This window comes from Trametes versicolor, assembly GCF_000271585.1.
Source record: "Trametes versicolor FP-101664 SS1 unplaced genomic scaffold TRAVEscaffold_10, whole genome shotgun sequence".
Classification (NCBI taxonomy): domain Eukaryota; kingdom Fungi; phylum Basidiomycota; class Agaricomycetes; order Polyporales; family Polyporaceae; genus Trametes; species Trametes versicolor.
In genome coordinates, this window is record NW_007360330.1 from 2,290,966 (window position 1) to 2,536,003 (window position 245,038).

Sequence of the window (245,038 nt, forward strand, 5' to 3'; positions counted from 1 at the left end):
CTAGTAGTGTATCACGAAGATTCATGCATCATCCAGCTGCCTCGTAAACTTCCCACACACTCAGCGATTCATGAACTTGCATTAGCACACAATGGTCTGAAATATCTACAGCATCGCGACAAAGAAAAGCATCTTCTACCAAGTCAGCCCAAATCCCGATTAAATCTACAAGGGGACGGAATACGAGCACTGCACGGCTCAACGTTTACGACGGAGGACTGCAAAAAGACGGTTCAGCGCCATCCCTGAGGTCAATCAGAGGATGGGAGGACTTACACAGGGGCGACGGTGGTGACCGGTCCGGGGTCAGTCGGGAGCGTCGGGAAGGGCGTCGCGCGGCACGCCTGCTCGATGTCGCGGTGCGTGAGCCCAGCGGGGAAGTGCGCCTTGCTCGCGGGGGCGGGCGGGGTCGGCACGACGTCCGAGCAGTCGATGAGCGCGCGTGTGTTCTGGCCGAGCACGGTCATCTTCGCGAACGCGGCCTTGAACGCGGACTGTAGCTTCGCCTGGTTGTTCACGAACGACTGCCACTCGCAGGCCGTGCGCTGGTCACGAGCGAGCAGGCCATCGGACTGGAGGCGGAGCTCGCCGCCGAGCGGGGACTGGACCTCACCCTGGTTGCTGCCGTTCCCGGGGAAGAGCGTGCCGCGGAGCTGGGTCTCGATGAAGAACTGGGTGTCGAACAGCTCGGGGGTAGAATCGAACGGAGTGCCGGGGATCGTGGGGTCGACGTGGTCGGCAGCAGCGATCGTGTGCCTGCAAGCCCTGTGTCAGTATGCGTTCTCCGAACGGAAGGATAGAGATCAGTGGGCACGTACGAGGCGAGGAGAGCGACGACCTCGGCGGGGGTGAACTTGCCGGCATCCTCGAAGCGAGCGAGAATCTTGGTGACGTCGTCGAACGGCTCCGGGACCGTCAGGTCGGGAGCGGGCTGGGTCGCGTCCTTGCGGCCGATGAAGACGTTCAGGCGGGGCGCGCCGGGGCAGTTGGAGACACCGATGGCACCGGCCAACTGGATGCTGCACTCACGAGTCAGCAACGGATGATGCCATCAAGCCCAGTATAAGGGAACGTACAAGTCGGCGGTGGTGAGGTTGTGGCGGGCGATGAAGGGCGCCTGCTCGCCGATGATCTCGTCCACACCGTTGTTCGCGTGGAAGTTCGTCTCGATATCGGCGAAGATGGCAATGGAGCCGTCTGCGCCTCCGCCGCCGAAGACACCGGTCTTGGCGATGGCGGGCGAGATGCCGATGGCGTCGTGGAAGGTGAGGCGGAGGGACTCGTGCACCTCCTCACCGCACTCGCCGCCGTCGAAGAGGTTGGTCTGGATGTCGTCGATCACGGGGAAGAGCGCGCAGCACGCCGCGTTCGAGGTGACCTGGCCGGTGGCGCACGTCACACGGCGGGTGAGGGCACCTGCAAATGAACGGAAACGCAACTCATGTCAGCGACTCGTCGTGCTTATAAACAGAGAATATCATACCGTTAGCGACCTGGAGGGCCGCGAGGAGAGCGACGAATGAACCAAAGAGCTTGAGCGCCATTGCCTGGTGTTTTGAGGGATGGAGGAAGAGAGCTCGATGGTCTGAGGAGTTCTGGCATTGTTGCAGTCGCCTTTATACTCTCCCGACCCTCGCCTTCCAACGAACATGAGGTGACCATATGCATGCAAATTTCATGTGCGCGCGATCAGAGAGAGCGAACTTGCGTACAGATGCATTCGGACCAATCATGGTGCATGAATATTGTCGTTCCACGAAAACCTGGCGGGCATGAGAGCGCTCCGCACCGTTGGTGAGACGCGTTCACGGATCACATAGCCAATGGGCGGGTGCAGCCAGGTTAAACGACCCAGCGGGACCGGGTTCGGGTCAAGGACGCGCTGGTTGTGCCCGGTGTTGTGTAAACGCATGAGAAGATCATCAGGGGGTCTATATTTGTTCAGACGACCCGGGGACGGAGCACGGGTGCATCAAAGCCCCATTGTGCCTACAGAAGCATATAAATAATGCAGCCTGTGAGTACGAGTTACGGGACGCGGTGGTAAGTTGTGACGCACCAGAGAAAAAGAGACCCGGCTGGAGGATGCCGCATGGGGAGTCTGAGTGGCCGTGGGACGGAGTCTGTCAAGTGTGTGAGTACGAAGCCCGTGTCTCGCGCCATTCCGGCTCCGAGGGAGTTGTGTGCTTTCAAAGTCTCTCTCAAGGCCTCGAACATCGGGTCCTCATCCCTACCGACGAACGCACGGTTCCGCATGGTGTCGTGTGGTAGTTGATCGACACCGGAGACCATTTTTCGCAGGCGAAGACAACGCTGACCACGGCGGTCAAGCATAAGGTCATTGAGACGCCGGCGGCCTTGTGGCCTCGCCGTATTGAGAGGATAACTCTCTGCAGGTCGAGAAATGCAGCATGTGAGATGTATTGATAGACCAGCTAAAATAGATGGCTCCCGTGAGTTTGGAGATACGGCTGACTGTAAGTCTGCTGTGGCCGGCCCCTCCGTCCAACGGAACGCGGCTATTCGCCTGCCAAGTGCCCTATTAGAGGTCAATTGTGTTATGACGATCGTGAACAGCAAAATTTCCTCCCTACCTCGTTCTCGCCCATGCTTTGGTCCGATCGAGAGTGGAAACGATAGGTCCACTGCCCGTGTTTCCACAGCTTCCTGAAATAATGCATAGTAGACTGACTGATGGATGTGTAGATGTGTATCTCCTCTGGGGGTCCCGTTACAGGGTTGCCGGGCCACCTTGGGTAGCCAGAGCTGTAATCGTCCGGGTCCGTTGAATGGGCTCGTGCTGCGTTTCTGAGAGGCGGCGTAACATGTAGCGCTGCGGCAGAATCAGAAGGCGCTTTCCTGTCGTGATACGAACCGCCTATGTGTGTCTAATAGACAAAAAAGAGGCAGCATCGTTGTGATCATCTTACATAGATGAATCATACTGAGCGCTGAGCGTTGAGGTGGGGAAGAGAATGGAAGTTGAGGCAGAGTGATGAGCGGACCTCTGGTTGGCGTCTCTGACTCCAGGTTTGGATCGGAGCGCCAATGTAGTAACGATTACCCTTAGGTTTCCAATCTCCGCATATCATGGATACCTCCGCCAACTCTTCGCTGGCTCCTCTTTTCTTTTCGGACATGCTACGTAAACGAACTCACTGCAACCCGACGACAACACAGGCTATCGTTCACCAGTTCTCGGAGATGGCACGTACAACTGCTGAAGCTTCGACCCAAAGGTCGAGAGTTCTCGAACGGCACCAAGCTTACATTTTGGTCGCACACGAGCACTCGCTTTCAGATGAGCACCACGAAATATCTCCCTCATCCAAATCCCTTTATGTACTTGTTATTCATGTTCTGCGTAATCATGAGCCCGTCTGCGGTACGCCCCTTTCAACACTTGTAGTTTTGCTCTCTAACTCAGTGCCAATCACTCAGAACCCGGGGCGTCGTAACATATACACGGACCGCACAAACATCAACTGCGAGTGTGTCACGCCGCCAGTCTGCGTTGCGGAGGTACACAACTGTTCGGATGCATTTTGTACATGCAGTCGGTCACTACCCCACGGCCTGCTTGTCAGCTGTCATAAAAGTCAACTCGAAGAGCCACTAGCATGGCATAGCGTCATCGTGCACGGCGCCACAAACTATAAGTACTACAAAATGAGCGTAACTGAAAGCCATGACCAGCGCATCTCACCTTTTATACCCTCAGCCGCTCTTCATGAAAGACGTAACAGACGCGACCTCCTCGCTCCCTTCTTTGCGGCCTCTGAGGTCTGCAGGTACGTCTAACGTTTGACTAGCTCATTGCAAGGGAATTGACAGACTGATTCGGGGTGATGTCAGGAATTCTCGAACAATATGCCTACGTCCGCACGGAGCTGGGTTTCGACACTTGCATCATCGTCGCAGCACGATACGAACGCAGTACCGGAATCCCACTCGACAGGGACACGATTTTCTCAGCCCTCGAGAATGTGTTAAACCACCACACGGCGCTCACCTCTTGTCTCGTGAGCGTGAGCTTGGTTGACAGTGGCGCTCAGGCGCGCCCGCGCTCTTGGATGCTCCTTCCGTCTATCGATTTAGAGGCCGCGGTGACTTTTTGCGGCGACGATGCGGGTCCACTCGCATCCGTCCTTGAGGCACAGCTTAGCCTACCCTTCGATCTGGATGCCCAGCGACCACTGTGGAGGATCACCGTCTTTCGGGATGGTACAGTCGTCTTCGCCTATGACCATTCGATGGGAGATGGACAGAGCGGCCTCGCATTCCACCTGCATCTCCTCGACGCGCTGCAGATTGTCCCAGACAAACCGCCTCGTCACGAAGGGAGGATTGTCGTAAACCCGACGAACGCACCACTCGCTCCGCTGCTCGAGGACCTCACCGCGCTGCCTGCGCCCTTCACCCGGGTCATCCACGAAGTCTTCGACGCACTCAACCCGTTCTCACGGAGGAAACGTGCATCGACCTGGACCGGGTACCCAGTCCCGAAAAACCCTAGCCTAAGAGTCCACGTCCGCATCCTCCACCTATCCCCTCAGGAAAGCGCGCGCATCTTGCAGCGTTGTAGAGCCAATCATGCAACTATTACAGGTGCCCTGTACACCATCGCCGCCCACGTCCTCGCACACCTGCTCAATCGCAGCGGCGCGCGACCGCGATACAAGTCAATAGACGTCGCCGTCGCGACTTCGCTGCGACGGTTCGTCGGCGTGTCTCCGGCTACCATCTGTAACTGCGTCTCGGGCTACGCAGCCCTCCGCCATCTCCCCGCGCAGCGCCCGTCCGCCTCCCCGCGTCTCTGCAGCTTTCCATGGGAGCACGCGCAGGCCTTCTCAGCGACCCTCGCGCGCGAAGCCCCGCAGTCGCCCGCGCTCATCGGCGTGCTCAGACGGATCTTCGGGCAGGACTACGAGGGCTTCTTCCGCGGGCAGCTGGGGAAGAAGCGCGAGCACTCGCTCGAGATTTCCAACTTAGGTCGCGTGCCCCCACCATTCGCCGCGCAGCCCGCCACTAGACAGGAGAACGCCACCGAATGGAAGATTCGTGAGACCGTGTTCGCGCAGGCCAATGGGGCGTTGGGCGCCGCGCTGAAGGTGAATGTGACCGGGACACCTGAGGGCGGGCTTGGCCTCACCATTACGTGGGGGGTGGGGGCGGTGGACGGCGAACTCGCTGAGGAGTTTGTCATGGGACTCGCGGAGGGCCTGAAGGAGCTCGCGTGTGCCTAGGGTGCATAATCGTACATGTCAGTACCGGGGGTGATGTCCGCTCGGAATGCAAACGGAGCGCGTTCGCGTCGCCTGTGGCTTCTGGTGGCCTGGTGAGGCACCCACACCATATGTCGCCAGGCTTCCTGATCTCACCTAGTGGCTGCTGCGCGGTAGTGTGATGGAGTTGCGCACGTACCCCTACTGGGGTATTGAGAGGCTCTCTCACTGAACACTCTGAACTAGCTGCGATGCATGAACAGACGATACACAACTCACCAAATATGGCAAGCGCAGGACGTCGCGATGTTCCTCCCTTCCCCGGACTCGTGACCCTAAGCTATGTTCTCGATCGGAGATTCCGCAGCACATCCCGCACCTTCCCGCACGCCGTCCCGCATCCCATCAGACGTGTTGTGTATTCAATTCAGTCCCCACAACCTACCCCGCACTTCCCGAGAGCCGCGATGTAGAATTGTGGGGTACTCCAACGCCTATACAGTCGAGTACATCGGTTGATCCGCGGCGGGGTGCCGATCGACGAATTGCAACTCGGATGCAGTCGCACATAGAACAGCATGGAACGCAGGGTATCGGGTAATTCAGTTCGCAGATCCATGTCAAGCTCCCAGCCGGTCCGACTTGAACAGGAAAGCAAGGCATCGCACACGAGGGTTTGAGTTTCAGAGCTCGATCTCCTTCATGTGGTATACTAGTACAACAATGGAGGCCACAATGCGAATACGAATAAGATATCGTACAGTCTCTCCCCAGACTTATAGTTGTGCGTGACGACGCTTATGGTAACGTGCGATGAGCCGGCCTCTTTTGGCGGGGCGGTGTGAAGGGGGTGTGAAGGAGGAATGTGAAGAAGGGAAGGGAGCGTTTACTCCTTCATGTTGAGAACGATACGACCGACGATCTTGCCTTCGGCAAGCGCCTCGTAGGTACTGTGAAAGATATCGCGGTAAGAACGTGGTACGAGATGAGGCAGTAATGGCGGACGTACTCTGCGAGTGCGGAGAGGGGCTTAAGCTCGAAGTAGCACTTGACCTTGCCGCGCGCGGCGATGTCGAGTGCCTCGCGAGCATCTTGACGGTTACCGACGTAAGAGCCGAGGATAGAGATGCTCTTGATGACGGTGAAGAAGATGTCGGCGGACAGGTTGGCGCGAGCGGGCAGACCGACGACCATGAGGACACCGCCCATGCGGAGGTAGTCGACGGCCTGTGCGTAGGCCGAGGGGTTCGCGGCCGTCACGACAGCGGCGTGCGCGCCGAAGCCGTCGGTCGCGTCGACGATGTCCTTGACGAGATCCTTGGTCTCCTTGAAGTCGACCCACTTCTCGGCGCCGAGCTTCATGACGAGTGCCTTCTTCTCAGCTCCGGTATCTGGAAGGGGTTACACGCGCGATCAGATAGGGGTTTAGCATGACAGCTGACGCGGGATGGCTCACCGACTGCGACGACACGGAGACCCATGGCGACTGCGTATTGGACAGCGAGGTGACCAAGACCTCCACCCGCACCCGGGAGGACGATCCAATCACCGATCTTCGCCTTCGAGTACTTGATCGCGCGGTAGACAGTGACACCCTGTGATCGTACCGTGTAAGTACGGCTGACACCCCGGAAAGCGGACGGAATCGACGTGACTTACCGCGCACAAGATGGAGGCCGCCTCAGCGCTGTCGAGGTTTTCCGGGATGGGGGTAACATGGGTAACCCACGATACGACATATTGCGAGAAGGTACCGTCGACGGTGAAGCCGCTGTACTTGCCGTTCAGGCAGCCTATAATGAGCGCATAGATGACGTCAGGGTTGAACGGTAATAGACAACATGAAGGCACGAACTCTGCTCAAGGCCCTTACGGCAAGGCTCACAGTCCAAGCAGGAGTATGCAAGCCACTTGATGCCCACGCGGTCACCAAGCTTGACGGGCGAACCCTGAGTGTGTGCGCCGATGGCGACGATGCGGCCGACACCCTATGATGAAGGTATTTGAGTATCGTCGTAGCGCAAACGTCGAATGAAGTTCGACTTACCTCATGTCCGCCAATGAGGGGGAGCTTCGCGGGGATGGGCCAATCGCCCTTGCTGGCGTGGAGGTCGGTGTGGCAAACACCGCTGACGTCGAGCTGGACGAGGCACTCGCCAGGAGCGAGGTCCTCGGGCTGCTTAACGGGGAAGTTGTCGACGACCTTGAGGGGGGCGGATGTCGACTCGACAATCGCGGCCTTCTGGGTCTTGGGGACGGTGAACTGGGACATGACGAGGGGTGTGGAAGTGTTGTGGAGTCTCGGTGAGGAGGTGTGAAGGAAAGCAGCTGACGGAGGGGCGAGCTTATATAGTGCAGCACGGGTAGCGCCGGCGAAGCGGATTGGAGCGGGTTTGGAGAGGCGCAGGCAGGAAATGACCGTGTGCGTCTGCATCTTCGCTGGGGTTCTCGTGAGGACTTCGCGAAGCTGGCTGGATGTAGAATGGGACACACGACAGTGTGGGAGGACAACGTACTTAGGCCGGATGCGATGGACAGGGGCTGGGCGCGCCCGCGCCTGGGCTGCCTGGAACGACCTTTCCGTCTCCGGGCGGCGGGAGGGCGCGGACGGGGTTGGAGGAGGCCTAGACGGGACCAATCCAGCTCGCACTCCGCCCGCCGCTATCACGCGGCCGCTGCACTCGACCGAACCAGCTCATGCGCCCCCACTGCCTCTCCCGCAGTGCGCTCCAGGTTGGCGAGACTCGTCGAGAGCAGATCGATCTGGGCCTGCGGCCGGTCAGCCTCCAATCATCCGCGCGACCCTGAGATGATTTGTGGTATCTCTTCGAGTGGATCGTTGTATAGACAGGCACGTTGCAAAGTCATGAGATTGCTCGAGGGGGAGGAGGAAGAGGGGAAAGATCAAGAGCAGATCGAGCGACGATGCGGAATCCGATCCTTCCGAGCGGCGCTTAGATTAGGGGTGTAGCGTCCGGATATGGAAATATATCGAACGCCCCTTGCCTCCCTTGCCACCATCGCCCATCTCAGGCCAATGAGCTCTTCCCTTCAGCCACGCCTGTCGTTCCCGTCGGCCTTTGCACCCCATGGCCACCAACGGCGATCAAATACCTGGGGTGCATACCGACGTGTTTGTGTTCCTGCTTATGCTCTCGTACAGGTACGATCAGTCCTGATAAGTATCTTGTGATATTGTAGCACACGGCTTTGGAGAGTGGCCGGCAGTGGGCCATAAATACCCTCTCCAACGTGCGCATATAGTCTATTCATTTATCGCCTAATCATCAGTAGCGAGGGCATCAGATGGACCCCTCGATACTCATTGCGAGTAGCGAAGGGCAGACCTGAGGCTCGCGAATGGAGCGGTCACTTCGAGCGGGGTGTACATGCGATATATATAACGCCAGCTCGTACTATCTTGGCAATGTTACACCAACAGCGGCCTGATACGTTTGACAATGGAGAGGCAAATTCTTTTTATAGCCGTAGTATCGTCCCGCTCTCCGTCGCTTTCACTCGTTTCTCCCGGAGGCCGTTGGGCTGACGCGTCGACTCGTGGTGAGTAGCACTCGAACATCTACTGGAATATTAACACCGAGATCAGTCCCTTTCAGCGGCCTTTAGCTTCTCTTTGCTCTTCACGTGCACTCGGGATGAGAGTCGCTCTACGACGGAAATGAAACGGAAGTACAATGGCTTCCCAGTGATTGCTAGTGAGGGACATGCGGTCTCTCAGATGGGCGAATCTTAGGTTGCGAGGCTTAAGTCAAAGAGTCTGTCTATTTACTATCTTTTCAGGCTTCGTAAGACCTGCAAACCAGACGAGATGAGGGGGGTCGTTTGCCTACAGGTTCGCTGTATGATGCACCGTAAATATTTCATAAGGCCCCAGAGGACACTTGATTCGGTAACACCACCCGGGATGGAAGTCGGAGTCGACGTCAACACGGACCCACACTGCGTTGCAACAAGTAAAAAGCCACAATACTCACAGCTTGGTCTCGACCATCGACGGACCGACGGCGTTATGTAAATTAGACACCGCTCGCCATGTCTAGAAGTCGCCGGTCCCGCCTCAATCCCGACTTCGTGTGGAAGTGCGCAGTGCCTCGCCGTAGATAGCGGTACGCGGGGCTTCCAAAGCCTGATCCGTGCCTTCTACAGCAAGGCCGTGCCGTCATATAGACTTCCTTCCAGCCCACCACGATCGGAAGGCATTCTGTTGGAGGAATCATGTTGCGCGGAAACTTCTCTGCGGCGATGATCAGGGGTTTAAGCTCGAGATAGGATGCTAGGATTCGACGGAGAACATACGGCATAAGAAGTATAAACGCATAACGCTGCGGTGGTGGGCTGGGCGTACGCAAGTCCAGGCGTCGGCGAGTCCTGCCAGAATCACACGCCATAGGCGCGTCGCGGGAGTCAACGCGACCTCGGAGCACGTGACCGCGTGCCTGCCTTTTCGGGCACCGGGGGCGTCCCCACCCTGCGTGCGCATCCCAGACATGCGCGTAACGCGCATATATTCAGGGACGGCCGCTCGGGAGCACATAGCGACATGGGCGGTCACCTCAAGGCTGGTAATCGTCACCTGTAGGGCGAGTATCAGTGGACGTCCTAGTTGCAGGCGGGGACGAGGACGTTACCTTGGTGTTCCGTGCGGGGTCGAGCACCTTTGTAAGCGACTCGCTGAGATATTCGAGACATGCTGCGCAAGCAGCACTAATAAGGCAAAAGACGATCGGCTAATTGGGTGCTCACCACGCTTCGTTGCCGGATACATCCCGATGACGGGCACGCTCGCCAGCCCGACCATCGCGATGTTCTGCAGAAGCAGCCCACCCTGCGGCGCGTTTTCCTCGGGGAAGGAGACTATCGCGCTCTGGATGTTAATATCGAAAAGCGGGCGCGCGATGTACTCCGCGAACGACGCTCTCGCACCGATCGCAGTGTACTTCGCGAGGTTTGTGCGGGGGCGGCGTCGAGTTCGCGTGCTTGTACATATCGAGCTGGACGGCACGGAGGTGGCTCGCGGGGTACTTGCGTGCGAAAGGGATTGCGGAGCGTAAAGATGCCGCCGCTTTCGAGCGCCTGGATGACTGTTTCTTGACGAGCGACTGTTCGGGAGGAGCGCGTGAAACCATTCGATCGCGAAGAAGAGAGAAGCACCCACTAGGCCAAATGACAGAGTGGACGTTTCGATGACTGTAGGACGTGTTGGTGAGTTGAGGGTCGACCTGGGGGTCAAAAGTAATGACTTCGGAAGGCTATGCTTTATCGAGCTTCGACGCCGTCGTCGATCGCTTTTGAGACCTCTCGATCCAGTCTCCGTCGCAAACCGTAGTACACATCAACGCACAGCCACCAATTGCCTGACACAGTGATCCTCGCGTTTTGTTCTGGCGCCAGGGTGCAGAGCAGGCGACGATAATTACTACAGCAAATCATTGGCCGAGCTCTAAAGAACATTTGAGCACGAAAGCGACTAACGCACGACACTCATTGAGCTAGCTACATATAATGGACGGAGGCGATGTTGTCCTTATACCGGGAGCTTCGTGCCCTCACCATACAGTGATCAGGCCAGAGAGAACTTGCCGCCCTTTGGTGTTCGCGCATATCGCGCAAGGGCACTCACCTGAACATATTCTTGCAAGGCCTCCAAAACGGCCGCGCGTGAGCTGGGGTCCACGCTGATTAGCCAGGTCATCGAAGTTGGAATGACTGCCGCAGTGGTAGAACCAGATATCTTGAGAAATGTGCGTGGATTTAGTGCACCCCAAGGTTGCACCTGGGAGTCTGCGTCGTGGTACGAGAGAGAGGGAACAGGGAGTGGCCGTCGTGCGCACGTCGCACGGTACTAAACGCCTCGGGCCTCGGCGGCTGCCGCCAAACAAGCGCTTGTATAAGCGCTCAATTCAAACGGCGTGCGACGCCGCCGCTCTCTTCTCACAACCTTTCACTCAATCTTCATTGCCGCGAGGGGAAACAAAAGCTCACAGACACTTCAGGTGATTGCACTTCCCGAGGCCGCCAAGATGGTGTTCAGAGCATCTTCGCTCTCTCCAGACACGCCAAGAGCGGACAGACACAATTTTTAGCTTTAGGTTCTCAGGTCAACTTGAGCGGCCTCGTGGTGCAACGTCTCGTAGAAGTGGGCACCGGGGGTCTGCAGCACTGCGTGTTATTCTTTTCAGAGCGTCTACAAGTCTCAGGCACTATCCCCGTCGATTCCGACTTCGATCGGGCCGTTTACAAGGTAGGGAGGTATCCGGCCCCTCAATGACAAACACGGCTCACACGTTCTCAACAGGATGGCAGGCATGCGAAGGAACTGTCATGCCGTTGGAGCTGCCGTGCTCATGGCAGGCAAACTGCGTCCTTCCAAACGGAGGGGACCAGTTCCTTACGCCGGCCATCAATACACGCCACCATACCTTTGTCCGCCACCTTTAGATCTTCGTCTCCTGGATGAGGTACGGTCATCGGGAAACTAGCGCGTTGATACCCTTGTCGTTTTCCAGGACGCTAAGCGTTATTTCTGCCTACTCAAGAGCCTTTTTTTCAGAGGCCCATGATCAGGCCGCCGGGAGAAGGAATGGCTCGAGGCTCAAGAATCCCAGTAGGGAATGATGTAGACACAGTACCTTCGGAACCGAGTCTGTGGACACGAACTCTGTACTCGCACACCTGACAGGCTCTCTCGCACGGCCGCCCAACCTTCCCCATGCGGCAACCTGCGACCCGGTCACCTTTTCTCTGGTGCGTCAGGACTTGCCACAGCCTCTTTGGGTGCCTGATCACAGGCTGAGCAGTTAATAGACATCTCTGGGGACAATATGGCCCTGATGCACCCAAGCTCTGTCTCCGGGACGACCGACACCATTCAATCTGTCTCTTGATCTTCGCATGCGTGTACCGCACGCCGGGCCTAACCACCCTCCGATCCCGGTACCGCTGAGCACCCCGCTGTGTCGTTTAACCTGGATGCACCCGCACACTGGCCACGCATTCGCGTGAACGCCTCTCACCAGAGCTGTGGAACGATCTCATGCTCGACAGCCTGTTGTCGAATGGTGATATTCAAGCTCCATGATTGGCTAGGTGGCGTATGTACGCAAGTTCGCCCTTCCTCGAGCGCCAAGGAAATTTGCGCCCATACTGCTTCCTCGGACTCCTAGGAAGGCAAGCATCTGGGGAGTATAAAGAGGGTCACGGAATTACCGACATTCTTCAGCACATCGAGCTCTCTTCCTTCATCCCTCAACACATCAGGCAATGGCGTTCAAGCTCCTGGCATCTTTTGTCTCTGTCCTCGCGGCCCTCCAGCTCGCTAACGGTACGATTTCTGCGGCCTCCGAGCTCGAGCATCCACTTATATGAGCCGTTCCCCTCTTCAGGTGCCGCCACCCGCAAGGTGACGTGCGCCGGCGGCCAGGTCACTGCCAACGCGGCGTGCTGTGCCCTCTTCCCCGTCCTCGAGGACATCCAGACGAACCTTTTCGACGGCGGCGAGTGCGGTGAGGAGGTCCACGAGTCCCTCCGTCTCACCTTCCACGACGCCATCGGCATCTCGCCCGCCATCGCCCGCACTGGAAAGTTCGGAGGTGGAGGCGCAGACGGTTCTATCGCCATCTTTGCGGACATCGAGACGAACTTCCACGCGAACAACGGTGTGGACGAGATCATCGGCGAGCAGGCGCCGTTCATCGCCCGCCACAACCTGACCACCGCCGACTTGTACGTGGCTGGCATTGCAACTACTCCGCTCTCTCACACCACTGACCTCCCGATCCAGCATCCAGTTCGCTGGCGCGATCGGTGTGAGCAACTGCCCCGGCGCACCCCGCCTGAACGTCTTCATCGGCCGCAAGGACGCGACGAAGCCGGCGCCCGACCTGACGGTGCCCGAGCCGTTCGACGATGTGACCAAGATCCTTGGGCGCTTCGAGGATGCGGGCAAGTTCACCCCTGCCGAGGTCGTCGCTCTCCTCGCGTCGTACGTCTCCCCATCCATACCTGCTCTCCCTGTGTGAGAACATACACTTACACACGACTTGTAGGCACACGATCGCTGCTGCAGACCACGTCGACCCGACCATTCCGGGAACGCCATTCGACTCGACCCCTGAACTGTTCGACACCCAGTTCTTCATCGAGACCCAGCTCCGCGGCACGCTCTTCCCCGGCAACGGCAGCAACCAGGGCGAGGTCATGTCTCCTCTCCACGGCGAGCTCCGTCTCCAGTCCGACGCTGAGCTTGCACGCGACGCCCGTACCGCCTGCGAGTGGCAGTCTTTCGTCAGTGCGTGGATATACCTTTCCTCGGTTTTCTGCGCAGTGCTCACCGCCCGCTCGCGTATTTGTAGACAACCAGGCGAAGCTCCAGTCGGCGTTCAAGGCCGCCTTCGCGAAGATGACGGTGCTCGGCCAGAACACGCGTGAGCTCATTGACTGCTCCGACGTCGTTCCCACTCCGCCCGCCCCCGCGAGCGCCGCGCACTTCCCCGCCGGCCTCACGCACCGCGACGTTGAGCAGGCGTGCCGCCAGACGCCCTTCCCCGCCCTCCGCACGGACCCAGGACCCGCCACCTCCGTTGCCCCTGTGTAAGCCCTTGTCCTCGAAAAGAATGGCGAGCCTACACTGACACCCATTTTTGTAGCCCCCCGTCCTAAACATTGGGCCGCGTAGTGGTCGTATGCGTTGCATTGTAGACTGTAGATTGAGTAGTTTCACGTATTCTTGGAGGCAATATTGGGATTACTGCAATGTGATTTTATTATTGGGTACATGCTGAGTGCGAGCTTCAGACCTCGTGTCTTTCGACTTCGTGTGATGCACTATCGGTCATCCCTGTTAGCACATAAATGCAAGATCACCTGCCTATTTCGTTTTCTTCGCCTTGAAGTGTCACGGTGGTCGGAGTGCCGCGGTCGTAAATGATACCCTCTAGTACAAGACGACCGAGCTTCCAAAGGAGGCACGAGTGCGAACTACCCGCCAGCAGGGTAAGTTAGGCAGCACAGGGGTGATGATTCCTCCTATCGCCCCTGCGACTGCGCGTGCCGAGGCAGCTACGCCGCGGCAGAAGGAGTTCAATATGAACACATACAAGCTTCACTCGCTTGGTGACTATACGCCTTCTATCACAACAGTAGGCACTCAAGATTCATATTCATCTCAGACTGGTGTTTGATCCCTCGGACGGCTCCGTCCGAGTAGCGCAAGCTACCGAAGGAGACAATCAGAAAATATGCCAGTCCACGGTTAACCTACTAATCTTGAGGCTTCTTTAGATATGCACAGGCGTTCTCACTAGCACTCCTCACTCGTCGTGGTGTGCAAAAGGACGAGAGGAGTCTAGGCGCCCATCACACGGTACTAAACGTTTCGGCAATTGCCGGAACGCCGGCGCTCGCTGCTGACCAACTGGTCCTCTCTCAACGTGCCACCAATATTGGTGGCTTTCTTCCGACAGCCGCTCCCTCATGGCGGCGCGAAACATCTTACCGATGCGTTGGACGATAGGATTCGCTGAGACGACCAAAGTGTGCCTCAGAACGTGAGGGTCGTGGTAAGTAACTACTCTTTCGGTTTCACATCGAGAACGAGCTGACCTGATTACTTGGTCCTTGACTCCAATCCAGTCTGTTGGGCAGACAAGTTGTGCTCGCTGCCGGTGATGGATCGCTCTCCCGAAGTACGTATCGGAAAATCGCTACCGTGCGTAGTATTACCACTACCTTCGGAAGGTTTTCGAGCCACAGGCACCACTGTCGCTGATGCCGAGTCCGACCCGGATCGGGCTGTTTAGGCGATGGAGAGAGACTTCCACCGGTGACAGCTCTTTGACGCGCTCGAAATAAGATGACAGGCATGCGAAGAGTTTGCGATACTGTATGAGCTAACGCGTAACTGAAACACCAGTCTAGCTTATCATAACATGCCAACTCATCTCACAAACTTGGCCATAGCCATCTCGATGACGCTACTGCTTTGAATCGCAAAGACGCACTCAACGCCGGTTTCGCTTGAAAAACCAAGCCCGTTTCCGAAGCAGCTGGCACTTGACGCCGTTCGTGAGTGCGTCGGCAGGGGAGATGGCGCAACGGCGTTGATGTCGAGAAAAGGGCGTTGTGTATACCACTTCCCCGGACCTGGATCGGCGTTGGACAAGGTATCCGTAATCTATCGGTGTTCGCACACTTGTCGATGCGCTAAACTGATCCCCGTGAGGGGATGCGGTCCGAGAGCCTACAAAGGCGACCGCGAAAGCCTCAGGCCATCGAGCCAACCTCCATCCCTCGAAATGACGCTCATTAGTCTTTTCTTGTCTCTCCTCGCTGTCCTCCGGGTCGCTCATGGTACGAGGTCCTTTACCTGTAGCAGTGCACATCACTAATGCATGTCGTATATCTGTTCAGGTGCCTTGATTAGCCGTGCGACGTGTGCTACCGGCCAGGTCGTTGTCAACGAGGCCTGCTGCGTGCTCTTCCCTATTCTCGAGGATATCCAGGAGAACCTGTTCGACGGTGGCCAGTGCGGTGAGGCGGTGCGCGAGTCCCTCCGCCTTGCCTTTCACGACGCCATTGGAATCTCGCCTCTCCTCGAGGAGATGGGCGAGTTCGGCGGCGGAGGTGCGGACGGTTCGATCTCCATCTTTGCGGAAACCGAGACCGAGTACTCCGCAAACCTCGGTCTCGACGAAATCATTAACGAGCAGGCGTCGTTCATCGCTAATCATGACCTCGGTACCGCTGACTTGTACGTAGATATGCTTCCGTTATTCTAATCTGACACCCTTCTGACACGCGACTGTAGCATACAGTTTGCTGCCGCGGTCGGGCTCAGCAATTGCCCAGGCGCACCCGCCCTGAAATTCTTCATCGGACGCACGGACGCTACACAGGCCGCGCCCGACCATACGGTGCCCCTCCCGTTCGACACGGTTAACTCGATCCTTGCGCGCTTTGCTGACGCCGGGTTCTCCGCCGCCCAAGTCGTCGCTCTTCTCGCCGCGTACGTTTCCTCCATCATTTTCTTCCTCGTTTAGACAGTACGCAGACCTACGGCGAGCAGGCACACTATTGCTACTGCCGACCACGTAGACCCGACGATCCCCGGAACGCCGTTGGACACCACTCCAGAGCTATTCGACACACAGTTCTACGTCGAGACTTTGCTTCGTGGGACCCTCTTTCCTGGCACCAGCGGCAATCAGGGCGAGGTGATGTCGCCGTTGAGCGGGGAGCTTCGCCTACAGTCCGACAGCCTGCTCGCGCGCGACGCGCGCACCGCGTGCGAGTGGCAGTCCTTCGTTAGTACGTAGCCTAAGCCTTTTCTCTTCCCCTCTTCTGCGATTGTTTAACGTCACGCTACAGATGACCAAATCAAGCTTCAGACTGAATTCAAAGCCGCGTTCGAGAAGCTGGCAGTTTTGGGCCAGGACCCCTCCGCTCTCGTCGACTGCTCCGACGCTATGCCCACCCCACCCGCGTCCGGGAGCAACGCGCACTTCCCCGCTGGGATCACGCACGAGGACGTCCAGCAGGCCTGTGCGCTTTCGGCATTCCCCGCTCTCTCGACTGAAATACCGCCCCTGGATCCGTTTAAGCGTTGAGTTGTGTAAGCGTTTGTTTTCGCAGATCTCGGTGGTGAGGATGAACTGACATATATGCATGTAGTCCATCGTCGTTAATGTCGATCCACGCAGCGTCATGTGTAACCCAACCACATAATTCATCGATACTATATGAGTAGGTTCCAGGTTCACGTTTTGCTGAGGACTGCCGCCACATAAAAGGTGTGAATCATTGATGCTATAAGGCAAGCGCCCGTTCAATTGCCTCCTGGCGTGCCACGCTCCAGCTCGGAGGCTTTCACCAGGGTCTCATAGATGCGTCAGGCGATAGGGTTCTTCGAGGTTGCGAAGCTGAGAGTATCTTGGCAAGAAATACCTCTATTTCGACTTCACGCCAAGAGCGAGCTGACACAATCTATGGCTCTTCGTTCTCAGGACGAGATTTGTGCAAAACTAGTAGCTGCACTAGCATCAACAGCCTCACAAAAGTATGAGTCGGCTTAGGAAAGCTCTCATGTTGTGTATTAAATTCACTGCCTCCGGAAAGTCAAAGTCTCCGAGGCACAGGCACCATCGCCGTCGCTTCGGACCTCGATCGGGCGATGTGCGACTCAGTGGGGAGGTACCTCGGCCGGTGACAAGCTCGACTCACACGGTTTATATAGGATGTCAGGCATGCGAAGGGTTCGCGCTGCCTTAGAGTCGCCGCGCAGGTAAATTTCCAGGACATAGGCCAGCTATTTCTGTTAAAACTCACCGCCATCACAGAATATTCGTCAGGCCGCGGCGTCCGTTTCTGAGTCGCTTCCCAACTGAGGACCGTCTCCAAAACCAATCGCTCCCTGACGCCAGTGGTGAGTGCTTGAGGAGGGCGCGTGTAACGATCGCTCGGATGCCGCCAAAGAGACTTTGTACGCATAGCTCCCTCGGACCCGGGTCGGCGTTGGACACGACGTTCACGATCCATCGGTGCTCGCACACCTGCCACGCTCCTGTTCGCCGTCGTTCGGCGTCCCCATGCGGCAACCCACAACTGGGCCTCCTTTCTCTGGTACGTCAGAACTTGCCACGACCCGCCTGAACGTCTGCTCACAAGCCGTGAATTTAATTGACACCTCTAGGGACAAAATGGCGTTGATGCACCCAAGTGCTATTCTCGGATCCCCAGAGCGCATACAGTTTGCCTGTCGCTATTCTCATGCGTGTACAGCGCACCGGGTCCAACCTCCACGTCCTTGCCCCCGATCCCGGTCCCGCTGGGGACCCACCGTCTCGTTTAGCTTGGCGGCACCCGCTCATTGGTTCTGCACCCGCGAGAACGCCTCTCATGCTTTCCAGGTTGCTTTTAAATATGCATTGAATGGCGATATTCGTGCATTTCGATTGGCCGCGTGGCGTATGTACGCAGGTTCGCATTGCGTGGGCGGGCGCGCATGGAAATTTCGCGCATGCGTCTGCCACAGGTTCAGCTCTACGTGGATAAAGACCGAGTGCATATAAAGGCGACCACGAAACCTCAGAAAGCCCTCAGGCCATCGAGCTCTCTTCCCCCATCCTGCAAAACCTCGGGTAATGGCTTTCAGGCTCCTCGCATCCTTCGTGTCCTCGCGGCTCTCCAGGTCACCAACGGTACGACGTTCCACCCCGCACGCAGACCACCCACTAACACGCACCGTTTCTCCGGCCAGGTGCGCTCACCCGCAAGGTGACGTGCGCGGGCGGCCAGGTCACCGCGAACGCGGCGTGCTGCGCGCTCTTCCCCGTCCTCGAGGACATCCAGACGAACCTCTTCGACGGCGGCGAGTGCGGCGAGGAGGTGCACGAGTCCCTCCGGCTTACCTTCCACGACGCCATCGGCATCTCCCCAGCTATCTCGCGCACCGGCAAGTTCGGAGGTGGGGGCGCGGACGGTTCCATTGCCATCTTCGCGGATATCGAGACGAACTTCCACGCGAACAATGGGGTGGACGAGATTATTGGGGAGCAGGCGCCGTTCATCGCGCGCCATAACCTCACCACGGCCGACTTGTACGTGGTCTGTTTTTTGCGTCGCGGTAGGGTCGCGTGTGGTTAACCGGAGAGTGCAGCATCCAGTTTGCTGGGGCGATTGGGGTGAGCAACTGCCCTGGCGCGCCCCGCCTGGACGTCTTCATTGGCCGCAAGGACGCCACCCAGCCCGCGCCCGACCTGACGGTCCCTGAGCCGTTCGACGATGTCACCAAGATCCTCGAGCGCTTTTTCGACGCCGGCAAGTTCACACCCGCCGAGGTCGTCGCTCTGCTCGCCTCGTATGTCTTCAGTGCTCTCATCTCAGGTCGAGATCACGCTCACGCGCGCCTCGCAGGCACACGATCGCCGCTGCTGACCACGTCGACCCGACCATCCCCGGCACGCCATTCGACTCGACGCCCGAGTTGTTCGACACGCAGTTCTTCATCGAGACGCAGCTCCGCGGCACGCTCTTCCCGGGCAACGGGAGCAACCAGGGGGAGGTGATGTCGCCGCTGCACGGCGAGCTCCGTCTCCAGTCCGACGCGGAGCTCGCGCGCGACATCCGCACCTCGTGCGAGTGGCAGTCTTTCGTCAGTGCGTATGCCTTCCCTTCCTCTTTTCTCTGCGGAGTGCTCACCGCGCGCTCGCGCATTTGCAGACAACCAGGCGAAGCTCCAGTCCGCGTTCAAGGCGGCGTTCGCGAAAATGACCGTGCTGGGCCAGAATACGCGCAATCTGATTGACTGCTCGGACGTCGTGCCGACCCCGCCGCCGGCCGCGAGTAAGGCGCACTTCCCGGCTGGGCTCACGCACCGGGACGTTGAGCAGGCGTGCTTCTTTGCGCCGTTCCCGACTCTCCCGACTGACCCCGGACCGGCTACGTCCGTCGCTCCCGTGTAGGTTTTTTGTGATTCCTGAACGGCACGCATACGCTGACGCGTCTACTTTCAGCCCCCCATCCTAAACGGACAGAAGCGCCGCGACAACCTGGGTATCAGTTCAGTCTTTCCTTCTGGTTTATGTGGATTTTGTATATTGGGGCTTTCGATCGCTATCTTGTTTTTGCACGACATCGATGCGATACTGCTACTTAGTGCACCTCGTATATGGCTGTATGCGCATGCTGGCTTCTGTAGGGGCGCGGCGAGGTTTTCCGGGCGTCCCACTCGCGGTTTAAAGTCATTATTCAGTACAAGAACCAGGCGCTGCTGCCGACGCCGACCAGGCTCATGCCTCGTCGGTGTTGCGGAACGGCGGCCACGTCCATGTTTCTGATGAGCATAGTCGCTGTTTCCGACCGAGGGGTACCGGATGATGCTCTCGAACGGCTCCGGGTCATTGAGTGACAATATCAATCACTCCCGCGATCGTAGCGCGGCGCGGCGGAGACCCCAACTTCCACCCGTGGAACGCTGGCGTCAGTCTGGACAGTCAACCCCACCGCGCGACAATACATTCAAATTTCAATGAAGCAGCCCGGGGTCGCCGTGACATCTTCTGCCACGCAAGCGCCCGCATCGTTGTGGCGCACACCATATCTGTCCAGATCTGTCCACGCGCACGGTCCACCCTCGTCCGACACTGCGCGCGGCCGCCGCGGCTTCCATCCTTACACCAGTGGCAGACTCTTGAGCTTGAATCACGGTGAACGAACCGATCCTCAGCCTCCTCAGGCTCTCGGGCCACCACCACCAGTCCTCAGCCTGAGTCTTCCTCGTCCTCTCAAGAAGTTAAGTATAACACTAGTGCTCAGTCGAGTTATCGCTGGCAGGTTCCGTGTACAGTCGTTAAGTTGACGTCCATAGGATCCCGACGCGCTGGCCCACACCGTCCACATGCGTCAGGATGAGACGCGAAGCTGACGCGGAGTCGCCGCATCAACTGTCTCGGGCTCACCCATTCCGGCTACTCTGCGTCATGCGCAAGGCTCAATCGGGTACTTCAAGGGCTTTTCATGGGCGTTGTGACTGTCCCTCCGACTCCCTATAGCCGACCAGGCGGCGGACGTGGATTTCGGTCTTTCGATCTACGCGCGCATGCCTCGGGCTACACTCAGCGCCGATGCCCTCCTACGACATATTGTCTGGCCTCGGCCATTGCGGCCAGAGTTCAAAATCGTTCCATGATGATTTTCAGGCAGCGACGTCTTCATCGAGCCCGACGCCTCATGGCTTAAAAGGAGAGGGAAACCCTGACATTGTCACCGCTACCCCCTCCCTTTCCCTGATGTCCTCTTCCTCTCACTCGCCTGAGCACTCCGGGAGCCCTTCATTGGGCTGCCCACCTACGACGCTGCCTGGAAGCGCCAGCTTCCCCAACGCCATGTCTTTCGCTGGCACCCCCTCCCAAGTTTATCCACGCCCACACGGCACAAACCTGCAGAACGCGGAGGCACCCCAATTCCTCACTACGCAGCAGATGCAGGCGCAGCAGTTCATGGCAAGCCACACTGCCGGTATGTTCTACGACATTCAGTTTGAGTCGCGATATGTGAACGGTGTTTGACGACACAGGCGATCCACTTGGACGGCAGTATGCACACCCTGATGGGGGTGTTGGCGGAGGCGATCCACGAGCTTACGCGGCCTCGCATGGTGAGTCGTTCATGTTAAGTCACAATAACGTTCCGTAATGCTGACCGCACGAAGGGCCAGCGCGTGCACATCGCTGGTCCCCACTTATGCAGAGTACCGCGGAGGGTACCGGTACTGCTTCTCAGATCGTCACCGTAGCGGTAAGTCGATCATGCCGTACCACCCGTGACTGTCTTGGTATCCGAGCCTGACCAGAGCTCGTACTTCAGTGTACGCAATGCCGGCTCATCAAGAAGAAATGCGACAACGGGCAGACCTGCGCGACCTGCCGCAAGAAGGGCTACATATGCACTAGACCCGCAAGAAAGGCCCGAAAAGGCCGGGCTCCTCGAGGCCAGCGATCCGCTTCTGAGAACTGTCCGCCTTACCATTCCGGTACGTCTTCCCCAAAAAAATTTATCTCAGCCCTCTCCAGTCCTTATGCCTCCCTTTACAGTAACGCCGCTGCCTTTGTCGGGCCCCTCAGTAGTACTATCGCCCTCGCAGACGTTCCAGACCGCCACCGGCTCCGGGTATCCCGCTATCCCCTACAAACCCAACTATGGCATCCATCCCCACCCTCCCAGCTTCCACGCCGACTCCCATACTGTCCAGAGTCACAACTTCCAGGGCGGGCAGTATCACGCTCGGGTCGATATTGGCGGAGAGTCCATGTCCGGCGCGTTCAGCGGGTGGCAAGGAGGAGCGATGAGCGCACCGCTCCGCGACCCGTTCTTTGTAGGCCCAATTCCCGGTCCTCATGCCGGTGGTCCGCCGTACTTCTAGTTCCCGGCGGGACACAGCAGCGGGTGTCGGCCGCCACCGCTCGGCGCACACCCGAGGTCCGGTTTTGTCGCCGCCCCCGCATGGCAGGGTGCTTCCTCCGCCCGGCTCCGGCTCTTATACACTTCCCCGCATCCGCGGCTCACACTCACTGATCGTCGCAGCAGGTCCGTCCGGCTCGCCCTACCACTCATTCCTTGTTTCGCGTGTTTTGTTGGCTACCATGTCCGCCGCTGTCGCTTTTGCTATACCCTCTATACCCTGTGTCTGTGCTGTGTTCTCCATACGCTAACTGTTTGCAATTGTGCTGCTGCTGGTGCTGCTAATGCTTACGCTCTGGAAATCTGCTGTGCTGTGTTTCAAACGTCCCCCGGCTACTATGTCGCTTATACCCTGCTTTACTCGTCGCATCTCATGTTTGTTATGTCTCATGTTCGGTACGTCGAGCCCAACAGGATACAGTACGTCCTGGTTTACAACGCTATATCATCAGAACCCACACGAAATCATCTAGTGTCCTGTATATACCCCTTTAATCCGAGTTGCTTCTGATTTGTTAATGGCGTCCGGCGTGATCTTTGTAGCTCTCATGTTGGCGCCACCACCCGAGGGCGTGTCATAGCATACATGAAATCTCAATCCGACAAACTCTACGGTACCCAGTCAACGACCGCAAGCACCCCCCTCGCACGCAACCTCGGCATCGCCTCCCCGAGCCCCACCTCGCACTCCTCCCGCCACGCACAATGCCGCGCGTCCAGCATCACCTCGACCCTCTCCAAGTGATCGTGCCTCCCCCCGGCCAGCGCGTCGTCCAGCGCACGCAGCCCGAGCCTGTCCGTGTTCGCGAGCTGCACCTGCCAGTTTGCGGCGTCGAGCCCCCAGAGCTTGAGCACGAGCATGCGGACGGTCGAGGGCATGTTCGCGAGGAGCGCGATGCAGACGCGGGCGAGCGGGACGCGCGGGGTGTGCGTTGATTCTGCGGGAGGGATGGAGAGATCGAGCCCGAGGGTTTGGAGGGAGGTGCATGTTTGGAGGTTGAGCGTGCGCCAGTACTCTGGGAACATGTAGGTCAGGATGTGCCGCGCGGCGAGTAGGCAGAGTATGGGCTGCTATACTACACACCTGGATCATCTTCTCGGGGCTTGACGGCGATAGTCAAAAAGAAAGGGAGATGGATATGCAGCGCATCGCGCGCCGCGCTCCCCACCAACTGGCCAAACTTGCGCACCGTACCCACATCGCGCGCCGCCGCGTGGCCCAGCGACCCCAGCTGCAGCGCGCGGAGACATCCGGGCACGAGCGACTCGCGCAGCGCCTCGAAGAGCTCGTCTTCGGACCCGGGCGAGAGGCCCGCGTCCCTCGTGACGAGCGCGCCCACGCGCGCGGGGCGGATGAGGCGTGCGGGCAGGAAGTCGGAGAGATGCATCGAGATTAGTTCGAGCGTGCCGACGGAGGCGAAGACGGAGACGAGGTTGAGGAGGGTCGCGAGCGGCGTGTGGCTGCCTGGGGCGCGCGCGCGGCAGCGGGAGAGGGTGAGTTTCTCGAGCGTGCGGTGGGGGAGGTCGTCCCGGGCGTCGGGGGCCGGGCCAGGCGAGTCGAGCAGGCAGAGTTCGTAGAGATGCAGCTCCTGCAGGTGGAGGAGTGGCGCGACGAGGGCGCAGAGCTGGGCACGGTCGATCTCAGGGAAGTCTGCTAGGGGCGCGAAGTGGTCCGTCCAAGAGATTCGTCTTTGTGCGTTCTTGAGCTCGAGCTTGCGGACGTGTCGCGCGATGGCGGGGTGCGCATGCCACAGAGATGCGGGGAATTCGACAAAGTCAGACCTGGAGGCGATCTTGAGGAAGGCGAAGAGGTGCGGTTGGGCGACTTCGTTCCAGAGACGCGATACCTGGGAGCAGGCGATGATGGCGGGCTTGTCCTCCCATAGACATTGCAGGACGAGGTCGAGGAGCTCGACAGGAAGTCTGTGGATGCCCTGTTGGGGGTCGTCTGCTTCGTAGCTGCCTCGAGATTTGGCAGGCAAGATCTCGCCGGTGCGTGGTGTGCTGCTCATATTGCTCCCCCTGGTCGAGTGCGCGCCGGTGGGAGCTGGTTGAAGGCGACGAATGACCGTAATATGTAGGAGTCAAGTACAGAGCGCCAGAGTGGCAGTGCGTTGCTGTGTGCCACTGCTTGCCTGCATGTGACAAACATATGCCGAAAGCGGATGAAAGGCTCATTTTGATCTTCAGTTAAAGGGCTTGTACTTTGGCGGGGGCGCGTTGGACTCCAGCTCACGACAGCGATCAAAGTTGGTCGTTTCCAATCGCTACTTCTATAGGGTCGCTGATATTCAGAATGCATGCTAATAGACGAATACAGAGAGAAAGAAACGTGGACGACGTACTTGCGTTCCCAGACACTGTGCGCACACCAACGCTAAACTGGCGATTATCGCATGTATCCACGTCCAATGATGTATCAGATGACGCCCTCACGATAATCTGAGACACCCAGTGGACTACCTTAAGCATGATCCCCCTCGCGCGTAGCTCCAGCATCGAAGCCAACAACACCAACGAGCTCCTTGCCGTGTCGAGACAAAGTTCCCTGCAGAACATAGTATCATCGACCCGTTGCGAGTGTTCAGGCTGCTCCGCCAGCGCGGCGTCGAGCGCGTGCAGCCCGAGCGAAGTCGCAAGTTGTCGAACTCCGCCAGCCAGCGCGAGTGTAGGTGTTACACCATACGCGATCTTCAGGAAAGCCAAGAGATGCGGGAAGGCGACTCCGTCCCACAGGCGCGATACCCGCGAGGAGGCGGGGATGGTCTCCCTGTCTTCCCATACGCTATCCATTGAAACGAGGTTGAGAAGCTCAACGGAACGTTTGTTGATGCCGCGTGGGGAGTTTGCTATTGCTGCTTTCAGTTTTGGCCGCCAAGTCCATGTCGTGTGTTTCGGGTGTATCAGTTTTATAAACATGGACGGCGGCGAGGGCGTTCTCTGACGGGTTGCGGAGCGAATAGTGGCGGGGGCGCGCGACTTATATAAGTGGAATATATCGAGCGAGTGCTCGCGCTTCTTCCCCAGCCGCACGCGGAAGAACCCCTCGTAATCCTGCCTTGAGCTTCGTCCGCGCGCGCCGACCAGCGCGGGGAGCCGGGGGCCCGAGCGCGCGAGGGTCGCTGAAACACTCTGCGCGTGCTCCCACGAGAAGTACCGAGGGTACCTGGTGACTTTGAGGGAGGCGAGGCAATGAGGTGGTTGTGTGCGGGGTCCTCGATCGTCCGCCCTTCGTCGATGAGTTGCGTTCCCGCGAAGAGAGAGAAGTACCAGCGGCGACAAGCCTGAGAAGCGTCGTTGATGGACGGGACTCACGGGAGGGCCAGATCGGTTGCGCGCTCAAGTGCGAAGATCTGGAGCCGCAACCATACGTATACTAGGACCATAAAAGGCATAGCTGTGGAAATCCGGCGGCGCCTTGAGGAAGCAGTGGCAGCAGGTGAATGGCCCGAGCAGGGCGTAGATCTCGCGTTTAGCGCTTGTGTGGCCGGATGTGGGCGTAAACTCTGCCATACAAGGTAAGCAGGGACAGCCACAGACCGAATGCGCTGAGGCCGTGTCCTGGTTAACGCTCATATTTCGTGAGCTCTAGCAGGCATTTCGCCGCCATCAACTTACATCACCCTTATGCCGATGACACGCCACCAATTTTAGGATTCAAGGGGCTTAAGTTCATGTGGGCCCTGCACAGGGTTTCTAGTCCCCGTAATCGCTCCGGCGGCCTCGTACATCGACTGCGTCCGATGGACAGTGCGTGCGCGGTCGGACGGTCATTCCGGTTTGGGTATCCGACATGATCCCAGTACTTCCATTGGCCGATGGTATGTTGTCTTATGCTGACCCTTTTTCTCAGTTTTTCTCGGTCCTAATACGCACAGGTTTCGCTCATCGAATCGCGCTCAAAGTCATCAGAGTCGCTGGCCTGCTGCAGTTGAAAAGGTGCGACTCCTCCATTGGCACTGACATCACCAGTGACAGCTTCTCTACGCCTCCTCTCTCACGATGGATTTCCAGGCTTGCCGTTGCTCTCATCCGGAGTGCTCTGGGCTCGTTTCGTCGGGTTGTCAACACTCCGAGTCGCTGTCAATTCCACACGCTCTACACCTCCCTAATGCCCACTGTCCGCAAGTATGCTTTACCATTCCCGCCATCCCTTCGTTTCTGCAACACCCTCCTGACATTTTCTCACAGAACGTGGAGGTACCTCAATTTCACAACCAACACGTCATACAGGAGCTGCAGTTCACGACTTACAATCAAGCCGGCACGTTCTACAACCACTCTCCAATATCAAGACATAACCACGTTCACCGATGTAGGCTATTCTTTTAATCATCAGGCCTATGAAAGTCCCGAAAGCGGTCGCCTCAGTCACGTCCCCCCGAACGGTGAGCCCTATCTAAACTCACGACAACATTGACCACTAGTGACACTGATAAATCGAAGGCTTAGCGCATGCCTCGCTGTGGCCCCCAGTCCAGCGAACTATCATGGATGATACTACTTCTCAAATCGTCACTGTAGCTGTATGTCGATTCTACTGCACTGACAAGTGTGTGCGTATCCAACTCTGACCAGCATCCACATTCAAGTGCATTGAATGTCGACACATTAAGAAGAAATGTGACAACGGGCAGCCTTGCGAACCTTGCCGCAAGAAAGGCTACGAATGTATCAGGCCCGCGAGGAGGGCTCGGCAGGGACGAGTTCTTCAAGTTTCGCAATCCGCCACCACCTATGATACTGCCCCGCCGGGAGTCTACGGTTCTGGTCAGTTCATCACAACGACTTGCACTCTATCGTAGTTTCCTTACAGCATATTATCCGCAGCACCGCAACTCCCTATCCTTCCACAGGAGATAGCGCCCCCCCCAGACGTTCCGGGAGCCTCCCGCCGACGCCAACTGCGGTTATATCACACTCCCATACTATCCACTCGACTTCGACCTCCGTCACCGCGCTCCCAGCATGCAATTCGACTATCTCATGGGCCCGAGCCCCGAATCCGGAGCCCAATACCATCCTCAGATCCATGGGAGCATGAACCCGAATATGTCCGACGCAGGCAGCGAATCATGGCCTAGCGGAACGACGAGTGCACCATTCCATCTCCACTTCGCATCCGGATAACGCGGAGTCCACGGCAACCAGAACCTTGTTATTATGCGATAGGTTGAAGCAGCGGCAGCGGGGCTCAGGAAGTTACCGGTAACGCCGCCCACGCCCGATCCGCCGATTGCGCGGGCGCATCATCCAGCAGGACGCAGCCGCGCCTCTTTCGCACTTCCCCGGAGCCGTCTCCTATAGGCACCCGCGCTCGATTTGTGATCACCGCAGCAGGTCTGCATTACTTTCCTCGGACCTCCACCCACGCCGTTTCCCATCTCCGTCTACCAGCTTTGTCCACCGCTCTCGGATTCGCTATGCCTTGACTCTTCTACTTACTAAGCCGCGCCGTTCGAGTACTTGTTCCCCGTCCCTGCAATCTATTCCTCCCGGACTTTCCTCACTCTCAGCCACAGCTCTTGCTTCGTGCTCTCCACGGTCACGGTGGGATACGCAACCCCGGCGATGTTCCAGACGACGGGTCTTTCGGAGAGCTCGAATGTGAAGTGGGCGAGCTTCTCGGACAGGACGACCTCTGTGTGAATCACGGGCTGTGTGAGCATGAACGATCGCACATGCTTGACACGCGTGGACTCACTCATCTCGAGCTGCGAGAACGTGAAGCCGCTGTGCAGGATTCCGGTCAGCGCTGGTCATTGAAGAGCGAGTGGTGAGCGTTGGCTCACATGCATCCCCGCGCACCCCCAGAGAACGTCATCCTGCCCACCACCACCTGTAAGCCCCCAGCCAGTCATAGCGGGAGAGCAGCTCTGTATAGTACTCACATGTTTGAGTAGACCCCAGGAACTGCCGCGCTCTCCACTGCCGCGGGCAGGGGCGCGAGCCACCGCTCGGGCTTCCACTCGTCCGCGTCGGGCCCCCAGAGTGCCTTGTCGCGGTTGCACGCGAGGATGCTGACGAGGTGTCTTCTAATGCTCTGGGATGGCCGGTGTGAGATACGTTACCAAAGGAGAAGGCAAGAGATGCGAGGAAGTATTCGCTACGTACTGTCGGAAAATCATGGGGGCTACCGGGTGACTAGCGAGGCTAGCGTCAGCTACATCGTGACGAGCCATAGGATTGTGAAGGGCGGCTTACAGTCGTAATGTCTCCCGACATACAGCGTCCAGGTACGATAGGGCATGCAGCTGGTCGTAATCCAGATGGTTGCCGCCCGCCTTCGCGTCGGCGATCTCGCGCCGCAGTTTTGTCTGCACTTGCGGGTACTCTGCGAGCAGCTGCAGCGTACGCGCCATCGCGTTGGACGTGGTGTCCATCGCCGCGAAGATAATGGTCCTAAACATTATGGTCATCGGCATGCGCATATGCCCGTGCGGAGTGTTAGGGAGAGACGCACGACATCTGGCCAAGGAGCTGGTCCTCGGGAAGCCGGTCTTCACCGGACGCTTCCATATTCGCTCTCACTATACAACTGTGACGCATGGTCTCTCCAAAGAGGGGGTATGGGACGTACGCATGATACTCAAGATGTCCTTCGAGTCTGAATCGTCGCCGGCTTCGATCGCGGCCCTCTTTGCTCGAAATATGTCGAGGGAGCGCTCGTGCAGAACGTGCGTGATCTGGACGATGCGCCGAACAAGACGCATGGGGGACTTCTCCATAACCCAGTGGAGAAGCCAGGAAGGGCCGAGATGCTTGAGAAACGGCGCCATTTGCCGAAGGAGTATCGTTTCCGGAGACGTCGCAGTCACCCTACGTGCGAGCGTGCAGACAACCTCAGCTACACCCATGATGGGAGTGAATGGGACAGTACGCACACGAAGTATTTTGCAGCCTCTGCATATGCATCCGAAACGTCCTCGATTAGTGGGTCGAACGAGTACCCGATGCCTCCCCGGCAGATCAGCTCGAGGGCGGCACGGCTCATCCAGCCTAAAACGTCCATGTCTGTGCTCTCGGAATGCATCGGCACACGAGCAGAGATGGCCTGTATGAGCTACGGTAGGGCGCAGAGGTACACAACTAGTTAACAAACGCGTAGTGCAGATGTAGACGACAATGCGGTGAGTCTTACCTTGTCGGTCACCTCGTAGAAGATAGGTACCACAGTGCGGAGGTGTTTGGCAGAGAATACTGGGGTGAGCATTTTTCGTTGCTTCCTGTGCGTGTCTCCTAGATAGTGGAGGGGCAGATCATGAGCAACGGTGGCAACTCAAGGGATGCAGGATGTCTCGTACCCGTGACCGAGAGAAGCCCCGGACCGAGCATCATGTTGTGGGTCCTGCGGCGAGTGTCAGGAAATATAGTGTGCAAATGAACGGAAAAAGGTGCTTACTCAACATACCAGGGAGGTTGGTCGAATTTCTCCTGATCCTTGATGATATGGTTCAACGCCAGCAGGTCGAAGACATAGAGCGCCGAAGTCTGAGCAAATATCAGCGTGAAGAAGTCGGTGTGAGCTCCGTGCCGTGAGTTTCACATACACCAAACAGCCAATGTAGTTTGATCACAGGCCCGTACTTCCGTGCGATTGCAGCATGGAAATCCCAACTCTGTCTGCCGGAAATCTGGAGAGCATTTCCTGTAGAGAATGTTGGTATGCATGTCGCATAGTCAGCGTCGGTACGCGACAAAAGACAGAAACATACCTAGCAGGAAGGACGCTCACGAGGGGCCCGGCACATTGTACAGCAGAGACCGGGAATTGCGCAATCTCTTCCACAGGAGAAGCACAACGCAGAGAAGCGCAACGTACAGTATCATGATGGGAGTTGAACACTGTGGACGTATTCCCCCAAGCAGGGACACGGGACGGGGCTTTAAGACAGAGCAATCGGTGCGCCGGAGACACGTCAGAGGAATGCAAGGGGCCACGAGACTATAAGTTTTGACAGGCATAAGCGCTATACCGGAGCAAGGAGCACTTCTATGGATAGACCGTGTCTCGGAGACTGGGTGCCGAGCGCTCAGAGACTGCATCCGTTGTCCTGAGGAGCGGCAGTTCTTGTTGAGGAAATGACATTCCTGTGTTGCAAGTGGTGAACATTCATGTCCCATACGAGATGTCAGGAGAAAGACGTACTGTCTCCACGCTGTCGCCTGCTGTCGCTCAGAGGACTAGAGCCGCCTTTATGGCCTTCGCCTCAGCATTGTATACTTCTAGAGGCTGAGGGCTTCAAAACGTTCACAGAATGTTCCCGACGGGTCAGATATCTCTCGTTGATCGCGAAGTTCAGTAACACGCACCTGATTATCCGCATTATGCCCTCAATAGTCGCACAATATCCCTTTCTAGCCAGGACAAACTCGCTTCGCACGATACGTCGAATAAGCGTCTACGCCTGCGCCGATCGCGCCGCGTAGTTCCATTCGAACTTCTCAGGGTACTAGGCTGTGCGGTGGCTTTCAGAATGTGACCTGCAAGATACAAATAGCAGGCTTACGAGAGAAAAGCGTCTAAGTTGATGTTGGGTCAATGACATGCGTCGGCTTCCGAGTCCCGTCTGGGCATGAGTGGAGGCTCAATGCTTAAGACGTGCCGAGCAGAGGCGACGGTGATGAGCAGTGCATCGTTCGCGGAGTGCCGTCGACTCCGGGGAGAATCCTGGACAGGATCCGTCAGGTTGTGCGGAAGCCTGCCAGTGATGTGTTTATGACGCACCTCCAACCAAACCCGAGTTGGTACTTCTCGGGATCTCTGGTGTCGGAACCGCACGTCTTCTCTTTGACTTTGAAGCTTCGGGGAAGCGTATAGGGTTCCGAGCAGCTATGACACGAGACAGACCATACAGGCCTCAAGCCTATGGGACTCGGAAAGCACGGTTGACGTGATTGGTGAGAGCAGCGAACCTAGAGGCTCATAGTGAGCAAGGAGTATGGCAGATTCACGTACAAGTTGGCAGTTGGCGGCGGCGGTGGCGGCAGCCTAGAGGCTCCCGTTAGAGGGACTCGCACACTAGTGAAAAAAGTAACTTGATCCTCGTCGCACAGCAAGTACAGTAGAGCTGGTACTTAGGCCGGGGCCCGTTGAACGCGACCTCGCTATCGGCCTCTTGCAAGCTCATGCCAGTGATCACGACCTGGGTCGCTCCGAGTCGTGGATCATGATGACTTCTGTACGGCCGCCAACAGTCAGCATGAATGATTGTATCATATACGCAGAGAAAGCAGAGGGGGCGGTGTACCTTCGTTACTGCTTTAGGTATCAATCGCACTTGGACGGTGAACTAGTCAACGCCGCATGTATTCACGTCCGATGATGAAGCACCCGCCTCATGATTAAACGATCTCAGGCGCCCAAGGGACCACCTTAAGTATCCCCTTCGCGCGCAGCTCCGGCATCGCTGCCGGCAACGCCGACGAGCTCCCGTCCATGTCGAAACAAAGATCCTCACGAATCATTACCTCAACCCGCTCCAAATGTTCAAACCGCCCGGCCAGCGCGGAGTCTAGCCCGAGCAGCCCGAGCGACGTCGCATTGTCGAACTCCGCCAGCCAGCGCGTGTCCAAGCGCCAAAACCTCAGCGTGAGCACGCGGATGGTCGCGGGGATGTGCGCGAGGAGCGCGTGGCAGGCCTGGTCTACCGAAGGGTGCCGGGTGTCCATCCAGCCTGGTGCAGGGCGCGTGTCGGACCGGTGTATGAGGATGTCGAGGGTGAGGGACCTGAGGGACGTACACACTCCCAGGTTGAGGGCGCGCCAATGCTCTTTGAGCGTGTTGATCAGCACATGCGAAGCGGTAAACCTGCGGAATGCAAGATACACACCTGGAGGGTCTGCATTGGGTCCAATCTGAGGAAGGGACAAGAGGAACGGGACGTGAATGTGCAGCGCGTCGCGGGCCGCACTCTCCACTAGCGCGCCGAACGTGAGCCGCACTTCGGCCGCTGACTTATGCACCACTTGTGCGCCGAAGCACTCCAGCTCAAGTGAGCGGAGGCAACCGGGGGCAAGGAACGCGCAAAGGGGGTCAAAGAGGACCCTGATTGAGAGGGGGGTGTCGACTTGGCTGAGGTCTCCGGCAATAAGCGTGGCCACATTGAGTGTGCGGATAGGGCGCGTGCATTTGGGGACCGGGAGTCCTGGGGTGGGAATTTGCATTGCGAGTAGCTCCACGGTGTTGATGAAATCAAAGACCGAGATGATACTCAGGATTGCTACCAGACTCGGACTCGCCTCGGTTGGCCACGGGACGGAACAGCGCTCGAGGGTCAGCTTCTCCAGCGTGCGATTAGGGAGATGGTTTGGAGTATCTGGAGCGGAGTCCGGCGACTCGTCGTCGAGCCAGAGGTCGTAGAGGTGAAGCTCCTGCAGACGGGGAAGTAGTGTTACGAGGACGCAGAGTTCGGTGCGTCCGACGATCGGGACGTCATCCTGGGGTTTTAAGCGGTACGTCCATTTGCCAGTGTATGCGAACTTGAGCTGAAGCTTGCGTACGTAGAGAGCAATTTCCGGGTGCATCTCCAAGAATCCGTGGAAGTCGAGGAAGTCGTACTTGGACACGACCTTCAGGGAAGCGAAGAGATACGGGAGGAAGATTTCGTGCCATAGGCGTGATACCCACGAGCAGGCGAGGATGGTCTCCTTGTCTTCCCCTACGCTTTCCAAAATGACGTCGATTAGCTCAACGGGAAGCTGGCCAATGCCGCGTGAGTCTGGTCCGTTGCTGCTTTTGGTTTTGGCCGCCGAGTCCATGCCGTGTATTGCGAGTGTATCAGTGAGTGCTTGTTGTAGAGAACGGACGGCGGGGAGGAGGATACTTAAATACCAAACAGCAGTGGCGGTGCGCTGTGTGCCACTCACCCGACTACAACAAAATTCTGAAAGCGGATGAAAGGCACATTTGCCTTGTATCTGAAGTGGAATCATCAGCCAAGTTAACAACTCCATCGAAGTATGTACACATGAGGCTGCGACGAGCTCATGGGGGACGAGTCATCAAATTATGGCGAGACGGACGGACCCAGCCTGAGACTCCGACTCACTGGAACTCTGTGGCAAGTTGTGTGAGGGAATCCTTAGACCTATAGTGCTTTTACGGGACTGTAGGGTTTAAAAACTTGTACATTTGCCGTGCTAGTGACCGTCGACAATGTTCTTTGTTGTGAGTACATAGTTTCACACGATCAATGGAGGGCCACTTAGCGCAAGTGTACGTTTTGTATTAAAAACTATCAGACGTGACCAGAAAGTCGCGATAGCGCCATGTACCGTAAGGCCGGCGGAGTTTGAGTATCCAGAAGGGAGTAGTATCTCTCCATGCAACTAGTTCAAGCGATCCGTGTCGCGGTTCAGCGTCAAGCGCTAAGCGCTACAACGTGTGATCGTTTAGGGCAGGTCTCCTAGAACTTGTGTGCTCTTCCCGCTGCGGCTAAGCTCGTGCAAGTTCTGGCGTAGTGGAACAAGTGATAAAATATATGTATCTCAGGCTGACTTACCTCGATACCATTTGGTGGGTTTGCGAGCTGTTTTCCAAATGCCCAAACTCAATCACACTGTACAAGCTTGGAACAGCCCCCCTTACATAGCAACTTGACGCAGTGGAAGCGTGCAGGGCTCATAACCCTGAAGTCCCTGGATCGAAACCAGGAGTTGCTATTTTTTGTTGGAACAGCTTCTGCCGAATGCTGTGCTGTTCAACGTTTCTGTAGGCTGCCGCCGGGCTTCGTGGCGCCGTTCGTCTCGCCGCCATGTTCGCGTTCACCGCCTCGAGCTCTGATGCGCCCATCACATTATCCGAGCCTTTCGATGTCTTTCCCGGTCGTCTTGACTCTTGAGAAAAGCATGCCAGTAAGCGAAGAACTACACAATTCAAACTCTTCGTAAGTGGAATCACATTTTCGCCAGGCCTTCTACCGTTATCCTGTACCGTGATATACATAGGTTGTGGGCGCTGTGATTGCAGAAATTGACGATCTGTTCTTGCTCACGAGATGCCAACTCACACAGGTAACCGGGTACTGCGATCCTGGGAACAATGCATATTTCCTACCGGTGAGCCCGGATTTTCCCATGCATTGTGATGCAATGTATATCAAGCTGAACGTGCTCGAGCCTGGGAATGTGTCAGGAAGGTGCCGGAAACCAACTGCCAACGCACCAAAACGGCATGCCAATTAAATTTCGTCCTCGCGCGCGCTGTGCTCCCCGAAGTCCAGGTGATTCCCCTGAACTGAACGTCATGCTCGACGTCTCCCGTGCGATCCTGCCGCTCTTGCTCCTATTGGCCTTCTTCGCTCTCAAGAAGTACCTTGCGTACCGGGAGATCGTGCGCACCATAAAGTTTGTGTTCCCCGTTGTCACCGTACGGTCGCGGCAAAAACTGATACCGGGCTGCCACCCAGTGACTGGCCCGGCTTCCGCACGGTCTTCAGCGAACGGTTTCTTTTCTTCCCATTTCGGGTGCGCGGGATCTCTCCTGGCCATCAGTGGCCGTTCTACTCCAAGCACGCCGAGTTCGCGAGGGCGGGATGGGATGTGGTTGCTTCGGTACGTTCGAAAAGCATTCGGAGATGGCTGTGCAACTCATCTTCATTCCGGGCTTCTAGGTTAATCTCCTCCCCTCGCCTGATTTGACGCTGTATGTCGCGGACCCCGCGATTGCCAAGGTACGAGACGCAGGCATTGTACTTTGAAGCCGCGTTGTGAACCCAGGTCGTGTTTGGCCCCGTAGGAGATCATTGGTGCGCGCGCACGCTTCCCGAAGCCACTGGAGACCTATGCGCTGCTCGCGACTTTCGGGACGAACATCCTTGTCACGGAGGGAGAGGAATGGAAGCGGCAACGGAAGATCGCCGCGCCTGCATTCTCGGAGGTACGTTCAGTCCTATCTTAGGCTCTTTCCCATCCTCTCGTCAAACACGACACCCGAATTGCGGCTGTATACTCCAAGTGTCACCCAACACGCGTCCGCGCGCCCCATCATTATTCGCGAGAGCGTACTCCGCGCTTGCTTGGGTTTTCGAGACCCGCCTGCACACCCCTCCATCGCTGACCCTCACTTGAACGGTACGAATCGCGTTGCGCGTCAGACAGACGCGTCTCGTGCGCGACGCAGCCAGCTCCGGTAGTGTTCGGGTTTCGAGCCGGGCACCAGATAGAACTCTCCGTGCAGCGATACCGTAGCTCGGAAGGAAACAGTATTCTGACTTGATTTTGTCGCAGCGGAACAACAAGCTCGTCTGGGACGAATCCTTCCGCATCGTGGACGACATGTTTAAGAACGTCTGGCAAAACAAGGACGTCATCGAGCTCGACCACGTCATGGACCTCACCGTCCCCGTATGTTCCTCCCGCAGCCCCGTCTACCCCGCGCGGCATGCTTACACTCCGCGCGACTGCAGATTACGCTCATGGTCATTGGCGCGGCGAGCTTCGGACGGCGGATGTCGTGGAACGAAGATCGCATCGCGCCCGCGGGGCACACGATGACGTTCAAAGACGCGCTCCATGAGGTGTCGCACAGGCTGTTCCTGAGCATCATCTTCCCACAATGGGTGCTGCGCCTCGGGAATGCGAAGATGCGCTACTTTGCGCGCGCGTATGGCGAACTTGATGTGCGTGTTTACTCTGCTCTTCTGGGTAAGTGGGGTAACTGACTTGGAGCGCTTTTTTGTGCGGGGCAGACATATTTGAAGGAGATGGTACAGGAGCGCCGGGAGCTTGGGAAGAAGCAGGAGAGCCATGACTTGTTCAACAGCTTGCTGGACGCGAACGAGGGCGAGCTGGAGAGCGACGCGAGGTTGACGGATAGCGCGCTTCTTGGTGCGTCTCCGGCTGCGCATACTACCAAGTGCGCATCCTATTGACACTGACAAACACAGGGAACGTCTTTGTGTTCTTGGTCGCGGGTTACGAGGTGTGTCTTGTCATATGCATGTTTCGTCGTCTTGCCACGCGACTGACGCGCGCACGCGCAGACCACGTCCCACACACTTGCATACGCGTTCATCTTCCTCGCGCTCTACCAGGAAGAGCAGGAGAAGTTCTACCAAAGCCTCAAGGCGGCGATACCCGCAGACAGAGCTCCTGTACGCCCTCTTCCTCTCCCCCATCCGTCTTGAGCACTCATTTCGTATGCTAGGCATACGAGGAACTGAGCTCGTTCGTCTACTCCCTAGCGTACGTCCTTTTCCTTCCACCATCGTTCTTCAGCCCATACATCTTGACTTGACTTGTTCTCCCGCAACGCAGCGTGTTCAACGAGACGCTCCGGCACTTCCCGCCAGTCATCGGCATCCCGAAGTCAAACGTAGAGGACACGGTGATCACAGTCACGAACGCGGCGGGCGAGAAGCGCAGCCTGCCCATCCCGCGTGGCACGTACATCGCGATCTGCACGCCCGGTCTGCACAACAACCGTAAGCCCCGCCCTGTCTCTCGCAGTATCGTTGACCTTGGTTGATGGAGATGTGGGCAGCGCGGTACTGGGACGACCCGGAGGCGTTCAAGCCGGAGCGGTTCTTGGGTAACTATCCCCGCGACGCGTTCCTGCCGTTCAGCGGCGGGCCGCGTGGGTGTATCGGGCGCGGGTGCGTTCTCATCATACCTTCGGCCTTTTCTGTACTCACAAATCAAACTGATCTGACGCTATAGGTTTGCGGAAACGGAGGCGGTCGCGGTGTTGACGGCGATCATGTCTAAGTACAAGGTCGAGGTGCGCGAGGAAGCGCGCTTCGCGGGCGAGACCTTCGCACAGCGCAAGGCACGGCTTTTCAAGAGCCAGCATAGTCTGACCGTCTAGTGGGTTTTTGCCCGCTTGTGTTTCTAATGAGGATAAGGTGCTGACGCGATTATCGCAGCCCGGAGCGCGCTCCGCTGGTATTCCGGCGCCGATGAGCTTTGCCATAATTCGGCGGAGCGCGTGTTTCGCGGTGAATTGGAGAGTACGGGAGCATAGATGTTGCATCGGTAGCGATGTAGTAACTTATTCCTTTACGATTTGGATTCCGTTTGGCTGATATCAAACTGTGTCACATCCGTATGGGGAGTACATGGCCTGAGGTCACACTGGCAGGCGAGCGTGCGCGTGGCCTTGTCGTATCCACTCACCGGGAGGTCGTCTTTCACCTCAGCAAATCAGTGGAAATCTAGTACGGGAGTATGGTCGTAGCGCTATCATGACTTATGTTGGACTGGGCCGCCAGGAGTAAGTGCATCTGTCCCGTAGAGTGGCGTCGTGTCATGGGGGCAAATAGATGGCCGAAACACTAGATATACGTTACAGGTTTTATACAAGGTCCCCACAGTGTTATTTCCATATCCAATCCTCGTCGCCCAAGACATCAACATACAGTACATATTCACAGTCGTCAGGCTCGAAACTTACGCGGATCTCATCTCAGCAGGAACTCGGTCGTAGGCGATCTATAGTCCATGTGAATCACGGCCACACCCACTACGTACTGCACCGCATCCCCCGTCGTTATCGCAACGATGGCCGGCGCGCCGAAAACCCATCTCACCCCATGCGAGACGCAGATGGTCCCCTCGGCGCCCTCAGGCAGCTTCGTCTGCGGATAGAAGATGCAGCCTTCCATGGTGTGCCATCCACCATCGCCCGTGAAGCCCATGGTCTTCAGGACTGCATAAGACTTCTCCTGCAGAGTCATGCTGGCATCCACGTCCTCTGGTACGTCGTGGTAGTCTGCGACATGCTTCATCCACAGACGTATGTGGTCTAGCAACTCCTGCTCCATTTGCACTTCTGCGGGGTCGCGTCGGGCTACGAGCGGGAAGACGATGACGTCGTTCAGCAAGACGCCGTCGTCGACCTTCTTGCCGGGAAGCTCGTCGCCGAAACAATGCCACGTCAGGATGCTCTGGAAGTCGCTTGGTATGGGCCGCCAGCCAAGTCCAGGGCGCGAGTCGCGGGGTGCGGTGCAGAACATGAACGAGTAGTCGCCCTTCTCCTCGGAGAGCTCCATAAAGCGCTCCGCGAGCTGCGTCACCGTCGGGCTCGTCGCGCGCGCGGAGGGACGCGCAGTGAGCGCCCCAATCATGCTGTAGAACCGGTTCTGCGGCGTGATGTGCGCGCGGTAGTCCATCCCGCAGATGATGCGCAGCGCGGAGCGGTGCCCGTAGTCGGACGTCACCCAGTCCGCGAGCAGCTCCTGGAAGTTGTCCGCGTGCGGGTAGAAGAGGCGGATCCCGTTGTGCAGCGTGAGCTTGTCCGAGCGCCCCCAGCGGTCGATGTATTCGCCCACGGTGTTGAGGACCTGCATCCCGGGGACCGATTGCTGCGGGGCGGCGCCTTCGGGCGTGTGGGCGGTGAACCATAGCGAGCGGCTGTTCACAAGCTCCTGGTACGTCCAGACGCTCCGGATCCACTCGTCGGCCTCGAGCACGTCGAGCGGGGCGGAGGGCGTCTTCGCGGGGCGGGGCGTGATCACGAGGAAGTCCCGCATCTCCTCGACCGCGGTGAGGGACTCGGGCGCGAGCACGGAGACGACAGCGTCGGCGCGCGCGAAGAGGAAACCGAGGCTCTCGAGCGTCGCGCGCTTCTTCGCGCGTTCGGTGGGCACGCAGAACGCGTCGATCCAGATGGGGCGCCGGGGGATGCAGCGCGCGGTGGCAGCGAATGCGGCGAGCGTGCGGTCGGACATCTCGATAGAGGGGTGGACGGGATTGGGGACGCGTCCGGAGCCCCAGACGTAGGACACGCACACGTATTGGGGCAGGGTCTCGGAGTTGATGTCGAGCGGCTCGCTGAGCGTCCAGTGCTTGCCGTCGATTGAGATGGTGTAGGCGTTCGGGGCCCTAGAGGGCGAGTCTGTCTCAGTCATAAGGCGGAGCTCCATCGTACAGGGAACACTGGGCTACGTGCGCCGCCTAGGTCAGTTCCGAATCCTGTGGCATGTATGCTGAGATGCAGCTTACAGGCTCTTGCTCCTTGACGTCCTGTTGGTCCGAGACGGCCTCCTTGGTCGTTGATGGAAGCGAAGATTCGGTATAACCGTCCTGCGCGGGAGTATCGCCCCACCACATGCGCATCAGCTATGGGCGGGGTTTATCTGTGAGTGTTGCGAGAGGTCGAGTGTATCAACGAACACGTACTCGTGACCACGAAATGCCCATCTTGATGGTCGGCTGTCGAGTAACAAGCTCGCTTTGTGGGCACTGGCTGGGTTTTGCGGCAGGCTCGGACCAGCGAGTTGCGTGTTGGTGGCAAGGAGCAACGTGTCCTGGGATCGATCAAGGTGCCAGTGCGTTCGACAGCTGAGGCTGTCCATCTACAGGCGTGACGCAGTCACGAAAGAACGAGGATGGGCGGTTAAGAGTTCCTGCAATTCTGGAGCAATCAGTAACGCATAAGAGTCTCTTATTAGGGTTGCAAGTGCTTGTAGCAGCCACGAAGATCTTCGGGTTTATGTGGCGTCTTGGAATCGTTGAAAAAAGAACTGGATTACGCGAGCATGCGGCGTTGTCATACTAAACTCGAAAGTGCTGCAGCCCAAATCTGGGGACCACCTAGCGGCAGTGATGCACAGATAGTTTACGATTTTCTTGTCCGTGTTCGAGATATGTTGACCCGGGTGAATGTTGCTGCTGGTGGGGCCGCTACCAGCTCGAGGGAGAGACTCAGTTTGTGTTGGAATACGGCGGAGCCTCTAGAAAGAGGACGTTAGCTGGCATTGCTTCGAAGCACACAGACGACACGTACTGAAAATTTGGGCCAATATTGATGTCCTATACACGAGTTTGGTTTGTACATAAGGGAAGGAGGGTGCCAGTGGGAGTACTTGGGTGACGAAAGAAATAGGGAGACGCCCTAAACCATCACACGTGGCACTATAGCGCTCGTCGCTGGCGGCGGCGATCGCAAACTCAGGCTGATTCAACACAACACCCTCCCGGAAACTGCCCCTCTGAGGCCCACATCAACACTGAGCGGCGGCCTGTCCAGTAAATCAATACCTGGAACATATATACAGAAGGCCTGCAAGTCAAATGTCAAGGATGCGAGATAAGCGCGTAGCACCTGCCCTGGCAGTGCGCAGTGCGCACTTTGGTTCCGCGGCTGAGCTTGGACATAGGCCCTCTTCCAAAACTTTGAACTCCCCCTTCTGCAACACTGATTCTCATCTCGCGTTCAGGGAAAGTGCGATAATTTCTTGTAATCTCTATGGGACTCTGCCAAGCCATTTCTTCATGCTTTCGTCAACAGTGATGGCAGAGTCTGCGTCAAGTAAGTCACCGTGCTCGGGCTAATCTCTATTAGCGTTACGTCTATCCAGCTAACATTTGGACGTCCATGACAGGGATAGCGTGCCGCCAGAGCTCGCCGCAGCATGGCGTGCGCATGTAGCCTGCGAGTACGCTGAATGAGCGTGGGATCGTGTTTACGGAATACGTTACTCACCGCCGCGCATCTCGTACGAGTCGTACTCACCGCCACTTCGCACAGGTGTTTGTAGGCTCTCCCCCTCGCCGTCGCTGGGTTCTCTCTCTGCGTTGACCGTACCCACTTACCACAAAGCTTACAAGGTCTACCACCCCTGTCGCACCCTGTGATCCTATTGCGGCAGAGGATCATGTGTGCGCTGACAGCTTGGCGTGTTGCCGGTGGGATATCTCGTAAATCGAACCGCCAACCTATCCTTCTGTCGGCGCAATATGAGGAACCCTATCCACTTCCGCGCCCTTCCCTGCGATATATAAACTGACGGACCGGCAACTCTCGCTAGCTGCTTGGCCCCGTTTCCACGCCCCAAGCATCATGATCTCTCAAGCCGTTGTCCCCCTCATCTTTCTCTTGCTGCTCTATGCTGTCAAGAGGTATACCGCGTGTCGACAGCTTGTTCGCACCGTAAAGTATGTACTCCCACCTCGCTCTCTGTTGTCGTGGGTACGACGCTCACCGGGCTGCAGCGGCTGGCCCGGTTTCCGCACGGTCTTCAACGACCGGTTTCTGTTTTTCCCATTCCGGGTACGCGGGATCTCTCCCGGCGCGCAGTGGCCGTTCTACTCCAAGCACGCCGACTTCGCGAAGGCAGGGTGGGATGTGATCGCCTTGGTGCGTCAGAAATGTACTCAGACTCATAAATAGCTGTGAGGCTTACCGCTGGTCTATGCAACGGTTCCCCAGGTAAACGCTCTCCCTTCACCCGAGTTATCCCTGTATGTTGCGGATGCCGCTATTGCAAAGGTGCGAGACGCGTTTTGCGATACTACGAGTATTGTTTTGTGTTGACGCCCGAGATCGTACCCTTTCTACAGGAGGTCATGGGTGCGCGCGCACGCTTCCCGAAGCCTACCGATGTGTATGAGCTGCTCGCGACGTTTGGTACGAACATCCTCGTCACCGAGGGGGAAGAATGGAAACGGCAACGGAAGATTGCTGCACCAGCGTTTTCTGAGGTGTGCGCACACCTATGTTACGCCCATTCACCGTGTGATGGCAGACACCTCGTACTCACGCCCGTCGTAGAGGAACAATAAACTCGTATGGGATGAGTCACTCCGCATCGTGAACGACATGTTCGAAAACCTGTGGGGCGACAAGGACGCCGTCGAGCTCGATCATGTCCTGGACATCACCATCCCCGTAAGCCTCCTCGCACCTCCGCCTCCAGCACACACGCGCACCTCTATAACCCCCCGCAGATTACGCTCATGGTCATCGGTGCGGCGAGCTTTGGACGGCGCATGTCGTGGAAGGAGGACGGTGCCATGCACATGGGACACTCGCTTACCTTCAAAGACGCATTGCTCGAGGTGTCGAACCGACTCGTTCTCAGTCTTCTCTTCCCACAGTGGCTTCTCCGCTTCGGTACTCCGGGCATGCGCTCTTATGCCCGTGCATACGACGAACTCAGCGTCAGTCTTACAGTGGTACCTCTATACTTTGGATAGCTAACCTAGCATATGGTCGAGCAGAGATATCTGGACGAGATGGTGCAGGAACGCCGGACGTCGACGAATAACGAGGAGCGTTACGATCTGTTCAGCAGTCTACTTGAAGCAAACGAGGCCCAACTCGAGGGCGACACGAAGTTGTCTGACAAGGCCCTTCTTGGTGCGTCCGGAGCTACGCATGTCCTGACCTTATTCAAGTTCTTACACTGATGCCGGTCCGCACAGGAAATGTGTTCCTGTTCTTGGTTGCCGGTCATGACGTATATCTGCCCTTACTCATACATCAGCTGAGAGATGAAGGCTAACATGAACACATATAGACCACGTCACACACGCTCGCGTATGCGCTCATATTCCTCGCGCTGTACCAGGAGGAGCAGGACAAGTTTTACAAGAACATTATGGCCGTCATGCCGAAGGACAGAGCCCTAGTCCGTCTTTCCTCGCCTCCGTATCCTGCATATCGCTGCACGGCGCTGACTCGATCTCTGCCACTCTCCGTAGAGATACGAGGACATGGGATCCTTCTCCTACTCTTTAGCGTACGTCGCGTACCTTTGTGTCCCTCAACTAGTCTTTGCTGACACACTCCCTCTGGTACATACTGCAGCGTGTTCAACGAAACGCTGCGGCACTTCCCGCCCGTCATCGGTATCCCAAAATACAGCGCAGAAGACACCGTATTGACCACGACGAGCGCCACGGGTGAGCAGGCGCGCCTGCCCGTCCCGCGCGGGACGTACATCACGATCTCCGCGTCCGCACTGCATCATAACCGTATGTGCCCATCTCGTGGGCACGCCCAACTATGTGACGCTCATTGACGTATCTCGCGTCGCGCAGCGCGCTACTGGGACGACCCAGACGCGTTCAAGCCGGAGCGGTTCCTGAGTAACTATCCGCGCGACGCGTTTGTGCCGTTCAGCGCCGGCCCGCGCGGGTGCATCGGCCGCGGGTGCGCTCATATGCTGGTGTCGCCACTATCTCGCCCACGAACTAATATTGCGCTCTAGCTTTGCGGAGACTGAAGCGGTCGCGGTGCTTACAACAATCATGTCGCGATACAAGGTCGAGGTGCGTGAGGAGGCGCGCTTCGCGGGGGAAACGTTCGCGCAGCGCAAAGCGCGGCTGCTGAAGAGCCAGCACAGTCTGACCGTCTAGTGCGTCTTGCCTGCTTTCTTGTGCACCTTGGCAAGAGTGTTGCTGATTGTTGCCGTAGCCCGGAGCGCGCACCATTGGTCTTTAGGCGCAGGTGAACGCGGCTCGTTGGAGCTTGAGACTGGATAATAGTAGGGGAGACTACTTAGTGTAAATATTCCCAACTCAGTGGCGGGACAGAGTTTTGAAGACATACAGTACAATATTTGTGTTCAACTCTTCCCTATAGCGGATGACTTTGCTGCAGACAAACTGCACTACTTTAAGTCTAAGTGAAGGACAATTTCAGCTTTCGATTCGCTATGTAATTGCTACTGATAAGGAAAACCCGCGCACCGCCACCACCGTCCCAACGGTACTTGCCTCCCATGTGTATAACTATCCTCTGCCCACATCCTTTGCGGAGTCGACAACTGCCTCCATCAATACGCCTGTGCCACTCAGAAAGGATGAGTACGACGAAAGAGGAACATAACATTCACGTGGCAGGCAGTACCGTTCCAGACTCCCCACATGGCATTCACAGACTTCCTTTTGAGCTCCTCGACCTTGTTCTGCAAAACATACGGGAAGACAAACTCAGCATCCTCGCCTGCTCCCACGTATCGCGTGCGTGGAACCAGGTCGCCATCCCGTATTTCTTCGCTTTCCTGAAGATCACGTTCAAGTTCAATTTCGCCAATTTCGAAGCGTTCCTACAAGCCAACGCCGACCTCGCATGGCACATACGCAAGCTTCACCTCACGTTTGCATACACCTCATGGACACCACGTCACAAACTCCGAGACGACTTACCTGTCATCGGACGCGCTCAGCTGAGCGACCTGGTGATGCTACTTCCTCGCCTGCGGGAGCTTCAATTGGGTGATTGACTCGCTAAACGCTATCCAAGACGCCCCAGACCATCTACCCACACAAAGGCTGAAGAATCTGACCATCGAGAATTGTCGTGCTCCGATCGGGTATCCTTCCTTAGTAGCGGTCTTGGATATTGTCACACTCTTCGCATCTGTCGACACTGTGAAGCTAGCCCGGTTGCATATCCCCTATAGGCCCTTGGACCCCGCACGCCGCATCAGCACAGTCTCCGTGGGCACATTCATTACCCAGGATGTGGGCCTCCCACCCGTATCGGAAGCAAGCACCCTCTACAACCTCCTGCGCGAATGCCTCGTCCCAGGGCGCCTCCGCTCGCTTCAGCTCGAGTGTGTGAGTGGCCAACGGACGCGCAGGATAGAGCAGTTACGCAGCTTCGGCCAGCTAGTGGAGAGCGCGGCCCGCAGTGCGGCGCACATCCATCTCCCGTTCCTCGTGGCAGTCCCTATCAGGCCCAACGAACATGATCCAGGTGCGCTCTGCCGACCCGCGGCCGTACGACACATGCTGACCTGCGCGTTCACAGAGCATTGGCTCGCGCTCAATCTCCACGCGTGTACTTCCCTCAGGACCCTCTCGGTTGAGCTTGCTGTACCTCCCGCAGACTTGACGGATATACCGCACGTCCCGCTCGCCGAGGTCTGCATCGCGCTCCTCGCGAATATCCCCACGACCGTGCGCGTGCTCACCATCAAGCTCTGGTGTTTGAACGCGTACTGGCAGATACAGATCGCCGACGTGACCACGCTCGGACTGCATGCCCTCGATGATGCGCTGGCTGAGCGGGTCGAGGTGATGCTACACGCGCAACATGGGGCGTACATGGTAGAGTGCGCCCTGGCGCTGCCTACGGCTATGCCGAAGCTGCATGCGAAGGGGGCGCTTGCTGTGGTCGACTGGGTGCCTTAACTATCTTCAATCTGACAGCGCACAGGGCCTAAGGCGACAGAGCAAGTACGTCGCCGGTATCGCTTTCTCTCCATATCTTTCTATCAACATGATTCTGAATGGCAGTGACTGTATAGAAGTCTCGCTTGGCAACGAACAACGTGGATCGCCATCGTGACCTTGACTCCAACGCGCGCCAGCCAAAGTACCGGCTGAGTCCAGTAGACCAGAATGAGTCGTAGGAGTGGAATATCCATGTCCTGGATGCCAATCTCTCCTTTTTCGCCATGACAAGGCCCTCATGTGCTTTCCGAACGATGATTTGCGCCGTAAGTGCGATCAGGTATCGCCTTATCGGAATACGGCAAACGTCTTACTCTGCGCCCTCTTCAGTCACATCCACCGTGCTCTCTGACAGATTGAAGCCTAAGTGGCCTACATTGGGCTTCAGCTGCTCGGAACCCAATATGCTTCTCAGCAGCCTCAAAGTCAAAGGGGGAAATACGCCTACCTCCCCATATGCTTCCCTGCCAGGTACATATATCTGGTTGTGATACGTCCCTTGCCGACTCACTTCCCCCACTGCTATGGCCATAATCTTTCAAGCTACCGTCCCCCTCGCTCTCCTTTTGCTATTCTATGCGATTAGGAAGTATATCGCATATCGTCAAATTGTGCGTACCATAAAGTACGTATCGCTTATCCTCAGGCTGCTGCTCTTGACACTCGAAACGGCGATGCACGGACTTACTCACCCGGCCGCAGCGATTGGCCCGGCTTCCGCACGCTCCTCCACAACCGACAGCTCTTCTTTCCATTTCCTGTGCGTGGGATCTCTCCCGGCTTCCGGTGGTTGTATCACTCCAAGTACGCCGACTTTGCACGAGCAGGATGGGACATCGTGGCTGCGGTGCGTCACATTCGCTGCCGCGAGTGGCAACTCTGCAGCTCATGTTGGTTCACTGTCGCAATGTCTCTTTAGGTGAATGTTTTCCCTCGGCCAGAATTGACACTGTACGTCGCGGACCCCGCCATTGCAAAGGTACGAGACGTGCTCCGCGATACCGCTCGTACCTCACCGAGATCTGCTTCGTCCTTAGGAGATCATGGGAGCGCGAGCACGCTTCCCGAAGCCCCTTGAGGTCTATGAGTCGCTCTCGGCCTTCGGAACCAACATTCTCGTCACCGAGGGGGCCGAATGGAAACGGCAGCGGAAAGTCGCGGCACCAGCTTTCTCCGAGGTGCGTTTACTGATTCCCGTTCGCAGCGAGATAGAACACAATATTTACAGGAGATCATCACAGCGGAATAACGAACTGGTATGGAATGAGACCTTTCGCATCGTGGACGAGATGTTTCAAACTGTCTGGAGGGACAAGGACGTCGTCGAGATCAACCACGTCATAGACCTCACTGACCCCGTAAGTCCCTCTCTCGCCATCACCCACTCCGCGCGTATTGCTAATCCGCCCGATTGCAGATCGGGATGATGGTGATCGGGGTGGCAAGCTTCGGGCGGAGGATGTCGTGGAACGAGGACAATGCTGCGCCCGCGGGATACTCGTTTACTTTCAAGAATGCGCTGCAAGAGGTCTCCAAACGGCTCATTTTTACCATCCTCTTCCCGAAGTGGCTTCTCCGCCTCGGCATTCCGGGCACTGGAATGCGCTTTTATGCACGCGCGTACGACGACCTCAGGGTAAGTCCCACATCTGTCTCTCTGCACTCTGCATAGCTAACTTAACGCACGGTTGGATAGAAGTACCTAGAGGAGATGGTGAAGGAGCGCCGGGAGTCCACAAAGAATCAGGAGCGGCACGATTTGCTGAATAATTTGCTGGACGCAAATGAAAGCGCCCTCGAGAGCGACGCGAAGCTAACGGATGACGCGCTCCTTGGTGTGTGCTTTGTCGTATATGCTGTGACATGCTCCCCCCATTGAAGTTGTTCCACACAGGCAATATCTTCATATTTCTGGTCGCAGGATATGAGGTGCGTCTCGAAGCATACTTATACTTATGCCTCGGAACACGGCTCATGTGAACCCATATAGACTACATCACACACGCTCGCATACGCGTTCATCCTCCTCGCGCTTTATCAAGAAGAACAAGAGAAGTTCTATCAGAGCCTCAGAGCGGCCATGCCAACGGATGGAGCTCCGGTATATCTTTCCTCTTTCCTCCTTCTTCCTCGCTGCTACTCACAACCACTTGGTAGGCATACGAGGAGCTCAGCTCGTTTTCATACGCTCTAGCGTGAGTCCTTTTCTTTATACCGTCCCACCGTCGTACATACTAACTACACTGTCGCAAAACAGAGTGTTCAATGAAACACTACGACACCTTCCGCCAGCGGCCGAGATTCCAAAGTGTAGCGCGGACGATACCGTGTTCATGGTCACGAACGCGGTAGGCGAGAAGCGCAGCCTGGCCGTCCCGCGCGGGACGTATGTCGCGATCTGCCCAACCGGCCTGCACAACAACCGTAAGCTCAATGTCATCCGTCGTGCCCATTCGACGTAATATATGCTGACGAGCTGGCCGCTAGCGCGCTACTGGGACGATCCGGAGGCATTCAAGCCGGCGAGAGTTCTGGGCGACTACCCGCGCGACGCGTTTCTGCCATTCAGCGGTGGCCCGCGCGGATGCATCGGCCGCGGGTACGTGTTGGGCTTATATCTCGAGAACATGTGGTGCTCATTCGCTGAGGAATTTTTGCTCCAGGTTCTCAGAGACAGAGGCAACCGCGGTGCTGACGGCGATCGTGTCTAAGTACAAGGTTGAGGTGCGCGAGGAGGCGTGCTTCGCGGGGGAGACATTCGAGCAGCGCAAGGCGCGGCTGCTGAAAAGCCAACACAGTACGACCATATAGTGAGTTCCTCTTCCGTCCTTTGTGCCACCAGCAGGAGTGATGTTGACCATGCCGACGGGTATTATAGCCCGGAGCGCGCGCCGCTCGTCTTCCGGCGCCGAAGGTGAACAACGCTCATTAGAGCTTGGCACACATTTCTCGAGGAAGTGTTGCTATCTTGTCTGTTTTGGTAAGTTAGCGTGAGAAATGCTATTCTATGCGTCCTTTTGATTTCGATTTTCTTTGTGTTACACGCGCTGGCACAGATACCGTTGTCAACGCTGGCTGAGGTCGGAGGGAGTTGCATAAACATTTGTAGCAGTAGCATCGTGCAGAAGGTCGAGGTGATGCTGGACATGCAGCATAGCACGAACCTGGTAGAGTGCTTCTTGGCGCTTCTGAATGCCATGCCGAAGCTGCATGCGAAGGAGATGCTTGCTGTGGTCGACTGGGTGCCTTAAATGCCTCCAACTTGAATGCGCTGACAGCGAGTTTTATCATCCGAAGTGATCAAATTAGACACTTGCGAGTTGGGCCTCCGCTCGAGGACAACGCTTGAAAGCGGTCTCAATAGTAGGTTGCATCCGCATAACCAGCTTGCACAACACCAACCCACTCTACCCTGTCTGTCGTGATTTCTGGATATGGCGTAAGCTGATGAATTGGTGCATTGTGGACGTGCTTACAATATTCTAGCCTTGGTGTATGTCCAAATGGTGGTGGATGGTAAAGCAAGTTGTCCGGAAGGCAGCTCGTCTCGTAGTCGCCAATGAAGTTATAGACAGAAGCTGCTAGTAAACGTTAGGGCTTCTATATACGGGCGCCGCCGTGGGCACCGTCACTGCACTGCCCTCGAGCGGTGACAGTAGGTTGAAGGTTCGTTCAATCTTGTTCACGTACAAGCTAGGTTCTCGAGGGCTTCGCATGCAGTCCCTTGCAGTGGTTCGAGTCGGATGGCCGCGAACTGCCTCTAGTCGGCCCACTGACCATCTTGTTCGCAAGACTAGCAGGCATCGTCACTCGGAGCCCGACGTTAAAGAGGTTTGGATTGAGTACAAGATCGCTTATCGATACACATTCCACGCCTTGCAATACATGAAAGTAGACCAGGCCCAGGCACGAATAATTGCACCTCTTCTCCCGATCCCACGCAATTTGAGCATCCCACAGGCCAACTGCGCAGATCCTGCTTACTGCCTATCTATACCGTAACAGCACCCCATCATCCTCACACATTTAGCACGAACTCGACGCCGAAATACTCACGGAAGCCTCGGATGCATCTCATGACCCGCGGCGGTGGGCTCCGCTCGTCCCGTCGCGGACGCGCGCCAGAATCGTGCACACTTTTCGCCGTGCACGATGCCGTATCATGCCAGAGACCATATGCTCGCTACCCCTGCAACGCGAGCAGGGATCATATGGCGCGTCCGCGACGCCTTCTGATCCGCCGCAACACCGCACTCTGAGAAAAGTGCGAGCGGGAGCTGAGCACTCGCAATAACGCGCGGACCATATAAGCACGGCGCGGCGAGGAAGCCCAGGCGAACGGCGTGCTGCAGCCATGTTCTCTCGCATGCTCCACCTCACCCACACCGCCTCGCGCGGGCTTCTCGTTCTCGCACTCACAGCCGTCCTTCAGGCAGCTTCTGCGGCCCCACCACCCACCTCGGCGGCGGCGCACGATAACGCGCTCCTCAGGCGGCAGTGCGCACCCACCGACATCTGGCCCAAGGGCCCGGGCAAGGCGCTCGTCCCGCAGGCCCCCACGGCCGAGCTGCGCGGAATCCTCGCGCAGATCGACCCCGCGCGCATAAACACGATCATCACCAAGCTCGTCTCCTTCGGCACGCGCCACACGCTCTCGAGCCAGACGGACCCCGTGCGCGGGATCGGCGCGGCGCGCGACTGGCTCGCAGCGGAGATGCGGTCCATCGCGAAGGGCGCGCGCCCGGGCACGAACGTGACGATCACGACCCCCAGCTATATCCAGCAGCCCGTGAGCCGCATCCCGACCCCGACAAACATCAGCGACGTCGTCGCGACTATCCAGGGCGCGTCCGACCCGAACAGGGTGTACGTGATCACCGGCCACTACGACTCGCGTGTGACCGACATCATGAACTTTACGGACGACGCCCCCGGGGCGGACGACGACGCGTCGGGCGTCGCCGTCGTCCTCGAGCTCCTGCGCGCGATGGTGCAGCGCCCGCCCCCAGCTGCAACGATCATCCTCGCGGCGGTCGCGGGCGAGGAACAAGGCTTGTTTGGGGCGGACCACCTCGCGCAGATACTCGACGACGCGGGAGCGGACGTGCAGGGGATGTTCACGAACGACATCGTGGGCAGCCCGAAGGGCGACGGCAGCGACGCGGACCCACTCAGCATCCGCCTCTTCGCGCAGGGCATGCCGACGACGGAGAGCGCCGCCCGCACGGCGACGCGCGAGTCGATTGGCGGCGAGAACGACAGTCCGCCACGTGAGCTCGCGCGCTTCGTTGACGAGGTCGCGACCAACGATGCGACGGGAATGAAAGGTGCGTCCTGGCCTTCTCCCGCCTGTCCGCGCCCCCACACCCACCCATACAACTAACCATGCGTCCCAATGTAGTGCGTGTCGTGTACCGGCTGGACCGCTTCCTGCGCGGGGGCGACCACGAGCCGTTCCTCGAGCGTGGCTTCCCCGCCGCACGCTTCACGGAGCCACACGAGGACTTCGCGCACCAGCACCAGGACGTGCGCGTGGACTCGACGGGGAAGCAGTTCGGGGACCTCATCGAGTTCTGCGACTTCGACTTCATCGCGCGCGTCGCGAAGGTGAACGGCGCCGCGCTGTGGTCGCTCGCGAAGGCGCCCGGCACGCCGACTAACGTCACGATCGACACGTCCGTGCTCACGAACAACAGCACGCTGCTGTGGACGCTGGGGGCGGACGAGGGGCTTGCGGGGTACGAGGTGCTGTGGCGGCCGACGATCGCGCCGTTCTGGACGAACGTGATTCCGGTGGGGCTGGTGGACCGCGTGACGGTGCTGCAGTCGAAGGACAACGTCGTGTTCGGCGTGCGCGCGGTGGGCACAAACGGGTACCGCAGCCCGGCGGCGTTCCCATTCCCTTAGTGGAGGGCTTTGCGCCCGCAGGGCATGGTGGTAGTCTGAAAAATAATGTATGGTTGGTGAAAAACAAAACAATTGCGAGTACAGAGAAACGTCTATAACTGGCGGAGCGGATCAGACCACATACCCGGATCGCAATGAGACAATGGTGCTTACCTATGTGTGAGCCTGGGTCAATGTCCGCCACGTATTCTGCCCTGGGTACAAGAATGGGTTAGCCTCAGCGCTGGATGATAGATGACGCGCCCTGGAAAACATCAGACCACAACCTTCTCCGGTTTCCATGCCAATGATGCCAATGCGGTCGCAGAGACAGACATACAAGGACCCACAGCGGACCACGACCACGCCAGACGAAGAGGCACCACGCCGCCGAACCCAACCGTGAGCCGCCCGGAACACCTGCAGGAAGCGCCAGCAACGAGAGTAAGAACCTTGTCTCCCCGAGCGCCAGCCAAGTCCGCATACCAGCTCGCGAGCCCGCAGCAGCACCCAGACCTGACCTGTTCATCCGTCGAAAGCCAGCAGCGGGAAGACGCGCAAGTAGGTCCGTTCCGGATCGAGCGGCGTCCAGCTTTTAAGCTCCCCTGTCAGGTCCGCAGTCGATATAGCAGCAGCAGGCGGAACCTGGACCAGCCATATCGTCACCATGGGGAGCAGAGCGAAGGCGTCGCGCGCGAGGACGTCCGCGACGTCCCCCCAGAGACCCCGCAGGACGCCAAGATCGTCCAGCGAGGGTATGTGCAGGTACAGGGAGAGGTCCTGCAGCGATCCAGGAGAGAGATGTTCCAGCAGAAAGGGGAGATGTTGACAGGAGGAAGAGTCGATATCCCTGACATGGAGTGTTTTGAGAGAAGTGTTTGCAAATAGATCGAGACGTTTATCTAAGGAAGCACAAAATGAGCTGCGCCGCAGGTAAAAATCGGTCTGCAGACGCACCTCGAGTCCAGAACTGCAGAGACACCTGAAAATGCTCCAACTTCGGTCCCACGGCTTTTGTGAGCCGCTGTACCTCCGGGAGGTCGTCACTATACTGCTCCCAAATCTGGATGTCTTTGAGGGACTCGGTCGAAGGGGATCCCACAAGCCAGTCTGCCAGCGCGGAGATGGCACTTTTGGAATGTGACTTGAACCAGAGCAATTGGAGACCAGAGTCCACGGATGTGGCGCCATGAGCGGATGTCATCGCACGCCACTCCACGTTTTCCACGTACAAGTGAATGAGTTGTGTGAACGAACATACGAGTCTCCTGAAATCGCCGAAGCTGTGGAATCTGCCATTGGCGAGTTTGAGGGTGGTGACGGCAGGGAAACGGTTACCGGTGGCGCCAAAGCTCGGATCGAGAGGAAGGATGTCCCAGATGAAATCGCCGAAAGTGAGGAAGTGCATCTGCGGTAGACGGCGGTAGAACATATGGGTAAAGAGGTGGATCCATGGTTCGTCTTTGTCGTCCCATAGCTGAAGTGATCGTACGTTCTCGAAGGCGCGAGCGATGTGGGGCTCGTCCCGGATGCGTACGAGCAGCTCGAAGCTTGCGCGGTGAGAGATTGCGAGACGATAGAAGAGGTTGTAGCGGCACGGGGAACGCCACTGTCGGCATACGAGGGCGCAGTTACAGAGGGTTTGTCGATCTTGAAAGAGAGAATCCAATATTCGGACGATGGCCTCTTGGGGCAAGGAAGCTGGCATCCCTGAGTATGGGCTGTGTAGACGATAGGGCGATAAACGCTGACGAGTCAGGGACGGTGGCATGAAGGTAGGACGGCAGGGCAGGGGACGCGCGTGAACCTGTGCCAGGCTTCCAGCGGCCGAAGTGAGGCGGTGTTTCTCGTCAGGCGATAATAGGATTTAGGTGACACGCACACCGATGGCACTGTCCCAAAGTCTCTCCCGTCAGAATTGCTTATCTGCGATCAGGAGACATCGGACATGAGAACGGCCGGTAATTTCAAGGGGAGTATGAGAGACTTCATGTATTACTCACAGTGCATGGAAGACGGTAAAGAACATGGGCTGACGTCTTAAGCGTGTTTGTGGCTCAGAAGCGACGATGACTGGAGGAGCAGCCGCTTCTGCTCGAGCACGAGTCCAATGCTACGGCAGCTGTTGGGCATCTCTCCGACATCGGAGGCCCGCTGTCTTGAGGGAAACGGGTGGGGGATGATCAGAAGATGAGAGACTTAACTTCATGCCCTATACTGCCCTTGGACGGTGTAATGGACCGCAGGCTTGTCCTATTCCAGTGAACACCGTGCTGTGAACACCGCGGGCCCTTGTGGAGGAGTCGAGGTAGGATATTCGCCCCGCCGTTGTCCGCATCAAATGACGGCGACAGATGTCCCCACCAACGACGAGCGAGCCATAGAGATTCCTGGACGGCAACATATCATCGCACATGTCACAGCAAGCAGGATCCAGGGTAAACATGGAACGCTCAAGTCATTATTCGTATATCCGAAGGACCACAAGTACAGGTGCAAACTCCAAGACTAACGGCCAAGATATAACCGTGGACAGAGGCCCGATACATCCCCGCACAGGTGAAGCAGTCCAGACACATTCGGTAGCTCGCACAGGTTCATACAGGCCAAGAGGAGGATACCATAGTCTGAGCGGATACAATCTAGAGAGCCTGAATCCCGAATGAGAGTCGAAGCCAGGAAGCAGAGGAGTCAATTTTTTGCGGTAGCGGTGCCGTTCGGCAGCTTGCGGACCGTTCGGTGTCTGCCGGCGTCCCAAAGAGGAGATATACCCGATGAGTCCCGTCAACATTCCGGCTACCGTCCTCAAGCAGCCTCAAGCTTCAAGCTTCAAGACCGGTTGGCTTATGATATACAGTGTATTGGCGAAGGTAGTCCAAGTTGCTGTTAGATGATAGATGCTACACGCCATGCATAACACTCATTTACCGTTTTCAGATCAGATTCAAATCAGCGCCGTGCGTACTGACCACCGGCACTGACCAGGCACAAATCAAGGCTTTGGGCAGCGTTCGTTGAGTAGCTTAGAGTTTTTCGGTCAGTGTCATACTGTATATGACCCATATTTGCTTCGAGTGCATGCTTACAAGCTCGTCTGACAGATTTGAATCCTCAGAAACCATCGTCATCTCTTCGAAGACGACGTCAACGTACGTCGTGCTGCACCCCAGCGTCCCGTAGCCTTCGATGAGACGACTCGTACTGACTCAATGCAAAATTCCACTCAGGTTTAAACAAGCTCAACCATATAAATTTTCAAATGCAGCCTTGTGGTACGGGCGTTCTGTACCGTCTGGATGTTTGAACATGAGGTGCGCTATGCTCTTGGTCGCTTATCACCCGGATATAAAGATCTTATAGACGTAGACATTCTCTCTCGAAGTAAGACGATCAACCTATCACCGGAAATTTGAGCCCTCTGAAGCGCCAAGGATGTAGTACCGTTGTTGATCACGGAATCGAGAGCCTGAAAGGTCGAATCATAATCGAGCCCGCCTTCAACGAGCTTCCTAGGCACGAACACATGCCAGTGAGTATGAGCGACTATCTGGCGCACGTCATGACGATTCAGACATGTACTCACCATCAGGTTTAGCTCGAGCTGCAATGCAACAAAGTTACCGCTCAGTAGGCTTTACACCCATCCAACACCCATCCTTCAAACCACCGTAACATCTGCCGGGTATAATCCTAGACACGGTGCTATCTCCCTGTACGGTGCGACATTGACGTGATCGACCCGATCCGTCCGTTACCGGTATGTGTCTTAGGATTCTGTCCACAGCCCTACGATCTTCCAACAGGGCGGCTATGGCACCGGTATCTTCTAACGCGTGAACCTGATAGTTGCTGTGTTCTGGTTGGGTATCTAGATCCAACGGACGCGGACGTCCAACCTCCGAGGAGGACGTTACGGTTTACCGGAGATCCGAGCTCTACGAGGCGCCACGGGCGTAGTACCGTTGTCCATCACGGAACCGCGAGCCTGAAAGGTCGAGGATGAACAATCCATCACAACCAAGCCCGCCCTCAACGTTTCAACGCGCTTCGTAGGTACGAACACGTCAGTGAGTCACCGCAACTGCCTGACGCACGCCATGTGGACTCAAACTTCCAGTCATCATAGGGTTTAGCTCGGGCTCCAGCACAACAGAGTTACCGCCCACTAGGCCGCCCACCTCACCAATCATATCAACATCTGCCGCGCGTACTCCTAGACCCGATGTTGTCTCCTTGCACGGTACGACATCGACCTGATCAACACGATCCGTCCGTTAACGTTATGTGTCTCAACATCCTGCCCACAGCCCGACGGCTCTCGATTATGGCAGCTACTCATGTGGCGCTGGTGTTTCACATCGCCTAAGCTTGAACGCTTGAACGTGAATTGCGTTGTCCTCTTTGTCGCCTATCATCCCGATTGGAAAAGATACTACAGACGCGTATGTTCAATTTACGAGAGAAAACATCGGCTAAATCAGCCCTCTGAAGCTTCAAAGACGTAGCACCGTCATCTATCGCTACGCCTAGCTGCGGAGTTCGGGAGGAACGATGCACCGTATGGTGCATCATGGCCCCGCCTTCATGTGGCTTCATAATACATGTGAGCATCAGCGACCATCTGACGCACGCCATGACGATACACTCATCATTATTAGGTTCTGGCTTGAGCTTGAGCTGCAGCCCAACAAAGTTACCGCCCACTAGGCCGCGCACCCATCTCGCCAATCACCCCAACATCTGCCGCGCATACCCCTAGACACGATGTCGAACCCCTGTACGGCACGACGTCGACGTGATCAACACGATCCGTCCGTTATCGCTACGTGTCCTACGTACGATCCTGCCCACGGTCCGGCGCGGTTCCAACTCTCGTCGCAGAACCCGATCCTACCCTCTTCAGTCCAGTACGAACTCCGAACGCATCACATCGGTGCACGCCCCGCCGCCACCCAGGATCGAGGCGCCTCCTCCCCCACACGCCCCCAATTCACCTCACCCCTCCGCCACCCGCCACCCGCGAAGCTCGATGCACGACAAGTTCGGAGTCCGCCATCTCTTCCAACGCCACGCATAACAAGTTTGAAGTCCGCCCCCCAACGCGAACGCGGTTCTCGCGGACGTTCGCATCGAGGTGGAGTCCTTCGCGCCTTCTACGTAACTGTAGCATCGTCGCATGTGAACAGACGCGCCAGGACGCAGCGGGCCTCGAACCTTGTGCCACTGCACCGAGAAATGGACAGCGAAGCCACGTATCGCGCCCGCCCGCCACCGCACGCTTACGAGCTCGAGGGGCGTAGAGCGCCCGCAATTATTCTTCGCGTCCACACATCCATGCAAGAGGCGCGAACGCGTGCCGTACATACTCCGACGCAGGTGGGGTCCAGGCGTGGCGCAGCTTCCGGCACGATGTCGGGACGCGTGGGCCCGGTACCGGTACTACACAATCACAATGGCTTGTTGCCTTCGCATTGCATTCGCTGGTTCGTTGATTCGCCGCGCTACTTGAAGGCGAAGCGTGGTGGCAGACGTCAACCGTGCTCCTCAAGCCCCAGCTTCCGGCACGATGTCGGGACGCGTAGGGGTACGCGGTTCCAATCGCTTGATAGCTTCGTACTGTTGAGTTGCTGTAGAAGGCGAAGCGTGTGGCAGATGTCATCGATTCATCCGCGAGGACACCACGCGCTGTCCGGGCTCAGCTGTTCAGCCAAGGCAATCGAGGCTCGAGAGATGCCGTCTGGGATTCAACCATGTGTAGACAGCAGGACAGCGTTGGACAGAAGATATCCACTTCGCCAACCTCCTGGGCCAGAATGTGTCCGCCTCAATACTTGTGGTAAAACGTACACAGCTACATTCGCTTGATTTCTGATTAGCTGGGAAAGGCGAAGCGTGGTGGCAGATGTCAGCCTCGAGGACGTACACTACGCGCCAGTCGGGCTCAGCTGCTCAGCTAAGGCGATCGTCTGGGTTCCAACCATGTGTAGACAGCCAGTGGACAGCGTTTGGACAGAAGATATCTACCTCGCCAACTTTCTGGGCGTACGTGAATTTCGAGAGTTCACTCACAAAGCGCGGCTAAGAAGCACTGGGCACAGCTCAATAAAAATATTTTCATTGGGCCATACAACATGCTCCTATCACGGACGAAATCACGTCCCGACGCAGCCTCCTGCCACCTTCAGCGCAACGCTGGGATCCATCCGCGCCCGGGGTATACTTGCGCCCCGCCATCCTTCCCAGCGTGGCGCAGCCTGACACTGGATACCGCGCGCTACTTGGAAGACGGTGCGGCGCAGTGACAGCAGCGCGTCCTGCACGCAACGTACCGCGCCGCGATGTCGGTCACTTATCGGTCCGCCGCCCGTACCCTCCACGCTGAGTGAAGTGTATTTTAGCATCGGAACATCGATATCGTGTACATCATCATGAGGAACATCATGGTTATGTTGTCGTCCGGTTGCGGGACAAGACTTGAGAACGAGGACATGCTTCGCGGATCGGAAGAGGTCGAGGACGAGTAGTGGCTTGGACTCACCTTCGAGGAACCCGGAGGCTGGAGGTCCGTACCGCCATATCCGCGGCCCAGCTCGCGCAGGAGCACGACCGGTGCCCGATCGACTCGGACGGATAGCCCGCCCGCGGGAGGCGCAGAACGTGGGCGCGGTGATGTGCCTGCACCGCGCCCGCGCCGTCATGCGCTGCGAGCGTGACGAGTTGTTAACCGCGTCGGGGGCGGGATCGCGCCTGCGGAGTTCGGGGACTGAACCTGTTCATCGAAGCGTGGCTGGTCTGACATGGAACGCGTCGCGCGAGCCTTCGCAGCGCCGGCGCCGCCGGGAAAAGGGCTCCGAGTCGCGGCATGGGGCAGGGGGGGCCCGGGGCAGCGACGATCCATCAAGTGCATCAGGTGTCGGCGTGCCAATGCTTGTACAGGCCTCCTCGTGCGTGGCGGGATGGAGCCATCTTCCGGGGTTGCAGATTGGGGGCTCGACGCCAGGAATGCTATGGGCATGGACAAAGCCGGGCGGAAGGCCCGGGTCGAGGTACCGGGAGCCTACAGGGTGGACACGATAGGCAGCTGCAGAGATGCGCTTGCGGAGAGCGGTGATCCGCGGAGGAGTGACGTGGGATTGCAGGAAGCCAGGGGAGGTGCGCGGATGAGTCCTGCACGTTTCTACACGCAGAGAAGATGGGGCGCCCTAACGGGAGGGGTCCGCCACGGTCGACGTGTAACGCTCCCGCCGACGAGCGGGTTGAGACACCGCTGGATGGCCGGCAGATAGTTTGCCAGAGACGAAGGCACTGGCAGCTTGACCGGTGTGGCCGAGGTGATTGAGCAGCCGCACCTCGGAAAAGATCAGCACGTCTGCGTCCAGCACAGGAAATCGCACTCACCGCTGTCGACGCCTGCCCGAACGTCGTGGAGGCGGCGGCGGGAAGGTTTGGAGGCGACCCGACCCTGGAGGTCGGCGCAGATTGGCCTCCCCTGTCGAAGATGCGGGGGATCGTCACTGCGGCAACCCCGACGTGCCCCGACCGCTGACGAGCTCCAGACTTCCGTATACACAGGGCAAGAGCAGCGTTCAGATCCACCACGCAGGATGCGGATCCTCCAGAGACCCGCCTCAGGTGTGCATCCATGCCGGGTCATAGCTCGGGCGAGACGACCCCGTGCCTGCCGGTGGCTCCTCCGACGGCGCACGGAGCTCGCAGAGACACACCTGGGAAGGATGTGCACGGCTGACATGGCCGGAGAAGGGCTTTTGGGCACTCCGGTGACTATCGCCTTTGTTGGGAAGTCCTCTCTCTTTCTTGAGTTGGCAGGGTCCTGAGGTGCGAGAAGGATCGATGGTCTGTGCGGTGGCACGACGGTGGGTCTCGTCGGCATATCGTTTGTGCGCACCAATAACCACTCGCCAGTAAGTACATGCATGCCTCAGTACTTGTGGCGTGACGCGAGAATCGAGAGGCTGAAAAAAGGCTAGGTTCAATGTAGAGTTTATTCAGCCGGGCCACGGTCTTAATTTCGCTAGGACTCACGTTCCGAACACCGTGCGTCTCGACGACCCCTCTAAGTCCTATTTTATGAGCCGCTGTTCATTTGCAGCGCGTCGCCGCGCAACGTACGCACGCGCACGCGCGATATTAAATTTAGCGTCGAACGTTGAATGCTGAACAACGTCGGGGAGCCTCGCAGCGGCGGTGACGGATGCAGTGTGCGTGTCATCCGCGCCAATCTGTCAAACGGGTCAATTCGAATCTCGGGTAAATGAGTATCTGCCGGAAAGGCACGCCGGACTTGGTAGATCCACATGCCGCATGCGTCAAGCGTACGCCGGGATAAACGCCGGCCCTTGTAGTGTAAGCGGGAGGGTTCGCCTTCAAGAACGCGGAGAAGACACCATCGTGGGCCGGCGGCAGGTTTGAACGAGATATTACCGGTGGTGGGATTACTGCATTGAGCAATGAGTACGCGCATGATCCGTATGAGTACTGCGAGGATCTCACCTATGCTGCAGCAGCAAATGTATCGAACGAACCCGTCCGTGTTCCCCCCGGCGCAAGTACGTGGGGGGCGTGCACCCACATTAGGGCCTGCCAGCAGGCTACGCAGCCCCAAGGTTCAAACGTTCACGGGTAGCCAGGGACTTCTAGAACCGCCCTCAGAGTGCGCGGCGATAATCAGGAAGCGAGCCCATTCATACACTCATACCGTGAGGCTGACAAGGCTGGCAGAAGAAGAAACGTCATCAGCACACGGCGCGCGTGGTTCTTTTGTTCTAATGGTACGTGCCCTGTTGCACGACGTTCGTAGCCTTCCTCTGCTTCGGCTCCTCGACTCTATCTTGGATTGTCACTATTACGTGGAAGGCGTGTACTAGGGTGGGTGGCTCGACGTTGAGTGACGGCGTGGAATGCTGCCGTAGCGATAGGATGACGCAGAATCGCGCTGTTGTCGTTGGTCGATATTGATATCAACGCCCGCGCAGACTGTTTGCCAGATAGCAGACTTCGCTGACCGTTTGGAGACCGACAGACCACCCAAAAGGGGATCTACGGCTCTCCGGTGCAGCCCTAGAACACTTGCGGAATGTGCAGAACAAGCCGATAGACCACCGGCATCCCCGGCGGGCGCAGACTGCAGGCCACCTCCACGCACGAGCGCAACCGATCAGCGTCGCCGCATCCGCGAAGCGTGGCCGCGCGCGACAGCGGCATCCAATCCATCGCACAGATGAACCGTCCATCAGGCTCGATCTCCAACTTCAAGCCTCCTGGTTCGCGTACCTACGTCTCCCAGTGCGGGTAGACCTCTTCCAAGTTGTGGTATCTGCGGACTTAGGCTCGCCCCGTGCACGTTCGACGTTTCGTTACCATCGAGGCCATCCGGGTAATATGCCTCAGGTAAGCGAGACTCTTGCAGCGAACGTCGCGAGCTTGGTTGGCAGAAGGGAGTGGCAGGCGTGGGGCGGGACTGGGCGCGAGGCATGCAAAGACAGCAGACATCGATCAGAGTTAGGTTTAGGGAGACGCGATTTTCGTGGGGGCTTACGGGAGCGGACGGCACGCGTGTCGCCAGACGAGGATGTCGGGTTTCCCGTTTGGACGGGGGGCGAGGGCGTGCCCGGAAAGCCGAAAACGGAGTGGTACGAGATTCCAGCGCGGCCGCTGGGTTTAGGACCCTGTACGCGGGCGCAGTATATGACGAGGCGGCGGCACATGCACACGCTATGTCATCGCGATCGTTGGTCTATGTTCAACGGGAAGCCAGGGGGTGCAGTCTGACGTAGGCTAGCACACATTCGCCCGGCGCTGTACCACCACCACAGCAAGGGGACTCGGCCACGGACCGGGCGCGGACCACCCCGCGAAAGTTCACGGCCAGATCACAGCTGGCAGCGGCCGCTGCGCTTCCATTTATTAACCCCAAAGAGTCTCCCAACGGCGGAATAACGACAGGCTGGCGGGCGACCGCCGCCGAGCCGCCCGCCCGCCCGCCCGCCCGCCCGCCCGCCCTGCCCGGTGCGATTCCGCTTCGCGACGAGGGCGCGTAAGCGGGACGTCACTGCTGCCCCCGGCGCACGCCGCTGTCGCCTCCGTTCTCCCTCCCTACTCGGTTGCCGCCACGTCCCGCCCGCCCGACAAGTTGGTGCGTGTCGCAATCTACAACGCCCTACCCTCAGTAGATCAGTGGCGGGAATATGGGGTAGGAGGCCGGCGGGTGGAGGTCCATTGCCCTCGGAGGGTGTCATATGGTCGATGCTCGACAGGGTCTAGCGTTGTCCCTGGACAAAGGCGTGTCTCCTGGGTGCTCGGATCGGGGGTGACCTGCACCGTGACGGTGGCATACACGAGGCTCGTGCTTCGCGGCTCATTCGAAGGTGTCCTGGGCGGGAGCAGAAGCGGCCAGGGTCTGGCGCCCGATTCAGCCAGCTTGGGGCGAGGCGATGGTTTCCGTTATCTAATATGAGAGTACGATGGGTTCGGGAGGCCCACGCGTGCACCGTAAGCGCAGCCATACAGAGTTGCGACAGAGACTGAAGACGAACCTGAGCTTGAGCATGATCCTTCGCTGATAAACGCGCCGCCGCAGAAGTATCCCCGGGACACGACAGCGTGGCACGGTGTCAGCCAGCGCCGCCCCGCCAGAGTCTCGACAGCCTACAGCGTCAGGCCAGTGCCAGTCCACCGCCGACGGTCACGGTAATGCTCTGCATGCCGCCCATATCCCATCCCCATCCGCGTCGGACACAGGAACGCCGTCGCCGTCACGTACGAGGCTGATTCTGATACGGAGGGAAACTTGAAGCGAGCCGAGCCGACTCGGAGGGATCTCGAGCGACCCGGGGGCGCGAGCAAGGAGCTTGTGCGACGCGCACGCGCGATAGCCCCGGCGCGCGGCGTAAGCCTCGCTGCACCGGATCGCTGCGGTCAGCGCCGACTCGTCTCGCGCAATGGAAGCAGCGGGGCGAAGCATACCTCGGCGAGATCGTGCCTTGGGGCCGCCACCCCCCTGCTGGCGCTGTTCGCAGCTCCGACTAGTCCCAGTCCACCAGGGTGCATGAATTGATAGCGAACTTGCACCGTCGTCTCGATGGCGGAGCTTCCTGCCGCCCTAGATGCACTGCGCTGAATGCGGAACGCGTCCGCCATCGATTCGTGCTTGTCCAACTCCGCCTATCCAGCGGGTTCTGGGATAAAGGCGGTCCATACCATATACATGCCTATCCTTCCCCAGCCGATCCACAGACGCGTATCTCCAGTTTCAGTCTCCGAACCTACCAGCTGACCCGCGCAAAATGCGCGTCGGAGTGCGGGGGCAGCGTGTACGAGCCCGAGGACCAACAGAAGCCCCAGGGGGCACATCTTTCGTCACCTCGACGCGGATACACCGGAAGCGAGAGAGCAAGTGAGGCGAGCGGGCGGATAATATCGGCCTCGGCGGACCTGCAGCACGTACGCACTGCACGCCCCGGATCGGATTCGGATTCGGCGCCTGGTGCTCGGGTATCCCGGGCGCACACACGCGGCGCGAACACGGGCTACGATGCGTTGCTGACAATGTGGCGTCCGGGCGTAGGAGGGCCTTCTGTGGGCGGAGCTGAATGGACTGAATGAAGTGAATGCAGGTGGAGGGCGGGTGTGGACGCATGATGCTTCGCGGTATGGGTTCGAGGTCCGCGCGGTGTGTTCTGTGTTCTGCTGCAGCCGAGAGCTTGATGTGCGTGTCTACGGGCTTCTTTTCGATGGGTGCGCTGGTCGGGGGCGGTCGGCCGGTGGTGGCATCGAGGGCGTGTATAGATCGGATGGATGCTGGGTGGTTATATGATGCATAGGTGCTGGGGCGAGGCTGGAGATCGCTGCGGTGTGCAATATTGACTCCGTGTCCCTGGGACTCGGAGAAGAACCTGAGTGATGTGGTTCATTGTCGAGTTGATATCGATGCCATAGGTTGTGGCTGAGTTCTTTGACTCAATGGTGTCGGCCTTGAGAACCCGCACACAAGCGGTGTTAGGGATGCCGCCAATAGCACGCCCACCATAAGCGGGTGCGCCCCCTCGAGAGCCCTGGAACAACAGGTGGCGCGCAACGCGTTGACAGATCACGTTAGCGTCCCGTCGCCACCAGGCTGCGGTCAGAGCCCGCACTCACCTCCGCGTTCTCATCCACACGAGCCATGTGGTGCAGCGTCCTTCCACGGCTAGAACAAACCACCAACTGCGCACCTAACACCCACCCCGCTCCACCCACCTTCCGAGCGCCGGAAGCTGGAAGATGGACGATGGAACGCGCCTGGCCACGAACCTGCCCTCGGGCCCGGAAGATAGGCGTGCAGACTCACCTCACGCTCTCCACCCGGCCGATCCACCGCCCCCGCCCTCCAGGCTCGCATCGGCGAAGAACCACCAGCGCAACGCACGGGAGGCGTGATGCGTCCCCCAGCCCTGCCGCCCTCCGCGCTTCGCGAAGCACGAAGCGCCGCACAACCCTCGCCTTCCCGCCTTCCCGCCTGGCCGCTGGACACACCTGGAGCTAAGGGCGTAGCGTAGCGCTACCGCTGATACATGATGTGGTGGACGTGTGATGGCCGCCCTCGCGCCTGCGGTAGGGTGGGTTGGGGTGACTCGAGTTAACCTTCGGGCTGGGAGGGACGACGGACGCCGTGCCCGAGAAATTCGGAATTGGGCACGGCGGCCCGCCAGGTTGGCGGCGGCGGGCGTGCTTGGTTGCGTAGTACACAAAGTACTGGGGTGACATGGGGATACACGTACGCACGAACTAGTGAACACGGCATAGGCGGCTGCTGCGGTACGTACTATGTGCCAGTGCTGTCCGACGCGCCCGGTTCGTGAAGAGGGGCGGACTCGGACGGCCATACGGAACGCCGCCGTTTTGGGGAAGAAGGGGCGGGAGAAGTCTGGCGGGGATTGTGCGTGTGGCCGATCTGAGTCTATCGTGTAGTCGTGTAGGGACCGGTGCACGAGTCGTGTTCTCGCGTCCGAGGTAGCGTGCTGCCCCCGCCCCCGCCCCTGCGCGGACTCGGCCCCAGGATCATTGACTGCCGTGCAGGGAGCCCGGGGACGCTGCACGCTACCCCCCTTCCAGGTGTTCCGGCGAGCCCCCAGCCTGCGGGCGATTTATGGTTTACGGTTCGCCGGCGGACATAGAGTTCTGCGTTGTCGGATTGAACAGATTCCCACATCCGTAAACGGCACGGCGAATTGCCCCAGCGACGTCTTCTTCTCCCTTCGCCCTTCTCCCGCGTATTATTACGGCGTGCCCGTCGCGGGCCCTGTCTGCGCCCTTCCTCGCCCTGCGAATATTGCATATTGGCATCATTCATCGCGGAGCAGGGTCATATCGATCGCACGGCCTCTCAGTGCGTTGCGACGGTTGCATCACCCCCTCGCGGCGGGCAGGGGGTGGGCCTGGGCCGTCGATGTATCAGGATGCCGATGAAGTCATCCGAACTAGGAACCTCAGGTTGGCGAATTTCGTGCACCGAATAGTGCTCGATAGCCGATGTCGCCGCCGGGTCCCTCAAAATTTCCTGCGATGAAGGGGCGCGCACGTGCTGCAACGTGGGGCAACAGCGCGCACGCGCGCCGTCACTGTAAGTCACCCGACGGGCGAGTACGCCTTGTTCTTGTGGGGAAGAAATGTATCTCGCGCGCTCGCGCTCGTACCACCTTCCCTTTAGAGCAGCATGCTACGAATCACTCGCCCGCACACACAGATCGGTCAGCGACAGGCCCAGCGGGCCGATTGTGCATACGAACGAGCGCATCGCATGTACATACATCCCAGCTAACGCGTCCAGGCGTCCAGGCACAAATACACGCCGGACACCCCTCCATCACACGCGAACACGCGTCGCGGCGCGGTGCATCGCATCGGCGTCGAACGTATATGATCGCAAACCAGAACCCGCAAGATCCGGTCAATTCTGCGCCCACCCCTGCCGGCCCTCCGCCCGCGCCCGCCCGCCCGCTACAACAACGCGCACGGCATCGAGAAACGAGCGCGCGGGCGCGCGATCGAGTGTGGCAGCTGGGAGGCGAGGTGAGCCTATCCGAGGGGCGTGGAAACCCCGGCTTCCATCTGTCACGCGAGAAGCGCTGCTGCGACGCGACGCGTTACCGCGCGGCGCTTCTCGCGCGCGAAGCGACGCGACACGACGGGCCGCGATGGGCTACGATTTCCAGCTGCATGGCGCGGCAGGGACAGGGATGCTGGCCGCGCGAGGAGCTCGAGATGCAGAACGGAGTAGGGACGGACGTACGGGCCCTGCACGATGCAATTCGCTGTCCGGCCTGAGCGCGAACGCGCCGTGTGTATTGGGACGTTCAATCGAGCAGAGAGAGGGGGTGAAAGAGGAGCAGCAGCTGTAGGGGCCACGATTCCGCGCGCGAGTCGCCAAGACGTACAGTAGCACGGGGCTTCAGCGGAGTATTGTCGAGGACGAGTCGGGCCAACGCAGAGGCAGAGTTCGGGCTTCGCTGCTCGCTGTCCGTTCGAGCCTCTGCCTGGAGAGGGGCGGAGGGTCTGCGAGGACCCTCGTGAAGTGCCAGCTGCCAGGGCGGAGTGCGAGAAGGTGAACGCACGAGGTAGTTGGCGGTAGGGGCGCAACGCACCGGCCCTGCCACAGTCACGAAAAGAGCTCCAAATGCGGGACATTGCTCGCGAGACGCCGGTGGAAATACGCCACACCCGGCACGCGTCGCACATTACGTAACAACTATGGGCGCCAGTGTACCCACCCCATTAGGCGCGGGCTGCCACAGACGGTCAAAATCTATCCACCGACGCAAGTGTTGGGCAGTTCAACACGGAAAGGAGGCGGTGGGAGGCTATGGGTGAGTGGCCGGGGAACAGTGTTCATTTGCGTGCGGAGCTCATATCCCAGCCTAGGGAGGTCGCACTGCGCAGAGGCGCAGCGTGGCAAGCGCGGCGAAGAACCTTACGGAGGGCCGGGAGCGTTTAGCTGCATCGGCGGCAGCACTTGACGAGATTCGCCGCCGGCGATCGGTAAGTAATGGGAGGGCGCGGGCCGCCTGCTGGAAGAGGCGCAGGTACAAAATAGAGGGGCGCGTTGTGGCAACGTTCTCCGCCGCGTGTAAGTGCTCCCGCGTGCCCAGGGTGTGGAGAGTTTGGGTGTCGCGGCTGATAACGTGTTTCTGCCCGTGTTTATAGACCGGACATCCGTGGGCTGGCTCGCTGGGTTGGAATGTCGGCGAGGGAAAACGTCGAGGTGGGTGCAGCGCAGCGCGACGGGGGCTCGCGCCGATACGGACGAAGAGGGAGGAGTGGCGAGGAGCATCGTCGTTCCTGGCCGGGAGGCGAGATCGGTTGGGCGCGAGGGCGATGATCTGAAGCTGGATCTCGTACGTATACACGCGAGTGGGAAGCTTTGGTCCGACCAAACAAGGTGTGGATCCCCTCAAGAAGCCTGCCATATATGGGCATGATGAGCCACCAGGGGCGGACGGGAGGACATGGAATGAAGGGAGAAAGGGAGACGAGCGGGAAGAGTCGCGGTGTGGATCTTGGGAAGAAGGGGAGAAGACAGTCACGCGGGCGGGGCAAGGCCCGGCTTTGATTTTGCCCATATAGAAGGATATCGGCCTGCCGTGGACCCAGCCATCCCCGCCCAGATCCAGCCCCGCTGTCCCTCCCACCTCCTCTTAATTTGCCGGACTTTACCGTCCATCACCCGTCCCCATGTCTGTTGCCGCCCACTACGTCGCCGCCGCCGTCCCCGACGCCCGCTATGCCAACCACTACGACCCCGTCCCGTTCTTCTCCTACGCCCAGCCCTCACTCAACGCCGTCGCCAACGACGCCCAGTACACCCTCGGCACCGGCTCCTCCGGCGCCGCCTATGTTTGGGACGCGCACGAACCCGCCGTCCAATCACCGTCCTCGTACTCCTCTGCTTCCGCGAACGCCTACCACTCCGCCGCCGCCCCGCCGGCCTCGTCCGGCCACTCCTCCGTAACCGCGTCCTTTGCCTACAACGCCCCGCCCGACTACGCCTCCCACCGCTCCTTCTCCTCCAACGTCTCCCGCGCAGCCCCCTCGCACCACCCCAACGCGTCCACACCCTCGTCGTCGTCGTCAGCAGCGGCCACTGCACGCGGCTCGTCGTCTAGCCACCGTGGCAGTTCGTACTCGTCCGGCGCCCGGTCGTACTCGTCGCTCGCCGCCGCCGCAACCACCAACGCGTCCAACTCCACCTCCTCGACCCCCCGTCTCCAAAATGCCTCCTGGGACAACGCCGCGCTGTACACCATAGACCCTGCCGACCCGGTGTCCCACTCGCCCTCCCAACAGCACGCATACAGCCGCGGCTCGACGACGTCCTCCGTCCCCGCGACGCCCGTCTCGCCCCCGATCAAGGAGGAAGACCCGGAGGGCGAGTTCATCATCGAGGTCTCCGTGCCCGCCGACCCCGTCCCCAGCTCGATGCCCGAGGTGCCCCTCCGCGCGACGCACGCCCCGCCGAAAATGCGCAGCATGATGTGCTCGTTCCGCCTCGAGAGCTTCGCGATGCACGACGGCATCCGCTCCGCCGCGACGCAGCCGGGTCCGGGGGGAATCGTCGTCGGGCCGCTCAGGGAGCAGCCGATCGAGTTCGAGTGGCAGGCAGACCTCGTCGAGCCGCTTATTCCCCAGGAGGAGGACGCGTACCGGTACGGCGTGACACAGGGAAAGGCGCGCGCACAGGTCGGGTACGGGGCGGCCCACTCGCCCCCGTCCCCGAGGAGAACGGGCGGCGGGAATGAAGGTATGATGAGGAGCCCACGCACGGGCAGGACGAGGGCGGATTCCTACACGGCGGCGGGGACGGCGTCCCCCGCGCTCAGCCTTGACTACCCCCAGCAAGTTGACAGCGGGGACGCGTGGGACGCGTCTTCCGGGTACGGTTCCGTTGCGGACAACGGCTCTGGGAGCGGAGCGACGTCGGCGAGTCCGACGTTTGCCCCAATCATGACCCCCGCGCAGTCGCTGGGCTGGAGTCTCCGCTACCAGTCCGGGGACGTCGACGGGACGGTGGAGTCTTCGGCCGGGTACCATCGGCAGCAGACCGTCACACAGCCATCCCGTGCGTATTCCAGTATATTTGTGTGAAGTGCTTTTGACTGACACGGCGTTTGTCTTGGCAGTGTCCCGCGTTTCGCAGTCGACGAGCCGCTACGGAATGTATGGCGGCTCGAGCAGCGTGGCGAAGACGTACCAGCCCGAGCAACAAGCACATTACGGGTACGACAGCAGCGGATACCCCCGTAGCAGCGGCGGCGGATCGAGCTCGGGCAGGTACAACGCGGAGGTGTACGCGTCCTCCGGCTCGTCCTCGTCGTGGTACCGTGAGCAACCGTCGTCTATGTCGCAGTTCGGAGCGGTGCTGATTGGGGCGTTGTTTAGGCTGAGGATGCGTTGTGTGTGCTCCGCCGTTCGCTTTCCCTTTTTTCTCGCGTTCCTGGCTCGACTCGTTTTCCGACCCGGACGCCCCGTCCCGCGCGACGATCTACATCGTCGCCCCCGCCGGCCCGAATCGCCCGTTCAACGACCGCACCGCTGCTCGACGATCTGCCCGGGAGATCATTCCCAGAGGGCGATCATGCCTCTCTGCACGCGTGGGGGCGGCAGGATCCCACCCACGCCACGCGACTATCGCTCGCCACGGACTTTCTTGCATATCTTCTTGGACCGCCGCAGCGCCTGCTCAGTTGCTGGTCGGATAGTGCTCCTGCTTCGAGCGTCGTGCTAGGACATCGCACGCACGCCCGTTTGTCATTGTACTGTATCGTATCATATGGTGTCGTATCGTATACCTACGCTGCTCTACGTCCAAACCTACATACATCCCCTTATCCCCCGATTCGCTCGTATCTTGTCTATGTGCTAGTATTGTCGCTGTCGTCTTACGTTCTCTGGTCTCGCCCCGCACGCATCCATCCCTAGATATCCCGCATCCTGGTTACGTTTCCTACTGTCTGTCGGCTTTGCTTGGTCTCGCTGTTATTTTGCTTGGTTCATACCCCGATCCTGCTGTGTTATCGCTGTGCACCCCCCTCTGTATGCTTACTTTCCCGCTGCTCCTGCTCTTAACGTTTCCCTGTCATCCGAGTTTACGTTGTCGGCCAGTCCGACCCCTTTCCCGTGGTACTGAAAGGAGATTTCGCTGAGGTTCTCGTCGCTTCGGTTCGTGCTTCGTCGTGTTGAGTCGCTTCATGTATCTACTTGGTGTTTCGTGCTGCTGTATCTATATATAAATCCTAGTTCTGTCAGACCACACTCGCGCTGGGGAGTCTCGTACCACTAGATTGCAGTGCATAACCTCCTCGTGAAATTGACCGTCGATCGATTTGGAGAACCGCCGTTTGTACGAAGAATGAGACACAAATACAATGCTGCAAAGAGGGCGATCGACGAGGTGTCATTTTGGATTCAATTTCCTCCAGATGTGTACACACTTATTTAAATCGAATATATTCTAGTCGATACTCAGTACTCACCCATCATATGTCGTAGGTTGAAATGGATAGCTGCGTGTGCTGCCTACTCGGTGGTTCCATTACGTCCAATTATCTTTCACGTTTTGCGATAAAACCGTAGTGTATTTGAACCGTGACATGGAACGTCGATCGAGGTGGACTTCGGTCTTTGCTATTTCCTCGCATAGCCTAGAAGCACAAGGCCATAGCAGCACCTGCGAATGTTCTCTGTCAAGTCGGCATTCATGTTCATACTACAAAGGAGAAATGATCATCGCGGTGCTGGGAACTTCAACAAAGTAGCCTCTTTATTAGATCCATACTTGCCACCTCCGAACACAAAGTTCGCCATTTTCTGACTCGGACATAGCTTAGAAGTACCATGGCAGCACTCTACGCATATCCCACCGATGCCGATGTTCTCTGTCAATCTGGCATTTACTACACAAGAAATGAATGATCTTCGCGGTGCTCGGATTCGTAGACACTCAATTAGATCCCGTTCCTCGAGCCCGCACCAAGTCAAACTGCGTCCTCGGCGATGATCCGGCATCCAAGGCTAAGTATTCTGTGAGCGTACGGCGGAAGTAGATCCCAGGGCACCGACAGCTCTGGGAGCTGAACGCTGACATTTTATGTATATTTCACAACGAAGCCGCAGCCGCTCGGATACGCAAGAACATGTTCCATGTTGCGTTCAAATAGCAACTGACCAGTGCTTTCATTGCATTGAATCATCTTACACGACTTGCGAGTAAGCCGTAGTGTACTATTTGAACCATGACATGGAGCGTTGATCGAGGTGGACCTCGGTCTTCGCTATTTCCTCGCATGACATGGAGGCACAAGGCTATGGCAGCACTCTACGCATATCCTGTCGGTATTCTCTGTCCAGCCGGCATTCAGACCACGGAAAAGGGATTGTCATCGCGGTATCCAGAGCTTTCAACAAAGTAGCCTTCGTATTAGATCCAGAGGTGCCACCTTGCAGAGTCAAATCGCGAGCTCGGCAATAATCCGGTATCTTAGCATGACCTGTGAACGTACGGCATCAATAGAACCCAGGGCACCGACAGCTCTGGGAGTTGAACGGTGAAGCTTGGATGAGGGCGTGAGGGATCCGTGCCAAGGTTCGCGAAGGCGATAGGTGCGCGTCTGCGCATCTTCTCCGCCCAGTAGCCGCAAGCGTATCGGCCGTGGCAAATGCCTATTTTTGATGATTGTGGCCACCCTCAGCCCCATCTACGCGAAAGGGCGGACAGGCCTGTTCGCGGCATGCGCGGAGGACAAGGAATAGTCAGGGGCTGAATGTTCACTGTAGCCGTGCATGCAAACTCGACGACGCGGGAGCAATAAACGCCTTCCCGGCTCCGAACACACGGACAATAGTACCACGACGGACACGCACCTCAGGGAAACACCGCGCGGGTCTGTGAACACAAGCCAACCCCGTAAGGGAATTGCCAAGTGCCAGCAGGAGCACGCCCTGCTTGCACGCCAGACGGGACTCGTACGTATAGCGGGGAGGCACTAGAGGCTCCGTCCGCGCACACGCTGTCCGTTAGGCATTAGGGCATCAAACGCGCCGCCGCGGTGATCAACGAAGGGATGCACGCCGTGGCGAGCGTGCCTGGTGCGCCGCACGGCTTGCGCGGTGGACTAGGGTGCCAGTCTGTACCCCGAACGCAGAGGTGTGCCGTAACAGCCTCGCGTGTGTACACTTCGCGGAGTTCCCGCGGAGATCTCTTGGCAGCCTGAGCTCGGGGACTGCGTGTGTCTGGGACTGCGTGCCGGCATCGAGGGGGCATCTAGGGGGAGGCGGTGAGGGCTGAATTGATTCTAGGCGTGCATGGGATAGTGGGTGTGGGTACGCGTCCCCTTCGCTGCCGCTGTCTGCATGCGGCCACCCTCGGCAAGACGATCAGCGCACAGAACCAGTGCGATCGAGGCAGCGACTAGGGCATCGCGTCGAGGCAGCGGGATCGGGCGGTGTACAGGGAGCGCAGACACGCAACGGGCTGGATATCGTTCGCACGAGCATTTGAAGACGGCGCGGCCAGACGGCGACTTGCACTCGAGCACAGGAGGCAGGAGGGGCATCGGGAGAGGCGGCTGGAGTGCTTCCGCGCGAGGATCTGCGGGTCGATCGCCCCCCGGGTTCTCAGTCTGATTCGCAGGGAACGCCGCGCGCGCGAGCACGCCGTGCGCGGGCGGCGAGCGTCCGTCTGCACGCGCGCCGGGGTTCGTGGCAGGTATGGCGGCAGGGAGCACCGGCGGCTGCGCGGCTGCGGCACGCGCCTGGGTTGGGCGGCTGGGCGCGGGGCTTCGCTGGGAGAGCTTCGCGGGAGAAGGGCATGGCACGGGAGTCGTTCGAGGCTCTATCTGTGGAGCTGCTTTGCGAGAAGACGGGATCGATGGGCGGGTGGGAGATGGCGCTGATGGGAACCGTGCGTGCGTTGTGGGGGCGTGGGGTGCCCTGTATTATCCGAGGAGTGGAAGGGTGGTTGCGTTGTATCAGAGCCAAGCCGTTCTCCACGTGAAGAAATGTATTAGGTCATGGGATACCTATAAAGCCCGCCGTGTGGCGAGATGTTGAGGGCAAGAAATCGCGTACGTACGCTCTTGTGTTGTCCACGCGGTCACGAAGGAGTGTGGAAAACCCTGAGGGGATCGTGACTGAGCGATGTTCTGCACCGAACGCCTCGTCACACTAAATGAAGCACCTACCTGATTCTTCCGAAGCTACGAACTGGCGGCAGGAGCAGCGCAGAAGGAGTCAATACGTATGAGAAGACACACGTACCCGGTTCTACGCGTTGCGAAGGACCGGCATAGGCAGCCGTTCGCCAACGAGCCGGACTCACCTGGGATGATCATGACTCGGAGATTGGTTTGAGTACAGCACCCGACGGCCGTCGAAAGTTTGTGGAATTGGTTCGAGACGCTGCGTCCATCTTCTAGCACGAAGCGCCTCGGAGAATGAGCTGGTACCTGGACCAGACACGTAATGCTGAGGAAATTCGATGAGGGTGCGCCTTCCACACATCGCGATGGTCTCAGGGTTCTCGAACTCGTTTCATCGATAAGCGGACTGTCGGATTCCGTGACCTGGATTCGTTGGCGGTTGTTGATGGTAAGAGACGAAACCGGATTGAAAAAGAGAGCTCACAGTAGCCGTAAGACTGCGCTACGTATCCGCTGCAGTGTAGATTTGCTCTAGATCCGAGCAAGAAGCTGTAACGCCAGAGGATGAGAACGCGGAGTATCTTCCGAGTTCTTGAATCGATAGGGCGAGCAAACAGCTTCCACCCCCCACGCTGAACTGTGTGCGCTCCAGGTTGAAACCAGCAGCCGCGGTACTACAAGCGTGTTCTTAGCAGGCTTGCTAGACAAGTAACGTTTGAAAGGCTAGCGAACGAGGTGACGGGACTACGCACTGCTTCCTTGAAGTTCTTGTCTGTATCTGTGACCTGTGTGATTCTCGACGATCGACACATTCAGCTACGCTCGTCCCCACACGTTTTGGGCACGAACGAGACCAGGGCACCGCAACAGCTGAGTGTAGTGCAGGTTCTTCTAGATGGGGTTACGTGAGCGTCGGCTGTAAGAAGGCATACTCAACGAAAAGAGACAAATACCTATACAAGGGAAATTCACTCGCGGACTGCGGGTAAGTAGTCGCCTCGTATACGTGGCATAACATATCCAACAAGAACGCCCACTACTCAGTTCAATACCAAGGATGGCAAGTGCAAAATCCTATGACAGGCCTCTGCCTCTCAAGGAGTGAATTCGCAAATATAGGAGCCGAGAGCTCACTGGAGACGTACGGTGGATAGAGAATCCGCGCTGGTATAGCTCACCCGCTTCAGCAGCGTCGTGGAAGCAGGCGTTTCCAAGCCCGTTTATGCTAGAAACAAATGGGAGTGCGCCTGAGAACATAAATCCGGTCGTGGAATGACAGATTTGTCCACATCCGTTTCGGAGTCAACGAGTTGGCGTCCGAGGTAATTATAACTTACGTCGCCTACTCCTTTGCCCCCTTTGAAAGGCGCGAACAGAGTGCGTGCGGCCGGACTAGATGTAAAATCCTGCAGGATGGCTGTTGCGGACCGTCGCGGCGCCGGCGGTACTACGAACGTGTTCTTGACAGGCCTGTCAGACAAACAGTAAAAAAGGTTATCAGGTGAGCCGGCGGTATTGCGCGGCTTCTTTCTTACTTACCAGCAACGTTTGCTTAGAGTCATACGATCATTGACGATTGACGCATCGTGCGCTCGGTTTTCGTCATCTGAGGCCTGGGTGTCCATTCAGAGAGCATCGGTCTTAATCGGCGAGCCTTTTCTGGCCAGGACGATGAGCACCGTGTGGCACCAGGTCGTACCTCGGTGGCCCGGTAGGGGCGATGGCATCGATCGCCTCGGCGGTCCGTCGATAACGAGTCGTGTGCCGGAGATCCCTCGGGGTCAGCTATGTTGCGCTGGACGATGTGAGAAATAAAGACCGGATTGACCGACCGAGGAGACAGGTACCGAGTCCGGACAAACGCCTCACCGGAGACAGGCTGCTCGTGGGCGCCCGCCTGCAGGTCTAGCGGCTGGAGCTGGCTGAACGCCGACGGAGAAGGAACATGGAAGAACGAAGCAAGAATGAACATGCGAAATGGGAATCGCGTGGACGAGCGGAAAGACAGATAATCCTGGACGGTCCCGCCCGCGGCAGGTGGCAGTACCGTCGGCGTGGCGGTGATGGGAGGCGGACAAGTGATCGACCGTTTGGGTTGGCGGAGCGCCCATGCCCACGTGGGACGGATCGCACAGTCACCGCCCTCTCACACGCTCTCCTCGTCCACCAGCCCTCCGTCCCCCTCGTTGCCCAGACTCCACGCTTGCTTGACACCATATACATCTGGGAGGGATCATGTCGGACAGCATGGGAAGGCGCCGCAGCGTCGACGTCGGCGGCCTTGCCCTCGCCCTCAGCGACGAGAACCAGGGTCACGGATGGGGAGGTTGGGAGGAGACAGACTGCGGGGAGACGAGGTGCGTTGCCTGTTGCCATCTTCGACGGGCATCTGTACTGACGCGACCTATCTTCGCCGTAGATATGCAGAAGTCTTGATCGACGTCCGCGCGCACACGGAGACGATGGTCAGCCAGGACTGCGAGCACTTGTACGTCTGCCGCCGCTTCAACGCTCTGTTCACCCTATTCACACCCACGAAGCAACTCGTGTTGTGTGGTGCTCAATCGAGACACGCACGAGCGATTGATTCACTCGTTGAGCTCCTGGCATTTCGAGCCTCACAAACTTCCCGAGGAAGAAGTCATCGCATGCTCCTATATCCTCTTCGAGGCGCTCTATCGAATAGAGAACATGCAGGAGACTGTATCTGTATCACTTGGTGAGTGCCCTTTCCATGCATATGTGCCGTATCATATTGTTCCTTCAATACCCCTCAATGGGGTGAGGGGGAGCAATGCCCGACTCATCGGGGTTTCTGAAAGCATGGCTTCACATTCGTCCTCGGATACTACTGTCAGAAGTACGAACCATTGCAAGCGTCCCCGTGCAATGAATCACATACTGTGCTTGAATGATGCCTGGTGGACTAGTCCTCCCGCGTCGCCGGCAAATGTCCATCCATATCTCGAGGGTGAATACCTGCTTGATCTACACGGGCACGCCTTGATGACTTGTATCAGGACTCTGCGAATGCTAGGTACTGGGGCCCTCAGGCGTGCAAGATACCGCGCAACTTTCAGCCTCGCACTCACACAGTCGAATGCGCCATCTGCTTGCTGGGTTCACACTCATATGGCTGGAGCAGGACACTGACGAGATCTTTCGCCAGGCTCAATAGCGACCTTCTTGCAACATCTATGTCAGCTATACCGACAAGCCAACACATACCACAATCTCCAGCACGCGCTCGACGTCTTCCAGGCGGTGTACTTCTTCTTGACTTCTGCCGGTGCTGTTCCTCCCGTAACGATCCTCTTGGAAGACGGCCGGACTTGGAAACGAGATCGAGAAGCTTCAGATCCGCTGGTGGGCCTACTAACTGACGAAGACCTGTTCGCGCTATGTATCGCTGCGGTAGGACACGACGTCGGCCATCCAGGGCTTAATAATGCCTTCATGGTACGTCGGCTTATTCGGGACCGCTCATACTATTCCAGGTCTTGACGTCATTAGTAGAAAAATGCGAAGACGCCATTAGCGGTTGTATACGACGACAAGTCCGTACTCGAGCAAATGCACTACTCGCTCATACTCCAGATCATGCGACATCATAACCTGAGCTTCCTACTCGACCGACCGACTGCCGGCCCGCTCTTCCGCCAACTGCTGCTCAAAACGGTGCTTGCGACGGACATGGGTATTCATTTCAACTTCATGACGGATTTCCGGGACATGCTCGCCGGGGCCGACCTACCGGAATTCCAGCGACGCATCCTTGTCTGTCAGGCATTAATCAAGTGTGCGGACATAAGCAATCCAGTAAGATTTGCCTGGCATGATGTTTGACTTCGGGCCCTGAATAATCCTGTCAGAGTCGGCCGTACCTCGTCTCGCAACATTGGGCGACAGCACTTGAATCGGAGTGGAGCAGCCAATTACTCCTCGAGAAGCACTTGCAACTTCCGTCGTCTGTCAAACCGTCGGACAGTCGGATAGGCGAGGCGAACAGTCAGATTTGGTTTAACACGACGTTCGCACGCCCGTTGTTCGAGCTCATTGCGCAAGGCATCCCGTGTACGTTTACCTGACATTGTGATCCGCCTTTTTACTCACCACTCGTCTTCAGCGTTCGAGCAGTTCGCATCACAATCGAGAGAGAACCTTGCGCTCTGGCAGACCCGCGCGGCCGAACTCGCGGCTCAACCAAACGAACTGTCGCCAGATGCCCCCGAAACGCCATTGACTTGGCCTTCGCAGGCACCCAACGACTTCTTGACCGCATTCCCGCCGACTTTACCAGAATCCTTCCGACAGCCCGAGGAAATGTCGTATCCGATGGTATACCACCACCACCATCGACTGTCTAGCGTCGCGCCCAGCACGTCTTCCTCTTCATCTACCCCCAGCCAGTACGAGAGCTGCGAGTCGTCACTGCCTTCGCCCACCTTCTCCCCGGTCTTGGAACCCGCATCTGCATCCCCTCCGGCGTCGCCGTCGATACAGGGCTCGTTACCTCCGCGTCTGGAGCTTCCGCAGTCACGCCCCCAGAGCGTCGCGTCGAATGCCCCCTCTACCTCCGCAAGTGTGTTCAGTATAACCAACGAGGCAACCGCAGCCATTCGCGCAGCGTACAAAGCCAGTGTTCGCAAGAAGAAGTCGTTCCACCGCTCCTCGTGGAACCCCAGCCCGACCGCGATGTCGTCCCTGTCACAGACCCCACCGCCCGTGCCTGGGCCCGCAGTTGGGCGAAGTCCGGTCTCTCCTGCAGGGTCGGGGGACAGCCCTCTCAGCCTGAGCGGTAGCTCACACAGCACAGGGACGCTCACGCCCAGTCCGCTTACCCCGGACGGGAATGCGACACAGGCACGGCAGACGTTGCTGAAGACCGCGCTCGTCTCCGCATCATCATAGGACTAGTCCTAGCGATTCGACCCCTCATCCTCACTTTGCCTGCGTCTGGACAACCCGCCCGCGCTTCCCCTCCTCGAACACTGCGCCCCCATACATCCCTCCGCCCCCATCACACTGTCTCCTCCGCCCCCTTCCTACTTCCCTACACGGTTCTGGTCCGAGGCTCGTTGGCACGATGCTGTATTATGTGTACCCTGACGTATGTATGTATCTGAGCGCTGTCCGTCGGTCTGTCTCTTCGCACCTGCACCATATCTCTGTCTGCTTCCCGCCCCCTTCGTCTGTGCATTATCCGTTTCCCGCCCTTGTCACGTCGGTTTTCCGACGTTCGACCCTCCCACCGACAGTTACACAGCCGCGATATCTTGGATCTCGGCTCACCACGTCTCATATCCCACCTCCTGATATACATACGAACTTTGGCAGCAGGACGTGTGCTCCGCCCCCTTTGAAAATCCCTTCCCGTAGTACGTTTTCCTGAACTACGATACCCTCCCATGTGTAGCAGTATCGATATCGACTCGTGGCTCGTTCCCCGCATCTCTTCTCCCACCCAGCTGCCCGCGTCGTTCGTTTGTTAGTTCCATCCGAGTGTACGGCCTAGGCTCGGGTCTCCCGGCGAGCGCTTGCGCAACGGGACGGTGGGGGCCGGCCGGCCTCTCCGGACCGGGTGGAGAGGCGGCCCGGATACCCCTCGATGACCTTCGAGGCGTTCGGCGGCGGGTTATAAGAAGCCACCGCGCAGGTCATGTTGCCCCCATCGCTCTTCTGCCCCAGCGCACAGTGCCAGCGGGACGATTTGGAGACATGGCACCGAAAATCACTGGATACAAGACGCATGGTGAGTGCTGCACCCTTGGGCGTCTTGGTGGATTATGAGGGGGGATGATGATCGGCGTCGGTGCCTGTTTGAGTGTCCTCTGGGGGCTCGGACAGGTATGGGTGACGATCCTGACAGTTTGGAGTACGGGTAGGCTGTTAGGATCCGCGGAGCAAGGGGTGACACACCCGTGTTATCATCAGAGTTGTTGGACTGCTCGACTGTTCATATCATTGGAGAAGAGGGTCTCTCGCGCTGAAACAGCGTTCCTTGAATCGACTTGTGCTCGTATTCTCATGCTTGTGTGCTATTGTCGTCTGAACGTGCTAACCCATATTCCCAGACATCCGTTTCCCCACATCGCTGAGCGGTGATGGCACGGACGCCATGAACACGGACTGCGACTACTCGTCCGCCTACGTGAAGCTCCTCACCGACTCGGACCTCACCGGGTTCGGCATGACGTTCACGATCGGCCGCGGGAACGACATCGTGTGTATGGCGATCGAGGAGCTCGCGAAGCGCCTCGTCGGCAAGGACGTCGAGGAGATCTTCGCGAACATGGGCAAGACGTGGGACTATCTGTCCGCGGACTCGCAGCTGCGATGGTCAGTCGGCTCGGTCGAGCGCGTGCGAACGGCCTGGGGACGCGGTGCTTACTATAGGACAGGATCGGACCGGAGAAGGGCGTGATCCACATCGCGCTGGGTGCCGTGGACAATGCGCTCTGGGACATGTTTGCGCGGTCCCGGAACAAGCCTCTCTGGAAGCTAGTCGTTGACATGACACCTGTGCGTTTCAGTACTTCAACTATCACATATGAGCGTTACTATAACCCCTTTGCACGCACAGGAAGAGATTGTGAACGCTACTGCGTTCCGCTACATCACCGACGCGATCACGCGCGAGGAAGCACTCGCCATGCTCAAGGAGAAGGCAGCCACCCGCGCAGAACGCGAGGCCAAAGTGCGCGAGCTCGGATATCCCGCCTACGTCACCTCCGCCGGCTGGCTCGGGTACAGCGACGAGAAGGTCGCGCGTCTTACGCGCGAGGCCGTTGAGGCCGGCTTCAACCACTTCAAGATGAAGGTCGGTGCGGACCCCGCGTCGGACTTGCGCCGCGGATCCATCATCCGTTCCATCATCGACGACCCCCAGTACCTTCCCGCGGGGCTCAAGCCGAGAGACCCGAATGGGCCCGACTTGGTTGGCAAGAACGCAGGGCCGACCGGGAGCGTGCTCATGATCGACGCAAACCAGGTCTGGGACGTCCCGCAGGCCATCGAATACGTGAAGACCCTGGAAGCGATCAAGCCTTGGTGAGCACAGTTTCGTCAACCCCACATCGTTGTTCAACATTTTTGACATGTCCATCGACAGGTTCATCGAGGAGCCCACCGCGCCTGATGATATCCTTGGCCACGCTGCGATCCGGAAGGCCCTCAAGCCCTACGGCATCGGCGTCGCGACGGGCGAGCACGCACACAACCGCATGGTGTTCAAGCAGCTCCTGCAGGCGGAGGCCATCGACGTCTGCCAGATTGACTCGTGCCGTCTCGCTGGCGTCAGCGAGGTGCTGAGTGTCCTGCTCATGGCTGCTAAGTAAGAACGCGCCTCGGGTGATGATCGATGACCGTGCTGACAGATCTGGCAGGTTTGGCGTTCCCGTGTGCCCTCATGCGGGTGGTGTCGGCCTCTGCGAATACGTGATTCATCTGAGGTCAGTCCGCGTTTGCGTAAACGCCATCGATCGCTAAAAATCCGCCCTTTACAGCCTCATCGACTATATCGCTATTTCCGGGACGATGGAGCGCAATGTGTTGGAATTTGTAGACCACTTGCATGAACACTTCCTCTACCCTTGTTCCATCAATAAGAACGGGCGATACAATGTCCCCAGCAACGCGAAGGAGGGCTACAGGTGGGGATTTTCCCCCGTCCGTTATTCTGGGGCTGTGTGGATCGCTGATAATTACCGCATCGCGCGCAGCATCGAGGTGCACGAGGCGAGCATCACCGAGTACGAATATCCGAATGGGTCGTACTGGAAGAGCGTGAAGGCGTAGCGACAGTCGCATAGGCACCCGCGCGATGCTCCAACGCACGTTAATCGGACGAGCTGCGGGCGGTGCGCGCGAGCAGTCATAGGGGTGATCGCCAGCAGCGCAGTAAGGACGGGAAGTCTTTAACGACCCGAATCCGATGTATGTATCATAGGCCATAGCACGAGCCCAAATCCGGATTCATTTGCCCCCGTTCGGGCTGCGGCAGCGCCGGACGGTCGCCACCGACGCCACGACGCGCGGACAGCAGTGTCCCGCGCCCGCCGTGTTCGACCCACATACTGTTGCGCACGCTGATGCACGGCACAGCCGCACCTCTCGTGCCACACAACCGGCAAGCGCGCGCGCAGCTCCCCGCCCTGCTCTTGCTCTGACGTTGTCGACGCCTCCCACGCTGCTTAGCTGCGACCGATCGTCGCGGGCGAGCCGTTCATTATGCACACCGTGTTTCCCGCGTCGGGAGTGTTACAGCTCACTGCCAGTGCGGGCACGCACGTCAGCGAAATCGTACACCCCTTTCCGTGTCCTCCGGGAAGATCAGCCTGAGAGTCATCGTCTTCATTACGGTCGCGAAGCATTTAGGGCACATCATCATGCCTGACTTTTGATAGTCGCACATCACCCAGGAAGTTGTGATACCCCGAAGAATGTCAGGCCCATACCCACTGGCAGTCAATGCCGACTCTGACATTGATTGAATGATCAGAAGAGGAAGAGCAGCGACAGCGACGGTAAGATCTAATTGACACAGCGGGTGCTGAGAGCAAGATGTATCAGAGCAGGGGTAATCCTACATACCGTAAGTTATACAACAAGCAGGCGCGGAGGCCCGCGCACAAGAAACAACCAAGAAAGGGGGACACACTAAGTGGTTAATAATGTATCAGGTCACGGTCAGGCCCAAAAAGACAATACCTCCTCATGGCCTCAGCCCATGAGGGTCATCACCTGCGAAAGCAGTCCACGCGTTAGTCTCGCTAACATACCCGAAGGAAGAGGCCAGCTTGTGGAACGCACCGCCAAGCGACCAGCGAACACGAGCAGCAGCTTCACGAACTCGTCCTGCTTGTCGAAGAAGAGCGCGTGGCTGCCGCCGTCGACCACATGCGCCTCTGCGTTCCGAAAGTGGCGCCGCAACTCGCCGACGACCGCGGGCCCATGGACGAGCGCGTCCTGCGAGCCGACCACGATCATCAAGGGCAGACCCGCCCTGCCCGCCTCGAGCAGCTTCGCGGGATCGTGCGACACAGCGAGCACGGACGCGGTCACCTCTGGGGTCTGCGCCATGCTCAGCCCGAGCCAGGACGACTTGAGCGCGTCCGGGACAGCGCAAGTGGCGCCTGCGAAGAAGCCCTGCACGAGATCCGTCTTGGCCCGCGCGGAGATCACGGTATCCCGGGACGAGCGCAGCACCTGCGCCACCCCCAGCATGCGCTCCGTGGCTGTCCGTGGCATCTCCGGGCCCAGGAAGGGCAGTGGCGCGACGAGCACTATGCCTGAGATCGGGTTGGGACTGGCGGCGGCACAGACGTCCGCGACCGCGGTTGCTAGAGTGTGGCACCTAATCAGCACGGTTCGCAACTATGAGCATCGTTGCACATGTGAGACGCACCACCGAACCCCCTGAATGACTGTAGAATCAGATTTTAACGAAGATGGAAGGGTCGAACCACACGCACCAGGCGACCACGATCGGTTGACGCAGACCGAAGCCTTTGACGACGGTACAGAAGTCTTCGGCATGGCGGGAAGGATGCAGCCCTTCTTCGCATAAAGCAATACCGCTCCGGCCATGACAGCGGAGGTCGTAGCGAATCTATGAATGGATGTCATGAATGGTGGCCCATCAGATGGTAAGTGCACTGCTCACTCACCAGGTACAGATGATCTGTTAGGCGCCGATCGCGTACGAGGTCGTCGAAGACCACCGAGGAGAGCGTCACTTCGTGAATAAACACGATGTGCGGGTTCATGGGGCTACCCACCGCCTCCGCGTATATCGATGTCCCGTCGGAGGACCGCAGAGTCTTGACTGTGGCGGCACAAGACATGGCGGGTGTTGAACTCGGCGCGGTGGACAGGGATTCGCGAGGCGCACAAGTCCGCCTGGTGCGCTGCGCGAGGATGGGTATATATGTGCGCGCGGCTCAATCATTCAAATTGGCCCGTCCACAGAACTCGAAAATTGAGTGTGGCCACACCCGAGAGCGCACACCGCCGTGGTGATTCTTCCGAGCCCTGCTCCGTGTGCGGGGGAAACAGCGATCTGGATGCATCGGGAGATTGGATGTTGAGATGTGACCGGGCGTTCTTGCGGCAGCGACACGATCTCATCGCTAGAACGTAATGGTTTGCTGACGCTGAAATGCTCTACGGATGTTCTGCCCCACGGATTACTACGAGCCGCGCCTAATAGTGTGCATGTCAGCAACTTCCCGGTCGGCGTATATGATTGTTGACGGTACGCACGAGAATCGGACCAGTGCGAAGCACGGTACGCCCGAGCATCGAATGTCGGGCGCGGAGGAACGATGTGGGTGAAACGAAGCTCGTGTCGCACTTGCGGTGCCCGTCTGTAACAAACCGGGACTGCGCACGATCGCGCGCAGTGCTCAACATCCCGAGCTCGGGGACGACCGCCGGCTTTACGAGCGTGGCCCGGAAGTCCGGCACCTCGGTGGAGGATGATCAAAGTGAGACAGCCGAGTTGCTGTCAAATAGAGTCGCTGGAGTGATAGCCAATTCAGGAGGAATTAGTGCACTGCAATGCGGTGGCGTCAAGCCAGCCGGTTTCGATACACGTGAATCGCTTTGTCGGAAACTTGAGTGTTGACAGGGCGTGCCTTGGCACACTCGCATCACCTTACGCACTGTATGAGCACAGCCACATGGCTTAAAAACACAAATGCACTGTAATGACGTTAGGAACGCTCACCGGGATAGGTGGTTTCCCGAGTATCGTTCCGAGGACGACGAGGACAGTTATATTACGCGCAAGACGACCTTCAGTGATTGTCGCATCCAGGGGGCCAACGCCGGTCAAAAAAGGTACAGTTGCATCATGGAAGACGTGAATCGAGCCAGGCGTCGCCGGGTAGTGTGAGAGTGCGAGGGTAGCTTCTTGAGTACGGGAGTGGTACGCTATGTGCATGTAAATAGACGTTCTGTGAAGCAAGATTATACAGCGAAGAAATTTGACGAACCGATATGCTTTGTAACGCGCGCTCTACGGATGAGTCAGGGAGTCCGGACGGACAAGGAGGAGATTTGAGATCGTGAGGTACCGGGGTAGAGACGCAACCATAGCGTCGGGGCAATAGATTACGACGTTACGCACAAATGGGTATGGGGCCGTAAACTTCATACGGAGAGCACAACATCCACGAGAGCCTTGAGCCGCTCTAACGCCTCCGGATCTACCGAATAGCAATGTGTGAGCCTCAGGTAGGATATTTTGGACACATCCGCGGCCGCAGCGCCACGACGAGCATTGACAGCGCGCAGGATCTCGTGACCGGATATGTCAGCGCAACTTTGAAAGCAAAGAGCTTCTAGTCGCGGTAGGAGCCAGCCGCCCATCATGTCAGGCCCCGCAGAAAGCACTTCGAACAGCCTGCTCCCGACGATGCCCGACGCGGGCGATGCAAATCCAAGGCCGGTAAGGCGCGGGAGGTGGTGCAACGCTCGAACGAATGGTGCTAGGCCTACACCATTGAAGTTGAAATTCCGGACGTCGAGAAGGCGCAGCGAGGGGAAGCGCTCGGGTGAAAGCGCGATGTGACTCAGCCATTGCATGTCTTCGGCGGAGTTCGCGGAGATATAGGACAGCGAGGGTAGGGATGTAGACTGAAGGAAGAGGATGATGCTGGTGGCTTCAACCAGATCGAACTCGATACCCCTGAGTTCGGGTAACTCGATCAGGACCGGGTCTGCTTGGAAGAGGTCGTCCGTGGAATCGAGAGAGAAAGCGGCCATCCGCATGTTCAGCCACCTGATGGGTGAGGCGACTATCATCGACATGAACCGCTTGAACGGATATTCCATGCGAGTGGAGGAATACCCGGAGCGCTCCAGGATGAGGGATAGCTCGCGTAGAGCAGGCATCGGGGCATTGACGCACTCCAGCGGTATATGTTCGAGCACAACGTACGCGAGACGGGGACAAGGCTGTGCCAACACATTGCAAGGATCATCCGTGTCCGGGTCGACCGAGTCGAGGCGAAGATAGAAATCCTCCAAAGCAGGGCCCAGTTCGGTGGCATTTTGTTGGACGACGCGCATTCGAGGCCAATCCTGGACTGACAGCGTGCATGAGTAGCATCGCGACAGGGCCGGCTTCATCTCAGTCATGATGGTTTGACAGTCAGCGAAGCTGTCGACATAACGGAAATCAATGTCGACGAGTAGTTTTGTCGCCTGGGAGCGCTGAAGATGCGCCCGCATCTTGCGCAGAAAAGCGGGTATTCGCCATCCCCAGTTGGAGTCCAGAACGATATATGACCACAGAACTGGACAGGCCAAACAGGCCGCTCGCCACTGGCGACATACGAGATTGAGGGACGGCAGGAGTTGGACGGATTCTTCGCTGAGTTCGAAGATTCGACAGAGAAGTTCCGGAGGAAGGCGGTGGATGAGGGCACGTCTGTCCAGCAAACGCTCTCGTTGAAGTATGAGATCAGAGAGCTGTGCCTCTAGCTCCGATATTGTCTTGTCGAGTTCCGAGATGTCCGGGGGTAGTTGGCGGGGGTCGCTGCAGTACAAGATGAGAAACACGACGGGATGGAGACTGAAAATCGCGTACACTCTCCTGAGATCGTCGGGGTCATCGACTTCTGGGTCGAATGGCAAGGTCAAATCATCCCAGGACGCAAGATCTTCGTAGGAAGGAGACGAGGCCATAGCAAGGATCGTGAACTACAGAGCTGGGGTCTAGCGAAGACGAGGGAGAAGAACAACCTGTGTAACGCGCGCCGTAAGCGCCAGACAGTGAACGGAAGGCTGTGAAGGAATGTACGGACCAGGCTCCTACCCACCGCCACACTCGAGTTGAGGGGGCGATCTCGCCGGGAGGAGGGGACAGAGCTAAGTCGAGTACCATGAGCGCCTCTATCACCTATACTAGGTCACGTGCTTTATCCTTCAACTTTGCTCCCCCTCAACTCTCCTGGACGGCTGGCATCAAACACGAGTAAACATCGGAGCCCGGAGATCAGACGCCCAGAATCGTCCCCGTTAGGAAGGCCATCAACTACGAGCGCCTGCAAATAAACCGAAACTCTTCTCAGCGGCGAGCTCGCTCTGCGGCACGCGCGCGGTGCGCGTCCGCGCGGGGTGCGAGCGTGGGGTGCGCGACCGGCCTTCACGTATGTAGTCTACCCCGCGCGCACTTCTGTGTCCCTCGCGCGTGCTCTCATAAGACATGTACGAGTCCTCAGGTAAGACATTCCTGTTAATCTTGCAGCGACTCAATCGCGGTCGCTGATAAAATATAGACGCAGTCCTCCGGTATTTCAAGGCTTTGGCCTAGCGTATTTATATTCTTTGAGCAGCTCACGTGTAAACAGTATACGTAGGAGTATAAGTGATTCTGTAATACGACAGCAGAGCTCGCGAGGGGGCATTGGCGTCGGACACACTGCCGAAGAGCGTCCCTGGAATACGGTCGGTGTGAGACTCGGGCCCGGGTAATTTGAACGCGCGCGCATGCTAGGGCATTGGCGAGAGTTCCTGCATGATTATATTTGTGCTATTTAACCCGTCGCGAGCCGCGCATGACCATAAGGCGTTGCAAGAATGTGTGTATCCCCATGTTCGAGTAAAAGACCGCCTGCAAGGGATATTGGTGGCCTAGTGTACTCACGCTCGACCGCGCGTCGACTCGCTAGGCCTAGCACAGTTCTATCAGAAAGGCCGCGAGGGACACAGAAGTGCGCGCGGGGTAGACTACATACGTGAAGGCCGGTCGCGCACCCCACGCTCGCACCCCGCGCGGACGCGCACCGCGCGCGTGCCGCAGAGCGAGCTCGTCGCTGAGAAGAGTTTCGGTTTATTTGCAGGCGCTCGTAGTTGATGGCCTTCCTAACGGGGACGATTCTGGGCGTCTGATCTCCGGGCTCCGATGTTTACTCGTGTTTGATGCCAGCCGTCCAGGAGAGTTGAGGGGGAGCAAAGTTGAAGGATAAAGCACGTGACCTAGTATAGGTGATAGAGGCGCTCATGGTACTCGACTTAGCTCTGTCCCCTCCTCCCGGCGAGATCGCCCCCTCAACTCGAGTGTGGCGGTGGGTAGGAGCCTGTGTACGGACCGGAAGCGGGCCGCGAATGGACGCTCCTGCCCCACCCAAAAGCAGTAAGCCGATAGAACCGAAGAAGCGCGCTCAAAATACCGCGTTCTGTTCCTCCCAGTCCTCCCTACTGGCCACCTCGCAGTTTGCTACGCACGAGCACAGACGATTTCAACGAAGGCGAAGACGCAGTCGCCCGAGAACGAGGTAAGAGGAGAAGAACACATCACGCAATTGAGCGACCAGTGCGAGACGCCAGGTCCGCGAGGGATTGCCAGGCAGTCGAACTTGGGTGAGCAGGTGATGGCTTCTACGAGAGATACTGCTTACCTCGGACTCGGATTTCGCCGTTGCGACGCTCATCAGCGAGGGCGCAGCGTGGGGAGTATGTTCGTCGCGTGGGCGCTGGAAGGGAGGAATAACGTGGGTCACTTCAACTCTGGTGGTATCTCGCCTTTATATACGTTACCCGGCTTCAGCAGCGGCCCCACGATCGCCACTGTGGCAGCTTCTAGACTTAGATCTGCTTCGCAGCAAGCTACCGACATGTTTGAGGGAGTCCGGATCGGGACAAAAGACCTATGTCACACTAGAAGTCGGTCCAGACGTCGTGCGACGGCGCCGCGGCGCGTCGATCTCGAAAGGACTATTCGGCACAACGTTAGCGTTCCGCCCAACGCATTGACATATCGCCAATCTCCACCACCCCCCAATTCAATGAAGGACAACGTCGCCAGCTGCAGCAACTATGTATATGCTGTTATGTAGAGTCGGGTACGTAACCAGCCAGCAGCATATCTATGTATCTACGGCGTTTGAAAGGAGAGTGTTAACGAGACTGACCGAGTCTGCAGGAGTGCTGTGAAGATAAGCCGTATTCGCGGCTGCCACCGGAGTTTGTAGCACGTCACACGTCGGGCCCGTAAAACCTTCTCCGAACCTTTGACGGGACAGGGCAATATTGGCATGCGTCTTCTATTTCAGCTCGGGATCGCGTCTTCCTCGCGTGCCCCGGCGGGCCCTGGCGGTGCACGAAAGATCACATCGAGGTAAATTCACGTCGATGCGTACGTCCTCACTCTCGCGTTGAATGGCGCTACTCCAAGTTACACTCATTCTCGAGGTTCTAGATCAAGTTGCAGCACACAGTCCAGGGGGTCCACGGGGGATTCCCGACGGGTCACTTTGTACCAATGTTGCTCTGCAGGGGATAATGAATCGGGGACTGGCCCCACACACCAAGCACGACCTACAAGTCGAAAAATACAGAGGCTTAGACGTGCCCAGAGATCTGCTGACAACTATGTCGTGCGTAAATGCGATTGGCACGCATTGCGTTACACAGCTATAATGTGCAAGGTAAGCCGATTCGCAACTTCGTCACAGCCTCTGGAAGTCCTAGTTCATTGTTGGCCAAAATTCACGTAGCATCTCGCGACGACTGCAGAATTTCTGTTGATCATTTCGATACTGATGCCGCCGACTACAGCAGACGACATTCTGGTCCCTCCATGTGCACCGTTCCAAACTTTACGTCGATCAAGTGAACCGTCGGTAGTGGGAACACCGGTAGCGACATCTACCTGTCATCATACCGCGACCACGGTCAAGAAGCCCGTCGATGATTTGCGCACCGCCGCTACTGGTCCGCAGACTCAGACTGCGGCACTTCCGAGCCTGCTTCAATGACGACGCCGCCGCGTGCTAGGGAGCAATTACGCAGCTCGGTTGCCAAATATTTCAAACGTCTCCGAGTCACCACAAAGCTCCGAGGATCTTCGGAGCTGACTCAAGCACTCACAACGTGATCAGTGGATGCATATACATCACTGACAATTCCGAAATGGCAGGCGCTCTTGTCCTCGTTCTTACGTGACCACGTCACGCCCAGTGTAGATGGACAGCCTCGGTCAAACGCAACTTGATCGAACATAGCACACTTGTCCCTTGCCACCAACGCCCAACTCGCTGGTCCGAGCCTGCCGCGAAACCCGCCCAGCGCCCACAGAACGAGCATATTCGCCGTCGGCCGGCCGTGAAGACGGGTATCTCTTGGCCACGGGTATGTGCCTCAGTTGATGCGCTCGAGAGTGCGGTTAACGTCTAGCACAGAAAAACCCCGCCCACGATTGATGCGCCTGTGGTGGGGCGATACTCCCGCGTAGGACGAGACTGTCGCGCCTGTGTTTCCGCCAACGACCAAGGAGACCGTCGCGGAGCAAGAAGTCGACAGGGAGCAAGAACTCGTAAGCTGTATCTCAACGCGCTCGCCGTGCAGCTCGGAACTCACGAGAGCGGACACGTAGCGCGGCGTTCCATGCAGGATGGAACTTCACTCGGTGATCGAGACAGATCCCCTGCGAGCGGCCCCACTATCTCAATGGATGGCAAGCACTGAACCCTGAGCGAGCCGCTCGACATTGACCCCAAGACCCTGCCCGCGTACGTCTACGTGTCGTACGTCTAAAGGGTCCGCGCACGTACCCAGCCCCATCCACCACTCTATCGATATGTCCGATCGGACGCTCGCAACACTGCCGCCACTGCGCGCTACAGGCCTCGGCGCCGACCCTGGATCGACGCTTTCTTGCGTGTCCATCGGGCGCACGAAGAAGCGCGCTGCACTCTGGAGGCTTGGTCTCCTCTTCACGCCCGCCGACGGCGTTGTCTCTGGGCTCACGCCCGCGTTCCTTGCAACTACCGGGCTACGCCACACCCTGCACGCGCCCTGCGCTCCGCTAGATGTCTTGGAAACCGGAAACCGGCGAATGTATCCGGAGCATGTAGACGCACCAAGCACTCGTCAACAGCCGCTCGCTGCGGTTTTACCAGCCACGCACACGATGGAGGCGCAGCCCCGCAGCAGGCAATTCTTGGCTGCAGGTGCTCGCGTGGACTGGCTGACGTTGCACTATGAGTACTGCTTCCGCCTTGCTTTGTTTCTAGGACGAGCTCCGCAGCGCGGCAGTCGACGGGTGCGTCGCTTGTAGACGTCGGAGTCATTTCACGCTCGGGCGACGCGACCTCGCACATACACAAATGGGGCAAGAACTGCGTGAATACATACGTTCACGGATGAAACGCGTCGCAGAGCACTGGAACGAGGTACTGCAGGTCGATGCCGCCAATGTGACCCTGTAGGAGCGTTGTTTTACTGTCCTGAAGAGCATGTGCTTCGCGGGTCATGGTAGAAAGCACGCCATAGAAGACAGCGTTTTCCATCCGCACTACGCAGGCCGAGCTACGTGAGGGCGCCATGCGGATTTTGGGTTGCATCTTACACGAGATGAGATGAAGGTTCGGTGCACCGCCCGTGATACAGCCGTAGCGCAAGACGGCAATGTGCAGTGCGTAGTGAGTATAATTTTGCTGAGTGGCTCGAAGAATCGGATGTCAAGAAGATTTTCTAGGTACCAGACAGGATGAAACGAAACCTCAACAGTTGCTGCACTCCCGGAGGGTGGCGGTGCGGCCACAGTGCCCACAGCGACGTCCGGATATGGAAAGGTCTGACGTTTGACAGCTTCTCGTCGGCGAATTTCGAGCTTACGAGTCCCGGCCAACTGCCATACTCATCCGCTACCATCTGTACCACCACGCAAGCTGTCAATGGGCAAGGTTCTTGTTCCTCTTAACGACACGGTCGTCGTATGCATCGGGGTCGGCGACACACAGGGTCGGCCACCGCGCGTTGTCCAGATTACTTGCAAAGCAGAACGGTCAGTGCGCATACATGCAGGCTGAAACCCTCCTGGAAGGAGTGTTTTTGTTCACTGACATACGGTCCTACGACAGGCCGGAGGACGTAGAAACGATCACAACATACTATCTGGTGCAGCACGAGCTGAGTGTATGCACGGCATCAACTTTATTTCAACGATAATTTTGGCGTGCTGACATTCGTTGTTGGGTGATCCAGGAGCTTGTACTACGCCTCGTCGGAGCCCACCTGGAGGACCACATCCCGTCGCCCCTCACGTTCGAGGGAGAGTACTATACTTTGCACGCTAGTAAGTACTGTTGAAGCCGACGCAAACGTCATACATCTTCATTCACGCTCTTATGCTCTTGCTAGTGCACGCCCCATGGTCCTTCGGAAAGAAGGTCGCGTTCATGTGGGGCGACGATCACTTGGAGACTTGCGAAGACAAGTGGACGTTCGTTTTTGAGGCCAAGCGACGTGCGCAGAAGTCGGAGCATGGAACGCAACTGTGCTGAAGCGAAAGGGAACGGGGTTCAATGTTTCCAACTATAGAAGATGTCCATGTGTTGTACAATAGCTCGAGATTTTCGTATACTTTGTCTCTTCAAACGTTCAGTATCGAGGCGAAGGAAAGGCACATGAGAGGAGAAACGTGAGCTCAAACGGCGATGACTGGGGACGTCGATACCGCGAGCGCGGTGCCCTTATCGTCTTGCGGTATGTGCATGTCTTCGGAAACGGTGCGGATAGACGTGTCGCGGACGACGTCCCGCGTGATTTTGATGTGCATGATTCGCTGCGAGTTCGCGGTCACGGCCTACGGAGATGTGCATGGTCCATTGTGTGAACATGCTGGGCGTGAAAAAGGCGAGGAGCGCGCACCTGAGCGTGGTCGAAGCTGTCTGCAGTGTCGTGGAAGCCGTGCACGTGTGCTTCGGTCGCGCCGACCGTTTCGCTGGGCTCTTGCTTGTTATTGCGGAGGAAGTGCCGATGGTTGAGTCTGAAGAGGATGGACACGAGCGGTCAGCTACCATCACGGAGTGCGAAGTTGACTTCAGGTAGTGCACATACACAGAGAGCAGGGAGTTAGCGTATGCTGGATTGGTATCGAGGCCAAGCAGTGGTCAGACATGGTCTCTTCGGAAACGAGACTGCGTAGAGCGTACCCTTTGCAATGCAAATGTTCAGCCCGTCCGTTATCAGGGAGTGCGGATAGAAGATGGCCTGTTCGGAGGTGAACATCATGGTCTGGGACTGTACGGAAAGGTTTCCCATAACGCACCATGAATAGAGAAATGATAGTAAGCGTGCTACGAGAGGAGTGTAGTTAGCAAGCCCATCTCGGAGAGAGTGCGATACAGCCACCGAACCCTCGGCTCACATTGTCAGAAGCCCTGTATAGCGGCGTATCAACATAAGTGGGATCAAGCAGAAGGGGTTGAGCGCACCGTTGTTGATAGTGTAGAATATCAACGTGTTGAGTATGGAGTCGGTTCTGCCGGATTCAGGCTGAGCTGCGGCGTTTACAGCTGAAACTACCTGAGCACGTACGACTTAAAGCCCGTCCGACTACGACACAGAACGATGGTGAGCAGAGTCGTCAGGAGACCGTCCGCCCCAATGATGAACGCGAGTGCGGCGATTGACAGCCACTGCACAGATATTCGTTTGAGTATGTCGAATACTCATTTGGGCGAGTATGCAAGCGTACCTGGAAGTTTTGGACGTCGAAGATGCTGGGCTGTATGATTCTATCGCGCACAATGCGGTGTGAGTGTGGTGGCTTCGTCGATGGAGAGTGATGACTTACGCCTCGACGGTGCACGCTGGTGATATGCTGCTATCAGCAGTGCGCTAGCAAAAAGGGCATCATTTGGGCTCACCAACGGAGAATCCTACACAAATCACCAAGTATGAGCGATAACATGGTCTAAAGCTAGCACAATGGGCTTACCGAGTTCGCCGAGCAGCAGTAGCAGCTACAGCGTCCCTCGGTGTCAGGAGTGATCGGAACGCCGAGTGGATGTAGGAATCTGGCTTACTGCGAAGACGACTATGACGAGATACCCTCGGTTGACTGCATGCCGCCGAACGTCAGCGTGTGCGAAACGGAAGAAACGCGACCTTCGTACGCAAGAATAGCCGTCTCGCGAAGAACCTAGTACGGAGCGTTAGTATGTGTGGATCTTCGAAGAGAGAGAGAGAGAGACAGCCTTACGCCTGTGTTACCGCGACGATGAGACCCTGCACGCAATGAGTTAGATGACCATCTCGGTCTGCAGATGAGGGTTGCTTACTGTTAATGCTGGAAGGGTCTGCCTCCGGAGATAATGCGTCAGTCGCTCGCGTAGAAACACTGATCATGGATCACTGAGACTTACGCTAGCGGACCTGATACACAATGATCTGGTCATCAAACGGTATACTAGTACAAATGAGAATGCGTCCGGGTGCTTACCATGTCTGACGCAGGAGGGCCTCGGGTTTGAAGTAGTTGGTGACGAGGTAGAAGTAGCTGTTGCACGTAAACTCATGAAGCCGTTCGGCGCACCAAAGCGCCATGGTCGGTGCTTACCAGACATGCAAAGCTAGAGCGGAGTGTAACGTTTCGAGTATGCTGACAGGCCACCTCAGGCTGTCAACAAACACGCGTAGAAACATTCCGACATGGCCACCTACAGTACGACGGCCACCTAACCGCAAATGTAAGCGACGTACAGGTGCATAGCGGCCATCGGGGAAACTTGCCGTGCATTTGATGTACTTGGAATCCTTGTCGTAGGCTGGAAAGCGAGTATACCGATATCCCTGATGCAACGTCAACCCGTACAATCTACGCATAGGGCATGAGCGATGCGACTGCGAAGTTTGGAATGCAAAATGGACGTACACGAGTCCCAAGAACGTGCCGAGCAAGAGCGCGCCAAATGTGTTGTCCAGCGCGGGGACCTTGATGGCGAAGGCGAGGTCTTCCGCGTGGGAGGTCTCCGATAACGCCATAGTCTCAACACCTCCGATTTTCTGTGACTCCAAGGGTTCTAGTCTATAGCGACAGTCTACCAGTTAAGAGGAGCTCAGAAGTACTTGCGAGACTCCCAGCTCTTGATCTGCGCCAGGGTACGGAGTGGGATACGCCAGGTGACGAGCAATACGACGAGGGGGCGACTTATAGCTAGAGTCGAGACACAGGAAGACACATGTCGTGCAACGCGTGGCAGATGGTTGTGCCTCTTCTTGACGGTCATAACAGGCAGATGTCTGCGAGAACACGCTGTTCCCGGAGTACGCGTATCGACTCAGCCTCACGCCGTCAGACTCTACATATTGATCGTGATAGTAAGCAAGGATGATTGAGTCGATAGTGAAGCTGAGAGCCTTGCGCACCTCAGTCACCAGGATCGAGCGTATATTGGGGGCTTCACGTCTGCAGTAGTGGAGCCCTTTCGATAACGCTTACCGACGAGGCAGTGTTCTCACGTCGATCACTCCAAAGCTGCCGCGGCAGCCGACTGTCACATCCAGTAGTTCGAAGACATGGACAGGGTGACACCCAGGGCGCGAACTTTGGAGATGGACGGTCCGCGTGTGCCGGATATGGGAAGAGAGATGCGGTGCTGGAGGGAAAATCGCAGTTACATATGGGGGCGCTCTGCTGCGAGTAGCCGGGCATCCCGGTGAAGACGCCATAGTGTCAGTATCGCCCACCTATCGCAGGAAGTCTTGGTACACCCTGCGGGATGAGCGGTCTGATGCTATGCGTGCGTCTCGCACTGTCAATCGTTTTGGATACGTTTGATTCGCTGAAGGGCACTTCTGGTCGTACAAAGTCGCATGCAATCTCTTCGCGCGCTCAAGCAGGCGCGTAGATGGCACTGAGCTGCTGCGCAAACATCTCTTCCGTGGTGCCCCTCCTGAATGAGACGTGAAATGTTAGGATTGACGGTCAGTCAAAGATGTCGGAGATAACAAACCTGATATTTCCCTTCTCCTAAAGCACACAACGTTATGATCAGCATGATCAGATACCAAGCCGAAAGTGATTACACTTACCCGGGTGCGCGGCAGCGTTCCTTTCTCTACGACTAGAACTCGACGGGGGTCCTGGATGCGCTCATGAGCGTACAGGCTTTTGTTGAGCTCCGAAGTCCTCTTCATGATCTCTTCAGCCACCGCAGGTCGTTTCTCGTCAGCGAGTCCGTCGACCGCACTCTCGACGATCAAGCACGGAAAGGCACGCCCGCTACCGACCACGACGACGTCGTGTACCAGCTCGGGGCAGGCTTTGCGCACGGTGTCTTCCATGTTCCTGTCAAAGAGTTCGATCGTGATGAGTCTCAACATTATGACGTGATTGAGGACGCACTTGGTGTCACAGAACCCGGACACGACTTTGATCCAGTCGCCGGCGCGGCCGCGGTACACCCATCCGTCGTCGACGCGCTCGAAGAGGTCTTTCGTGTGGTAGTACCCATCTGCGCCGCAGAACTCGGCCGGCGGGCATTCATCCACCCCGGAGGGCACTGCGAGCTCGTACAGCTGCGGTCCGTCAGAGCTGTCCTCGGAGTTGGCGTCTGGGAGGAAGACGGCGTGGGATCCAGCCAGGGGCCGGAGGAGTCTGGAGGACGCGTCGGGTCCACTGCCGGCTCTCAGCAGAGGACCAGTTTCGGTAGTCGAGTAGGAGTTCTTCAAGCGTAAGAAGTCAGTTGGCTTTATGGTACGATGAACGCAGTCAAGACATACTATCACTTGCAACCCATTGACGTAAGCCCATTCCTCATCTTCCTTGTTGAGGGCTACTCCGGTGTGGAAGATGTCGCGAAGACTTTGCAAAGAGACTTTGACTGCGTCGTCCTGCTTTGCAGCTCTGATCAGGCTCGAAAGGAATGTGGCGTACACGGCGAGGCGGTTGAGGGAGCATGCGCGCGTCATGCCAACGAACTCCTGTGGGGCGATTGCCAAGGAAGACGATTGAACCATACACGCTCCGGCGTAAATGCATCCAAGAAACACTGAGGATGCAGGTGGTCAGTGATCGCGTTTGATGATGTGGCGTGTGCTGCGGACTCACCATGGAATGTCGCGATATTGACCAGGCTCCCGAGCGTGTTCAGGACGGTTTGCTCTCCGTCCGCGGATGAGCCGGATAGGCCAGCTGCGGGAAGTTTGCGGGAGATCACCGCGTTGAGCATCTTGTATGTGTTTGGGATGATCTTTGGGCGCCCACCCGTCGTGCCGGACGAGTGGAACAGCGCCGCGATGTCATCCGGGCCCACAGGAGCATCGGGGCTGAATGTCGCTTCCACGTGGTGTGCCCCCCCTTCCGTGATGGTCGAGACGCCCTGCGCGATCTGTGCGTCGTCCAGAGCAGTGAAGTGGGGGACAGGAAGGGGCGTCGTGGCAACGTCCACTTTGCTGCCGTAGGACAAGTCTACAATCAATGCCTTGCCCCCGCTCTCAGATAGCAGCTCAGCTATAGTTTGGACGTCTTCGAAGTATGCGCTGAAGAACTGAGGTGTGTACCCAAGCGCGGATATCGCGATGCTATTTATCGCGTCGGAGAGCTTGCTTCCGGTTAGCCTATACAACACGAAGATGAGTTCAATAGAGTCCATATCTTGGAGTCAGAAAGCACGCACCAGAGCCCCACAATGTCGAGTGGCTTGAGCTCGAGAGGAGCCAAGGCCCGCTTCCAGTGAGCCTTTGTGGCGACTAGGCGCTGTTCGAGATCGCGATAAGTGACCAGACCCCAGCTATCATCCCGACCTATGTATGGCCTAAATACGGGTCTTGCATGATAGTCACGGAGTGGAGAAACAAGGAGAGAGATGTAGTGATAACTGATGCTCCGTTCCGCCATCTGGAAAGACGAAGCGCGTTTGCCGAAGTTTGCCCGAGGCGGGATAAGGTGCACTCGGATGATAGCAGCGACTCGCCTTTATAGCTGAAAGGGGTTGTGGGTCCACCCATCGCCGCCCATGGAGAAGATGTCCATAGAAGCTCACAAAACCGCGAGCCTGAGAACGAACCCGGAAAGCGGGGCCCGTTGTTGCATTTAAAGGGGGCAGAATATCTACTCAAGGTTGAGAGAATCCTTCGATGATGATGATGCAGAGTCAAATTCCGCTGAAAGGAAGGTCTAGAATTGTCCAGGCTTGGGAGTCGGCGTGCAAGGTGCGCCGAGTTTTTTGAAGGTCGTTCTCCACCTTACATGTGAATACGGACGAACGAATTCGTATGTGTCAATGCTATATTTTATTCCCTGTATACATCGTTAGACGATGCTCTTCACAAATGGGCGGGCGAGTGAGCTCGCATACCTCGAGGTCATGTCGTGATGGTACGGAGGAACGCCAGGTGGCAGATAAGCGCCCCGTGTTGCCCTGCGGCCTAGTCCAATCTCCGCGGCATGCCCGGCGCGTCACTCTCATCCAACTTCTCAACCTTGCTCGTACCAGCACACAATTCGCCGCACATATCTGACCCCTCTGCTCTACGTGTGGTACTATACATCGCAAGATGTAAACTAGGCATAGCCTCATATCTACCAGGCTCCAGCAAGGTATGTGCATCCGCTGACTGTTGCATGTCGAGTTGAACGACTCACAGCAAAACTGAAACTAATGTCACAGACCTTCTCCAGATCTTGCTATGGATGGATTCTCTTCTAGAAATGCTTTATTACAATGCATAGGCACACGCAACATGGCGTAGCTGAAATGCAGAAGGGTAACGATATGGACTTCCGGCGCAATAGTACGCGGTAACCTCGCTCCCGGCTCCTCTCAGTGCACAATCGCGCTCTACCGTACCACTCAACGCATGTGTGATTATCTTCAGTACGCGAGCCAATCCGTTTATGAAAGGACAGAGGGATATATGTGCTGACGAAATATCAGATGTTTTTAGAATGCCAGTGCCGCGGTAGTCGTTTCATTAGATGCAGTCTGTATACTGATCGCCATCCGTCACAAATAAGCCTCGGTAATTCATATACATCGGTTTTTGAATGTTGAACAGGCAGCAGTGTCCCGCATGAGGCTGGCACGAAAATATTCCGAGCACCGACGAGCAAGCACTACCCAAAGAGGATGCCGACAACCGACTTCAGCCTCGATCGCAACGCTACTGCCTATATCAACCCGTATACCCCCTCTTCCGCTCCTCACCTACCTTTCCCTCTTACCACCACACCATCCCCGCATTTCTTACCCGCTTTCGTTTGATACGCACCCGTTCACTATGTTCTCTTTCATCTCCAACAAGTCCTCCACCTGTGCTGAGTGCCGGTCGCTCGGTTCGGGAAAGTCTAAGTCTAAGCTCGACAAGAAGACCATCGGCCGCCCCCGCGAATACGAGTGGCCCGCCTTCCAGCCCCAGGTCCCGGCCAAGCCCAAGCACGTGGTCATCCCCCTAAGCCAGGAGACTATCGACGAGCTCGTTCGGAAGGGCCTCGGCACGCAGCTCATCTCGCTCCAGGACGCTAGGATGCGGGAGGAGCTCGTGCGCGGTACGCTCTACTACCACCTTTGAGACTTTGCTTACGCCCTTCCCCCTGTGTTCCATGATCTGTTCTTGTTCGCTCTCTACTTTCTTGACCTCGACTTCCACCCCGAATCCGGCGCGCGCTGAAGACCTCCGAGGACCGGGACTATGGACAGCTCTCTTGGCCGAGACCAGGGAGACGGTGAGGCTGACAGCTGCGGCGGGGCATCTGAGGGATTCGGGAGTCATGACCCTATTGAACTCGTTGTCTTCTCCAATGCTCGACGCCGGCTCGGTTTCTGCAGATCCACCGTTTTCGTTCGTTGCTGCTATCCTTTCTCCACAGGTATCCCTCCCAGCAACACGAGGACGCCGAGGACGCCGAGGACGACAACCGACCCGACCAACCCGACCGACACCCAGTACCCAAGACCAAGACCGAAGACCGAGGACCCTGGAGCATGCTGGCTAGGGCTTGGATGACCCCGTGATGCCGGCGTAAGTATACTCTTTCTCCTTCTCTCTTTGTGGTATTCTTCCCGCCCGATGTTCTGCTTGCTCTGTGTCTTCATCGTCTCGGTGCTCTACGTGTCTCGGGTCTTGTCCTGTCTTGTTCTCGGTCTCTCTTCGTTCTCCATCTTCGTCCCGGTCCCCTCCCTTCTCTCTCTCTCGTCCTCTCTTCGCTTGCATCTCTCTTTCTATCTTTTCCTGCCTCGTCTTTTTCTATCTTCATTCCCTCTATTCGCTTCCGGTTCCCGATGTCTGGTTCATTCTCTTCTGCTGCTCGGCTTCCTGTCTTGGCGTTTAGGGTGCGGTGGCGGTTGCTAGAGATCACTTCAGTATCGGGGGATGGCGCCCTCTCTCCTGTGCTGTTGCCTCTGGTCGTCGCCTCCGTCGGAGCGAGGGAGGGGGTCGAAGGGCCCCTTTCCTCGCACAAGTCCGAGAAGTGAGTTCCTTCCCCTTTTTTGTTACATTCAGAACAGCGCTGACCTTCTGCATCTACACATCCCGTAGGCCTTGTTGGTTCTTCCCTCCAAGAGGGAAGTGGTCGCAACCGAGGTTATCGTCGTTTGCATACGGTACGTGTGAGGTGCGACTTCCCGTTTTGCTCTCAGTCACTAACGTATACTGTGTCTTCCACAGGTATCATTGTGCGTTTGGTGGAGACTTTCTCGCTCGGTGGTGTGCACGCTGAGGAGAGAAGCAGCGGGAGTTCAGGCCTGACTCCCTCTGCTTCTCTCCTCATCATGTACGTCTGGTGTTCGTTTCGCTCTTTCAGATCCGTCTCTACATCTCAGTTCTCATGCCTTCAGAATATTCCTTTCAGTGGTTGAGTCTTCCTCGGTCATCCCGGAACTTTCTGTTCCTTCAGTCAGGTGCGCACATGTCTTCTCATTATTTTCGTACTACACCGTCTTGACCTTCACGCTCTCAATCCGACAGCTGAAAACATCCAAAATGCATTCCGACACTTCGCGGCGGATCGGAGACTCGTTGGGACGAAGTAGCGGTGCGGCGGGAAGCAAGAGGAGGCCAGGCCTCTTCCTCTTGTTTCTCTTCGCCTCGTTACAGGTGCGTATGCTCTCGCGTTTCAGTTCCTCCCTGGTTCTTGCAGAGGTTAGCAGCCCCATAGGTCACCTCCTAGGCGGTGCTGCCTCGTCGTCACTAGCGTTTTCGCTTATTATAAGGGGACCCGCCGGTTACGGGCGTCTATTGAGAGTTTTGCGTACTTTGAATAACCAGCGTGTCCTCCCCTTTCCTCTTATTCCAATCGACGAAGGCGCGTTCGGCCGTGTGATATCGACTACTATGAATTGCATACAAGTTTACATGTGCCCTTCCCATCCTTTTGTTCTGTCAGAAGGCTTTTATAGACGATACCTAAACCCAGGAGTTTGCCAATCCGTGAGGTCCTCGTAGTCTCGACCTTTCAGCTCGACATCGTTCACCGCACCAGCACCGGTATCGGCCACGTCTACGACCTTCCCTTCGCCAACGGTACCAGAAGCACCTGCGCTGCCCTCGAAGCCCTCCTCCTTCGCTCTCCTGGCGTTGACCCACCCCAGGTACGTCCTCAGGCCCACCGCCAGGCCGATAGCGAGCGAGTAGCAGATCATGATCGCGCGGAAGGCGGTATTGTACGTCGGCGCCTCGGTCGTTTTGAACAGCTGCGGCCCCGCGATGTTGCCCGCGCAGTAGGCGAGGAAGAGCATCGCCGTGACCGTCATCTTCTTCGTCACGCCGCGGTAGTTGGCCTGCACAAGGGAGAGCGCGAGCGGCATGGCGGCGGACCCCGTGCTGAGGAGGAAATATCCGAATAGCTGGACGCCATGGGAGATGCCGGGGCGGTTGCGCGAGTAGATGAGCGCGGAGCCGACGACGCAGGGGACGACTGCGCAGACGATGAGGAGGCAGTTCGCGCGGCGGAAGCGGCCGGCGAGCCAGCCCGTGAGCATGATGAAGCCGCCCGCGAGGAGAGAGTACGGGATGTTGATGAGGGTGCTCTGGAGGCTCGTGAAGCCAAACGACCTGATGACGAGGTTCGAGAAGTTCTGCGTCCCACCGTTCGGGATCTGCGTGACCAGCTCGAGCCCGAAGATGAACCACGTCTTGGGGTCGATCAGGCACTCGCGCACCTGCGCCCAGTTCCACGTCGTCTTCTCCGTGCGCCCCGTGCCGGAGACGATGATGCGGGCCGTCGCGCACTGCCGTTCCTCAAGGGTGAGGAACTTGGCGGAGGACACGCTGTCGGGGAGCGCGAACCACAGGACGGCGCCCCATAGGAACGTCGCGAGTCCGAGGATGATGTACATCCACCTCCACGGGCCGACGCTGTCGGTGAGGCTGATGTGGCCGACGCCAAAGGCGAACAGCGACGCGACGAGGCCGCCGATGGAATTTCCGGAGAACCAGATTCCCGTGCGGAAGGGGATCTCGTCGCGGGTGTACCAGCTGGTGGTCATGAACATGAAGGCCGGCGTGATGGTGGCCTCGGCGACGCCGAGGAGGAAGCGCACGGCGAGGAGGCCGCCGTAGTTGGAGCAAGCGGCGGTGAGGGCGACGACGGCACCCCAGATGAAGGTGTTGACGGTCATGTACCGGGCCACCGGGAGCCGGGCGATGAGCAGGGTAGTGGGGTATGCCCATGCGAAGTAGCCGAAGTAGAAGATGGACGACACCCAGCTGTAGTCCTGGCCGACTAGACCCTACGAAAGAAATAGTATGAGTATATCGTGTGTGCAGGATAGATTCAGCGCCTCGGGAAAGCAGACGAACCGTGTCATCTCGGAGACCAAAGACAGACGCGCTGGATAGGATCGTCTTGTCCATGAAGTTGAGCATGTAAGTCACAAACAGCAACGGGATGATCCTCAGATCGATCTTTCGCAGCACCCGCTTAGCCAGGTCGCCATCGACGCCATTGCGGCTCGCCTCGAGCTCGCTGACCGCAATCTTCTCAGAGGGGGATGATGCCATGTCGCTGTCGTCCTCGTCGTGTTTGGCGTGGTCGTGGTCGTGGTCGCTGTCGCTCACAAGGTACCTGCAGCCAGGGTACTTAAGCTTGCGCCTCTCCGGACGAGACCTTAAGGTCCCAATAAATTTGCCCGGCTTATCTCTCTCTGTGGCTGAATTTCCGCTGCCGTCTTATCTCCCGCGCCCCGGGAAGGGTATAATATTTAATCGTGTTGACTCGTGCGCCAGCGCTTCGTTTTGTCTTGTGCATACCTGCGTTTGACACAAACCGGGTTGAAGGGCGTCATTATAGAGAGAAGGAGATTGGAGGGAGAGATGGTCGATGAGTACTTGAGTGTGCATGTTTGAAAATGTGTGTACCCTAAGGGCCGAGGCCTTCATGGACCCACGTGGATATGGTGCCTACCTATAACGACCGCCTATTGGCCACTTCGGAGAATATGGGGATCGGCCGTCTTGGCAGGACGATACCTGACTCGGACGATACAGATAAGATTAAACAGTGCCGCGAACAGATGCACCACCCCACAACCCCGATCACTACTTGCTGGTGGCATTCATGTAGAACCAAAGGTGATAGTAAGGTGATAGTAAAAAGAAACAGGCGACACGGCCCGGGTGCCATTATGCTAACGTACAAGAGTCGAGATAGTGCGAAACACGCAGCCGTTACCCATTCAGACACGAGCCATGACCACCGGGAACTCAGGCTTCATTGAATCAGAGCCCCGCACTGAGGGCGAGACAATCCCGCCCAGCTTCCACACGATCTCCTTGTCCGACGGCGTAAACTTAAACGCGAGTACGAGGTGCGCGACGGCGATGCCTGCCGGTAGGAAGTATGAGTGTTCGATCCTCTAGTGTACAAAGTAAAGGAGAAACGTACGCATTTCCGCGAGGGCGTAGTTGTAACCGCTGGATGCACAAAGTTAGCTGCTGTGAGAAAGTCAAAATAAGGCATGGGATAATGACTGACATGCATGACCGTGGGCCCGCCGCGAACGTGGACCTGCACACCCGGCGCGGTCACACGCGATCTCGTCAGCTTCTACATCGTTCACAGGAACACAAGAATAAACACGCACATGTTCGCAAACACACTTGGGGTGCGCGCGTCCACAACGCTTGCGGGGAGCGGCGCGAGCCAGCGCTCGGGCTTCCACTCGTGCGCGTCGGGGCCCCAGATGGCGGGGTCGCGGTTCGAGCCAAGCATGTTGAGCCAGATGGTCGTGCCCGCGGGAATGAAGAGCTCGTGGATGGGTTTGCCGTCTGTGCCGGTGATAGGTTCTGAGAGCGGGAGGACGGCGTCTTCGTCGGACCTAGTGTATATACATTAGTGGTTGGCTATGAGGCTGCAGAGGTACAAGATTCACGTACACGCGGTTTGCCATGTAGAATACGGGGTACCTGCACTGAAGGTGAGCACTTTGTAGGAGAGGCGCGGAAGCATACGCACATGCGAAGAGACTCGCGAACGACAGCCTCAAGATATGGCAGCTTTGCGAACGCGTCGTAGTCCAGATCGAATAGAGTTCGCCCCACATGTGTGGTAGCGTCGAGGATCTCATGCCGTAGTGTTTCCTGCACCTTGGGGTTCTCAGCGAGTAGCTGAACAACGCGCGTGATCGAAGCAGAGGTGGTATCCGTTGCTGCGAGCAACAACAGGCTGAAAAGCACAGTAATCAGTGTTCAAGTTTGCATGTCTGCGTTGATGACAAAACGTACGACATCTGCCCGAGAATGTCATCCTCCGAGAGCCGTTCGCCCTCCAACCCCAAGATGTTCTGTCGCACTGCCACAGCGTCAGGATTGCATGAATGGAAGGCACCACCAACCACCTACACAGTATACTTATGAGGTCTTTGCCCTCCCCGATCTCCTGTCGTACCGCGGCATCGCCCAGCTTGATCGTCTCGCCCTTCTTGCGCAGCACCTCGCGCGACGTCTGGTACACGTTGTCCGAGATCGCCTGCATGTGACGCACCACTTTCCACGGGAATACCGACGCGGCGGCGCGCAGCACGTCCAGTGGGAATATCCATTTGAGCCAGGGGAGGATGGGGCGCCAGAGGTGCAACTTCACTAGAGTCGGGCTGTGAACCACGAGGTCAGAAAGTGAAAGGGACGCGAAAAGTGATGGTAAGGGTGCCCACCCAAACTCCTTAAGTGCGAGACTGTAGTCCGTGCCGTGCACGTCGAGTGGGCCGAAGGAGTAGCCGAGTGCGGTACGCCCGACGGCTTCCAGTGAAAAGCGGCTGAGGTATTCGGACATCTCGACCTCAGTGCCTTCTTGCGAAACCTGACCGTGCAACGTGTCTACGAGCTAGCAAAAGTATCAGCATCAACTGGTTTATTGGTGACATGTAGGATTACTTACGTCCTGCGCGACCTGGTTGAACATTGTTACCATGTCTCTGAGATAGCGCACAGAGAATACAGGGCTGAGATGTTTGCGTTGCTTAGAATGCTGTTGTCCTGTAGTCGCAACGCATGAGAACGCATCGGCACAGCTGAGAAAGTGAGTATTCACCTCGCGCAGCAGTCAAACCTGGTCCGAATACCGTGTTTGAAGTTCTGTAAGACAATGATCAGTCTCATTGACTGACTTGTGGTAAAGCAACAACTAAGCAACAACTTACTCGGAATGCCATTTAGGCAAGTCGAACGCGTCACGGTATTTGTTGTACAAAGTCGACAACGCTAGTGAGTCTGAAATTGCCAGGTGGATATCCTGGCATCATTAGAGTTAGACAAGCAATTGGAACTTGAATGAGATACATAACATACTCCGACGAACGCTGGCAGCTTAACTACACGCCCGTACTCAGTGAGCACTTGCTCACGATACTCAACCGCATACGGGTTGTGCAGCTGCGTAGACACGCCTGTATCAGAAACGCGATACGTCAGCAACGACCCTGAGCAAAAACCCCTCATCCACCGGTGAAATCACGTACCTGTCCAAAATGATGGGCACGGCGGGCCCGGAATCGTGCTGAGGGCTCTGTGCTGCCTTAGGCGCTTTCTCACCTCCGGCACGACAATAGCCAGGCCGCATACGGCTAGCGCGAGGAGCAGCAGGCCAATCATATCGCCTACGTACGAGTATGAGACAGACGACGGCTCAGACTCGGAGTGCGCGAGAGGACAAGTCCCGAACGACTGATAAAGAGACGAGACGCAGCGCCGGCCACGGCGAGGACCCCGCCGCCCGAGAGAACGCGCACAGGCGGAAACCCAAGAGCCTCCGGCGCGCAGGCAGACTTCGAAAAGATCTCACCGGCCCTGCGTAGCCTGAGGCTGGCAGTGCTTGCCAATTGCAATGGCGATGAGCGAGCTACTGCGCGGCTTCCACGCGGGAGAAGAAGGGAGGGTGCTGTGGTCCGTCATCCGTGGATGGAGCTAAACTCCGCGCGCGCGGCGAGCGCCTGATCAGAAGGTCCGATGTTCTCTCGGCAATAGGTACGGGGCCAGTAGCCAGTAGGGGCTCAGACGAGTCGAGGTGCCTTCGCCCCGGGGCGGGAAGGCGAGAAGGCGGGAAGCTAGGACGCCGAAGCGTGATGGATAGGGTTGGAGCGAGCCGGGGTTCCCGGGCGGGGGGCGGGGTGGGTACTGGTCATGAGTGAGAACAATTGCAATTGGACATGCCGTGCTATGTTGCAATGTGCAATGTCAGGTCTGCCAGGGGCCAGCGCGTACGTGCAGCTCGGGACTTGTTGAAAGGGAAGGGCGGCCACCCGGACGAGCCAGCGAGGGGCATCTCCCGCATGTTCTATGAGGCGCGTAATAAGCGAGTAAGCCATTATTAAGATGAAGTAATGACGCTAGTACTATAGACGGGAGATATATCGGAGCGCGTTTTGCGTATGTACTTATCTCGGCCCGAGGCCCGGTCTACAAGACGCTAAGGTAGTCGAAAAGGATGCCGAGCCAGATAACGCATCCCACAAGCCCATTCGACTGAAGCACCACGTCGTTAGCCCCGTTCCCCAACGCTACAGACGAGCGAAAGGAAGAGAACGCACCTCGAACTTCGCGCGGTGGTCCTTGAGGTCCGCCTCGTTCCACGTCGCGAGCTGCCACACGGAGTGCGCGAGCGTGCCGCCACACGAGAGCAGCGCGTAGCCCGCGCCCTGGCGCGTCGCCCAGCCCGCGTATACGAGGCTCACGAGGAGCGCACCGACCATGAGCGAGAGGATCTCGCGCACGCGGTCGCCGAAGAGTAGCGCGGTGCTCTTCACGCCTACCTTGCGGTCGTCTTCGCGGTCTTGGCACGCGTAGATGGTGTCGTAGACGATCGTCCAACTAGAGGGCGTCGCGCAAGTGTTAATGGAGATACTCGAACGATGTGATGGGAGGGAGACGCGGAACGTACCAGACGCCGCCAAAGAAGAGCACCCAAATCGGGAGGGGCGGGATGTGGCCCGTTACCGAGACCCAGGCGAGTGGGATGCCCCAGTTGAAGGCGAGCCCTGGGGAGAATGGCATCAGGGCGTGATCTCGAGAAAGGCTCGCGGCAGGAGGATGTACCGAGCCAGGCCTGGGGCCACCACGTCCAGCGCTTCATCAGCGGGTACAACGCATGCAAGGGGAAGATGCCTATGAGGCCGAGTAGGAGGCTGCAGCGTTGGATTAGCCGACGCTCGTACTACCATCCGGGGAATATCGCGTACCTTAGGCTGTCACCATAGGAAAGGAGACCGAAAACCGGGACGAGCAGTGAGACACATAGAATCGTAGCACCACGGACAGACACAACGCCGGCTGGTAGTGGTCTGTCGCGAGTGCGCTCTACACAGAAACAAAGAGCAATCGTCGGACTTAGCGGAGGTCATGTCGAGAAGTTCAATGTTGCGTTGCTCACCTACTTGCCGATCAAACTCGATGTCGCAGATGTCATTGAGAACACAAGCAGCACTGTGCAGCAGGAAAGAGCCGAGCGCAAAAACGGCTAGTTTCGCCGCAAAGATGGGGAAGGGGAGCGCGACAGCGCGTGCCGCCATCGTCAGGCCCCACGCTGGAACGAGGATGCCGGCGGTGAGCGACGGTCGGATCGAGCATAGTGATATGTTAAAGGCGTACCGCAGGGCCAGAACATCAGGGTGTTGCCCATGAATGGCTTGTGGAGTCGAGTAAGCTCGAAGTATCCGCGTGCTACGGCCATGGTGCGCTGAAAGGCTAAGTAATAGAGTAATCGTCGTGACCGAGGCCTGAGGCGGGAGCGAGGGATTTATAGGGCGAGAAGGCGGTACTAGCTTGCTTCCCGCAAACCTCAAACGATGACCGCGGTGAGAGTGCAGGCTACTGACGTGACACGTCCGAGAGCGGTGCCGGAGGCCGCCCAAGAATTCCAGCGACGCGGCCTCAGTGGACACCGCCAACCGGAGTACGCGTGTCCACATACGACGGGAAAAGGCTCACACCGTGCACGTATATTCCCTGGAAGGGCCGGTTACCTCGTGCCAAGGGCAGATTCAGGCGATAGATTTGGGAGGAGATCTGACATCCCGCTCTACCATGTTGTTGTTGCTGGTGTGCAGTGATGTCCCTACGGGCTTGTATCGCAGGCCGAATCTTCTCCATCGTAGAAGGCCCCGTTGTAAAACCCCGCTGATGCACCGCACGGATGGCCTGATGATGATGTTCACCGCACCTGCTGCATTCGGAGCCGTCCTCTTTGAGCCTGCTTCTGACATATGCTAGTACCGATGGGTGTGATTATCCCGTTGCGCAGACTTGCAAGAGCAGAGAGTGATTCGACGAGAACGCCCGGCAAACGGTGGCATGAATAAAGTGAACATTGAGGCGCAGTCGAGGCGCAGCGTGAGGCGCAATCTTGGTACGGAGCAGGGCGCTAAGTGGCGGGCGTTGCCGGGCGCCACGATGCTCTGTTGAGGCGCCCACAAAACCGTCTAACAATTCTAACCCGTTGTTAACTCGCACTTACAAACTAGGGGCCGGGCTGATGCTTGCTAACTGGACTTTGATGAAGTTATTATTTACAGGCAGATTTTAGACTCGTCATAGAAATACTCGCCGGGCTTCTAACTTCAAAACGGATCCGGCGAACGTCCCTCCTGGCGGTGCTCGTTACCTGCTACCCGCTAGTACTCGCGGGGAGATGCCGCCACTTCTGGGCGCAAAAAGATATCTGTAGGTTTTTGACGAGGGCCTATATCTAATTGACAACAGCTGGAACAATTGTTAGTGATAAAAAAAACCTTATTCACTGCGTACAGCGCTTTTCCAGCAAACCCCAAGCTACGTATAGTGATATGGTGTAGAAACTTGCCGCTGATGGCAGCGCTATTCAATCTAGCGAGGTTGTGACTAGATATCAGGGGGATACTCCCCGAGCGCCATATGAGCCTCGTCTGTGAGATGCAGCAAGGCCCTCAACGAGACTACACTTCACAAACTCGCTGCAGTCCAGAATACATCGTGTCGCAAGGTCCTTTCGACATAATGCGACACCAATCATCCGACGCCACTCGAAAGACGCTCTAGATCTCGAGTACTAGGCCTGGTACGCCTTAGTAATCACACTTATGTTCAGTATCAGCTTCGTTTAGTCATAGCCATATAACATTGAGCCTATCGTAACAAGCTGAAGTGCTCTACTAGTATATAAGATAGCAGCGGTGTGGACATTCAGCCGCTACAATCTGGACGAGCTAAAACAATACTAATATGCCGATATTCAAGGCGGACGTCGAGGACCAGGGCCGCGCTGGATGCAACACAGACATGCCGAAACTAGCGTGCAGAGAGCGTAGAGCTAGTAGCACAGAGACCCAAGCTAGAGCAAATTCGGAGGACAACAAGTGGTTCAGGCATAGTAAGAGCCGGGGAACACAGAGAGTCGAGCGACGAGTCACATCCCAAGCATGAGCGTAGTCCAGGAGAGAAGCCAGCCTGAGCAGCGAGACAAGTTACAGTACTTTGGGCCTTATATATGTATGCAGCGCGGATCGCCCCAGGCGAGACCGCGGTAGAGTGTCGCAGAATGTCGAGCGAGTCATTCGACACAACGAAGCGAGGGGTAACGAGATCGAGCGCCGTCGTGCCTCGACGGGCCTGTCGCGGATATGCGAGGTAGGCGCGCAGTCCACCTCTGCTAGTAACAGCTACCTTACTTCGTACTACGAACCTAGAGAATACGAGACGGCGGCGCAGGCTCCTCACTGCGCAAGGACGCAAGTCTCTCAGCGAGAACAGGTCAGTCAGTTCAGCCAGCATCCACGAGCTGTTGCTACACCGTCGAACCTGTCGTACGGCCCTCGCGATCATGTCCCGCAGATATCGGCATACTCCTTGCTCAGACTGGGGTGTACGCAGTGATTACTTACGGCGCCCTATGGACCCCGCCAACTCCTTGGACTCCGAGCTCGTCGCCAGGCTTCCTCATTCCACCACCCCCAACAGGAACACGCATAGCCCATCTCCTGGCCAGCGGCGGGACCACGTAACGCACCCATAACGGATTCAGCAGACAAAATACAATACAAAACAGCGCCTGCCCCAGGGCATGTGGATTTAGTTCGGCGGCCCGAATTCGAAGCTGATGAACTTCCGGTCTCCGTCCGCGTGAGTGTCCGCAGGTGCCCGCGCCCATCTCCACCCGTCCGATCCTCGCACTCGGATACCCCTAACACCCTTGTCTCTCCTTGTCTCCGTTAGGCAGTTTCACTACTCGTTCCTAGCGCGCTCCAACTTTCCGACTTCGTGCCTGGCCCGAACGATTTCGAAGGTTTGTTGGATAGCACCACGACAAGTGAATGGCGCATCGAGGATACGTCTCCTCCCCAGTCCATTCATACGTTCATCAATACCTGAGGCGTCGGACGTCGGAGAACGCCATCATCTCATCTAGACATTCGCGGGATCTTCGGACCTCGTATCAAGGTTAGCCCATGCCATTTGCGACCGCGGCGTGTCAGGCAGATACCGCACGGCTCCATCATCTGCTCATCATGGGGATTAAGCGCAAGGCACCCTCCCGCCCCGTCTCGGCCAGAGTGTATATACCTAGGCACACCGGCGCCACTTGATCCTTTATCCTGCAGCCCGCCACCATCCACCGTCGAAGTTCAAGCAAGATGTCCGCCTCAAGTGATCCTGCTAAGGGTGAGGACATGCTCGAGACCAAGGGATCCATCGAGTACACCGACACGGAGGCGTCGCACTATGACCGCGCCCGCGTCGCTGCAGTATGGCGCAAGATGGACTGGGTCGTGCTTCCCGTGGTCACGATGATCTACTTCCTGTCTTCCCTGGTTGGTCTTCCTCCATGGTGGCTGCGATCGAAGCTAATCTTCCTGTCATTGTAGGATCGTTCGAACATTGGGAACGCCCGCATCGCTGGTCTCCAAAAGGAGCTGCACATGTCTGACTACCAGGTGAGCGCATTTGGTTTCGACTCGTAAAGTAGTGAGAATACTGAATTTATATCCAGTACACTGTAGCTCTGACGGCCACCCTTGTGTGCGTACACGTCCCTACCGCAGCTCGCCTAGCATAGGTTCTAACGCTTTTACCCGACGCACTTGCAGAACGTACACGCTGATCGACATTCCGTCGAACCTCGTGTTGAAGGTCAGAAACCACCAGAATTCTTCCCGTTAAACTAAGCTGACACCATTTCCAGGCCGTAGGACCGCGCCTGATGGTTCCGACAATGGTCATCCTCTGGGGCCTTACCTGTACCCTGCAAGGTGAGCCGAGAACCAGTTTGGTCTAGCTGCCGTGTTGATCGTCACATCGTTTCATAGGTGTCGTCCACAACTATGCTGGGCTCGTTGTGGCCAGGCTCTTCCTGGGTCTCTTCGAAGGTAAGCTCACGAGTTCGCTGTTTGGAGCTTGTAGTGACGTCCGGCATAACAGGTGGTTTGCTGCCCGCTATTTCCCTTTACCTGTCTTCATTCTACCCCAGGAGACAGCTCCAACTCCGGTACGTTATCTTTCTGCTTCTCTCAATGTAGATAGGTCTAAACCGCGAGCGTACAGCATTGCGATCATGTTCTCAGCCACGTCGATCGCCTCGGCGTTCTCAGGTCTTCTGGCAGCGGCCATCCTGAAGATGAATGGCGTAGGCAGCCGCCCCGGCTGGGCATGGCTCTTCATTCTTGTACGTCCGTGTCCACACACATCACAGGGATTTCCGGCTCACTCAGAGATACAGGAGGGGCTGTTCACCATTCTCTTCGGCCTGTCGGCGTACTTCCTACTCCCCAACACCCCGACCTCCTCGCCGCGCTTCACGGCTGAGGAGAAGCAAATCATACTGCAGACGCTCCGCGAAGACGGCATCATTAGCGGAGACGAGAAGGACGAGACATACACGAAGACGGAGTTCCTCCGCACGTTCTTCCAGCCTCACGTCCTCTTGATCATGCTCGCGGGCTTCATGAATGGTGAGTCGCGGACGAACTAGCATGCACTCTTTCGTGCTGACTCCTGCGTCACAGGTTCGACGCTTTCGGGCCTCGCATAGTGAGTGTGGGTGACATAACCGCTTTGGACGTTCCTAACGACTGCTTTCAGCTTCCTGCCGAGCATCGTAGCAAGCCTGGGATACGCAGGGACGCACGCGCAGCTCATGAGCGTGCCGCCCTTCGCCGTGAGCGCAGTCCGTATGTCGTCACCTCTCTTGATTTGCATACTGCGCGTGCTCATGGCGACAAATGCCAGTGTCCGTCGCCACCGCATTCTTCTCCGACCGCTATGGCCGGCGCGGTCTAACGATCATCTTCTTCGCAACAATCGCCCTCGCCGGCTTCTCCGTCTTCTACGGTACGTCACTGCCGCTGCTCCCCTTCCTCCCCTGATGCTCACTACGTCCTGCAGCGTCGTTCGTAAACCATGTGCGATACGGCTCGCTCTTCCTTCTCGTCCCGGGCACGTACTGCATCGGGCCTCCGCTCGGGACGTGGATGGCGAACAACAGTGCGCCGCTCATCCGGCGCGCGACCGCGCTCGCGCTGCTGCCGGTGATGACGAACATGGGCTCGATCCTCTCGACGTGGCTGCTGGGCTCGATCTCGCCCGCGCCGCGCTACACGTCCGCGACGATCACGCTGCTCGTGTTCCAGATCGGGATCATGGGCTGCGCGGCGCTGAATGTCGCGTGGCTGTCGAGGGAGAACGCGCGCAAGGCGCGCGAGCGTCTCGCGGCTGGGGACGGGAAGCATGAGATCGTTGGGGCGGGGAATGATAGTATCTGGTTCGAGTACGTATTGTAGGGTGTCTGGTGCGGCGGTATACTCGCGCGCGCGCACTGTTGTGACTGTTGTATGTGTTTCGGGTACTTGTTGGGTCTATATTGTGTTTTCCATTGTAATGACAATACGCTCCTTGGTATTTACTTTACAGCACGCGTCAGATACAGATATCAAATATTTCCATAACCCCAAACCATCACAACTTGCACGCTCAAGCATCCGCGAGAGCGGCATCGAGTTCCGTTGCCAGGAGCTCCTCCGTAGCACCGCGGCTGTAGGAATACCACCGAGGTCAGTAACCTTCATCACGGAGCTCCGGGTGCCTGGAAGTACATACCGGACATTGCCCTTTTCCTGCAATCCCGCATCAGCACTGCGTCGGACATGCGCGGAGAGCACGGGTGCAATAGCGACGTACCTTGGTGCGCGGGAGCGTCCCGCGATCCACGACCAGAATGCGCTTGGGGTCCTCGATGCGCTCGTGCGCGAACGCGCGCTTGTTGAACTCGGCCGTGCGCTCGATGATGGTGTGCACGAGGACGGCCTGCGCGGGGACGTCGAGCGCGCTCTCGGTGCTCTCGACGACGAGCACGGGCGCAGTGCGGCCGCTGCCAATGACGACGGTGTCGTGCACGAGCCCTTCGCAGGTCTTGCGCACGTTGTCCTCGATGCTCCTATATGGACCGTCAGCATTCACAGCCTCTGCCGCGGAGCACTAGGGGAGGAGACGCACTTGGTGTCGACGAACCCCCCGAGGACCTTGATCCAGTCACCTGCGCGGCCGCGGTAGACCCATCCGTCCTCGACTTTCTCGAAGATGTCGTTCGAGTGGTAGAAGCCGTCTGCAGCGACGAGCGAGGGTGGCGGGCAGTCATCGGCGTCGGCTGGGACGACGACCTCGTACAGGTCGGCATCGGTGGACCCACTGTCCTTGTCTTTGTAGGGGAGGAAGGCCGGGTTCGCGCCACGCACGGGACGCAGCAGGCGCGCAGAGGGGTCGAGGCCAACGCGGGAGCGCAGGAGCGGGGCTGTATAAACGTTAGTACTCGGGCAATGGTATACGACCATTCGGTCTCACCGGTCTCGGTCGTCGAGTAGGAGGTCTACAGAAACATTAGAAAATAAAACAGGTGAGTTGAGGAATGGGCGCACGATCATCCGGAGGCCGTTCTCGTACGCCCACGCCTCGTCCTCCTTGTTGAGCGCGACGCCGGTGTGGAAGATCTGGCGCAGGCCCTTGAGCCCATCGCGGATGGTCTCGTCCTTCTTGGCCGCACGAATGATTTCGGACAGGAACGTCGCGTACAGGATGAGACGCGTAAGGCCGCAGACCTGCACGAGACCGAGGAACTCCTGAGGGGATACAGCCATGGACGATGACTGGGCCAGGCACGCGCCGGTGTGGATTGCCCCGAGGAACGCTGTAGCGAGTTGAGTTTTCGTGAGTAGGGAACGTATCAGCAAAGGAAAGTACGTACTGTGGAAGGAGGCGATGTGGGCGAGGCTGCCTAGCGTGTTCGCGACAGTCTGGCCACCACCGTTCGCAAGGAACTCCTTGTCTGGGTCCTGCGCGCCCGAGTGTTTGTACAGGATGACCGCGCGGATCATCTTGTAGGTGTTTGGAATGATCTTTGGCATGCCTCCGGTCGTACCTGAGGAGTGGAAGAGCGCTGCGTAGTCATCGAGTCCGATAGCCGCCTCCGAATCCACGGCAAATTGCAAGGCATTGGGTCCCTCGGCGGCCGAAATGGCGGCGAGCAGCTCTGCGTCCTCGAGGGCGTCAAAGCTTGGAACGGGAACAGTGCCGTACTCGGAGACCTGAGGTTGGAAGGACTTGTCGATGATGATCGCCTTGCCGCCACTCTTCACGAGGAGCTCGATGACAACGGAGAAGCCACTGAAGTAGCCGCTGAAGAACTGGGGCGTGTATCCCAGCGAGGAGATGGCGATGGTGTTGACTAGGTCCGTGACCTTACGGCCAGTGAGCCTGAACGCCTCAGTATGACGATGATTTTTCTCGGGTACGGATAGACTGACCAGAACCCCACGATATCGAGTGTCTTGAGCTGCAGGGTAGCGAGCGCCTTTTTCCAGTGGGCCTGCGCCACAACGAGCCGCTGCTCTAGGCCGCGGTACGTGACGGTGTCCCATGCATCCACTTTCCCAATGTAGGGGCGAAAAACCGGCTTGTCAGCATGCTCGCGGAAAGCCGGCAGTAAGAGAGACAGGTAGTGGTTTTCGACGCTCTTCTCAGACATTGTGTTCAACTAAGACGCGTACTGTGCAAGGCAGAGTGAAACGAGGTCAGTACTTGGTAGAGCCCACTTTAGCAGCTCTTACGGATCTTCAGCAGCGAAGGGCGGTCGTAATCAGGGATAATCTTCCTGCATCTGGGGGCCTGCCGCTCCGACCCGAACTTGGGATCATTTCGAAGGCTCGCTGCGAAACCGCGTGATGCAGGCTTATCGAGAGATCAAAGCGCCCAATCCACCACCGCTCACCTCTTTCTGTGTACGGCTTTGGTGAATTGGCCATTCGGACACCGTCTGCCGCTCCGTGCGACAGGAAGGTAGAGCTGAGACGAAAGACAGGTCGCAGGATTTCACCGCCACGTAAGTATGCGTACCTGCCAAATGCGGCCCTGCACCGGGAGATGCCGGTATTCGTGCAAGTTCGGAAGCCCGCTCGCGCCTCCGTACGTTCTCTCTCTTTGCATCGCGGCCATGAACTCCAGTTACAATTCGACCAGAGCCATCTCACTCTTTCCGACGCTTCCGTAACCCCGTGCGGCTGCTATAACGCTTGAGAAAGCCCAGTTGAACTATCAAGTTTTATCACAAGAAGCGCCCAGTCATCAGAAGCTCAGCGCTCAGCACGCAACAAAGGTGAGAACATCGTCATGGGGTACGAGCGCAGCCTAGCGCAGCTCGCCGACATCATTTCTTATGTTTTAGCTATCAAGACAAATGCTGCATGAGAGCTTCCTGAAATGCATCATTCTTCTACGACGATGCGCCGCGCGGACATCGCACAGGCGGCGGGCGTTCGTGTTCGATATCTTGCCGCGCGTCCGACGCCTATGTGCCTTAGGCCGTTGGGCCGAGGTTTCCACGTATGATGCAATGCAGGCTTCTGCGATGGCTGATCTGTCAAGAGCAGTGCGGGGATTGAACCAATGCCCGCGACAAAACCTGATCTGAGCGGATTCTCGCCGCTGCTTCCACACCATCAACTAACTTGGACGGCCGGAAGCAGCATTCTCGTCCTCTACCGCATCTCGACCAGAACATCATAATGTTCTTTGCAGTCTCTTTCTGCGTTTCAGCGGTAGTCTTGGTGATCTTATGGCCTCAGCTGTGGAGGCGAGTAAAGCAGCTCCAACTCCGCAACGTCCCAGGTCCTGCCTCGCTATCAATATGGTCCGGTTAGTATTTCATTTTTACGGAGTTCACATGAAGAATCTCACCTGCTCCTCTCAGGTGTAGCAAAGAAGTTGCACGGCCCCTTTTCCATCCCGTTTCGGGAGCAGACCCTCACGTCATACCGCGGTGCCATTCGGCTTCCTGGCTTCCTGGGTGTAAGGAGTGTACTAGCATTGGAGTAGATTTCGGATTCACTAACGTCCATTAACAGGAGGTCGAGTTAGCCATATCAGACCCTTTAGCTCTTGCTACGATATTCGGGAAATATCGCGATGCTTTCGATCTGCCCGCATGGCGAATTCAGTCAGTCAACGCCGGTGTGCTTTGGCGCAGCTACTGAATGCTCTTACCCTCTCCAGCACTGGTAACACCGTGTTCGGGCCTGGCCTGACTGCGGTCACGGGTAGGTACAGTGGACAGACAAATAACGCTACCCGTGTTGATACCAGTCACCGGTCCATAGGTCGCGCACACTCCGAGCAACGCAAGCAATTGAGTCCGGTATTTTCGGTCAGATACATTCGCGACATGATCCCCACGTTCAACCGCGTGGGGCAAGAGGTCAGATCTCCGTGCATGGCCGCCCGAGGCTCTAGCTCATCTTCTCCCGCAGCTCGTGGACGTTCTGCGACGCCAAGTGGCTGCTCCGCGAAGCGAGGTCGAGATCGCCGAATTCTTGAGCCGCTTTTCGCTCGAATGCGTGGGCCGTGCAGCCCTAGGCTATTCCTTTGGACCTCTTGAGAAGCACGGGACGGATTACAGCCGCGCCCTAAAGGAGTTCGGGTAGGCGTTCTGGTTTCCATCACTTCTCCGCACGAGCTGATCCTGATTTGCAGCCCGACCGTGGTTCAGTTGCACACATGGCGCCCGCTGCTCCCTTTTCTCAAGCGCTTCTTTCCCCGCAAGTGGTTGAGATACGGGGCGGAGGTGATACCATACGCCCCGCTGCAGCGCATGCGTTCCATCTCGGATAGTGTGAATTCCACCGCGCGGCAGATTCTGCAACAGAAGAAAGAAATTCATCGGAAGGCCGACAAGGCAGCCGTGCAGGATCTGGGCGAGGGTAGAGATGTCATCAGTATCCTCAGTACGTTCTCATCTCTCCATGGGACCAAGTAGGGCTAAACCATCGCCAGTGCAACATAACGCGAAGTCCCCCGGAGACGTTTCATCGTCCTCCGAAGAGGACCTCGTTGGACAGATGTCGTATGTGGTCATGTCTCTCGAGTAAATGTGTTGATCTCTCATTCCGATTTGTAGATTGTTGCTTTTGCAAGCGACGGATACCACCTCCTCAACCCTTGTCAGGCTCATACACCAGCTCGCTCTCCACCCCGCGGTACAGGCACGGCTCAGACAGGAACTTACCGAAGCAACTGCCGGGGTGGGACGGGCTTTGCGAGACCTCGACTTTGAGGCTTACGCCGGGCTGCCGTACATGGGTGCTGTCATCCGCGAAACCGTCAGAATGTAAGTAGATGGTCCGATCCTGAGAAGAGAGTCTTCTAACGCGCAGGGATACTTCAGGTACCCGGGATTCTATATGGCCAGCCGGGTGTACGTTCTCGGTGCCGTACATTACCTTCGTTACGCTGATGCCATATTTTCGGTACAATCCGCAGCGCAGAGCAGGACACGGTCCTCCCGCTAAGCAGTCCTGTCCAAGGCACAGATGGCCAACCGCTGCATGAGCTTGTCGTCCCTGCAGGTACGACTGTGTGGCTCAACATCTTCGGCGTGAACCGTGACCCTGCCATCTGGGGCGCGGATGCGTCCCAATGGAGGCCAGAGCGCTGGCTGGGACCGCTGCCGGAGAGCGTCGTCGAGGCACACATCCCGAGCGTCTTTGCGCACACGTACGTTTTCTATTCTTACCACCGACGGAGATGCCTCATCCTAACTCTTCTCTAGGATGACATTCGTTGCTGGGCCGCGATCTTGCATGTGAGCGTTTTCCGCGTGCCTTACTCAGGGAAGACCTAAGTCATGTTTGTTTTGCAGCGGGTACAACTTCGCGCTCGCCGAGATACGTGAGTGTCGGCGATGGTGTGTCCCGCCTTCTGGTCCCGAAGCTAATTTCATCCTAGGCGTTGTCCTCGCACACCTGCTGCTCGCATTCGAGCTTTACCCCTCTGAGAAGGAGATCGTTTGGAAGATGAGTGGGATCGCGTCGCCGTCAGTCAAAGGATCAAAGACAACGAAGCCAGAGATGCCCATTCTGATGACCTCCTTGTGATCCTGGTTTCTTTCGCTTGCGGGTATGTAACGCCTGGTCGGGCAGTACATCGGCCGTTATTAGAAAAACATGCTCACGGTGATAAATTCCTACAGTTTGCGACGATGTCCGGACATCCGTGCACCATGCCGAAAGTGGTAGCAGTAATCTGTCTGAACTGTTTTTCATTATAGTTTGTATGTTGGACCGCTGAGCAGGCCCGAGGTGGCGCTATCTCTGCAGTATATCGGACTCGGGCGCCGTTGCTCACTTGTCGAGAAACCAGTCAGGAACAGCCGGGGTCCGCATTGACTATGCCGGATACGGTAAGTGTCGTAATTGCCGAAGCAGCTGCCAACCCGTGCTCCTCCTCTTGACCATTCCCCGGATCATCCTAGCGTATCGTATCCAGCGTTCACCCATGCTCATCAATCGAAGTCCTCTGCCCGCGCGCACTCCCCGCGCATCCCTCCCGCCATCTTTCAGGGTTCTGATGAACCAATTGTAACTCGCAGGACCCAGGTCAAAGGTCGCCGCATCTTTCGGGCGGGTACGTACGTCCGGTGAACCTAGATACGAGGCGCCAACAAGACATTCGAGATCTCGCGCCCATCTGGCTCGCACTAGACAGATGTCCGACCCGGCGCTCGCGCGGCGCAGTGAAACGTTCATCACCTGTTGCTGTGCTCCACCCATGTGGTCTGGGCGTGCAATGCATATCGCCACAAAGGTGACCTCTGCACAGCTTGCTAAGTAGCCCCGGGAGCCGGTCTAAGCCGGGCCTGGGAGCGTGTCCCATGAGGCAAGTCGTTCCCGCTTCTGCAATGCCTCCGCACTCACGCTGCTCGTTCTATCTGATGTACGGGATCGTTTCCACTAGAATCTGCCATTGAATGTCAGCGTCTTACAGTAGACATCTTCGGCGACGTTACTCTCACGACCGGCATCACAGACGCAATGTCCACTTCTCTTCTGCTATGCAATGCCGATATAACCTCGACGCGCCCCGCCGTCGTCGTGTTCGGGATCCTCTCAGACAACCGCGGACATGGCCATCCAGGGAGACATCAGCCAGATCAATGCCCACCTCATAGGCTTGTGGCTGCAGTTGCTCGCCACCGGTACGCACCATCCTCACTGTGCATTGGACCCTTGCTCATTGTGTTGCATGCTATAGGAGCGTACTTCGTCTACCTGCCGCACTGCGTGGCGATCCTGGTGAAGAAGCTTCGTAATGGCTTGTCGCCCTGGCTTCCCGCGGCCTGCTTTTTCATCTTCGCAGCTACTGTGCTCGTGAGTACTGCGATATCTGACTCTGATTCTGTCCCGTCCTCAACTCGCCGTAGGATTTCGTGGTGGCCATTGTCCGGACATACCAGGGGTATGCAGTCACCGGCACAGAGCGGCCGAACCCCGCTGCCGTCTACGCAGACCCCTCCTCGACGTTGTCCTTGTTGAAGAACGCCATGAACATCGTTGTGGCTATCATCTCCGACGCCATCATTGTAAGTCGCTGAAGTTGCCTTGCGTATGATTACGATAGATATTCATTGTGTGCAGGTGTACCGGGCATTCATTGTGTGGAACATGAACTACTACGTCGTTCTTGTACCGCTTGGGCTGTTGATGGGGGGCACCGGTGCGTACTTTACTGCCCGGGGGCGCGAACATGCAGACTGAGGGGCCGTTTCGTCGGAACAGCCGTGGGCATCTGGGCCGTCTGGACTCTGGCGCAAACCGGACCCGGGACAATTCCCATTCTCGCCGCCGTCTCCGTCCGCATTCGTTACTTCTTTATCATCACATTCGTTCTCAACATCCTATGCTCTAGTAAGTGCCTTCTCGGACACAGCTCGAGTGCCACCTTCGGCTGACTTAGCCTGCGTCAGGCATGATCTGCTATAAGATCTATAGCATCCAGTCCAAGGTCAGCAAAGAGTACAACGGGGAGCGCTCTGCAACGAGCAGGTTGCTCGAGATTATCATCGAGTCTGGTACGTCTCAATGATCTGGCTGCGGGCTTGTACACGGCTGAAGGGCTCTGTAGCTGGTTTCTATTGCGCACACCTACTCATCCTCATCATCACTAACGGCGTCGGAACCAACTACTTTTTCGTGTTCCTTGACCCGGTACGTCACTTCGTAGCCCTCAATAAATTTATCCATAACTAACAGTCCTCTTACAGCTTCCCCCTGTCGGAGTATGCCTTACCACGCACCTACAGTGAATACCGTATACTGACCGTCTCTTCGCAGGCCTACGTCTTCTCTATGCTCATCGTCAGCACTAAGCAGAACACGGAGAACAACGGGACGACGTACGCCTCCGGCACCACCATCCGCTTTCGCGGCAGCAGGAGCACCCGGCCACCGCTCACCATTGGCGTCGAAATCGACCTCGAACGTGTAGTAGACACGGACGGCCGCTCGCCTGGCCAGCGCACCTTCTCGGATGCTACGCGGGATGTTTATACCACCCAGGACAAGGACTCGATAGTATGACCGCCGGCGGTGCACTGAGGGGCGCGTGCGCCGCAATTATGTATGTCTAACTTGCTTGTATGGTTGTACTATCTGGGTGTAGGGGTAGTCGGAAACCTGTGTATTCCATCGCGTTTTAGGTCTGATCAATACCAGGGAATGGTTGTTGCTCGTACGCTTCTGGTTCTGAGCTGTGCTTGGCGTAAATCACACTACGTTGCGAATCGCGAGGAGAAGAGGAAGACGCATGGTCTTCTGCATCTATCACTGTATGGAGCATCTGTCGACAGCGCGACCGTGTTGTTGCGAACAGAAGAGACGTCCGCTCTACTCGTGGGTGCACCACGAAGACCCCGGACGCCACGACGGTGCCACAATGCCTCCGGAGATGATGCATCTGTGATGAAGCTATAGCCTATCCCGCTTCCGGTGCCCCAGCCCAGTGGCACGGCGTTCAATTAAGATACGGCGCGCAGCATTGTCATCAGGTGCAGTGGGGCTGGAACTACATGACGTCTCCCTTTCCAACCGGCGCGATTGAGCTGCAGTCCGGAGAGATAAATATGCTCGGAGACCGCGCGAGAACGTTTTGCTATGTACCTGTGGCGAGGCTTGCGGGGCGAGCTTCTGCTGTGGAATTGGACACTGTAGGGACAGGCGGGTCATTGTACCTTATCGGAGTCCAGTGCAGCGTTGTTCTCTGTCAGTCACGTTCTGACAGAACACCGTGCGCGCTGCACCGCGTTCTAAAATCTGCATCCTGAAACCCGAAGATGCCCGTGACTCTGGACGGCGTCGTCGGCCCAACGTAGCAAACTTCGCACGCCTGAGGAGTGCCAGTGTTCCAGGGCATGAATCTGTAACAAGACGCGGCATCTCACAAGGCCCATTGTAGCTGGATATATTTCTAATAAACTGCCCACAGCTACAAGACCTCTCCGCGAAATTTCGACGAAGTACGCAGCACCCTTGATAGGCGCCCGTCGCCGGCGGGTCCCCTTATGATCAGCGAAAACTCCGGTTCCCAGTACGATGAACCGCCTGGCTGAATGAACAAGGCGGCTGTGTACTTCCAGGGAAAGCGGGTACACAATATGACGAATATGTTACTCACCTGCAGCGAAGCGAAGAGAAACATGAGGAAGAGAAGGCCAGGCCTCTTCCTCTTGCTTCCCGCCGCGCCGCTGCACCATACCAACAAGTCCCCATCCAGGCCCAATGTATTGAACACGATAGAATCTATAGGCTTATGAATGTGTAGGTGAGTAAGGTGTGATACGGAGCGTGTAAGATGACTCCATACCTGGTTGTATAATGAGAGACACGTTTGGGGAGAGAAGCAGGCGGGAGCGAGCGTGATCGCCGCGCAAGCCCTTGTATGGAAGAATATCCAAAAAGACATCAGCGTGAAATTAAACGTTGATGATGCGAGAGAAAGAGACGAACACAATATGTGCATGGCGAGGAGAGAAGCAGAAGGGGTCTGGCCTAAACCCCCAATGCTTCTCTACTCGCCTTGCACACCTTGAGCGCGCCCAGAGAATATGCACCTGATACGTAAAGTCACGATACGGCAGAAATGTCCCGGACAGTGGCTACATCGTCTGGAATGTATAAATATGTGTACGCGAAGAGGTCAGCGCTATCCTGACGGTGAAGAACGCAGAGGATGGTACTCACTTCTCGGACTTGTGCGAGGGAAGGGGCCCGTCGACTCCCTCCCCCGCTCCGACGGAGGTGACGACCGGAGGCAACAGCACAGGAGAGAGGGCGCCATCTCCCAATACTGGAGTGATCCCCAGCCGCCGCCACCGCACCCCAAACGCCAACACAGAAAGCCGAATCGCAGAAAGGAACGAAACAGAGATGAAGCGAGAAGCGAGCAAGTCCGAAGCGAGCCGAGTCAGAGAGAAAGGAGAAAGAGAACAGAACGAGAGAAGCATGGAAAGAAAGAGAGCAGAGAACCAGAGACCGAGCTTGAATGAGAGAGAGGGAAAGAAAGCGGGACGAAGAGGGAGAGCGAAGGCGAGGAACCGAAACGAAGGAGGGAAGAAAGCCGAAACAAGCCAGGAGAAGAGGAAGGAAGGAGACCAGGACGAAGGCCGAGAAAGCAGAAGAAAAACCGAGAAGTGAACAGGAGGAAACACGAGACAAGCAGAGCACCGAGGCGACGAAAACACAGAACAAGCAGAACATCGGCCAGGAGAAGACACGACACGGAGAGACAAAGAGCAAGGTTACACTTACGCCGGCATCACGGGGTCATCCAAGCCCTAGCCAGCATGCTCCTCGGTCCTCGGTCCCCGGTCCTCGGTCCTGAGTGTCGGTCGGGTCGGTCGTCGTCCTCGTCGTCTTCGGGTTGCGGAAAGAGAGACCTGTGGGGAAAGGAATAGTAGCAACGAACAAAAACGGTGGATCTTCCGAAACCAAACGGGCGTCGAGCCTTGGAAAAGACAACGAGTTCAATAGGGTCATGACTCCCCGATCCCTCAGATGCCCCACCGCAGCCGTCAGCCTCACCGTGTCCCTGGTCTCGGCCAAGGGTGCCGTCCATCGTCCCGGTCCTCGGAGGTCTTCAGCGCGCGTCGGAATTGAGGTTGAGGTCCAGGAATCCAGCGAGAACGAGACAGGGAGACTGAGAAGAGAAACGGACAACAACAAACTCAAACACGGGGACGGATCGAACGCTGAACAATCTCCACATGCCCCTGCGCGTCCTCGAGAGAAAGAAGCTTGCACCCCAGGGACTGGTAACCGAAGGCGGGGGCATAGTCGATCTCCACACGGGGCAGGGCGGGCTGGGGCACGGGCGTAGCAGGGACGAACTCGGGCCAGTCATAGGGGCGAGGGAAAGAAATCGAGGACTTGTCGAGCTTCGTCACAATGGGCGACCGGCGCGCAGAGGACTTGGCGGAGAACAGAGTGAAAGAAGAGAACATAGTGAACGGGGTGGAAAGTGGGGGGTGGGGAGTGCGGTGGGTGTGGTGTGGGGGAAAGGTAGGTAAGGAAAGCGAGGAGGGGGAAGGTGGGTTGATATAGGCGAGAACGTCGCGATCGAGCCTGAGCTCGTCGCCGGGATCCACTTTAGGTAGTACTTGCTCGTCGGTGGTCGGAGGGCTCAGGGCCTTGCGAGTCAGCCTCATGCGGCACTGACACATTGCTGTATATCTCAGCAATGGACACGGGATACCGACGCCAGACTATATTGTATAGACCACGCCCGATTAGAGAGCAGACATGCGTTTCAAAAATGTCTAGGAGTGTCTATTAGTGCATATTGCCACTATATGTTCTGAAAAAATCACTACTCACGTACAACTAACGCCGCCGTACGCTCAGAGGTAGAGAGATCCAGCACATGCCAGCAGTGACAGAACCCCGGAAGAAGACCGTCGAGTTCATCGTGTCGCCTCCTTCGGCTCACCTCCAAAGAGACATTGCATTCACATTCGACTTTTTGAGTTTTGCTCTATACCGCTGATTCTCGCCTATGGTAGGGACGATAGCCGACGTCGTCGTAGGAAAGAGAGAGATGGCGCACGAGCGCTAGCAGAATTTGGCGCCAACATGACCATGGGCGCTCGTGCGCGATGGCCAAGTCGCAAACGCCGCCACCGAACTTGACAGTGACCACCATCGTTTGAACGACAACCTTCACGCCTGTCGGCCTCATGTGCCCTTGTACTCTTTTGTGAGTATATGCTTATTGGGCCAGACAGGGTCTTCACTCTGACTGACTTTGCTAATATTATTTTTGACCGTTGAGACCTCAGAGACCTCCCCAGGCCGACAGGATCATCACATCTGCGATCAATCCGATAGCTCTCCCGCGTCGCCTTCATGGTTAGACTTTCACGCCCAGGCGTGGCGGCGACCTTTGTGTGGGTTAATTGAAAGGTACATGGCGAGCACTGCAAGCAGGTACGCGAGTCAAGGTACGCATAGCGGGGTGATTTGCCCGAGCCACCCGAGTAAGTTGTAAGCGATGTTTATCACCAAGAGCTCAACACTTGGATGAGAAGTTTACTATACAGAATTTAGATAGGATATTTGCACTGAGGTATAGGCATGAAAGCAGGCCTCACGATGTGAGTAAGACACTGTCGATATCGTGCGAGCTGAGGACCAACCTTGGTAGCTCGTTCAGCGGCGGGAGGAGTCAGGCTCGCACACCGCCGGCCTTACTTTCCATGGCTAAAGACAACAAGAAAACAGGCAGACCTCCCGAATACCTTCCGAAGTAAGGCTAGAGCATCAACGCCGCCGGCATGTGCGATGAGGTGGAGAGAGCAACCCATACAGCACAGCACCGACATCACCGACACGTGAGAGGGGGTAGGAGATTCATTAACATTTGAACCTGTTCCTGAACTTGGCTCATCGTCATTTTCATTCACAGAGCCTCGTCTTGCTGCGATGGAGGGTCACGGTCCTCGCCGCCTGTGGCCGTTCGTCAACTTGGGGCGCATCAATGCGTCGGACTCTCCCCTGCCAAGACGAACGGCCATGTCCACGGGGGACTTTTGCTTCCCCAAAAATGATGGACAAGCCTGTCTCGAGGCCTTCAGTACCATGTACCTGGGCTACATTTTAGTATATATACAGCAAAACCTAGCGGGCAGAGACCGACCAGTCGACCCTCAACGGCCTTCTCTTACACGCACACGCCACACCCAAGTACACAACAATGCGCTTCTCCACTGCCACTGTCGCGTACCTCACTTCTGCACTCGTGCTTGCGCTCTTCCCCCAAGCAGCCAACGCCGGGATCACCGCCTTCAGTGGCAGCACCTGCAACGGCGCCGCCGGGCTGAACGTCCCCTGCGACGGCTCGTGCCACCAGTTCGACGACCGCCACTCCTTCCGCGTACGTCTCTCCGTTGCGTTTCCTCGCCGAATGCTGATATTGAATGGAACAGGTCGACGGCGGGTCAGGCAACCACTGCGTAACGGCGTTCCAGGATGCGAACTGCCCCGCGGGCGCCAGGGGCCGGCAGTTCTCGTTCACAAACCAGAACGGCGGGTGCCAGAACGTGAACACGGGCACGAACATTCGATCGTTCATCTGCTCGCCGAACAACATCTGCTTGGTCTGAACGGCGTCCGACCGGAGAAGACGTCTGCGCTTTGCCGGTGAGGCCCGCGGTGTTCGTTACAGTGGGGCGTTGGCTTATCGCGTGGCAATGATCTTGCAGAACACCGGTGAAAGGAAACAGTGATGTAGTTTATAGCAAAGCCTGTAGTAGTATCGCAAGCAAATTGGTCGCTGTAGTCGTGATCGCGATGTCATGACCTTGGTTGGTGCCGCAGCAGTTGTCGGCACTCTTTCGACGAGTGAAGCATAAGTGTATAATCATGCCTGACGCATTCTGGCTACCGCTGGAAGAAATTGAGTTGATACATTACACACTAACTTCCGACATTTCCGACTCCGGCGGAGACACAACCAGAACAGGTATGATGTCCACTGCCTCCTGAGAACGGTCCACCTCGCACACCGAGACCCTTACATCCTCTGCCTTCTCTTCGCACACCTCGCCCACCGCATCCTTGCCCTTCAACCCTGCCCCTGCCTCTGCCCCTGCCTCTGCCGCCTCCTCTCGCTCGATCATCCCCCACCGTTCATCCATCTTCTCGTGCAGCACGACGTGCTTCTGCAGCGCGACGCTCAACAAACCCGCACCACAGAACCCGAGCAGCACGCGCCACATGAGGCGGAAGCCTGCTGCGAAAGCAGCGCGAACTGCGGTCTGGAGTGATGGCGGGAGGGCGGCGATCGCTGGGATTACGCTGTAAGCGAGGTCGCTGCGGGGTGGGAATGTGGCGAGGAACGCGGGAGGGAGATGGGCATCCAGCTGATTCTGGAGGATTGTGCCGGAGATGGCGACTGCCCAGGCCTACGTGAGAATGAGTCGGAGGATAAAAATCAGAAGACGGAGATAGGGATCAGAAGGAAGACTAGTGCTACTCACGGAGGAGAAGGTCCGGACGAAGAGGAGGAAGGAGAGCGCGGATGCGTTATGGACGGGGTCCAGAGGAGCCATGACGGTGAAGTTCGTCGCCCACAGGAAGCCGAACCCAATAGACGCGATAATCTGCATGGGGACGGTGACGGCGATAGGCGTGTCCGCGTCGATGAGGGTGAACAGTCCGACGCCAACGAGCATCGCAGCCCATCCTACGACCGTCTGTTTACCTCGTCGTGAGCACGATACGAAGTGGTATGCGGGAAAAAAGCTCACAACGAGGCGGTACCGGCCGGTCTTGCTGACGATGATGCCTTGAACGACGGCAGAAGGTGAAATAAAGAGCGCTGTTGGAAAGAAGTAAAGCCCGGACAGTAGTGGCGGGGCGACCTTGCAAGACTGGAAGTATGCAGGTCTATAGCGCGACAGGTCACCTTTGGGGAGCCACAACATGGACGCAAGACCTTACAGATAGACTACGTATACCGTTAGTAGATGCCACTCGCAATAGGTAGGTGGGACTTTACATACATACAACACTGTTGACGACCAAACCGTGGAAGAAGGTAGTGATGTACCTGCGTGAAGAGACGGTGTGGTCAATAACATCATATTAGTACACATAGACTCCAGTCAATGACCCACCCGGAGATGCTGGTGCGGTTATTGATGACGGCAGTGGGAACCTAGGATGATCGCGCGTGAACAAGGAACAACGCTGAAACAATCGAGAGCGTACCACGGGATGCGAGGCTATGTACGCGTCGTATAAGAGTGCGACCGGGAATCCGACGAGGCCAATTGTGAGAGGCACTATCACCTCCACTGACGACCAGGAATATTTGACCCCGGCGTTGGTGAGCGCGAAGATACACGAGGTTGCGCTCCCGATAATTATGATGTTCCCTCTGCGCATGCGCAGTCAGTCGTCATTAATGAGGGCGCGAGAAAATAGACTTACATCCAGTCCATCGCCATAAATGCGGAGGTGAAGCTCTGCACTGGTGGCTTCCGAAGATGCAGGAAAAGAAGGACGATGGTGAATGCGATCGCACAGAGCGGGAGGTTGAGATCTGTATATCGAAGTGAGCGACATCCGATGCTTGCAATGACGGATAGCTCAGGACGTACAAAATAGCCTAGATCGGAGCTAAGAGGTCAGCTATATCTGCTGGTGGTAGTCCGAGCTGGACCGCACCATCGCCAAGATGCGCGCTGGGCAATAGCTCCTCCGATGGAAGGGCCGATGGCGGAGGCGAAGCTGTACGTCCTGCAGTCCATTTGAGAACTACCGCCGGAGTGCATCAGAACTACACTCCACCCACGCGCCGGTCAATGCCTGAAAGAACCCTCTATCTTTGAGGGGAATGAGGTCCGCGATGACGATTGCGACGAGAACCTGTATCGCGCCAGAACCGACTCCTTGTATAGCTGGGAAGTGGGTTAGCGTGAATTTTGATGGTCGCTGAGATACGGTCAAACGTACTTCGGCCAGTGATGAGTATGTCCATCGACGTCGCAGCACCTGCGACCGCAGAACCTACACCGAAGAACAGGATTGCGATAAGGAGGACGTATTGTCGTCCGAAAATGTCCGCGAGGCGACCACTCATAGGTAGTACAGCCGTGCAAGCGAGTGTGTAGGCGGAGGAGACCCATACGAAGGAGTCCGTGCCGTCAAGGTCATGGATGATAGAGGGAAGAGCGGTAGAGACAGATGCCTGCAGCAAGTCTATGTCAGCGTCTCCGGTAAAAGAGGACGTTTTCAAGATATGGCACATACCAGATCAAGGGCAGTGAGAAAGAGGGATACGCAGAGAGCGACGAATATGATCCAGAACCGCCAGCCCCGCCTCTCGGTGCGTGCTTTGGGGATGGAGTCTGAAGACGTCGAAGGGTCGGAGTCCGATACTGAGGACGACATTGAGCAGCTCGGGTTCGTGGGTCAGTAGTAGTGCATGCAAGAGCCTCGACGATATCGCTTGAGATATATCTCGGGCGCTGTAGGCACTGGAGCGCGAATGGGGACTGCGGGAAGTGGATCATTCAGCGAAGACGCGAAGAAAGGTACTGGTATGCAGGATACTTGCCCTGTACGCCTCTTTCGCTTCCGACGCCACCGTACTACGTACCATGCACGCAAGCTCCTCGCCATGGAGAAGTCCGAGTTATGGTCCATCGTGACCACCACCGGGCATCAGTTGTTCGGACATGTCGCAACGTCGCGCCAGTGCCCGGGCCCACCGTGATGCTATGTCCCCGATGATCCCTGAGGCGAGCTGAACGATTACTGGTCCCCTGTGGATTGTTGTACATCTTGAATCGATGTAGCGACTGTAGCTGAACTTCACTCAGAGGTTGTTGAGAGGAGTAAGTCCTGGAACCAGTGTCATTTCCCCGGGATCTTCGATTTGTAGTCCGGTCGGCATCTGCCGCCACCTAGCACTTAAGGAGTTTCAACTTCTCCTTTTCCTTGCTCTGGCACCAGATGACCGCAGCTGTAACATAAATTCTATCAGCAGAGCATCGCGAAGTTTTTGAGCTTGAAAGAGGACACACCGAATAAGTTCTCTTACAAGAATGCTTTAGTTGTTTTGGCTAATTTTTACGTTCGCAGCACTTCGCAGGGATCGCATCCGTGTCACGCCACCAGCCGCCACGCGCGGCACTGGACAAGAGCAGACCGCTTGTGTCGACGCCAGGAGGTCCGCGGGTGTCCTACAGAACGTAAAGTGCCAAACAGAGCCGCAAAGAACTGGAACGAGTGTAATTCAATAAGTACAGCAGGGAGGGGAAGTACAGGGCGGCGCTAGGCCCACAGTACGGGAGACAGATCTCTAACTTATACACAGCAAAATGAGCGAACGCGGACTCACATAAAGATACATACTTAACCTCCCCCCAGCGCGATCTCAAGACCGCCCATCAGAATCCCGGTCGCGCATCGACACCTCCACGACAGAGCCCGGGGTCTTCTCCACCGGTGCCCCCTTCTCCGAGCCTTCTGTGTTCTCCGCCGGGGAGACGTCACTCGCTTCCGGAGCCTTCTCTGCGTCTACGCCCGCACCCTTCTCCGGCCCTTTCATCCCGAAGCGGTTGTCCATCTTCGTGTGCAGGGGCACGTGCTTCTGCACCGCGACGCTCGCGAAGCCGGCCGCGCACAGTCCGAGCGAGATGTACCACACCAGGCGGATGCTTTCCGCGAACACGCTGCGCACTGTGTCCTGGAGCTCGGGCGCTAGCGACGGGATGAGCGGGATCCCGCTGTACGTCACGTCTTGCCCTGAAGGGATGAGGTCCAGGAACGCAGTGGGGAGGTGGGCCTGGAGGCGGTTCTGGAAGATGGTCGCTGAGATGGAGGATGCCCATGCCTGGTAATCAGGTGTCGTCAGCATACGTAAAATTTGCGACGCGGCGGTGGACGTACCGAGGAGAATGTGCGCATGAATAACAGGAAGCTCAGCGCCGCTGCGTTCTGTGTTGGCTCGAGCGGCGCAAGCACTGAGAACGTCGTCGAGTACACGAACCCGACGCCGATTGCGGCAATCATTTGGAACGGGATGGTGACCGCGACGTGCGTGTTCTCGTTGAGCAGCGTCAGGAGGCCGACGCCGATGGCCATCCCGCACCAGCCGATGAAGTTCTGCGCCTGTATTAGCAAGGCTCTTGACTGATTGGATACGGAGGCTTACGATGAGGCGGTATTTGCCTGTCTTGCTGACGAGAATGCCCTGCAGAATCGCCGAGGGCGAGATGCAGATGACTGTCGGGAAGATGTACAGCCCTGACAAGAGCGGCGGCGCTATCTTCGCTGCCTGGAAGTACGTCGGGCTGCAAAGACGTCTCAGCTATGCTCATGAGCATTCTGCTGATGCGTGTCGCTCACAGGTAGACTACGCCATCATAGAGTCAGCACAACGAGCAAACAGACACGGAAGCAAGCGGCTTACAGGTGATGCTGTTCGCGACCATGATGTGGAAGAATGACCCGATATATCTATTTGCGATGTATCAGTCTCTGCACCGCCTCTTTAGGAGATGCGGACTCGCCCTCCCAAAGTCGTTCTGTGTTTGATAATCGCAACGGGGATCTACAAAACGTGTTAGGAGTGACTTGCACACGCAGGTACCGCGCGGTACTCACTATGGGATGTGATGCCCAATACGCATCATACGCCAGCGCGCCGAAGAGCCCGAGGACGCCGATGACCAGCGGGGCAATCACCTGCGCGGATGACCAGGGGAACCGGATCCCTGCCCATGTGAGGCCGACGATGCATGATGTCGAGCTCGCAATGATCAACCCGTTCCCGCTTTTGCGACGTCAGTAGGCTGAAGCAGCGATCGTACGGCGGTACGTACATCCAGTCTACCGAGAAGAACACCTTCTTGTAGCTCTCAATCGGGGGCTTGCGCAGACGCAGGAAGATCAGGACAACAGTGAACGCCAGGGCGCAGAGCGGAAGATTGATATCTGCATAGCAGTAAGTCATCCAGCTCCGAGCACATTGCATGAAATCATGCACTCACAGAACAGCCTACGGAAGCAATTGCAATATTAGCTCGTGTCAATGCGCGCACAACCTTAAATATGGGTGCTTACCATCGCCAACTCGCATGCTGGGAAAGTGCCCCTGCAATGAAAGGCCCCGTGGCCGTTGCAAAGCTGAACGTACTGCAAGGCCAAGTTCAGTGCATTGGACTTTACGCGATCCATGGGATGCAATGCTCACGCGCCGGTGATGGATTGGAACAGCCCTCGCTCCTTCAGCGGTATGAGGTCTGCGGTGACAATCGCGACCAGCACCTGGATCGCACCGGACCCCACGCCCTGTATAGCTATGCGCGGTCCGGTCAGCATCCGTGTGAGAACGAGCGCGCTGGGAGAACATACTTCGGCCCGCAATGATCATGCCCATGCTCGTCGCGGCGCCGGTCACAGCGGAGCCGGCGGCGAAGAGGACGATAGCGCCAAGCAGAACGATTTGCCGGCCAAAGATGTCCGCGAGGCGGCCGCTCATGGGGAGCACGGCCGCGCATGAGAGCGTGTACACGGAAGAGATCCAAACGAAGGAGTCCGCGCCTTCGAGGTCATGGACGATCGACGGCAGCGCCGTGTACACAGAAGCCTGGGCGTGTGCGCGGAGAACGTCAGCGTCGCGGAAAGTAGCGCGAGAAGAGTGGAACGTACCAAGTCGAGGGCGGTGAGAAAGAGGGAGAGACAGAGGGCGAGGAAGATGACCCAGAAGCGCCATCCGCGCTTCGTCGGAGGCGGAGGCGTGGGCTCCGCCACGGTGAGCTCAGTGGGCTTTGTGTCTTGCGGCACGGTGCCCATCGATGTTGACGACGCGTTTGCGGACGCTGGGAGAGACATGATGGGGGCTCGCAGCAAGAGTCGCGCCGCTCCTGGTGCTATCTGTCATGACTGAAAAAGGACTGCTCCGGCGCAGAGCATATTTGGCACGATCTCGCTTCCGCTTCTTGAGATGGAAGGTGGGTTTGAGCGCGATTCGCCTCACCGATCGCACGCGCCCGGGACGCGCGGGCGGCGCCGGCTTCTCATAAACCTTGAGGCTGTTGTGATTGCTAGGGCATAGCCATGCACATGCCCAGCCCCGGAAGATGCACCGGAGGTTTGACTCGGAGGAGAATGTCAGATAACAGAGTTTGGGGAAAGAGGGGGAATGCCACCCGAAAAAGGTGGGGCATGTGGAGGAGCACGGGAATGAGAGTTCGGGCGAGAGGTCAACTCAGTTGACCAGGAAAGTTCCGCGCAAGATGAGGCCCGGCGCTGGCCCGCAGAATGCATCGTGCTGTGAGATATCCGGACGGTGGAGTCTGAACAGAAAACTCCGCGCCGCACCTTCTGCCGCGGAAACACGCGGTCGTGCTTCCTCGGATTTCTCAGCGGGTCAGAGCGGGCCACGCAGCGGTTTATACCCGCTGGATCCAAAGGGTCGTTTGCTTGATACTGCACGTATTTGTCCGACGAGAGAAAACCCCGAGGCAAAATTGACCACGATGGAGCGTGAGGTGCAGAGTTAAGGTGGCGTCGAGGTGGCGTTTGGTAGACTTCGTGGCGTTCGGCTGCTACCACGTGGCATGCCTTATCGGGGTGTCCGGAGTCTTGTCGTGGTACATATGATACAAATGGTACAAAATGTCAAACGAACTCCAATGATTGTTGCTCACCAGAGTACGTATACGACTTCTCCCCTCATTCTCGCTATGCATGTACTGCACATCTCAGTGTTGAGCCTTGCTGTGCTCTCCAACCACGCCCAACACCCTCCTTCAGGCGCCCAGTTGAATGAAACGAGAAATCCCGCATCTAACGGCATAAAATATACCCTTTCGATTTCGTCTTCGGAGCGCTAGAAGCGTAATCTAAGCGGTCAGTTGATTTCTCCGCATCTTGACCGGAGATGACTCTCGGGCCCTCTACTACGCTGAACAGCAGCCGTTTACAGGTGCCGTGTATAAGCCACCGTCCGCAGAACGGATCTAGTGCAAACTAAGGCTTGCAAAAGGCTTGCGTTCATTTATTAACCCGAGTTGTGGAGTTGTCGAAGTGGTCGGCTGCTCACATCATCGGAAAATCCGCAGCTTCTAAACTCAGGAAGCCATCGGCCTCCCACGGATGGATTCGCGGACGGTCTAGCGCGTGAAGCCTATCCCATGCGCCCATGAGGGCGCGCCCCAGTTCCAGCTCCCCTTGCTTCCTCCCTCCGTCCTCGAACCGGTCTCGTAGCTCTGTGACTGCCTGTAAGGGCCACTTCGCTCACGATTTTTGCCACATACGCATCTGGCCCTTGACAACCGGCCCCGTTCACCGTACTTGGAGCCTAAGGCCTTCCCGCGCAGACGGGAGTGCTGGTAGGGCAGAAGACCCCCTTTCGGAGAAGCTGGGATGGCGTCCCCTGGCATCTTGGTGCCAAATGCACATTTGATAGGGTTATTGCTACAGATGCTCGCTACGGGTGCGTTTCCAATCCCCATGCCTCTGTCAGGTCCCTGATCGAGACGTCTACGCGTACGCGCCCATGCCATAATATACGCGACGTCAACTGTCGACAGGCGCGTACTTCATCTACCTTCCACAATGTATAGTCATTCTCCGCAAGAAGCTGCGCCAAGGGCTCTCCATATGGCTCCCCATTGCGTGTGCGCTCATGTGCATTACGACCACCATTGTACGTTTCGATTTCATGGAAGGAGAGCACCTCTCAGGGCGTCGGCTGTACAGGATCTAATCGTGGAAATATGGCGAGGCTACCATGCATTCTCCGTCAAGGGCAAGATGCTACCTAACCCGAGCCTGTTCTATGCGGATCCCGCAACACCGGAGTCGTTGGTCAAGAACGCGCTAAACGTCATCGTCGCGCTGATTTCGGATGCCATCATAGTAAGCCATATAGCACTCGGACGACCTGGGAACTGCTAATATCGGGCCTAGACATATCGGACGTTCATTATCTGGGACATGAGCATCGCTGTCATACTCATTCCCACCGGCGCGATCCTTGCCAACATCGGTGAGTTCAAATGTTACATTGTGCTGCAAGCTCGCACGTTTGCTGAGCAGTGGATAATACGCAGCTATCGGCATCTGGGCAATGTGGACGCTCTCGCGCACGCACCCCGGCGACTTGCTGGTTCTTGCAGACGTCACGGTCCGGATACGCTACTTCTTCATCCTGACGTTCTGCGTGAACATGCTCTGCGCGAGCCTCATCTGCTTCAAGATCTGGCGCGTGCATGTGTTCGCGAAGCGCGTCGTGGACATGTCAGCGACGAAGAACGTACTGGAGATCGTCATCGAGAGCGGTGAGTAGAAACCCCGCGAGCTGGGGGTGCCAACGGGATACTAAACAGCGGATCGTACAGCTGCGTTGTACTGCGCGTACTTGTTCGCTCTCATCGTGACCAGCAGTGTAGGGTCCAATGTGTTCTTCGTGTTCCTTGACCCAGTAAGTTCCGCGTTGGCCTTAGTCATGCGTACCCCATGCTTACGCATTCTCATAGCTACCACCGGTGACCGTACGCACACATTCGCTTAGCTCCACGATTAGACCAGATATTGACCGCAGCTCCTCTAGGCTGTCATCTTTTCGATGCTCATCGTTCGCGCACAAACAACCCCGAAGGAGCCGTCTACCGGACAGCGGAGCAGCATCCACTTCTGGAGCCGCAGTTACGGGCCCGGACTGAGCACTGTCGCGCGCCGCAGCGACGGCTCGCTCGCGGACGCGGAGATCAATGTCAACCTCCAGCACATTACCGATAGCGTGACGGACTCCACCGTAGTGGACAGCACGTCGCGAATAGGATATCATCCTGGAGAGAGGGGGAGCTCGTCGCGGGAGTATGAGCTGAGCAAGATGGCTTAACGGTCGTGGTAAAATGTGATATACCTGCGCCAGTGCTTGGATCTTGTAGCTGCGCTATGTTGCTTGGACTGTTCCTGTATTCGGTCGCGTTGCTGTATGTTAGAACGTAGTTTACGACCTGGCACGTACATAGTATGCATTGTTGTCCTCGGAGGCCCTCCTTATCGTAATTTTTGAAGTGCAAGTGACGGCGACGGGTAAACGCAGGATATTGTGAACAAAAACTACTGACCCGACTTTGTCCCCTCGAGAGCGACCTTCGTAAAGTCACTCGAGTAAATATGGCGCATGACATGTTTCCCATCACCCTTCCTGCGCAGACAGCGAAGCTTGACCGGTCAACCTAAGCACTGGGCGATGCTAGATGGTCGTTATAGTGAAGTAGGCCTAATGTTCACGCGTCCACGCGAGGCGCAAACCGCGATAACCTTGTCACAGTCTAACATAAGGAATATACACAGATCCTGCATTTTCAACGAGCTGGTTGAGAGGGTCACGGTACACACAGATACCTCATTGGAGCTTGCGCCTGTATTCTTGAGCTTTAGTTTGAACGCTTGGACGCGTGGTATCCGAACTTGCCATGAAAGCATGGAACAAGTCCGAGAACGTTCAAAAGGATTCGGCTGCGTTGATGAAGGCCATTTGCACCCCTTCCTCCCACTTTCCTTCATCACCCAGGCCCCAGGCGTGTCTCCGACAGGGAGCAGGTCGCCGTCGCTCAGCAGGCTGAGCTCGCCAAACGCGGCAACTTGAGGCAGCGAGTTTAGCGGGAGAACCGTGATATTGTGACTGTGGCGTAACGAACATGTCACAAACACGCCCGAGCGTCGCGTCGCCGCCGCCCGCGTCGTCCTCACCACCACCATCGTCGTCGGGCACGATGGCCACGTTTTCCGACGGCGAGGACGTCATGTCTTCCTCTTCCCGCCCCATTTCCCCTCCTCTGTCTATCTCGCAGTTCGACACAACCGACAGCATGCGGTTGCACCTGCAGGCGCTGCTCGACAACAAGGAAAAGCAGCTCCAGTCAGCGGCGACACTCGGCCACCAACTCCTCGCGCAGCGGATGGAGCTTGAAGAGCGCATCCGGCAGATGCAGGAACACGAGCTGGATGCAGGAAACGCGAGTGGCAGCGAAGACGGACTTGACGTGAGCGCGCGGGAGCGCTACCGGGAGCTGGCGGATTCGCTCAAGGCGTGGGACGCGGAGAACGAGCAGTTGACGAGTGTTTTCGGCGGACCCAAGGTGTGTGGCGTGTTTTTCGCACTGGAGATGCCTAACTGAAGTACATGGCATTGCTTGAGCAGCCTACGAACGGCGTGCATGCACCCGCAGCGTCGCGTCACGCGGAAGGCTCGCGGAGTGACCACGAACGGACGAAAGGTGCAGCAGCTGGCCCATCCGCAGCGCAATCGTCTCGGCGTGCAAAGAATGCAGCCCATCGCGCTGATGACGTTGGTAAGCATCTCCGTGCATGCCACCTTGATAGACGCGTTCGCGACTAATCACGGATCGCAGAGTTCGCGTTTGAGATCGGAAGTGGCCTCCTAACGGAAGTTCGGAGGTTGCAAAGTCTGCTAGGGGAGCGTGACAAGGCGATCCAGGACATGAAGGAGGAGAAGGATGACCTCGAGAAAACCGTCGAGACCCTCCGTGGCGCACTCCGACAGCAAGAGCAGTCCGCAGACAAGTTCAAGGAGGAAAACTGGAATCTCGAAGTTACCCTCCAAGAGCTACGCACGCAAGCAGCAGACGCGCAAGCCACGGCGCAGCGTCTGGAGAGTGAGAACAAGAGGCTCACCAGGCAGCTTACCCATACCCGCGAAACGGCCGATCAGCACAAGAATGAGGCGGAGCGTCAGCAGACTGCGTACGAGGAGCTCAAGGCCAAGCACGAGACTGACGTCGCGCAGGCGCGTAAGCACGCGGCGGGCCTCCAGCGCGACAAGTCCGATCTTCAGCAGGCCCTCGACTCGATCAAGGCAGACGCAGCCAAGCAGAGCCGCCGTCTTCCGCGCTTTGGCTCTCCGCTCACGCCGAACGGTGCTACCGCCTCTGAGATGGCCACTCCTGCGGAACACGACGATGACGACGTCTTCAGCGTGGCGGGAGCATCGACGCACAACCGCAAGAAGCTGGACAATTCAGGCCTGTTCCCGCCCGACGGTTTCGACTTCGCGGACGAGTCCCCTGATCCGTCTCCCTCACGTCCCTTCCTCGCGCCCAACCACCCCAGCAATGAGATCGAGGCTCTTCAGCAGCGCCTTGCTCATGCTCAGCGACAGATCAACACGCTCAAGAGCACGCTGCAGCGCGAGAAGGAGCTTCGCATGGACTACCGCCGCAAGCTTGAAGCGTCCCCTGGCTTCGCGATTGAAGAGGAAGAGATTGAAGTTGAGGAGGAGCCTGAGCTCTCGAAGCCGAAAGCGCGCCTCACACCTTATCGCACGATTCGTGGCCGCGGTCGTGGAAGAGGACGAGGTGGGCTTACGCTCACCCAACGCCTGGGCATGGCCGCGCACAGTCCTGCTTCCGAGTTCGGCGACGACGTTGACAACGAGTCTTCCCCCGCACCACCGGTTCCTCGCTTACCCGCTGCATTCCGTCCTGAAGATGCCAAGAACTTCATGGAGGACATGGATGAAGAGGAGCCTGATCTGCAGGCCTCGCCGTCGCCCAACATAGTGTCCAACCGCACGAGCGTGGATGGTATGGATCCCGCGTTTGCGAATATTCTTCGTCGATCTGCTTCTGCAAGCTCTCTCCAGCAGAATGTAAGCCCTCTACAGGAAAGCGTTCTTGCGCGCGTGGCTCGCGGGGGTACACTCCCTCGTCGCTCTCGCGGCGGTGCTGCGTATCAGGAGGCGCGACCACCATCCCTCGTTGGGCAGCCGGAAGCCCTTGCTGCAGAGCTCGGCTTCGGTATGATCGGTTCGCCAGGAGCCGACGACCTCAAGCAGGAGTTCGAGGCAATCGAGACGGCCGAGTTTGGTGTACAGACCGACTTTGAGGCGTCCCCTCCTCCACCCCCGCCACCGCCAATACGGGTCACTCCTGCGACGATCGAGATGGGCGTGCAAGCCGAGCCAGAGCCAGAGGCGCCAATCCCGCGCATCGAGGTGTCCATGCAGACCGACGAGGAGCCAGTTCCTGTTCGAACGGATGCCGAGGTACAGTACGATATCGTCGAGCCGTCCGTTACGCTGCTGTCCGCAGGCGTGAACACAGACGCGGTCGCGGAGCCCGCACTCCCACCACCGCCTGTTCTGCCGGTCTTTTCCGTCGCAGAAGTGCAGACTGTCGCCCCGACGGTTTCTCATGCGGAGATGCAGACGGCGCCAGAGCTCGTGTCAGTGGTTGCCGCGACGTCCGACATGAACACCCAAACGCAAGCTCTACCTCAGCTCGTGACTGCGTCTGCCGAGACGCAGACTGCGCTTGCCGTTGCTCACGCGGGAGCGCAGGCGGGCGACGTCTCACGCCAGTATCTCGACACGTCTGTCGGCGATTCAAGCGGAGACACCACCATCCAGGCGCCACGGCCGCCCTCGCTGGCTCTGAGTGATTCGAGCGGGTATTACGACGAGGATGACGCGGTTACCGAGACGGGCTCGATCATGGGCGAGACGGCGCACACCGAGGAGTTCACGGACGCACGGAGCGCGCTCATGACGCCGACGGACTCACTCAGCGACTACCACTCCATGATGACCGTTTCGGACGCAGACTTCTCCGACTCGGGCAGCGAGGAGAGTATCAAGGCGTCGCGTATGGATAGCAGGAACGGCAACTTCTCCGCGATGTCATCGACGGCGTCGATCCCCCTCACGTCGCCCACGTATGCGATGGCGCACTCCCCGTCGTCTCCTGTCAAGCCACAGTTAACATACGAGTCAATGGCTGTGGAGACGGATGCGATTCCTGAGCCGCCTCGGGTGGTACTTGTCGACGTCGAGGTGCAGGCTGAGCCCGAGCCTGAGCCAGAACCAGAGCCCGAACCTGAGCCGGAGGTAGCGCCAGTGCCTGAGCCGGTGTTTATTGAGCCTACTCCTGCGCCGGAGCCCATACCGGAGCCGAAGCCAGAGCTCAAGGAGATGTCTGTGCAGACGGACGAGTGGGTGCCTCCTGCGCCTCCTGCCCCAGTTTCCATTCCCGCTCCGGTTTTTGTTCCCTCTACTGCGGCCGTACCGGTACCCACCGCCGTCCAAGTACCCTCCACTCCCTCGTTTGCTCCCGTCGTGCCCTTGGGTCCATCCGTCGCCTCTTCATCTGCATCCGGTGCTTCGGCAAACGCGCCGTCAATCCCCACCGTGTTCCGTGTTGGGCCTAGCTCTCAGCAGTTCCAGTTCATTTCACCCCCCTCGTCGGCGGGCCCGACAACGACAACGACACCCATCCCCGCCGTGGTCGCCGCTCCCTCACCCAATACCACTATCCGGGACGCGAATGCCACCTTCATCGCCCGTCCCCGCACCTCCCACTCGGATCGGCGACAGTCCATCGAGTCCACCCTCTCGTCCGCCATGGACGACGTGGTCAGTCGTTCGCGCACGCCTTCAGTGTTGCCGAATATCGACAAATCGCGTCCACCCATGATGGTCCTCCCTCCACCACCCCGTCAACCGCCCCCGCCTAACAGCATGTTACCCCCGCCGTTCATACCCGAGAAGAGGATATCCCACGACATGCCACCCCCTAGACCCTCCTCACCACCCCCTCCCGAGCTCATCCAGCGCGCGACGACGCCCAGTCTCGGCGTCCCTGGACGAGGCACCATCGGCCGGTCGCACGGCTCGATGCCACCATCGCAGCAGGGCCTCCGCCAGCTGCCATCGACAAGCAGCTTCCGGTCGGCTGCCAACGCCGCCGCCCGCGCACCCCTCTCAAGTCCGTCTGCGCTCTCGTTCAACCTCAGGGACCGCGAGCGCCGCGAGTTGTCCTCCGCGTCGCTCCACTCTGGTGGCCAGAGCATCGGTTCTCAGCGTTCGTCGATCTCATCCGAGAATCACATCTTCGACCACATGCGGCGGCACAGCAACGCCGAGGTGCTGAACGTGCCAGAGCGTGCGCCCCAAGCTGCGCCCGGTGGTGTGGGCTCAACGGACCCTACCATCATCCACGCCATTACGCAGACGATGATCGGCGAGTTCTTGTACAAGTATACTCGTCGGGCGATCGGGAAGGGCCATGGGGAGCGACGACACAAGCGCTTCTTCTGGGTACACCCGTACACGCGTACGCTGTACTGGAGCTCTGCGGATCCTGGCTCGTCAAACGTCACGGAGTCCAGTGCCAAGAGTGGTAAGCGATCTTTTTCATGTCGCGTGGTTGTATCCTTCTCTGACCTCACACAACCAGCTTATATCGAGTCCGTGCGCACTGTAATGGATCCTAACCCAATGCCACCGGGTATCCACCAGTACAGTGTGATCGTGTCTACGCCTCAACGGGAGATGAAGTTCACCGCGCCCACGCGGGAGAGACACGATATCTGGTACAACGTGAGTTTGGAGATTACCCAGCCTCACTGCAACGAATGCTGATGTTGGGCTTAGGCCTTGACGTACCTCCTCACGCGGCCAGGCCAGATGCACGGGGTGCCAGGTGCCCCAGGTCCCGCACCACCGATGAGCCCCATGTCCGTCAATGGCGATCTTCCAGGCGACGAACCGCAGTACCGCCCCGGCATGGTGTCCAGTCCAGAGAGCCAGCGCAGCGCGCGTACTGGCCGGACAGGACTCAGCGGCGAATCATGGAATGTCACTCCGCGAGGCCAGCGAAGTCGTTCCCAGATTTCGCTAGGAGGTTCGATGGGCAAGCGTTCCGGCACGCCCGCCGCCGAGTACCTTCGTTGGGCTCACCAAGAGACCCCGAGTAGTCCAACGAAAGAGTACGAGCACATTCCGGCCGGCCCAGACGAAGAGGACCTGGACTTCGAGCTGCACGACGAGACGCTGTCTGACGGCGAATTCGAAGGACTCGAGAACGTGCGAGCCTGCTGCGACGGTCGTCATACGGTGGGCCGCTCTGGGCGCCATCATCACCACCATCACCACGACCACCCTCCTTTGAAACGAGAGGCCTCGAAAGCGGGCGAGCAGCTGCTCGATCCGAACCCGATGGACCTGCAGCGACCGGTCTCCCCGGCGTGGTCGTTCCGCTCACGAGCGGGCAGCACGGCGTCGCACGATGGCGGATTTTTCTCTAGATTTGGGTCGCGGCGGTCGACGAAGACGGTTCCGGGCGCATCATCGGTTGGTCTGGATACATAGGGTCTGTTGGATGGACGTTTCCCTTTTTCTTCTTCTCGCGCACTTAGCATGGTCGTAACCGTAATCAACGTTGGCGTTGCATGGTTCTCATACACTCCCCTTGAGCTCTCCCCATCTTCCTCCATGCTGTTATCGTTCTGCTTGGCTCGTACCACTCCTTGATAATCCCCAATTCTTTGTTTTATGCATGATGCATCGATCTATCCTGCCCGTTCCTTTCCGTCCTAGCCTGCATGTATCCAGTTATTTTTGTGCGATTACGCAGTATACACCAAACATTCCTTGATCACCACCAGCTCCTCGCGATCCTATATGGGCCGGATTAGTCGAGTGCCGCATTCGCGCTCATGATCAAACTCTGGTTGAGGGTTCGTGTTCATGTCGATGGTCCCTAGATCTAGGTGCGCCTTCGATCTTTTTGCCCTCGTAAATCACCTTGTCGCATATTTCCCCTCCCGATGATATTATCGTAAGTACTCCCGCAATTCAACAGACGATCTCGCGTTGACCTCGATATTTGCACAGTTTCATTCCATGGCACATGTAACTCAGCAGATCGGTAGCACTTCAAGCTTCAGCGCCCAGCGCTCAGCGCAGAACACCGCCCATGTAACCTTCTTGTGGTACATTTCCCGTGTGTATACCAGCTTCACATCTGCGGAAGTTCCGAACTACTCATAGGAAGCTTGTCGTGAGAGGATCCGTATCCTTGCCGGCCTAGTCTAGGTACCAGTGGGCGGGCGCTGTTGCGCTGGGGGTCCGAGCTAGCTTTGCCTCATGGCTGGGGGTGAATCTCGTCCAAAACTCCCCATTTCCTCTGCATAGCTGTCATCCCATCCCCACATCTGTACTTCTCATGTTGCTGCTTACTGCCATTGTACTTGCTGGCTCCTTGCTGTGCCACGCTGCCTACCGAATCTTCAAGAAGAGGAGCAGGCAGCAGCCGCTGCAAAACATCCCGGGCCCTCCGTCTGAATCCTGGTTGACCGGTGCGTCTCTGATACCGATCCGTCGATTGAACACCTTTCTTACGCGCTCCTCTATTCGCAGGTGTTGTCTTCAAACTGAATGGCCCGTTTTCCATTGCCTACCGCGAGCACGTACTTACAGCGTATGGGCGAGTAATCAAGTTACCCGCACTGTTCGGGGTAAGTGCGAGCTTCAAGCAGAGGATAAGATGTGTGCTCATCTTTGTACCAGGATATACACTTGGCTGTGTCCGACCCGCTTGCGCTCACTACCATGTTCGGGCGTTATCGCGACGAGTTCGACGTTAGCGAGGGCGCCACTGAGTACGCAGCGACAACGTTGTGCGTGATTATCACTGAGCTATCAACTTCGTAGGGCATTCAACACCGTCTTTGGTCCAAGCGTGGTCGCCACAAGAGGTAAGCTTCCCGGAAGGCCGGTAGAGACTGGAGAGTTGAGCCGTCGGCAGACAGTGAACATTCCAAACATCGAAAGCTTTTGAACCCAGTGTTTTCGCCGCGGGTCTTGCGGGAGACAGTCCCGCTGTTTCATCAGGTGGCGCAAGAGGTCAGTGGCGATTTCTGTGCATGTTCGAATGTATGACACTCATTTCACGTCATCTACGCCTGCTCAGCTCGTCAACAACCTGCTCAGCACCGTCGGAAATAACTTCGTTGAGGTGGAGCTATCGGAGACCATCAGTCGATTTTCACTCGAAGCCGTCGGTCGCGCGGCACTTGGGTACTCCTTTGGCCCCTTGGCTGGACATGGAACGGACTACAGTCGTGCTCTCAAGATGTTTGGGTGAGTGTTCCGGCACGTTATGCACATTAAACAACCTCATTGACGTGTCTTCGTGCGTAGCGCGGCGTTCGCACAACTAGTAGTCTGGCGTCCCCTTCTTCCGTGGCTGAAGAGAACCTTTCCCTCCTGGCTGCTGAGGTTCACCGTGGCGGTGCTTCCCTGGAAGGCCCTACGTCGGATGCGCACGGTATCTGACGAGATACGCGGGATGGCGTCTCATGTTCTGCAACGCAAGATAGCTCTACTTCGTCTCGGGGACGATGCGATCGTCCGCGAGGTGGCGGAAGGAAAGGACCTAATGAGCGTACTACGTAAGTCCCCCGGGTAGCCCCACATCGCCCATGTGTTCATCAGCCTCTTTCAGTGCGTCAAAACATGCAGTCGCATGCTTCAGGGACTGAGTCGTTATCTGAAGATGGCCTTATTGGCCAGATGTCGTAAGCAGACGTCCCGTACGCCATACGCGCGACGCTTGACCAGTCCTGATCCAGCGCCCTCCTGTTGGCGGCCACTGATACAACATCCGCAAGTATCGTCCGCGCTGTGCATTTGCTCTCCGAACGCCCCAGAGTGCAAGAGAAGCTTCGAAGGGAGATACTTGATGCATCCACCCCCACTGGACGTGGAGTTTCCGACCTCGACTACGACGCACTGGCGGGCTTGCATTACCTAGATGCCGTCATACGCGAGACCCTGCGACTGTACGAACCCCTAGTATTCTCTGGTGTCTGCGGCTGAATCGTCTCGTCACAGGTACCCCGCATTCTACATGACGCATAAGGTGTACGTGTCGCTCAATCCGCATCGACGCGATGCCGAACTGATGCTACCATCATCGCAGGTCAACCAAGGATGCTATACTCCCACTGAGCGCCCCCATCGAGGGTGTAGACGGCCGGTCTATCCACGAACTGCACGTACCGGCAGGCACGGTTGTTTGGTCCAACATCTTTGGTGCGAACCGCGATCCTGCCATATGGGGACCGGACGCTGCAGAATGGAAGCCCGAGCGTTGGTTGTCTCCGCTCCCTGGCACAGTAGCGGACGCGCACGTGCCCAGTGTGTTTGCGAACCTGTACGTCCTGCGGTATGTTATGAAGTCGTGACACCGGCTTACGTCGCGCACGCAACAGGTCGACTTTCTCTGCCGGTCCGCGTTCGTGCATGTGAGTCGAGGCATTCTGCGGCGTTGCTAGAAGAGACTGCTTTCTGACGTTGTGTCTCGTGCCGTAGTGGTTATAACCTCGCCCTGGCCGAGATGCGTGAGTTGCATGTGCATCCAAATCATTATGCGCAAGCTTACGAGTATCGCGACAGGAGTAGCGCTCGCGCACATGTCCCTGGCTTTTGATTTCGCGCCCTCGGAACGCGCAATCGTCTGGAAGTTCGGCGGTGTTTACATACCGTCCGTGCAAGGGTCCAACGTTACGCACCCCGAGTTCTTGGTGCGGATGCAAAGCAAAGCATAATCATGACTCGGTACACATCCTGATTGCGCTGTGCAGGGGGGCATCTGATACACGATACATCATAGGCCATTCATTCAGACACGCGCCACGTTGAATGCAATATGCAAACCGTACGCTGACCAACGAGGAGCGGTAGCTACACGCACCTCTCGTGGCGGCGGATCCCTAGAGTTTCAAGCAGTCTAGGTCGATATGTAACGAGAACAGTAGTACGTCCCAAGCCTCCACTCACTTTGACTCGGGGAGTCGAATTTCAGGAGCGCGTTCGGTGTTAAGAAGCGAAACCTGCTACGAGGACATCGCTAGCAGTGCCCTCTTCACCAAGCTCTAATCCTTTTGGGCGATATCCAATGTTGATCTGGCGGAGTGGAATGAGTGTGAGGTGGTGGTAGCCGCACGGCTCCTCAATTGAACGCGCGAGTCGCCGACTCAGCTGAGCGAGGCTGAGCAAGGGGGTGGGGTGCATAGCACGTGGCCGCGTTTGGGCGCCAACTCCACGTTCTACCTAGTCTCCCCTAGGCAGACGTACCGATGAGCGATACGTTCTACCCGACGATTCATGGCAAAGGAACTCCTCCGCTCTGAGTCTCTATCTCGAACCGCAAGTCTGATTTATGGATCTCGTACGCAAGGGACACGCCGCTCGATAAAACGCATAATATGGATGAAAGAGCGGTATGTTTCTGTTCATGCACATCAGCAAAAAGTGTGAAATATCGTCGGTGCACTTCTTCCGATGACCGCCGCCGCTGCTTGGGCTTCCGTATGGTTGGAGCGTACAAGAGCTAGCATGCTGCATCTGCATAAGATAAGTGAGTCCTCTAGCGAAAATATATATCGAGTCTATATCTGTTGACAGACCTTTTCAGATGTTTTCAAAACGCTGTCGCTCGCTCTGATTCGACTCGGACGCGGCATGCATAACGATCACTTTATGACATCGTTTGGTGCTAGTACCCGAGGCTTCTCAATATACAAAACTGATAAATGCTGCAGCGTTGCTGCACGATGAGGCTGACTCGACAATGTCCTGGGCCCTCCGACCACCGACGAGCAAGTACTACCCAAAGCGGATCCCGACGGCGAGCTCAGGCTCGATCGCGACGTTCTCGCCTATATCAACCCACCTTCCCCCTCCTCGCTTTCCTTACCTACCTTTCCCCCACACCACACCCACCGCACTCCCCACCCCGCACTTTCCACCCCGTTCACCATGTTCTCTTCCTTCACTCTGTTCTCCGCCAAGTCCTCTGCGCGCCGGTCGCCCACTGTGACGAAGCTCGACAAGTCCTCGATTTCTTTCCCTCGCCCCTATGACTGGCCCGAGTTCGTCCCTGCTACGCCCGTGTCCCAGCCTGCCCTGCCCCGTGTGGAGATCGACTACGCCCCGGCCTTTGGTTACCAGTCCCTGGGGTGCAAGCTTCTTTCTCTCGAGGACGCGCAGGGGCATGTGGAGATTGTTCAGCGTTCGATCCGTTCCCGTGTTTGAGCTCGTTTATCTTCGTTTATCTTCTCCGGCTCTCTGTTTCGCTCTCGCTGGATTACTGGACCTCAACCTCAATTCCGACGCGCGCTGAAGACCTCCGAGGACCGGGACGATGGACGACACCCTTGGCCGAGACCAGGGGCACGGTGAGGCTGACGGCTGCGGCGGGGCATCTGAGGGATCGGGGAGTCATGACCCTATTGAACTCGTTGTCTTCTCCAATGCTCGACGCCCGTTTGGTTTCGGAAGATCCACCGTCTTTGTTCGTTGCTGCTATCCCTTTCCCCACAGGTCTCTCTTTCCGCAACCCGAAGACGACGAGGACGACGACCGACCCGACCGACACTCAGGACCGAGGACCGAGGACCGAGGAGCATGCTGGCTAGGGCTTGGATGACCCCGTGATGCCGGCGTAAGTGTAACCTTTCTCTTTGTCTCTCCGTGTCGTGTCTTCTCCTGGCCGATGTTCTGCTTGTTCTGTGTTTTCGTCGCCTCGGTGCTCTGCTTGTCTCGTGTTTCGTCCTGTTCACTTCTCGGTTTTTCTTCTGCTTTCTCGGTCTTCGTCCTGGTCTCCTTCCTTCCTCTTCTCCTGGCTTGTTTCGGCTTTCTTCCCTCCTTCGTTTCGGTTCCTCGCCTTCGCTCTCCCTCTTCGTCCCGCTTTCTTTCCCTCTTTCTCATTCAAGCTCGGTCTCTGGTTCTCTGCTCTCTTTCTTTCCATGCTTCTCTGGTTCTCTGCTCTCTTTCTTTCCATGCTTCTCTGGTTCTCTGCTCTCTTTCTTTCCATGCTTCTCTCGTTCTGTTCTCTTTCTCCTTTCTCTCTGACTCGGCTCGCTTCGGACTTGCTCGCTTCTCGCTTCATCTCTGTTTCGTTCCTTTCTGCGATTCGGCTTTCTGTGTTGGCGTTTGGGGTGCGGTGGCGGCGGCTGGGGATCACTCCAGTATTGGGAGATGGCGCCCTCTCTCCTGTGCTGTTGCCTCCGGTCGTCACCTCCGTCGGAGCGGGGGAGGGAGTCGACGGGCCCCTTCCCTCGCACAAGTCCGAGAAGTGAGTACCGCCTTCTGTGTTCCTCGCATTCAGGACAGTTCTGACTTTTCGCACATGTTCGCACATAGGTCATTGGTTTAAGGACCCTTTTCTCTCAAGAGGGAGGGGTGGTCGACTTGGACATCGTTTTCTTAACATGGTGCGCATTCGGCACGACTTTTCTTTGTCCTCTTACCCGTCGCTGACTCGTATGTTATCTTTCGCAGTTGTCCTCTGCTTCTCCAAGTTGATGTGTTCTTTGTGTGCGCGCCGGTACTTTGTTGTTGATACGAAGCGGCGGTGTGGAGAGAAGCAAAAGGAGGTCAGGCCTCTTCCTCTTGTTTCTCTTCGTCTCGCTGCAGGTGAGTATATCCTCCGTCTCGCTTCTTTCTGGGCTTCCTAGTGACACAAGGTCCGCCTGGTTAACCTATCAGGCGGCCTCGTCTTACTCGGAACCGCTGTTCCCGCTTACTATAAGGAAACCCGTCGCCGACGGGCGCCTATTAAGGGTACTGCGTCGACTTGGTCGGTATCTGGAGGCGAGCTCTTGTAATTGTGTGCGGTGTTGTAAACTTGTATATGACACGTTTAATCACATCTATACTGCCGCGACTAGGCTTCGTATGCCAGATGTCAATAAGATACCACCACACGGCGGTGGTTTAGACGTATGATGTCTAATTCACTGCTCCGCCGCGGGCACGGCATGATCATAGCAGAACGCTCTCGTGTGCTTTCCAAGCGTCCTCATTTCTGCTACCGGCGCAGGGACAATCGCCGCCGGGTTGGAGAGGCAAATAGTTCCGGCCCCACCTGATGACGATGCTGCGCGCGGTATCTTAACTGACCGTGTACTTTTTGTCCAGGCACCATGATGGCCTGCATACTCTGCACGCCGCAGTATATGTGACTTGAACCCCTTGAACCCCCGAGAGTGCCGGAAGCGGGATAGCTTGATCACCTCCGGATGCTTTCGAGGGGTCCGGGATCTGTATGTCATTCTCACGGGTAGTGCGGACGGTTCTTCGCCCACTCGCAACAACGCGGTCGCGTCGTCGACAGATGATGGATGATGCTCCGCGCAATGATAGGTGCATAAGGCCGAATAGCTTCCTCTTCTTCTTGTGATTGACAACGCAGCATGATTTGCGCCAGGCGTACTTGCGAGCTACGCGCAGCGGGAGTGGATGAGTGACTCATAACAGCTATTGCATGGTACTGTGTTGATCAGACACAAACCCGATGGAATACACGGATATGCGACTACTCCTACACCCAAATAATACAACACCCAAATAGTACAACCGTACGAGCAACTTATACATACATTTGAATTGCGGCGCACGCGCCGGGCCCCTGGCACCGCCGGCGGTCATACTATCGAGTCCTTATCCTGGGTAGTATAAACGTCCCGTGTACTATCAGCGAAGTTACGTTGGCCAGGCGAACGACCGTCGGTATCAACGTGCTCGAGGTCGATCTCGACGCCGATGGATCGAGGCAGCCGCGTGCTCCTGCTTCCGCGGAAGCGGATGGTCGAAGGGGATGGGTATGAGGACGCGTTGTTCTCGGTGTTCTGCCGAGTGCTGACGATGAGCATGGAGAATACGTATGCCTGTGGAGAGACGGTCAGTATGTGGGATCCATCGCAGGTGCGCAGTCAAACGTACTCCGACAGGGGGGAGCTGGAAGAGGTTTGTCAGCTTGGCCGGTATTCTCGAGAGCGACGATGCAACATACCGGGTCGAGAAATACAAAGAAGTAGTTGGTACCGAGTCCGTTGGTGATGATGAGGATGAGCAGGTGCGCGCAATAGAAACCGGCTATGAAACATATCAGGTGTCTATACAGTTCTGTAACTAGACCGTCGAAACGTACCAGACTCGATGATGATCTCGAGTAGTCTACTCATCGCAGAGCGCTCCCCGTTGAACTCTTTTCTGACCTTTGACTGTATACTGTGAATCTTATAGCAGATCAAGCCTGGTGTAGGAAATGTCAGCCGTAGGTGGCATGCGACATGTAACAAACTCGGCACTCACTGGCGCATAGGATGTTGAGAACGAACGTGATGATGAAGAAGTAACGAATTCGGACGCTGACAGCGGCGAGAATGGGAATTGTCCCGGGTCCGGTTTGTGCCAGGGTCCAAACGGCCCAGATGCCAACGGCTGTTCCGACAAGCAGCCCTTCAGTCTGCATGCTTGCACTTCGCGAACAATAAGGCACGCACCGGTATCTCCCAACAACAGCCCGAACGGTGCGAGCACGACGTAGTAGTTCATGTTCCATACGACGAATGTCCGGTATACCTGCACAAAATGAAGTTCGGTGGAATTGGTAGATGAGGCGACTTGAGAGACTCACGATGATGGCGTCGGAGATGATAGCTACGACAATGTTCATCGCGTTCTTCAGTAATGACAGAGTTGAGGAGGGGTCCGCGTACACCGCAGCAGGGTTCGGCCGTTCAGTACCGGTAACGGCATACCCCTGGTATGTGCGGATAATGGCGACTACGAAATCCTGTACCGGGTTGAGAACGGAATAGACTTGGATCCCTAGTACGTAGTACTCACGAGCACGGTAGCAGCAAATATGAGAAAGCAGGCCGCGAGAAGCCAGGGCGACAGTCCATTGCGAAGCCTCTTGACTAGGATGGCCACACAATGCGGGAGGTAGACGAAGTACGCCCCTAAAACATGGCGTAGAATAAGCAAGGGTCGTATAGAGTATGAGCGATGCGTACCGGTGGCGAGCAGCTGCAGCCACAACCCGATGAGGTTGGCGTTAATCTGGCTGATGTCGCCCTCGATGGCCATGTCAGCGGCCGTTTGAGAGGATTCTGAACATGACCGCGGCGGGGCGCGTCGAGGTTATATCGGCATCGCATAGCAGGAGAGATCAGCACATTGCGTCTGTGATGCCGCTCGTGAGAATCACGTCGCCGAAGATGTTGGTGATGCGCGGATTCTTGTGAGAACGGTCCTGTACATCAGATAGAAGTGTATGTAGCGTGTGGGGAAATAGCGGAAGCGGGTGCGACTTGCCTTATGGGACGTACTCCAAGGGCTGGGGGCTTCCGGCGCTACTTATCACTTCGCAAGCTCTGCACTGCAAAGGTCACTTGATGGCGATATCCATTATGCGCTGCGAGTGCACACGGAGCACATGCCAGATGGAACAGAGGAGGAAGTGATGAATTCAACAATCCACTGTCCCACTGTCGTGCAAGTGCTTCGAGGTCAGTCATTCAGTGCTCACAGCAGCAAAATATCGAACACCAACCCGTGTGATCCCCGGCCGTAGAAGGATGATTTAATCTAGGAAGTTCTCAAAGACAATGTCTTCATATTAGTGAGATCTCTCGAGATGCGTGCGCAAGAGCTGAGAGAGTTGAGTACCGGCGCCTGAAACGGTGCCGGCAACTGCCGAGACGAACATTTCGGGCAAGCCTCTGTCGTGCCTGGTTGGGTACCCATCAAGAGTTCCAACGTTCAGCGACCGCAGTGACGGTCGTTCAAGGGGGTTCCTCTCCCTCGATGCGCATGCACTCTTGTTTGCCGCTTTACAATCGAACCGCTGCTACTGCACGGTTCCAACCATACTCCTACCAGTCTCTCAGTGGTGCGCGGCCGACTTTAGCACCACGTTATGGCTGCTTCTTTGGAGCTTCCCGACTTGGTGCTGCTACCATGCGATATACCACCCCTGCCAGACCCAGTCCCGTCCGATTGCTCCACAGCTCTTCGCACTTACGCGCATCACCCGGTCGCTGGCTCTCGTCAGGCTCAAACGCCAGCCCGCCGCCTCAAACTACCGACCCTGCCTTCGATTCCCGCCGCATCGCATTCTTTGAAGAGCCTTACATGCTGAGCCCGGAAGACGGGCAGCCGTATGGGTACTTTCCAATGCGGCTCGGCCAGACGCTGGACGAAGGTAAATATATGGTCGTGCGCAAACTCGGATATGGCACCCACTCAAGCATGTGGCTCGCTAAAGAGATAATGTGCGTACCCCCTCCTTCATGACGTGCGGGAGCTGACTATTGGAGCGTGCTCTCCAGGCCTGACGGGCATTGCTATGTTGTGATCAAGGTCTTGTCGGTCGCCGCCACATACGCTGAATGCGATGAGCTCTGCTACGAGTCTGCAGTCGCAACGAGCATGGCGACATTTCAGACATCGGACACGACACATCCCGGCTTTCGGCACTGCGCGACGATCAGAGAGGCTTTCATTGAGGAAAGCGCCCACGGTGAGCATTTTCGCGTGGTTCTCCCTCCTTACGGCACCTCTTTGCGCGATATTCTCGAGACCTCTCCGACCTGCCGCTTCGCACTCCGGACGGTGAAGAGGGTCACGAGGCAGGTCCTTCTGGGCCTCAGTTTCTTGCAATCTAGGCTTCAAAGGGTGCACACAGGTGAGTGCGTTCCGAGTGTTGCACATCACATTCACTAACACACCTCGTAGATGTCAAGCTGGCGAACATTCTCGTCGACTTGGGAGCCAGTACCGAACAAATAGACAGCTTCCTTGCGAACGACCCCCCGCAGATCTATGCGGACTCGCCTCCGATCAACCCGCAGATATCGCCACATCCTATACCGGCCGTACGGTCGCAGCCCCTCCCTAACTTTGGTCTGGATCCAACGTATGAGAACCTGCATATTCGTCTCATTGATTATGGGAACGGTATGTTCGTGTCTGCTTTATGCCATCAATCGCAGCTCACGTCCCGGGTTCTAGCCATACGTGCAGACGATATCAGCCCGGATACGTTCATCTGCACACCGACCGACCAGCGCGCGCCCGAGATGTTACTTGGACATGCGTGGTCGTATCCCGTCGAAGTTTGGGCGGTTGGCTGTCTGGTGCGTTCCGAGATGTGTGCGTCATGCAGTCAAGTTCCCTCATTGTCTTCATTCCCTCTAGATATTTCAAATGCTTACAAGGAGAGCGCCGTTTCCCCCTTACACCGGGGACGACCATCTAGCTGTTATCTACGATCGTCTTGGCCCGTTCCCTATGGATTTTGTGCGACGTTGCAGGCATGGCGAGGAGCTTGTTGATAGCCAAGGTGAGCTATCAGAAGCGTAAAGATGGTCGACTCCTCCTGAGATGGTGTCGTAGGAATCCCTCGCTCCAACGAGCACGGCGCCATCGTGCAAGGTTCCCTCGAGAGAAGAGTCGCAACCGCGTGCCAAGGCCTAGGCACGCAGGACCTCAGCGACCTTTGCCGTTTCTTGCGCAAGTGTTTCACGATTGATCCATTAATGAGGCCTACAGTCCCCGAGCTGCTCGCGGATGCGTGGCTCGTGCTTTGACTAGCCCTGCACCGTAGATACGGGGATCCATGCATGACACTGGTCTGCATACCCCACCTAAGTTTATCACGCTCTCGGCCTTTTGCATCAAATCCTATGCCGCATGCTATCGTTCGCCCCCAACTTTGTGCTCGACCTCTTCGGCCACCTGCTGGACGGCAAGTACCAGTATTTGAATACGATCGAGGAGCACGGTTTGAACAACACGCTCGCTCCGTCGAGGGCGTGCACGAACTTCCACGCTCCCGCAAAAGGACCTCGTCATGCGGAGGACACGTACATCATGCAGCAGCTCTGCGCGCACGAGGTGAGCCCGCCCTGCCTCTACGCCGCTGATAAACGAACTGACTACACAAATGAACCGTCGCGCTCGGAACGCGAGGGGGAAATGAAGCGGAGCGAAGCCACCGCGACCCCGGATACGTTCACATTCCTGAAGGACACGATCCACTTCATCCTGAACAGCTTAGCCAGCCTCCCCGAAGGCCGCGCGGTCCGCTTGTTTGCGCTGGTTGACGACGCAACGAACGATTTCGACACGACCCTCTTCGTCCGCGGCCTGCGATACGACTTGGCGTGCCACGCCATCGTTTGCGATGCCTACGTGCTCACACTTTGCACGCAGCTCATGGATGCTCTTCTCCCATGGTTCACCGTATACTTCGTCAACTCGGAGCTTACGTGCAATCGCACCTACGCGGGCGAGGATGCAACTAACCGCGATATGTGCCTCAGTTGTTTGTTTCTTAGGCCATGACACCCCGTATGCTGACTTTGCTTTCGCTTCAAGTTGCTCTGACGCTTTCTTGGGTCTTGTAAGTAGCTTGTATTGTACGTGTATACGACGTCAGCCCCTGCGGTTTTGCCGTGCTACTATCATAGATTCATCATCTGTACAGTCAACCGGAGGGCGGATATAACACCACTCTCACTAGCCAATGCCATAGAGGCGAATATGACAGGGTGTCCGATTACCGACCACCGACTACCAACTACCGACTACCGCGGTACTCCCGACTACCGACTATCGACTGCCGACTACCGACCACCGACCACCGACTACCGAATACCGAATACCGACTACCGACCACCGACCTCGGACCTGCCCGAAGTGGACGCCGACGCCAGTCCCGATCCCGACGCCCCTGCCTATATCAGCCCGCCTTTCGCCTCTTCCGCTCCTCACCTGTCTCTCCCTCCTACCACCACACCATCCCCACACTTCCCACCCGCTTCTCCACCGCATTCACCATGTTCATGTTCACCTCATCCAAGGCTTCCACCTGCGCCGAGTGCCGGTCGCTCGGTTCGGGAAAGTCCACTTCCAAGTTTGACAAGAGGACGATCGGCCGCCCGAGTGCATACGAGTGGCCGGCGTTCCAGCCCCGTCCCCAGCCCCGTCCCCAGCCCCAGCCCATTGTGTACGGCCCGCCCCCTACGCCAGCGCAGATTCAGGTGCTGCTGTACCGGGGTCGCGAGTTCAAGGAGCTCGGCACTGAGCTCATCCCCCTGCGTGACGCGCAGTTGCGGGAGGAGCTCGTGCGCGGGACGCTCGTTTACCATGCTTGAGGCTCTCGTCCCCTTCTCGTTGTCCCTCTGCTTCCCCGATTCCCGTCTTTCGTTCTCCGCTGCTTTTGTTTTCTTCACAGGCATCCACTCCGGCAACATGAAGACGACGAGGACCTCAACGGACGACCGCCTTGGGACCCAGGATCCGGCGTCGGCGAGGCTGACTGAGGGCTTGGATGACCCGTCGACGTCAGCCTCCCCGGCATTGCCACGGAAGTATCGTCTCCCGCTTGGGCCATCATATCGTTGCTTCACTGCTCGTTCATCGCTGTTTTCCCTTTTTGCACAGGCATCTACCCCACACAGAGCCGACGAGGACGACGACCGACTGGACCCGGACAGACCTGGCGCGGATGGGGAGGGCCGAGGGATTGATCACCCCTCGTCAAGTCAGCCTCCCGAAGTATCCTCTCCTTTCTCTCGAATCGTGCTCGCGTCTCGGTGGCTTTCGTTTCTTTCCCCGGCCTCTTTTCTTCTCCGCGCCCGTCGTTCTCGTGTTCCCGCATTCCCCTCGCTTCGACCCCTTGGAAGTCTCCGTTTTTGACCGTCTGTTCCTATTGCCGCGCTCCCGACCCTAGTTTGCCCAACTCCCTGCTCTCTCTCGATTCCTTCCATCTCTTCCTCTGCTCTCACCTTCCCGTTCCCATCTGTTCTACACTTCGTCCTTTTCTCCCTGCGTCTCATTCTCTCACATCGCTTCTGCCGCTCTCTGCATGGCCTGTCTCGTTCTGCTCTTTCTGGCCACGTTCCATGGGAGATATTGGGATCGGGGTCGGTGGTGGTGGCAGCTTCAGGTCAGACCGGCATTAGAGAGATGGCGCCCTCTCTTGTACCGCTCTTTCTTGTGAGTTGTCATCGTTCATCGGGGCGGGGGATGCAGCTAATGAGCTTTCGTCCTGGCACGAGTGAATGGGGCACCCGTCTCATTTGGGCGCCTATTCAGAGGCAGACGAAGGACTCCTTGGTTTCGTGCACGATGTTCGGCACCTGGTTCAGTGTGTACATCCGAGCATCTGAGCTGGAGATTGTATACGCATAGAATGGTATGCCCGAAAAGCACAGGGGGACGACGTCGGATCGCTTCTGTCGTACCTTATAGGGAAGTGCGTTCTATCTGTCGTCACTCGGATAGCGCCAAAGTTCTTCGCATACGCTTCTAGGTGTCGGGATCGGTTCCTCTTTATATCTCAGAACTCAGAGTGGGGATATGCCACGCGCACCTGTCTGCGCCTGCGATATTACAACCTGACACACGTGATGCGAGCTGCGTGCATCGCTAGCGCTATGTGCTGTGTGCCGTTCGAAACGGTGCGTACTACCACTAGTATACCTTGATTATCTTGTTTTGATTTGCATCACACACCCATTTCAGACAGTTGTCCCGATCGCGTCTGGTTTACAAGGCAGGAAGTGCAGGACCTCAAGCGGACAGCAGCTGCGCAGAGTGAAGCAAGAAAAGCTCAAGCTTCTTCCTCTTGTCTCCCTCCACCTCACCACAAGTGCGTACAATCTGGCGCTCGTCCTGGTTCTGCGCCTCACGCTGCGCGTCCTACACAACGCATGATAGCGTTCTCGCATCCCACAGGAGGAGCCGCCGGCATCTCCGAGCGTCACTCGTGCTGGCATAATAATACTTCAAATAGATTTATTAGAGCGAAGACGTGCTCTATGCGTACTTCCATACATTGCGTGCAAGTATAACAATACTCTCACACCGCCGGTCGTGTGCGCGCGCATGCGAACCCCAGGGTCCCGCGGCATTTCCCACTGCGTCTTCGCCAGCCGCGAACTGCGGGCCCTGCCGGCGGCACGCGAGGAGGAAAGGGGAATCATCCAGGCTCGGATTCGGATGCACATCAGTGTGTGGGTACTAGTGATCTAAATTACGCCGTCCTTCGACGCTCGGGGATCCCCAGCAACTATACTTGCGCGCGCAGACGAACGTGCGTCCGTGGCAAAGACAGATCCCGTGCGACTCGGACTCGGGCCTCGCATCCGGGCGCGTCGTCCGAGCGAGTGCGGAGGGGCCCTCACGATGGTCGGCGGCGGTGGGAGCCGTACATGGGATACACACACATCCGGCGCGTGCCGCGTGAGCGTCCCCAAGGACTCCCCACAGATATGCCACTGTGTACGGCGCTCCGATCTCCATCGAGTCCTATGATGCCGGTGCTGCCCAGTGTCTGTGTCCAGTGCGCACCCTCCGCTAGACCGGCCTCGAGCAGAACCACGCCAATTCCGAGGCGCGGCGGCTTTACAGCGTGCCCCTCCCCTCTTCCCATTCTCCCATCCGCCGCTGCACGCGTGGACGCGGCCCAGGCCCGCACGGGGAGAAGCTGTGCAGCGTCCCCGTGGAAGGGGCAGCTCGCGCCCGCACCCACGGGGCAGAAGGGCAGCTGGCTCCGGAGCACGCCATGCTGTGCTGCGGTGCGCGTGAACGCCGGGGGCCCTCGAACCTGGATCTGATCGCGCGGTCGAATCCGTACCGTGTCCGATTCCAGGGCACACCCTGCCAGGGTTCTCTGGGGGCGTGATGACGATGCTGGGGGGCACGCTGCGCGAGACGCGAAGGGCAAGAAGGAGGTTGATTCGTCGATGTGGGGGCGCCGTCGTCACGAGGGTTGGCGTTCGGGTGCTCGGGACGATCGCGAGGTCTATCAGCTTCGGGGTGGTTCTGTACTCGTCCGTGCTGTACCTGTATCTGCGAAGTGATGCAAAGTGGTCAGCGATGGGGTACGGAGCGTAGTTGGCATCTACGGCGTTAACAGCCTCGAGGCGGGCCACGGACACATTGATAGCAGGCCTCATGATAGATGTTCTGTGCAGTTTCCGAGTCGGAAGCATGCACGCAGACGAGGGGTCGTGCGAGCGAGCTCTGGCGTCCGGAAAGCCGCGTGTCCCGTCGTATGCCGTTGCGTGGTTGACAGATGACACCACCGCGGCAGATGGCGAGAAAAGCGGGGAACTGAGCGGTGCCCGTCGAGCGCCCGCGGCACAACGCGCAGCCGTCGTCGTCGAGCGAGGCGCGCTCGTCGCGGAGAGCGACGAGCTCGCTCCGGGCGCGCAGGAGGGTTCGGCACGTGCGCGGCGTGGAGGAGTGGTCGGATGCGAAGCTTCGCGGAGTCCAAATGTGATGCGCGTGGGATGCGGCGGTGCCTTCCGGAGCGGGCGCGCGCCGGGTTCTTCGGACAACGCCCGAGCAGGCCGTATATGGTACGTGAGAACACCGGGCGGGCGGAGGGCGGCGGGAGAGCAGTATAATAGGCGTGGCCGCCGTGGCGTACAGATGGCGTCTGGTGAATTACCGTTCGATCGGTGGGTTCAGGGAGAAACGAGAAGCTGGCGGGACAGAAATAGCGGCGGAGAGAAAAAGAAGGCTGCCCGGCCTTGGCCTGAGAATGCAAGAACACCGGCGGGTCGAGAGCGGAAGCTCGCTCGCTGCGTTCTTCGAGGGCACTCCAGCACGAGGGGGTCTCGCGGGTGCGCACGATGCAGCATCGCGACGTCGAGGGCGTGTTCGAAGGCAGGCGCGGCACGAGGGGACCCACGCCCACGGCGAAGGTGGAGGCTGCGGGAAGAGTCGGAGGATGCGCGTCTAAAGGCAAATGGGCCGCTGGGTGATGGAGGGCGAAAAGACGTCAGGCGATAAGATCCGGATCTGAGTCTGTGCGGGCGTCATCGCAGCCAATTATGGGACAGACCCTGTTTGGACAAGCCGGCGGGCCCGAAGAGTGGGTGTGGGAGCGGATCTGAGATGGAGGAATCGGGGCTTGGCCACGTGGTGGAGATCAGAGGTGTCAAGGGACGTCTTAAGGCGACCGCCGCGCCCGCGCTTCCCTCCTTCATCTCTCCCATCATCCCCTCCCCCGCCGCATGTCCTCCACAATATACAACGTACGTCCCCCCTCCGCCTGCGTGTCCCCTGATTCGTGCTCACGAATTGCATATCTGCAGCACAAACACTTACAGCCCACAGGCGCGGCGACTCCGGGCCAACCGCACCAGGGCGCCATGGTCGCTCGCATCGACCACGCGTTCGAAACCATCCGCACGGAGTTTGACAGCATTCAGGGGGAAGTGCACACGCTTCGGGCGCAGCGAGACGAGCTTGAGTCAAAGGGTGAGTTCCCTTCTTGTTTCACGGCAGTATCAGGGTATCTAGATATCCTGGGAGGGCCGCTGGAAAGTCTCGTCTCTCTTCTCTGCAATTTCTTGGCCTAATGCTAGTGGCGGAAAAGACGAGCATAAATCTCGGACGAAAACGGGGATGTAAATACGATGTCGCCGTCTGTTCCTTGGGAGGTAGCCAGAGGCGTAGAGAGCGCGAAACGGCCAGTTTTATTGCTCAGCGCTGTTGGCGTTTCCCGTCGCGCCAAGGAAGGCCGAACCACCCAGCAGCTTTCTGGTGGCGACCAATATCGCAATTTCTGTCTTGTTTCACTGTCATAGCGCCAAACAAACAAACTCACACAACTTTGCCGCCCGCCAGTCACAAGCCAGGTCAACGAGCTCAACATCATCCGCCAGTCGCTGTACGACCTTGAAACGCAACATGGCAAGATTCGACAGCAATACGAAGAGGATGTGCGCGGCCTCAAGGCAGAACTTGACTCGTACAAACGCCGCGGGCAGGAGCCCCTCGGCCTCGCTTCGCTGGGGCGTGATCGCGACCGCGACATCGTTGCTCGCGAACGCGAACGTGAATTGACCCTTGCACGCGAGCGCGAACTCCGCGAGCGTGAGGCCCGTGAGCGTGAGGCACGGGAACGGGACCGCGACCGCGACAGAGACGTCGTGATGGCGCCCGCCGGCTCGAGTCGCGGTGACGCGCACGGACGCGAAGCACTCGGCCTCGGTAGGCCTCCAATCAACGTTCCCGGCGGCCCCCCTCCGGGGCCTGGCGGCGAGCCTCTTGGTCCCCTAGTTCTGACACCTCACGCAGGCCCTGTTGGCCTTGGAGTTGGCGCCGGCCCGGGAGGAGGCGGCGGATACGCTGATCCCTTCTACCGCGAGCGAGAGAGAGAAAGGGAGAGGGACCGAGACCGGGAGCGTAGCGTCTTGGATCGTGAGAGGGAACGCGACAGGGACAGGGAGCGGGATCGTGACGGCCGCGATGTGAAGAGGATCAAGACGGAGAGGATGAAGTCGGATCGCCAAGGTGTGTAACTCTCCTTCCGTGCCTTTGTATTTGCACATTCTCAACGGACCCCCGCTCTTCCTCTGCACTTCACTTTCTCCGACGCGCTTGCGCCTCTATTTGTTCCGCCTTCGTTCTCACGCCCATGTCCGCGTCCTGCAAATTCGCCACGCCGCCCGCCTGCCCGCCTACATCAAATCTTGCCACGAATAGACCAATTTTCGCCTTCAATGGGCGCGCAGCCTCCACCTTCGCACCTCCCGCCAACTCATCACCACCACCAATCGATCTCGCTTGGCCCGGCCGCGCCTCTGCCCCAGCCACCATCCTCGAACGGTGCACCGCCAACACCCTCCGGTCCACCGGGCTCGTCAGTCGCACAGGCGACACCAAAACTGCCCCCGACACCGAGCGCGGGGCCACCGTACACGAATGGGCCAGGCGGACCAGGACCAGGCGGGCCAGGACAGGGACCGGGGCAAGAGGGTGCGAACGGGGCCACGGGTGAGTCGCCTTGCATTTTCTCTTTATTCGGCTATGTGCTCTTCTGCCGCCATGAGTTACTCACGAATTCGCCGTCACTATTGTTTTCTCCTCTGACGCATGCGCAAAATCCGTTCCGACGGTCCGATGCACCTCAGGCCCGCAGCCGTACCCACCCACGCCCACCGCGTCCTCGTCCGCCGCGGCCGAGCAAGGCGGCGCCGGACCGGTCGCGACGCTGCAACAGCAGCAAGCGCCCCCAGGCTCCGCGGGCGGGAACCCTATTCCGCCCATGCCAGTTGACCTAAGCATGGACCCGCACAGCGTGCCGCCGGAGCTCAAGAAGGAAGGTCCGGACTGGTTTGCGATCTTCACGCAAGCGGGCGGAGAGGGGCGCGACGGACAGAAGAAGCGCGCGCTCGATGTGCAGCTGGTGCATACGCTCATGCATGAGAGGTGGGTAGCGATTTGTTTGGGTGATTCGAACATAACGCTGAAATGTGTCCGACGGATAGTGTTGTGTGCTGTGTGCGCTTCTCTGCGGACGGCAAGTACCTGGCGACTGGCTGCAACCGAACGGCACAAATCTACGACACGAAGACTGGGTTGAAGACATGGTCAGTTTACTCTTGGTGCATGACGCGCGCTAAAACTAACCGACGTCACCTTACATAGCGTATTGATAGATGAACAAGCGAGCAAGACGGGTGATCTATACATTCGCAGTGTATGTTTCAGCCCCGATGGCAAATACCTCGCTACGGGCGCCGAGGATAAGCAGATTCGCGTACGTGCTCCTTTACGCGTCATTGAGGCACACCTCGCTAACACCCGACGCATAGATTTGGGATATCCAGAAGAAGCGCATCCGCACGATCTTCGAGGGTCACCAGCAAGAGATCTACTCGCTTGACTTCTCGCGCGATGGGCGGCTCATCGTGTCCGGTTCAGGCGACCGCACCGCGCGCATCTGGGACATGAACGAGGGTCGGATCGACAAAATCTGTGCGTACCTCTCGCTCCTTTCTTAACTCGTTCATGACATGAATTGACTGACGACCTTTTCTTCACAGTGAACATCCCGGAGCCGGAGAATGTTGATGCGGGTGTGACATCCGTATGCATCTCGCCCGACGGCCGGCTCGTCGCGGCCGGCTCGCTCGACACCGTCGTGCGCATCTGGGATGTCGCGACCGGGCAGCTCGTGGAGCGCCTGCGTGGGCACCGCGACAGCGTGTACTCGGTCGCATTCACGCCCGACGGTGCTGGGCTTGTGTCGGGCTCGCTCGACAAGACGCTCAAGTACTGGGACGTGCGCCCAATCTTGCGTCGCGAACCCGGTGCGGTTTCGGGCCCTGGGGGCGCGCTGACGCCCGCGGGGAAGAGCGGTGCGAGTGGTGCTGGCGGCAAGGAGGGCGCGGGCGAGAAGGGGAGCCAATGCACGATGAACTTCACGGGTCACAAGGACTACGTGCTCTCCGTCGCGGTCTCGCACGACGGAAAGTGGGTCGTGTCCGGGTCGAAGGACCGTGGTGTGCAGTTCTGGGACGCGAACACGGCGATGGCGCAGTGCATGCTGCAGGGACACAAGAATTCGGGTACGTCTCCTTTCTCCTTCTATCTATCTCTGCCCGCACGGGTTTGTCATGGTGCGATGTGTCGTGTTGTGGCCCTCGGCGGTGTCGGCAACCAAGCGCGCGGGCGGCTGGCCACTCATGTGGGCGCGATTGAGTGCCGCTTTGGGCGGGCTGGCTGGGCTCGGGGAATGGGGACCTGGACTGGACGTTGATCTGATCTCCATCTATCTCGTAGTGATCTCGATCGATCTTAGCCCGGCAGGAAACGTCCTGGCGACGGGCAGCGGCGACTGGCAAGCCCGAATATGTGCGTCCACCTCCCTCTCCGCTGTGCCACTGACAGTTTGCTGACATCGTGGGTTCGCGGCAGGGTCGTACACCACGCTCTGAGCCGGGCGTTGCGTTCCTCCTGCTCCGTATCGTATCTTCTCCCCGCTTGTATATATATTCGCCCGCCGCCCGCTTGTCGCTCAGTGCCCACGCTTTCGCTGTTGTTCACGTCTGCCCGCCTGTCTGTTACATACATCCCCGTCTTCACCCCCACACCCTCGCTTGCCCCGCCCCGCACCTGCCTACGCATGCTCCCTCCTCCTCACGCACCCTTCTTCCTCCCCGCCCCGCCTTTCCTCCGTGCGCCCCCTCGCCGGACGATGTGCGGCGCGACCTCCCCCTCCCCCAACGCCACCCCGATATCCTGTGCATCTGCTTCCCCGCACCTCCGTTACTGTCTGCTACCTACCTACATACCGCCGCCTTACTGTGTGCCGTATCCTGCCTGTGTGTCCCATATCTCGCGCCGCCGTGCCCTGTGTGTAGTGGTCTTGTGTGTCATGTCTGTAAAATGTCTAATGCGCTTCCGCTCTCGCTCTGTTTCGAGTGCTGTGTGCATAAAGGCCTAGTGAGCTTGACGGGTAGGTACAGGCAGTTAGGAAGGAAGCGAGAAGGTGTGCAGTGCATGAATCAGTATGATGTGCCGCCGGCTCATTGCCCTGCGCTATGATAGATATGGCTGCGGATATGGCCATTTAATCGACATGTACAAGAAGTCGCAAGTAGTGTAAAAATCAGCCTTGCGAGCGTAGCAAGAAATTGCGCAGTTAAACGGAGGAAGGAGAGCTACGAAGACGCAACCCCTCCGGATCCGATACTCGGTGTCACGGCGGCGGCGGCAGGAGTCGTAGGACACGCATGCGCTGGCGGCCCCGCTGGCAAGCCCTCGCCGCACGCTGCCAGTGGTGCTGGCTGCAGCGCCAGCGGTACGCAGTCCTTCGCTGCAGCCACGGGTAGCTGGGGCTGGGGCGTAGCGGCCGCCCACGTTGGATACGCGATCTCCCCAAACGTCTGGCCCATACGCGCGTACACGGCCTGCAGCCGCTGCTCGGCGCGCGCGAGGTTGTCGAGCACGGTGCGGGACGGCGAGCGTGAACGCGGCCGACTGGTGCTGCTGGCGAGTGTCCCTTCGCTCGAGCTCGAGACGTCCTGTTCCGGCGGCCGCGGGCGCGCGGATTCGGAGGTCTGGTATGGAGTGCGCTTGTGTGTTAGCGTGCGGCATCCAAGGCACAAGTAAGTGGGAGCACTCTGACCGAGATAGAAGAGGATGCAGATGTAGCATCCTCAGGCCCGTGCGCAGATGTGCCGCTTGAGTCAACCCACCACCTTGTCGTATTCGGTGGCTCCACCAGAGGCCTTAAGAGTGCCGGGGAGTGCGGATTGAAACTCGTCGCATGAGACGTCTCACGATGGGAGTTCGATACGAGCCCTCGTGAATCTGTGGAAAGATATTGTATGAACCCCCGGAGGCGAAGACGAGCATGTTCTATAGATACCGATACATTATCAGCAACTCCGAATGGGCGGCAAAAGGGGCAAAGTAGGATTTGCTTTGAGGGATTGGGTTTTTTGCTTGGGCTGGAGCGGGCTGGCCGAGGAGGCGGGATGTAGTGTACAATATTGGACACTGGAGCCCGATGTGTATGTGTATCCCCGGTCAGTCGTGCGTGCCAAACGGTGCGGTCGGTCGTGCGTGACAAACGGGAGCCGTCAGCCATCGCATACAAAAAGGAGGGGAGGGGGGACGCACGAGCATGAAGACGGTCCCGTTCTGGGACTCGCCGCTCCAGAACTGCGCGGGGTGCGTGCTATTGCTCACCTAGTCCGGCTGTACGCGCGCGTCGTCGTCAGTCTTCTCTCGTCCTCTCATCACTCATATGACTCCGAGTCTTCGGCGAAAAAGAGGGCCGGAGGGAGGGCAAGAGGAAAGACGGCAAGGCAATAGGGAGGGAGAGAGTGAGGAGGGGGGAGGACGCACGTTAATCTCCCACCGGAACGGTGCGACGCCGGTGCCGACGACCGCGTCCTGGCTGAGCGCGAGGAGCTCCGTGTTCTTGAGGATCGCGAGGTCCGCATCGCTGATCGTCGAGAGCTGCGGCGCGTCTCGGTGCGTCCGGGTGGGCACGGATGAGCGCAGGAGTGCGTCCGAGTGAGCACAGCGGGTGGTCGGGCGAGCACAAGAAGCGTCCGGTTACGCACAAGCGAGCGTCCATGCAAGCAAAAAAAACAGCGTCAACAGTCAGTATACACGCAACACAACAGAAAAAAGGCCGGGGAGACGCACATCCGTCCCAATAAGCAGCGGCGACTTCATGAGCGCCCACGCCGTGAAGTGCATCTTCGCCTCGTCGTGTGTCAGCCCGCCGTTCCCGCTGCCGTCCGCCTCTGCGTCAGCGTCTCTATCCTGGCTGCGGTACGCGGGCGGGAGCTTACATTTCGAGCTGCGGCGAAGGGCGGAGTGTGAGTGAGCGGAGTGGGAAGAGGCGGGAAGGGGGGACGGGGGACGGGACGCACAATATCCTTATCATTATGCCCGTAAAGGTCGGACGCCCATGCGATGAACGAGTTCCTGCGCAGTCCGTCTCAGTTGACGCCCTCCCGCCGAAACGAACGGCGAAACAACGACGCACTGGTTGATGATGCTCGCGATCGAGCCCCAGTCCGGGCCTTCAGCGCGCACGTCAGCCTCCTGCCCTTACACCCCATCCATAATCAAGCGAGAGAGGCGTACTGATATCCCCCGTCGTCTACACATATAGGTCAGCCCCATGCGCGCACAGGTCTCGACGAGAGCAGGACTCACCCGCCAACTCTGCCCGAACCGCCGCGCCCACAGCCATGGCTGCTCCTACATACACCCCGCGCCACACCCGCACGTCAGCACCACCTCGCGCGCGGGAAGGGGAGGGGAGGGGGACGCACCTCGCCCCATTCGCAGAGGGAGAGGCTGAGCGGCGGCTTCCCGGAGCTCTGCGCGAGCGCCGCGATCGCGTCCGCCATGCGCTTGTACTCTGTCCAGCGTAAGGGTGAGTATGGAATCACACGGGGGGATTGAGTGAGGGAGGGGAGGAACGTACTGCCGACTATGCCTTCGCGGATGATCTCGTCGTACGGGATTGCGCGCGGTTCAGCGTGATGATCACGAGCCGGGCGGAGACTGGGGGGCGGACGGGGACGGGCACGCACCGGCGCAGTTGTCGAACCTGTGTCATGGGCGGTCAGAGGGGAACGCGCCGCAAGGGAGACGGATATCGGCTGACTTCAGGTAATCGAAGCCCCAGTCTTGGAAAAGCTTCGCGTCTCTAGCAGGGTACGTAGCACGCCAGGTCAGCTCGCTCAACAGAACCAGAAGACGCGCATACAGCGGACAGCGCGCACCTAGCCTCGTTCTGGTACGACCCGGTACAGCTGGCACGTGAACCAGCCCGAGTCGCTGTACTGCAGGCCGACAGCTGCTCAGGATGAAACAGCGCGCGGGAAGTACATCATTACATACGTTGCCAGCCTTGCTGCAGTATGAGAAAGCAGGCGTGTCAGTGCTGTGTGGCGGCACGGATCCGCGGAGGACACTCACAGTCCCATGCCGTGGATCTTGTCAGTAAGGTCGTTCATGCCCGCCGGGAAGCGCTCTTTGTCTGCATGGCAAATAACGCTTCAATACGGGGTCCCGTTGTGTTTCGCTCAGGCAATGGGTGCGCGCACCTGCGACAATGTCCCCGGAGGCGCTCCGGTTCTTCTCAGCGTAGCAATCGTCGATGTTGACGTGTTTATAGCCTACATAGGGCGAGCACTAACGGCGAGGCCAAGGGAGACCAGAGTCGACGAGCGTGTAAGGAGGCGAGCTTTGAGTGGGGACCCAACCTAGCGTCTGCCAGTGTTTTACTAGTGCGCAAGCCTAAGTTCAGTTGTCTGGCGCAGCGTAGCGTGTTGAGATCGACAGTAGGTGACAGAACAGGCAAGGGGGTGCCGTATCGCTAGCTGATGCAGCGGCGCACAGAGTGAGTCACTGTGTGCTGCGTGCGTGTGGTGAGAACACAACCAGGGCAGCGTCGTATGCACTCGGGCGGCGGCCGATCGTCTTCTTATCGAACTTGTAAGTGGCTTTTCCCGAACCGAGCGACCGGCACTCGGCGCATGTGGAAGCCTTGGAGATGAAGAAGAATATATGGTGAATGCGATGGGGAAGCGGGCGGTAAGCATGTGGGGATGGTGTGGTGGTAGGAGAGAAAGGTAGGTGAGTAGTAGTTGAAGAGGCGGGAGACAGGAGCGTCAGGATCGAGCCTAACCTCGACGTCGGCATCCCTTTAGGCAATACATACTCGTCGGTGCTCGGGATTAATCTGCTCATCTTCACGTAGTGTAGAATCATCTTCACGTAGTGTAGAATTACGAGTACTGTCGGTCGCATAACCTCGCAATTCAATAAGTTGCGACTATAGCATACATGCTGCAGTCTCGGATACTCTTCTATAGACTACTGCAGATGTATCCGAAGATTCGAACATATGTAAGTCATCTACGCCGCTGTGGGCGCAATCGCCTTCGCCCTTCCAGTGTGCTCTTCAACTTCCGGCGCCGCAACTAGTTGATCACTCAGAACCCATCAGCTCATCGACTGATTCACAGACTCCACTCGACTTACCTCGGCGACTCGCCTGGTTCAAGGCCACATGCACTGCACAAAGATTCTATCGGATCGATCCCGCTTCAGTCGCAGCCTGAAACGTCGGGTTCCTCGTTATACCGCTCATGGAAAACTGGCGAAGCATCTGTTCCAATAGTTAGAATGGCGCTTACAGAACTTATCAGACAACGATGGACAGCCAACTGCCGCATGGACATGGCCCAGCGAATCCTTTGATCATGACACCGAGGTAGCGATCCGGGTGATCTTCTGCGATATGCTGCGAGGGTATATCTGTTGAACTTCTGTGTCTACGGCTGTGCCGGACCGGGAGTGGCAGTGATAGTGGCTGTGCGTCTACCATATGCCAGCATGGACTTTCCTACTTACCATATACGTACATTCTTTTGTTCTGTACTTACTTGGCATTCTGCCATCCCTCCATATGATTCTGGTACGTTCTACGATGTTCCGGACTATTCTAGACAGCGTCCGGATTACTCGCATTACTCAGCCATGGACTATCTGACCTTATGTCGATTATGCTCCCTTATTCAGCGTTACTCATCGCTCAGTCAGCGTCCTCTGGACGTCACATGCTCTCTTCCTATACGCTTACTCATTGTCCTCCCCAGTAGTATATAAGGAGGACTCTGCAGGCCTCTGCTCTTCAGTCGTTCTCTCACAGACTGAAGAGTAAGTCCCATACTACCTATGCTTCCTTACATGTTTACTTACTAGTACTTGTATCCTCTCTTTGTGCGGCTTACAGGTACAGTACTATGCAATCATAGTCGTTCTCTCACAGACTGAAGACCTCTCTTTGTGCGGCTTACAGCTTACAGCCTTCCAGGTTCAGAGTTCATCAATATCAAGGACAGGCTTCGCGCCGCAGCGACACAGAGGAAGGTGTCGATGAACTCTCAGAGCACATCGGCCTCTAGCAATCACGGTGAAGGTGAGTTGCTTTTCAGCGTTCCTCGAGTTCGGAACCTGATTTCCTCACTCCTCCCACCGTGCTCCCCATACGCAGCAAAGAAGAAGTTGCAAAATGTGCATGACAGCTTCGAGACCCCAATGTACCGTTGCACTGCCGGGCCCTTCTGTCCGAGATGACAGAGTAGAACACACTCGCAGTGAACGCGCTTTATGGAGGCTGTATGATGTTAGTCAGTGGGGGAGCTTGCAGATGAACACAACACATATCTGACGTACTTAAGCTGCTCATTGCCTTTTCCTTGACCTGTTCGACCAACTGCATAAACTTCTTTGGGCGGGAAGCCACAAAGTCGTCTGCATCGTCCTTCACCATGTCGAAAGTCTCTGTGATATTGGCGATTGTAAAGGCCGCCGTGAGATCGCTTCGCTTGGCAGCCCGGACTTGGAGATTGTCAGGAACAAAGTGCACAGAAACACGGGGGCCGAACATAGCGGAAAGGTCTGCCTTGTTGTACAGCTGGGCTAAGATCCGAAACTCGGAGGTCACGAAGGACACTTTCTTCAGCCATTTCCGCGTGTTGGGGGCCTTGAAAAGAGCATTGGGATTGGTTCGTGTCGCAGCCTGTATGAGATATGCTATAACGATTGCGTGTCAGATGCAAAGCGGAGGTGTTCAGAGCAAAGAAAGACATACAAGCAATGAAGCTGTCGAAGTGCTCCATGTCGTCCTTGAGCCAGTGGGCGGCGCGGTCCAGCAAAATGGAAACTTGGCGCAAGGTTACCAACGTAGCCTCGTCGTCAAGATTGGCATCCGACAGATTGGTGAGGTTATCGATCGCCCATCGGAGTTTGGGGAGGTATAGCTGCGTAACCTCAGAGCCTCGAAGACGCTCCAACGCTGTTCGATCGCGCTCTGACAAGGCATGTCTTGCAGTAGCGGGATCTTCGATACAGTCCAAGATGTAGATGAAACTATCGTTCCGTTTATTCTTCTTGAAGTTCGCCAAAATGCGCTTGTTGGAATACTTGTAAAGGTCCAACTCGAGGGCGCGAAGAGAGGCAAAGGCCGGCGCTTCCCGGGAATCGGAGAGTGAGCAATGCGGAGCCTTGTATAGCTTGAGGAGAAGATCGGGACAGTTGGGAGAGTTAGTGAGGGCGGTACGGACGTCGAGGATGCGGGTGCAGATATCTTCGAGATGGGCGGTGATCGTCTTGTTGAGACTTGAATCGGCGGGATTTACTGCAACGTACAACTCGACGTGATTGTGTTGGTCGAGCATGGAAGCAATTGCGACTACTTGGCCCTGTGGCTTGTTGACGATGAGTCGAGCAAGTGCATCGAGGATCGGATTGATTTGCGGATGCTGCTGGCCTGGCCCTGCGATCTGGGAAGCAGCATGACGATCATCGTAGTGGTTGTCATCGCTGAACTGCAGAGCAATGGCGCAGAGATAGTCGGGATCATATTGGATGGTGTTCATCGGGGTATGTGCTCCTCTGAGTCTCACTGAGGGTTGTAGAGAAAGATAGGCTCGCTTTGGGCCAGGGAAAGGGCGGCGACAGAGGTCGGCCTCAATAGCCGGAGCTCGAATTGTTATTCCGATATGCTCCTGATTCCGACGCACCTCCCGAGCCTGCCCACTACACATGCATATGGGGTGGCCTGTATAAACTCAAAGAGCACAAAGAGCAGCCAGTGAGGCCTTTCAATTGAGCGTGTCCGTTTCCCGGAGACACAATGTTCACAGCCCATAGATTATGAATTCATCATCAATGTAGGTAACGGATTAACTCAACAGGACTCTCGCAGCTACAGCGCGTTGACATTGGGTACCACCTGATAATCATTTTTGCCTGTCCAAAAATTCATTAGGCTTATGCCCCACTTGAAGTATCTATGTATACTTACACCTGAGATCATTGAACATTAGACGCAGATGTGCTCTGGTTGCGCTTTGATAATGATACCCGGACATTCTCGTCAAGCATCCTCCTCACAATGTATGTGGAGAGCCTGCTGTTGAAGTGATACTGGAAAGCCACAGTGTCCTCGGGACGGTCGGGGAAGTCGGGACATATCCACCTGGTGCTGGCCGGCCGTCCTTCCGCTCTGCGCATGGTCGTCTCAAATCCCCGGTAGTCGCGGTAGGCAGCGACATAACAGGCGCATAATACACATGGCGCCCGCGAAAGCCCAATATACGGGAGCATTGGCTGGTCGTGCTTGCACAGATGAGAGAGAAGGGCACATTCGCAATGCATACGAGTCGCGTGGCCTGCGAGCAACCGGTCAGTGTCTAACGTAGATGTGGCGCGTGGCGTCACAGACTAGAGACAATAGACGCACCGCTCCCAGCTTCCGCTGCCAAAAGTTCAGCGACGAGGTCGTCGAATGCGGTGGGGTTGTGGTGACTGAAACTGCTAGCGTTCCATCCGTACAGTAGGGGAGTGGCGAGCGTGGCCTTGATGTTGTCGGCCGTGAGCACTGCAGCGTGTAAGTGTTCGGGCGGGACGTTGATGATGGGATGGATGGGCACGTGCGCGCCGAACATCGCGGAAACGACGGGTGTGACGAGAATCCTGGTCAAAGCGTCGAATGCGGCGTTGACGTAGGTCACCTTCTTGATCCATTCGTGGGTGTGGGGGGGCTGGCAGGGAGGTGTTCCGGTTGCGCGGGTGATATGCGCTGTCATGAATGCACGTCAGATGCGGCGCAGAGAAAAAGGGAGATACACAAACAGGAGATAAAGTGATCAAATTGTGGCATGTCTGCTTCGAGCAGGTGGGAATCAATAGCCAGAGTTACCGAATGCTGGCGGAGGCGCACAGCGTCCACGTCGACATCCGGTCCCGCACGCACGAACTCCTGCAGGTAGCTGATCTCCCGCTCGAATCTTCGGAGGTACCGCTGTACTCGTACGGACTGTTGGAGAGACCCTAGTGCAGCCCTCTCGCCGTCGGATAGATCGTTGCGGGCGTCGGCGGGAGCGCCCTTGAGGCAGGCGACAAGGTGGCTGAGCGAGTCAAGCCAGTCGAATGGCGCGTCGGCAATTCGTGCACGGATGCGGGGGCTGGAGTACGTGTAGACGTCCAGCTCGAGGAGGCGGAGGGCGGCGAGGGCGGGTTCCGGAGAGCCGTTCGAGATGTGCGGGTCCTTGCGGACTGTGTCGAGTATGGCGGCTTTATTAGGAGATGCTTCAATGGTCGCACGGATGTTAAGAAAGCGGGCACAGATGTCGTTGAGGTGGTCGACGACAGTACAAGGCACTTCCTCCGTGTCTGCCGCGATACACAGCTCGATGTGGCTATGACGGTTCAGGACGGCCGCGAGTGCGACCGCTTCGTTGGGCGCACACACGGCGAGTGTGGCGAGGGCGTCAAGTGCGGCAGCGCCGATGCGGTTCAACAGCCTTCCGTCGGGCTTATGTAGTAATTCGCTAAGAGTTTTGTCGGAAAAGCGCCGTGTACTGGTTTTGAGATCGCGGAATGCCGTGGCAAGAGTGAACCGTTGAACAATGTCTACGGGTGGTGCCATGATCACTGAGGAGGGGAAACAGAGAGTGGTCAGTGAACATTTGATACTCAAATAAACTTTGATGAACATACCCGCAGGGGAACGAACGGGTTAGCACTTTGCCTGGCGTCTTTCACTGCGCAAGCGTAAGGTTCGGGGGCTTATAACCGGAGTGAGTGATCTGGCCTTGCAGGGACTCGCGGGGAAGGTAGGTCCTGCGTGATAGGGCAACTTCTTGCTGTTGATTATCACGACGAAGGTATCGTGTTTGTTTCGTACAGGTGTAAGTGTGGTGCGAAGGCAAGGAGGGTCGACCATATCGGGAACAAACGACGCGGCCACAATCAACAAGCGCCCGGACGTATGCTACCGGGAAGACGGGCCGGCGGACGTATGTTCCGATTCCACCCACGGCGGGGATGAGCGCGTGTTCTTCTGCTTGCCTTCCACGGACTCCCGCAGCACTACGGACGGTCTAGCAGTCTCGTGAATCTGTATCTGTGCAGCGGGCATAAATATCCGTAGCATTCGACTAACTCAAGCGATTCTGGGTACGCCGCGAATTCAACGTCTTTTACAGCATACCCAGCGTTCTGCTTTACTTTCTGACTGCGACCGACTCGGAACTCGTAAGCTGACCAGTTATTCGATCATATGCGTCTCTGGATTAACTCTGAGCATCCGTGTGACGACGCGTCGCCCTCGTCCTTCAATTTAAACGCTCTCGAAGATATTGCATGTCGCGTGTTTGGTATCCCTATATTATCTCTATGGTAGTCGCATATAGTTCTCGCTCAGTAAGTTTAACGCTTCTAGCTCACAATGCATGTACGTAGTACAGACATGCACATCGACTGCGCCCAGGAACACTGTGTACAAAAAGATCGGGCACTGCTCCGAATAGGCGCCCAAACGCGATGGAGTACTTACGAGTCATGCGAGAAAGAAAGCCCATGAAACAACGTCCCCACTTCGGTTTATGGCGACGACAGCGAGAGGAAACGACACAAGAGAGGGCGCCAACTCTCTCATGCCGAGAACGCTAGCCGCCGTCGCCACCGCCACCGAACCCCTCATCACAATATCTCCAGCGAAGAAAACCCAGGCAGGAATAGCAAATCAACGCACAGAGCACGAGAATCAGAGAAGGAGACCGAAAAGAAAGGCATAGAAAGGAGAATGGAAAGAGACTCGAGTGCCAGGAAAGAAACGAAACGAAACGAAACGAAGACTGGACAAGGAGCAAGGCGAGAACTGGGTCGGGAGCGGGAAACCAGGAAGAGAGCCAAAAACGAAGACCGGAATGGAAAAAAGGATGCGATAACACGACGGCGCAAAGAGGAGACGAGGGCGAGCAAGGGAAAGAAAGCCTGGGACACAGCTAGAGCACATGACAGAAACGGAGGAGATTCTTCGGGAGGCTGACTTGACGAGGGGTGATCAATCCCTCAGCCTGTCCCATCCACGCCTGGTCGGTCCGGGTCGGGTCGTTCGTTGTCCTTGTCGGTCGCATGCTGAAGGGGTGGATACCTGCTTGGAAAGGGGAGAAAGCGATGAACGAACAGTGAAGCAACGACGACCCAAGCGAGAGACGATACTTCCGTGGCAATGCCGGGGAGGCTGACGTCGTCGGGTCATCCAAACCCTCAGTCAGCCTCGCCGACGCCTGATCCTGGATCCAAAGGTGGTCGTCCGTCGAGGTCCTCGTCGTGGTCATCTTGATGGGGTCTATGCCTGTGAAAAAAGGAGGAGGAGCAGGGAGCGAAAGACGGGCTAGGGAGGGGAAAAGGGGACGACAGCCTCAGACGTGGTAGACCAGCGTACCGCGCACGAGCTCCTCCCGCAGACCCGCGTCACGGAGCGGAATGAGCTGGAGCCCGACCTCCTTCTTGGGGCGCGGCACGAGCGGGGACCACTGGTTCAAACGGGGGCTGCCAATCCGCCTCTTCTCGATGGACTTGGACTTGGACTTGCCAGACCAGAGCGACCGGCGCCCGGCCGACTTGCCGTAGGTGGAAGCGTGGGTGAAGGTGGAGAACATAGTGAGGAGTGTGCGGGTGCGAAAAGGGGGAGACGTTATGGGGATGGTGATGGTGGGAGGCAGAGAGAGGTAAGGATCGGATGAGGAGGGGGAGAGGTTTATAAGGGTAAAGCGTCGCGATCCAGGCGGGCTTCGTCGTCGGTTACCTGATTAGGACATGCGCGTCGGTACTCGGCCGACTCTCGAGTACCGACGCGGATGTCCTAATCCTTAGGGGCATTCCAGACCCTGAGGTTTCTGGTGCAGCTGTCGCCGCCGGTACTGTAGTGCGGTCATATTCAAGACCAATGGCGCCATATTCTTGTCAGCACCTGTAGAGCATAGAACACACCATGCATTCGACAGCAGCTCAGTACAGTACGACAGCAAACTTCTAATACAAGCAACAGCTACTTCGATGAATCAGTAGACAGTTGGCGTGTGTGTGTTATTAAACGCACCATAGTACAGCACGTATTCACACAGCACTCATGCTTGGTGCCCCGACAGGAGCCACGCGTTCGGGAGGAGATACACCCGCGGTGATACACGTTTGGACGATTCGCGCTCGAACCTGCTCATACTCCCTCCGTTGCGCTGTGCGAGGTTAGAAGTCAGCTTCGCCGAACGTACATGGTAAAACTGGTACAAACCGGGTCCTGGCCAAAGCCGCATCATATACTCGGTCGCAGGGCAGAATGCTCGGGCCACGTCAAGCGCGATCGTCAGCGTACGGTCGGCTTCGTACAAGGAGAGTGCCCTGCGATAGAAAGTTACGGAGTGAGACTTCCATGCCAATGCACACGGATTGTGCCACATACCGAATCATCTGGGAGATAAACCAGAACATGAGGAAGTTCCGACGCGAGTGCCCTTCGATGTCCATTCTGGGGTTGCGCAGGCATTGTGTCAGGTAGTTTGCTACCTGCAGCTGACGGAGCACTAGGTGTGCTTGTGCTCAGAACGAGACGGGCAGGACATTCAATGATCGGAATGTTTTACGTACACCATCTCTCCGCCTTGTCGTGATAAAACAGCTGACCAGGTGTGCTGCGATAGGAAACATAAGTAAACGTTACGGAGATGGATGAGTGAGGTGCCGCTCACGTCGCAGCTTCCGGGATGTACCGCTGGAACTCATGCGAAACACACATCCGCGTGCTATTCGTGAGCAGTACGTGAGCGATACCCTCGATTGAACTATTAAGGCTACTCACTTGAAGAGAATCTCCCGCACTTGCGCCAGAAACCCTGTCTCTATCGAGCACGAATGACGATCCAGAGTGTCCTCGATGTTATCGATTTCGAGCCATACGCTGATCGAGTACTGTGCACGGTCCGCGTTCGACATTCGCGCATCGCTCCTCATACGAAGAGAGCTGTGCCAGAGTAAGAGGGTGCGGATGTACAGCGCCCATACCGAGTCCTTGGACGACGCGACCGACAGCGTGCCTGGGGGCGCCACGCTCTCGCCGGGGAATAGCAACGCATACTGGTCCCGGTCAGCATCGCTCACACTTGCGGGGTAAGAGAAGATGCGCTCACGTTCGACGGATCCTTGATCCAGAGGTGTTGAGGTTCCCAGTCCGTGCCCGCCGTGCTTTTTGTGCTGTGCGTCGCAGCAATCATCACGCTCGCCCACACCAGCCGGCGGCACTCCTCCTTTTGCATCTCGCCCTCGCTAATCTCCCGCGGCCACATCGGCATCGGCGCCCACTGGGGTGCGAGGTTTTTCACGAGTGGCCACTGGTGCCCGAGAGAGCTCGTGTGGCACTCGCAGAGCCACCTTCCTTTGGGGGCCTCATCTGTTCCTTCAGAACTGGAAGACGCTCCTGCGACTGGTGTGCTGGGGTCATACGCAGAGTAGGCTGGGATGGTGAGGGGCACATTGCTTGGAACGATGGGCACGGCGCGCGGCATGAAGACCGTCGTGCGCGGGTCGTCGATGTCGAGCATCGTAAGGGAGAGGCAGTGGATGAGCGAGTCCAACCTCGCCATGGCCTCCCGCGTGCGCGGTGCACAGAGCTTCGCGTGCGCCTGCATCTCGAACACGGCAAGCATCTAGAGGTAGAGCAGGTCAGTGACCCCGACTATGGCGCGCTATCTCGTATCCACTGCGTACCCAGGCGGCTTGCACGAGACCAACGTCGATCCACCCCGAATTCACGCTCGCGCTGAAAGTCGCATGCGCCTGATCGATTAAGCGTAGGGCTTTGTCCCTGCCTCGCGCTCCCAGCTCCGTTTCCGAGCTCTTCGAGAACGTCGCTAGAGCAAGGGTGGCGAGGATCAAACTGGGCTGGATCGTCCGCCGCGCGGTCGGGTTGAACAGCGACGCGAAGAAGCGCGGGATGTGGATGAAGCTGTACCAGTGGATGGAGGTCTGGAAGAGCAAGCGCAGGTCCATAGCAACGCGTTCGGCCGTGCTGTCCCGCAGATCGGGCGTCAGTGCAGGTATTGCACCAGGCTTGTCGAGGGGCGCGGCATAGAGCGCGAGGAGGGCATCCCACCAGGTTTCGCGCGTGAACACTATGCTGGGCTCGGTCGAAATAGCGGACGAAGGACTATCTTCCCGGTGCGGATCATCCTCCGCCAGCGCAAACCGCCGGCCCGAATATGTGCTGTAGGTTTGGTACTCGGGTCTGAGCACGCCACCCGCAGGTTTCCGGAGTACTGAGTCTACAGCGAACTCGAAGCGCGCATCTCCGGTGGGAATGTCCCGCAGGGTCCTGTGCGGGAGTTCTCGTTCTAAGCCCGCAGGACGACGCGCCCCTGCGGAGGGCATCGCCTTGTCGTTATCCATTGGTCCTCGATGCCGCGAAGGCCCAGGTTCCCGCGAGACCTTCTTCCTCTTCGCATCTTCCTCTAGACGTGACCGGGTGGTGCGTGTCTTCTTGGGCGTGAGGGGTGCGAGCTTGCGCGCACCGGGCGTCCTATCCTTGCCACGCCGGGTCGGGGCGGCGTCGTACGAGCATGTGCCCCCGGTACGGTCTGTGCGGCGGCTGCAGTTATGGCATTCGGGCTTGCCACCGTCACAGCGGACCTTGCGAGTACGGCTACACAAAGAGATGTGAGTAAATCAGGAACATATGACCGGATATGACAATGACGATAGCGTAACGTGGGCATGCCCGGCGGGACCGCATACCCCGCGGGACGTACTGGGGTCGGCGCGTGGGAGGGATGGAAGGCCAGCTGCGCCATCTATATTGGTGCGCGATAACATTGACGGCACTTCTGATATTCCAGCTAGGGGTTTTTCCGGGACTCTGGGCTGCACGGCACTGGCTAGGGTTGCAATAGATATGCGGACGCTCACCATTGCACACACGCGACGTAAACGCGTTCGCGCGGCTTGCCGCTGGTGGTGAGCGGCTGGTCTGGCGCGAGGTGGACTCGCGGCCGTTTGAAGCCGGATTCTGGAGAGTCAGATAGGTCGGCGATGGTCGAAGGCGCACGACCTTCTCGAACGGTAGTGTGCGAGCTGGAGGACGGTTCCTGATAGGCGTAGGACGAAGGAGTCTGGGGCAAGTCGGTAGGAGATGTGGGCTCGGAGGATGTCGCTCTAGGACGCTTTAGATGCTGGGAATTGTTCGGTCGATCGTTAGACATGATATCTCTAGAGGGCGCGTGACTGCCGCCTAGGAGGATGAGTCTGGCCAAAGACCTGTCTACAGCCCCGAGAGAAACAGGCAAGAATTGACCAGGAGGTCAGAGAGGTGGAGTTTCAAGGTTAGCGGGGGACAGAACGAAGACAGCAGCAGACAGAGGGTTAATAAATCTTCGGAGAAGGAAACGGTCCCGTAGATGGGAACTGGTTGAGTGAGAGTGGAGTCTAGTGAGGATCAACCGCAACTGTTGTGAGCACCCATCGAGCGGTACCGCGTGCCGGGGCCGCCGTTACGCGATACCGTAATCCTCTCCGGCCACCTGCCAAAAACTTGTGAGATACTCGCGTGTGAATACTTCCAGAACATAGTAGCCGGTTGGACTCGTCATCATGTCGCTCACGTGTCCTGCGTCGTGGTCTTTCGTGCATTGCGGTCGGAGTGGCGACCCTAGCGTCATCAGCAACCAGAACGAATAATATTAACAAAACGACACCGATAGACTGCAAGGGCGCATGGTTCTATTATCCCCAACGGCTTTTGCCTCTGCCACCTCCCAGCACACGCTCGCCTGGGCCTTTTTGTGCGGCTCCGCCGCGAGGGGGGACGTTGTAAGGCTGGTACCGAGCAGGTTTGCCTTCAGAAGTCGACTGGCGAAGTTGTTGTGCGGAAGAGGACGCAGTCATGTGTGCCGCAGCGAACTCGATATGCGAGCGCTTGCCGGTGGAAGATTGGGTGGCTGCAGTCGCTTCAGAACGGACTTTCTGCGCATCGGCTACCAAGGCAGTCGCAAACAAAGAGACGTCACATTTAGCTCCGCACACTGGAAAAGGACATACCTATTTGGTCTGCGAACCACTCCTCTTTCACATCCATGGGATCCCAAACCCGTTTCGGGAAATTGGTGGTGCGTTCGTCCACGTCAACAAACTCGACAAGCTTTGCGTACAGGTGCGGGTTGCGAAATGCACGGTTGGACATGAGCGAATCATTGAAGTGCCGTGGGTTGTGCGAGTCGCGCTTCAGCGCCAGAAAAGAAGTAATCTTCGCCTATGCCTCGCGGTGAGCATAAGAGACCAGGTGCGCGACACACGCCGGCCGAACGGCTAATGCGTACCTTTATTGTCTCATCACACGGTGTATCCGGCTCCGACGGGATCCCCCAAGCGTCCACGCCCGGCATAGGCGGCGGTCGAAGAAGTTGTCTTAGCCGAGTAAGCTCAGCTGAAGATCCGTGGTCGCATGAAGGTTGAGGGGATGTTGTTCTATACTCCTGGGATGGTTCCCGGGCGGGCGGAGGAGTGGAGGGTCCCGCTTCATCTACGATGTCGTCTGCAACGCGTGTTCGTAGATGCGGTTTTGCAGGTGCATGGCGGCGAATGATGATGGCTGGCTTGGAGGAGGATGAGGACGAGAATGATGAAGCGGTGACGCTACGTTGCGGTTCTATGTAGAGTGATGTCACGAAAAGAGGTAGAGGAGTCGATAGATCAGACACTCACGGTCTGAAGCAGCGGCAGAGAGCGTGTTTAGCTGGGAGCCCTGGCCGAAAGAGAAGAGACAGCGAGAAAGGAGGGAAATGGGGGAGGCCTTGGGAGGCGGTTAAGGCTCTCACATCGGACTTGGACGCGCCGTCGTTGGACGGTGCTGCATTACGATCCTCATGGTCGCTGAGGGAGTCGTCTTCGTATGCGACAAGGCCTGCACACGTATTAGAGAAGCTCAGGCCCATATGTGATAGCTGAGCGCACCACGCATGCGAAGAAAGCTGCAAGCTTGGTGGACGTGAGTGACAGAGGACAAAGAGGTGGTGGTAGTGGAAGAGGAGGTGGAGGAAATAATTGATGAGAGAGTTCCAAATCAGGGCCACATGCAGGCAAAAACACGTGTGCGGGGTTCCCGATTCAGATCTTGCCCGTCTCTTAATCGAATGCGGGCCCAGTATTGGGCGTCTATCTGCGCCGTCCATGATTTCAGTTTCCGGCATCCCAAGCCTTTGCGCCTTGTCCGGAACTCTCACCATCTCGCCACACGACTACCCACTGCTTTCGCGTTATCATTACTAGCTGGAGGGCGTGCATGGAGTGCGATCTTGAAGCACATCTGCCATGAAGTCCGGCATTCCTAGCTTGTCACCGGTCGGCGATGCCCCACACGCGTCCTCGGCCGAAGATACCTCTGCGGACATCCACCCTCATGTCGAGGGGGCAGACGCGTCAGGTCAATCTCGTTCTCTCTCTACTAGCAGACGGCAGCGCAGCATCACTAGACCCACAACAGCCCAGTCCTCTGCCTCTGCGAGCTCTCCTCAATATCCGGCCGTCATCTCCCGCACCTCTTCGTTCAACGCAGATGCAGAGTCATCGTCTTCTCGAGGCTCGCAGGAGCCAAGCAGCTCCAAGAAGTCGCGTGTCCAGCTCGCCGCAGACCAGCCCCTTACGACCCATGGAAAGCCCCGGGAACGCGTCTACGTCGCGTGCTCGCAATGGTCCGTAGCTGTATCTCTGACCGCGGCTCTGTCAATAACGCTTTCATCGTAGTCGAAATCGCAAGGTACGCTGCGACGGGGGAAAGCCCGAGTGCTTCAACTGTAGTCGCCGTACGGACGCCAACCCGGAGCCATGTTCGTACGACCCCACACCGAGGCGACGGGGCAAGGACAGGACCGCCGGCTCCCGCAAACTGGCGCCCTATATCACGAAGAAGACACGGACGACGCGTTCGAGACTGGAAGAGGAGGCGAAGCGGAATAAGCCTCCCCAACCAAGTCCCTCTCAGGAACCCGGACCCTCACGCCAGAGTGGTCCGGGGATAGCACGGGACCCAACTCCGCTACAGAGCGTTCCATCATTTCTCGTCGAAGGTCCCCCCGCGGTTCTAGTAGACTCCGGCCTCCCGCAGCGCTCTTCGGGATCTGTGCGCAGCGCACCTCCGCTGATACCAGCACCGGTCACTCAGCCCAGCATCCCACTCCAGGTTCAGCATCAGGAAAGAAGACCCTCCCGAATAGCGCGGGTTCCTTTGGCGTCGCACGCTGTGCCGTCACTTAGCGAACACCCCCCGGACATCGTGCTTTTGCAGCCTCCGCAGTATGGGCTCGTTCCGCACCGTCATGTGTCCGTGGACGACGACGACTACGTACCAGACGACGACGTTGTCTATATCGCGACGGAGCCCGGTATACAGTTCACGCGAGAGACGTGGTGGGACGCCCTGCTAGCGGTGTACGCCGTGCCACCAGACAGGCCGGATCTCATGCCGACGCTGACGGTTGACGTGCGCAACAAGACGGCGGAGCGTATCGCCGCCGACCTCCGCTTCCTCTTCCAGGCGTCGCTCCATTGGCTCAGCTTTATCAACATTCCGCGGTTTTTCTCATCGCTGTTCAATCCGGTCACACGGCAGACGATCCAGCCGAGCCTCATCCTGGCAGCGCTCGGCCTCGCCACCTTCTTGCAGAGTTCGGAAATGGAGCTCGGCGCGAAGGGACGGGAGAAAGCGCTCCGTCTAATTGACCAGGCGCGTGCGAGCTTCGACGCAAGCGTCAACTCGGGCTGGATCGACGTCGGCCTTGTTCAGGCTGCCTGGGTAGCTATCACTGTGCACAACGTTATACATCCCTCTGATTAGCGCTCTGCAGGTACTTGCATTTTTCGAGATTCAGGCGCATCCGAAGCTCTCAGGGAACCGCACACTCAGCAGCATGGCCACGCTCGACGCGCTCGTGCGCTGTTTGTCGCTTACGACGCTCGACGTAGACGATCCCCGGGCCACCGTCTTCGCGCCGCGCGCGGTCCCTATCGTCGTGGCCGATACGCCTCCCATAACTCCGCCTGTCCCCATGCTCGACCTATGGACCAGTGGTGTTGACCCACATGTCGACGCGCTGCACGCGCTTGGATCGTCGCCAACTGAGGTCCTGCCAGGGATGTGGCGGTGCGGATGTGAAAAATATTCGCTTGGGTATCATTGGCCAATTGTGCGGGACCTCGCGCCGCAATGGTCGGAAATGCCGATGTGGCCCAAGAATGTAAGCCCTGGAGAGCTGCTGAAGGAGGAGTGTCGTCGGTTGGCATGGTCGAGTGTCATGCTCACTGCGACACACACTACGAAGTCCACGGCAGGGACAGACTGGGAGACGCAGCACCTATGGATCAAGGATCCGTCTAACGTAGGTGTCCCGTCACATATATCCCCATGTACGAGTGCTGACATAACTCAGTTCGCGTTGTTGTTTCCGGGGGAGAATGTCGCTCCGCCGGGGGCGTCCGTCGCCTCTTCGAAAGATTCTGTGTGGGCGCTGTACATGCGCACGCTGCTACTTTGGCACAGCTCTCTGCGGATGAGATGTGACTTGAACTTCTCGGACTCGGACCGCGCTCAGTATGCCATGAGCGCGTGGCTTGAGATCGACGCCATTGAGGCAATGTTGGACCGTCATACGTGCGTGGCTACGACAGGGTTCGTGGTGCAGATGCGTGATACCCTCTTCAAGTGAGTCCGACTGCTCTCCTATCGTTGCGGATGCTTTTAACGACCGATCTTATATGTAGTACTCGGATGGTGGTGTCGCACGAGTTCCAGCGATACATCCCCGAAGCCACGACGTAGGTGCTTCTTCTCACTGTCCGTAGCTGGCCCACTAACCACTATTCAAGTACGCATGGACAGCTGTTCTATCACGACAAGGCGGAAGCCTGGTGTACGCACATTTCCTCCCCGCCTTCGTCTCTCGAGCAAACGCTAACGCGTACATTCAGTGGGCCAGCAACTGTTCTTCGCGCGATATTTCGCCCAAGCGCTACGCAATCCTAAAGCGGAAGCGAATGACCATACGCGCCGCAACTTCCTCATGTTCTGGTTTATGGCCCAGATATCCCGGTACGTCGGTCCATTATACATATCACCGCCCACTGGTCCTCACCCCGTTATGCATCCTGAAGAGCCATCAAACTATGGGAAGCAGACCACACCTTAGCAGTGGCGCTCGACGTTGCCCGTACATTGGCTCCGGCGGCGGAGTCCCTGATGCTCATTTGGCCGTCACCAGGTCAGTGTCGTTCGATATATGGCATTGACAATCCGCCTTAACTTTAATCGTGTAGCGCAACGGCGCGAGTACGAGCTGCTCCGAGCCGAGCTCGTCCTGATATGCATGGAGGCCGGTGTGTCCCCACCAGAACGCGCGATCGGATACCCAACTCCGGGTCTTACATAGATTAAGGTGCGCGCCCTGCTAGTCTGCTCTCTCCCTGTCTCACGCAGCTGACCGCGACGCATGCGCTAGTTTTCTTTTCACCTTTATACCCCGGATGTGGACTCTTGCTTTCGCTTGCTATGTACGCAGTCTTTCCTGGATTTTGTAAGTCATTTGTATTGTACGTGTATACGACATCAGACCCTGCGGTCTTGCTGTGCTACTATAATAGATTGTTCATCTGTACAGTCGGCCGGAGGACGGATATAACGCCACTCTCACCAGCCAATGCCATGCGGAGAGGCGGATATGACAAGGTGTCCGACTACCGACTACCGACTACCGACTACCGACTACCGACACCGACTACCGACTACCGCTACCGACTACCGACTACCGACCACCGATCTGCTCGAAATGGACGCCGACGTCGGACGACGAGGTCAGTCCCGATCCCGACGCTCCTGCCTATATCAACCCGCCCCCCGCCTCCTCTGCTCCTCACCTACCTTTCCCTGCTACCACCACACCACCCCCACACTTCCCACTCACTTCCCCATCGCATCCACCATGTTCTCCTTCTTCACCAAGTCTTCTGCCTCTTCCACCTGCGCCGAGTGCCGGTCGCTCGGTTCGGGAAAGTCCACTTCTAAGTTCGACAAGAGGACGATCGGCCGCCCGAGTGCATACGAGTGGCCGGCGTTCCAGCCCCGCCCCCAGCCCAAGGTCTGCGTCGCGCCGCTCAGCCCGGCGCAGATCCAGGTGCAGCTGTGCCGGGGTCGCGAGTTCAAGGAGCTCGGCACTGAGCTCATCTCGCTGCGTGACGCGCAGTTGCGGGAGGAGCTCGTGCGCGGGACGCTCGCTTACCATGCTTGAATCTCTCGTCTGCTTCTGCTTCTGCTTCTGCTTGTCCCTTTGCCTCCCCTTCCCCGTCTGTCGTTCTCCGCTGCTTTTCTTTTCTTCACAGGCATCCACTCCAGCAAGATGAAGACGACGAGGACCCCGATGGACGACCGCCTTTGGACCTAGGACTAGGCGTCGGCGCGGCTGACTGAGGGCTTGGATGACCCATTGACGTCAGCCTCCCCGGCATTGCCACGGTAGTATCGGCTCTCACTTGGGACCTCGTTGCTTCACTGCTCGTTTATCGCACCTCTCCCTACAGGCATCTATCCCTTCATCAAGCCGACGAGGACGAGGACCGAGCCGACCCGGACCAACTAGGCGCAGATGGGGGCTTGATTACCCCTCGTCATGTCAGCCTCTCAAGTATCTTCTCTTTTCTCTCGGGTTGTATCCATGTCCCAACGGCTTTTGTTTCTCCACTCGTTTCAATCTTGCGCTCTCGTGTTTTCACTCTTGCATTCTATTCCCGTCTCTGTTCTTGACCGTCTCTTCTCGGTTTTCTGCTCTCGACTCTGTTCCTTCTCTGCGCTCCTCCCTCCCTCGTTTCGTTTCTATTTCTTCTCGACACTCACTCGGGTTCATGTCGTTTCCGCTACTCCCTTCGTTGCCGCCATTCTCGTGCTCTCGCATTCTCATTCCTCCCCCGTCTCCGTTCTCGGCCTTCTCTTCCCGTTGTCCTGCTCCTGGCCCCGCTCTCGTCTTGCTCCGTTCTCTTTCTCAGCTTCCTTCCATCTCTTCTCTGCGACTCGGTCTCCTTTTCGTTCTTCCCTTCGTCTCTTTTCCCTCAGCCCCTTCCTTCACTGGTCCTTCCGCTCTCTACGGCTGCGTTACCTTTTCCTATTTGCTGTTCCTTGCCAGTTTTCTGCGGTGATTTTCGGAGACTTTTGGTTTGGCTCCGGTGGCGATGGCGACGGCTCGAGATCAGCTCGGCATGAGAGAGCTGGCGCCCTCTCTTATGCCGTGTACTCTCGTGGGTCTCCATTGCTCATCGGGGAGGGGGAGGGGGCCCAATTGGCTCTCTCTCGCACATGTTGGTTTGGTACCTGTATCATTTGGGCGCCTATTTAGAGCAGCTTAAGATGGATCCAGTGCTTTCGTTTACGGTACCATACGCCTCGATTGTCAATTCGTACATCCGGGCCAGAAGTTTTTTAAAGCAGCATGGCATGCTTGTCCGCCGAGCGTTCGAAGAAGGGCAAGCGCTCTGAGTGAGTGAGTGAGTGGGTGGAGCTAAGGCTTGCCCCAAACCTGCATTCAACTCTCACACACGCTTGCGCCGTCAGTACTTGCGAGGGACTCCTGGAGCCTAAGACGCTGGCCAAGAGGATCCTTTAAAATTGGTGGGAGTCATATCTAATACGCAATAAATATACCTGTACATGTAGCAGTCGGAAGAGATGGGGTATACTTATACTCAAAGTCACAATATCAGATCCAGGACGCGGACATATCTCCGCCATGTCGGCTTTATCGTTACAGGCACGAGTGCACAGTCCTACAGAGCTTCTCCCCGGGCCAAACTGGCCAGAGGGATCATGCGCGCCGGGGGCTCGACTCCCGCCTCCGTGCACGCCGCCACCAGTGGCGTGTACAACCTCTCGTACTCCCTCAACTGGCCTGCATCGCGAGGTCAGCGGCCGTACATGACACAATGTAGAAAATGCGAGACTTACACGGGGCCGGCCATAGACGCAGATAGTACTCCGCACAGGGCGCGAAAGTGCGCGCGACATCCAGCGCGACCGTCATAGTATGGTCTGTTTCCCATAACGTGAGACCCCTGGGGCAGCGCGAGGCATGAGCATGCGGGGAACGTCTGTGAGCGGTGGGATAGATACGTACTGGACGATCTGGGCGAGGAACCATGCCACGAGGAAGTTACGCCGTGCGTGGTTGGTCACCGTAGCGCGTGGGGTGCGCAGACACTCCGTGAAGTAGTTCGCGATGTGTAACTGGTTTTTCACTGGGGCGGAATATCAGAAATCGCCATGTAAGCTAGAGAGAAGAGGGAGGCCAACTCCATTTCTCCGCTTTTTCGCGGTAGTCGAGCCAGCCAAGTACACTATGGGCCACCCGTGTTAGCGGATATCGCACGTCGACTCACGAACATTGAAGGGCACTCACCCTACAGACATAGGCACGTAGCGTCGCAGCTCGCTGTATATGCACATACTCGTGCTATCCCGCAACGTCAGCACATCAAGTCCGTATAAACGAGCAGGTCCACCTACTTGAAGAGCACTTCGCACGTCCTGATGGAGAATCCCGTGTCCGTCATGCACGAGTGACGCTGCAGCGCGGCTTCGATCGCAGTAATCTCCGCCCACGCACCCATGGCATACCGCGCACGCTCCGCCTCGGGCATGATCACGCCCGCTCTCGCGTCGCGCTGCGTGCGCACGCAGCTATTCCACAGAAGGAGGGCACGCATGTACAGCGCCCACACCGAGTCCTTCGACGTCGCTACATTCTCCACGCCCTGGTCCGCCAGTATCTCCCCCGGGAACAGCAGCGCGTACTATCACCTAACCATTAGTCCTCCGCGCGCGCACAGAACACAGAGGGGACGTACATTCGACGGGTCCTGGATCCACAGCGGCTGCAGGTCCCACCCCTCGCCCGCCATCGCCGTCACCTTCGTCATGCCCAGCGTCGTCACGAGCATCACGCTCGCCCACACGAGCCGCCGGCACTGCTCCTTGCGCACTTCGCCCTCCCCCGGCTGGCGCTCGTCGCGCGGACACATCGGCATCTGCGCGAACTGCGGCGCAAGCTCGATGCGCACGCGCGGGATCTGGTTCCCAAGCGAGTACGCCCCGCACCCGCACACGTCGTGCGCCGCGGACGCGGGCGGGTCCTCCTCGGGGACGACGCTCGAGCTCGGCACGGAGTCGTCCTCGTCGGCGTATGGCAGGATGGCCATTGCGACCCGTTTCGGGGTGGAGACGGGGGGCGGGGTGTCGATGTGTGGGGCGTTGCTGCGTACGCTGGGCACCGCTTGCGGGAGGAATATTGTCGTGCGCGGGTTGTCGACGTCGAGCGTGGTCAGCGCGAGATATCGGATGAGCGAGTCGAGCATGTACATCGCCTCCTGTGTGCGTTGAGGGCGCTTGGCTTCGGGATGCGCCTGGAGCTCGAAGGCGGTAAGGACCTGCACGAAGGGCGTCAGCGAAGAACGAACGGTCTGACAAGTGGCGACTGCTCACGTATGCAGCCTGCGCGAGCTCGACGTCAATCCAGCCGGAGTTCAGGCTAGCGTGGAACGCCGTGTACGCCTGTTCAGCGAGCAGAAGCGCCCTTTTCATGCCCCTGGGGCCCAGCTCAAGATCGGAGCTCTGGTGCAATGTTGACAGCGCGAGCGTAGCGAGGACAAGGCTGGGCTGGACGTTTGGCCGGGTGACGGGGTTGAACAACCTGGCCATGTAGTCTGGGATAGTGATGAAGCCGAACCAGAGCAAGGAGACGCGGAAGAGCAGACGCAGATCGGTCTTGATACGCTCCGAAATGTTGTTGCGGATGTCGGACGTCATAGCGCGCATGGAAGTCGGTCTATCCGGGGATGAAGCATAGAGGGTGAGGAGCGAGTCCCACCAGGTCTCCCGAATGAACTGGATGCTGGGCGTTGGGGAGATGGGTGGCAGTCGCGTCCTCATTCGGTTAGGATCTTGCCAAATCTGCGGGGGACCGTGCCCGAAAGACTGTGAGGCAGGCAAGATGTCCTCTGGCTGCGGCAACAGGGACTCAAGCAAGTCCGCGGGTCCCTCCCCGATCAAACCTGACTGAGAGTCGAAACCATAGAGTGCTCCGTTTGAGAACATAGCGTCCGTGGTTGCGTGCGAAAGCGTGCGAGGCCCTGTGGACGGCCCTGCAGAGGACGCGAAGCCCGCCATCTTCATGGCCTTCTTCCGCTTCGCTTCCTCTTCCAGTCGCGACCGTGTGGTACGCGTTTTCTTGGGAATGAGCGGCGCGAGCTTGCGCGAACCGGGCATTCGGTCCTTACCGCGCCGCCGCGGTGCTTCGTCGTAAGTGCATGGACCTCCAGTTGGTCGCTTGCGGCGAGTGCAATTATCGCAGGCTGGCTTTGTACCGTCGCAGCGCATTTTACGGGCTCGGCTGAGGAAACCTCCATGTCAGTAGTGACCGAGGAAGGCAGTGCAACAGAGCAACGATGAAACCTGGACTACATCGCGCAGGCGTGGGGCTGTCGCGAGACCGCTTGTCCGCTCGCGTGTCGTCTCCGCTGTCCGGTCGGAATCCCTTCGAAGCTCTCGCCAATCCGATCGGAGTCAAGAAGCCCGATTTGAGACAATTTCAAAATCAAAAGACACTTCGAAATCAGAGCGGCAAGCGCTGAGGTACGAACTCAAGCTGCGCTCGACTCAGTCGAACCTGGTGCCCGGCCCCGCGGCGACTACGGTGGGGCGACCACGCCCGCAAGTGTCAGAGCATGGGGCGACTGCATATCCTCAGAACTATCCGTAGAAAATCTAACGGACGGAGGCCTTTATAATTCCATGCCGCCGATTCCGAAGAACCCGACGGAATAGAGGTATAAGCTCCCTTGCAGCGGTGCTTGTCTCATAACGCAACTGTCGCCGGAGGAGAAGGCGCTCAAGACAATCAACCCATCAACCCGCGCTCATGGACGGTCGGCAACTGTCCACGAGGCGGACATAGCGAACAGCAAAACGTACGTAACGCCTCGCGGTACCACGCAAAGTCCACCGCTGGATAGGTGCCCAGTGGACACAGGCTGGCCCTCAAGCCAGTGTGGGCTTGATAGAAAACGCTGAAGATACCACCTGAACGTGGTTCCCCGACGTCCAACAAGCATGCCAAGTCGCGTTGTGGTCAACGTGCGCAATGCGTCGTGCGCGACATGCGTGGGTTGCGTGGGTATATATGTGCAGAGCTGCCGTTCTGCGGGGTAGAGCACCTCAGGGGTCTTCGTACTCGCGGCAAACTCGCGCGACCCGATCATATGGCTCCTCGGCACAGCGACTCTCACTGTGACTAGCTACTCTCAGTGGGAGTTGTTGGTTTCAGTGAGAGTCACAGATCTGGTATATACTCGTACGTAATGCTTCGCGGTACGACACGAAGTCCATGGCTGAATGGGTGTCCACTGGACACCCAAGACAGTATAAAGCTGCCCAAATTTCGGTAATGTAAAGGTTAGAGAGAGGCTCACCATTGTTCACAAGCGAGGTAGACACGCTCGCGAGGCTTCCCGCGAGCGGTGAGTGGTTGCTCAGGAGCTATTGCGGTAGGCGTTGCTCTTGGGCTTGACCTAAGATCGTCAGAGCGTTCGCCATCGCGCGAGGACGGGGATCGGGAGCGAGATGCTGCGGAACCAACCCCGGAGGACCGCTCATTAGATCCCGAGGCCGAGCCTAGAAGACTTGAAGAGTCTGGAGAGGATTGCCTCTGGGTTGGCGGCAGTGTTTCATCGAGGACACTTGGCTGATTCGGCGAAGACATGGTCGTGCGTGGGAGCTGAGTACGGATGAGGGTGCTGTCAAGAGGTGCAGCGCAAGGGCAGCGTATGTCTTGGGATATATAAAGAGCGTCCCGCGGAGGACGTGGAACAGACGACTCGGCATGATCTCGAACGATGATTTGCGTTGGAGAAAGACCGGCGCGTGGTCCACACAGCTTCGGGGACAAACGCTCGTCTGACTCCGCGTAATTCGGGATTTGCTCACTATGTCATCCTCAATCGTAAGCTCGCGGGACGACTGTCATTCATCCTCACCCTTCTCCTTCTCATGCTCACCGTGGTTGCCAGTCTGCAGCCTCCTCAGATGTCGTCTATCGCTGGCTGAAAGCCTTATTGCTGGCAGAAGTGGACGTCGTCTCAATGCGGTGTCATGAAAGTTTACCCCTCGTACGCGAAAGCGTGGTCGGTGAAGCGTTCGCGCTGTCACTCTGCCACCACCCATATGGAGGTAAGTACGTCTACTCTGGCCGCGCGGAGAATGCAGTGTATGGGTAATGGAAGAACCTCAAATGATCATGACTCATGAGCGTTCAAAGTGAGGTTCTTACCCCGGTCGGAGTCCATGGATACCAGTGCTCGACGGAGTAACGTACTCAAGACATACTGCGGCCCTGTAGACGAACTTTAAAACCTCCGGTGGAGGAGTTTTGTGGGCACGTAAGCTATGCCAACCGTATGGCGTGCTTGCCAATTCTGACCGTTCATCGACTGCAGCAGAAATGAACCGCAAGCTGAAGACTCGAGCGAATAATTTAATTTCAGCGCTATCAAACACCAGGCTTTATTCACTTTGGCGAGCTTAAGATGCTTGATCGACGGCAGTACTAACTCTCTGTGGAGCCGCATTTATAGACCATCAGTGTCGCACAGGTCTCACGCGTTGTTAACATCAAAGCTTGCAAGTCACCTTCGTTGTGAACTACCCACGACACCCAGTGGCACGAAGTTCTCGATCAGTTTCTCAGGCAGAAGCGCCTGATCGCCAGTGCTCAAAACACGCTCGATGGCCAGAGCCTTCAGGAAATCAACGCACTTCTCTGTCAATACCACGTCTTAAACTTTCTCGAAGGCTGGTCTCCCGCGCGTTCTGGTCGACTATCTAAGTGGTCAGAAATTACCCCGCACGCGCGCGTTTATCTCAGCGTCCCCGCCCATAGGATCGCAATGCTTCGCCAATTTGCCAGTAACCTCGTGACTGTCCCTCTTCATTGCGTCGTCCAGCACCCCGGCGCGCAATTCATCTTCCAGTCGGTTCACGCTGTGTTCGGGCGAGTCGTCGACGTAGGGACCCCCTCCAACCCAGCGGTGCAAGTCCTGGCCGAAGGCGGGGATGCCAGTCTCTCGTCCACCGCCTCGCCGTTGGTCCTCTCTTTCATCGTTCCTATTGCCACTCTACTCAACGACGTCGCGCCCGAGGACGTCTTCATACGTCTCTCCGTGCGAACCATCCATGCGTCCATAGATCACCGCGCATCTACTCCAAAGACCGATGTCTCCGTGTTCTCCGCATGTCTAGAGGACATGCAACACGTCCATGTCGTTCAAATTCCCTTGACGGGCGCTGCCCCTTTCCCCCCGCCTCCCGGATCGCCTGCACCGATGGTGTCCATGGCCCCTCTCGCAATTGGAAGACAAATCCCGGTTCATGTGGAACTAGGGAAAGCGGAGGTCGTTGCAAAGCTAACGGCACGTCTTCTCGTGGAGAATACCAGGGCGAAGGCTACATTCTCGGGGGGTGCCAAGCCTGCCATTACCCAAACGTCGCCGTGCACGATGCACATCGCGCTCGGGTCACAAGCTCAACTCCTTGTCTTTCCGGTGCCTGTCGTAGGGAGCCAGTATAAGGCGCGCTTGGCACGTCAGTCGTCTTATATAGAGGTAAGTCAGACAGAGCTTCCCTCCTGCGTTATCATTTTGCTCACTGAGGTTATGCCCGTAGGTTGACGTGCCTGTTGCCATCCCGGCCATCGAAAACCTAGAGGGGATGAAGCTAGACCCATTCCCTATCGTCCGCACAGGAGAAGGCGCTCTTGCGACCTGGAACATGCATCGTGTCAATCTCGACCAACTACCTATGCTCAACACGGAGAATCCCATGCTAGAGAGATGGTTTAACACACACGCCAGCACTCTCTTTTCGGAACGCGAGGGAAAGATGAAGCGGCGCGAACGCAACATGGTCCCAGACACGCTCACTTATTTAAAGGACACAATCCACTACATCCTGAACAAGGTCGCGGGCCTCCCCAATGGTCTCCCAAAACGCGTGTTCGCGCTGCGCGACAACGCGACGAACGATTTTGACACAATCTTCTTCGTCCGCGGCCTGCGATACGACCTATCTTGCCACACCGTCGTGTGCGACGCCTACGTGCTCCCGCTATTCCCTGAGTTCATGGTGACGCTCCGGCCGTGGTTCGCTGGCCTCGTCAACTCGGACATCACGAACACGCGCACCTACGAGGGCGAGTCGGCCACATGGAAGCAGCTCCTCCCCGCGATGGTCGAGCGCTGCCGGGCCACCTGGACCCACGGTGCCAGCTGCGAGTACGTCGCGAAGGGCCGGATCCCGCTCTCCACAGAGGTGAACGGCGGCGACCCGCTGTGCAGCTGCGGGCGCGGAAAGGACGTTGCGGGGATGCAGGAGGTGGACGTCTGGCGGCCCTTCGCGCCGTTCGTGACTCGCATCGCGCTCTCGCCGCTCTTCGCGACATCGTACATGGAGCACGTCCTCCCGCGACTGACCGCGCGCGCCTGGTTATCCACGGATGGCGGTTTCGTCCCAACCCCATTATCTGGCGTGAATCCCTTGGTCGGCCCGCCGCCTGCGAAGCTCGCGCGCCAGTGCAAGCGGTGCGACAAGACGGGATCGGACGTCAAGCAGTGCAACAGGTGTAAAGCAGTGATGTATTGTTCGAAGGCCTGCCAGAGAGCTGACTGGAAGTCCCATAAACCCGCTTGTGCTACTGTGAGCCGGAAGTGAGCGTTGGTCTGGGGAGCTTAGACATACCGCTACCAGGGTCCTTGAATTTCCTTCCAGTGATGCTATGACAGACGTGCTAGAGGGTCGTAAGTGGGGCTGTAGCCGCAGCGTATGGGATTTGCATCAGTTTCAAAGTCCGAAATCAAGATCTATCATGGGTACATATCGGGAACACTACAGTAAGTTAGTTTGTGACGGGCGCTTAGTGAATGCGATTACCTTATGTAGCATTCTGGGATGTACCTTCAGTGTACCTTCTTCTAGATCTCCCAGGATCTCCCCCGGACATTCCTAGGCAGAGCCTTTCATCCACACCACACATACACTTACAGAGTACCTTCAAAAGTACGCAAAGGGGCCCTGAAAACCTGTGACTGCAGCCCTCGAGCCGCCCATGCCCAGGAGGTCGCGGCGAGCTTCGACGCGAGCGTCAACTCGGGCTGGATTGATGTCGGGCTTGTTCAAGCTGCTTGGGTAGCTATCATTCCACACAACGCTATCTGCGTTCATCTGACTAACGTTCTACAGGTCCTTGCATTCTTTGAGATCCAGGCACATCCGAAGCTCTCAGGGAGCCGCACGGACAGCAGTGTGGCCACTCTGGACGCGCCGCTTGTGCGCTGTCTGTCGCTCACAACGCTCGACGTAAACGATCCTCGCGCGTCTGTCTTTGTCCCTTGCGCCATTCCCATTGTCGTGAATGATACAACTCAAACGACTGACCTATGGAACGGCGACGTCGACCCACATGCAGATGCCCTACACGCGCTTGGATCTACAGGAATAGACGTTTCGCCGGGGACATGGCGGTGCGGCTGCGAAAAGTATTCGCTTGGGTACAATTGGCCGCCCTTGCAAGACCTCGCGCCGCAGTGGTCGGACATGCCGATGTGGCCCAAGAACGTGAGCCCCGGGGAGCTGCTGAAGGAGGAGTGCCGCCGTCTGGCCTGGTCAAGCGTGATGCTCGCCGCGACAGTTTCCACGAAGTCCGCGGCAGGAACAGACTGGGATGCAGAGCACCTGTGGATCAAAGACCCATCCAACGTAAGTATTTTGTTATATACAATCCCATGTACAAGTGCTAACACAACTCAGTTCGCGTTGTTGTTTCCTGGGGAGAATGTCGCCCCTCCAGGGGCGTCCATCGCCTCTTCGAAGGACTCGGTGTGGGCGCTATATCTGCGCACGCTGTTGCTTTGGCACGGTTCTCTGCGGATGAGATGCGATCCGAACCTATCAGATGCGGACCGCGCTCAGTTTGCCATGAGCGCGTGGCTTGAGATTGATACAATCGAGTCGCTGTTGGACCGTCATACGTGCACGGGGTTTACGACAGGATTGATGGTTCAAACGCGCGATAGCCTCTTCAAGTGAGTCTCACTGTTCTTCTTATCGTGGACACCTCCGATAAGCGAAGCCATACGTAGCACTCGGATGGTTGTGTCGCATGAATTCCAGCGATACATTCCTGAAGCCACGACGTAAGTGACTCTGCACGCTGTCCAAAGCTCGCACGCTGAGAAAATATTCAAGTACGCGCGGACAGCTGTTTTACCACGACAAGGCGGAAGCATGGTGTACATTCAATTCTCTCACTCCAGTACCTGGAGTCAACACTAACACATACATGCAGTGGGCAAGCAGCTGCTTTTTGCGCGATATTTCAACCAGATACTACTCAAACCCCAAATGGAAGCGAACGATGATACGCGCCGAAACGCTCTCATGTTCTGGTTTATGGCCCAAATATCACGGTGCGTCAGTTTACTATACACGTCATTACATCCCGTTTCATACATCGCTATGCGCCATGAAGGGCTATCAAATTGTGGGAAGCAGATCACACATTGGGAGTAGCGCTCGACATCGCTCGTACATTAGCTCCAGCGACGGAGTATTTGATGCTCCTCTGGCCATCACCAAGTTTGTACCTTTAACAGCCTCACACTGACGGTCCCTTCTAAATGTCTTCCTTGCAGATCAACGACGAGATTATGAGCTGCTTCGGGCGGAGCTCGTGTTGATTTGTATGGAGGCTGGTGTTTCTCCACCAGAATGCGCGATCGGATACAAAAGTCCGTGTCTCATATAGATACAGGTGCGACTCTGCTCGTCTGTTCTCTCCATGTCGCATGCAACCAACCGCGATGTGTGTCTTAGTTGTTTGTTTCTTCGATCTTGACACTCCGAATGCCGACTCTCGCTTTCGTTTGCTATGACGCGTTCTTGGATCTTGTGAGTCATTCGTATTGTACATGTATACGACATCAGACCCTGCAGTGTTGCTCTGCTACTATGATAGAATCCTCGTCCGTACAGTCAACCGGAGAGCGGAGATACACCACTCTGACCAGCCAATGCCATGCGAAGAGGCGGATCTGACAAGGCGTCCGATTTCCGATTTCCGACTACCGACTACCGACCACGAATGCCGACTACTGACTACTAACTACTGACTACCGACAACAGACAACCGACAACCGACAACCGATGACCGATTACCGACTACCGACTACCGACCTGCCCAAAGTGGACACCGACGTCGGACAACGAGGTCAGTCCCGATCCCGACGCTCCTGCCTATATTAGCCCGCCTTTGGCCCCTTCGGTTCCTCACCTACCTCTCCCACCTACCACCACATCACACCACCCCCACACCCCCACCCGCTTCCCCACCGCATTCACCATGTTCTCCTTCATCTCTTCCAAGGCTTCCACCTGCGCCGAGTGCCGGTCGCTCGGTTCGGGAAAGTCCACTTCTAAGTTCGACAAGAGGACGATCGGCCGCCCGAGTGCATACGAGTGGCCGGCGTTCCAGCCTCGCCCCCAGCCCCGTCCCCAGCCTCGTTCCCAGCCCGTTGTGTACGGCCCGCCCCCTACCGCGGCGCAGATCCAGGTGCTGCTGTACAGGGGCCGCGAGTTCAAGGAGCTCGGCACTGAGCTCATCTCGCTGCGTGACGCGCAGGCGCGGGAGGAGCTTGTGCGCGGGACGCTCGTTTACCATGCTTGAGGCTCTCGTCTGCTTTTGCTGCTCCTTCTCGTTGTCCCGCTGCCTCCCCGTTCGCTGTCTTTTGTTCCTTGCTGCTTTTCTTTTATTCACAGACATTCACTCCGGCGATACGAAGACGACGAGGACCTCGATGGACGACCCCCACTGGACCTCGGATCCGGCGTTGGCGAGGCTGACTGAGGGTTTGGATGACCCGTCGACGTCAGCCTCCCCGGCATTGCCACGGTAGTATCGTCTCTCGCTCGGGTCCTTGTTGCTTCACTGCTCGTTCATCGCTGCTTTACCTTCCCTCACAGGCATCCACCCCTTCAACATGCGCACGACGAGGACGAGGACCGACTCGACCCGGACCGACTAGGCGTGGATGGGGCTGGCTGAGGGATTGATCACCCCTCGTTATGTCAGCCTCCACGGGATCACTCTCTTTCTTCCTTTTCTTCGTCTTCGTCTCGTTTGTGTTTTCTTGGCTCCCTTGTTTTCTCTGTTTCCCCGGTCTCGCCGCTTCGCTGTCCTTGGTCTATGGTTCCTTCGCTCTGCCCGTCTCTTCCCGTTGCTCTCTTCTCGTTTCGCTGTCCTCGTCTCTGTGGTCTCGCCTTGCTTGCTCCTTTTCTCTGCGGTTTCCTACTCTCCGTGTTCGTGTTCGCATTTGTCTGCTTCCCTTTCGAATCCTTCCCTCGTTCGCTTCCCCTCGCTCTCTTTGTCTTCTCGCTATCTTTCTCTTCGCTCTATCTTTCCCCCTTCTCCGCTCTCTTCTCTCTCTCTTTCTATCGTTTCCCGCTCTCCTTTCTCCACATCTCTCTTCCCATCTCTCCCCGCTCGTCCAATCTCTCTTCGCTCTCCTTGTCTTTCTCTCTCGCGCCCCTCTCCTTATCTCTCTTCGTTCCCCTCGCTCCTCTCCGCTCCCGCCTTCGCCGCTCGTCTCGCTACCGGATCCGTTTCGAACGTTCACTCTCCCAGGATACCTTTCCCCTGCATTTTTGCTTCGCATGCTGTTTCGTATGTTCTTTGTCTCGCGTCTCAGCTTTTTCCTCGCTGAGGGTGGAGGGGTCTGGGGTTTGGGGTGCGGCGGCGGTGGCGGCGGCGGGAACGACAAGTAGAAGCCGGCTGGTATGAGAGCAATGGCGCCTTCTCTCATGCTACTGCCTGTAGTTGGCGTCCCCCGTTGCAGCGGGAGAGAGGGTCGACGGGCCCTCTCTTTTGCACACCTTTGAGTCCGACAAGTTAGACGATTGGAGGAGCACTCTATATATCTCTTGTCGGAGTGTTCCGCAGCTGCTGATACCTGGCGGGACAGATGCATGTGCGGTCGTTCCCGGGATAGGCTAGCGCGCGCCCTGCCCTGGTTGCGGTCGCACCACGCTAACGTCTGTAGACGTCTCTCGCCTGCCCAGCTACCTACTGTCCGACGATCGCGACCCGCCACGCAAGGCCAGTCGACTGCACGTCAGCCTGTGCACTGGTGAAGAAGGCGGATGGTGTTCACACTGGCACTCCGAACTCGAAGCTCGACTCCTCACGCGTTCGTCAACTTGTGTCGCTGCGGCTCATCTTCGAGTTACAGACGACGACTCATCGCTCTCCCTTTAGTAATTGATCATGGATACATCCGTAGAGATCGTTCAACGCTTCGCTTTCGCTGCAGCACTGCACGATGTAAGGCCCACCTATCCGTGATACCTCCTAACGCAGCCCGATGGGAAGCTGCCAGTGCACTGCGCTGGGACCGCGCTCGCCGTCCACGAGCCAGAACAGGCAGTCGCGCGCCTCGCCTGTACATCGCTTGAAGCAGATGTGGCGGAGGTTCATCCCAAGAACAAGAGGCTGTGTGTGTTCATATCCGCGGACCGCTGCGCGAGTACGCGATGTTCCGATGTAGGAGCAGGTGGACAGGCACTGTATGGGAGTGCGTTGGACTGCGATGAAACCATGTGTGGGTTTTGTGTGGGTTCGAGGTGGCGCGGACGTGTCTGGCATCGGTGAAGGGGACGTTAGCTGAGAGGGTTAAGTTGAGTGAATTCGGTCAAGTTGGGCGCGCTTGTAAAGACATATATGGGGCTTTCGGAGGCCCGTGCATGTTTTGTGCGGTGGGTTCCTGCGATATTCGGGGAATCGAGGTCTCCACGCGGAGGACGGAGAGGCAGAATGCGGCCATGGCATGGATATGCGTCTACTTCCCTGAACTTCCTGGAGATTCTGCGACCTTCCAGCCACAGATCTTTGAGGAGCGCCGCCGATGTATCCACAGGATGCTGTTCCGAGTCTCGGATGAATGGACAGCAAAGATAGTGATAGACGTCGTAATCGTAGTCTCCCAGAGGCAGACCTTTCACACTCTATTGGAGGCGGGGAGGACGAGTGTGTAAAGGTCTGCTTCCACACGCGCCCCTCAGACCGTAGCTCGCAATTTGCTTTGCAGGTTGGTGATGGCCGAGATGCCGGCGCTCGATTAGATTAGATCTATGACATTCTCAGCCACTGGACCTGAGGTCTGCGATTGCTCTGCGCATGTATGAGGGTGTTTCGACAGGTTTCGCTCGTCTATTGGTAGTAATAATCAGAGAGAACAGTACCGTTGATCATCCTTTCCAGCTACTTCTATTAAAATTCACCTGTGACCCTAGATACAGCATATTTGACCCTAGCTGCGCCTGGCAGCAACCATACCTTGGAAGTGTTGTGTACCTACTCGCTTCAGGACCTTGTACTCGGCGAGAGGCGACTAACATGCAGTCAAACTTTCGAAAGGAATGCCGCTCCGTCCACCCGAGTTCAGCCTGCGCGCCCTCGTGCCCGCGGTTATGGCAGTCCGTATGCCGTTTGCTCCTGCACCCATCGCTTCGACAGTCCGGGCTGAAAGATGAATACAGTGCTTGATATATCGGCCTGGGAGCATGGAATTGTATCATGAGTCTGTAAGAGTAACGGTACACGGCGATGCGAATGGGTTGGGCTTACGGCGGCTGATGCACGGAATCAGTTATGCGAAGGACCTCCCCAAGGAGTGAGCACATTTCGGCGCCGTCAAACCACCTATACCAGGTACTAGCATAGTTTTATGGCACCTGTCGCATCAAGAAAGCAGATATAAGACTTGAGCACGTCCGAAGGAGAGCAAAGAGAGGAGAGAACGCGACGCGCCCAGATCTATACACGCGTTTCGGAGATCAAATTTGCTTACTTAAGCGCGAAATGGGCAGCTACGGTAAGAGGGGTTCGTGTGGAAGCAGACTATCGTAATCGTCGAATGTACGGTCAAGAGGCGCCAATGCAGAGGAGATGGAGTCAGCCCATATTGCCCTTACCACTAAGACCGCAGAGTGTGAAGTCGTAAATGAGAGACGTGGATCAGAGCACGCATAGTACACGGTGGTTAGAAAGAGAGTGGTGGACGAGGATGAAATGCGCCTGCCGGGGCCGATCGGAGGGATCGGGTCATCGCCTGATATGGTGAGAGACCTTCCTGTTCGGGAGGCAACAAAGTCAAACTCCTCCCTTCCGCCACTTCGATTCCTTGCAACGAGCAGCGAGGGCGGACTGGGGGAGGAGTCGCCGGCTAGCGGGGCTAGGTCGACGGCGATGGGAAGTCGAATGCTGCCCACTAACGCCGGGGGTCACGGGACGACGTCAGACCGCCCCTCCGACCTCTTCCTCTTCTCCTTCCTCACCGACGACCACCACCCGCCCTCTCGACCGCTCTGCGATCTGGCCATCTCTATTGCGCCTGTACGGCAGACCGAGGTGCTGCCCGTCGCGTGATGTCCGCCCGTATGGCCTCTGCATATCACGCTCCACCGATCCTTCATAGCTCATTGTCGCTGACCTCACAGCCCTGACTTCGACCGACCCTCCTGCCCGTTCGGCCCATCACAAGGCCTATGACCTCAACCTGCCCGGCCCACTCCCGCCCGACGACCCCCTCCAGACTGTACAGCTCAGCCCCGTGCATAGAAGCCGCCTTCGCGGTACGCTACCTTCCCCGCCCCGTATATAACAGCCCGTGTGCCCGTGTGCTGACCGCCCGCAAGCCTTCGCCTCTAGGATCCCCTCGCAGCTGCTCATGGCGTCTTTTGCGCTCCTCATTACTTCTCTTTTGGTCGTCTGGACAGTTCTCTCTAGAGAGCCTCCAGTCGTGCACGCTCTTGACAGCGGCGTTGCCAAGTTGCCAGGTAAACATCTCAACACTGCGCGTTGTCTGACTCGCGTGCTAACCCGGTTTTGGGCCAGTGCTCGGATACAACAGTAAGATGTACTCTGCTCCGCGTTCGCCAGACATCCCGCTTACCCGCATTTCCTTTCTCGTTCAGCATGGAACGCCTACCATGTCAGCGACTCACAATTCACGTAAACTGCGCGAACTCACTTTCCTCTCGACAGTGTGACATCAACGAGACCGTGGTCCTGCAAGCCGCGCAGCTCATGGTCTCCCTCGGCCTCGCCGTCAGTCTCTGCGTTGGTCTTACCGTCCGCCACGTCTAATACTCCATCTGGCATGATAGGATGTGGGCTACAAGCACGTCAACATCGACGACTGCTACGCCGAGAAGAACCGGAGCGCCTCCGGGGACATCGTCGCAGGTTCGCTCGCCCGTAACACGTCGGGACCCCTCACTGACACGTTATTGGCCACACAGACAAGGAACGCTTCGCGGCGGGCATGAACGACCTCACCGACAAGATCCACGCTATGGGACTGTGCGTGCCCGCCGCGGATCTGTGCGCCTACATAGCGCTGACGCGTCGATTTTCTCGTGGTGCAGGAAGGCTGGCATCGTATGTAGTGATGTACTCCTACGAGGCGCGCTGTGATTCTGAGCGCGGGTCGGATTGTAGTACAGCGACTCGGGCTGGTTCACGTGCCAGCTGTACCCTGGGTCGTACCAGAACGAGGCGAGGTGGGTGCCGTCTGCGTATATGCGCGTCTTCTGGTTCTGTCGAGCGAGCTGACCTGCCGTGCCCAGAGACGCGAAGCTCTTCCAGGACTGGGGCTTCGACTACCTGAAGTAAGCGGATTGACGTCTCGCTTCGCGTTCCCCTCTGACCACGCGCGACCCAGGTTCGACAACTGCGCCGGTGCGTCCCCGTCCCCGTCCTTGCCCCTGCTCGTGATCACACTGAATCACGCACAGTCCCGTACGACGCGATCATCCGCGAAGGCATCGTCGGCAGTACGTCCCTCCCCTCCCTCCCCCCGTCCCTTCTCCCTCATTCCATCGCCCCCATACTCACGCCCCCGCCCGACAGAGTACAAGCGCATGGCGGACGCGATCGCCGATCTCGCTAAGAGCTCCGGGAAGCCGCCGCTCATCTTCTCCCTCTGCGAGTGGGGCGAGGTGCGTCCCCCCTCCCCTTTTCCTCTTCCCCGCGCGAGGGCTGACGCGTGGGTGTATGTAGGAACAGCCGTGGCTGTGGGCGCGGCGGTTTGGGCAGAGTTGGCGGGTGAGTTGTGTTGAGACGAGACCCTGCGCGCGCTGGGCTGATTTAGAGGGACGTAGACGACGGGCGATATCAGTACGCCTTTCTTGCTTGATTATGGGTGGGGTGGAGGGGCAGGAGGCTGACGCGGCTCGTGAGCGAAGGCCCGGACTGGGGCTCGATCGCGAGCATCATCAACCAGTGCGTCGCCCGTCCGCGCGGGAGGCTGTCGACTGAGAGACGGACTGCGCAGGAACTCGTTCATCGCGTGGGCGTCCGACTTTTACGGGCATAATGACATGGATATCGTGCGTCCCGTCCCCTCTCCCCCTCCCTCTCCCTTTCTCCCCTTCTGCTCACTCACACACTCCCACCTCGATCCCGTGCAGCTCGAAATGTAAGCCCCCCCGCACACGGTCGTGCAGAGAGAGAGACAGACACTGACGCAGAAGGGGCGCAGCGGGAACGGCGGGCTGACGCACGACGAGGCGAAGACGCATTTCACGGCGTGGGCGCTCATGAAGTCGCCGCTGCTTATTGGGACGGACGTGTGCACTCTTCCTGAACGTCTTGTTTTGGGTGTATGCTGACTTTTGACGCCCCTCTCCCTCTTCCCGAACCGAACTGTTCCCGCACGATGACGCCTCTTATGCGCACACTGGCGCGCTCCCGCGTACGCACGCACCGCACCGCGACGCGCGCGCAGCTCTCGACGATCAGCGACGCGGACCTCGCGATCCTCAAGAACACGGAGCTGCTCGCGCTCAGCCAGGACCCCGTCGTCGGGACTGGGGTCGCGCCGTTCCGCTGGGGGATCAACGTGCGTCCTCCTCCCTCCTCACTCTCTCCCTCCCTATTGCCTTGCCGTCTTTTCTCCTGCCGTCATCCGTTGGTCCTCCGCTCTTCTCCTGCTCGCCTCCGTTCCCCTGCCGTCCTTCCTGCCCCTTTCGTTCTACGCTCTTTTCCGCGAGAGACTCGGAGTCACGAGAGTTGCAAGAGAGGACTGACGACTGACGATGGCGCGCGCGCATACAGCCGGACTGGGTGAGCAACAGCACGCACCCCGCGCAGTTCTGGAGCGGCGAGTCGCAGAACGGGACCGTCTTCATGCTCGTGCGTCCCCCCTTTCCCCCTCCCCTTCTTTGTGTATCACGGGCTGACCGCGCTCGTTTGGCACGCACGACTGACCGCTCCCGTTTGCACGCACGACTGACCGCTCCCGCTTGGCACGGACGGCTGACCGCACCGTTTGGCACGCACGCACGACTGGCGGTACGCGCGGCAGATCAACACGCTGGACGAGCCCGCGGACCTGTTCTTCAGCCTCACGGAGTCGCCGTGGATCCGCGCCGGGCGCCAGTATGCTGTTCGCGTACGTCCCTTCCCTGCCCCCTTCTTCTCCTACCTTCCTTTCTCTCTTTCCCCCCTCCCTTCCCTGCTCCCCTCCCCTCCCTTCCCACAAAACGCTGACGACCCGCACGCAGGACCTCTGGACGCACACGGCCAACGGCACCGCCGTGCGCAACTTCACCGCGCGCGGTGTCCCGCCGCACGGCGTCGCCGCGCTGCTGCTGACCGACGCGGGCGACGAGCCGCCGGACGTGGGCCCGCCGTGTGCGCGCAGGGAGTGGTGTATTGACAGGAATGGGACGTTGGCGCCGGGGGCGTGAGGTGTGAGTGGGGTGGGGGTGTGGGGTGGAGTGACCGGTGGCTTGTGGCTGTTCTTGTGGTTTGTACGGATACTTGTAACATAACGTGTCGCATGCGCGATTTGCTGCTGTTCGGGTTGTACGGATATGTTTGTCGGTCCTTCCGTACCGACTTGCGGGCGCACGCCGATATGCTCGACGTACACGGAAGATACATCGCGATGTGCGCAGATTCATAGTCAAGTGTGTGATAAAGCCTCGAATGAATGTATACTGATCCCAAAGGCACACAGTTCTATCCGTTGTATCTGCGCACACTCATGAAACGTACGCGGCGGGTCAGCTGAGCACATACGGAATGATTACGCTATTGTGGCAAATGCACATGTCGTTGAACCTCATGCATTAACGGTAGATACTGCGCAGACCATTGTCAGGAAGCTCCCGTAGCCCCCTACCGCTGTCCATACGACTTGGTCTCGTACTTGCCTGCAAAACAATCAGCACCTTCAACCCCGAACGCAGCCAAACCACTCACCAAGCCCCACAATCACGTTCGCCGGCTCCTGCGCCTTCCCCTTGAAGTACCGCTCCAAAATGTCCTTCGTCCCCTCCGCATACCGCGCCTGCGCGTCGAGCGTCGTCCCCGAGTAGTGCGGCACCATCCCGTTCCCGCCGCCGAGGTGGTTCTTCATGTGCCGCCACGGGTGCTCCTTCGGCGCGGGCTGCACGTTCCACACGTCCCCCGCGTACCCGTTGAGCTGGCCGGTCTTGAGCGCGGCCGCGACGTCCTCCGCGACGCAGATCGCGCCGCGCGCGGTGTTCACGAGCCAGGCGCCGGGCTTGAAGTGCGAGAGGAGGTCGGCGTTTATGAGCCCGCGCGTGCCCTCGTGCAGGGGCGCGTTGATCGTGATGATGTCGCACTGGGGAGGCGTCAGTGGAAGACTCGGGGGTATGGTGTGAGAGAGAGAGAGAGGGTCTACCCACCTGCGAGACAAACTCCTTGAGATCCTCGACGCGGCGCGCGCCGAGCTTCTCCGCGTTCTCTGAAAGCAGAGTCAGTGGAACGCCGTACAAGGAGTAATGAGCAGTCTCACCTGCGGAGAGAGGTGCGTAGTCGTAGTAGAGCAGCTCCTTCGGGTTGAACGGCTTCAGGCGCTCCAGGACAAGCCGTCCGATGCGGCCCGCGCCGAGGGTGCCGATGACCTTGCCCTCGAGGTCATACGCGTTGCGCGCGATGTCAGACACCTGCCACTCGCCGCGCTCTATCATCTGCAACATGTCTCTGTGAGTCTCTGCGCAGACTATAGGCAAAAAAAATATCCTCGGAGACAAACCTCGTGCGCGGGAACGAAGTTGCGGACGAGCAGCAGGATGCTCATCATGACGTGTTCCGCGACGGAGACGACGTTCGAGCCCGTCACCTCGAGCACCTGGATCTTGCGCTCGACGGCCGCGTTCAGGTCGATGTGGTCCGAGCCGACGCCCGCGGTGACGCACAGCTTCAGGTTCGGCGCGGTCTTGATGAGGTCGCGCGTGAGATAGCCGGGGTGGAACGGCGTCGTGATGAGGATGTCGGTGTCCTTCAGTTCCTTCTGGAACACACTGTCTGGGCCTTCTTTGGAGTCCGTGACCTGGGTAGGCGTTAGTAGGCCGTCCAATAACGCGACGGGCCGTGGACATACGATGTACTCGTGGCCCTGGGACTCGAGCCACTCGCGGATGCCGAGCTGGTTCTCGACGCTGCCGAGGAGGCGCGGCTCCTGCTTCGCGGCTTCGCCACCCTTGTAGAGGACAGCGAGAACCTGTGATGCGTAGTTGAGCGACAAGATAAAATACAAACGAAGCAAGGATGAACTCACCTTCAAGCCGGCGGAGCTGTTGTGGTTCACCGTCGGCGCGAGGGTGCGGCCGTTGAGCATGCGCTGCCCCTTGGCGGCGGCGGCGATGTTGCGCTTGAGCGCAGAAGCGGAGGCGGATAGAACAGACATGGTATCTGAGATTTGGAGTGCAGAAGAGAAGCAGAAGGTGGAGTGCGAGTGTGAGGTTGTACCGTGTCCGGTGCTGGTGGAACCTGCTCGAATCTGCCAAGGTATATATACGTATCCACCGTACCCTCTCACCGCCGTCGGGTACGCTAGGATGCTTTCTCGCAGAGGCTTTGGGCGGCTGCGAATCGATCGCTCCTCCGAGAATGCACGACGACGTGCGACTGCGAAGGCAGCGCCGAATTGGTTATGCGGGGGCACATGGTCGCGCGCACTCGGGGGGGAACGATGAAAGAACGACTGCGCCTGCCTAACACGGACGGGAGCGCAAAGAGTGGACGTTCCGGAAGGCTACGAGGGCCGGGGAGGGGAGGCTTGCTCGAGAAACACAAGCAAGGAGCGCCGAGGAGTGGTCGCACGCACGAGCGCTACGAAGCCTCAAGCCGTTCTCTCCCGAGGCACACTCTGACGCTGGATATTCATTCGTGTGGCTGTCTGCGCTAAATTTGGTACGACGGTGCTCATTATAGCAGCGGATACAGAGGCGTATTATTTTCGTGGTCACTCGGCAGATTTTCAGTGAAGCGGCCAGGGCCGTCCATTGACATAGACGCTCGTGAATGACGAACGCATGATATGAGGCTCCGAATACCATCGACGACAAGGAAACAGGGCGGCGCAAAGGGTTTTACTCACCGTGGCACAAGGTCACTGCTCGCCGGTCATCGACGGGCTCAGTGTACACGACGAGAAGAGAAGCAAGGAGGGCGCGCCTTGACCCGTCTCGCCGACCTTCTCGCGGTGTAAGTACGCCCGTACTAACGCATGCATGCAGAACTCCAACCGGAAATTTACATCTACACAAAAGTAGACGTCATATTATACCAGGCTTAGATGATCGCGAGTACTTACCTGGAGAGGCATCGACGGGTTGTAAAGCATTACATTGAGAAAGAGAGCGCTGTCGCAGTGGGCTTGCAGATCGGCACCCGGAAAGCATTGTAGCAGCTGTCAACACCGTCCGCACGTAAAGCGTGGATGACGCGTACGTACGTTTCGGAGGTGTGCAAGAGAGAAAGGGCTCGTCGATCCTCTCTCCCGCTCAGACGCAGGACGTCAACCAAAGGCAGCAGCGTGAGAGAAGGCGCCATTTCTCTCATACCAGCCGACCTCTGGTTGGCGTTACCGCCGCCGCCGCCGCACCCCAGACTCCGCTACTCATAGCGAACGAAAGGCTGATACACGAAACAAAGAGGAAATCGGACGGGACCCAAGGCACAAATGCCAAATGCAGGTGAAAAGGGGCTCGCGGGAAGTGAACGTTCGAGACAAATCCAGTGGGGAGCGAGCGGCGAAGGCGGGAGCGGAGAGGAACAAGGGGAACGAAGAAAGATGCACAAGAGAGGGGGAAAGATATAGAGGAGAAAGATGAGAAGCGGAGAAAGAGAGAGAGAGGAGAGAAATATAGAGAGGGAGCGAGCGGGGAAAGGACTCGAAAGGGAGGGAGAATGTGAACGCAAATGCAGAGAGTCAGAAAACGCAGCCAAGGAGCAAGCAAGTCGAAACCAGAGAGACGAGAACGGCGAAATGATAAGAAAGCGACGGGAAGAGGTAGACCGAGCGGAGAGACCAGGAAGACCAAAGACCAAAGACAGCGAAGCGGCAAGACAAAGGCAGCGGAGAGAACGAGGAAGTCAAGAGAACATGAGCGAAAAGAAGACGGAAAAAGGAAGGCGGGGCATATATCCGTGGAGGCTGACATAACGATGGGTGATCAATCCCTCAGCCAACCCCATCGTCGCCTGGTCGGTCCGGGCCACCGCCGTCGTCGTCGTCGTCGTCGTCGTGCACATGTTGGAAGGGTGGATGCCTGTTGGGAAAGGGAAAGTAGCGATAAACGAGCAGTGAAGTAACAAGGAACCGAGCGAGAGACGATACTACCGTGGCAATGCCGGGGAGGCTGACGTCGACGGGTCATCCAAACCCTCAGTCAGCCTCGCCGACGCCGGATCCTCGGTCCAATGGCGGTCGTCCATCGCGGTCTTCGTCGTCTTCATGTCGTCGGAGTGGATGTCTGTGAAGAAAGGAAAAGCAGCAAGAAACAAAAGACGGGGATCGGGGAGGCAGCGGGACAACGAGAAGGGGACGAGAGCCTCAAGCATGGTAAACGAGCGTCCCGCGCACAAGCTCCTCCCGCAACTGCGCGTCACGCAGCGAGATGAGCTCGGTGCCGAGCTCCTTGAACTCGCGACCCCGGTACAGCAGCACCTGAATCTGCGCCGGGGTAGGGGCGGGCCGTAGACAATGGGCTGGGAACGAGGCTGGGGACGGGGCTGGGGACGGGGCTGGAACGCCGGCCACTCGTATGCACTCGGGCGGCCGATCGTCCTCTTGTCGAACTTGGAAGTGGACTTTCCCGAACCGAGCGACCGGCACTCGGCGCAGGTGGAAGCCTTGGAAGAGATGAAGGAGAACATAGTGGATGCGGTGGGGAAACGGGTGGGAAGTGCGGGGGTGGTGTGGTGGTAGGAAGGAAAGGTAGGTGAGGAGCGGAAGAGGCGGGAGACGGGTTGATATAGGCAGTAGCGTCGGAATCGAGTCTGACCTCGGATGTCGGCATCCACTTTGTGCGATACATCCTCGTCGATGATCGGAAACCTGTTTGTCTTCGCGTAACGTAGAATCGCGAGTATTGATCTGGACATTTAAGTCACGATTAACGAATGTTGGATATGGCAAAGTGTAGGACACGATACTGACGCAAAAGCGATTTCTACGCCGAGTGAAAAGCATTCAAGGCCTCGTCGAATCGTAAACAATCCTGGATCGGAAGATTTCGACTACTTCAAGACAGGCGTGTTCTGCGGATAGCGAAATGTGTATCAGCAAAACACATGTAGCAGGAGTGCGAACGAATTCAACACTGATCTTGTGAGCCTGGTTGCGGTATTTGGGCTCTTGGATCTATGCCTACTCGATCCTCGAGCCCGATGACTGCTAGCGAAATTTTGGCGAATGGACATGACCGGGGGATGAAGTCGTTGCTTGCAGGGCGTCGAGGATGAGACCAGGTTGAGTTGGCGGAATGTCGGCATTCGAAATAAAACACTGCCATCTACTTCGCCGTGCTCAGCCCCTAGGCAGACGATACATAATAAATGAGGTCAGCGTTCACGGCAGAAATGCTCTGAGAATACTAGCACCCTGCCATCTGTTCGTCCAACAGCCTCAGCCAGATTTATCGGCGAAGCCTCTCACAGAGTCGTTTCGGAAGGCCGCAGCGTCTTCGGGACCGTCGTAAATTTGTGGCGTATACACGCGGCGGCAGTCTTCCGCTCCTCCGCTCCGGTGGCAAGATAATACGCTTTCTCAGCGGGAGGCAGGCCCGGCTTTACGGTCTGCGTGCGCTGCCATGGATGCACGTCAAATGCAACGCAAGCGCGTCCAGAGAGAATCCCATACCAGTGACTCAGGAAACGGTAGAGGTACGGCAGGGCGACCTCCAACAGTCGAGCTTCGCGCACCAAGATGGCGTATGCTGGTGGAGTTGGCATCTGGTCCCGCATTGATTCATCTTACAGGTCACTGATGCCCGGGTCGAGTCTTGCCAGGTACCGCTGTGTTCGCAGGGAGGTAGGCAATCAGGAGGGGCGTATGATATATGACCATGCCGCTGTAACTGTGAACGTCAGACGCACAAGCGGCGACGAAGGAGTTTCTGCAGAGCGCATGCATGATGTATCTCTCCGTCAGCCCAGCTGTGTCAATGATGTGAATGGCAACGTACTGGTAGACCATGGATCGATGCTCGCGATGGAGCCGGAACCCCACCGGCGGCCCGGGCCTGCGCCGCGCAAGTTGGGTTAGCGTGCTGTAAGTGTAAGGCAGATGCGCACCGGCGACATCTCCCATCGTCTGCATATAGTGAGCGCTATATGTGAGTCTCGGGTATGCCAACCGGGAGAACTACTACTGGTAGTAAACAGGATAATCCTCCGGCGGTGGTCCGAATAATTTTAAATCTAGCCACAACCGCGGGCGCTAGCTTACGTACTCGGCGTGGTCAATAGTTCCGGAGGTGGAGTAGCGCTCACGCTGCTCTGGTTGCGTTCGCACCACACTCACACCTGCACGCAGCATACCACTCTTTGCGTCGTTGCATTCCCCAGCGACCCAGCACTCTCTCGTCCGCTCATCCACCTATTCTGGCGATCTACCCGCTGCGCAAGGCTAGACGAGTGAACGCAGGCTTGCGCGGGTATTCTAGACGTTGGGTCGTCTCCCCACTCGAAGCTCGACACCGTTTACATGTTCGTCAAGTCACCGCCGTTTAGACTCCGGTTCCATATGAAAGATATTGACCTTCTTTTCAGAGATTATGGATCCTTCTGCAGAGATTGCCGAACTCTCTGCTTTCGCCACAGCGTTGCACGATATCAACTCCGACGCCCGCCAACCGACTAATCCTGGTTATCTGCTAAGGAAGCCCGAGGGAAAACTGAACCGTGTCGGTGCCGCAGTCCTTGATGCGCTCGCAGAACTCATCGTCTACGAGCCTGACCAGGCAGTCGCGCTCGCAGCCGTCCTTGACGGCAGTGGCCACATCGAGTTGTACATCGAAGCAGATGTGGCGCAAGTCCCCCCCAAGATCATACATCATCTGAACGACATCTGCTCCCGCATCCTCAGCATCCGCGCCGCTCTCGAAGCCTCCCCTGACCACGCCGATGCGATTCACACAATATCTAAATCGCCCCATATCCCGCCAGGTTCTCCGAAGCCTGCCCTCGACGCTCTCCGGTCGCTCGATCTGGGACTCTATAGATACTCCGTCAAGCGCATCCGCGCGCAACTTACGGATCCAGAGATTCCCTGGGCTGACACGCTCACCTTTCTCGTCGCCTGCCTCAAAGATCCACCCGCCGCAGACCTCGATGATATGTCGGCCGGCGAGCGTGTCGTATTGAGGTACCTCCAGCAGTCTCCGGATGTGCAGCGAATCCTCCCCAAATTCGATCTGGCGATTACGTCCCTCCGGGCGTTTATCGACAACCCACTAGTCAGCGACGACGACTACATACGCCTGCGCCAAATGTCCATCATATTGGCGCTTGCAGTCGAACTGCTCAAGAACGACTTTGCTAACTTCGACCACTTCGTCTCCGGTAAGTACACTCTTTTTCTTTCTCTGAGTATGCATCGTCTCTAATGTATATATTGCGGTAGTACACGTCGCGCGTAAAGTGGGCACCCCTCCTCGCTCCCCGCCCAACACGGTCAAATGGCTAAAGAAGGTGTCCTACGTCGCGCGCGCGTATCGAGCATTGACGGAGATGCTCACCACACCCGCGCTTTCCGCGCTCTTCGGCGCCAGCGTTTCGATACATCCCGTTGCCAACCCTCCCCCTGCCAGACGACAGACGACGCCCACGGCCGAAGACATCAAGGCGACACTCACTAGCCTCGGCTACACCTCGAGCTATTTTATTGCTTCTCACCCAGAGAAATTCGACGATTTTGTCGGTGAGCTCACAGCAGCCGCAACCAACAGAGGTACGTACGCCCTGTCGATCCCCGTTTTGCCTCCGCGTGACTCGTGTACGTTCTACGCTAACTGGCCTTGCATAGACAACGCGATGCGCATTCATTGCGAGTGCGCCCTGCTCTGTCACCTCCGGCAGCACGACCAGCCGATGTTACCATACATCGGGCTCTCGAACCCGCCCTGCATATTCTGCACGATCTACTTCGCCGCCTACCGTAACACCCAGCGGGATGATACGACCACGCGTGGAACGGAAGGACACATCGCCGCGGGCACATGGACTTGCCCCAATATTCCTGACATGCCTGACGCAGCGACCATACGGTTGGGGAAGATGATCCTCGTGAGACTCTCTGATTATATCCACGGAAGGCTGCGCGAAGAAACCAGCTTTCGACGGAGGAAGACATTGATGAGCACTCAAAGTACATTGGCCCCCAATGACACTAAGTGTAAGTTCTCATTTGCGTTTTCAGTGTGGCGGACTTGTCTCACGTCGGGTTTTCAACGAAGTGGACGTTAGCTGACAATTTTCACTTGCAAGATTGTACTTCAAGTTATCGGTGACGGTAAATCTTAATCACTGCGCTTACCCGGCACTCAAGTAGTACTTGATCTGCCCATGGCCGAGCTAGATCCATAACCTCGGGCGGGTGCTACGTTCAAGTGCAGCTTCACTGCAAAGGACAGGACGTTAAGTACTATATTATACATCGCTCGATTGATCCATGTATCACACTGCCAACATAAGTACTGCACTACATGCTCGCGAGAGCACCCACTGCCGCGTACCCGCGCAACTCTTGTTCAACGAGTACGGTGCAAAGTAGAAAAATACGGTCGCGCCTATCACGTTATGTGTGTAGTCCGCGGGTTCGGTATCCCCGGCTGCAGTCCGCCGCATCGCGTTGTCGCGCTAATTCACCGTGACGTTCCCACCCACGCCAGAAAGGGTGTGGCAGGCACGCTGGATGCAGCAAATAGAGGAGCGAGAATACGTAGATTGTCGTGCGCTTGGGCGCGCGAGGAAGAGGCATGCGACGCGGGGCCTCTCTGACCCTCGCACACCCACACCGGGTGCTCAGCCATGGCGAAGTCGGTCGTATGATGCCTGTGAGGCGGCCGGATGCGTGTATGCCAGATACCCCAGCGTATAGGTGGATGAACCCGAGGGGTAGCGGACGCATGGTGCAGAAGTGGTCGGTGCAAATACAGAAGACATCTCCGAGAAGGCGTTCAGCCCGCCAGTGAGACAGATGAGTATTGTATTAATGTGACGAAAGCGGCGAGGGAATCTCACGCACGAATATGACATCTGGCAAGGGACAGAGTCAAGAGAGCTTGAACTCTCCGCCTAATGCCATCTGTCAAGTAACAAATCTGTCGAGCGCGTAGCGGCGGTCCTGGTCGGGTTTGTTTGAGCTCGTCAAGGGCGCGGTAGAGGCATAGGTTGCGCCGCTGTACATGTCTTTATGTATAAGCATATTCCTACATCTGGGATCATCGGACACTACCAGCCGATGTGAACTGAGCAAACCTTATTTTCTGTCTTCGGAAATGCTCGTCGAGAAGCCTCTTCTGGATGTACTGGCGAAGCCTCTCATAGAGCTGTGACTGGAAGGCCGCAGCATCCTCAGGAAGGTCGGGAAAATCGGGGCACATCCAAGCGGCGGCGGTTATCTGTCCTTCTGTCCCGCGCGTAGACGTTTCGATTCCCCGGATGTCGCGGTAGGCCATGAAGTAGATGGCACAGAATATGCACGGTGCCATCGAAAGCCCGACGTACGGCAGCATCGTCTGGCCATGCGCCCAGAGGTAACAAAGCAGGGCGCATTCACAATGGATGTGAGTCGCGTGGCCTGCGTAAGGGGAGTCAGTGTATATTGTATGTGGCGCTCGGCGGCGGTGAAGCGGACCGAAGACGACGGACGCACCTCTCTTGGCTGCTGCTGCCGCGAGTTCAGCGGCGAGATCGTTGAATAACTCTGGACGGCCAGGAATAAAGGTGCTCGCGGTGTATTTGACCATTCCGTGCGTAGCGATCGTGACCTTGATGTCGTCGGCCGTGGGCGCCACGTCATATGGCCGTTTGGGCGGAGTGTTGACGATAGGATGGATGCGTACGCGGGCGCCGAACATGGCGGAGAGGGCGGGCGTGACGAGGATGCCGGTCAAACCCCGGAACGCGATGGCCACACAACACACTTTCTTCAGCCATGCGTGCGTGCTAAGCGGCGTGTGGGGAGCGGTACCGGTTTTACGGGTGATGTACGCTGCCGTGGCCAAACGTCAGGCCCAATGCTAGAACGCTCAGACCATAATCAAGCTGCGTACCGGAGATGAACTGGTCGAAGTACGGCATGTCTTTCTCAAGCGGGTGTAGATCGAGTGCCAGGGCGAGGGATATTTCGCGTAGGCGCACATCGTCGAGGTCGGTAGCCGGTTCCGCGGCAAGTAATCCTTGCAAGCGGATAATCGCCTCGTCGAGCTTTGAGAGGTACCGCTGTACGCGCGCAGATCGTTGCAGGAGCTTCAAAGCAGCCCGCTCTCCATCGGATAGATCATCCAGGGCTGCGGCGGGTGGGCATTTGAGACGAGCGATTAGGAAGCTGAGACCGTCTATCCAGCGGAGTTGTGGGTCTGCAGTGGCGTGTGCGCGGACGCGCCCGATGGAGTACCTGTACAAGTCCAGTTCGAGGATACGGAGAGCATCAAGGGCGGGCTCCAAAGAGCCTTCTGAGACATGGGGGTTTTCACGTATCATCTCGAGTATGGCCGTAGGATTAGACGAAGCCTCGACGGCGGTGCGGATGCTAAGGATGCGGGCGCAGATGTTGCCTAGGTGGCGGACGACTGAGGGAGGAACCTCCTCTGTGTCTCCTGCGATGTATATCTCGATGTGGCCGCCGTGGTCGAGGACAGCCGCCACCGCAACAGATTGATCAGGTTGACAGGTGGCGAGCTCGGCGAATGCATCGAGGGCGGCGGCACCGACACGGTTCAACCTTCCCTCGGGTTTCCAGAACATATAGTCGACCTTGGAAAATCGAGCGTCGCGGTAATCATCCGACCTCGTATCGCGGAGCGCTGCGGCAAGCGTAGAAAGTTGGACTATCTCTCCAGGCGGAGCCATGTTCACTGGGAAAGGGAAAAGAAGATTAGGTGGTTATCGTATGAGGCTTGAACAGTTCTTGACGGACATACTTGTAGGATATCGAACAGGCTGGAAAATAGCCTGGCGGTTAATTCGCTGCGCAAGTGAGGGAGGAGGAGAAACGACGAAGATATTGTGTTTTCGATTGTACAGTCGTCAGCGTGGTGCGAAGGCAAGGAGTCAATGCCATATGTTCATCTTGGGAACAAGCCTCAGCTCCAAGCAAGCGCTCGTACGTAAGCTGGCGTTCGTACGCACACCGGGCCGGCATGCCGACTCTCCCCTTGCAGCCCTTGCATCGCCTGGCCAACTACCAAAAGCTACCAAAGCCTAGCCGGCGGAAGAGGGCGCAGCGGGGGTGCACTGCTATTGTAACTTCGGTGACAAGATCTTCACCTTGCTCTATGCACAAGCGAAGGTGTGCATGATAAGTACGTGTAATTACAACTGAAATTGTGCTACAGCAGGGGTAGGTGCTTTGGCGGCCTTGAACGATTTGAACAGCATCCAGGACCGTTCGAAAGGCACCATGGTCTCGATGTATGAACATAGCCTCCTGCGGAAGTACTTCCGAACGACAGGAGCATCATCGTGATCTGGTACCCTGGGAAAGTCGGGGTACATCCATGCGGCAGAACGCATCTCTCCAAACGTTTTGCGCGTAGTCGTCCCGGAGTCGTGTCCCCGGAGGTCGCGGCATGCAGCGAACAGGATTGCACAGAGTTTGTACGGGGCCTCCGACAGCCCCACGTACGGTAGCATTTGCTGGTCGTTTTCCCAGATGTGAGCGAGAAGGGCACATTCGCAATGGACGTGAGTTGCGGGACCTGCATGCAAAGCAAGTCAGTAGTGCTAAATGCACATGTGGCCCGCGGTCACGGATGGAGACGATGGACCCACCGCGCCTAGCCGCTACGACCTGTTTCGCGACGACACAGTCGAAATTCTTGGGGTGGTCACGAACGACATCGTTTGTGGTGTGTCCGAAGTTCGCCGCGCCAGCAAGCGTAGCCTCGATACCGCCGGCTGTGAGTACCACGGTACACGGTCGCTTGGGCGGGGTGTTGGCGACAGAATGAATAGGGATGCGGTCGCCAAACAATGCAGAGACGTCGGGTGTAGCGAGTGCCCTGATTTAACGCCTGGAAGGCGGTGGTGACATAGGACACCTTCCTGAGCCATATGGACATGTCGGGCATGTTACGGGGAGCGGTCCCGGTTGTGCGAGTGATATGTGCTACCCAGACGTACGTGAGATGTCACACAGGAATGATCAGAGTATTAACGACAGAAATACCAGTGATTAATGATAAAGTCTTCAAAGTACGCCATGGTGGTTCCAAACAGCCGATGGTGGATGCTGTCCAGGGAGACCAATGTTCGGCGTAGGAGTACGTTGTTGAGGTCGACATCTGGCGCCACGTCGACTAGTTTCTGCAGGTGAATGACCACCTCGTCTAGTTTTGGGAGGCTCTGCTGTAGCAGGGCAGACTTCTGGAGATGCCGTAACGCTCACCGCTCGCCGTCAGATAGATCGTCGCGGGTGCCAGCGGGGGTGCCCTTGATGCAGGCGACAAGGTGGCTGGGCTCGTTGGGCCAGTTGATCTCGGGCGGTCTGGTCATCCGCGCACGAATGCGCTTATTGGAGTGCCTGTACAAGCTTAGCTCGAGCTCGCGCAAAGCGGTGAAGGCGGGCTCGGGAGAACCGTTCGGGTTGTGCGGGTTCCAAGATATCTCGTGGAGGATGGCCGCGCGGTTGGGCGAGGCCTCGATGGCGGCGTGGATAGTGATGAGGTGGGCGCAGATGTCCTTTAGGTGGTCGACGGCTATGGGCGGAACCTCCTCCGTGTCGCCTGCGATATACAGCTCGAGGTTGCGGCCGTGGTTATCCAGGACGGCAGCGACCGCGAAGGCCTGTTGGGAGTCGTAGACAGCGAGCGTTGCGAGCGTGTCCAGCGCGGCGGCACCGTCGCGGTTCAGCATTATTCTCCTGTAGGGAGTGGAAAAGGAATGAGTGTTCATCGGACTGGATGGTGCGGAGCAAGCAGAGAGACGACCGGTCGGCACCAAAGCGCGGCTCACTATAAAGCGTCCTGAGCGCCACTGCCACGCTTTAGCCATCGCCAGAACCGCAGCTTGCCATTGTTCATCAGCCCGGGGGTATAATACGTAGCATTTGCATTACCGGCCGTGCGGTGGTCTGAATGCTACATTAGGGTGCAGGTAGCCCAACCACTTCACATATTAATTACCTTGTCAATACCCTAGACTCTAGTAGCCCCAGACATCAAAGCACCTGTCCCAGTCCGACACCAATAGCGACCCCGACCACGCCCGCGAGCACCCACCACCGCGCGCCCGCGCCGCCCTCACTCGGCGGATATGGCGTGAGGTAGAAGCGCACGGTCGCACCTATCTTGCCCAGCGTGTAGTCCGTGGGCTCCTTCTCCCCCGCCGCGATGCGGCGCATCACGATATTGTGCCAGTTCACGTCCCCGCCCGCGCCCACAAGCCGCGGCACGCGCGCCGGCTGCAGAGACCACAGCAGCGAGAGCACGTAGAACGTCACGCGCTCGAGCGCGCGCCAGGAGAGCAGCGAGCGCGGAGGTTCTCCCAGGCCGTCGGCGCGCAGGGGGAGCGGCTCGGTCATGAAGAAGTCGGTAGAGTGGGAGGAGACGGCGGCGTGCAGCTGGATGGGGAGCAGGGGGTGCGTGGCGGCGGGGCGGCCGATGCCGAGCAGGTGCGCGTGCGCGTGGCCGAGCACGGAGGACATCTTGGGGAGGGTGTTCAGTCCGCCGGTGAGGCAGACGAGCGGCGGGGCGCCGCGCGCTGTGGCGGAGGGTGTGCAGTGTGCGAGGATGTCCATGCTGCGCGAGGCGAAAGCCTCGAACATGACTTGACGTGGGTTCTTGAACTTCTGCACGCTGTCGATGAACTCTGCATGGGAGGTTAGTAGGGGAGATTTCAGAAGTACGGGAGGGAGACGTACGTGGGTCTTCGTAGTCGCCGCCGGAGACTTCGATGAAGTCTACGAGGCCCCAATTCCCGATCTCGCGCACGTGGTTGAGCGCGCGATCCTCCTGTGGTTCGGTGGAGTCTGCAGTGTAGTCTGCGGAGTTGAGCTTTACTGCGATCACGAAGTTGGCCGGGATTACTTCGGATTCGCGGATGCCGTAGACAACGTCGCGCAAAAAATGGAGCGGGTCCGTGGTTGCCGAGTAGTCATCCGTACGAATATTGCTCTGCGCGAGAGCTAAGCATGTCACTCAACGCAAACACGAGCATGGACTGAACATACCTTGGGTGAGATGAACTGGCATACGAGATCTGAACGTCATAGTCAGCACGGCGAACGGACGGCGAACAGGAATAATACGCTGACATACATCCGTGCGCAGCATGAACTTGGACACCGTCGAACCCGCTCAGCGCAGCAAGCTCGGCGCCGCGAACGAAGGAGGCAACGGCTTGTTTGATATCCGCGTGCGTCATCTCGCGCGGCTCCTGGTGCATCAGTTTATGAATAGCCAGCGAGAGCTGCCCGTCTTTACCCGCGTGCGACGCGCCCGAACGGATGGGGCTGGGCGCGAGCGGCGGCTCGAACGCGGGGCGGCCGCCCAGGACATTCAACGACTGCCGACCGCCATGCGAGAGCTGGATGAGCGCGAGCGGGGTGCCGAGGTCGGCGTGCGCGGCGGCTTCTGGGTGGGGCGTGTCGAGCGGCGAGGCGCGGCCGGTGTGGATGGCGTCGGCGAGGCGGACCCAGGGGGCGAGCGTCGCTGGGGAGAGGACCTCTGGGATGGTCATGTCGCGTCCGAAGGAGAGGTGCTTGCGGTCGACTTGGACGTTGCCCGTGATGATGACGCCCCAGTGGCCGGCGCCCCATTTGGCGTAGAGGGCGCAGAGGGCGTCATTTGGGTTGCCATCCCAGAGAGAGCAGAAGTGCTCGTAAAGCGGGGCCTGAGGGGAAGAATTAGCACGCGCTATCAAGAATGCATGCGTGTATGCTTGTGGGAGTCGTGGAATAAACAATAACCAGGATGGGGGGAATGTATACAGACTGGGTACAATATAGAGACTAAACGAGAGTAGCGCACCTTGACGAGCCTGTTCGGCACCGTACGCCCGCTCACAGGGAGTATAACGGGCGAAAAGATCTCCCCGGCGTGCGAAATGAGATCCGCGTCGTCCTGTGCGTCTGCTGTGGGATCGACAGTCAGACACGAGGCACACAAACTACCGGTGACTTGCAAACAGCCCGAGTGCTCACCATGGCTGGACATACTGCTGCGCTGGGAAATGTTGGGGAGAAGTCAACAATCTTTTGGCGTTTGTTGCCCGAGGAGACACGGGTTATATCGGTGACGGGCGGGCTGAATATTTCGATTGATCCGCAGTACGCATGCTCGCCCGGCAGGAAGAGAGTCTCAGACAAGGGGCATCAGACTCAGAGTGTATCATTCGGGCAGTATGCATCCTATCGTCGCCGTCGAGTAGGGTCGAGTCCAACTCCATCGGGCTCTCGCGGCAGGGGAAGTCTCAAGGCGTGATTAGGTTTATTCCCCGAAGAGGCGCGGTCATCGGAGTGCATAAAATGTATTTCGGAGTTTCATTCCAGTAGCAGCCTCGGTCCTTGGGAAGAGTTAGACGCCAAGCGCCTCTGCCTCACGTTCACCGTCCGCGCTCCCCATCCCGTCCGCCAAAATGAAGCTCGTAAGGTTAGTGCAGCACGCTCAGGATCTGCGCCACGATGTCCAGGATGGATTGGGAGGATATGGAAGGCGAGTGAGCCCATGCTGAGCAGTCAACCACAGATTTTTGATGAAACTGAACAACGAGACGGTCACCGTCGAGCTCAAGAATGGCTCAGTGATCCATGGAACGATCACAGGTGTGTCCTGCCGACGCTTGTTATGTCTACTTATACCTTGCTAATGATCGACGCGCTGCGCAGGTGTGGACATGCAGATGAACACGCACCTGAAGACCGTCAAAATGACCGCGCGCAACCGCGAGCCGACCTCGCTCGACTCGCTCTCCATCCGCGGCAACAACATCCGCTACTTCGTCCTCCCCGACGCCCTCCCCCTTGACACCCTCCTCGTAGACGACGCCCCGAAACCGAAGAGCAGGAAGAAGGACGACGCGCGCGGGCGTGGGCGCGGTGGCCGGGGCGGCGGCGACCGTGCACGAGGGCGGGGCCGTGGGCGCGGGCGAGGACGGGGCTTCTAGGCGTGCAGGAGGATGGCTTGGTGCGCTGCTGCTGCCTCTGTTGTCTGTGCGAAGGGCGGGCGGGGGAGGATGGGGTGCGTGCGTCGCTGCGCGGTCTGCTCCTTGCCTGTCCGGTGTATTATAGCTCGCGGGTCGTTGTACAAATCGTTGCTCGCACCACGCTGTTCTGTCCACCTGTGACTCTAGTGCAATTGTACCGGCCGATTTTGTGTTTTTCTTGTCGCTCGGAGGATGGAATGTTTGATGATGAACGTGTTGCCAGATTGGGATCGTACCGCGGAGGCGGTTGCTGGGCCACTGCTGGAATCCGTCCTTGCCTCCTCCCTCTCTCATCCTCTCACCGTACATCCCGCTGCTGCTTCTCTTGCTTCTTGTGCGCTGTGGGTCCTTCCCATGGCAAACTTTGGCAGAGTTTACGGCCTGGGGGGGTACATCTCTGGTCTTTTCTGGCTCGGCTAGCACAAACTAATCCCGGATATATGCTCGCTGTTTGGCTCTCATCTGGCTTTCCCGACGACTGCCTTACATGTCAGGCGACTGCTGAAAGGATACAACACCTCTATCAGCGAGCTGTGGCCAGTATGCCGCTACGACTGGCTTCACATTGGTCGCCAATGCGGCATAGGATCACTCCTGACCGCCATTTCCCTCAGGCAGCTCCCCCTCAGGCAACTCTCTATCCGCGCCTCTAGCATGCCGGTTGGAAGCATATACGCGGCAAATATTGTTGAAACGCCCTGGGCGAGCCATGTAGCCAATGGCTCCTTTACGACCTCAGAGCTCAGCTCGCAGGTCCCGGGCAGCATATATACATGTATAGTGAGTACTATGTTGTGACTCACGGATACGTATTCCAAGGCACGCAGCCTGACTGTGTACTCTTCGTGTGTTGCAAATGTTTCGAGCACGCCGTATCTAAGATCTTTCGTTTCGATGTCGCTCAATGCCGTCTTGAGCGTCATTAGCTCTCCGCGCGAACCTTACCCAGTGCACACTCCCGTCGTAGAGAATCTATTAAGCATACGCGCTGTACCTTTGGCTCTGCACTTTCCAAAGGAGGTTGCTGGCAGACGCGTTCTGGCTGAGCCAATGAATGCGTGGACGTTTGAGGCGCGTTCGCAAGGCAGCTCCCCGCGATGCCCTCATATAGGCTATATCGCCGCTCTTGCTTCGACATCTGTTCCTTTCTGCGTCAGACCCTGGTAGCCCGACGCCAGGTCCACGAGGTGCGCGGCGCGCAGGAGCCAGTCAGTGGTGGTGTTAGGCTTCGTGATGCAGCTCCTGCGGGTTGTGGGGGTAAATGTGGTCGAAGATTGATATTCGGATACTCTACGCAAGGCGTTTTAGCGCGAGCAGCATATATACAGAGCGCCGCGGACTAGTCTTCGCAGCTTTGAGGGTGGCGGGGTGTCAGTATGAACGATGAGGGCTTTGGAGAGATTCACTCCAGCTCGCCATGTAAGATATTGGATTTCTCGAGTGGCTACTCCGACTACCTTGTCCCACATGTGCTTATATGCCTCATGTTTCCTATGGTTGATGGATAGATATTCATCCGTACCTCGATGAAGCTGACACCTCGTTTTTGTTGCAGGAGTACCGAAATATGACACTATGCAATGCGATAGCCCTCTTCTCCCTCCTACAGCAATCTGGCGGAGAATGATTTTTTGAGTTTATGTACAGATACGACGCGCGCTGCACTTTGCTCGTCCTCTGCGAGTGAGCCAAAGGAGACCACACAAGGAATACTTTCTGTCTTTGGCGTGAGCAGTGACGATGTGATGGTGACAGTGACGTATACGCGAGCGGCTAGCCACGCGAGGGAGCAGCGCGTATGCGGCGCGGTGCCACCGTCTGCTCCCCCACTTGGGCTAAGGCCTTTCGCTCCGCTCGTGGCTAACTCACATCTCTATCTCAAACCACCAACTCATCCCTCCATCTCCCACCAAACGATGGTCGCAAGATACTCGAACAAGCGGGCGAAGTACACATACGCAGAGCGTAAGTCAATGCGCACGCGCACCACAGCCAAGCACTAGATCTGAAGCGTATGCGACCAGGCGTGCTCGGGGCGCTCTCCGAGATTCAGAAGGACCACCGCAAGCATGCGGTCCATATGGCAACGCTTAGGGCACACGGTACGGCTTCCTCGGACACGTTCGGCGAGTGATCGTGGCTCACGAGGGCACTCGCAGTGCGCAAGACGGCGGACGCGCGTAAGGATAAGATGGGCCCCCAGTGGGCGCAGTGGGTATCTCGGACTGTCAACAGGCTGGTGCGTTCTTCCCGCGTTTGGTAGTCTCGCGGCTTATGCTGACGCACTGGAAGGTCGACGACGGTATCTTAGACACGGCGGACGCTCATGGCAACATCACCTTTACCCCGAACGCCAAGAAGACGTATGTTTAAACACAAGGTTGTGTATGAGGTCACCCGCTCATCATACTGTGTAGAATCACCAAGGTCCGTCGTGAGTCGATGGGGCCCGGCGTTGTCTGTTCGCCGGGGCTCGAGCACAAGATCTGGAAGGACGTTACCAGGCGATTCTCTGGAGCTGGTGTAAAACGCGCTAGGCGAAGGTCTTCGGCCGTGCCCGAGCACGCGTTTGAGGACAGTAGTTGGGACGATGAGGACGTCCGGCCCAGGAAGAGACAGGCTCGCAAGTCAATGACGCGTAAAACCAAAGCTGAGGTGCGGTTTATGTTCAACATCAAATCAATCGATGTCTTACGTTCGCCCAGCTCGAGAGCGAGCTCCAGGATGCTTTGGAGAGGCTTCACGACGCGCAGGAGCTCGAACCGATCAACCCAGAAGAACTCTCGGTGCTGCAAGAGGAACTGTCCAATCGCGAGAAGGAAGTTGCCGTGCTGCGCGAGGAACTTGCACGCCTTAAAGACCAGCCCTCGACAGACGATCGCCGCGTTACCGTCGGCACACCGACCGGCATGGTCACCCCGCCCCCGTAAGTATTTCGCTTCCCCTCTTAACATCGATGTCACGAAAGCTCACTTCAAAGCGTGCTCATAGAACCAACCCGTCGCTACTCTCCTCTTCTGGGCGTACGGCGACCGGCACACGTTCTCGCCTTGCCATGCCCGGCGTCACCCGCACCCTATCCGGTTCGCTCATCTCTCACCTATCGAAGCAACCCACCCCGGAGCCGAGCGAGGGCGGTTCTCAGAGAAGCGAAGATGACATCGATGAGCTCGTCTTCGACGATAGCATGGAGGACGCGTCCATGTCGGCGTTCCCGGAGTTCGAGCGCTTTCCTGAGCCCCAGCAGGCCCTCGGCCTGGCAACACCCCAGTCATCGCCGTTGCTGGCTGATCAGGAGGAATTTGCGCCTGAAGAGGCGATTGACGGATACGAGGAGGGCGGGGATGAGCCCACGGAAGAGGTAAGTTTCTTCCAACCTAAAACGGGCCGAGGCCTGACATCTGCCGTGCAGGTGAACTTCCTGAAGGGCGAGCTCGAGTCTCAGTCTGCCGCGTTGGACGCCCTTCGAGACGAGCACAAACGTGTCTTGTCGGAACGCGACGAGCTGCGCGCGTCCGTTGCCTCTCGAGACGATCGGATACAGGCTTTGCAGGTCGACGTTCGCACGCGAGATGAAGCTCTCGCTTCCGAGGAGTCGCAACGAGCGGGTCTCGAGAAGACCTTGGCGGGGGAACGCACGCGACGTAAGGAGTTGGAGTCAGCAGCCAAGGCCTCCGAAGCTGCCTTGTCTGTTGAGCGGGAGCGAAACACCACTCTGCAGGCCAACGCGTCAGGTCTTCAGACGAAATGCGATAATCTTCAAGGCGAAGTCCATCATCTGGGTGTCCACTCGGGGGCCATCGCTGAAGAGCTTAACACTGCTCGTATCGACACATCCAAATGGCGCACAGTTTATCACGAGAGCGATGCAAAGCTGAGGAAAGCCACCAACGAGCTCTCAAGCGTCCACGATCGTCTCGGTTCCGCACAAGCCGAGTCCCACTCTCTCACAAAGGCTTTGGAGGCCTCTACCACATTGCTCGAAGAACGCACTGCGGAGCTCCAGCGAACGCAGGTGGCCCTTTCCTCAACCCAGAGCGAGCTCGCCAAGGCACACGTCGCACTGGACGTCGCTGGTGCTTCCCATGCGACCCTTTCTTCACGAATCGCGGAGTTGGAACGTAGCCTCGAGGACGCACGAGCCCAAGCGCGTGCTCTTCATATTGCGAACACTGCCCTCGAGCATACCTCCGGCAACTTGCAGGATACCGTCGCGCAGCTTCGCGGCGAGCTCTCCCACGCCAAGTCGCAGCTCGATAGCACGCGCACAGAGGTGCAGCAGGCCCAAGACGTAATCGACGAATTGCGGGTCTCACATGCTGCGGCTCAGGTGGACGCGGCTGACGCCCTGGCCGCCTCGAAGGCATCCGTATCTGGGCTCGAGATAACCGTGGACACGCTACGCTCGCAACTCCAGGAGGCGGCGGCCGCGGCTGCGGAGCTGCACCAAAGCCTGGAGACGGAGCAGGCAGCGCGTCGTGCCGCGGAGTCGAATGCAGTCTCCACCGAGGCGCGCTGCAACAAGCTGCTGTCCGACCTCGCCGACAAGACCGCACGGCTGTCGTCTGCGACGAAGACATTGGCAGAGGTCAGGTGTGCAGAGAACGAGGCGCGTCGTCAGCTCAGTGCGTTGGAGGAAGAGCACACTTCCGAGCTTGTCGCCCGTGCTGCGGAGAGATCGGGCTTCGAAGAGGCCTTGGAGATCGCGCACACGAAGGGGGCCGATCTTGAGGCCCAAGCCGATCGTCTGAATGGACGCCTTTCTGCTGTCTCAGAGGAGCTGACGTCGGCCTTGACGGAGAAGGATGAGCTCACTAGGGAGCTCCAGGAAGCGAAGGAACACGCCGCCGAGTTGCAGGAGGACCTTGAGCTTGCGCGGGACGATAACCGGGATGCGGAGCAGGAGATAGAGGAGTTACGTACAGCGAAGGCCGAGGACGAGACAAGCATTCAGAGCCTCAAGGCGGGCCTGGCGAAGCTGCGCCAGTTGCAGATGGACGCATTGAATGAGGTTGACAGCAAGGTCCGTCATATGACGCTGGTGTTGACGTACTGGAAACTGACGTTTTATATAGATGATATCCGCTCACACAGCACCTACGCCCGGAAGCCGTCGACGAAGCAGCATGGCGCCCCGTCTACGGGCAGGTACTCAGGTGTGACTCGCTTGACAACACCACTGGGAACGGACACTCGAGTCCTGGTCCCATATGCTATCGGACTATTGTTTTATCGCTCTTCTAATTCTCGCGCTTGGACATGGGGCTTCCAATCGTCTGTGCTGATTTATGTCTAGGATCTATATGCGTGTACCATAGGAGTATGTAGGCGCGGGCGCGCCCCACGAACCATGATGTTTTTGAACGTGCGGGTGTGACGGTGTGATCTCGCGCGAGAGCCTCGTGGCACAAGCTTTCCAGAGTCGGCGCGCGGCGCGCTGCGAGGTGTGTTGTCGTCTTGACAATCGCCCTCACAAGTACTCATTCACAGATGGCTCGGACCAGGCTTGCGACGATCCCCGACATGTCCACACTCGCCTCCGGCCACCATCGTGGCCGTCCCGGCCATATCGGCAGGTTTGCAGAGGCGAGTGTGCCAGGCGCACGGCGGACGCGGCCACGCCTGCGTTTAAGGACGCATCCCAGCGCGATCCACAGAACTCGCCATGACAATCCCGCGTCGAGACGCGACCACCAAGACGGCCACGGAAGCCCCGTCACACCCCGCGCCGGCCACGCTACGACGGTGGCCTCGCGCGTCGACGTGCAGGAGGACCTTGCCCCCAGCCAGAAGCTTCCCAAACGGACTTCTGCGCGCGCGGCCACGGCCCTTGTAGCGGGTGCGGGAGCTTATGTACGCGTGCGACACACCCCATAAAAGTCGGCGGGGTTCTTCCGCACGGCCAGAACACTCACCGCCGGCACCGCCAATGTTCCGTTTGCCCACACATCTCGAGACTCTTGTTCCGCCGCCGGACGAACAGGTGCCCCAATCGCAGCCGTGGCGCGGCACGTTCGTTCTCCCCGCGTCCTCGCCCTCGTCGCACTTACCACCCCAGCCGCGCGAGATCAGCGTCACTGCCGCGGAGACCGAGAACGATAAGTAGGTCCTCCCCCGCGCGCTCCTACGCTCTGCCCTCAACTAACTGACGCGTCCGCCTCTGCACAAGTAGCCAGCAGGAACACTGGCCGAAGCAGTTTCATCTGCAGCTCGTCCGGCGCGGCGGGCTCTTGCGTGAGGTGCACGCGTGGCTTGCCCAGCTTCAGCCTGGGGCGCTCTCGCGCTGCATGATCATGCCCGACCGCATGGGCGACGCTGCACAGACGCGCGAGAACCATACGCTATTCGAGGCGCTCGCGCGCCAGCTGCTCGAGGAAGGTATCGTGAGTCGCTCCGCACCGTCTGCCCGTCGTGCGCTGCGCTGAACTTATTGCCTCCGACGCGCAGGTCGCGATCGCCCCGTGGAGCATTAACCAGCCATCATCGCCCGGAGGGCTCCTGCTCTATCCCACCAGCACCACGCGGGCGCTGCTCGTCGGCATCGTCTTCATGAACATTCCGTTCCCCGAGTTCATCGTAGGCCCAAGTACGCATAATCCGACCGCAGGACCCTCGCGCCTACAGCTGGGCCCGCCCCTCCTCCCGCGTGTCCAGAGTTTTCCGCCGCTGGGCGCGCCGTTACCCAACATTTCCTCGACGGCGCGCTATTCGCAAGGCGCATCCGATCCCGCAAAGGGCAGCCGTTCGGGGCGTCACAGCGGCTAATCCCCGCTCGGAGAAGGCAATGCGTTCTACGAACCTTCGTCTTCCCCATGCGTGTCTGCTTCTTCATACATGCTCCTCATACCCGTTCCCCATGTATTTTGGGCGTGCCCCATTCACCAACATTGCCCCCACGTCTCCAACTTTGTAGCCAGTTACCTCTCTTCCTTGTATCAATATCGCCTTTCTCCTTCGCACGGGACGCTCTGTACGCTATCCTCCTACCGGCCTCCCCTTCCCCCTTCTGGACTCTTACGGACGCTTCGAACCGAGCCGGTGTTGTATCGCTAGTCTTTCCTTCCTTCCCTCTCAGGCTCTCCCCCTTCTCGCGTTTCCCACCCAGGTTCCGAATCACAGTTGCTTGTATACCATCCACACCACGTATAAACACAAACACGGACCGTCACGTACACGAACAGAACGCCTAGAAGCCAACGGGCACACACCGAAGCGAAGAGAAGGCAATCAGGTAAGCTAGCGTACATACTCCCCCACCCTGGCACCCGCACCCACCCACCCGGCGCGCCATCGCCACCGCCGGCGCGGGCCTCGCCCCCGTGGCTCGCAAGAACCCCTCCCACTCCTCTCTGTCCCCGCAAAAATCGCGCAATGCGACTGCGCCTACGCATATGCATCCTCGAACTTCACGAGCCGCCGCCGCTTCGGCGGCGTGCCCGGCTCCCGCTCCCTCTCCTCGGACTTGACGTGCCGCCGCCTGCGCTTCGCGGAGCCGCCCTCCTCCTTGTCCTCCGCGTCCGCGTACCCCTCGTTCTCCTTGCCCGAGTCTGGCGCGTCGTCGTCCGAGCCGGCGTCGGGGGCGGGCCGGTGCTTGCTGCTGCCGCCCTTCGCGCGCCGCGAGGGCCCGCGGCGTGGCTTCTTGGGGGACGGCGCGAACGGGCGGTCGTTCTTGATCGCCCACTCGATCTCGATGATCCTGTGCGTGCGCGCCCCCGTCCGTACGTTCACGCAAGTCCGCACCCGTCGTCACATCGCCGGGCAGTGACGGGGAGCACGAAGCGTGCGCGTGCGGGACAGACACACGGGGGGTGGCACGCGTAAAAGAAAAAGGAGTGGCATTCGTCAGCGGCGCGCCTCGTGCGTAACCATACACTCGAACACGTTCGCAAGGAAGAGTATCCACCTCTCTTTGAGCTTCACGTTGTCCGGCACGTACGTCTCCGCCTTGCGGTACAGCTCGAGCGCGACCTGCAGGTTGTTCTTCTGCGTGTGGGCGCGCGCGAGCGCGACGTAGGCGCGCCCGGTCTTCTTGCGCGAGAGGGGGGAGAGCAGCACGTCCGACATGCGCTTGTCTTTGTCGCCGCGCTCGCTGTTCGGTCGCGTGTCAGCATTCGCCCGAACCCAGAGGAACGTATGAGGAGAAGGAAGGGGACATACAACTTGCTCTCGAGCTCCTCAAGGCGCTGTTTGAGCTCGTCATCCGCGCTGTGTCGTTGCTTCTTCAGTAGAGGCGAGAGCAAGCCGGGCGGGAGTGAGTGGAGTGAGCCAGCGGACGCCGAGCCGTGCTCCTCGTGCAGCACGCTCATGCTGCGCTCTTTCCGTGCGGCCTCCTCGCGCTCCTCGAGCCGCCGTGCGACCTCGAGTTCCACAGCCTTCGCAATCTGCGCCAATGTTAGATCCTGCACACGGGTGACAGGTGGGTATGAACGTACGCGTGCGTTAATCTCCTCTTCGGTGAGGTGCGCGGGCATGACTGGGGCGGGCGGGGGCAGCGACTCGCGCTTGACGGCTGGGGGCGGGATGTTCGAGAAGGCGAGTGAGGGGCGGGGGCCGGCGCCGGCGTTGGACATGCGGGGCACGCGCGACGGGCGGGGGCCGGCTATGCGGCTGGTGTGTGCGGGTGCGGGGATCGAGCGAGCGGCGGGGGGCGGGATGGTGACGGAGGAGGGGCCGGCGGTTGCGTTGGCTGGTGGGAAAAGTGTAAGCGGTGAGCTGAATCGTATGGAAGGCGGGGAGTGGATACCTTGTTGATTAACGAGGGGTTTGTTTTGTATGTTCTTCGTCCGGACAGCAAAGCTAGTGTATGCGTCAGCGCGGGCGGGTGGGGAGAGGAGAGACCGGGGACGTACTTCAGCGTATTAAGGGTATCTTGTCGGAACTTGGTGCCGGGTGCGAGGTTGCAGATGAGGAGGCCGACGGAATTGCCGCCGAGGGCATCTTGCAGGATGCGCGTGAGTTTGGAGTTGCGGTAAGGGATACGGCTCTGATAAAATTTTCGCATTAGATGAGGGGAGAGTGCGCGTGAGAGGGAGAGATACGTACTGCGCCCTGGTTGAGGGCGTGGACGACCTGGCCGAGCACGCTGAGCGACTTGTTGATCGCGGCGGACTCGGCCATGCGCGAGGAGTCGTTGCCGGTGAGCTACCTAAGTTCAGTGACTGAAACGCGATGCGACATGAATATAGTACCTTGTTATTTTCCGAGCCAGCCAGATCAACAAGGTTGAGTTTACCAGAAAGAGCTACGCATTGGTTCAGTATGGCGTGTGGTCAGATAAGTAGCAGTGAGAGCATACTGCGGTTCTGCAAAGGATCGGTGACGGTGACATGGAGGGTCAAGATGGCATGAGAGCGGGAGGAGACAGAGTTGAGGTTAGTGGAGCCAACGGAGCGCTGCTTATTCGCTTGCCTGAACGAAACAAACAAGAGTAAGCCATGACTCGAGAGATGAGTGGCAATGAACATACGAGAAGGCGGTTTCGAAGTCGTCCAGCGTATCGAGCGGAATGGTGGAGAGGTTTGCGACAAAGACTTTCCCGTGTTCGTTCTCGCGCACAGGCAGCTTCGCGGCCTAAGAGTGGCCGTGAGCGATGCTAGCTTCTAGAGGAATGTACGGCGAGGCTTACGGATTCTCTGTCACCAAGGAGGTCGTAGACCTCGTCCTTGTAAATCTCCATGTACGAAGCTGCAATAGAGGCGCCGACGTGTTGGGAGACGGTGCGGTTGAAGATTTCCTGTGGAGGTATGTTGAAGTACGTATCATACTGCGCAATATTAATGACATACCTGGACAGCTCGGGGGATGATACCTGGTTGCTCGGCGCTGCCTTGCATGGTATGGGTCTTGCCGGAGGAAGTGACACCATAGGCAAAGATGGTCACCGTCTAGGTGGTGGAGCATGGCGTTAGAGCGATGCGGGTGAACAAGACGAAGAACGCACCATGCCCGAGAAGGCGAGGTCGATGAGGGGCTTGACGTCGCGCTCGAAGATCTCCTCTTGTGACGAGAACTCGCCATAGCAAGATGAGAACCTGGAGAGATATAAGTGACGAGTACACCAAGCGTTTGGGGCTACGCACGGGTAGTTGAACGTCTGAGAGGGGTCGCGGGGATTGTCAACGACGATGGCCGAGTTGGACTGTCCCTCACGGTCTTGACGGAGGACGCGGATGGCATTGTCGTGCTGTTCACCAGGGATGGGGGGCCGGAGACGGGCAGCAATCTTCACGCGCGAGAACGACATTAGCGCATCCGGCGACGACGGACGGAACGAGCGAGCGAGCGAGTCGGGGCAGCGGCGGAGGAGGGAGAGAGCGTGCAGATAGGCGCCCACTCGCGCCGTTGAACCGTGGGCACAGAGTCACGTGATCGCGTCGCGTATCCGGCCCCGCGCTCTGCTTCTTCAGCAGCGTTGTCACTGACGGGGTCATTGACCGGTCAGTCAATACGTCAAGTCAATGGTGATTTCTATCAAGTCAATCATTGACGCGTCATTAGTTGGTTCCGAAAATCCGAAATGTATTAGTCAGCGAAATTCAGCGGCTCGGCCGGAAGGCCCGTTTCGGTGGAATATGTACTGTATGCGGGCGCGGAACGTGAAATGACACCAAATATAACAAGAAAAAGACCTATATGATACGGGATTAAGTACTGTACTGATAGAGAACAACATACCGGCATGCCAGCCATCAGACGGTGGAGCTGAGAGCCTCACAAAGCACAGTCTCGCGGTTGTATGTCCTTATACCACCGGACCAGATGTGATCGAAGCGACGACGGAGGTCAGCATCATCGTGAATGGTGGGGGATGAGCCTGGGGCGGATGCGGGAGGTTCTCCGGTACGAGCAGGAGAAGGAATCGCGGGGCAGGGGGTACTAGAAGCAGAGTTTGACGGGGCCGCCGCAGCGGGATACAAGAACAGCTTGCTCAGCGGAATTTGCACGGGCTTTGGGGTCGCCTTGCGAGTGCGGGCGGAAGCGGATGGACGTAGAGAGTTGATGTTATCGAGGGTGAGGAATAGAGGGCCATGTATACCAGCGTCGTCGTTGTCGTGGGGGATGGGCACAGGAGCAATCTCGGGCTCCGGGACGCCGTCACCATCTGTCTCATCAGAGCTGTCGTCCATCCCGTCATCGGGCTCCGAAGAGTCAATGGCCGCCCGGACGAGTTCGTCCACGTTGTCAGCCACAGCGCCGTCGCTCTCTTCTTCATCAGGAATGGAAGCAGATACGTCCCCAAATGGGACGTTCAAAGGCTCGTAGTCGTAACCCAGCTTCCGTTTGAGGCGACGCGTGGAGAGGCCGGCCACAGCATGCTCACGGCGAATCGCAAGCCGCAATGTGCCCGTGTCGTGGACGGTTTTGGTCGTGAGGCGATTGCGTGCCTTCGTGTGTATCCGGCCAAAGTCGCTGAAGGCGCACTCGACACCGGCGGAGTTGGCGACAACGGACAGAATGCGAATGGCGAGTTTGGCGACTCCGTTCCGTCCGGGGCATACCGCCAATGCGTCGTTTGAGCGATCAATATCTGCCCATATTGAGACGATATCAATGTCCTGTTATGACCACATGTACACTGAGTGCTCGGCTTGAACTTGCAGTAACGTTAGTACGTACCGTGTCCTTCTCGAGTGCCCGCTGTTCGGCTTGTTTCAGGCGCATTTTTTCGTCCGTGAACTCTGCCTTCGCCTGAGAGTATTCAACCAGTGCTTCTGCAAACCGAGCGTCCGGTTCGCAGCCGTAAAAGCGTGTGAACGCGCGTTCTGCAAGCTCATACAGCTCGCTCGGCGGAAGTGTTTCACGGTCAAAGCAGTAGCCCCGTATGTACGGGTTGAAGAAGGCGGCAAGAATAAACAGAGCTTGATCTTTACCTGCGCCTTTCTTCCACCGCAGCTCCAGACGCGAGAGCATCCGCTCCCGAACAGCGACTTCGGTATCGCCATGGCTGTAGATCCGGAAGAGATTGGCGAGTGCCAAAAGGGCATGATCCAGGCGGGTGTGCGAAGCTTGCAGAATGTTCGTCGCAATTGCGAGGGGCTTGAGGTATGCTTCGACTCTACAAATAGGAAGAAGTCCGATGAGAATGGAAGCACAAAACGTGTGTGAATAAAACTGGCGGCGGGCGCAAACCTTACCTGTCAAGGCGTGTCCAAAAGGAAGGGTCCTCGATGGAGGCAATCACCCTCCTGGACGTCTCCTTTGCATTCGCCGTTTGACTCTTCTCTCCTATCTCGAGCAGACAATCCTTGTTGCGGGCAATGCACAGCTTGAAGGCGCGCGCGAGGAGAAGAAGGCGGGATGAGCATTGGAAGTGAGTGGTCCACCGTGTGACAGCCGGGAGGATGAGCGCGAGAGCACGAGTGCGATCCGGATAGGTAAGCAGCTGTTCTTTGTTGAATAGGTCGAGGGCGGAGCCGTGGTTATTGAACCAGCGCACGATGTCGAGTGCTTCACTGACAGTTTCCTTGTACTCCGGGAAGGACAGGAAGTCGCCGGCCAAGAGGCTTGACTGATGGGCCCAGCAGACGAGAGTTATCAGCCATGGCATACGCTTGCGCAGCAGATTTCGTGCGCCTTTCCCATCCGGTCCATCGTCTGTGACCCATCCTATCGGGTGCACGTCGAACTCTCTGCGCATCAGGATGATGTCTTCCTCGATGATTTCGGCGTGCTGCTCGCCCGTCTTTGGGAGGCCCGTCATGTCGTGTGTTTGTACAAGGTGCGGCTATTCCGATCGCAGTACAATTTGAATGTCAGCTTCTGCCTCCCCTGCATGGTACCAGGGAGCTGCTTACCTCCCGCTTGACGGACATCATTGAGGTAACGACATTGACCTTAGCTATGTTCTTCCACCCATCACTGACACCTGTTGCAAGCTGCCCGTGCACGATCGACCGTGTCTTCGCTCGTGCTGATACGACAGCATCATTGAGATACTTCCCGGAAAGCTTCCGCCTCTCGGGAAGCTCGGCGCCAGGGAGCCACTTCTCGAAGAACAGGCGCATCTGCGGGTTATCTACAGCGTTCCACGGTATGTTGCAGATCACAAACAGCTTGAGAAGGTCCGATGTGAAGTCATGTTGGCGAGCACTGTCCCACTGGTGGCAGGGGCACGATGCACATGCGCTTCACAGCAGATCTTGCAAGGTTCCGGAAAGGCCCGAGGATTCGAGCGGTGGGGTCGGGATGGCAGCGTTACTGGTGTTGTGAAAGCGAGCTTCTGGAGGCGAATCAGCGTACGCTAGATTGGGCAGTGTCCGGGCGCGTTTTGCGGGTGTTCCAGCCAAAGACATTCCCATGGTAGGAGCTCTAGTAGTCGAAGATGAGCTGAGTGTCTGCAGCGCAAGCGGCGCTAGGTTCGCAAGAGGAATTCCACGAGATGAGAACCTGATGGTGATTGGAGAGGTTCCGGGAGCCAATGCGGGAAGAGTGAGCGATGTTTGAGCGGAGTGTGGAGGTGGCTCGTTTTCGGTGTCCTCCGAGGAGCCCGACCCTGAGTGCGAAGTCGATCCGAGCGGGCCTTGCCATGGACAGTGTTTGGCATGAGCGGCCATAGTCTCGCGCTTCCCGCAGATTGGTATGACCCCAGAATGGTCGTCCACGATATTAGATTTGTGCTTCCATGTCGCTGCAGACAAGGCGAGCCCGGGGATTTTCACTGTGAATAGATATTCATTTCTTGCTACCTTAGTCTACTAAGAGGCACATTTGCGAACTCACAAGCCTGCCTGAGATCATTTGTAGTGCGTGCCTCATTGAGCTCATGCCGCTCAACTCTTAGAAGCTCTTGGGCGTGCCTTACTCTGACGCACTCGTCGAGCCATGCCTTGCACCATGCGCAGGCGTGGGATTTGTCGGTGAGGTACTTGACTGACTTTCCGTGCACATCCTTCAGCTCCTCGAAAAGCTTCCAGATATCGTTCTTTGGGGGCATAGCAGAGACAGCGAGAGGGGGGAATGGAATTAAATGGCTCATACTGGATTTATGTAGCCCAACGAGACTTCTGAACATTACATCTTATTGCTCCAAGACGAGGGCGGGCGTAGCATAGCGATCCTTCCAAATCAGGAAATTCCATCATAAACTAGATCAGCTGACATAAGTGTTGACTTGGGTGGAGAGGGCCATAACTGGCAGGTCTGATTGATGAGGGTACATATTTCTCAGTGTAGTTCATATAGTTGGACTGAAAATTTATATTAATGATGCATGTATATCTGGCACAGATCCAACCATGGACACGGTATTGATATATGTAGTTGATATGAGCCTTTGAACTAGTCCAGATCATCCACATGCATTGGATTTGCATTAATTCCACTGCTTTCATCTGCTAAGAGTATTCCCATTTTTATTACAAGTTTTTTTTATTATATTCACAGTATTTGAATATGCATTATTTGATATAGCACTTGAATTGATACAACCTAACATGGTGAGATACAACATAAATATCATCAGGGAATTTTCTCTACTTGTGTAGTACAATATCATCACAGGGTTCCATATGTTGTTGAGTAGAGTAGTGATTTAAGCTCACTTGAACTGTCCAGGGTGCTCAGCTATAATAATCAGATCTGTCACTTGAAAATTCTCACCATGATACAAATATCCTCATTTTATAACATGGCTTAACCCTGACTTCATTTTATTCCACACCTGGTTATTCAGCTATGCAGAAGACATTTGAAGCATTTCTCAGTCATCTCTAGCATCAACAGGTCATTTCATTAAACCAAGCCACATCAGCAAAAGGAGCCATATCATCACCATAAATGCGGTTTTATAGATGTTATCTGGCAGTCATTACATTGACATATTGATTAAGGTTGATTTTATTAATATTATTGGCCCCTTTGAAGGCCTAGACAGCTTCCAAGTAAGAGTTTACCCATACCTACCACTTACTTCATTTTTAAGGAAATGTCAGCAAGACATCCATCTTTGTAGCTACTTTCATAGCTGCCATTGATCAGACATGCCTTGATCAAGGCCTTCATTAATAGGCCTCAATAAATGGCCTGATCCTGTTTATTGGATGGATATAATCTGCAAAAACATTCATTTCTCAACTCCATGGGAAGCTGTTCTCTACTGCTTACAATATCCCCTCCATTTGAAGGGCAACAGGGCAATATTCAGCAAAACAATATTTATAGGCACTTTTATCATTCTTCAATGTCTTCAAACATAGGTTACACCATAAAACACACTTTCTTAACAGGATCATGCAATCTCATCACATGATCAGATTTCCATACATGGTGCAATAGCATACATCAGCTGCAATACTGCACACATGATAGTCTGAGTTCCTTATGAGCTCTATGACTCAACATATCAATAGTACCATTGAATGGAGACCAAAATTCTAAACTGAGTGGTATATAACACTTCAGGGTGAGGCAATGATGTCATCAGTTCATGTGCCTTGGGCGCTCTTTTTCCAATGGTGGCACTAATAGGATTTTGTGTTGTGCATCTAGTATTATATTGAGGTATAACATCTTCTACATGGTGCACTTCTAGGTACACTAGTATCATAGCATCACCATTGAATAGAGATCAATGTTTTGAACCCAAATAGTATATAATACTTGACCATTTCATGAATATGCCAGGCCACTAGCACTTATTACCAATTGTGGCACTAATAGGAATTCATCTGGTCCACATCTTATTCCACTGTCATCACATCCTTGATTTCTTTGCAGAGATGGATTCTCCTTGTCAACAGCTTCCTGGTGATATATTATATGTCCCATTTGGACAAGCAGAAGCTGAGATATTGACCCTTCTCTGTTTGGAGCCAAACAAGACCAAAGCAAATGGCACGCCGACGCGATTCCGCGTCGTCGTGCCACTAGCTTTGGCTTTGTTTGTTTTCAGCCACAGCTCAACATAATGTGCTTATTGATAGACAAGTGTATGGTGTAACATACCACTATTATATATCACCAGAAAGCTGTTGATGAGGAGAATGCAATGGGGGTGTTTGTATAGGATACTGAGCACATATGGGAGTGCTACAAGCCAAACAACCCACCATAAGTGACTCTGGGTCACAATCTGTCACTAATGGGGATCAATGTGGGTCTAGGTCAGTGTTTTCCCAGGCATAATGTCAAGTATTATATACTGTCAGGTTCGGAAAATTGAGCTCTACACAATGGTGTGGCTTGTAGGTCAATAGGGTACCAATTGAAGGCATAAATTGGAGTACAAGTATGTTCAGGTCCAGATTAAGCAGTTTATCTAATACACTGCTACCACTATCTTCTGCCCTATATAATGAAAGTGTCCTGCAATATAATAATGAAGCTTGATAGATGGATTAGTGAGCATATAAAGGCTGGGTATTGTGCATACACTCTGGCAATGACCTTCAGCCACAATCAGTGTTTGGTGCATCAAAGTGTGTGTACTCACAATGAAACCATGATTGTACCACCATTAGATCGACATTAGAAAGACCTTTCCAATGGCATATGATTATCCTATGTTGTGGTGAGGAATGAGCCAACAGGGGGCAAAATGAGTTGCAGCTGTGGCTGGGAACAAACAAGACCATACTTGGTGGCAGGGGAACGCAGCTCAGTGTTCCCCTGCCACAGACTGTGGTCTTGTTTGGTTCCCAACACAAATGTCTCAATATCTTGGCCCCCACTGGTCCATATGCCACAAGATTAGTATCAGCAGAAATCTATCAATGAGGGGAATCCATATATCTGTGAAACATTTTGATGTGGCCACCTTTACTGCCACTTAAGATGTAAGTGGCCATGATCATGACCATATCTCTGTCAGTTTTTAATATATATACATTATTGTTTCTGCAGTTATCCCAGTACCAAGACAGTAATGTCATGTAGACACATCATAGATACCTGGGCATAATCTGGGCTATGAACAACACAGGAGCAGTATTGGCCTACAAAGTGGTATAAAATGTGCCAAATCAGATTTCTTGCAGTGATCTGCTTATCAATAAATGTTGATCTATATATCATTGGACTCTGCTGGCCAAGCTCTACACAATGGAGGTGCTTTCCGGGTCATATATACCCTACATAATGTATTTTAAAGAAAGGTTAATAGGGCCGGATCCTGTGGGCCATATAAGCGCAAAAAGCGTGATTTGGTGAAGTCCAATGGGCGCTAGTAGATCGCGCTAGGCCAGCGCGTACTACTAGCGCCCGTGGTACTTATAAAGATTTTTGAAAAGCAGTCGCTTTTTGGCAGTATTTCCCTTGCTATTTCACCAATTCTAATCCATATAGCACATATTATATATCATCAGGAAGCCCTTCACAAGCTCTACAATATGGCATTGAAGAGGATCAAATTGGTCTCTTCATCAAGGAAATACTTCAATTTTAGCCTTCTAACAATACTGAATGAATTTACTATTTCACCAGTTCTCATCCACATAGCATATGTTATCCATTATCCAAGAACTTTTCACAAGCTCTACAGCATGGTGCTATTATGGTTTTCATTTGTTTCAAATTGCACTTTACATCCAAGACATACTTCATTTGTACCCTTTTAATTCAAGCCAGGATATCATAGCTCTGAAAGGAAACTATGGGTATAGTACTTGAACTACACTATATCATGTGTTCAGGGACATAGCCTGTAGGCATAGTGGGCAGTGAGCGCCGCATGTGCTGTGCAAGCTAGGGTTACACAAGCGCCTGGGGAGAGGCTTTACATGCAGTAAGAATTGTGATTAGAAATGATCTAAGGCTAACCCTAAGCTGTGCTATTGGAATCCAACCCTAACCCTGTGAACATTACAAAATTTTGTATGTGGCGCCTATCAGAAAGCTAATGATGGGTAAGTAAAATTTTCCCACGGGGTCGGATTGGCGTCACGCAAGTTGGCAGGAAGCTCACCCCATAAGAAACGATTTCTTCGTTCCTCATCAATCGTAACCGGTCATTGACTCCCGTCAATGACCGGTCAGTTGGCGGTCAGTCAATGAGTTTGACTTTCATTGACCCATTGACTTGACGCAGGACAACGCTGCTTCTTCAGACGGGCCCCTGCTTGGACACTTGAATAAGCACTAGTTAAAGAAGCCACCAAGCATTTGGGATGGTCATCGCATTCTCTCTCATAAATGTATGCAAGTATGCATTGGCTTTCATATATCAGTATCATCACCAAAACAAATGAGCCAACAACTCCGTGTGCTCATAGATGAGGTCACCTCTTGATCCTAATAGGTAAAGGGGATATTATCTTTAGCAAGTTTCATCCCATACACAGGGTGTAGCTGAAAATATTCTCGGCAGGAAACTGTAAAGAGATAGTAAAGGAATTCTGAACGCTAATACACTTTTAAACCTGGCTTATTAAAAGGATATTGTGAGGTGATTGTAGGATTGTCAAGAGAGCTGCCATTAACACAGTATATGTTTGATGTCCTTTACAATGTTCACAGTGAGACATTGTAGAGGTACTCATATTTTTTGGGATTAACTTCACAGTTTTTTTGGCACCAAATATCCTGAACACCACTCTGTGATATGCTCTGTTGTAGCTGAGCACAGCAATACATGGTGGCATAATGAAGTAAGGCTGAAAAGAATCCAGTAACAAATAATGCCTGAACCTTAGCTTTGGCTTGAACTTACTAGATTGGGTTGATAGCATAGTGATGATTTACAAATCTATGACTTACTCCATTAATCATAATAACCAACCTTCAAGTACACATACATATACATTATTTGACCTCTAAACTTGTCACTAAGGTCAGATATCTGATTGTGTATCCTTGTATCACCCATACAGCAACATACAACAACACTCAAAAGAAGCTGCACACTGGTGTTAGATTTTAGCTCCTTGCCTCTGACACAACACTGCAATCCCAGCACAAATGTTTCACCAAAAGTGAGGGTTAAGCCCTTGAAGGCAAAGCTAGGCTGATTTGAGTGCATTTTTGAGAGCACCTCAAGGACATCACCTTCATAATGCCCACATAAACTTGGGGGGAGACCCGAGAGGGTCATAACTGGCAGGTCTGATTAATGAGAGTATGAATTGTTAGTAGAATATTACATCAAAGTACTACTCTTACTTTGAACTTTGTATTATTTTACTGATGACAGTACTGATACAATGCATGTTTCCCATGTGGTACAGCAGTATTGTCTTTGTGATAGAGACAACACAACAATACAGAAGATTACATTGCAACTGTGTTTGCAATCATTTTGTTTAGGGCTGCACCCTATTGGTTAACTTGGCTAGAGAGAGGGCCATAACTGGCAGGTCCGATTGATGAGGGTCCATATATCTTAGTATAATTCATATAGTTGGGCTAAGAATTCAGATTGATAATGCATTTAGATCTGGCCCAGAGCAAACTATGGATGCTGTTTTGATATATGTAGTAGATATGAGCCTTTGAACAATCCACATCATCCATATGCATTGATCTTGTATCAATTCCACTGCTGTCATCCACTAAAAAATTCAGACATCCAAACTCCCATTTTTGGTTTTAAGCATTTTTTATTGTCTTCAAGGTGTTCAAAAAATATGCATTACTTGATATAGCACTTGAATTGATGCATCCTAACATAGATGCTATCAAAGGCACTGCATAAATAAACCAGGGAATTTCCTCCACTGGTATAGTATAATGATGTCACAGTATTCAAGTAGATCAATGATCCAACCTTACCTTAACTGCCCAGGGTACTCAGCTATAACAATCAGATGTGTCACTTGACAGTTCTCACCAAGATACAAATATTCTCATTTTATAACATGGCTCAACCCAGACTTCATTCTATTCTCTGCAGAAGACTCTTATGGCATTTCTTGATCATCTCAGCATTAGCAGGTCAGTTTATAATCCAAACAATATCAGTAACTAGAGTCACATTACTACCATGAGTGTAGTTTTATTGATTTTATATAATGGTCATGCCATTGACACATTTATTGAGGCTGATTTTCTGTAATTATTAGCCCTTAAGCCTAGGCAACTTTAAGTAGGAGGTTAAGACATTCATCTTGGTAGCTAATTTTATGCCATGTAATGGATCAGACAGACCGTGATCAAAGACCTTGATTGAATAGGCCTTCAATAAATGGCCTGATTGTATTATTTAGATGGAAATCATGTTATCATACATTTATTTCATTGAAGTTTTGGGAAGTAATTCTTTTATGCTCAGTGTCCACTCTATTTGAAGGGCAACAGGGCACTATTCAGCAAGACAATGTGTTTAGGCACTTTTATGATCATTTGATGCTTCAAACATGGATTACCCCATTGAACACACTCTATAAGCATGATTATGTGACCTCATTGCCCAATCAGATTGCCATATATGGTGCAATGCCACACATCAGCTGCAATACTGCATTTATTATAGTTTGAGCTCCTTCCAGATTTTATGACTAAATATATAGACAGTACCATGGAGTAGAGATTGAAATTCTGAGTCTGGTGGTATATGACACTTAGGGGGAGGTAATGATGTCATCAGGTCATGTGCTTTGGGTGCTTTTTTTTACAATTGTGGCACTAATAGGATTTTGTATTGTGTATAGTGATAGCAATACTGGCTACATCCAGGTCATTTTTAAATATATGGCCTCTGCTCATCCATAGCTCTCTGTTGATACATATTTTGTGGCATATGTACAACTGGGGGCCAAGATATTGAGACATTTGTGTTGGGAACCAAACAAGACCACAGTTGGTGGCAGGGGAACGCAGCTCAGTGTTCCCCTGCCACCAACTGTGGTCTTGTTTGTTCTCAGCCACAGCTGCAACTCATTTTGCACACTGTTGGCTCATTCCTCACCACAACATAGGACATTTATATATGATTGGAAAGGGCCTTCTAATGTGCATCTAATGGTGGTACAATCATGGTTTTATATCAAATACACAAGCTTTAATGCACCAAACACCAATTGTGGCTGAAGGTCCATGCCAGATTGTATGCACGTTACTCAGTGTTTGTGCTCACTACTTGATCTTCCTAGCTTCGTTATAGCATTCCAGAACACTCTCAGAAGATAGTACTAGCAGGGCATTGAAGAAACTACATTATCTGGACCTGAACATCTTTTTACTCCAATTTATGCCTTTAATTAGCACCCTATTGATGCATCAATCACTCCAGTGACTGGCAATGGTAGATAACATACAAAAACAGATATCATGCTCTATGTTAGGTGATAGCTGACTAGCCTCCTTTACTGGCATGTGGCATAGATATACTACTACCAAATTATTGCTTTAAAAGGAAACTAAGGGTATAGTACTTGAACTACACTATAACATTTGTTAAAGATCTCTTTTGATACAATGCATAGCCTATATGCATAGTGGGCAGTAAGTGGCACATGTGCTGTGCAACTTAGAGTTACACAGGTGCCCAGGGAGAGGCTTTACCTGTGGTAAGGATTGTAATTAGAACTGACCTAAGGCTAACCCTAAGCTGTGCTAATCAAGGGGGACCCTAACCCAAGTTTTGTAAGTAAAGGATGTAGGTGGTGCCTATTTCAAAACTAACCTTTGATCAGCTGGGTTCTAAATTTTTTTCCCACGTACATGACTTGAGTCGGCAGGAAGGTCACCCCATAAGAAACAATTTCTTCGTTCCTCATCAATCGTAACATAACAGCTTCTTGGACAACTCTATATCCCACATTGGGATTTGTCATATACCTTTTACAGCCATTTGTAAAAATACATTTAGCAGAGATGAGCCTATGTAACATCCTTCAAGTAGTTCAGATCATTCACAAGCATTGATTTTCTGCTGCTTTCATCTACTAAGTGTATTCAGCTATCCTAACACTCAGTTATTTGTGCTTCTAATTATATTTTGAGGATTCAAATATGCATTATTCGATTTAACCCTTTATTGATGCAACAAAAAGCAACCACTAATCAAATTTCAATTCTTGGTGTGGCAGATTCTATTGAAGATACACCACATGCATATCTTCAGGAAATTTCCTCCACTAATATAGCACAATAATGCACCACCAATTGACAGTGTCTTACATGTGGTTGAATAGGGTGCTGATCCAAACTTTATCTACTGACTGCACTAGGTTATAAGAGCCTTATGGTAGCTAACACTTTGGCAACCAGATGTGGAATGGTGAACCTCGTTTTGCTTACCATATCATTTAAATTCTCCATTTTATGTTAGAACACGTGTTTTGGGGAGGGCAAGCTGGTGGCAGCTTCAAGCCAGTGCGTGCACCATCTCAATCAATTCTGCAATTATTGTACAGTACTTAAACCTACTCAAGCACTATTGAACTCCCCATGTGTTTGCAATGCAGGCTCCCTACACCCTGGAACAACTCAAAAACCCCTCGCCTCAACACAAATATGCTGTATAGCCCTCTGCTCATTACTACACTTTGCAGCATTCACTGCCTGGGCTATGAGACAGCTCCAGTGCTGTGTCTTATTGCAACAAAACTATCTGACAACAAGCTACACAACAATTTCTTCTGATTCCCTTCCCACAATGTCTCAACACACCAGCAACCACTTGAGCTTTGTGAAGCTTGATGACATCAACCAACCAAATAGACATTGCAGATAGACACTCACCTGATCTGCAAGAAGCTCTGGGATGGCATCACAGAGATCACTGTTGTGATAATGGGCTGAGGTGTGGAGGTGGTCAAAGAAAAGTACAAAAAGAAGAAGAAGAAGAGGTCTGTGCAGAAGATGGTGTAAGCCTGGTGGCTAAGCATAGCGTCTGGAAGTGCATATATACACCATGGTAGCTGAAGAGGTGACTCTTCATTTATCCTGGCTCTTGGTGTAGTGGTTCTAGCAGCGGTGTCTGATCCAGCATATACAGTGTAAACCACCACAATGTTGGCGGTTTCACTGAAGCAGGCTGAGCACCAATATGGGAACAAGCCTTCATTGCTGTATGGTAAGATCTATGAATACAGAAGGAGCGTGAAGCAGACATACCTTCATTGCCATATATGGTAAGATGGGGCAATGAATGTAGATGAGGTGGGACTTGTTGTGATATGAGCGTCTTGTACGTCGCGTACCTTATGGACTTCCCCAACGGACTTTGAACCTTACTATACGTACTAGTAGATGCCCTTGGTACTCACTCGTACAGTGCGTATCTCTTTGAATTCACTCGCTTTTCTTGTGTCCACGCTCATCGGATCTCACTTCAAAAGGACAATATAGTACTGGGCCAATTATACGTAAACAGATCACAACATTGAAGTTGAGATATTAAACCAAGCGGGAGGCAGGCAGTAACTGAATGGGGAGCGGGCGGGATGCAAGTTTGTGAAGCAGGTGGGAAGTGGGTGCTAATATAGTACAGGAGCCAAGTAGGAGGGGCGTAACACCAGAGTGGGGTAACAGATGGTGGAGGTGAGAGCAGAACTGATGATGTATGTTGACAATGGTCAGTTGGCATGCATATGATCCTGCAACCCAATGGAGATTTGGCAGGTCCTTACTGATTTCCACAAGGCATGTGGCCTGGCATCACAATTGGCAATAAAGTGGTGCTTTCTGATGGCAAAGAAGAGGCCACATCAGACCATTTAAGCCTAGGTAGGAGAGGTGTGGACTCCGGAGCATGGCATTCAGCATGGAGGGTGTGGGCATTTTGGTCAGTGAGTAAGGCAAGATCCTCACAATCATGCTTGGTCTTCCCCCTTCCTTTGATGGCATCATTATCTCCCTTGATGCTACCCCTACCAAGCAACTTATACTCAATGAGCTTAAACATGTTGGACACACTTATAAGCACTGCACATGTAAGAAAATTGGGTCCAGATAATCCACACACATTGATCCTGCATTTATTACACTGCAACAGGCTCCTCATTCTGGCGCTGCTGCTAGACAGCGCCAATCAAGGGCAGGTTCCCGCAGTACCCAATGGTGGACACCAGAAGGATTGCTTTACAACGGTGATGCAAGCACGCACATGACACATTCAGCAGTTGGGGCAGCCGGAGGAAGCATACTGGTTAGTGGTGCACTAAATGTGTCTGCCATTTTGACAATGCCAACGGTGTAACACATATGTCCCTGGACACTGTGCTGCACTCATTCACTTACAATGGTCTCTAGAGTATGTGCACTGCATTATAACAGACAGCATCAACATGGGGTGTCCATGCTGCGGCATTCACAACTGTTGGCGGGAGTTATGGACACCTCAAGACCACTGGTGTGTGGGTCACCAGAGCTGGGAGCTCTTCTGTGTGGTTGATGGTTGTTCTGTCCCTCATGTCCTGGGCTGCCGGACTTGTGAGCCCCATGTGTCTGTTGAGGAGCACTTCTTGGCAACAAGCCAGGCAACATTCATGCTGCACGCACGGCTGCAGTAGGCACAAGTTGCACATCCCACGGACACCATTGCCCTGGATGCCACTGTTGATGAACATTGAGGCCGAGGTACCTGGCCCTTGTCCCGACAAGACAGCAGAAGGGAACCGCTGCATCTGGGCACGGTTTAGATGGCGGCAGACTCACAACAAGCAACTAATAGTACATCGGTGTGGAATCATCACGTCCCGAGAGATGTTCTATGGCACTGAGAGTGTTCCCCAAGTCGTGGTATGTGCTTCCTCTCTAACACTTACCGTATTCTAATCTTTTGGCAGGACATGATCAAGAAGAAGCATCTGGTCCCCAACTCCATGCCATGCTATGTATGGTACTACAACAACTGCAGCCTGTTCAAGTACTGCACTGTGCGGGCAGGCAAGCACCTCCGTCTCAATGTTGGCCTAACGGTGGACATCTTCTACTGGAAGTGCAAGCATAAGAAGACTGATATTGAGTGCTCCTTCCACTGCAACCCACACCTGTTTCAAGAGCTCCTCAAGGACGACAACACCTGGTTTTTTCAACTCATCGTGCACCAAACAGACCAATGTCTGGTTTGGGGGGTATCACATGATTGTCCGGGAGATGGGGGTGGTGAAGTATGAGTTTTTCCTTGATGAGATGTTATTGCAAAAGAACAAGTTGACATGGGCAAAGCTGGAGGCAGAGGGTTGCATTCCAGGATACTGCTGAGATCTCTGCTTTGCCAGCACCTGGGTACCTACATAGTCCAACCGTGATTGTATACATCAACATGTTCATTGTAGCTTCTCCCTCCTTGCGCACCACATTCATTGTGCACTATTCCCTCATGTGCGACCATTATTTGTGTGCTCGCACGTGCCCTCATACACCTCCCATTATTCATTACTGTGTTGTCATACGCACTTACACCACTTTGTGCGCAACCAATGTGTGACTGTGCATGCATGTCACCACATTGTCGTGCACATATTTGCCCTCGTCACGCACCATTGTACACTGTTGCATGTCATTAAGATAGACAATAAAACAATGTGTTTCTGCCAGTACATAACATACATAACAAAACAAGGGATAGGTAAAGAGCAAACAAGTTACACAGGTACGACATCCTCATCATCCAGAGTAAGGTCAATATTGACGCACTCTACCTTGACTTGCCATTGCAATGTGTCCTGCCATCATAGTGGGGCCCGTGGGGGTGGGGGAACCACATCATTGTCTTCCGAGTCATCGAGAGTGAGATTGATATTGAGTTGCTTGATGTTGATGCAGGGCGGATATGGTTGGTTATGCTGTGGGGAGTCAGACTCACTGCTGCTGAAGGTGAGGACGGGCACGTCCCGCAGCGTGGTGTTGGCATTGGAAGGGGCTTCCTTGTTGTCAGGGTCTTCATCAAATAGGCTGTTCAGGGTTTCGGAGTGTAGATGGGCAATAGATGTACAAACACCTGCCAGCATCTCTCGACCGTGGGCATCTAGGTACGGTCTACCTGCAGATGGTGGTGCGGGTGACAGGTGATCAATATTGGTGAGCATCCCAAGAGATGCTTCCAGTGCCACCAAATGGTTGTTGTTGTTGTTGTTGTTGTTGTTGTTGTTGTTGCAGCCTGGGTGTCCTAGCTCCATGCAGCGGAGGATCAAACATGGCAAGAACTTGTTAGAGAGAGACACCTCGAGTGCTGCCTGCAGGTCATCTTCATAGCTTGACAGTGATTGCAAATGGCCAGATGTTGACGCAGACATAGTTCCAGAGACTGACACAGTGGGGCCCCCAGCAGGTGTAGACAAAGGACCAGCGCCTCACAAGACAGAAGGGGGACCAGCACCATGCAAGATAGAAGGGCCAGCACCACACAAGGTTCTTAAAGATGTGAATGATGCAGATGCATGAGACACTCTATTGGCCAGCAACACTTGGATTACCGCATCCATGTTGTCATTGTAGCATGAACAGGGCAGAAGGGATGTCAGAGTAGTGCAAGCTGCCTTCCAAGCCCACCTGGAGTCAGGGGACTGATCACGCATGCTGAGACTGGGGGCTCTTCAGGAATTTAAATCACCATTTATTGGTAATCAGAGCACCTCATAAAACACAATGTTGTGTATTTTTGTATAACTCTGTTGCAACTTGTTGATTATCTGCTGTGAAAGCCAAGCATTGACTAAATTGATGACTTTATATTGGAATATTATCTTACACATTGGAATACACACATTAGAAAAGAGACAATGTGAATAGCATCACAATTGGCAGAAATGTGGGCTCAACACCTGTTTTAGTCTTCTGGTTTGCAGGAGGTCTTGGATTTTGAACACTACAGAGATCAGATAAAAACTTGTGAGTGTCACCATCAGGTAGAGCTCTTAAATAGGTTTCTGATGGTATATAACACATGTATATTTGACAAAGGAATAGCAGAGGAATCCACCCATCTGCACTTTTGTAGCCCATTTATCAATGATACTAGTCAAATTGGAGCGGAGATTGAATCCTGCCACCTGGCATACGCTTGGGTCGAAAATCCGACGCAGGCGTATGCCGTGTGGCACAGTCACATGACTCTACTGTGACCTGTGTGGCTCCGAGCATTTATGTCTAACAACCTCACACAATGTTCACCAAATGAAACAAATGTGGTATCACCAGAAAGCTATGAAACAGCAGGATATAATGGGGTTGTTTGTATATTGTTGTGAGCGCATCTGAGGGAAATATGGGCCAAACAAACCGCTATAAGTGACATATGGTCACAAATGTCACTAATAGGGGATTGAAGTGGGTCTAGATCAATGAATGCCTAAGCAACATATGAAGTGTTATATACTGTCAGATTCAGAAAATTGAGCTCCACACAATGGTGCTATCGGTGTGCTAACAGGTTTCCATTTGGAGGCATCAATTGGAGTACAAAGCCATAAATAGATTTCTAGGTCCTGATAATACAGATTGTATGCACATCATATAGTGTTCATGCTCAGTCTATTATATGCCTAGTCTTACCATCACAAAAGATAGTTGGTACCAATGCATTAAATGAACTGGTTGGCAGATTAACACTTGCATATTGCATATAATGGCATGGTTATACCACCATCAGATCCACATTGAAAGTAGCTTTCTGAAGATAGACGTTGATCCCATGTTATGGTAAAAAATGGGCCAACAGTACACATATTGTATTGCAGTTGGGCTCCCTTCACAACTTTCACAATAATCTGGTACCTACTGGTCCATATGTCATAAAATGTATATCATCAGAAAGCTATAGATGAGAATCCAAATGTGCACACAAAATTCTATCAATACCACAATTAGCAATAAGTGCTCAATGGCACAGACCTGATGGCATCATTGCCTCACCCACAAGTATTATATACCACTAGATTCAGTTTTCAATCTCCATTCAATGACATTGCTGATATATTTGTCAATTGATCCTACAAGGTAGAACAGCCATCATTATTGCAGTAGTATGGCTTAGAAGCCTTCTGAAAGCCACACCTTCCTCCACCTCATCAATCAGATCTGCCAGTCATGGCCCTCTCCACCCAAGTTGTTGCTTATGTTGGGAGGGTGGGTGCTATGCACAAATTGTTGTAGCTCTTCACATGTCCGTAGATTGGCAGACCTGTCCTTGTGTATCACAGCACCTCCCCTTAGCACAGGTATGGTGGTATATGGATGGAGATTATGTAGACTGCCACCCTTCAGCTGGATCAACACATTCAAGCCCAGATATTCGTGATAGAAAATAACAAAATCATGATGGCAATAACAGCTATGCTGTGAGAGACATTTTACCTGCTTAGCTTGAGTATTGACAGATTTTAACCATGATTCATAACAGATTATGATGTGTTTATAAAAGTGAATTGCATTGAGGTGACTTGTCATGCGGGTGTCCCTGAAACCCACGTGTGCATAAAGGTGACTTATTATTACGCAGGTGTCCCTTAAACCCTTGTGTGCGTGCAGGGACCTTGTCACGGAGGTGGTCCCTGAAACCTCACTGCAGGGCAACTGATATGAGGAACTTGGCATGGAGGTGTCCCTTAAAACCTCACAACTGTACAGCAGTAACCCTATATAGGGTGATGTAGTAGTGACCCTGCCTGAGGGGTTACCAAAAGGTGTCCCTAAAGAATGGTTTGTATATTAGGGTAACAAGAGTCATGACCAAGACTTGAATGCACCTTGTAGGCCAGTGGCAGCCAGATTGCTAATATTGCTTACAGCAATGTGATATAGCAGCCACTGGCATGGAGCCAGAAGGCTACCATACCACAGCAGCCAATATAGAATGTGTTGGGTTTGCATAGTGCGTGATGGTGAAAGTAAGAAGTGAAGGAGAGAGATGTGTGCATGTCAGAGTTCAAAGTTGAACATGCTTATGTAATCTCATCACCTGATCAGGTTACCATCTATGGTCCAATAGTGCACATTAGCTGTAATACTGCACTTATGATAGTCTGAGCTCCTTCTAGGTTCAGTTAAGAAATATATAGACAGCACCATTGAATAGAGATCAATATTCTGAACCTGGTAGTATACAACAGTAGGGGGTGAGGTAATGATGTCATCAGGTCATGTGCCATGGGCGCTTTTTCCGATTGTGGCACTAATAGGATTTTGTGTTGTGCATAGTGGCAGCAAAGGTGCCCACATCCAAATCATTTTTGGATAGTTGGATTCTGCTCATCCATAGCTTCCTGGTGATGTGTGTTTTATGAGATATGGACCAGTAGGAGGCAAGATATTGAGACATTTGTAGTGGGAACCAAACAAGACCACAGTTGGCGGCAGGGGAACGCAGAGCATGGCTCCCCTACCACGAAGTATGGTCTTGTTTGTTCTCAGCCACAGCTGCAACTCATTTTGCCCCTTGTTGGCTTATTTTGCACCACACCATGGGACAATGATATACCACTAGAAAGGTCTCTTCAATGTGCATCTAATGGTGGTGTGATCATATTATTATATGCAATATACAGCCTTTAATGCCCCAAATGCTGATTGTGGCTGAAGGTCATTACCAGATTGTATGCATAACTGATAGCTCTCATGCTGGCTATTATATGTGGTCGGTCTCCTTATTACATCTGAACACACTTTTGTTAATAGGGCAGAAGATTGTGCTAGCAAGGCATCAAATAAACTGCATTATCTGGACCCAAACATCTATTTACCCCAATGTATACCTGCAAATAGCATCCTATTGACCTACCAACAGCACCATTGTGTAGACCTCAATTTTCTGAACCTTATGGTATATAATACTTCATATTAT

At 56.7% G+C, this 245,038-nt stretch overlaps 71 protein-coding genes and 1 non-coding gene across 72 annotated transcripts; 36 read left to right on the forward strand and 36 right to left on the reverse strand.

Annotated features, from left to right (window-relative positions):
• Positions 1 to 272: 272 nt before the first annotated feature.
• MnP4s (manganese-dependent peroxidase) lies at positions 273 to 1,544 on the reverse strand (the record flags this gene model as incomplete). The annotated part of the gene is made up of 4 exons (XM_008044275.1): positions 273 to 756; positions 819 to 1,019; positions 1,077 to 1,416; positions 1,484 to 1,544. 4 exons carry the CDS (start codon positions 1,542 to 1,544, stop codon positions 273 to 275), a joined length of 1,086 nt encoding a protein of 361 aa, XP_008042466.1.
• A 2,144-nt stretch (positions 1,545 to 3,688) lies between these two features.
• Positions 3,689 to 5,246, forward strand: TRAVEDRAFT_23041 (uncharacterized protein; the record flags this gene model as incomplete). The annotated part of the gene is made up of 2 exons (XM_008043574.1): positions 3,689 to 3,791; positions 3,856 to 5,246. 2 exons carry the CDS (start codon positions 3,689 to 3,691, stop codon positions 5,244 to 5,246), a joined length of 1,494 nt encoding a protein of 497 aa, XP_008041765.1.
• An 865-nt stretch (positions 5,247 to 6,111) lies between these two features.
• Positions 6,112 to 7,497, reverse strand: TRAVEDRAFT_131096 (GroES-like protein; the record flags this gene model as incomplete). The annotated part of the gene is made up of 6 exons (XM_008044276.1): positions 6,112 to 6,175; positions 6,235 to 6,616; positions 6,682 to 6,820; positions 6,885 to 7,018; positions 7,081 to 7,213; positions 7,273 to 7,497. The coding sequence occupies 6 exons, from the start codon at positions 7,495 to 7,497 to the stop codon at positions 6,112 to 6,114; spliced, it is 1,077 nt and encodes a 358-aa protein (XP_008042467.1).
• Positions 7,498 to 12,506: 5,009 nt separating this feature from the next.
• On the forward strand, positions 12,507 to 13,904 carry MnP6s (manganese peroxidase isozyme precursor; the record flags this gene model as incomplete). The annotated part of the gene is made up of 6 exons (XM_008043880.1): positions 12,507 to 12,567; positions 12,629 to 12,968; positions 13,027 to 13,227; positions 13,292 to 13,533; positions 13,598 to 13,835; positions 13,892 to 13,904. 6 exons carry the CDS (start codon positions 12,507 to 12,509, stop codon positions 13,902 to 13,904), a joined length of 1,095 nt encoding a protein of 364 aa, XP_008042071.1.
• Positions 13,905 to 15,516: 1,612 nt separating this feature from the next.
• On the forward strand, positions 15,517 to 16,849 carry MnP8s (manganese peroxidase isozyme precursor; the record flags this gene model as incomplete). The annotated part of the gene is made up of 5 exons (XM_008044277.1): positions 15,517 to 15,593; positions 15,654 to 15,993; positions 16,051 to 16,248; positions 16,309 to 16,550; positions 16,611 to 16,849. The coding sequence occupies exons 1-5, from the start codon at positions 15,539 to 15,541 to the stop codon at positions 16,847 to 16,849; spliced, it is 1,074 nt and encodes a 357-aa protein (XP_008042468.1). The 5' UTR covers positions 15,517 to 15,538.
• A 1,409-nt stretch (positions 16,850 to 18,258) lies between these two features.
• On the forward strand, positions 18,259 to 19,766 carry MnP9s (manganese peroxidase isozyme precursor; the record flags this gene model as incomplete). The annotated part of the gene is made up of 6 exons (XM_008043881.1): positions 18,259 to 18,439; positions 18,499 to 18,838; positions 18,898 to 19,098; positions 19,155 to 19,396; positions 19,461 to 19,698; positions 19,754 to 19,766. The coding sequence occupies 6 exons, from the start codon at positions 18,259 to 18,261 to the stop codon at positions 19,764 to 19,766; spliced, it is 1,215 nt and encodes a 404-aa protein (XP_008042072.1).
• Positions 19,767 to 21,124: 1,358 nt separating this feature from the next.
• Positions 21,125 to 22,161, forward strand: TRAVEDRAFT_51458 (uncharacterized protein; the record flags this gene model as incomplete). The annotated part of the gene is made up of 5 exons (XM_008043882.1): positions 21,125 to 21,257; positions 21,316 to 21,396; positions 21,457 to 21,536; positions 21,606 to 21,771; positions 21,833 to 22,161. 5 exons carry the CDS (start codon positions 21,125 to 21,127, stop codon positions 22,159 to 22,161), a joined length of 789 nt encoding a protein of 262 aa, XP_008042073.1.
• Positions 22,162 to 22,808: 647 nt separating this feature from the next.
• Positions 22,809 to 25,118, reverse strand: TRAVEDRAFT_23044 (uncharacterized protein; the record flags this gene model as incomplete). Its single annotated transcript, XM_008043575.1, has 3 exons — positions 22,809 to 23,215; positions 23,284 to 24,246; positions 24,545 to 25,118. The coding sequence occupies 3 exons, from the start codon at positions 25,116 to 25,118 to the stop codon at positions 22,809 to 22,811; spliced, it is 1,944 nt and encodes a 647-aa protein (XP_008041766.1).
• A 2,567-nt stretch (positions 25,119 to 27,685) lies between these two features.
• On the reverse strand, positions 27,686 to 29,950 carry TRAVEDRAFT_51460 (cytochrome P450; the record flags this gene model as incomplete). The annotated part of the gene is made up of 14 exons (XM_008043883.1): positions 27,686 to 27,840; positions 27,904 to 27,932; positions 27,992 to 28,024; positions 28,091 to 28,242; positions 28,314 to 28,343; positions 28,427 to 28,601; positions 28,663 to 28,729; positions 28,780 to 29,018; positions 29,084 to 29,262; positions 29,341 to 29,438; positions 29,504 to 29,547; positions 29,611 to 29,690; positions 29,750 to 29,847; positions 29,935 to 29,950. The coding sequence occupies 14 exons, from the start codon at positions 29,948 to 29,950 to the stop codon at positions 27,686 to 27,688; spliced, it is 1,395 nt and encodes a 464-aa protein (XP_008042074.1).
• Positions 29,951 to 31,544: 1,594 nt separating this feature from the next.
• Positions 31,545 to 32,960, reverse strand: TRAVEDRAFT_51461 (uncharacterized protein; the record flags this gene model as incomplete). Its single annotated transcript, XM_008043884.1, has 1 exon — positions 31,545 to 32,960. The coding sequence occupies one exon, from the start codon at positions 32,958 to 32,960 to the stop codon at positions 31,545 to 31,547; it is 1,416 nt and encodes a 471-aa protein (XP_008042075.1).
• An 831-nt stretch (positions 32,961 to 33,791) lies between these two features.
• TRAVEDRAFT_t167 lies at positions 33,792 to 33,863 on the forward strand. Its single transcript has one exon. It is a non-coding gene; the product is annotated as a tRNA-Met (tRNA).
• Positions 33,864 to 34,446: 583 nt separating this feature from the next.
• On the forward strand, positions 34,447 to 37,103 carry TRAVEDRAFT_130468 (cytochrome P450; the record flags this gene model as incomplete). Its single annotated transcript, XM_008044278.1, has 14 exons — positions 34,447 to 34,547; positions 34,610 to 34,754; positions 34,814 to 34,873; positions 34,939 to 35,079; positions 35,430 to 35,546; positions 35,609 to 35,821; positions 35,891 to 36,029; positions 36,089 to 36,123; positions 36,185 to 36,295; positions 36,349 to 36,386; positions 36,459 to 36,625; positions 36,685 to 36,796; positions 36,861 to 37,007; positions 37,067 to 37,103. The coding sequence occupies 14 exons, from the start codon at positions 34,447 to 34,449 to the stop codon at positions 37,101 to 37,103; spliced, it is 1,563 nt and encodes a 520-aa protein (XP_008042469.1).
• A 350-nt stretch (positions 37,104 to 37,453) lies between these two features.
• On the reverse strand, positions 37,454 to 39,388 carry TRAVEDRAFT_60462 (uncharacterized protein). The gene is made up of 3 exons (XM_008044279.1): positions 39,321 to 39,388; positions 39,144 to 39,260; positions 37,454 to 39,082 (listed from the first exon to the last, which is right to left on the reverse strand). Exons 1-3 carry the CDS (start codon positions 39,339 to 39,341, stop codon positions 37,601 to 37,603), a joined length of 1,620 nt encoding a protein of 539 aa, XP_008042470.1. The 5' UTR covers positions 39,342 to 39,388; the 3' UTR covers positions 37,454 to 37,600.
• Positions 39,389 to 40,983: 1,595 nt separating this feature from the next.
• TRAVEDRAFT_131029 (cytochrome P450) lies at positions 40,984 to 48,025 on the forward strand (the record flags this gene model as incomplete). Its single annotated transcript, XM_008044280.1, has 14 exons — positions 40,984 to 41,078; positions 41,136 to 41,280; positions 41,353 to 41,412; positions 41,484 to 41,624; positions 41,695 to 41,811; positions 41,871 to 42,083; positions 42,144 to 42,282; positions 42,348 to 42,382; positions 42,443 to 42,553; positions 42,627 to 42,664; positions 42,733 to 42,899; positions 47,595 to 47,706; positions 47,771 to 47,917; positions 47,986 to 48,025. 14 exons carry the CDS (start codon positions 40,984 to 40,986, stop codon positions 48,023 to 48,025), a joined length of 1,560 nt encoding a protein of 519 aa, XP_008042471.1.
• A 1,436-nt stretch (positions 48,026 to 49,461) lies between these two features.
• On the forward strand, positions 49,462 to 51,014 carry TRAVEDRAFT_39578 (Zn-dependent exopeptidase; the record flags this gene model as incomplete). The annotated part of the gene is made up of 3 exons (XM_008043679.1): positions 49,462 to 49,530; positions 49,606 to 50,434; positions 50,509 to 51,014. 3 exons carry the CDS (start codon positions 49,462 to 49,464, stop codon positions 51,012 to 51,014), a joined length of 1,404 nt encoding a protein of 467 aa, XP_008041870.1.
• Positions 51,015 to 51,518: 504 nt separating this feature from the next.
• Positions 51,519 to 52,701, reverse strand: TRAVEDRAFT_74181 (uncharacterized protein; the record flags this gene model as incomplete). The annotated part of the gene is made up of 2 exons (XM_008044281.1): positions 51,519 to 51,895; positions 51,951 to 52,701. The coding sequence occupies 2 exons, from the start codon at positions 52,699 to 52,701 to the stop codon at positions 51,519 to 51,521; spliced, it is 1,128 nt and encodes a 375-aa protein (XP_008042472.1).
• Positions 52,702 to 58,195: 5,494 nt separating this feature from the next.
• On the reverse strand, positions 58,196 to 58,637 carry TRAVEDRAFT_51468 (uncharacterized protein; the record flags this gene model as incomplete). Its single annotated transcript, XM_008043885.1, has 2 exons — positions 58,196 to 58,342; positions 58,392 to 58,637. 2 exons carry the CDS (start codon positions 58,635 to 58,637, stop codon positions 58,196 to 58,198), a joined length of 393 nt encoding a protein of 130 aa, XP_008042076.1.
• Positions 58,638 to 66,719: 8,082 nt separating this feature from the next.
• TRAVEDRAFT_23051 (uncharacterized protein) lies at positions 66,720 to 68,423 on the forward strand (the record flags this gene model as incomplete). The annotated part of the gene is made up of 3 exons (XM_008043576.1): positions 66,720 to 68,103; positions 68,165 to 68,365; positions 68,392 to 68,423. The coding sequence occupies 3 exons, from the start codon at positions 66,720 to 66,722 to the stop codon at positions 68,421 to 68,423; spliced, it is 1,617 nt and encodes a 538-aa protein (XP_008041767.1).
• Positions 68,424 to 74,352: 5,929 nt separating this feature from the next.
• Positions 74,353 to 77,630, forward strand: TRAVEDRAFT_173057 (HD-domain/PDEase-like protein). The gene is made up of 7 exons (XM_008044282.1): positions 74,353 to 74,538; positions 74,601 to 74,669; positions 74,722 to 74,900; positions 75,351 to 75,640; positions 75,698 to 76,000; positions 76,054 to 76,255; positions 76,308 to 77,630. Exons 1-7 carry the CDS (start codon positions 74,417 to 74,419, stop codon positions 77,090 to 77,092), a joined length of 1,950 nt encoding a protein of 649 aa, XP_008042473.1. The 5' UTR covers positions 74,353 to 74,416; the 3' UTR covers positions 77,093 to 77,630.
• Positions 77,631 to 77,834: 204 nt separating this feature from the next.
• Positions 77,835 to 80,198, forward strand: TRAVEDRAFT_153721 (enolase C-terminal domain-like protein). The gene is made up of 8 exons (XM_008044283.1): positions 77,835 to 77,933; positions 78,256 to 78,520; positions 78,583 to 78,703; positions 78,765 to 79,231; positions 79,293 to 79,514; positions 79,567 to 79,632; positions 79,687 to 79,833; positions 79,903 to 80,198. The coding sequence occupies exons 1-8, from the start codon at positions 77,900 to 77,902 to the stop codon at positions 79,976 to 79,978; spliced, it is 1,398 nt and encodes a 465-aa protein (XP_008042474.1). The 5' UTR covers positions 77,835 to 77,899; the 3' UTR covers positions 79,979 to 80,198.
• A 544-nt stretch (positions 80,199 to 80,742) lies between these two features.
• TRAVEDRAFT_74184 (alpha/beta-hydrolase) lies at positions 80,743 to 82,026 on the reverse strand (the record flags this gene model as incomplete). The annotated part of the gene is made up of 5 exons (XM_008044284.1): positions 80,743 to 80,923; positions 80,993 to 81,522; positions 81,588 to 81,598; positions 81,655 to 81,791; positions 81,850 to 82,026. 5 exons carry the CDS (start codon positions 82,024 to 82,026, stop codon positions 80,903 to 80,905), a joined length of 876 nt encoding a protein of 291 aa, XP_008042475.1. The 3' UTR covers positions 80,743 to 80,902.
• A 1,210-nt stretch (positions 82,027 to 83,236) lies between these two features.
• Positions 83,237 to 85,073, reverse strand: TRAVEDRAFT_74185 (uncharacterized protein; the record flags this gene model as incomplete). Its single annotated transcript, XM_008044285.1, has 3 exons — positions 83,237 to 84,725; positions 84,777 to 84,889; positions 85,005 to 85,073. 3 exons carry the CDS (start codon positions 85,071 to 85,073, stop codon positions 83,336 to 83,338), a joined length of 1,572 nt encoding a protein of 523 aa, XP_008042476.1. The 3' UTR covers positions 83,237 to 83,335.
• Positions 85,074 to 86,224: 1,151 nt separating this feature from the next.
• TRAVEDRAFT_31095 (uncharacterized protein) lies at positions 86,225 to 87,135 on the reverse strand. The gene is made up of 4 exons (XM_008043641.1): positions 87,114 to 87,135; positions 86,739 to 87,033; positions 86,626 to 86,682; positions 86,225 to 86,551 (listed from the first exon to the last, which is right to left on the reverse strand). Exons 2-4 carry the CDS (start codon positions 86,805 to 86,807, stop codon positions 86,486 to 86,488), a joined length of 192 nt encoding a protein of 63 aa, XP_008041832.1. The 5' UTR covers positions 86,808 to 87,033; positions 87,114 to 87,135; the 3' UTR covers positions 86,225 to 86,485.
• A 3,037-nt stretch (positions 87,136 to 90,172) lies between these two features.
• TRAVEDRAFT_131346 (uncharacterized protein) lies at positions 90,173 to 90,477 on the forward strand (the record flags this gene model as incomplete). Its single annotated transcript, XM_008044286.1, has 2 exons — positions 90,173 to 90,269; positions 90,335 to 90,477. Coding segments are annotated over 2 exons (240 nt in total), but the record flags the coding sequence as incomplete, so codon positions are not given.
• A 143-nt stretch (positions 90,478 to 90,620) lies between these two features.
• Positions 90,621 to 92,524, reverse strand: TRAVEDRAFT_51475 (uncharacterized protein; the record flags this gene model as incomplete). The annotated part of the gene is made up of 18 exons (XM_008043886.1): positions 90,621 to 90,779; positions 90,845 to 90,962; positions 91,034 to 91,058; positions 91,129 to 91,186; positions 91,245 to 91,272; positions 91,344 to 91,356; positions 91,411 to 91,457; positions 91,514 to 91,614; positions 91,674 to 91,713; positions 91,773 to 91,788; positions 91,846 to 91,857; positions 91,917 to 91,941; positions 92,005 to 92,039; positions 92,095 to 92,120; positions 92,181 to 92,206; positions 92,260 to 92,277; positions 92,344 to 92,353; positions 92,421 to 92,524. 18 exons carry the CDS (start codon positions 92,522 to 92,524, stop codon positions 90,621 to 90,623), a joined length of 861 nt encoding a protein of 286 aa, XP_008042077.1.
• A 26-nt stretch (positions 92,525 to 92,550) lies between these two features.
• Positions 92,551 to 92,962, reverse strand: TRAVEDRAFT_51476 (uncharacterized protein; the record flags this gene model as incomplete). Its single annotated transcript, XM_008043887.1, has 4 exons — positions 92,551 to 92,579; positions 92,642 to 92,655; positions 92,727 to 92,795; positions 92,853 to 92,962. 4 exons carry the CDS (start codon positions 92,960 to 92,962, stop codon positions 92,551 to 92,553), a joined length of 222 nt encoding a protein of 73 aa, XP_008042078.1.
• Positions 92,963 to 93,743: 781 nt separating this feature from the next.
• TRAVEDRAFT_60467 (acetyl-CoA synthetase-like protein) lies at positions 93,744 to 95,819 on the reverse strand (the record flags this gene model as incomplete). The annotated part of the gene is made up of 8 exons (XM_008044287.1): positions 93,744 to 93,873; positions 93,934 to 93,950; positions 94,013 to 94,268; positions 94,326 to 94,645; positions 94,703 to 94,971; positions 95,031 to 95,539; positions 95,599 to 95,725; positions 95,765 to 95,819. 8 exons carry the CDS (start codon positions 95,817 to 95,819, stop codon positions 93,813 to 93,815), a joined length of 1,614 nt encoding a protein of 537 aa, XP_008042478.1. The 3' UTR covers positions 93,744 to 93,812.
• Positions 95,820 to 97,201: 1,382 nt separating this feature from the next.
• TRAVEDRAFT_51478 (uncharacterized protein) lies at positions 97,202 to 97,927 on the forward strand (the record flags this gene model as incomplete). The annotated part of the gene is made up of 2 exons (XM_008043888.1): positions 97,202 to 97,469; positions 97,791 to 97,927. The coding sequence occupies 2 exons, from the start codon at positions 97,202 to 97,204 to the stop codon at positions 97,925 to 97,927; spliced, it is 405 nt and encodes a 134-aa protein (XP_008042079.1).
• Positions 97,928 to 99,312: 1,385 nt separating this feature from the next.
• TRAVEDRAFT_60468 (MFS general substrate transporter) lies at positions 99,313 to 100,967 on the reverse strand (the record flags this gene model as incomplete). The annotated part of the gene is made up of 2 exons (XM_008044288.1): positions 100,721 to 100,967; positions 99,313 to 100,650 (listed from the first exon to the last, which is right to left on the reverse strand). The coding sequence occupies exons 1-2, from the start codon at positions 100,919 to 100,921 to the stop codon at positions 99,313 to 99,315; spliced, it is 1,539 nt and encodes a 512-aa protein (XP_008042479.1). The 5' UTR covers positions 100,922 to 100,967.
• A 628-nt stretch (positions 100,968 to 101,595) lies between these two features.
• Positions 101,596 to 103,406, reverse strand: TRAVEDRAFT_131056 (cytochrome P450; the record flags this gene model as incomplete). Its single annotated transcript, XM_008044289.1, has 9 exons — positions 101,596 to 101,744; positions 101,805 to 101,833; positions 101,895 to 101,927; positions 102,004 to 102,237; positions 102,345 to 102,584; positions 102,644 to 102,710; positions 102,761 to 103,011; positions 103,072 to 103,241; positions 103,296 to 103,406. Coding segments are annotated over 9 exons (1,284 nt in total), but the record flags the coding sequence as incomplete, so codon positions are not given.
• A 1,294-nt stretch (positions 103,407 to 104,700) lies between these two features.
• TRAVEDRAFT_173073 (UbiA prenyltransferase) lies at positions 104,701 to 106,082 on the reverse strand (the record flags this gene model as incomplete). Its single annotated transcript, XM_008044290.1, has 7 exons — positions 104,701 to 104,878; positions 104,944 to 105,223; positions 105,294 to 105,390; positions 105,449 to 105,537; positions 105,592 to 105,709; positions 105,783 to 105,935; positions 106,001 to 106,082. 7 exons carry the CDS (start codon positions 106,080 to 106,082, stop codon positions 104,813 to 104,815), a joined length of 885 nt encoding a protein of 294 aa, XP_008042481.1. The 3' UTR covers positions 104,701 to 104,812.
• A 2,971-nt stretch (positions 106,083 to 109,053) lies between these two features.
• On the forward strand, positions 109,054 to 111,159 carry TRAVEDRAFT_131105 (MFS general substrate transporter; the record flags this gene model as incomplete). Its single annotated transcript, XM_008044291.1, has 13 exons — positions 109,054 to 109,194; positions 109,249 to 109,317; positions 109,374 to 109,402; positions 109,471 to 109,513; positions 109,566 to 109,632; positions 109,690 to 109,749; positions 109,802 to 109,868; positions 109,925 to 110,045; positions 110,100 to 110,331; positions 110,386 to 110,410; positions 110,462 to 110,550; positions 110,609 to 110,710; positions 110,765 to 111,159. The coding sequence occupies 13 exons, from the start codon at positions 109,054 to 109,056 to the stop codon at positions 111,157 to 111,159; spliced, it is 1,440 nt and encodes a 479-aa protein (XP_008042482.1).
• A 190-nt stretch (positions 111,160 to 111,349) lies between these two features.
• TRAVEDRAFT_51482 (acetyl-CoA synthetase-like protein) lies at positions 111,350 to 113,396 on the reverse strand (the record flags this gene model as incomplete). Its single annotated transcript, XM_008043889.1, has 8 exons — positions 111,350 to 111,410; positions 111,476 to 111,492; positions 111,557 to 111,812; positions 111,872 to 112,166; positions 112,217 to 112,241; positions 112,291 to 112,559; positions 112,617 to 113,125; positions 113,176 to 113,396. The coding sequence occupies 8 exons, from the start codon at positions 113,394 to 113,396 to the stop codon at positions 111,350 to 111,352; spliced, it is 1,653 nt and encodes a 550-aa protein (XP_008042080.1).
• A 1,036-nt stretch (positions 113,397 to 114,432) lies between these two features.
• On the forward strand, positions 114,433 to 116,796 carry TRAVEDRAFT_51483 (cytochrome P450; the record flags this gene model as incomplete). Its single annotated transcript, XM_008043890.1, has 14 exons — positions 114,433 to 114,562; positions 114,618 to 114,715; positions 114,772 to 114,863; positions 114,920 to 114,963; positions 115,024 to 115,121; positions 115,174 to 115,343; positions 115,397 to 115,647; positions 115,697 to 115,766; positions 115,821 to 116,030; positions 116,088 to 116,117; positions 116,183 to 116,416; positions 116,472 to 116,504; positions 116,562 to 116,590; positions 116,648 to 116,796. 14 exons carry the CDS (start codon positions 114,433 to 114,435, stop codon positions 116,794 to 116,796), a joined length of 1,638 nt encoding a protein of 545 aa, XP_008042081.1.
• A 1,027-nt stretch (positions 116,797 to 117,823) lies between these two features.
• TRAVEDRAFT_74190 (uncharacterized protein) lies at positions 117,824 to 119,277 on the forward strand (the record flags this gene model as incomplete). The annotated part of the gene is made up of 9 exons (XM_008044292.1): positions 117,824 to 117,896; positions 117,953 to 118,068; positions 118,122 to 118,280; positions 118,336 to 118,414; positions 118,477 to 118,605; positions 118,665 to 118,769; positions 118,823 to 118,905; positions 118,962 to 118,976; positions 119,032 to 119,277. 9 exons carry the CDS (start codon positions 117,824 to 117,826, stop codon positions 119,275 to 119,277), a joined length of 1,005 nt encoding a protein of 334 aa, XP_008042483.1.
• Positions 119,278 to 121,919: 2,642 nt separating this feature from the next.
• On the reverse strand, positions 121,920 to 122,399 carry TRAVEDRAFT_51485 (uncharacterized protein; the record flags this gene model as incomplete). The annotated part of the gene is made up of 1 exon (XM_008043891.1): positions 121,920 to 122,399. One exon carries the CDS (start codon positions 122,397 to 122,399, stop codon positions 121,920 to 121,922), a length of 480 nt encoding a protein of 159 aa, XP_008042082.1.
• Positions 122,400 to 123,943: 1,544 nt separating this feature from the next.
• On the forward strand, positions 123,944 to 124,352 carry TRAVEDRAFT_51486 (uncharacterized protein; the record flags this gene model as incomplete). Its single annotated transcript, XM_008043892.1, has 2 exons — positions 123,944 to 124,123; positions 124,176 to 124,352. The coding sequence occupies 2 exons, from the start codon at positions 123,944 to 123,946 to the stop codon at positions 124,350 to 124,352; spliced, it is 357 nt and encodes a 118-aa protein (XP_008042083.1).
• A 306-nt stretch (positions 124,353 to 124,658) lies between these two features.
• TRAVEDRAFT_51487 (iron permease) lies at positions 124,659 to 127,146 on the reverse strand (the record flags this gene model as incomplete). Its single annotated transcript, XM_008043893.1, has 13 exons — positions 124,659 to 125,153; positions 125,229 to 125,444; positions 125,499 to 125,637; positions 125,692 to 125,698; positions 125,754 to 125,800; positions 125,868 to 125,908; positions 125,962 to 126,130; positions 126,184 to 126,295; positions 126,354 to 126,361; positions 126,421 to 126,492; positions 126,548 to 126,653; positions 126,709 to 126,943; positions 127,006 to 127,146. The coding sequence occupies 13 exons, from the start codon at positions 127,144 to 127,146 to the stop codon at positions 124,659 to 124,661; spliced, it is 1,788 nt and encodes a 595-aa protein (XP_008042084.1).
• Positions 127,147 to 127,979: 833 nt separating this feature from the next.
• TRAVEDRAFT_74192 (Mfs1.1) lies at positions 127,980 to 130,596 on the reverse strand (the record flags this gene model as incomplete). Its single annotated transcript, XM_008044293.1, has 13 exons — positions 127,980 to 128,593; positions 128,650 to 128,865; positions 128,915 to 129,053; positions 129,109 to 129,115; positions 129,173 to 129,219; positions 129,273 to 129,313; positions 129,367 to 129,535; positions 129,585 to 129,696; positions 129,753 to 129,760; positions 129,826 to 129,897; positions 129,956 to 130,061; positions 130,117 to 130,351; positions 130,414 to 130,596. The coding sequence occupies 13 exons, from the start codon at positions 130,594 to 130,596 to the stop codon at positions 128,135 to 128,137; spliced, it is 1,794 nt and encodes a 597-aa protein (XP_008042484.1). The 3' UTR covers positions 127,980 to 128,134.
• Positions 130,597 to 131,939: 1,343 nt separating this feature from the next.
• TRAVEDRAFT_153746 (uncharacterized protein) lies at positions 131,940 to 133,779 on the forward strand. Its single transcript, XM_008044294.1, has 8 exons — positions 131,940 to 132,202; positions 132,300 to 132,415; positions 132,469 to 132,627; positions 132,679 to 132,757; positions 132,822 to 133,049; positions 133,110 to 133,192; positions 133,248 to 133,262; positions 133,322 to 133,779. Exons 1-8 carry the CDS (start codon positions 132,133 to 132,135, stop codon positions 133,610 to 133,612), a joined length of 1,041 nt encoding a protein of 346 aa, XP_008042485.1. The 5' UTR covers positions 131,940 to 132,132; the 3' UTR covers positions 133,613 to 133,779.
• Positions 133,780 to 134,420: 641 nt separating this feature from the next.
• On the forward strand, positions 134,421 to 140,181 carry TRAVEDRAFT_66563 (uncharacterized protein; the record flags this gene model as incomplete). The annotated part of the gene is made up of 5 exons (XM_008044295.1): positions 134,421 to 134,861; positions 134,924 to 135,074; positions 135,135 to 138,917; positions 138,975 to 139,117; positions 139,172 to 140,181. 5 exons carry the CDS (start codon positions 134,421 to 134,423, stop codon positions 139,886 to 139,888), a joined length of 5,235 nt encoding a protein of 1,744 aa, XP_008042486.1. The 3' UTR covers positions 139,889 to 140,181.
• A 563-nt stretch (positions 140,182 to 140,744) lies between these two features.
• TRAVEDRAFT_51491 (cytochrome P450) lies at positions 140,745 to 143,178 on the forward strand (the record flags this gene model as incomplete). Its single annotated transcript, XM_008043894.1, has 15 exons — positions 140,745 to 140,877; positions 140,939 to 141,036; positions 141,089 to 141,180; positions 141,233 to 141,276; positions 141,327 to 141,424; positions 141,492 to 141,661; positions 141,722 to 141,972; positions 142,026 to 142,098; positions 142,153 to 142,362; positions 142,415 to 142,444; positions 142,503 to 142,736; positions 142,795 to 142,827; positions 142,895 to 142,923; positions 142,979 to 143,106; positions 143,167 to 143,178. The coding sequence occupies 15 exons, from the start codon at positions 140,745 to 140,747 to the stop codon at positions 143,176 to 143,178; spliced, it is 1,635 nt and encodes a 544-aa protein (XP_008042085.1).
• Positions 143,179 to 144,343: 1,165 nt separating this feature from the next.
• On the forward strand, positions 144,344 to 145,002 carry TRAVEDRAFT_51492 (uncharacterized protein; the record flags this gene model as incomplete). The annotated part of the gene is made up of 2 exons (XM_008043895.1): positions 144,344 to 144,596; positions 144,908 to 145,002. The coding sequence occupies 2 exons, from the start codon at positions 144,344 to 144,346 to the stop codon at positions 145,000 to 145,002; spliced, it is 348 nt and encodes a 115-aa protein (XP_008042086.1).
• A 2,010-nt stretch (positions 145,003 to 147,012) lies between these two features.
• Positions 147,013 to 148,462, reverse strand: TRAVEDRAFT_51493 (uncharacterized protein; the record flags this gene model as incomplete). The annotated part of the gene is made up of 9 exons (XM_008043896.1): positions 147,013 to 147,255; positions 147,311 to 147,325; positions 147,381 to 147,463; positions 147,519 to 147,623; positions 147,683 to 147,811; positions 147,874 to 147,952; positions 148,008 to 148,166; positions 148,220 to 148,335; positions 148,390 to 148,462. The coding sequence occupies 9 exons, from the start codon at positions 148,460 to 148,462 to the stop codon at positions 147,013 to 147,015; spliced, it is 1,002 nt and encodes a 333-aa protein (XP_008042087.1).
• A 1,047-nt stretch (positions 148,463 to 149,509) lies between these two features.
• TRAVEDRAFT_39589 (kinase-like protein) lies at positions 149,510 to 150,966 on the forward strand (the record flags this gene model as incomplete). The annotated part of the gene is made up of 6 exons (XM_008043680.1): positions 149,510 to 149,649; positions 149,707 to 150,062; positions 150,113 to 150,334; positions 150,389 to 150,513; positions 150,575 to 150,719; positions 150,854 to 150,966. 6 exons carry the CDS (start codon positions 149,510 to 149,512, stop codon positions 150,964 to 150,966), a joined length of 1,101 nt encoding a protein of 366 aa, XP_008041871.1.
• A 103-nt stretch (positions 150,967 to 151,069) lies between these two features.
• TRAVEDRAFT_51495 (uncharacterized protein) lies at positions 151,070 to 152,535 on the forward strand (the record flags this gene model as incomplete). Its single annotated transcript, XM_008043897.1, has 3 exons — positions 151,070 to 151,703; positions 151,757 to 151,781; positions 151,914 to 152,535. The coding sequence occupies 3 exons, from the start codon at positions 151,070 to 151,072 to the stop codon at positions 152,533 to 152,535; spliced, it is 1,281 nt and encodes a 426-aa protein (XP_008042088.1).
• A 3,873-nt stretch (positions 152,536 to 156,408) lies between these two features.
• Positions 156,409 to 160,122, forward strand: TRAVEDRAFT_23069 (WD40 repeat-like protein; the record flags this gene model as incomplete). Its single annotated transcript, XM_008043577.1, has 11 exons — positions 156,409 to 156,429; positions 156,490 to 156,655; positions 157,025 to 157,693; positions 157,886 to 158,176; positions 158,233 to 158,611; positions 158,671 to 158,772; positions 158,831 to 158,942; positions 158,998 to 159,160; positions 159,229 to 159,753; positions 159,968 to 160,039; positions 160,103 to 160,122. The coding sequence occupies 11 exons, from the start codon at positions 156,409 to 156,411 to the stop codon at positions 160,120 to 160,122; spliced, it is 2,520 nt and encodes an 839-aa protein (XP_008041768.1).
• A 726-nt stretch (positions 160,123 to 160,848) lies between these two features.
• TRAVEDRAFT_51497 (glycoside hydrolase) lies at positions 160,849 to 167,106 on the reverse strand (the record flags this gene model as incomplete). The annotated part of the gene is made up of 17 exons (XM_008043898.1): positions 160,849 to 161,247; positions 162,041 to 162,154; positions 162,347 to 162,434; positions 162,496 to 162,503; positions 162,577 to 162,631; positions 162,693 to 162,729; positions 162,794 to 162,809; positions 162,866 to 162,910; positions 162,985 to 163,073; positions 163,249 to 163,265; positions 163,323 to 163,364; positions 163,441 to 163,451; positions 163,559 to 163,571; positions 163,637 to 163,697; positions 163,765 to 163,836; positions 165,902 to 166,261; positions 166,320 to 167,106. 17 exons carry the CDS (start codon positions 167,104 to 167,106, stop codon positions 160,849 to 160,851), a joined length of 2,214 nt encoding a protein of 737 aa, XP_008042089.1.
• Positions 167,107 to 167,383: 277 nt separating this feature from the next.
• TRAVEDRAFT_31105 (uncharacterized protein) lies at positions 167,384 to 168,007 on the reverse strand. The gene is made up of 3 exons (XM_008043642.1): positions 167,991 to 168,007; positions 167,535 to 167,922; positions 167,384 to 167,479 (listed from the first exon to the last, which is right to left on the reverse strand). Exon 2 carries the CDS (start codon positions 167,885 to 167,887, stop codon positions 167,543 to 167,545), a length of 345 nt encoding a protein of 114 aa, XP_008041833.1. The 5' UTR covers positions 167,888 to 167,922; positions 167,991 to 168,007; the 3' UTR covers positions 167,384 to 167,479; positions 167,535 to 167,542.
• Positions 168,008 to 168,134: 127 nt separating this feature from the next.
• TRAVEDRAFT_31106 (uncharacterized protein) lies at positions 168,135 to 169,409 on the reverse strand (the record flags this gene model as incomplete). Its single annotated transcript, XM_008043643.1, has 3 exons — positions 169,232 to 169,409; positions 168,365 to 169,165; positions 168,135 to 168,311 (listed from the first exon to the last, which is right to left on the reverse strand). Coding segments are annotated over exons 2-3 (868 nt in total), but the record flags the coding sequence as incomplete, so codon positions are not given.
• Positions 169,410 to 170,520: 1,111 nt separating this feature from the next.
• Positions 170,521 to 171,180, reverse strand: TRAVEDRAFT_51499 (uncharacterized protein; the record flags this gene model as incomplete). Its single annotated transcript, XM_008043899.1, has 2 exons — positions 170,521 to 170,873; positions 170,964 to 171,180. 2 exons carry the CDS (start codon positions 171,178 to 171,180, stop codon positions 170,521 to 170,523), a joined length of 570 nt encoding a protein of 189 aa, XP_008042090.1.
• Positions 171,181 to 171,637: 457 nt separating this feature from the next.
• Positions 171,638 to 175,195, reverse strand: TRAVEDRAFT_39599 (uncharacterized protein; the record flags this gene model as incomplete). The annotated part of the gene is made up of 10 exons (XM_008043681.1): positions 171,638 to 171,756; positions 171,813 to 171,919; positions 171,981 to 172,101; positions 172,166 to 172,209; positions 172,267 to 172,320; positions 172,377 to 172,651; positions 172,705 to 173,220; positions 173,282 to 174,212; positions 174,476 to 174,617; positions 175,168 to 175,195. 10 exons carry the CDS (start codon positions 175,193 to 175,195, stop codon positions 171,638 to 171,640), a joined length of 2,337 nt encoding a protein of 778 aa, XP_008041872.1.
• A 93-nt stretch (positions 175,196 to 175,288) lies between these two features.
• Positions 175,289 to 175,992, reverse strand: TRAVEDRAFT_131578 (HCNGP-domain-containing protein; the record flags this gene model as incomplete). The annotated part of the gene is made up of 3 exons (XM_008044296.1): positions 175,289 to 175,539; positions 175,604 to 175,814; positions 175,882 to 175,992. Coding segments are annotated over 3 exons (573 nt in total), but the record flags the coding sequence as incomplete, so codon positions are not given.
• An 880-nt stretch (positions 175,993 to 176,872) lies between these two features.
• TRAVEDRAFT_66567 (uncharacterized protein) lies at positions 176,873 to 180,177 on the forward strand (the record flags this gene model as incomplete). Its single annotated transcript, XM_008044297.1, has 10 exons — positions 176,873 to 177,252; positions 177,305 to 178,352; positions 178,405 to 178,935; positions 178,987 to 179,258; positions 179,318 to 179,371; positions 179,423 to 179,466; positions 179,525 to 179,645; positions 179,708 to 179,814; positions 179,870 to 179,988; positions 180,052 to 180,177. 9 exons carry the CDS (start codon positions 176,873 to 176,875, stop codon positions 179,980 to 179,982), a joined length of 2,670 nt encoding a protein of 889 aa, XP_008042488.1. The 3' UTR covers positions 179,983 to 179,988; positions 180,052 to 180,177.
• Positions 180,178 to 180,531: 354 nt separating this feature from the next.
• Positions 180,532 to 180,837, forward strand: TRAVEDRAFT_51503 (uncharacterized protein; the record flags this gene model as incomplete). The annotated part of the gene is made up of 1 exon (XM_008043900.1): positions 180,532 to 180,837. The coding sequence occupies one exon, from the start codon at positions 180,532 to 180,534 to the stop codon at positions 180,835 to 180,837; it is 306 nt and encodes a 101-aa protein (XP_008042091.1).
• Positions 180,838 to 182,212: 1,375 nt separating this feature from the next.
• TRAVEDRAFT_173096 (uncharacterized protein) lies at positions 182,213 to 186,348 on the reverse strand (the record flags this gene model as incomplete). The annotated part of the gene is made up of 9 exons (XM_008044298.1): positions 182,213 to 182,484; positions 182,541 to 182,647; positions 182,710 to 182,830; positions 182,886 to 182,929; positions 182,992 to 183,045; positions 183,099 to 183,385; positions 183,440 to 184,018; positions 184,074 to 184,980; positions 186,059 to 186,348. 9 exons carry the CDS (start codon positions 186,346 to 186,348, stop codon positions 182,363 to 182,365), a joined length of 2,511 nt encoding a protein of 836 aa, XP_008042489.1. The 3' UTR covers positions 182,213 to 182,362.
• A 1,627-nt stretch (positions 186,349 to 187,975) lies between these two features.
• Positions 187,976 to 189,350, forward strand: TRAVEDRAFT_130973 (uncharacterized protein; the record flags this gene model as incomplete). The annotated part of the gene is made up of 3 exons (XM_008044299.1): positions 187,976 to 188,245; positions 188,307 to 189,095; positions 189,201 to 189,350. The coding sequence occupies 3 exons, from the start codon at positions 187,976 to 187,978 to the stop codon at positions 189,348 to 189,350; spliced, it is 1,209 nt and encodes a 402-aa protein (XP_008042490.1).
• Positions 189,351 to 192,036: 2,686 nt separating this feature from the next.
• On the forward strand, positions 192,037 to 192,360 carry TRAVEDRAFT_51506 (uncharacterized protein; the record flags this gene model as incomplete). Its single annotated transcript, XM_008043901.1, has 1 exon — positions 192,037 to 192,360. One exon carries the CDS (start codon positions 192,037 to 192,039, stop codon positions 192,358 to 192,360), a length of 324 nt encoding a protein of 107 aa, XP_008042092.1.
• Positions 192,361 to 196,311: 3,951 nt separating this feature from the next.
• On the forward strand, positions 196,312 to 199,557 carry TRAVEDRAFT_60477 (glycoside hydrolase family 27 protein). Its single transcript, XM_008044300.1, has 23 exons — positions 196,312 to 196,322; positions 196,386 to 196,526; positions 196,585 to 196,599; positions 196,665 to 196,681; positions 196,735 to 196,797; positions 196,857 to 196,935; positions 196,992 to 197,052; positions 197,118 to 197,130; positions 197,191 to 197,252; positions 197,319 to 197,360; positions 197,414 to 197,430; positions 197,487 to 197,525; positions 197,602 to 197,690; positions 197,752 to 197,796; positions 197,853 to 197,868; positions 197,937 to 197,973; positions 198,026 to 198,080; positions 198,162 to 198,169; positions 198,233 to 198,320; positions 198,479 to 198,592; positions 198,808 to 198,885; positions 199,058 to 199,144; positions 199,257 to 199,557. The coding sequence occupies exons 2-23, from the start codon at positions 196,418 to 196,420 to the stop codon at positions 199,440 to 199,442; spliced, it is 1,320 nt and encodes a 439-aa protein (XP_008042491.1). The 5' UTR covers positions 196,312 to 196,322; positions 196,386 to 196,417; the 3' UTR covers positions 199,443 to 199,557.
• Positions 199,558 to 199,765: 208 nt separating this feature from the next.
• TRAVEDRAFT_173102 (NAD-dependent formate dehydrogenase) lies at positions 199,766 to 201,525 on the reverse strand. Its single transcript, XM_008044301.1, has 7 exons — positions 201,284 to 201,525; positions 201,107 to 201,226; positions 200,759 to 201,055; positions 200,519 to 200,693; positions 200,409 to 200,467; positions 199,960 to 200,344; positions 199,766 to 199,910 (listed from the first exon to the last, which is right to left on the reverse strand). The coding sequence occupies exons 1-7, from the start codon at positions 201,410 to 201,412 to the stop codon at positions 199,876 to 199,878; spliced, it is 1,200 nt and encodes a 399-aa protein (XP_008042492.1). The 5' UTR covers positions 201,413 to 201,525; the 3' UTR covers positions 199,766 to 199,875.
• A 4,262-nt stretch (positions 201,526 to 205,787) lies between these two features.
• Positions 205,788 to 207,691, forward strand: TRAVEDRAFT_74203 (uncharacterized protein; the record flags this gene model as incomplete). The annotated part of the gene is made up of 4 exons (XM_008044302.1): positions 205,788 to 206,574; positions 206,636 to 206,962; positions 207,038 to 207,406; positions 207,499 to 207,691. The coding sequence occupies 4 exons, from the start codon at positions 205,788 to 205,790 to the stop codon at positions 207,519 to 207,521; spliced, it is 1,506 nt and encodes a 501-aa protein (XP_008042493.1). The 3' UTR covers positions 207,522 to 207,691.
• A 630-nt stretch (positions 207,692 to 208,321) lies between these two features.
• TRAVEDRAFT_74204 (uncharacterized protein) lies at positions 208,322 to 210,087 on the reverse strand (the record flags this gene model as incomplete). Its single annotated transcript, XM_008044303.1, has 4 exons — positions 208,322 to 208,412; positions 208,492 to 208,813; positions 208,889 to 209,227; positions 209,289 to 210,087. 4 exons carry the CDS (start codon positions 210,085 to 210,087, stop codon positions 208,322 to 208,324), a joined length of 1,551 nt encoding a protein of 516 aa, XP_008042494.1.
• Positions 210,088 to 211,620: 1,533 nt separating this feature from the next.
• On the reverse strand, positions 211,621 to 212,091 carry TRAVEDRAFT_51512 (uncharacterized protein; the record flags this gene model as incomplete). Its single annotated transcript, XM_008043902.1, has 1 exon — positions 211,621 to 212,091. One exon carries the CDS (start codon positions 212,089 to 212,091, stop codon positions 211,621 to 211,623), a length of 471 nt encoding a protein of 156 aa, XP_008042093.1.
• Positions 212,092 to 212,265: 174 nt separating this feature from the next.
• Positions 212,266 to 214,391, reverse strand: TRAVEDRAFT_74205 (FMN-linked oxidoreductase; the record flags this gene model as incomplete). Its single annotated transcript, XM_008044304.1, has 6 exons — positions 212,266 to 213,045; positions 213,098 to 213,350; positions 213,407 to 213,435; positions 213,495 to 214,068; positions 214,206 to 214,306; positions 214,379 to 214,391. The coding sequence occupies 6 exons, from the start codon at positions 214,389 to 214,391 to the stop codon at positions 212,396 to 212,398; spliced, it is 1,620 nt and encodes a 539-aa protein (XP_008042495.1). The 3' UTR covers positions 212,266 to 212,395.
• Positions 214,392 to 214,772: 381 nt separating this feature from the next.
• TRAVEDRAFT_153771 (Sm-like ribonucleoprotein) lies at positions 214,773 to 215,542 on the forward strand. The gene is made up of 3 exons (XM_008044305.1): positions 214,773 to 214,826; positions 214,923 to 214,999; positions 215,063 to 215,542. The coding sequence occupies exons 1-3, from the start codon at positions 214,813 to 214,815 to the stop codon at positions 215,338 to 215,340; spliced, it is 369 nt and encodes a 122-aa protein (XP_008042496.1). The 5' UTR covers positions 214,773 to 214,812; the 3' UTR covers positions 215,341 to 215,542.
• Positions 215,543 to 217,295: 1,753 nt separating this feature from the next.
• On the forward strand, positions 217,296 to 220,623 carry TRAVEDRAFT_74207 (uncharacterized protein; the record flags this gene model as incomplete). The annotated part of the gene is made up of 9 exons (XM_008044306.1): positions 217,296 to 217,344; positions 217,404 to 217,481; positions 217,539 to 217,618; positions 217,672 to 217,742; positions 217,797 to 218,034; positions 218,085 to 218,305; positions 218,371 to 218,740; positions 218,792 to 220,402; positions 220,474 to 220,623. 9 exons carry the CDS (start codon positions 217,296 to 217,298, stop codon positions 220,621 to 220,623), a joined length of 2,868 nt encoding a protein of 955 aa, XP_008042497.1.
• A 685-nt stretch (positions 220,624 to 221,308) lies between these two features.
• Positions 221,309 to 221,955, forward strand: TRAVEDRAFT_96105 (uncharacterized protein; the record flags this gene model as incomplete). The annotated part of the gene is made up of 3 exons (XM_008044307.1): positions 221,309 to 221,481; positions 221,549 to 221,762; positions 221,827 to 221,955. Coding segments are annotated over 3 exons (516 nt in total), but the record flags the coding sequence as incomplete, so codon positions are not given.
• Positions 221,956 to 222,508: 553 nt separating this feature from the next.
• Positions 222,509 to 225,622, reverse strand: TRAVEDRAFT_173110 (kinesin-domain-containing protein; the record flags this gene model as incomplete). The annotated part of the gene is made up of 14 exons (XM_008044308.1): positions 222,509 to 223,075; positions 223,283 to 223,468; positions 223,537 to 223,760; positions 223,812 to 224,065; positions 224,123 to 224,175; positions 224,229 to 224,362; positions 224,422 to 224,520; positions 224,568 to 224,620; positions 224,675 to 224,787; positions 224,846 to 224,949; positions 225,005 to 225,112; positions 225,165 to 225,263; positions 225,320 to 225,410; positions 225,459 to 225,622. 14 exons carry the CDS (start codon positions 225,620 to 225,622, stop codon positions 222,763 to 222,765), a joined length of 1,995 nt encoding a protein of 664 aa, XP_008042499.1. The 3' UTR covers positions 222,509 to 222,762.
• A 1,027-nt stretch (positions 225,623 to 226,649) lies between these two features.
• Positions 226,650 to 228,383, reverse strand: TRAVEDRAFT_131744 (uncharacterized protein; the record flags this gene model as incomplete). The annotated part of the gene is made up of 5 exons (XM_008044309.1): positions 226,650 to 226,934; positions 226,996 to 227,259; positions 227,308 to 227,434; positions 227,514 to 228,103; positions 228,174 to 228,383. Coding segments are annotated over 5 exons (1,476 nt in total), but the record flags the coding sequence as incomplete, so codon positions are not given.
• A 9,529-nt stretch (positions 228,384 to 237,912) lies between these two features.
• Positions 237,913 to 238,139, reverse strand: TRAVEDRAFT_51519 (uncharacterized protein; the record flags this gene model as incomplete). Its single annotated transcript, XM_008043903.1, has 2 exons — positions 237,913 to 237,946; positions 237,994 to 238,139. The coding sequence occupies 2 exons, from the start codon at positions 238,137 to 238,139 to the stop codon at positions 237,913 to 237,915; spliced, it is 180 nt and encodes a 59-aa protein (XP_008042094.1).
• Positions 238,140 to 239,486: 1,347 nt separating this feature from the next.
• On the forward strand, positions 239,487 to 239,765 carry TRAVEDRAFT_130693 (uncharacterized protein; the record flags this gene model as incomplete). Its single annotated transcript, XM_008044310.1, has 1 exon — positions 239,487 to 239,765. A coding segment is annotated over one exon (279 nt), but the record flags the coding sequence as incomplete, so codon positions are not given.
• Positions 239,766 to 239,940: 175 nt separating this feature from the next.
• On the forward strand, positions 239,941 to 240,426 carry TRAVEDRAFT_78044 (uncharacterized protein; the record flags this gene model as incomplete). Its single annotated transcript, XM_008044311.1, is given in 3 exon segments — positions 239,941 to 239,994; positions 240,054 to 240,296; positions 240,310 to 240,426. Coding segments are annotated over 3 exon segments (414 nt in total), but the record flags the coding sequence as incomplete, so codon positions are not given.
• Between the last annotated feature and the right edge of the window lie 4,612 nt (positions 240,427 to 245,038).

What these genes read in the sequence shown, in the direction of transcription:
- TRAVEDRAFT_60462 (XM_008044279.1), bottom strand. Translation starts at nt 39,341, where the DNA reads ATGGGCATTTCGTGGTCACGA. An exon ending in TGGGCATTTCGTGGTCACGA is followed by an intron (nt 39,261 to 39,320) that starts GTACGTGTTCGT and finishes CCCCGCCCATAG; the next exon opens with CTGATGCGCATGTGGTGGGG. An exon ending in ACGTCAAGGAGCAAGAGCCT is followed by an intron (nt 39,083 to 39,143) that starts GTAAGCTGCATC and finishes CGGCGCACGTAG; the next exon opens with CCCAGTGTTCCCTGTACGAT.
- TRAVEDRAFT_173057 (XM_008044282.1), top strand. Translation starts at nt 74,417, where the DNA reads ATGTCGGACAGCATGGGAAGGCGCCGCAGCGTCGACGTCGGCGGCCTT. An exon ending in ACAGACTGCGGGGAGACGAG is followed by an intron (nt 74,539 to 74,600) that starts GTGCGTTGCCTG and finishes TCTTCGCCGTAG; the next exon opens with ATATGCAGAAGTCTTGATCG. An exon ending in GACTGTATCTGTATCACTTG is followed by an intron (nt 74,901 to 75,350) that starts GTGAGTGCCCTT and finishes ATCTTTCGCCAG; the next exon opens with GCTCAATAGCGACCTTCTTG.
- TRAVEDRAFT_153721 (XM_008044283.1), top strand. Translation starts at nt 77,900, where the DNA reads ATGGCACCGAAAATCACTGGATACAAGACGCATG. An exon ending in TAGTCGTTGACATGACACCT is followed by an intron (nt 78,704 to 78,764) that starts GTGCGTTTCAGT and finishes TTGCACGCACAG; the next exon opens with GAAGAGATTGTGAACGCTAC. An exon ending in CTGGAAGCGATCAAGCCTTG is followed by an intron (nt 79,232 to 79,292) that starts GTGAGCACAGTT and finishes GTCCATCGACAG; the next exon opens with GTTCATCGAGGAGCCCACCG.
- TRAVEDRAFT_31095 (XM_008043641.1), bottom strand. Translation starts at nt 86,807, where the DNA reads ATGTCGGTAGCTTGCTGCGAAGCAGATCTAAGTCTAGAAGCTGCCACA. An exon ending in TGGCGATCGTGGGGCCGCTG is followed by an intron (nt 86,683 to 86,738) that starts CTGAAGCCGGGT and finishes GAAGTGACCCAC; the next exon opens with GTTATTCCTCCCTTCCAGCG. An exon ending in CTCCCCACGCTGCGCCCTCG is followed by an intron (nt 86,552 to 86,625) that starts CTGATGAGCGTC and finishes TCACCTGCTCAC; the next exon opens with CCAAGTTCGACTGCCTGGCA.
- TRAVEDRAFT_153746 (XM_008044294.1), top strand. Translation starts at nt 132,133, where the DNA reads ATGGCGTCCCCTGGCATCTTGGTGCCAAATGCACATTTGATAGGGTTA. An exon ending in TGTGCATTACGACCACCATT is followed by an intron (nt 132,416 to 132,468) that starts GTACGTTTCGAT and finishes TCGGCTGTACAG; the next exon opens with GATCTAATCGTGGAAATATG. An exon ending in TGATTTCGGATGCCATCATA is followed by an intron (nt 132,628 to 132,678) that starts GTAAGCCATATA and finishes TATCGGGCCTAG; the next exon opens with ACATATCGGACGTTCATTAT.
- TRAVEDRAFT_31105 (XM_008043642.1), bottom strand. Translation starts at nt 167,887, where the DNA reads ATGCATTGCGAATGTGCCCTTCTCTCTCATCTGTGCAAGCACGACCAG.
- TRAVEDRAFT_60477 (XM_008044300.1), top strand. Translation starts at nt 196,418, where the DNA reads ATGGCGTCTTTTGCGCTCCTCATTACTTCTCTTTTGGTCGTCTGGACA. An exon ending in TGGTCTCCCTCGGCCTCGCC is followed by an intron (nt 196,798 to 196,856) that starts GTCAGTCTCTGC and finishes CTGGCATGATAG; the next exon opens with GATGTGGGCTACAAGCACGT. An exon ending in ATCGCGAGCATCATCAACCA is followed by an intron (nt 197,974 to 198,025) that starts GTGCGTCGCCCG and finishes CGGACTGCGCAG; the next exon opens with GAACTCGTTCATCGCGTGGG.
- TRAVEDRAFT_173102 (XM_008044301.1), bottom strand. Translation starts at nt 201,412, where the DNA reads ATGTCTGTTCTATCCGCCTCCGCTTCTGCGCTCAAGCGCAACATCGCC. An exon ending in ACAGCTCCGCCGGCTTGAAG is followed by an intron (nt 201,227 to 201,283) that starts GTGAGTTCATCC and finishes TACGCATCACAG; the next exon opens with GTTCTCGCTGTCCTCTACAA. An exon ending in GAACGTGATTGTGGGGCTTG is followed by an intron (nt 199,911 to 199,959) that starts GTGAGTGGTTTG and finishes ATTGTTTTGCAG; the next exon opens with GCAAGTACGAGACCAAGTCG.
- TRAVEDRAFT_153771 (XM_008044305.1), top strand. An exon ending in GATCCATGGAACGATCACAG is followed by an intron (nt 215,000 to 215,062) that starts GTGTGTCCTGCC and finishes CGCGCTGCGCAG; the next exon opens with GTGTGGACATGCAGATGAAC.